At 48.1% G+C, this 288,358-nt stretch overlaps 1 protein-coding gene across 2 annotated transcripts; it reads left to right on the forward strand.

Moving 5' to 3' along the window:
- The first annotated feature begins 1,399 nt into the window (after positions 1 to 1,399).
- On the forward strand, positions 1,400 to 201,159 carry CORO1B (coronin 1B). 2 transcript variants are annotated; one of them, XM_086953251.1, is made up of 12 exons: positions 1,992 to 2,301; positions 8,924 to 9,019; positions 75,447 to 75,649; positions 100,472 to 100,594; positions 100,677 to 100,806; positions 103,139 to 103,320; positions 112,044 to 112,163; positions 126,242 to 126,346; positions 153,683 to 153,828; positions 162,018 to 162,075; positions 162,321 to 162,581; positions 199,106 to 201,159. In XM_086953251.1, the coding sequence occupies exons 3-12, from the start codon at positions 75,449 to 75,451 to the stop codon at positions 199,229 to 199,231; spliced, it is 1,452 nt and encodes a 483-aa protein (XP_086809377.1). In that variant the 5' UTR covers positions 1,992 to 2,301; positions 8,924 to 9,019; positions 75,447 to 75,448; the 3' UTR covers positions 199,232 to 201,159. The 2 variants fall into 2 exon arrangements, with proteins under 2 accessions (XP_086809376.1, XP_086809377.1); XM_086953250.1 differs by lacking the exon at positions 8,924 to 9,019 and having other exon boundaries at positions 1,400 to 2,301.
- Positions 201,160 to 288,358: the final 87,199 nt, after the last annotated feature.

Here is a 288,358-nt window from a genome sequence, read left to right on the forward strand (position 1 = left end):
AATAACTGTCCATAGAAAAATATTCTTGTGCTGTGTCGGCCTCTTCCATCACACCTGTACAGTACATTGAACAGCTTACCCTCAACACCAGGCAAGCCCCATCATACCTGCTGTTCAGGAAGTTTATGAAGAGGCCTCTCTTCAGAAGCATTTTAAGCAAACTGTATTTCCGACCCGGTCAGCATTTTGTTGTTTTAGAATCAATGCACCAGATGCACTGAGAGATTGTCTCCAAGTGCATAGAGGGCATTACTTGTGTTTTTTCCTGCCTGCGACCATTGGGCCTTTTAATGGCGATCGTGTGCAGGAAGAGCAGTGTTGGGACCCTTTCCCTATATGGGCTAATTTGCCTTAATAAAGTTCCTCTACCATAGACGTGACGGTATTGTGAACTGTCGAACTAGTTTAGGTGCCCCCTACTTTAAATGAATGCTGAATTTGCAAAATAATAAATGCCAGGCCACTGCAGCTTGCAGCCCCCATCGCCCGTCTTTGCTGCCAAAACATCTACTCTACTAACCATCTCTCTCGCCAGCGAGACAGTTCAGACTATTGAAATCTCGGTTAAATGTTTTGTTTCTCTGCAGCCCCGCAAAGCAACAGGTGTCAGACCTAGGCTGTGCTAAGCTATAACTGTGGGTGACATTATACTGTTTGCAAGAACTAGTCACTCATAGTCGTTGAATGGCACACAAAAGCAATCCTTTTCAGGCAACGCAGTGAGAATCTGAAACTCACTTCCTCCTCAGCTCCGGACCACCACCTTTCCCCCATCCTTCAAAACCAACCTCAAACTTCTCTTCCTTCACAGACACTTCCAAACCTAACTCACACCACATCTATTCCCTCAAGGAAGTTCTCTCACTATAGGAAATTCTGTACTCCATGCCTATAGAAGGGCCTTCCCAGTGTGTTCTTGTGTTTGGAGTGTCTGCCACTTATTGCAGTATTATACCTCTATTTGTATCCAGTATGCTTAAGTATCATGCACACTTGTCACTCTTTCCTCTTGTAACGAATCGTTTGCGACCTCATCTTGTATCTCGTTTACTGTTGTTACTAGCACAATTGTCACTTTTTCCTCATGTAACGTAACGTTTGCTCTTGTACTAAGCACACTTGTAATTTTCTCCTCATGTAACATTACTGTTCCTATTGTGAAGCGCTCTGACACCTTCTGGTAAAGTCCGCGCGATATAAAAACGCATGAAATAAATAAATAAATGAAACTGGGAACAACAAATAGCATGAAACCCGCCGTGCCCACACTGGCCCGGCTCTCTGCACCACAGGCCTGCCACTGCGCGACAAGCCAGCGCGCGTTGCCGGAGCGGGGGAGGAGCACGAGACGTCATGCTAAAAAACAGAAAGGCGCGGCACCATCCTCTTCCGGTCAGGCACTTCCGGGTCACGCCCTGAAGCCCCCGGCAGTGCTTCCTGCTTGCATCATGGGGAGCGTAGTGTCACGCGTTGAACCGTTGCTGCGTTTACATAGCGCTCTGTTGTAAAACGTTTTAAAAAGATGTCATGTACACATTCCTTCCACAGCTGAGTTACAATAATGAATAACCCCCGTCAGTTCCGCCGTGGGCCTTTCGTATACCCTGTTGGTCCTGCCTACCCCCAATCCTTCAGAAGGCTTAAGGGCAGGTCTGTGCAATGCCCGGTGCACACATCACAGGCCCGCAGTCTGCCTGGGCCTGCCCTGGCATGTGTCACTCCCTGAACCGCCCTCCTCTCCAACGCGCCCCCCTTCGGCCTGTCCTGCCTCAGATTGCTGCTTTGCCTGGCTGCCGTCTGCCTGGACCTCCTCCCCAGACTGCCCGGACATTTCCCTGATCCTGCCCCCGATTCTTTGTCCCTTCCCCTTCTCCTCTGTCATTCCTCGGGCCTGGCCTCTCATACGCCAGTTCTCCCCGCCTGAGCCTGCCCCCTCCGCCTGGTCCTTCCTCTCGCGGCCCGCCCCTCCCACGGCAGGCCCAGCCTCCCCTGCAGGCACATTCCTCTCTCCCCGCCTGCTGCTGGAGACGTAGCCACTTCCTCATCTCTTGCTTCCTAGCCAAGGTGGCCATCGCTGGGAGGGGCCCGCCTGCCTGTCTGAGGATCCCCACCCCTGCAGCCCCCCCTCGGCACCTCAAGCGGGGACCTCCAGCACCCCTCATCAGCAGCAGCCCCCTCGCCAGCACCGGTGGGACTCCCAGCAGCCCTCTCAGGAAGCAGAGCCTGACACAGCCCCTGAGTGCCCGCCACTCTCTCCTCCTAACTTCAGCAGCACCCCACCCGGGACAGGAACAGAGTGAAGTAAGTGAAAATGTGGGGAGAAGTGGCCCAAGCCACTACTGAACGAAGATGCCCCCCTTTCAAACAAAAAGTTTCCTACAACTTTTAAAACCGCATTCTCCCCCACACGACTGTTAAAATAATGTATGTCCCATTTAACTGTACATCTTTGAATGTTTTCAACATGTGGCCTCTGGGCTCAGTCTGATCATGTTGTCATTGTTTATGCACCGAAAAGCTCTATGAACTGCACAGATTGTCACCGGCGCTCCCCGGGCTGTTGGCATCTGCCCGGAAGCCTTGCTCTGGTGTGTGTGATGGGGTGCGGTGTTGGGCGAGAAGGCAGTTATTGGGAAGGGTCCTCTATCAAATGCCTCTTAAGGCAGAGAACCCTGGAAAAGGGGAAATTCATGTATAGATTAGTGGGGGTTTCTGTAACGCCATGTCTAAGATAGTGGCGGATGTTGAGCTATCCGATCGTAAGGTAGCATGCAATTTGATGGCAAATTGGGTGCACCAGTGTAAGGTATTGTTCTGGCGATAAGGTATCTGAGTGTGGAATATGTCGGATTGGGGGCCTTGTCAGGGGTAATAAGCGCTACATAAATAAATACAAATGTATGGGGAGCACAGAGGTGGGGTGATAAAAGGGAGTGGTCAGGTGCAGAAAGTGGGGAGAGATATGGAGAAGGGTGGAGTTTTGGGGCTCCTTGTACTTGTCAATCTCTCCTGGGCCCATGATTGACTCCGATTTTGATATTCATCCTCGTGCCTGCTGTAATGCCCAATTTCACGTTTGCACCCCCTTTTCATGGTTTATATATGCACTGCTCCCAGTTGTCTGCTCTGTGCTCCTCCACGTGTCTGCCCAGCTTGATTATTCAGTAGGATTTGTATCCCTCTCAGTCCATGTCTGGCACAATTTTCCTACTTTGAATCTCCACCTTCTTACTTGCTCTGCTTTATCCTTCTTCGCGTGCTCTCAACCCCACTATTTTGAAGAGCTTTAGTTCATGTCTGACGCGAATAGTTTACCCAGGTCAGGTCTTTTTTGTTTGCCTTGTGTTCTAATATGTATCACCAAACATTTATTAAACAGGGGGGAACTAAACAATAAGTACCAGAATCCAAAGTGCATGGCTGGTGAGGGTACAGGTCACAGAAGGGATTACGGCCTGCCTTTTGTTTTAACAATTATTGGGTGTCTGGATAGTTCATCAGGCCTCCCCTAGTCTGATCGAGTTTCCATAATGTTACCTCATACGTGGCATGCTATATCTCAACCTCATTCATATAGTGTGAAAAACAATCTTTGATGATTTTTCCACGAGCACTGTTGTGATTGGTCTGTGCAAAGATATTCTCCCTAAAAGGCATGGCTACAGCTTATGTTTGACTTCAAAAACTGCCCTGTACTCTCTTTGCCACAGGACTGAAAACAACCGTCAGTATCCTGGTTTAGTGAATTATTGTTGGCAGTGTAGGCACTTCTGTGATCAAGATGACTAGCCTAAGTTGGAGTCTGCTCTGGTAGTACTGCATGATGTGCTAGCATCCCTGTTATACCAGGTTCTGGCAGAACCTCTTAATGAACTAGATACTGTCGACTTGTGGTACCTCCTGGAATCAGGAAGCATGTAGAACGTAACATGTAGAACGTAACATAACGTGTATTTGTAAAGCGCACATTAATTCACCCAAGGGTGTCTCGGGGCTGAATAACAGATGTTTATTTTTACCCAACTCAATGGTACTCATTTTATTGACCTCGAAAGGCTGAGTAGACCCGCCGAGATTTGATCCTGTGGCCATGACGTTGAACATAGGACCCTATAGTGGACGCATCAGTCCACTAAGTCACCAGAGCCTGGTAGAGCAGTTACTACTTCCAATTTCTGCCCTGCAGGTACGCAAAAAGGGGGAGAGTTCACTGTGCGATTAATGGAAAACCTAATGCATATACTGTGCACTTGCCCACAACTTTTGAATTTAAGGAAACTATATTTACTCCTGCTTTTAAGGATGCAAAAATAAGATGTACTCCAGCGGCTGTCAAGTACTGTTTTATGCCTCAAGTTATTGATTTATTATGAAAATATTGAAATTCTTAGACCATGCCTATAACATTTTAGGGTCTTGTGCTAGCGAATCGTACTCATATTTCCTATCTTTTATTCGTGAGCCATGTGGTATATTTTGTCTATTTTGCTAACATATATACATAATAGTAAATCTACTCTGTTATTTTTATTGTAATCAGTGTGATTAATAAAGTAAAAATCGATTAACCTAATCAGGCGGTTAGAGTTGATTGTTCAGGGTGGTATATGACTTTAGGGGTACCTATGTTGAATACCCTCTCAGCAAGAAACCCTTCATTGCCAAAGATAACATTGTGACATTTGGGAAATTCAACATACATTACTATACGTTGAGAAAAAGACACCTGCCATACCAACTTATTTGTTATATATGCCACGTATGGCAAGTGGAATTTAATGAACAGAACACATTTGCTCTTATGTCATCCCTGATATCATCCTTGTAGGCAAATAATATATTCTCCAGTAGATCTAGAGTGAAGTATTTTGTAAGGCCTCTAGCCTCTTTATAAAGGGTGACATCCTCAACTTGTGCACATCTCAAAACAGTCTAATATCAAGGTGTTATCCGAGGGTGAGATTGTACCTTGCATTGTAATGGATATTCTGGCTATCAGGAAGACTAGATCTACAAACATTTTCTCAAATATGCAAGCCTCTGGATGTTGGTAAAGGCCCAGGATGCAACTCTCTAGGCTGACTAGCAATGGATTATAGCTTCTCGCTGATTTCTCACCAGTAACGTCCCTCAACAGTTAACCAGACAACCCAAAACGTGTTTTTCGTCCCCTCCAGGACGTCTGGTGCAGGATGTTAAACTGTACGTATTGGAGCTTGGCATTGCAGGAGATTTTGTATGGATAAGCTAACTGTTTCTCAAATTCTTTCTAGTAGCACGGCCTATATATGTCTCCAGTTTGTCTCACCAGAACCACTGGGTTACCAGCATGGGAGTGAATCGAGCTTCTGAGCCATGACATTGAAGATTTTTCCATTACAAAAGTTGCTCGTAGCGTCTGTAATAGGGAGTGACTTTGTGGCTCTGTGTTTGTTATGCCCCAGAGTGAGTGGAGTGCAGGTATGACCTGCCAATGTGTCAAACTGTCCTGCGTGCAACCCACACCCAGTGGGATATATCGGTCCCCTGTGAAATTAATTTTTGCTTTTCCCCAAGATTCTGAAGCCTTTTTGGAAGTCCCTTGAGCTGGGAAAGCTCTTCAGTGATATCACAGATGCATATGTGACAAACTGTGGAGCAGTTCTCAGTGCTCTTTAAATCTACTCCCATTAATGGATTATAGTCTCTGGACAATGTAAACGTATGCAGAAATAGTTTCAGCAATTTATCCTTGATGGCAAGCGCGCCCATAGGCCTTGCTCTGATTGCCAGTGGCCACCCAGCCGATGGGTGACCCTTTGAATTTTGGCTCCATTCCACACTCGCCTGTAGGAAGCTTTAAAGTAGCCACAGTAACTCTACACTTTAGTATAAAATGTGGCATAGTAGCGTTCCCAGGAAAGTTTGGGGCTTTTCTCAACTCCGCACAAAATAAGGTTTTCCGCATTGTTTCATCTTCCTCAGAATGCATCATCTTCACAGATTAAACTTGAATTTGGTTTGAAAAACCAAAAACGAACACAGAAAGGTTTTCTCGTTACATATGTCACTACGAAGGTTCTCCTCTAAGAACGTAATTATTAAACCAATACGAACGACGTTGTGGTTTAAAGACAAAGAAGACTTCATTAAAAGAAGTCACGCTTGGACAATTATTGATTCTTACAAGCAACCTTGTCCACAGATAAATTTAATAAATTTACCTAGAACTTTTTATAAAAATAAGTTATTTCACCTACGATTTGGCTTATGTCGAACATTGTAATACATCCCTAAATGGCAACCGAAACCACAGGATGCTAAGTGCAGACTATGCCATTTACATGAAGAAACCCTGACACACATTTTATCGATCTGTCCCATTTTACTAACTGAACGCAAGATACTACTGAAAAGAATGTTTAATCTGTAGTGGTGTTGGCACGGATAGCTCTGTTTTTATATTTTCAAATTATCAGCATGTAGCGAGACTGTGGGGTTCTAAGCGGATGCCCCACCCCTGCCCAAGTTTTTAAAGTGTGGCAGCCATCAGCTTCACTGCTAGGGCAACTAACTAAGGTGCAAGTAGGCTCCCCAGGCGATTTATTTGTTTATTTTTATAATGCCAAATTTTACCTTTGAAGTCAGCCTTATTTATAACTAGCAGCCCGTCCCGACGTTGTCCGGGTATGAATTGCTGCCGGCCAGTAGTATATTGTTTTGTAGGATTTCGTTTTGATAGCATTTCTTATCTGTGACAGACCTGTGAAACACTCAGATTCACAGTGCACTGCTGATGCACTTAAGAGTGCGCATTCAGTAGTGTGTGAACTCGAGTTTCCCTACTTTATTTTTCCTTGCAATATTATATAGCGTGAACTCGACAAGATGGCATGAGCACAATTTACATTACAGAAGAACACATTCATTTGTGGTAGGCACGGGGAGACAAAGCAATTTGCCTGGAATCACAGGATGTTGAGCTGATGCCGAGATTCGAACGTAGCTCCCCAGCTCTAAAGTTCGCAATTCTAGAACTTGTGGCAGGAGGTGTGTCTAAAAGTGTATGTCGGTGCTGGCCATCAATGAGAGAGACCTGTGCATTTTTCAAATCGGTGGTGAAAAAATATGAGTATGTTGCTGGAGATGTGGGCCGCCGTGCCACCAATGTACTTACCGGGGGAGGGTAAACACTCATTATTCCGCAACTTTCTTTCCGCATACCATCACTCCGCATACTTTCATTACGAAAGTACCATGACTCCGCAATGCCATTTTAACGCCTGGCATTACATTTTATACGCTTTTACCACGCATACATTTACAACGAAATTCTTTGTAAATGCATGAATGGTAAAAGCATGTTTTTTTAAACATGCTTGGATAAGGTAAGTATGGGTATAGGGGTATATGTTTTGGGGTACTGAGGTATATGTTTTGGGGTGTTTGGGTATTTTAAGGGTTCAGATATAGTTTTGGGTTATGGGGTACAGGGGTAGTTTTAGGGTTTAGGGATAGGTATGGTTTTTGGGGTACAGGGGTATTTTTAGGGTTCAGGGCTGGTTTTGGGTACAAGGATATTTTAGGGTTCAGGGCTAGGTTTGGGTTTAGGGGTACATGGTTATTTTGATGGTTCAGGGCTAGGTTTGGGTTTTAGGGTTCAGGGCTAGGTTTGGGTTTTGGGGTACAGGGGTATTTTTAGGGTTCAGGGCTAGGTTTGGGTTTTGCGGTACAAGGGTATTTTAGGGTTCAGGGGTAAGTTTGGGTTTTGGGGTACAGGGTTATTTTGATGGTTCAGGGGTAGGTTTGGGTTTTGGGGTACAGGGTTATTTTAAGGGTTCAGGGCCAGGTTTGGGTTTTGGGGTACAGGGGTATTTTAGGGTTCAGGGCCAGGTTTGGGTTTTGGGGTACAGGGGGATTTTTAAGGTTCAGGGCTAGGTTTGGGTTTTGGGGTACAAGGTATATTTATAGGGTTAAGATGGGTTAGTGTTTAAGGGTGTTGGGGTATTTTAAGGAGCAAGGGAGGGTTATGATTATGGGGTGCAGGGGTATTTAAAGGGAGCAGGATGGACACCCGGAGCTGGAATGTACAGAACCTGGGAAGAAAAAACAATGAAATATTGGGTACAACGCTCGCTTTTTTTCCCGTAATCCCGCGCCTCGCACACGCCCACACCCCCAGCACACGCCCACAGCACACGATATGAGACATGGTATGAAGGGCGGAACGTCCCACACACCCCCAGCGTTTGTCACGCCCCCAGCACACGCCCACATCACAACGCAGACACTCCCACAAGGGACTACTTTGCTGGCACAGTTCTTTTACCTTTTAAATGTATATGGTGGGCGTCTGCATAGCCTATGTCCTTCTGCTGCAACTGCCCTTTCCAACGCTGTATTGGGTGTTGTGATTGGAATACCCGCCTCAAAGGTTTGGGCTCTCTCTTTATTATATTAGTATAGATATTCTGACCCGCCAGAACGTTACACACCCCAGGACCCAATCTCCTACGTACATCAGACATGTATTGCCATCCAAGAGTATCAAAGGAAATTTCCAAATCTAATACCAGGCACACAGTTGGGTCAGACTGATGGGTCAGCATCTAGAAGTAGGTCCAGTTTCCTGTGCTCCTGCCATACTAGCTTCCTTGCCACATGGATTCTAGATAACCTGCCCACTGATGCTGTGGGAATGGTTCACCCAGAGACTAGTGGGCTCCTGGAATGCTCCTCTGTGCTGCCTCCGGCTACGGGAAATACTCTCCTCAGCAGTGACCACATAGCTAAATCACCAGGTTAATCAAGTCCATGGTCTTGTGTCCTTTGATGAATCTTGTTTGCCAGTCGATGGATGATGGCTGTGGCGTATTTGTGTGTGGAGGGCTTAGGTTTGAATTCTGAGAAGCGAGGGGCACACTGAAAGATATTCTCTCCACAGTGCTGTCCTTCAGGAGCTCCTGCCAGTGTCCCTTGTTCAAGCCAGCAGTGGTTAGAAATTCTGCCTGACCAGCATATCCTCGATCCTGAGGAAGTGGTTTGTATCTGGTTTTAGACTCGCACGTATTCCTCTAAAAGCATTACGAAATCAGCACATTTGACCAAGAAGGTTGGACCGAGAGCCCCACGGAAGATTAAGTCTTGTGTAGCTCTAGCGTTTTTGAACTTTGCAAGTGGGTAAACATATTTTGTAATTTTTTCCTTTTTTAATTTGTTTTATTTATACTTTCAGAATGTTAATATTTTCTTAAGTGTCTATCTACACACACACGTGCTGCACACTTCACTGCTGCAGAAAAAGCCTCGCACATTTTCCAATTAAATCTCTGAACTACCCTGTCCGCTTGGCCTCAGACCGTATTTAACCTGCTAAGATAGTAGCCCTAAGCCACTTTTTAGGCGCCAGTTCATATATTAAGGAGAGACCCTTTCACATCATGTTCCCATTATTGGAAAAATGCAGACCTAACTAAGTTTCAAGTTGTAATAAGCGTTAAAACTACCCAGCCCCTACTATTGTGTTGTCCCTGTTATCATTGTGCGTCTCCAGTATCTTTAAAAAATAAATGATTTTCTAAACGCTTTAAACTCTTATTGACTTCCTCTGAGACGCAGTATGACCTTTCTGATGATATCTTAGCCTGTCTTTTCTGAAGCACCCTCTCTTCCAGTGCTTTCTCGTCTCTCGACAAACTCACTCTCCTCTCTTTCGCCTCTTTTATGACTACTCATGAGAATCAATTCACCACACAATAGGAACCCTGGATCTACAAGAAAGGAAAAAGCTGATGCTAATGGGGTGTCCCTTTTATGGGACGGTTTCCCTCATAACAAACAAAACATTCCTGAGCTCCTCCCTCTCAGTGAGAGGTTTGTAGGCCGCACTATGACTAGGTTAATAGTGCGAGCAGACTTCCCTATGATGAAGCATGCCACCCTCGGGTGGGTGAGGGAAACTATCCTGTTAAAGGGACAGGATAGTGCTGTGAATCGTTTTTAGGTCTTGCCTCTCAATGCGCATGTGCATTGAGCGGAGCAAGACTATAGGGGCATAAACCGAGGTTTAACTAGACTGGCGATTTGATGCTGTGCGCTTTTAGGTCAATGCGCAAGCGCAATGACCTAAAATGCGCGTGCACAGCATCAAATCGCCAGCCATCTGTTCCCCAGCAGCTCTTCCCGCTCCGCCCCACAAGCTTCCCCCAGCGTGCGCTCTGCCTCAGCCGCACTCCTCCCACACCTTTGAAGTGAAGCTTAGCTTCACTTCAAAGGCCCCTGCTGCTTCACACTATTCACGGCCGCCAGGCCTTGTCTCTCCCTCATCGCCGCTCTCCCCGCACCACCCCCTGCTGCGGCCGTGTCGCATTTCTCTTCCCACAGCAACGCCCTCCGTCTTGTTCTGCTAATCTTTGTGTGTAAGCGTGGGGGTGCGGCCGGAGATAAAAGCATTTCTTTAGTTTGTCTCATCAACATTTAAGAAACACTTGGGCACATCTTAACTGAGGTGATTTACCTGCCAGAAAGAAGCGCCTTGAAGTCTCACTAACAGTGCCCTGGGTCCGATGCTGGTGGCAGGCTGCGTCTTATAGCTTGAAGCGCTGTCTAGAGATGCGTGTAGTGAAGAGCATCAGAGCCGCGCATTCTTTATGTCGGCACCTCATTGGTCCGTTTCCAGATCCGTCACACAGCTTGTCTGCTCAAAGGGCACTTGTCACTCAAGTCCGAAAACTCCTTCCTTTTTTTCACGAGTCTGGAGTTAAACCTGTTCCTCTCTTTGTGGCCAGTGAAAATGATCCGGATTGTAGCCCGAGGTATGTTTTGTGTGCACTGCTGCTAGACAGGCACTCTCCGCTGGAGGGAAGCGCCGCCAGCTTGTGTAGGTGGATGGGTTTGCTTAAGGATGGAAAGTGCAACAAACCATCAGCCACGTGAGCTCCCAGAAAATATCGTTTTGTTGAGGCAAGCCGCATCTTGCAAATTATAATCCTTTATTTGTTGTCCGCATCCAGATCTAGATTACCCAAGGAAGCAAATATATACAGTCTCTTATTACCTCCCTCTACATCCTCAGCGGGGGCTCCTCCTCTAGGCGGAAGAGCGCCCCCCACTGCTCCAAGAGCACAGTGCAAAGAAAATAGAATATGATAATAACAGGAAGTTATCATTTTATTTTTAATATTGACCTTGCAGCCTGGTTATGGTGGGTTGGGGCTGGGCTCCCGTTATGCCAGAGGGAGGAGTGGCTGCTGCACCTTAAGTGTGCATGAAAGTGTGCTTTGCCATCACAACCTACAACATTACACCACATAGATACCAACGTTCATGCCTCATTAGATACCAGTGGTCCACTCCCCATCACCTATCTCCCTGAGTTCACCCCAAATTACCGAACAAGACCGCAACCATCACCTCTCTCTCTTCTCGCCATCCCCAGCCCATCCGTGTAATTGTTACCTGCCCATTTCTTCTGCAGCCCTCCTTTCTGCTGATCTCCCTCTGCTGTACTCAGTGAGGGATACACCATTGAACCGACTTCCCCCTCCCCCACCGGGGCTTCTCCTCTCTTAACCCTCCTCCTACCCTTTTCTTATTACTAAGGCCTTTCCTTACTTCCCGGCACTTTCTTGTACCTTTATATTCAGGCTAGTTTGTTTAATTCCACTCCCTCCCTTACCCAGCCAGCAGCGCCCGAACCAGCTTCTCACCCTATGCTGCCCGTCCCCGGCTCTCTCCCACGCCCGCAGTCGGCGTTGCCTCCGCTTCTCCTCCGAGGCGTTGGTTCCCTTCAAACAAGATGGCGGATCCCAGTGTCCCCCTGGCCACGTCAGTGTCAGTCTTGCGCGTTCGACGCTGGGTAGAAACAACTCTCTACTGCCACCCCGCTGGCTCAGAAGCAGGCTCTGCAGCCTTCCGTATGTCACGATGTAATTTCAAATATGCCCGCTTTTTTCCCGCATTGATGCTATCTTATTAGTTGCAGTCCTCTCTATTCTGAACTCTCGTTCATCAGTTAAACACTCTTACACAGGGTTTTCCACATTGCTCTATTGCGCTGTGACTTCATTGCATGCCCCAGCTTGCTCGTACTAAAATTATTTACGTGAATCACATGTGTCTCAATGGAATGTTTAAACGTAGACTAGCATTTTACTGTTAACTGAAGTTCAGTGCCACTGGAGCTTGTGGAACCATTAACTTTATAGAGTGACCCAAGCCGGAGCTGATCGGATTTCCGCTTTGCACTAAGAGCCAGTATAATTATATATTTAATATTTCAGTACCCAGGTCTTCTTGTTTTCGTGTGGCTAGAGTTATATGTATTATTATGAGGTATCGGCAGCGTTTACACACTTCCCTACAGATGAGATCGAATCTTAAGTCTGTAAACAGCATCTGTTCCCCAGCGTGGTGCCTCCAGCAGCTCTTCAAAGGTATCCGCTACGCCCCCAGTGCTCTGCCTCAGGCATTTCTCCTCCCCTAATTATTCACGGCCAGCCGTACTTTAACTTTCACGGCCGCCGGGCCGTGTCTCCTTTTATTTTAACTTTCTTTTTTTTTTTAATTGTTCTTTTCGTCTCCTCGTACTGAATTCTTTTTGTCTCACTTTCTTTCTTACTTTCTCTGTCTTCCCTTCTCTGTCTTCCCTTAATTTGCTTTTTCTGTCCGTCTTTCTCTCCATCTTTTCTTCCCTAGTTCCACTTTCTCTCTCCTTTTTTATGACTCCTTTTCTTGCTTTAGATTTACCCCTCTACTTTAATCTTTCTGTTCCCATCTGTGCCTCTTGCTTTCACTCCTTTTCCCTCGCCCCTTCCCTGTTTTCATGTCCATCATTTTGCCCCTCTCCCTATACCCGTAACATAGACAGTTTAGGTGCAGATATACGTTTTATACTTTACCTATTTCGTGTAGGAGCTACACGAAAGGGCACACGGTAGTTGAGATCATGGGGTCACATCACTTCCAGACCCAAGCTGCTTTCTCTACCACCACCGATGTTTAACGTTCAAGTACTTTACTATCGTGAAATATTGCCTACAAATGTGAATTGCGTTATTGTTTTTGTGAGCTCGTTTCTCCCTCTCCCCATCTCCCCCTCTGCCTGCTCTCCTCTCTCTCTCCCCCCTCCGTCCTTCGCTCTCGTCCTCCCCCTCTCTTCTTACGCTCCCTCTCTCGCTTTCCCTCTCTTGCTTTCCCTCTCTTGCTTTCCCTCTCTCGCTTTCCCTCTCTCGCTTTCCCTCTCTCGCTTTCCCTCTCTCGCTTTCCCTCTCTCGCTTTCCCTCTCTCGCTTTCCCTCTCTCGCTTTCCCTCTCTCGCTTTCCCTCTCTCGCTTTCCCTCTCTCGCTTTCCCTCTCTCGCTTTCCCTCTCTCGCTTTCCCTCTCTCGCTTTCCCTCTCTCGCTTTCCCTCTCTCGCTTTCCCTCTCTCGCTTTCCCTCTCTCGCTTTCCCTCTCTCGCTTTCCCTCTCTCGCTTTCCCTCTCTCGCTTTCCCTCTCTCGCTTTCCCTCTCTCGCTTTCCCTCTCCCTCACTTCTCTCTCCTCTCTCCCCGTCTCGCTCTCCTCTCTCCCTCTCTTTACCCTCTCCCTCTCCCTGCTCTCCTTTTTCTCACTCTCCCCATCTCCCACACAGCATCACTCAGCACCACCACAGCATCACTCAGCATCACTCAGCATCACTCTACACTACCACAGCATCACTCTGCACTACCACAGCATCACTCTGCACTACCACAGCATCACTCTGCACTACCACAGCATCACTCTGCACCACCACAGCATCACCCGGCGCAACCACAGCATCACCCGGCGCAACCACAGCATCACCCGGCGCAACCACAGCATCACCCGGCGCAACCACAGCATCACCCGGCGCAAGCACAGCATCACCCGGCGCAACCACAGCATCACCCGGCGCAACCACAGCATCACTGGTTCAAATATGTTCTTTCAATGTTTGAAGCAGTTTTCAAGCTTACAAGCTTTATTACAAATCACAAAAAGATGTTGATTTTTCACTTCTGTTCTTGGATTTTCGACACAATGAAAAACACTGAACATAATCTTCACAGAAGTTATTTACAAAACTTAAAGCTATTGACATTACAAATTAAATAAATTATTTAAGTATTAATTATTTAAAAAAATTAAAAGCCATTGTTATTTGTAATATCAATACATCTAAGTCACGTAAATACAAAACATGTTGCATTACAAATACTATAGGTGTTACATTTGCGAAAGTTATAACTATTGGCATTGTGAATGACAAAGCTATTAATTTAGCTATTTTCAGAAACAACACATATATAAAAAAAAAAGTCATTTATAAGACCAATAGCTCAAACTTTCCTAATGAGAGACCTATTGCATTTCCAGTGCTTGTTTTTCTGGGGACACAGCCCGTGCTGGTCTCTAAACCCCCCCTTGGCCGTTCCTTTGTGTTTTGTGTACCCATGACAGCCTACTAGAAGTTGCAGAAAATAAAGGTGATTCTACCGTCACACCTTTTTTTCCAGCTGTAGGTGGTTGGGTGGTCCACCCCTCCACTTGCTGCGGCTTCATCCTTGATTGGATGTAGAGGTCCCAACCCACAAGGTTATAAGAGAACATTACTGCAGCCAGTTGTACACAACGTATTGCCTTTAGAGAGACGACTTCCCCACTCCTGCATGGAAATATGTGACCGAGGTTACATGTGGTTAACTGCTTTAAACTCCCAAGCTTTCCACATGTAAAGAATCTGGGCCTCCGATGTGATTTCCAAGTCTCCAACCTGTGGGTCATGCACTCTAGAACGTAGGCTTACTCCTGCAACTGAATGGAACTCAGGGGAGCTTTCTACCTAGTAAATTAAGGTTCTGCAACCAAGGCAAGACTGCCTTCAACTGAGGCATTTCGAAAGCGCACCATTTGCTTTGAAGTATGTGCACTTGCACCGAGTGAGAGCAGAAAATGTATTCAGGATTCTCTGCCTCATAAGCAAAAGCTGACAAGGACCGCGTTTTAAATTCTTTCATAAGCTAGGCTCCCACCTCAGGTCTATACAGCACCTCCGGTTCAGCATCCTCTATCTAGGCCCTTGTTTTAGACGTGGCTGGAGGAAACAATGCGATGCTGAACCAGTCCCCCCCCCCGGCCCCCCCCAACCCCCCCCCCCCCCCCCCCCCCCCCGCCCACCTTATAAATGACCTTCTAGGCTGCCTGTCTTTCAGGGAGCGCTTAAAAGTGCACTGTAGTAGCGAGACCACTCCTTTCGCTAGAAAACCCGTTTCCTTTGTGTTAGGTCCTGTCCACCAACCCCACCGGAGAATCTGAGCCCTGCATCATCAAAGGAACAAAGGAACTTTCCACGGACATGGGGTGAAGCACAGAACCCGAGACATGTGTCATCACAGTAGGCGCTGCAGGGCAACACCCACAGTGCTCTGCAAAGCTAAAATGTAAATTGTGCTTGGTTATGACCAAGGTTCCTCATTGAAATATGCGGCCTACAACTGCCAAATTATTCGGCAGGCTTCACTATATTAAATGGAAACGAGGCAAATGATGAGGCATAATGCATCCGTTTCTGTGGCAGAAATATTTTGCTAGCATACGTTAATGGTGTTTGGAGGGAAATGTCCCCTCATTAATACTAGACTCACAACTGAATTCTGCAGTTCAGAGGTGACTAGCTAATGTTTGCAAAGTCACTGCCCACGAACAGTTCCAGATGTGGTGCTTTTTTTAGTGTATTTTTTTATTATGTGTGTTGGGGGAGTTACATTATACTTGTATGGAAAACGCAGTGGAAATGGAATCCGATTCCAGTGTCTCTGGCCATATGGCACAGCTTCATGGGTATTAGTTATTTATTTTTGGAGCGGAGCTCGGAAGTTTGTAAGCCAGTGCGTTTATACCTCTGTGTTACTTTGGCAGGCCACATTGAAACGACTTCCATTTTTATGCCCCGCATGACCCGGAAGTAGATTATCTTGCTATTGCGAAACAATTCCACGCAGCACACCATGCCCTGATACAACAGTCTTTTACACCTCTCCGGCACAGTACCTTCCCAGCCTGTCCAGACCTCGGAGACCACGGTCATAAAGTATGACACCTGTGCACATGGACACAAAGAATAGTGCCCTTTGTTTCTCTTTTTACATTTGAAATGTGAACATGCATTCAGAATATATTTCGCCTGTACTTTACACGTTGTGATTCATTTTAGAAAAAAATCATATTAGCAAAACATGCGAAAGATATCTTTCCCCACAAAGAGGGAATTCCTTGCTCGGCGTCATTTGCCGAGCGTCGATCTTGGTGTGAACACTGCGGAGGCCCAGCCTTCAGTCAGGAGTCTGGGGGACCAGCGCCCTCACATTCCCACCTCGGGCGCACCTGGAAACCGAGCTCCGTTATAATACACTGAGCTAATGTGTGTGTGTGTGTGTGGGGGGGGGGGGGGTGTCTAAGGAGGAATAGAGAGCTATCGCATGGAAAGAGGAGATAACATGTTTAGTCTCCGCATCAAATGCTTGTTTAGTACAGCAATGACACCAACGTCGGTCTCGTACTCCAGTCTTTATAATAATAATGCAAAAACTCCCAAAGTGGCCCGTGTTTAGGGGTTCCCAAAACCGCGCCAAACAAGCATCCCTCAAAACTGTACCCTCAAAGTGTCAAGAAGGTCAGGGGCCCATGGTCGAAGTTCCACCTGGAGACGTTGCAGAGGCCTGGAACCGAGGACACACAGGGCCGTGCTGGTTTCAAAGAGGTTCAGGCAGCCCAAACTCTTCAACAGTGACCTGAACAGCACACCCTTTGTCCCGCAGAGTTGTGGGCAAGGATCCGGCCATTGGGTGTAACACTGTATGCAGGCGAGGCCAGGCGTTGGATGGGTTTGAGTACATTTGAACAGTGGTATTAAAAGCGCTCGAGTAACACCCCAGAACCTCTCAAAAAACATCTAAATCATGCAGTAACAATGCAGTGTAAAAACGTGACCTGCAGAGGAAAAGTACAAAGCAAACAAACATTTACTTGGCACTCCAGTAAACAAACATTGGCTCAACATAGGTGGATTTAATTTTTGCACACAGACTTGGCTGAAATCCTGCTGTGGGAGGGTGGCCCTCACCCCCACAGGTCCTGAAATGCTCCTCTGCGCATGAAGTGTGCGCCATGCGCCCAGACTTGTCAGGGTGATGCTAACATGCTTGGGTGGTGTCCATAGATTGCATTCTTTGCTAGGCATTGGTACAGGCAGAGGTAGGAAGTGCGCTTCCACGAGGGTAAAGATCATTCCGTACCTGGTTACCAGCAGGGAGATGGTATGTTCAGGATCCCAGAAGCGTCCTGATTTGTTATGGCAGAGTACCACCGTTTTTAAATGCAACTCACTGCCCCAGGAATCGGCACAGATTTCAGTGTTGTTATTCCTTGAAAAGTAAATGGAGCCCAATATTACATATAAAACATTTCTGTACATTAGAACTGATCATACTGTATAAACATTCTCAGCTTCAGACACTCCCTCAAAACATGGCTCTTTTCCCAAGCGTTCTGTTGAGCTCCTCTATGCTTCCTCTGTTTGATGCGTTGTGTCCCTGTCTATAGCGCCATGAAGCCTCCGGGCGAACGAGCGCTCTACAAATACATTTCAATATCAATATCAATATATCAATGTAGCCCTACGGTTCGTTATACACTTACATTATAAAATATAACATAGACAACGTTGTTAAATTATCCCTCATTTTAAACACCAAATACAGAGATCAGCAAGCGGGTGGCAAGGGCAGTGGGACAATGCAAGCACAATATCCTAACTCCTAGCGTTACGAAAAAAGCATGAAGGCATGATGCAAAACAGTAACCTTTATTCACTATTTTTCAAAGCAGTACATGGTAATAAGGTTCAGACAGATAGGTGTGACTAACCCCCATAGTCTGTTCTAGGCTAAAACGCCTACTGGGTCGGCGTCCAAGGCTCCGTCCTTTTTAGGTCTCGCTAGTTTAAAGTGAGTTATGGTGGTGTGTTTTCTGTACAGGAGGTGCCCACTGGTATAGGGAATATCGTGTTTTATGTCTCGCTTACCCACAACATATGCGCTGTTGCTCCGAAAGGTATTGTTTACAATGAATGGCTTGTAGCCCACACACTGCTTACCATTTGTTTGCTTCATTGTCCCTCTTCCTTGCTGCCTCTTAATTGGCCAGTGTGGGTCAGGTGTCACTTCTTTTTCTTTCTGTGGAGCACGGTCAAAGCACAGATTGCTTCCTCTTGATTAGTGTCCGTCCACTGATCGCACTGTGATTGACTTATTTCTTCCCCCTCCCACCCACTTCTTCTCTCTGTAGCTTCTTCCCCCGTCTGCCCACCCCTTCTCAGTGTTGCTTTTTCCCCCCTCCACCCACCCCATCTCGTGTTGCTTCTTACTCCTCCCGCGGACCCCCATGTCTGTGTTGCTTCTTCTCCTTATTTCGTGTTGCTTGTGTCTCCTTCCCCGTGTTGCTTCTTTTAACCTTTCCGACCACCATTCTCCGTGTCGCTTCTTCCCTCCTACCCACCCTTTCTCCTTGTTGTGGCACCAGTGCCTGACGCATCATGGCTCTTTTTTCAAACTTTACTTTTAGGCATGCTGCACTGTCACGTTTCTGTACACGTCTGAAAGACATTGGAAAAACCAATAGCTCTCGCATAGGTGAGACCTTTAGGCTTTGCTAATGCTTGTCTCAGCTGCGACTTCAGATATTTACAGACTCCCAAGAGCAGTAGAAGAAGGAAGTTTTAACCACGTGTACCGCTTTCAGCTGAGCAGGAAACTATAATAAGGCATGACGACCAAGCAAGATCATGTCTTTATTCAATTTAGATCTTGCCTTCCCTTTTGTACAGTGCGGCACAAGTCGAGGAAGTCGTTGATTTTGTCATCTTTCAAAATCTGACCTCTCTTCTTCCCTATAGCCATAGAGATTAACTTTTTCGTGACATATCCTGTACCCCAGAAAGAGAAGCACCTTCTTCAGAATAGGGGGCACTTGTGGGCATATTAACCACCCTCAGAACCTCACTGGTAACTGGGATGGAAGGGACCCCAGAAAAAGTACTTTTTGAGAAAGCACTTCCCTTGTGACTTCATCTTCTAGTTACGCGCTCCTCATAAGTGCACTTAGAGGCCCTTTCAGCATTTTTCAACTCACAGATTTGGACTCAAGGTTTTTCAGGGAGGTAATGGCACGGAACTCAACATGTTGACTTCTGTGATTTGTTATCCACAACCTAGGGTCCACTGCTGGCTGCCTTTGCCCACAGTTCTATAGTGCAGGCTCGTACTTTGCTTCTGATAATCTATCACTCTATTTTGAATCCTACCAGATGCATTTTGGAAATCTTTCAAAACCTTTATCATCGTGACCTCTACCTGATGCGCGGAGCTTCTGCAGGTTTAGGTTCTTTGGTTTTGAGTGGGCCTGGGCGTAGTTCGCTGAGTTTTGCTATGCGGAACTCCACGATGTTACAAAAAAACTCTGCAAAGATTAGCGAGTGGCGAAGTGCATTGCGAACTGCAGTTTGGGCTGATATTCCTGCAGCTTGGGTAGAAATTCTACCTGAGCGGCAGCACGCAAACTTGCTGTCCGTGATCTGGGAAAAAAACTCTGCTGCACATCACAAAGCGGAGTTTTCTGCACTCCACAAGCTCAGCGGAGTGCAGAAAACTCAGCAAACTGAGCAACGTTCACCTCCCAGGCCAAGATTTGAGTCTCAGGGTCATCCAACCAGCCTGCTAGGACCTCGTAGTGAATCTACCTCTTTTCTCCCTGTGCCTTCTCAGCTTCTCTCTTTTGGAGATATATGTGATGCTTACAGTGTCAGTTAATCTCCAGTGCCTGTCGGATTTGTTGTCAGGCATAGGGGGGATGAAATTGCCATGTGCTGTGCAAGTCCACTTTATAAGGCACTTACTCTATTTGTGTATTCTGGAGCTCGGAAGTTAATAGCAGGGTAAGCTAGCAGAAAAGCCAGATCTTGAGCCTTTGGAAACCTTTATGTGCTTAGCTTCTGAACATAAGCTAAGAGGGAGAGAGTTCCATAGGTCTGGGGCAAGGTAGAAGAAAGGTCTGTGCCCAAGTCTTGCACAGATCATGTGTGCAGATATCAACCAGAAAGCATAAAGAGTGCAGTTTTCGGCAGGTATGTTCAGAAAATTCTGCTTTGGTGTGAAACTCATTTCTGAGTTGTAAAAAGCCTTTTGGCAGAGGCACTGGTCGAAAATGGGCTGTCTTAGTTGAAAGCTGGATGCATGCTTCTGTACTAGCTGTATCTGGGCAGGATAGCTTTTTGTCAGTCCCAGATATAAGGAGTTCTAATAATTGGTCCCCGGACAAGTTGGTGCCACCAACCATTGAACACCATGTATCATTGAAAATAATGGGAGCGCTTTGTGTAGTATACACAGATGAGAGAAGCATGTAGCTCTAATAGTGTTATGCTGTTTCTTAAAGGAAAGTACCACTTCAAAGATAATGTAATGGTTTTTAGCTGACTCACTTGGAACATTGCCTAGCGCGAGTAGCCACCAAGTAGGGGATCAGATCAAAGAGACCTGTCCAAAGAGCAATAACGGTTTCATTGCTGTTCAGCTTCAGTGAATGTTGTTTCCGCCAGGACGCTTCACTCCGCAGACAGTTCTGGACATTTTCAGTGGTTGCCGTGGATCTGTTTGCAAATGAGACATATTATCTGTGTATCATCTGCATAAGGCATCACTGAGGGGGGCGTGACTTGAACAGTGATGGAGGAAGACGTGCTCGGGTAGAGCTCCTGCTTGAGCTCCCCTTCCCCGGGCCGCTTCTCCGGCTCAGTTCTCCTGTTTCGGCCAGGACCTACCGGCGGACCCATATCTGACCCCCGCCCACCAACTGACCAACTGTGGAGGCCCGCACCGGCACCCACTGAGACTACGGGGCCGGCAATGTTGCGACATCCCTGGGCCACCCCAACTAATCGAGGCCGGGGATCTGGAGGTGCGGCTGGGCCCAAATCAGCGACCGACGCAGCGCTTGGCCGGAACTTGGACGGCCTGAGAGGAAGGACTGCGTGGCCGTCCGCGCTGCTGCCCGGACTCTGCAACATCACAGAGCCGTCCCTGCCTGCAGCCTCTGACACCGGCGGAGGTGGAATTCCGCGGGCGATCGTGACCTCGGGAAGAGCTGGGCCTGGAGAATCGGACAGCACAGTGGTGCGGGAAGCAGGAACCCACACATCTACGTTGGCAGCCCCTTGGAGAAGACGTCTGGCTGCACTGAGGCGCTGCCTAGGTGACATTGGCGGGGCATAGAGACGAGGCGCTGCCCGGACGGGGAAGGCGACCCCACCCTACCCTCACGCTAGCGGCCGATTGAAGATCTTTGGCGGCGGCGCTGGACCCAGAGGTGGGGCCTACCTGCGGCGTTGTTGGACCTGGAGTGGCCTGGGGGCAAAGACTATACACCTTTCCCCCCCCGCTGCTATTGGAAGATTGAAGCGCTTCCCTCCCGGGACACGGCGTGGGCGATACCCCCTGGCAACGGGCCGACTTACGGCGGTGGGCCCCTACGACCGCCCAGGACACGTTTCCTCTAAGGAGCTGCACTGCGGCCCCCCCCACTCCTGCCCCCCCCTCGGCCAGAGCGGGGACACTATACGCCGCGAGCCACACGGCGTAGTAACCCGGAACACAGACGGGACCCCTGACGACGGGGGGGGGTTCTGCCCACCATCCACCACCACGTGGCAGTGAGCTGACACCACCATTGCTTCACGCCTGGAAACACGCCAAGTTGCGGATTGCACGGACGGGGGAGGAGCTGACGACAACCTGGTGGGGACTTCTGGAGGTGAGCTGGAGACCCCCCCCATCCCCCCCCCCCACCCCTGGAGGCCGGCGGCCACCTGCGCTCCCACTCCTGGACCTCTGCCACGGGCCCTGAGGTTTGCTGCGCCGACCGGCTGCCACAGGATAGTGCGGCTGCCCATAACTGGCGGGACGTTGCCTCTCTGAGGGCCACAGGAGAGCTACTCACCCTTGCCACTACACATACCTGCGACCGCACTCACGCCTTGGTGGGGCATCCTCGTCGCCTGCTCTGCCTTGCTGTGCTCCCTGCTCTGATCCTTGTCGCTGGGTCTGCCATAAGGACGTTGCCCAGCACTGGACTGCAAGCGCCCCTGTGCGCCTGACCTGCATTTACGACCCTTGGCACACCTCCAGTCTAGACACCTGACCACTAGAGCTGTGCCCTGATACACCCCACGCGGCCTTTGAAGGACACCCTCAGCACCTGCCTTATTCGCCTAGCCATCCGCAGGTGACCACTGGTGCTCACGCTGGCTCTGTGGCCTCGATATAGCACAATCTGCGGAGTGCCACTTCTGCTGTCGCCCCATTAAGCTTGACCTACACCGGACACTGCAAGCGCACCGGTATACTGAGTGCCTACCACCTAGAGTTGTGCTCTGAGCTGTCCTACCCATACGTGAGCCTAGCACAGCTGCCACAACCGGCCCATGTCTGGAGGAGTGAAGACACGGACCGGAACCGGAGGCACAGCCACGAAGGGAAAGCTATCCAAGACGGCGTCCAAGATGGATGCAGAACAGGTGACGTCCAAGCTGGACAGTGTGTTAGCTGTCATGGAGCGGTTGGAAGAATCCCTGCAGCAGACTCGCACCTCCCTGGAGAACAAAATCGACAGCGTGGCGATCGACCTGACCCACCACAAGGCCGATCATAAGAAACTTCAAGATCGCACCGCGACCCTGGAGGGGGCGGTGGCGGCGCTGGAGCCCACGGTGAACCAAGCAGACAAACACATCCGAGATCTGCTCAACCGGGTGGAATTTCTGGAGCAGCGGCCAGAGGTCGCGGAAGGACGGGCACGGAGGAACAACATCCGACTCGTAGGCATTCCGGAGAAATGGGGAGGGGTGGATCCCACTCGAAGAGTAGAAGACTGGCTGCGCGACTTACTGCCGGAGGATACACTATCACCCCACTTTGTAATAGAACGTGCTCATCGGGTGCCCATGCGACCCCTCCCTCCTGGCTCCAACCCCAGGCCTCTCATTTTTCGTGTCCTGAACTACCGGGACCGCGACACGATCCTGCGGGAATCCAGGAAGCTTGGCAATGCCACAGTGATGTTCTTTCCGGATTACACCGTGCAGGTGCAAAGACAACGCCACTCCTTTTTGGCAGTGAAGAGACGACTGCAGCAGGCGGGACTCAAATACTCACTGCTTTTCCCCGATAAACTGAGGGTGGTGGCGCAGGATAAAACTCACTTTTTCACAGACCCTGAGGCGGTCAAGGCCTGGATCGATGGAGGAATGGCTGGGACGCCTAGAGGGGCGCCGGGAACCGCCACGACATCGCGCCCACGCGGATCAAGACGACGCCGCAGGCGCAGGATGCCCACACCTCCCCACACCCTGGAGGTGCCGACCCGCTCTCAACCTGTGGACCTGATCCTGCATGAACAACGGGACGCGCTGCGCAGGGTCACGGAAATCAGCAACTCTCCGGTCCAGTCGTCTGCCCCGAATGCCAGCCCGAACACCTTTCCGAGCGACGATGAGGCGATCTATGGCCTACCGGACTCCCAACGCTCTGCGGAACCCCCGGAAGTCACGCCGCAGACGGCGGACCTTCTCGGCTGAGAGGGACCCGGAAGTCTTTCTCCCCGCAGTGCGGGGCTGGCGCAACCCACCTGATGCCTCTCTGCCTGGCCCGGAGGAGAGCGACACATGGAACTGTCTGAAGCGGGGATCTCCCTGCCCTGAGTAGTCGAGAGCTACTAGGACACAGTGAGTACTATTTTGTTATGCATACACAGCCCTGTCCTCTACCTTGGCAGGGCCGGCGCCACGTTCAAGCTCCTGCTGGACTGCTGTTCTGGTCTCTTCGGGGACTAGGAACCCTCGTGGGCTCTCCCCCTGCTCCCTGACATTGGATGGACTGCTTTGCAGCAAACTGGGCGGGTGGACTCATGGGCTTACCGGATAGTCATGGCCACTACTCTCCGGCCCGGAAGGGGCGACGCTCCCCTTATGTACAACATTGACATTCGAACTCCTCTTGCATCAGCCCATTACTCCCCCTAGAATTGTACAGTTTCCTTTAGCTCACTAGAGTGTTTGGACGGCGACATGTTGTGCAGCCGACCTTTTGGCATTACCTATATAGTTGCCTTTTTTTGGTTTTCCATGTTTTCCCTCCCACCTGTCCCTGGGCATTCGTGGGGATCAATGCATACTGAGTTAGCAGCTGGATGTGTTCTGAGGGCGGAGATGAAACTGGAGGGTCAGCGGGGGGCCACACCTGGAGGGTTGGATCTGGATAGCAAGTGTGGGTTTTACATGAGCGGTGATTATGGCTGAAATCAAGATTTGTACTTGGAATGTCAGGGGCATGCATACACCGGCCAGGTGATATCCGATATAATCTACTTGAAGCGGCGTAAGATAAATATAGCCCTGCTCCAAGAAACACACTTGAACAAAGCAGAGGTGCGAGCACTACACCATAGGTGGCGTGGATAGCTCTATGCCACGGATTACTCCTCATATGCACGGGGTGCCCTGATGTGGGTCCGTCCTGGGACCCCCTGGACGGTCACAGACAGACATATTGATCCAGAGGGCACAGGGTAGGCTGGATGGATGGACAACAGGTGGTGCTAGTCTCTTTATATTCCCCGAACACTGACGAGGGCAGTTTCCGAGCGCGCCTTTCTACGACACTGGCAACTTGGCATGCAGCCCCATGGATACTAGGGGGTGACTATAATTGTGTATTGGACGTGACACTGGACCGCTCCTCCCCTCCCCTAGCTAATGCGCAGACCCATGGTACCACAAAGGCATTACTTGGCTGGGCTGCAGGATGGGACCTTCATGATGCTTGGCGTGCTCACAACCCCGTAGCACAAGTATATTCCTACTACTCCGGCGCGCACAACTTACATGTGCGCCTAGACAGATTCATGGTGTCCGCTGAGCTACTCCCGCTTGTCACTGACGCGCGATACATGGGACGCACTCACTCGGACCACAACCCACACTTCCTGACCATCACTTGGGAACACCCGCACCCCCCCATTCCCACTTGGCGACTCCAGCCGGCGCTACTGCTGGATGCGGCCTTCCGCGACTCCCTCCTTGCGCAAACAGCACAGTACTTTGAGGAGAACTCTGACACGGCATCCTCTCCTCAGATTGAATGGGATGCCTTCAAGGTCGTGATTCGCGGCCACTGTTTGGGTACACTGGGACACATGCGGCGGCAACTAGAGAACGACTTGACCCATCTGGAGACCGGCCTGCTTGACAGAGAACAGGACGCGGTCTGTGGCACTGCTGACCCGCTGACGGAGGCACATGCAGAACATGCACACCTCCAGTAGAGGCTGCGCAATCTTAATTATGCTGCTCACTCGGCGCGAACACACCATCTAAGCGACAGACCTGGCAAATTACTGGCCTGGCTGATCTCGCAGGGAGACTGAGCAGCCCCGGTGGCGGCGATACACGTGGATGGAGATGGCTTGCGGTATTCACAATGCCAAATTCATGAAGCGTTCACAAACCATTATGATGCCCTATATCGTTCCCGTCTCCGTGACCCCTGCCCAGATATATCAGAATACCTCTCCCCCTTCCAATGCCACACCTGACTGCCGCGCAACAGGACGAACTCGGGGCCTCGCTCACACCTGAGGAACTCCGAGAGGCCATCTTCAATCTATCCAATGGTAAATCCCCCGGCCCTGATGGGATACCGGCCGAATTTTATAAGGCTGGCTTGGACATCCTTATCCCGGAGCTCCTAAAGATGTACACAGCAGCCGCGGAGGATTCCTCTCTTCCTCCCACGCTAAATGACGCCAACCTCTACCTACTTAAACCCGGCGGGGATAGTACACGGGTGGGCTCTTATCGCCCCCTGGCCCTCCTGAACACGGACTATAAAATACTCGCCTCCACCCTAGCCCGGAGACTGGCCCCCCTGGTTCCCCTATTGGTACACCATGACCAGAACGGCTTTGTCCCAGCACGCCACACCTCTCATAACATTCGACGCTTGTTCCGCATACAAGAGTACGCCGTCCGGCGCTGGCCTCGAGCAGGGTGCCTAGTGTTGGACCTCGAAAAAGCGTTTGACTCTGTCGAGTGGCCGTACCTGAGGGCGGTAATGGAGAAGTATCAGTTGGGAGGCGGTTATGAGACCATGGTTGATTCACTCTATCATAGACCCACGGTCCGAGTTCGCATCGGCAAATTGCTTTCTGACGCCATCCGAGTGCGAAGGGGCACTAGGCAGGGTTGCCCCCTGTCACCCCTGCTGTTCTCTTTGGCCATGGAGCCCCTGGCCACGATACTCCGAACACAAGGCGAAGAGTGGGGAATTCCGATGGCAGACGGACTACATGTAGTCTCGCTATACGCAGACGACCTGCTATTATATGTCAAAGATCTGACTAGTGTCCCAGACACTCTCACCAACATCTTCCGGAACTTCAAAGATGTGTCGGGACTGCGGGTCATCTGGTCCAAATCGGGAGCCTATTCTTTTGGCCCAGATACGCCCGAAAGTGACATCCGCCTGGGCGGCGAGAGGCTGCAATGGTACTCTACCACGTTCCGCTATCTGGGAATTCACGTCTATCGAAACCCAGCGGACATCCTGGAGGGGAACCTGATGCGGGCGATTGCCTCCATCCGTGCCCAAATCGGCTTTTGGAGAACCCTGCCCCTGAATGTGCCTAGTCGTGTGGCACTGATAAAGATGATAGTCCTACCACGGCTCTTGTACTACTTCGCCAATATTCCAACATATGTCCCTAACAAGGTGTTTCGAGACCTAGAGGTCCTGATTCGCAGCCTTGTCTGGAACGCAGGCCGGCCTCGCGTGGCACTGACACAACTGTACATGTCCACTGACTCGGGTGGCCTGGCGGTTCCCAACATGGAGCTGTATTACCTAGCGGCGCAGCTGCAATGGGTGTCGGGATGGCTGTGCGGTAAAAACCTGGGTGACACCGCTTCGGACACAGTTGCCTGGACCCAGACACAGGTTGATACATTGTTCCATCCCCTAACTCGGTCCCCCTGTCCTTCCCAGTTGCACTTAGCAGTGGCACGCAGGTGCTTCCTCCGATGCCTGCGACTCTCCCGGGTCACGAAACTGTATGCCCCGATACTCCCTCTTCTGGGTACCCCCGGGGTAACAGGTGTATTGACGGAGGCCCAGCTAGCCAGCTGGACACGGGCAGGGGTGGAAACGCTGGGTGACTTATATGCTGAAGGCGTGCTGCTTTCTTTTGCGGACCTCGCTGCAAGCACAGACCTCCCAGCTGGACAGTTCCTCTTACACGCATCCCTTATACGTACGCTCACGGCCACCTAGGGCGATATAACGGAGGAATTACCGATGCATCATTTCACGCAGTATCTGCATGACATGGGTAATGGCTCCCATGTCATACATTGGTTGGCGCAGGCCTTGCTGACCCACACACAGCCTTCCACCTTGCCACTACGGGAGAAATGGGCGGCTGATAGAGGGAGGGACTGGACTGACAAGGAGTGGGCGATGGTATTAGTTGGGCCAATCAACATACCACGCAACCCCAGATTTAAGCTCATTCAATTTTATATCTTACATCGCGCCTATCTTACGCCCGATAAAATCAACAAATACTTTGCGGTCACTGACACTGCCTGTCAGCGGTGTTCACTGGTGGGAGCGGACCTCCTACACATGCTCTGGCAATGCCCTAACATACAAACGTATTGGGACGAGGTCACAGAGCTACTTACGCAATGCACCGAAGAACATGTGCCGCGAACATGGGAAGCCTGTGTCCTAGGACTCTACAAACGCACGAAACCGAACCGAGTGCAGGCACGGTTCTGGGATATGGGTCTCATCACAGCCAAACGCTTACTTACTAAACACTGGAAGGCCAGTACCGCCCCGCACACCCGACACTTGCACACATCCTTTATCAACTGGGCACGGGCGGAGAGCGCGATGCTTCTCCGGGTGGAAACCGCGGAACTCCGGAAATTCCCTATCCCGCAGCTCTGGGATTACCTCCTTAAGTCCTTTCAGCAAGCCTGTCAGAAGCAAGGGATAACTTGAGTTTCCTTACACCACTACCGCCGCCGAGACAAGGGACACCACGGGATGCCGACACACTCGCTCTCTTCCCCCTCCCTGATCAGCGCCACGCTCAAGCCACCACTAGCCCCTCTGCCTTTTCACAGCATTGCGCACGCCTGCGCCGCGCTACACCTGCATTCGTGCTCTAACTCATGCTTCCTTGCGCCACAAGCTCCGCCACTGACAGCGGACGGACTTTTCCTCTCTGCCTTGGCACATTTTCCACAAGTCTGACCCTGTTGATGCCCCCTTAGAGGACAACCATAGCCCTGGCTATACTTTGGGGCTAGCACCCGATGACCCCGGCCTGGACCCCCCTCACGCCCATCCGACTGACCTGTCACATCCCGCCCTAGGACCACTGACCCCCCTCCCCCCCCCACCGTGACTGCAATAACACCCCATCGCCCTCACTGTGCTGATAGGCGCCATCACTCCTTTATTCCCCTCTTATTTTGTTATCCCTCCATTGCATTTGTTCATGAGTTCGCCCAATTCGTTGGTCATGTTCTCTGACCAGGCCTTTTATTGCAGTTGAAGACGACATGTGGACCGTCATGTGCCTGTTGCCGTAGCGCACCCCTACTGTAGCGGCATGCCGCACCCTTTTGCACACCTGCGCCGAGGGCCACGGCAGGGACAGGCGCCTCCCAGTGCCAGACGGCCGAGTGTGGTTAGAGAGGAAGAATCTGAGCCATTATCGGTGATCTACCTATGGATCCAGTTGAGTGAAGCCAGTAGCAGCTGATCAAGGGAGGCAGTATCAAATGCTGCACTTAATTCTAAGAGGGTAAGAGCTGTGCTGCCTCCTTGATCTAGTAAGATACAAATATCATCTGTGATTGCAAAGAGTAAGGCCTTTGTGCCGTGTAGAGGCCAAAACCCTCCTTGAGTTGCATCCAGGATATTCTTGCCGCCTTTGAAAGAAGGCAATTGCAGAGTCACTTCTCTTTCAAAAATTTTTGCAAGGTAGGGAAAGATTAAAATCGGGAGTAAATTACTTCTTATTGTTGGGTCAGGATTGGATTTTATTATCGAAGCGGCAATCTTGGCAGTCTTTTATATATTGTGCCAGGGGGTCATAGCCTGTTCTAGTGAGGCACTGATAAGGGATAGAAGTTCTGGAAAAGCAGAATCACATGCTAGCGGGAAGATGTGTTAGGCAGGGATCGACAGAAGAGCCTGACTTCACCCTCGTATGGACATTTTCAGACCATCGAAGGGAACTGGCTGGAAGCCTGTGAGGATAGGTAACTGTGCTATTAACAACATTTCTAGAGTATTGCATGACAGTGCCATCCTTACCAGGAGAGTGATACGTTTTGAGAATTTTTATATTTAATGTGAGAGGAAGAAGCATAAAGTAACTGAAATGAAGGCCCGGGTGCAAGAAGGTGTAATGGGCAAAATGTTTTTTTTTTTTTTTTTTTACAATTTTGAAGACTTTTCTAATTGGATTATCTGCTGCTAGAATTGTGAAAGCATAATGATTAATTATATGATGGTTTTATAGACTCTAATTTAATAGGTTGTAGGCTACGTGCTGGATTGCAGTGTACCCGGCTCGCCACAGCCTTTCCTGCATTTTGCAGCACAAACTGTTCATTGTACCATGGCGCCATAGGAGATGGTCTGTGGGGCCCAAGTGTTTATATTGGCGCAACCCAATCGAGAGATGATGTGATTCAGACATTAAAGCCTATTACATTCAAATTCAGATCTTTGTGACTTAGTTTAGGAGTAGAAAGATATTCAATGCTGCATTCAACTGAGTGTCACTACTTTTAGTCCATTGACAACCCTTCCCTGCCTGTGTATTTGCAAAGCTCTTATTTTCAGAGGTAGAAATGATCTGAATATAAAATGGCACTCGCTTTTGATCGCTCCAAGATAGATCGATAGGGATAGTAGTAGGCATTGCTACTGATACATAAAAGAGCTGGTTTTAAACTCCTTTGCTATGCACATAAGGCCTTGTATAACACTGGTCCTGAAATTCTACAGGCCAGAGTAGGATTTTATTAACCATCTTGCGACCTAAGATCACAAGATCTAGCTTTAGCATTTGAATAAAGAAACCTAGAGCAGGTCACTTCTTCTCGCATCAGGCTGCAGCCCACTGGAATCTGTTACCCCTGGAGCTCAGCCTTACGGAGAACCATTTATGGTTGAGAAAAAAAACCTGGTTATTTTCAAGTTATTGGTTTTCTGCACATGATATCTCTTGAGGTTCTTTCGGCCACAAGGCATAGTAATACCGAAGCCAGGGAAGGCCCTGAGCTGACTACTTGATAGTACCTCATTAGTCTTCAGTTACACTTGGCTAATAAACATAAATTGCAATCATCATAAGTATTTGTTTTTGCTCCATGTCTTGAGAAGATGTTGTCCTGGGTGTAGCGAGAAGGTCAGGTAACAGCGGTTCAGGTACTTCCATACCTTTCTAGGTAGGGTGCCTCAAGGCACTAAAAGATCTTTCTCCCAAATGAACCGTTTCTTCACCAAATTTTTTTCTTGGCTTGCCACAATAATTGTTACTGGCAACAAAGCATTCCCCAGGAAGAAGCAATACTGTGTTCATGCATATTATGTGTCCTCCTTGACATTTGAATTAACCTAATTAAAGGGCGACTATTGCATCTGGCAATTAAAAATTAGTCTGGCTCAGTAACTTCTACCCAAGGTAACAGGTGCCCCTGAGAACAGAAGCACTTGGGTGATATTGTTGACACAAAGTTGCAAATTAGTTGCACTACAGTTCTCCGATTATGGCAGTCCACCGTTTCTTTTACTTTGTGAGGCAGTCTTTTTTTAAAATGTTTATTTGTTTATTAGATTTTGAATAAACAGATTCCAATACACAGTGATGCATCAGTCGATGTACCAAACCCCAACACACAGTTCCCACCCCCAACCCCCAGCGCCGGGAAACCCTTTGTTGGGTAGCTGTTTGCGCTATATAAGCTAAATAAATAAATAAAACCCAGCATGGCAATGACATTGCATCAATATAAGAGACATGAGCAGCACAAGAAAAATAGAGTGTTGAACAATAGACCATGGCAATGAGGACAGTTGAAGCAACAATCATTGTCCTGTAGCCTGTAAGTAATCACAGCATCAGTGGAGAAGTGTGGCTCACTGGTTAGAGCAGGCAGACCCTGAAGCCGAGGTCAGACCCGGGACCAGGGTTCAATTCCCGACGCGGCAGGGTCTTGAGCTCAAATGTCCATGGACTCGATAATTCTCGCTTCGGTGCCTGACCTAATCATGGGTTCACACTCTGCAACTCTGGGCATTAAGCTTGCTTAATCTCCACAACGGCCCCCCTGCGGCGGGATGCCTGGCTTTCACCTTGGGGATGCCCTGTAGGGGCTATCTCACAGGGACGGGTTCCCAAGGCAAGCGCGGAGATACCCCTTTGGGGGTCGAATCAGGCGCTATATAAGAATATATAATAATAATAATAATCACAGATCAGGGTGACTTAACAGATATATAGTGAGTGGGGCCCAAAAATCTTTAGGCCGGGAAGCCTCAGGTATTTCTTCAGCTTAGGCCTCCAATTGTTCCCTGAAGTAGAGTAAATCATGAATCCCTTTCTTAACAGTGGGAATAGATTTGGCACCCCATTCAATGCCACAGGCCTTTTTGCCAGCAGGGTCGAGACCGCAACAAGTCGCCGGTTGCAGGGCTTGAGACTCCCAATGCAGCCTAGAAGACACACATCCGGGGTGTAACGCACAGACTTCATAACGACATCCGCTAATACCTTCACCACCTTAGTCTAAAACTCAAACACACCAGCACAAGTTCACGACAGGTGTAAAAAATCAGCATCTGCCTGTCCGCACCTCCTACAATTAGCATTCTCACGCAGCCCAAACTTACCTAATTGCAATGAAGTATGGTACAATTGGTGCAAAAACTTAACGTAAATCATACAGAGTTTACAGTTTGATTGAAGGCGCCCAGTTAGGGCACAGCAGGTTTACTACTGCTCTATCGTGAATATGGATCCCAGCACCGCACTCCATTTCAGAAAAGAGGGGTGATCCCCGGGCTAATTTTCCCTTTGCGAAGCCTTGTATAGCTTGGTAATTAGGCCTTTTGTCTCTGCCACAGCCAGCACTGCCTGCATTGCTCGCATTGGCCTGGACCCTGCCAGAAACGCCAGATATATAGCTCTAACCGCCTGCCGCACCCGGACATAAACGAACCCCAGCATAAAGCTGCAACGTCGATACCCTTGTACGTTCTGTAAAGTACGAAATTGCCCTTGTGTATACAAGTCCCCCAAGATGGTAATGCCGGCAGCAGCCAGATCCCGTAACGCAAGCTTCTCATGCGCCACCGATATGTCTAGATGCGCAGCAACGGGGCATACAGATGGGGAAGCTGGGATCTCTTGGCTAAGGCCCTCCATGACCACGCTGTGCAAAAAGCAGGGTTTATTTCAGTTCAAGGACCACCCATACCCCCAGAGAGTGGTTGCCTGGAGCAGCAAAGTGAGCACAGCATCCGCCTCTATCGCAGTGTGAGGTTGGAAACGCTGTGGAAAGTGTCAATAGTGCGCAAACTGCCCTTGTGCGCAGAGATAATAAAGCCGTAAATCCGGCGCCTCGAAGCCGCCGCGGTCAAAGGGTTGTACCAAGACATCCCAACTGCATCTGGGTTTCTTACCGCCCCATACAAACGTGAGCAATGCAGAGTACGGAACAATGCAATGTTTAATCTGATCAGGATATTAACGAAAAGGTAGAGCAATTTGGGCAGAATAGCCATTTTAATTACCGCGATTCGATCTCCTAGCGAAAGTGTGTGAGACAGTGTCTTTAAAGGCAGCATTGCTGGAATCCATTTTATCTGTAGCGGTTGCATGAGTTCTTGCTTGGGTCAGGTGTGGGATGGAGATTTCGATATTTTGCAAATAAATATTTTACCATGGTGGTATTCCCTTTCCTTCGCCGCAGTCTTCCTCGTCAGTCAACGTTTTGCAAGTTTTTCAATCTCTGAGTAAGGCCCCATTGAATTGCTGCAGTAGGACATCCTCGGTTGCTGTTTGTTAGTCAGCCTAACCCCTGTTATTTTAGGATCTGTATTCGGGATTTTCCTGGCCGTACTTGTTTGTGGTCAATTTATAGGATTATGGCCAGGGTGTCTTGGTTTTATAATTCTTTTAATCCTTCAACTCTGCACAACTTGAGCCTGCTGTATTTGTTTTAGAGACAGATACTCATGTGAGCAACTCGGAGGTTAACTTCTGCAATGCAGTCTGGGGTTCCTGAAACAGACTTGATGACATGTAAGTCACCTTATTAGTCATCAATTTACCAATTAAGCACTGCGGCGAGCCGAGGAAAACTGCAACCCCGCACGTAGCCACCACCAAATTTGATGATAGAGGGCCCGATTCACAGAACTAACTTAAGACAAAATCCTAAACTTACCACTTTTGGTATTCACAGAAGTTAGGATTTTGTCTTAAGTTTGTCTTCAGACAAACTTAAGACAGACTTAAGACAAAAGCCTAACTTCTGTGAATACCAAAAGTAGTAAGTTTAGGATTTTGTCTTAATTCTGGACCCGATTCACAGAACTAACTTATCTCCTCAATGCTTGGCTGAGCTGTTCTTCTCTGAGCCATATCTGGCTGCTGTGCATACTACATAGGTCTCCTTCGCTCTCTCTCTCTTCCTGCGTCACTCTTTTTCTGCCCATGTTCATTCGGTAGTCCCAGTGATTCCTGTGGCTGTTGTGCCTTCTGCAGCTGGCCATGTTCTCTTCTAAGGCGACCTTCCTTCCTCCTTTAGCTTTGATCCCCTTGTACGTTTCAAATCATTGTCCGTGACCTCGGTTGCATTGGTCGTTACTGAAGCTCTATTGTCTCTTTTTTAGCTCCTTGAGCAGAGTGCCTGCCCAGATGACTGCACAGCAAAGCCTTCAGAAGGCTTATCAACTCTGTCATTGGTGAAGAACCAGTTCTTCAATAATTGTTCATACAAAGTTGGCTCCTCCACGTACTCAAGGAAGATTCAAACTGTATCTGTGTTTATTGGTTACCAGTTCGGAGCCCTGCCTTGGTAAATGTGCTTCTGTTGTCCTCTTCTGTCCTAGAGGTCTGCTGAGTCTCGATCTTGGCTAGCTATATTCTTGGTGACTGGCAACATAGCATTTCCCAGGAAGCTGGTCTGCCTTATTCATGCATAATGTTTGGCTACCTTTGCTGCCATCTTCATTTCTTCCTCCCCTGGACAGGTTTTTGGCACACAGTTATGCTCCTTCTGTTGGTTCTTGTTAGCTTTGCACCATAACTATTTATGTCCTTGATATCTTTTAAATGATTCTTATCCCAGCTGGACAATTATGTGGCTACTTGTCTGCACAACCCGCATGTGTATGTTAATGTATTTTTCTAACTGAAATCTACCCAATTATCCTACCTTTTTAATTTCAATGCTCAAATGCTCTCAATTGATCCCACTGCTTCATTACTCTTATTTGGTGTGATGTGGCTTGCGTGGTTTCGGGTGCAAGGCCACCATTGTCCCATGAAACCTTTGTGTAAGAATCTTGTGAATGCACATAATGTCCAGTTTACTAAGTATTTTTTCCAGAACACAGATAGTGTATCTTGCCCGTCTTGATCCCTATCATTTCATTTTTGACGAAGCTAGCAATTGTATTTCTTTGCATTTTTTTGTTTCAACTAATCGTATATATTCTTTTACCTAATGAAACCAAATCAAGGCTTCTTTAAAAAAATCATATCCTCTGTCATTGAAGTGGTTCATTGAACCTATAGACCCACAAACAGCCAGCTAGAATATATTTTGCTCAACGCACACAAAATCCAGTACAGGTGGATATGATGGGGAAATTACATTTAGAAATGAAAAGCATAGTTCCAAATGTGACCTAATCTGCCTACTTTCCTTAACATGTGCTACTGTTTTTTAAATGTTCTTATGGTATATTTGAAAACAACGGGCTCATGACTGAACGGTTCCGTCATGAGCACAGCTCAACCGATGCTCATGACGGAACCGTTCCGTCATGAGCATCGAAGGGGTTAAAACACCCCATAATTTGGAAATTAGGTAACAAAAATAAACACCCTGAGTTTGCTGAATACAACTGCAGTGTATAGACTGGAGGACAAATTCTCTCAAATAAATGAGTTTAGTCTTTTTACCTGAGCCTCCTGCTTGTGACTTGAATATCTTATGGCTTCTCACCGGAGCTGCTTTTGTCGCTGCTGTTGAGTGCTCGAGCCACGCATGTCCTGACCATTACTTCACAATAGGGAATGGTTTTCAAGTCACAAAGGCTCATCTTTGCTAGCAGGAGCCTCTACATGTGTCGGTCAGAGGGGCTTTCGACATAGATTATGTTCCACACATCCGAGGTGGTATAATCCAAGCCAGTCCCTACACAACACATCCACTTCCCTCACATCATGCAGTAGACTGGTGCTAGGTTGGCAACTTCACTCTGTACACACCTAAACTATGCGACTCCTTGCTGAGACTGTACCAGTAAAGTGCAGAAGCCGCATTTCTACACTTCTGTAAATAAGTTTTCCAAATGCAGAGAAACTGCCAAAACCATCAATTCAGAGCTGAACTGAATTATTCCCTCTGCTGCTCCCGTCTCCAGAAGTTCACCTCTACACACTGATGTCACAAAAGTAGAGTGATCCAAATGACTAATTCCACTAAATAGTTTCTAGAATCAGATATCCAAGTGCTCCACCAGCTCACCACCCTTTAGCATTACAACCATATTACAATATGAAAACCTATAGACCTTGGTATTTCTCGGCATCCTTAAAGTACTTAAACATATTAATAAGAAGAGACAGCCTAGACTATGCAGCATACTAAAATACTGCAGCATCCTTGCGCAAGACTTAAAACTTGTGCAATATGCTATTGTGATCAAACATGTTAATCAGTGATTATGCTGATTAAATACAGACTGAGTGAACACAGAGTGGAAATAGAGAGTGGTCATCCCGGATCAAACCAGAAGCCAAACCAAATATCAGATGGAAGAAAGTAGAAATTAAAGGTCAAAACAAATTAAAAGCAATCTTGGTTTAAGTGCAGATTGGAGAGCAACTTCTTGTTTATTGAGCCTGTGAATGATGTGCTGGAGCTGTAGGGTGGGAATTTGCAAAGCACTAGCAACCAGGTCAGGACTTGAAGAATGGGTAAGTTTACTCATTGGAGATGCTTGACAGAAGACATAAGGACTGGAGCATGGAGCACAGAAGTCTGGAGAAAGACCAATGGGCATGGTGGAAGAGTTAAGCTACATTGAGGAACTACTTTTCACTTCTCATATGTCTTTTGCACAGGAAATACTGGACTTGAAAGGGAGGCTGATTTGCAGACATGGGCTTAATGTATTTAGAATTTTATTATTTAACAATACCACATAACAATCTAAAGCTTAATCTGCTTTTCCGAGGAGCATCTATTGCACCATGAAACAAAGCAGATGTTGGAGATCGGAGCTTTTCAAGTAATGGCAGTGGGCCTAAACAAAGGTAAATGGATCACATCCATTGGGTCATCAAACCCGATCAGCGCGTGGTCATCTGGCCAACAGGTAAACCTACGTCAATGGACCACAAGAGAACAATACAGAGCTTGGTCAAGCAGAGGCTGGCTAGTTAGGCTCGTTGTCTATGTAAGCTTCAAATTCCAACCACACATCCTCTGGTCTGCACCTGGCATCAGGCAGTTCTCAGTAGGCATATCCTGTTCTGTAGTAATCGTGCCAGCTAGCCAACCCGTGATGTTAGAAGCACTGGTTGGCATCCAGCAGATGGCAGTCCGTTGAACAGCTAGTGTAATGTGTCTTAAAAAGCGGGCATGTTTTAGGGGCGATTTATCTATGAACCCGAACAAAAATTAGAGTATTCGAGCATCAGCTTGCTCACCAGCCACATCAACATGAAGAGTAGCCATCTCCCCCCAGGCAATAGCAAAGGCTCTGCCATGCCAGGGGCATGTCTCACAGTAGGTCCATTCCTTAAATTAGGCTTCATGTGACGGTACCTTATATTTATTTTATTAATTCCTTGTTCACTGAGCTTCTGGGCACCGGCTAAACCACAACTAATGCCATAAATAATATAGGAAGAGCAGAAGAATCTTGGGTAGAGGCGAAAAGGAGTTCTTGATTATAAACTGAGGTCTTCCATAACTTTCTAAAACTCTTCAAATTAGTCTCAACAGATTTTCTGTTGTGAGGTACAAGAAGACATTGTTGGAAGCGCGCCACTGTCAAACTGGCGTTTAAGTCTCCAATCTAGAAGCTGGCAGTGCAGGGGTCTTTTATTGCAAAGCTTAATGAAGAATTACCATTTCTTGAAAGCCTTGTGACCCACTTAGCAGCAGCCTTCTGCACTAGCTGAAGTCAATGGAACATTTTCACTGAAGAGGCCAGGTAGTCTAACCTGTATTGAATTAAGGCTTTTGTCGCAGAGACCATGTAGATGTGTTTCACCGTAGGGGGGTAGTCTTATAAGAATTAGCGTTAAAAGCTCTTGGCAGCTGGATGTTCAAGGCCAGATTCTAATCATTTTAAATGCCAAGGTTTGAACTGCCTTGTCCTGATGAGACGCTTGGCCCATCACTAGAAGTCAGATAGCATTGCTTCCACTAGAACCATCTGAGGTGATAAGCAGGAGTTTACTTTTGGTCGCATTAAACCTGAAAAGTTTGATGGACCTCCACCACCAAGTTACAGTCAGGCACTTGGCCGGAACGTCAAGACCTTGATGGAGCGGTGTGCATGAGAGGTGCCACACATCATATTCGAGGTGGGTGTCGTTTCTTTGTTGACATTTTGAGTCTGCACCTGCTTGATGGAGTCATTTAACAGATGATTGAATATAGGGATTTATTAGAGAATAGGCTGGGCACCATTTTAGACTGAAAAGAAAGCTATACCCCTAGGATCAGCATATCCCTTCGCTCTCCAGCCCCTAAATTCCCCACTGCATAGTTGTCCTTCAACTCATTACAAGGTAGGAGCTTAAACCAAAGCTGCTGAGAAGCCAGCCATTGAGGAGGGGTGGGGGGTGGAGAAGAGTGCACCAGTGCACAACACACATCTTCTGAATCGAGATGTGTGTGCTACATCCTGTATGCAGGTGCTTGGAGTGCATAGCTCTAGTATTGCAAACCTTAGCATGAGTGCTCGGTGACGGAAAGCCAGTGCTCCCAGTGGAACCAGCCCTGAGGAAGTCCGAACAGGAACGCGGTTCCCCAAGGCAGCTACACCAGCAGAAGACTAGACCGGACCGTACTGCCACCCATACCAAACCGAATTGACAGATAGAAAAGCAACCACAAAAGCATCCTTCTTGAAATACCAGACGGGGATGTGGAATTCCTATAGCCCAACACCCGGGGCATATTGTTTGGGGTCAAGGGCAACAAGTTTTCATGTGCATTTTGTCCTTCGGACAAGTAGGCCCAACCCCCTACAGCACAAACCCTTTGGCTGCCAGTTTACAGTACCACATTATGGATCAGGTTAAGACATTGCCTGAAGTTATGGTAATATTTGTGTCACTGTATTAATGCTGTTCAAACTTGTATTTAAGGTTCATTAATGCAAACCTTTTATTATTAGGTTGGACGCTCTAAGTAAATGTAAGCTCAGACTGCACTACTGACATTGGTTCCAGTATAAAAATGTGTACACACGTTTTGTTTAGCAATATGAGGCTATGTATAATGCTCCCAAAATGCTCTGATTAGATGCAAATATTTGCAGAAGCTTGAAAGTAAGGTTGATGATTCTATGCTTTCAAAATATAATGTTCACATGCAAACATATTTAGCTAAACTGCTGTAAAAATTTAGGTACTGTTTCTTTGCAGCATCATTTAGTAAAATGTGTTGATGTTTGCTAGTATTTCTTAAATATTCAAAAAGTAAAATCAGTCTAACCAATTTTAATAAGATTATGGGAAACATAAAAATAACAAGCATTTTTAAAGCCAGTAGTTCTAAAATTGTTGGTCAGCCTTTTGATTTTGTCATTGGGTGACTTTTTTTGGCATGGTTTTGGTAAAACCCTACTGGTGTGGGAGCTGCCGGGCCCTCAGCATTATACCAAACATAAGCAAAAGCAAACATGTTTTTTTTCGTCAAACACAAAGCACAGTTTGCCACAGTAGTTCCTGGCACTGAACAAAACGACTGTTGATATGCTCCTTGTGAATGAACAGAATGCGGTCGCTCACAGTGAAGAGAGAGGAAAGAGAGATAGACTGAATTTCAATAAACACAAAAGGTTCTGGTTAAAAATTGAGGGCCAATTATTAAATAAAGTCTCAAATGTGCACCCATGTCCTTACATTAAGTGCCGATATACAGCTTACCTTAATTCACAAGACTTTACCGAAGTAGGCCAAGAAATAGTAGTCCTAGACAATATTTGTGAACTGCTTTTCAGCAAGAGTAAATATGCAGATGTAGATTTGCTCGTGTGAAAATCTGAGTGTTTGCAAGCTCACTTTCCCTCCACTTTTTTCCCAACCCTGGAATAAGTTTTATGTCTGCCATTGTCAGGAGTAAATTTCCAACTTTTCTCAGTATGGGAAAAGATTATAGAAGAGTTGGTGAAAACCCTTAAAACATGCAAGTTAGTAGGTTTGCACAACACTAAAAAGGGCATTCCAACCCTGGAACAGTTGCTTACCATTACCTTCAGCCCCAGTATGTAGATCTGCGGAAACTGGGCAACATAAGGGAATTGCTGGTATTCAAGCCCTACTATGGAAGGAGCCCTGGCATAATCAAAGTGGTTATTTCAGAGCTCTTATATAATGAAATTGCTGCCTTAATTTGTTGTCGTAATACATGGCGCAAAAGGGACAAGTGGATTTTGTTACAGGCCAAGTAGATTTATGGAGCAACCTGCCTCATGGACAAGTAGATATTTTATTAAATTCCACACCCTTGACCAGATCTGAAGGCTCGATGTATATCTCTGGTGTAGCCAGAAGAGCTGCTTTCATCAGCCTTGGTGGCTTTCTTTGGCCTTGCTTGCAATGGTTGTACATTTGTGTCATCCTAGATGGGAATAGCTCTGGTTGTACATGAAGAAATAAATTGAAGCGGCAGGGAGGAGAGTAGGGAACTGAAAGAGATATGACCGCAGCTGTGACCAGAGGATGGGACAGGGGAGTGCCTCAGATCTCACTTCACTTCTTGGGTTCAGACACCGTTTCTGAGGTGTGGACTGCAAGGGGTCAGGCTGGGGGCAGTTCAGTGAAGTCCCCAGTTGTGGGAAGTCGTGCACATCTTGAACCCGCCTCAGAGCGCCCCAGCATGTGTTTGGGTGCACCAGTGTTTTGGTTCCATGCACGTTTCTGAAAGGTCCTCTTCTTGAGGTTTTATGGTTGATCTATGGTTGTCGGCGTTTTTACTAATGCCAGCTATCCTCTTCAATTTCAAGTTCGAGAATTTGTATAGCGCACTACTCACCCAGAGGGTCTCAAGGCGCTTGGGGAGGGGGTTCGTTATTTATCGAATAGCCAGGTTTTAAGTTCTTTTCTGAAGGAGATGTGGTTTTGTGTGAGGCGGAGGTGAGTGGGGAGTGAGTTCCAGGTCTTGGCCGCTAAGTAGGAGAAGGATCTACCTCCCATGGTGGATCTTTGGATACGCGGGACTGCGGCGAGGCCTTGATTGGAGGATCTTAGTTGGCGGGTGGGTGTGTAGAAGGATAGTCGAGTGTTGAGGCATTCGGGTCCTAGTTTGTAGAGGGCCTTGTGTGCGTGGGTGAAGAGACGGAATGTTATTCTCTTGTTGACAGGAAGCCAGTGGAGGTCTTTCAGGTGGCCGGTAATGTGATCATGGCGAGGGATGTCCAGAATGAGTCTCGCCGATGCGTTGGAGTTTTTTCTGTAGTTTGGCTGAAATTCCGGCGTAGAGGGTGTTTCCGTAGTCTAGACGACTCGTAACCAGTGCGTGGGTGACAGTCTTTCTTGTCTCGGTGGGGATCCAATGGAAGATTTTTTTTGAGCATACGAAGTACTTTGAAGCAGGAGGATGAGACGGCGTTGACTTGTCTGGTCATCGAGAGGGAGGAGTCTAATATGAAGCCTAGGTTACGTGCGTGGTCTGGGGGTATGGGTGCAGAGCCCAGATCCGAAGGCCACCAGGAGTCGTCCCAGGCAGAGGGGGATGACCCTAGGATGAGTACTTCCGTTTTGTCTGAGTTAAGTTTTAGGCGGCTGTTTTTCATCCATATGGCTACTTCTTTCATGCCTTCGTGGAGATTGGTTTTGGCGGGGTTGGGGTCATTGGTGAGGGAAAGGATCAGCTGGGTGTCGTTCGCGTAGGAGATGATGTTGAGGTTGTGTTGGCGCGCGATGGAAGCGAGTGGACTCATGTAGACGTTGAAGAGGGTGGGACTGAGTGATGTTCCTTGTGGTACACCGCAGATGGCTACGGTGGCCTCTGATTTGAATGGGGGAAGTTGGACTTTCTGAGTTCTCCCAGCTTGTAACGAGATGATCCAGTCCAAGGCTTTTCCTTTTATGCCGATGTTGCTGAGGCGTTGTATGAGGGTGCTGTGACAGACCGTGTCGAAGGCGGCGGAGAGGTCGAGTAGAATGAGGGCCACTGTTTCTCCGTTGTCCAGAAGTGTTCGGATGTCATCTGTTGCTGCGATGAGGGCGGTTTCGTGCTATGTTTGGCTCGGAAGCCGGATTGTGAGGGATCGAGGTAGTTGTTGGATTCCAGGAAGGCGGCGAGTTGGCTATTTACGGCTTTCTCAATGACTTTGGCCGGGAATGGGAGGAGGGATATGGGGCGGTAGTTTTTAAGTTCAGAGGGGTCTGCTGTGGGTTTCTTCAGGAGGGCGCTGACTTCGGCATGTTTCCAACTATCTGGGAAGGTAGCAGAGTTGAAGGAGCAGTTGATGACATCACGGAGATGGGGTGCGACGATGGAGTCTGCTTTGTTGTAGATGTGGTGGGGACATGGGTCAGATGGCGAGCCAGAGTGGATGGAATTCATTAGGCGGATGGAGTCTTCAGTGGTGATTGGGTTCCAGGCGTTGAGGTAGTTGGAGGGCGGGTTAGGTTCTGAGGGGGGTGGAGAGGATTGTTCGTTGGAATTGTTTTCGAAGCTGTTATGTATGTCGGCAGTTTTGTTGTAGAAGAAGGAGGATAATGAGTCGCAGAGGTCTTGGGAGGGAGTGATGTCGTTTGAGGCTGCGGTGGGGTTGGTGAATTCTTTGACGATGTTGAATAGTTCTTTGCTGTTATGGGCGTTGTTATCGAGTCAATTCTTGAATGCTGATTTCTTAGTGGATCGAATCAGCTGGTGGTGTTTGCGGGTGGCTGATTTGAAGGTGGTCATGTTGTCGGTGGTTGGGTTTTTTCTCCATGTTTTCTCGAGGGTACGGCATAGCTTCTTGGATTTCTTAAGGTCATTGTTGAACCAGGGGGCCTTTTTGTTGTCTTGTTTGGTGTGATGGTTTTTCAAGGGTGCTAATTCGTCAGCGCTGTGAGTGATCCATTCTTTGAAATTGATGGCCGCTTGGTTTGGGTCCGATGAGAGGGTGGGTGGGTTCTGGTTGAGCGAAGTGAGGAGTTGGTCGGTGGTAATTTTGTTCCCTTTTCTCCGGGGGATAGGTTGTGGGGGGTTGTGGGTCGAGGTGGTTTTGTAGCTGAAGTGAACAAAACAGTGGTCCGTCCAATGGAGAGCTGTGGTGTGCTCGAAGGAGATGTGTTTGCTGGAGGTGAAGATTGGGTCGAGCGTATGTCCGGCTACATGGGTGGGGGTGTCAACAAGTTGTTTGAGGCCGAGATTGGTCAGGTTGTCAAGAAGGGTGGTGGTGTTCCTGTCGTTTTTCTTTTCCAGGTGGAAGTTGAGGTCTCCTAGTAGAATGTAGTTCTCGGAGGCGAGGGCATGTGGGCTGATGAAGTCAGTGATGTCTTCGCTGAATTGTTTACGGGTTCCTGGTGGTCTATAGATGAGGGTGCCTCTAAGTGTGGTCCTGGGGTCGGTGTGGATCTGGAAGTGGAGGTGTTCGGCGGTAGTGAGGTTTTCGTCGGAGCTGGTCGTGATTTTGATGGTGTTCTTATGAACGATGGCGATGCCTCCTCCTGTTTGGACGGTGCGGTCTTTCCGGATGATCTTGTAATTGTCGGGAATGGCAATGGCGATGTCGGGTGCTGATGATGCGTTCATCCAGGTTTCTGTAAGGAAGGCGATGTCCGGTGAGGCAGTGTCGAGTAGGTCCCAGAGTTCAGTGGCGTGTCTGTGGATCGAACGGGTGTTCAGCAGGATGCACTTCAGGTGGTTAGAGTCGGAACTGTGTTTGGAGTTAGTTGATTTGGTGTTGATTTTGATGCAGTTGAACTTGCAGGAGCGGCAGGCGTAGCAGTGTGGTGTGTATCCGGGGTTAAGGGCTAGGAGGGCGGTGGCGCCGTACGTTATGCGGGAGGATTGCGGTTTACGGGGGCCAGGGGGTCTGGCGCTGGGCGCGGTCCAGGCGCGGACGGGCGTAGACGGGCTTACCTTTGGCGCACCTTCGGCGCGCAAGGGGCGCGACCGCTGCGCGGGAAAGCATCTGCCATATATGGATGGTGGAGGTGGCGGGGGCGAGGGAGGAGCAGCTGGGAGGCGTTAGCGGGGCGGGGAGGCTGTCCACGAGGCACAACAAACAAAATGGCTGCGAAAACAAGCAGACCTGCAGCAGGGCGAGATTGGGGCACACAGATGGATGGCGCTATGGGCGGAGGTACCAGCGCAATCTGACTGAAATAGTAATTTTAAACTGTACCAGTGCGAGCGTTTCAAATTATATGCGAGCAGAGTGAAGTTAGCGTACAATGCATACAAGCGCTATTAACAATTAAGTATCTAGGCAATACAGCGTACAATGCAACAAGCGCTATTACTAATTCCGTTTCTAGACAGTCGGAGTTACGATACCCAAGCACTTAAAAGTGGACAGGCAAGCAGTAGCACCCAAGCGCTGCGAGGATCAGGCAGAGAGCGTGGGGGAGCGACCTCTTTGCACGAAGTCAAGGAGGTGTGCCTCTTGCAGAGATGTGCCTCTTGCAGTGTGCCCATTTGCCTGACCCCTGGTTTATCTCTCTGCTTGGACATCCAGTAAATGCTTTCCATCACCTAGGAATGTGCCAGGATAGCTGGCATGTTGGCACTCAGTCCATCTCTTTACTGACTTTGTGAAATGCAGGGGAGCTTTTTATTCCCCATTATTTGTGTATGTCCTGGGTTACATTTTGCCCGGGGTGTTCTTGGGCTTGAAAGTGGCATGTAGCTGGCATGAGTTGTTGGTGCTGTTGAGTTTCTGAAGCTCGTATAGCCACTTCACGCCTGTTGAAGTGCCATGGCATGCTATTTATGTGTTTCTAATTTTCCAGGGCGTGTGGTCGGGGTGCAGCAGAGTTTGGCGCTCCGTTTTTATTTTTGCTAAGTATTTGTTCTGCAACAGTCTAACTATGTGCAGTAGCCTTGCTCTAGATGTTGCCTTTTCAAACTCTGGGCCTTTCACTGGGTACTATCTTTTTAACACAGTCCTTTTCTGTTAAACTCTTGCTCGTCGCCGTTTTGTATTATTGTTATTTTTTACATTGTATTTAATTAAAAATATATTTGGATTTGATTTGTATGCTTTTATCTGATTCAATCTGTGCCGGCTATCTAGGTGGTTTAAAAATTGTTAAACATTTTTGGTATTAATGCATCGGACTGGAAGGGGCACTTGGTCGTGCTCACAGTAAGCATGATTCTTTATATATTAACCTCTGTGTCAAATTGAGTTGTCCGTTCTCGTGTTTTCTTTCCAGGCAGCATCGCCAGAAGGTATGACTTTAAATCACTTATCAAACACTCAGATATGCAGATACCGGTGTCTGGGCTTAAGCGGGATAAAAAACCGGGGGTCTCTCAAAGGGGCGTGGCAATGTAATTAAGGGCGTGGCCTAAAACTCGTTAGCTAAAAATCTGTGCTTACCATAGTGTGCTGCCTGACTTGTATTTTGCTGTTTCTGTCATTGCATCCATATTTTTGAATCAAGTAACATCATACCTACAACAAGTCAGGACTATTGACTATTGGTGTTAGTTGCATTAGATAAATAAGCAGCAACTATGGCTTGTATATAATATTGAAAAAGCTTCCACTTAAAGCCCTGGTGATACCATGACAATGTTGCTGCGCCTAAGTTTCAAAAAGAGAAGGGAAATCCAGAGAGAAAATTACTCTCTTTAAAGGATCTCCCTTGCCCTACAACGCTAACCTGGCATGACGTCATGCCGTCACTTCTCCACTAGTGAGAAGAGAGCAGTGTGAGCATCGCACATCAATGTGCCTGCGGTCACTGCAGTCTGGAAAATCGGACCGCTTGTGCCAGGGCACAAAACAGAGGCCGATGGAGACCCGTTTCGAGGCCCCCTTTAACCCCTTGCATGCTGATGACGGAGCGGTTCCGTCATCAGCTACGGGTGAGCTGTGCTGATGACGGAACTGTTCCGTCATGACTCCGCCCGCGCAAGGCAGAGTCAGCATGGGCGGGGAATTCCCGCCGCACGCAAGGGGTTAAAAAACTGCCAGTGGTGAGACCCGGCTCACTTAAAGCCCTGACCGGAGTGTTTAATTTGTTAACCTCCTCTCAGTCATGGCGAGATCTTGCTATGTAGGGCGCAAGGCAGGCTCTCAAAGCTCATAGGGCTTCAGGCCTTCTGCCCCCCTGGCCCTTCTCCCCCGTCTCCGTTGTGTGTGTTAGCCAGGGCTGAGACAGCTTCCCGGGCACACAGGCGCACACACACACACATAGACAGTTTTTGAGCTGCTGTTGGCTGGCTGGTCTGGCGACCATCTTATATTGCAGCCGCACATCCGAGTTAAAAGGCCATTTACTTGTTAACAAGGTGTAAAGAACTCTGCAGACGTGTAGGTTTTGATCAAGCAAGTTCTTTAATAAATTCACCAATACATGCTCCTTGGAAGAGGAGCGTAAAGTACGAGGCTGCTCCATGAGTCATCAGCTGTCAACTATCTGAAGTGGCCAGTTGACAGCTAGTGACAGCACAGGTGGCACGTTGTCCGCGCAGGGACACAAGAATGCACAACAACTACGGTGTCCTCGCAGGGACACAGGAGTGTAGGTCACAACACATCCTCCCCCTTTGGAGAAGAATGGGGGAAAAGGGAGAGAGCGCGAGAGAGAGATCGAGAAAGTTAGAAGGATAGATCAAAAGATGGAAATAAAGAGAGAAAGACAGAATACCCTAAAGAATACAGAAACAGAAGTCTAGGAACAAACAAGTAAGGCTACTCACAAATGCAATCTGAAAGTTTAACCAGTGGCAACAACCTTCTCCCTTCTCTGCTCATGCTGTTGGGCAGAGGAGTGACCTGCAAGGATGTAGAAGGCAACTGTCTTTTTACTCTTTCAGTAGTGCCGCGATTGGGCAAAGCACGCAAGGGTGCTGAAATGGGCTGTGCGATGGTGCTATGGGTCGTAGTGTTTGGGGTAGGAAGCTCCTAGTCCGGATCATAGTCTGATACACACTGGCATTGTGTATGTCGTTTGAGGGAAACTCATTTGAGTGATCAGAGGGCGAGATCTTGTTTGGGTTCTTAGTGGTCTGTCTGCAGGCGGAGAAGTGCCAAACCCTTCCATCGCTCAATAGAGCGGAATTGCAGTAAACCTTGCGCACAGATAGGGGTGGAGTGAATCTGTCCTGCCCCTTACTTATGTGCCCACTTCTTTTGACCTTGACTGTGCCCCCTACCTTGAGCTTCACTGGTTTACACCCATGCTTGAGGTCGTACCTGGCCTTGCAACTAGACTGTGCTAGCACTAACATTTCTCTGACTTGGTCAGCTGACCAGTGTACCCTTTTGGCAGCTTTAACCCAACCCACATTGTCCTTGGACAATAGAGTCCTGCCCCGCATAAGTTCAAATGGGCTGTGACCTTTGGTGTTGGTGGGTGTAATGCGATAAGCCCAAAGTGTTTTAGTATCTCTTGTTTCCAGCAAAGGTTGTTGCTGTTGACCAACTGGACCATGCTTTTGATGACTCTGTTAAAGCGTTCAACTGCACCGTTGCCCAATGGGTGGTAAACTGAAGTGGCTTTATGCTCAATCTGGTTCCTTTGTATGTAAGTTTTAAAAATATCATACATGTATTGTGCCCCGTTGTCACTGACTATCTGTTTGGGAAGGCCCTCTCGTGTGAATACATTGTCAAGAAATTTGACTATGCTCAAGGCATCAGGTTTATTGACAAATTTAAGCTCTGGCCACTTGGTAAAATGGTCGAAAAGGACAATAACCTACCACTGCTTCAAGCGTTCTGATAAAGGTCCCATGATATCCACACCATCCTCTCCCATGGCATGGATGGGCAAGGAAAGGAGTGCAGTGGAGATCCGACCGTGACCTGAGTTTTATCAGAATTGAGGCAAAGGGTGCAATCCCTTACCATTCTCTCTATTGCTAAACTGATGCCAGGCCACCAGTAGTTGTTTTTGACCCTGTTTTTAAGTCTCGCCTATCCCATTCCGCAAGGAATGGATAGGGGAGAATTATAGGGTTGGATCAGGAAAGCTAAACCAGGCGGCGGATTTCGACGAGTGCATGTGTCCGTGCACGCGCTTCCATCCGCCTGCCTCGCAGCATTGCCACCTGCAGTTACACTTCGATCTGCTCCGCCCCCTGCTGCACGCGCTTTCCACCCGCCTGCCTTGCGCGTCCTCATCAAAGCCATCTGTTGCTTCCCTAGCGTGCTCGGCCTCACTTCTCCACTTCTCCTCCCCCCTTCTAATTACATCCCTGCTGTTCACACTTCTTCACGGCCGCGAGGCCGTGCTTCAAAGGGATTTTCTCCCCCGCCCCTAAAAGCTTACCCCTGCGAGATTTTGTTGTTCATCTCTTCCCGCTTATTGCAAGCACAGTTCAGGGCACTCAGATACTCCAACGTTGTTTGCTCCTTAATGCTGGATTTGTTAGTTGATTTCGGATTTTCATCCACAATGGTGTTAGGAAATGTTATACCAATACATCACAAGCACTCGAAATTGCTCTTGGTAGCATTCCATGCCACTTATTTAGAGCTTGTTTTCCGAGGGCATTGTGGTCATGTATTCTGCAGGGCGACATCTCCAGAGCGTTCTCGTATTCTATCTCGTGGCCTAAGCTTTGTCCCGACTGAAAGAACTAATTTCCTGGAGTTGCAGTCCAGTTTACTCAGATTCTTCAGAAGAATAAATTTAAGACAATTCTTTAGCAATGAGACCGAACCCACTGAGCCTATTACCCACAGATTCCATCCACCATCATCATTTAATCCATCATCCATGCAAAATGTGTTGTATTTACATGACTTAGATGTATTAATATTACAAATAACAATGGCTTTTATTTTTTTTAATAATTAATACTTAAATAAAAGTTATTGTTTTTTATAATGGCAATAGCTTAAACTTTTGTAAATAAGTTTTGGGAAGATTATTTTCAGTGTATTTTATTGTGATGAAAATCCAAGAACAGAAGTGAAATATTAACATATTTTTGTGACATTTGTAATAAAGCTTGAGACATTGAGAGAACATATTAGAGCCAGTTGTTGTTGAATGGTGCACAGAGTGATGCTGTGGCCTTCAGTGGTGCTGAGTGATGCTGTGGCCTTCAGTGGTGCTGAGTGATGCTGTGGCCTTCAGTGGTGCTGAGTGATGCTGTGGCCTTCAGTGATGCTAAGTGATGCTGTGACCATCAAACTCTACTCGTGGTAAGTTCTCGCCGTGCCCTCTATCCTTAACTTTGAAGGTACTCCATCCTTAGACTCTCCACCCTGAATTGCTCTTATTTTTTACCCCCTAGCTGTACTGAATCAGAAGTACCTTTCCTCTGAGCCCGCAATTTGCCGCTCCACGGGACGTCCATCCTGGCACCTGTTCAGACCCTCCATTTACGGATTTTTCCCGCCACACTCTGCCACCTATCTGTGGCCAAACGGTGAGCTTTATCTCCCTTCTCACTCCTCCACCCCCGGACCTCTGTTGCTTCATGCCACTCACTTCAATTCCCTTTCCCTTTTACAGCACTGCCTCCAGCCCCGCTTTTGTCCTGATGATGATCCTAAGTCTTACGGATCAAAACGCCGTCGACTCTCCAGCGAGATTCTAGGCGCCTTTCTCAAAAATTGAAAATGAATAACAATCTTATGGAACTATGATGCCTTGAGCACATAGATAATCAAATTGAGTCTCCTTTTTCTGTCGGGATAATACTATACAGATATCCTTAATAACTGTCTGCAAATAAATACCGGTTGGGATATTGTTCCTTATATATAATTCTCTACCCCAATTCCAACAAGGTTGATGGGTTTATACTCCTGTTATCTTTTACAACGTTAAATTTTTCAAGCACATTGGCTGTGCATGACTCTTCAGTCTCGGTCATTTGGTCACTGTCAGTTGGTTCTATATATATATATATATATATATATATATATATATATATATATATATATATATATATATAATCAAACAAATGCACAGATAGCCTAGCTAATCTTGGTGCAGCTGCATACAGCCCCTTTGTGGTGAATACTGTCGTTAGAGGCTTGTGATCCGTGCATACGGTGACTCTGATGCCCCAAACAAATTGTCTAAAATGTCCCACACGCACGCTAGTGCTTCACGCTTTATGACTGAGAATTTTTCCTCAGCTGGGGTCAACGAGCGTGAAGCAAAAGCTATGGTATAATCCATACCTTTGACATCTCTCTGAGTAATTACAGCGCCCAAACCATTTGAACTGGTGTCTGTAGTAACAAAGTTTTCTTGTAAGGGGTCGAAGCCTTGTAAGGGTAACGCTGTGCACATTTCCCTTTTGAGGGACTCGAAAGTCTGCTGACACTCTTCAGTCCATTCAAACTTGTTTTTAAGTTTGAGAAGTTGCCGTAACACAAGTCTTATGTGAAAAAGTTTTTGATAAACTTAGCGCAGAATTCTACTAGCCCCAGGAAAGTTTGCAGCTCATCCTTGTTTTTAGGCACCATGGCATTTTTAATGGCTTGCAGGAGTTCTTTTTTAGAGCTGATTCCATCGCTTGTGATTTCATGCCCAAGATAGCTGACTGAATTGCAAGCAAATTTGCATTTCAAGTGCTCTGCGGTCAAACCCTTTTGGTCCAGGATTGTTAATACTTGGTTGACCTTACTGTCATGTTCTTCTCTAGTTTTGCCCATCACCAGGATATCATCCTGAAACAATAGTATGCCAGAAACTCCCTCAAAGACGTTGTGCATATGTCTCTGAAACATCGCAGCAGCAGGAGCAAGGCCAAAGGGTTCCCTGGTAAACCGGAAACACCCAAATGGCGCGATGAAGGTGGTGAGCTTCTTACTGTCACGAATTAGGGGTACCTGGTGGTAGTCCGACTTAAGTCAATAGTAGATAACCATTTAACTCCCTTAGTTGTACACTAATTGTGGGGAGAGGAAACTGTTCAACAACTATATTGTTGTTTAGGTCTCGCAGGTCCACACATAACCACAGTTTTCCATTAGGTCGTTTTGCGACAACTAAGGGTGCGACCCACTCCAAACCTTCAACCTTTTCGATGATGCCATCTTCCCGAAGTTTGTCCAGTTGTGCCTTCACCTCCTCCTTTATGGGAAATGGGAGGTTTCTCGCTTTATGTACCACAGGATTGGCAAACGGCTTAACCGTGACCCTATGTTGGTACTCTTTAAGAGCACCCACCTCCCCACTAAATACTCTAGGGTATTTACTCAATAAGGTTTTGGCATAGTCAACGTTGCTTGGGTCGAGAATTATTCCAAGATTGCCCTGGTCCATTAACCCAAGTACTGAGGGACCCACTTTAGACACATATCATTTTCCTGTAGACTCTCTCCCCTTGTATGCAAAGCTTATTTCTCTTAAACCACATACCTCAACGGGGTCACCTACAAATAACCTGATGGTGATGTCAGACTTATCAAGTTGTTCACCTATGCTGGGTTTGAACATCTCTTCCCAGACTTTTCTATTGATGATTGTATATGGAGAACCAGAGTCGGCAACGATACTTTTGTCAACGCCCCCAATGATCATGTTGCATACAGTTTTTTTGTCTTGGTGGTACAAGTTCTATCGACTCTATCCACTTGTTCGTCATCTATGTTTAACACAAACATATTGATGTTATCTTTTTCGGCATGCTTTGAGGAAATGTCCTATGACTCTAAAATATGAACACCTTACTCCGCGTGCTGGACACTTCAAGTCATCTGCCATATGTGGTATATTCCCACACCTGTAGCAACGCCCATTGTTGCTAGACTAAGATTTGTTGTATGTAGGCTTAGCACTTTTTTTGTTCCAGGTTTGTCTAGGAGTCTGTTTGTGCTCTGTCATCTTACCAACAGTGTCCCTCTTTTCTTCTCTTTATTCTCTGTCGGGACTGCCTTTGCGCATCGGCTGGTTAGCTCAGCTTTTCTCAGAATGTCTATTTTGTAGTGGGTATTCGCCCTTGGCCCAAAGACTGTCCTGGATGTTGGAATTTGACCCTTGCATTACTATCTGGTCTCTTATAAATTTGTCGTGTAGACCTCCAAAACGGCAATTGTGGGCAAGGTTTTTTTAGTGCAGATACGTAGTCATCGATTGATTCTTCCTTTCCCTGTTTTCTGTGGAAGAATTTAAACCTATCTACACCCACATAGACTGTGGGTTTGTAATGTGTTGAGGTCATCTATAGCATTTAGAAATGCCTCACCTTCAATTTCATCTCTCACTTTCTTGTTTATAGTATTATAAACCTTTATTTAGCCTGCGCCAAGACAATGCATTAGCATTTTGTTTTGTTTTTCGGCTTTTAAGTCCTCATCGTCCTCCAAAGTGGAGATGTAATTCATGAAGTACTCTCTTCACTCTTCCCATTTGAGTGAGGGTTCGCCCACAGCTCGCCAGAATGTTTCTGGAGGGGAAAGGTTCCACACATACCCTGACGCCATGACAAGTGAGAAGTATGCTTGAATTTGCTGGATGGAAATCTGTGTGGACAAGCTTATTGTAAGATTTTGTTTGTTGAGGAAGTGCTCTAACCTGTGCCTACCAGTAACTATTGCTGTCTGTTTTTTATATATGAGTGTGTTTTAATTTGGTCGTTTATGAGCGTTTTTAGGTCTCGCCTAGAAGCGGGCAAAGCGCGTTCTCGCCGAGAACTATAGTCGTCGGCTAGCCGACAAAGGGAGACGAGAGCTGGCCATGCGCACAGCATTGTCAATGGGAGAGGGAGAGACAAGAGCTGGCCACGGGCGCATGGGATTTGTTCGCGCGTGTGAGTCAGTCTACTAGTAGCAGCCGATGTGCACGCTCACGGCGCAGGCATCTCCTCTGCGCGCCACAGCCCCATGATGAAGGTGACGTCCGTGGACGCTCGCCATCTCCGGCGGCTGCTGCACGCGGATCCCGGCGACCGCTGCTCCTGGACTGCCCGCGGGGGGGCCGGCTCCGGTGCGCTTCGTGGTGCCGGAGGAGGCGGTGCGAGCCTAGCTCCTGGAGGGCGCTTTCCCCGCCATGGTGGTGCTGGACGCCGAAAGCGTGCGCTGGCAGCGCCTGCCCCCGGACAGCACTGCGCGCGCAGTGCTCCGGACCCTGAGCAGCCTCCCGTCCGGGCCCCGCGTCTGCTTCCTGAGAGGTGAGCGGGTTACTGTGTGTACAGGGGAGATCTCAGAGTGCATGTATCCCGATTGATGTATATGGGCACCCCTAACACACACATACACCCACACTCTTTACAACGCAGCCCCGAGCTCAAGAGAGCTGCATCTGTACATCTTGGAGTGTGGTGTACAGCGCTGAGCGCATGGGAGGTACATGTTAGTGAACTTCTCTATGGAGAGAAACCTCTGATAGTGGACATCGGTACATCTGAGGGGCACAGGATACCCTGCACGTAGTTTGTGGAGTTGTTTATACTGCGCTTTTGTCCGTCTAAGCACTGAATAGCAGGTTTGATTACATCTTGTGTTTGCATTGCCAGGCTCCTGCGTTCACAAACGACTCGCTGGTTCACCCACCACAACTCTGACCGGCTCAGTTCTAACATCGCCTACTGTCCCCATCGGAAGGCTTTGCTTTCACATACCCTTGCGTAGAAGGAAATAGCTTTATTTGGTAATGCGCCGTTTCACAAAAATCTACGCATCCTGCTCCGATGCCCCCTACTTAGATTGTGCCGGTGGTTGCAGGTGACTCACTTTGGGGATCGGCACATACCAATTCTTCTTTAGACTTAAACACAAAGAAAGGGAGAGAAAAAAAAGAAGAGTTGGAGAAAGAGAAACAGTGACATGGGGCAATTTGTTTGCAGGAATGAAAAATAAGCAGCAAGGTTAAATAAGGTGGCATGAGGTGGAATCAAGAATAGTAGCCTTGGCATCGGCAATCCTGGCACTCGCTGCAGGCTTCTGAGATACACTTAGGGCCCAGGACACTTATTCTGGATTTTTACGGTATCTGCTTTCAAAACGGGACACGGAAAATAGTTTTCTTCTTTTTTTATGAGACATGCTATATTGTTCTAATACATTTCATGATAGTTTCCAAACTGCGAGGCCACAGCTGCTTGTCAGTGAGTCAGAGACCGCGCCAAGGTGAGCAGAGGTGAAACGGCGCTTTCTCCCCAACAGGCACGGCGGTATTGTTAGTGTTTGCTTTGTGGTAGAGTGTGTTTTAGTTGATCTAGCAGGGCGGTGCTGGTGGTGGGCTGCTCTGGATGGCACGCCCCTGCGCTTTACTGGAGCAGGGATGCTCGCTGGTGTGGTTGGGCCTGCTGCTCTGAGATCGTCTCTCGGTGGGTGGCGCTGGGTGGTGTGCACCCTGTATTATGTGATGGTTTGTGCGGTTGTCTGCACTGAGGTAGATCGACTCTCTGGGTGGCCCTGGGTGGTGTGCACCCTGTCGGAAGTGGTGGTTTTTGAGGTTGTCTGCTCTGAGGTAAATGGTCTCTCAGCACCACCACAGCTCCACTCAGCAGCACCACACCGCACTACCACAGCACCAGCACAGCACCACTCAGCAACACCACAGCACCACTCAGCACCAGCACAGCACCACTCAGCACCACCACAGCATCACTCGGGGCCTCCACAGCATCACTCGGGGCCTCCACATCGGGGCCTCCACGGCATCACTCTGGGCCTCCACAGCATCACTCTGGGCCTCCACAGCATCACCACAACATCACTAAGCGCTACCACAGCATCACTGAACACCACAGCATCACTCGTCGCCACCACATCACCAATCTGTGCAACCATTCACCAACAACTGGTTCAAATATGTTCTCTCAATGTTTCAAGCTTTATTAGAAATGTCACAAAAAGATGTTAATATTTCACTTCTGTTCTTGCATTTTCGTCACAATAAAATACACTGAACATAATCTTTACAAAAGTTATTTACAAAACGTTAAGCTAGTGTCATTATAAATTACAATCACTTCTATTTAAGTATTAATTATTTAAATAATTAAAAACCATTGTTATTTGTGATATCAATACATCTAAGTCCCGTAAATACAAAACATGTTGCATTACAAATGCTATAGGTGTAACATTTGCGAAAGTTAAAACTATTGGCATTGTAAATGACAAAGCTATTAATTTAGCTATTTTCAAAACCAACACATAAATAAAAAAATTGTCATTTACAAGACCAAAAGCTCAAACTTTCCTAATGCGAGACCTATTGCATTGCAAAGGCTTGTTTAAATTGGTCGTTTATGTGCACGTTTTTTATGATCCGCCTGATTTTTATTAACTGTTGTGAATATGTGGGTATAACTTTTGCAGCGTGTAACACAGTATCTTACATGTTGTTATTAAGCGGCATGAAGGGCACTCGAATGGTTTTTGTATAGATGATCAATTTTGCAGCATGTAACACAATATAAATGTTGTTTTGAAGCGGCATGCAGAGCACTCGGAAGGTTTTTGTATAAATGATCACCCTCCGTTATTTCGAGAAATTATGTAAAATTTAGCCCTGTTCTCAAGATGGCGCTCCGTGAACGCGCGTTTCACGTCACCAATAAACTAGACACTTTAATTATTTCCTTCAAAATAGCTGCTGGCGCGTTGGCGTGATTATGTTGTCTGTTGCTTGATGCTTCCGCTGATGATGACGACAGAGGCTGCTGACGGTTTTTGCATCCGTTGAAGGTATTGTAGTTCGTTTAACCGACACTCCAGAAGAACCGTTGGCGTGTTAGAGTGCTGCGGAGCTTGTCTTTTAATTTAGCTGACTGAAATGTCAAACGTCGCTTGTGTTTGAAGCTTGTAACCATACTCTAGGATTTTCTTATATATAATGCGCAGCGTTTACGTTGATGTTATTCCAGTCACACAATAGCTCCGGTAGATAGATAGTTTTTGTTAAGTAGAGGCTTCTGCGTTGTAATCAATAAGATACAAAAATGTCCCAGATTAACGCACTGTGCACACAATACTGGCTATACGTTAATTTTACACAGTCCTTAAAGCACAGATACACGCAAAGCGTCCAAGCTGACTGACCTTTTTTTTCCCTCCATGTAATTTATTTCATTTGTAATTTTGTAGATTTTTCTTAGTTTGCCTCAGTAGAAGTTGCGTATGACGATAGATTTCCTGTAAAATTCTTATTTTTGTATGCTTACACGGCGTAGCGTTTTTTTTTTTTTTTTTTTGGGATGATGTGTATACAGTGGGTTCTCGGGTTGGTGTCGTCGCCAAATTGTAAAGAACTCTCTGCAGACGTGTAGGTGTTGATCAAGCAATTTGACTCTAGTTGCGCTCTGGCTCAAGGCTGCTTTTTGGCCTGCAGGATGGCTCAGCGAGTTGAACGCTCACCGCTGACAAATGCAGTGATCTGCCAGTGACGGGTTGAATCCGATCAGCGTCCGCCCTGTGCACACCCCTAAGGGTTGCCGGGTCTGTTGCTTCGTGTGACTCAGTGCGATGCTTTGATGACCTTTTAATAGATTCCCTTCAATCGTCATCGCTTCCAGCTTCGGCCCTCTCTCCGGCTCCTCAGATTGCCCCGAGACACTCCAAGTTCGGTCGAACTTCGTCTGTGTTCAGCATTTAGTGATGAATTACTCAACCTTTGTATTTGATTTAAGAGGTTGTTTTCGATTCAATGTTTCTTACAATTTCTTTGAAATAGGTTTGGGGATGGATGTCTGGCGAGGAGAACTTTTTTGGCATTTCAGTTGAGAAAACTGGGGCATGTGGTTGAGGTCCTATACATGTAGGTGTTTAAAACTCCAGCAGGTAAAATGTTGTTGGCCAAGATTACAGAAGTGGTTGAAGGTTTCACATTTGGCCTGAGGAAACTTGGCGGTTGGGTAGGTATGTATGTCTGTCCTTGTGTGTGCTATGTATGTCCGCCTGCCTGTACTGGGCTGTGTGTAAAGTGGTGCATGTTTATGGCTACCTGAAGTCCTGTTGCTTGTGTAAATGAATGCCTGTGCTTGTGTGCGACACAAAAGAAAGAATCACAGCAGTTCGTAGCGGGAGATATGTATTTGCATGCCACAGCAACGTCGGAGCAACTGCCAGAAATGGAACAGCTGCAATCATTAGAATTCGGCATTCTGTGGACATCACCACAGCATCTCCCTTTTTCATATAAAACAACAAACTAAAATAGAACTTTAAGATAGCACTTTACATAGTATATCGAGGTCCAAATGTAAATAGGTTAAACAAGTTTCTTTCATTGGTTCAAATTGAAACTTGTCATATAAGTTTGACAATAAAAAGAGACCTAAACTGAAAAGCGTAAAAAAAATCCCACCACACTATATATAGCTTACCGGTAACGCACCGGCTTCATGATGTGCCTACCACTTTTACAATTGGTAAGAACATCATTTTTGGCAACATCGGAAGGTTGAGAAACACCCCCATGATCAAGCGGTGTGGGTACACTCAGCTGCATGGAATAACTTTCCAGTAACCTAATATTCACAACCTTTCAATCAATCGGGGAGTTTTAAGCACGCTACTCACCCTTAAGGGTCTCGAGGCTCTGGGTGGGGGTGAGCAGCTCCGCTCAGTCGAAAGAGCCAGGCCTTGAGTGTCTTCCTGAAGATGTTCAGGGAGGGGGCGTGTCTGATGTCGACCAGGAGTTCGTTCCAGGTCATGGCCGCGATGTAGGAGAAGGCTCTTCCACCTGCAGGGGTGTGGAATTTATTAAAATATCTACTTGTCCCTTGGGTGCCATGTAGTGCGGTGACAAATTATGGCAGCTATCACATTATATAAGAGCTGTTATATAGCCTCTCTGATTATGCCAGGGCTTATACCATAGTAGTGTTTGAATACTAGCAATCCCTTTATGTTACAACGTTTCGGCAGATCTACATACTGGGACTGAAGGTAGTGGTAAGCAATAGTTCCAGGGTTGGCATGCCCTTTTGAGTCTGTGCAAATCTACTAACTTGCTTGTTTAGGGTTTTCAACAACTCTTCTCTAATCTTGTCCCATACTGAGAAATGTTGGAAATGTACTCTTGATAATGGCAGACGTACACCTTCTTTCAGAGTTGGGGAAAAAAGTGGTTGGAGGGAAAATGAACTTGCAAACACTCAGGTTTTTGCATGAGCAAATCTACACATGCAAATTTGCTCATACTAAAATGCAGTTCACAAATATTTTCTAGGAGTACAATTTCTTGCCCTACTACTGTAAATTCACGAAAGCCATATAGCTGCACTCACTCTCACTGTGAGTGATCGCATTCTGCTCTTTCACAAGGAGCATATCGGCACACAAAGTAGTTGTGTTCGGTGCCAATAACTAATATGGTAGTGTGTGCTTTATTGAGACAAACCGTTTTTGCTTTTGCCAGTGTTTGTTATAATGGTGAGGGTCCGGCAGCTCTCGCATCAATAACGTTTTCCAAAAACCATGCCAAAACAAGTCACACATTGCCAAAACTAAAAAGCTGACCACCAATTTCAGACCAACTGGATTTGCCAAAGCTTATTTATTTTTATGTTTCCATTAATCTTATTGAAACTGGTTACACTGATTTTCAAATATGAATATTTTTGAGAAATAGTAGCATGCATCTACACATTTTACTAAATGATGCTGCAATGAAATGGAACCTGAAATTCTACAGTAGTTTAGCAAAATGTTTTTTTCCCCTACTTTCATTTTTTTAGGAACATTTTATATTAAAAACAAATAATCATTACTCTTGCTTTCAAGCTTCTACAAATATTTGCATCTAATCGGAGAGCATTCTGGGACCATTCTGCATAGCCTCATATTGCTAAACTTTTAAACCGTGTGTACACATTTTTATACTGGAACCAATGTCAATAGTGCAGTCAGAAAAAACAGAGCTCCTGCTCCTGAATTTTGTGATTCGTAGGTGGTGTTAAAATCCCAAAGGGGACGTTTACATCAATGGGAGGGATTGCAATATTGCACAGGTTACCAAATTTACAACTAAGTATATGTGGGGCCCAAGAATACCATGAAGAACATCAAATAAACAAAAAATTCCTTTAAAAATTTCATTCATTTATTTGTAAAGTTTTAAAATTAATAATAACACAATTTTGTATAAAAACCAAATACACATTTGCCCCACACCTCATACAAGATACTGATGAGTCCTTTGAGAATTTTGAGAGCCTCTGAGGTGAGTAATGGGCCCTATACAGGGTGAAGAGGTGATTCCTTCGGAGCCATGCTGGTTTGACAATTTCCCACAGTAGCTTAAAGAAATTAAGCCAGAGGCTTCCCACATCCTGGTCTAAGAAGGAGCTCCCTAAAGCTTATCGGCCAGTTGAAATTCGCCGTCTAGGGAGGTCTGGCTGCTCCCGATCTTCAATTGTATGCATGGGCATTCCAACTTACCCACTCTGGCATGCTATTGAAGATGCCTACTAACATCAGGATTGGCTGTATGTTTAGGGCTATGCTTAGTGGGGCAAGTCTATCACAGGAGGGGTTTTTGTTTAAATTTGGGAACCCCAAATTAAAAATAAAAATAAAACTAAAGGTTTTACAGGGCATGGCTAGAACCAAATGGGCCAAATTGCGTAGCTCTGTAATTCTAGGGTATTTCTCTAGTAAGGCACCTCTGTGGGATTCACCTGGTGGCCCGGGTTGGCTTAAGGACAGTCTCGTTTTGCCCTTGAGAGGCAGGTGTGGAGGTTTGGAGTGACTTGTTTGTAGAGGGGGTTCTTGTATCATGGGAATCCCTCAGAGATAGAGTCGGTTCAAACCTTTCTAGGTTTAAATACCTACAGATTGCTACCTGGGCTCAGTCACAGTATACCATTAAGGGTAGATTCCCAGTAGAGGGAGGTAACCATCTTGAGTTCCAGCTTCTTAATAAAATCCCAGCTAAAAAGGAAATCTCTTTTTGGTACCATGCAATTCTAGAGGAGGTCATGGCGTTCTTGTAGGTGGTGCGGTCTTCTGGTGTTTTATTGTTTCTCCAGTTCTTCTCGAGACGTCTGCAGGTGCGTCTGGATTCTTGAAGGTCGGTGGTGAACCAGGTGGCCTTCCTGGGGCGCTGTCTGTTGGAGTTGCATATGGGTGCTGCTGGAGACCCATCTGTGGAGTTCTTTGGCTGCGAGGTTGGCATCGGTCGAGGTGGTGGGGTCATTGCGGTTGAAGGCGGAGTTGAGTTGCTCCTTAGTGATTTTGCTCCAGTTCCTTCTTAGAGGGCGCAGTGCAGGTTTGGGGGTGGTGGGTTTGTCGACGTTGAAGTGGTCGGTCCAGGAGGGTTGAGTGGTCTGGCTGTAATGAATGCTGTTCCCTCCTGCGAAGATGGGGCCGATGGTGTGTCCTGCCTTGTGGGTGGGCGTGGTGACAAGTTGTTTCAGGCCGATGTTGGCGAGGTTGTCCAGGAGGGTGGTGGAGTTGTGGTTGTCGTGGTGGAAGTTCAGATCTCCGATGAGTATGTATTCCATGGATGGGATGGTGTGGGGTGCGATGAGGTCGGCGATGGTTGTGGCGAACGAGGCTCGAGGTGCGGGGGGGGGGGTCCGTAAGCGAGCGTGATGCGAAGTGTGGTCCTCGGCTGGTCTGGATCTGGAAGTGAAGGTGTTCGGTGGTGGCAAGGGAGAGTTGGAGTGAGCTCTTGTTTGCCATGGAGAGTCCTCCTCCTGGGCTGTTGGTGCGCTCTTTTCTCTGGATCTTGTATGCCTCTGGAATGGCGATGTCGGGGGCGGAGGAGGCGTTGGGCCAGCTTTCTGTAAAAAAGGTGACATCTGGTAATGGGGAGTCGAGGAGGTCCCAGATCTCAACGGCGTGTCATGGCAGGGAGCGCACGTTGAGGATGATGCACCTCTGGGTTTCGGAGGGGTTGTGGTGCGGTGTAGCCGTGAGGGTGCTGAAGGTCTGGTGACAGTGACGCTAGGAGAACTGTCCATGGGTGGTGCTCGGCATGGATATCTGGCAGTTGTTGTTCCTCCCGGGGTTGAGTGCGAGGAGGGTAGCTGAGTCGTAGCAGTGGATGGTTGGAGATTCAGGGTTCCTGGCCCTGGTCTGGGTTTGGTCGTGAACGGGTGCAACCCGCTTGCCTTTGGCACTAGCGGCGCGGCTGCCATTAAATAGGAGAGGCGGAGGTGGGCCACTGGGGCAGCAGCAACGGGGGGAGAGCGCGAAAACCAACAGGAGGGCACAAATGGGTAAAACAAAAGGCACAATAGCAACTAGAAGGCACAATAAGGACAAAAACAGTAGTAATGAGGAGCACTGTAATGCGGCAAAATTATTCTGAAAACCAGCACAATTCAATCTGGACCAGGGCTCGAACCCCTGCCTGCACTGAGCACTGCACTGAGCCCTGCACAGGGCAGCGGCACAGCACAGTGCCGGAGCTGCAGCGGGAGAGAGCAGGTCCCTGGCCGTGAGGTCAGAGGTTCACCTTTTGCTGTTCCAATCTCACCACCATCTGGAATATCAGTTGGTTGTAAAAGCACAGATACGGTCTTCATAGTTTTTTCATTGTTGGAACAAATGACACTCCGCTGAACCATTTCAATTATGTCTTGATCCATACTAGGCCACCAATATTGTGAGGTTTTTTTCTTTTAGTTCTAGTTTGTCCTAAATGCACTTCATGAGCACGAAGCATCATCTTTTCTCTCAAAGCTGCAGGCAACACAAATTTATCACCACGCATTACCATGCCGCCGCTCTCCACAGACAATTCCGCAGCCACCTTGGAAAATGGCTGATTTCTAACTGGCAGAACCTTCTTTCTGGGCCATCCCTCAGTGATGTACCGATTGACCTCATGCAACACTTCATCTTCCACAGATGCAGTGTTCCAATCCTCCCGTAAAAATCCCCTTTAATATCACACATCAATAGTGTAAATAAGACACTCCCATCATGTCCAGTCAAAACTTCCTCATTACAACGTAAAGGGGAACAGGCCAGAAAATCTGCTTGGATGTTCTTACCACCTGACAAATGCTCAACATGAGAATTGTATTGCAACAACTTCGAGCTCAACCTTGCAATCCAGGGGTATGGTCCTTAATGACTACACTGTTGAGGATGTTGACTAAAGGCTTGTGATCAGTTTTTAACAAAAAATGTTTACCTCAAATGAAACATTTTAAACTCTTGACAGCCCCAACAACAAGCTAGTAGTTCCTTCTTAATAACTGAGAAAACGTTTTAATTCTCTCTCAATGCTCTAGATGCAAATCCAATAGTTTTCTCGACAACATTTTTCTATGACCGGGTTGCACCTAAATCCCCGTTGCTCGCATCCACTGTTATAATATTATCTTCAGTAGAGACGACCGGTGGGAGTCCTACAGCAGAAACGATAACCGTTTTCAGTGACAGAAATTAATTTTAACACTTCATCCCAGAGTAATTCACTCCCTTTCTTCAGTAGTTAAAGCAAATGTCAGTTTTGGATGCAAAATTCCTTATGAATTTGGCATAAAACTCGCACACGCCCAGAAAAGAGGAAGCCTGGTCACTCGACTCCAGTGTGGGAGCCTTTGTTATGGTATTGAGTAAACCAGGCAGTGGTTGGACACCTTTCTTTGGTATGACCTGTCCCAGATATTGTATGGTATCCTTCTCAGAATCGCACTTATTCATATTGCAACCACTCCTGCCTCCTCCAACCTCCTCAAAACTGTTCCCATAACACTGTTGTACTTTACCTTGTCCTTAGCAGCAATCAAAATGTTGTCTTGGCTCTGTCTGCCTTGTATGTTTCCCTCCTGCCTCCCCTGGGCTCAGTCTGCCCTGTTTGTTTCCCTGCGTCCCCTGGGCTCAGTCTGCCCTGTTTATTTCCCTGCCTCCCCTGGGCTCAGTCTGCCCTGTTTGTTTCCCTACGTCCCCTGGGCTCTGTCTGTTTCCCTGCCTCCCCTGGGCTCTGTCTGCCCTGTCTGTTTCCCTGCCTCCCCTGGGCTCAGTGTGCCTTGTTTGTTTCCCTGCCTCCCCTGGGCTCTGTCTGCTCTGTTTGTTTCCCTGCCTCCACTAGGCTCTGTATGCCCTGTTTGTTTCCCTGCCTCCCTTGGGCTCAGTGTGCCCTGTTTCTTTCCCTGCCTCCCCTGGGCTCTGTCTGTTTGTTTCCCTACGTCCCCTGGGCTCTGTCTGTTTCCCTGCCTCCCCTGGGCTCTGTCTGCCCTGTTTGTTTCCCTGCCTCCCCTGTTTGTTTCCCTGCCTCCCCTTGGCTCAGTGTGCCCTGTTTGTTTCCCTGCCTCCCCTGGGCTCAGTGTGCCCTGTTTCTTTCCCTGCCTCCCCTGGGCTCTGTCTACCCTGTTTGTTTCCCTGCCTCCCCTGGGCTCTGTTTGTTTCCCTGCCTCTACTGGGCTCTGTCTGCCCTGTTTGTTTCCCTGCCTCTACTGGGCTCAGTGTGCCCTGTTTGTTTCCCTGCCTCCACTGGGCTCTGTCTGCCCTGTCTGTTTCCCTGCCTCCACTGGGCTCTGTCTGCCTTGTATGTTTCCCTCCTGCCTCCCCTGGGCTCAGTCTGCCCTGTTTGTTTCCCTGCGTCCCCTGGGCTCAGTCTGCCCTGTTTATTTCCCTGCCTCCCCTGGGCTCAGTCTGCCCTGTTTGTTTCCCTACGTCCCCTGGGCTCTGTCTGTTTCCCTGCCTCCCCTGGGCTCTGTCTGCCCTGTCTGTTTCCCTGCCTCCCCTGGGCTCTGTCTGCCCTGTCTGTTTCCCTGCCTCCCCTGGGCTCAGTGTGCCCTGTTTGTTTCCCTGCCTCCCCTGGGCTCTGTCTGCTCTGTTTGTTTCCCTGCCTCCACTAGGCTCTGTCTGCCCTGTTTGTTTCCCTGCCTCCCTTGGGCTCAGTGTGCCCTGTTTCTTTCCCTGCCTCCCCTGGGCTCTGTCTGCCCTGTTTCTTACCCTGCCTCCCCTGGGCTCTGTCTGTTTGTTTCCCTACGTCCCCTGGGCTCTGTCTGTTTCCCTGCCTCCCCTGGGCTCTGTCTGCCCTGTTTGTTTCCCTGCCTCCCCTGTTTGTTTCCCTGCCTCCCCTTGGCTCAGTGTGCCCTGTTTGTTTCCCTGCCTCCCCTGGGCTCAGTGTGCCCTGTTTCTTTCCCTGCCTCCCCTGGGCTCTGTCTACCCTGTTTCTTTCCCTGCCTCCCCTGGGCTCAGTGTGCCCTGTTTGTTTCCCTGCCTCCCCTGGGCTCTGTTTGTTTCCCTGCCTCTACTGGGCTCTGTCTGCCCTGTTTGTTTCCCTGCCTCTACTGGGCTCAGTGTGCCCTGTTTGTTTCCCTGCCTCCCCTGGGCTCTGTCTGCCCTGTTTGTTTCCCTGCCTCCACTGGTGTAGTGTATTGTATTCTTTGTTGTTCTATTCTCGTGCTAATTATCCTTATCTCGTGAGCGCATGTATGAGCACATGCACAGAATGTATACATGTATTCTTTTGAATGAAGGGGCGCCTTCAGAAGCCAGGCGTCCGTTGTGTTTGTTCAGTTGCTACTTGGACTCCTGGCTGATGAGGCGCTCCTCCTGTGATTGGAAACCTACCATTAAACTCCTTTTGGAATATATTCCTTCTCTGGAATCTTATTTAAGACTTCTTGTCTTCTACATATTGGCGACGATCGGGATTGTTTCCATCACCGACCCACGCAAAAAGGGATTTATTTTGACGGATTTTACATTTTTGGATTTATTTATTTTTTGAAGAAAGAAATCTTTCCCGTCAAATTTGAATTTACATGAGCGATTCTTTTGCGCTCATTTCAACCTTTGGTGGTTTGTTTTTCGAATGGACTGTTCTGTCGAGATTTGCACTTTGGAGGAGCGGATCTGAATTTGGTTTCTCGACACTTTCATTCGACCGACCTTGTGCCGGTGACGTTGATCGAAGGCTAAAGACTGTGTTTGCTTGGTCATTTTTCATTGGGAAGAATGAAAGAAAGTTCGACGATGCCCGCATTTTAAATTGCGCGCTTACCGGTCTTCTTGGAACACCGGCATCGCGTCTTCACAACTCCGGCATCACCTCGTCCTTGCCCGAAGCTCGAACTCGAAGTTGGACTTCGCGTGGAATTCTGGGATACGTGCAACGCATCACGCTTACGACGCTACGCACTACGCACTACGTGTGGCGGCCATTTTGGTGATGTCTGAAGCTTCAATCATTGGCGTTTGCGCTTTACCGATATTCCACACGACTTTCTTTATCAACTGCGTGTGACTTCCTCGGCGATTCTCACGCCTCACAGACAAGTGTTAACAGTTGGTTGTGGAAGCTGTATTTGGAGCCATTAATGATGTCTTTTCCTTTTCAGCAAATCGTGTCATAATGCAGGTTTTATGTTTTATTTTTGTGAAATAAGTTCTGCACTTTCGTTTATTTGCTAATGCTATTATTGCATTTTACTTTTGTGAAGCAAGCCTTGCATTTTCGTTTATTTGCTAATTCTAATATTGCACATTCTGTATTTTATTTGCTAGTATTTACGATTTAATTCTCAGAACATGGCTTCTGTTAGGGAAGTCACTCAACCTCCTCCTTTCCTGGAAAAACCGGGAAAGCCTACTTTACTATGGTCTGAGTGGTTTGGCTTATTTGAAAATCACATTTTGGCAATTGACGCATCTGACTATTCTCCTCCTAGGAAGTTTGCTCTTCTCTTTGGCAGTCTTGGGTTAGCTGCTCAACGCATTTTTAAGAGTCTGGTTCCCATTCCACCTCCAGTCGCTGATTCTGGGGATAGTCAGTGGAATGTTTATATAGAGGCTATTGCCAGATTAAAAAAGCAATTTGAAGAATCTCCTAATATCATGCTGGAGAGGCACAATTTCTATAAAAGAAAGCAAAAGGAGGATGAAAAAATTGATGAATATATTTCGGCATTAAGGGTGTTAGCGATTACTTGTGATTTTGGCCCTTTGCTAGATAATTATATTTGTGATCAATTCGTGTTCAATTGTTCATCTACCAAGGTGAAAGAAAGAATTCTCAGTTGTAAGAATCCATCGTTATCTGAAGTTATTGACCTTAGCCTTAGTATTGAAAGATCAATAACTTCTACCAAAGCCATGTCAGTAGATACTGCCACTAAGGTTAATTTTATTTCGGATGAAGCGTCTGAAGAAGGTCTATATGCTATTTCTAGTAAAGAAACTAAGGAGAAATGGCAAAGTAAAACTAATGGTAACCTGAATAAACAAAACTTTTGTTTTAGGTGTGGATCCAAATTTCACATTGGGAATTTTAAAGGGTGTCCTGCCATGAACAAACGTTGTGTTTTGTGCAAAAAAGTGGGGCATTTTCAAAAGGTTTGCAGATTCCAAAAGAAATCTGTTAAGGTCAAGTACGTGGACATGGATGAATGTTGTGACAACTTTGATAATCTGATGTTGATGGTGGAGTGTGAGGATTCCGAGCCTATTAAAGGGCCTTTATGTGAAGCCATAATTGACAATGTTAAGTTACAAGTAATGGCCGACTCTGGAGCTCCCATTACTATCCTCAGGGATTCTACATTTTTTGATAAATGGGGAAATGATATGAAATTAAATCAATCAGATGTTAATTCAAAAGCTTTCGGTGAGAAAGATATTGACATGTTAGGCTTTTTCTTAGCTAACGTTGAGGTCCTAGGTAGATCCATAGTTACAAAGGTCTATGTGGCAATTAAAGGGAAAGATATTGTGGGTTGGAAGGACCTCGCTAAGATGGGCCTATATCTTGTCCCGGGGGATGAGAATCCAATTAAAGTACGAGAATTTCCTATCTGTTTTGTAGAGGATGCAAAAATTGATAGAGCTGATCTTTTAAATGAGTTTAAAAATGTGTTTAGCAACAAAATTGGCCTGGTGAAAGGGGCGGAACACAAGATTAGACTTATTCCGGGAGCATCTCCTGTTTTCCATAAGGTTCGCCCTGTTCCTCTTAGTGTCAGGGCTGAACTTAAAAAGATGCTGGAGGATTTGGTTAAAGACAAAATTATAGAACCTTCAGAATCCTCTCAATGGGTTGCGCCCATCGTCGTAGCTCGCAAGAAAAATAATGAGATCAGGCTATGTGCGGACCTCAGGGGTCTCAATAAAAACATTAAAATTGACTGTCATCCCCTCCCTAAAATTCAAGAACTGTTGGCAAATCTAGGTGGAGCCAGATGGTTTTCATTGTTGGACTTAAAGTCCGCTTACCATCAAATTCCCTTGTCTAAAGACTCTCAAGAGTTAACAACCTTTGTTACGCCATTCGGAGCTTTTAAGTTTCTGAGACTTCCATTTGGGTTAGCTTCAGCGGCTAGCGTTTTTCAAAGGTTAATGGACTCTTTGTTTGGGGATCTGGTGGGGGTACAAGCATATTTGGATGACATTTTGATTTTTGCAAAGACAATGGATGAACATAATATCCTACTAAAAAAAGTTTTGTCCATCCTGGGAAGTAGAGGTATGACCGTCAGAGAGGACAAATGCAAGTTCGGGGTGTCCGAGTTAGAGTACTTGGGTCATTCAATTTCGGAATCTGGCATTAGACCTACATTTTCTGTGGTTAGGGCGCTGTTAGAAGCTAAACCTCCAAGTGATAAGGATGCTCTGCGTTCATTTCTAGGACTGGCAGAGTACTATGCCAGGTTCGTGGAAGGGTACGCCCAGGTGGTGGAACCTCTGCGGTTACTTCTTAAAAAAGGCCAAAGGTTTGTTTGGACCAAAGATTTAGACGAGACCTTTGCTAAAGTCAAGGATTTGATTGTTTCTGCACGTTCTCTTCAGGCGTTTAGAGATGATTCCATGTGCATTATTGCTGTTGACGCAAGCATGAAAGGTCTTGGAGCTGTGTTATGTCAACAGGTAGAGGGCAAAGAACACACTGTAGCCTTCGCCTCTAGATCTTTGAAGGATTTTGAAAAGCATTACAGCACAATTGAGAGGGAGGCGTTGGCCTGTGTGTGGGCGGCTCAAAAGTTTAAGATGTACATCTGGGGCCGCAAGTTTGTGATGCTGTCTGACCATAAACCCCTTTCATTTATTTTTAGCAAAGTTTCTGGTACTAATAGTCTTTCTCCTAGGCTGACTAGATTGGTCTCTAAACTTCAGGAATTCAACTTTGAGTTAAGACACATTACTGGGGGGAAAAACTTCAGAGCAGATTGCTTGTCCAGGATGTTGATGGACAAAGATGATGAGGATGACATGGTAGAGGAAGACGTGGAATGTGTGTCAGTGGTGGACGCTGTTGAGGAATGGAATTCGGTTGTGTCCGAAAAGGATTGGAAGGAGGCTAGTGAAATGGATGGTATTTTGTCCCAAGCTTTGAAGTTTTCCGCTAATGTTTGGCCAGAGGTTAGAAACCTATCTGGGGATCTAAGGAATTTTGCTCAGGTGGCAGAGGAACTGTCGGTCAAGGATGGAGTTTTATTGAGAGGCGATAAGTTTGTTCCTCCCGGTGGTTTAAGAAACACTATTATCAAGTTAGCCCATGAGGGTCACCTTGGTGTGACCAAGACTTGTATGAGAATCAAAGCTCATTATTGGTGGTCGGGTATTGATTCCCAGGTAAGAGCTACTGTGGACAATTGTGAGGAATGTTTGTTGTCTGATAAACATTGGAAGACTCACCAGGCCCCGTTACAACCTTCTCAATTTCCGGGGATGGCTTGGGAGAAGGTTGCTTTAGATTTCTCCGGTCCATATAAAGTACTTCCGGAAGGGAAGAGGTACCTTATCTTAGCAATCGATTATTTTTCAAAGTGGATGTATTATAGGTTCGTAGAGGCTCCGGATTCAGATAATACCATTTCTTTTCTGGAAAGATTGTTCCTGTTGGAAGGAGCCCCTCGAATCTTAGTGACCGACAATGGGACCCATTTTGTCTCAGACAAAATGTGTAAATTTTTGAAAATCCACGATGTAAAGCAGCTGAAGGTGGCGCTTTATTCGCCCTCTTCTAATGGACTGGTAGAGCGTGGCAATAAGGTTTTGAAAGAAGGAATTCAAACGGCCCTAGCATCTGGTGTGGATGTTTTTAAGTTTTTGGAAAAGAAAATTTGGAATTATAATGTCTCTCCCCATTGTACGACTCAAGTGTCCCCTTTCCAATTGTTGCGGGGTAGGGAATTTCATTCCCCCTTATTTCCTGCTTGGTTAAGGAAGGTGGAGGGCAATCAATTTCCTTCAATTAGGGATGACATTGACTTTTCGGTTAAACTGAAGCAGGCAGTAATGAAAGAGAATTTTGACAGATCAAAAAGCGTGAAGGACGTTCAAATGTTGGTGGGGGATTGGGTTATGATCAAAAAACCCTATAAAGTTGCGAAAGGTTTGTCTATGTTTTCAAGTCCTGTTCAAATTCTTAAAGTCAGCAAGAATGCTGTTTTTCTGTGGGACAAAGGCTGGTGGAACGTGAGACAATTGGCAAAGTTGACTGCAGACCAGGCAGCCCTCATTTCTAGGAGGAAAAATTTATCTACTCAGGAGGGATGTGATTGGTCGCATTGGCTTCAACCAAATGTAGTTCAATCTAATGTTGGTTTGACTCCTACTTCACCTACTCCCTCTAAAGATTCCTCTCCTACACAAGGTTCTGTAGTTTCCCCTGCAGTTCCGTCTTGTAGTCGCAGTGGTCCTATTAGGAGACCCCCTGCAAGATATAACGAGTTTATTTCCTTTTAATTGTTTTATTATTACTCTTTTTCTGTATTTTTGCATAAGGGGGAAGGTGATGTAGTGTATTGTATTCTTTGTTGTTCTATTCTCGTGCTAATTATCCTTATCTCGTGAGCGCATGTATGAGCACATGCACAGAATGTATACATGTATTCTTTTGAATGAAGGGGCGCCTTCAGAAGCCAGGCGTCCGTTGTGTTTGTTCAGTTGCTACTTGGACTCCTGGCTGATGAGGAGCTCCTCCTGTGATTGGAAACCTACCATTAAACTCCTTTTGGAATATATTCCTTCTCTGGAATCTTATTTAAGACTTCTTGTCTTCTACAACTGGGCTCTGTCTGCCCTGTTTGTTTCCCTGCCTCCACTGGGCTCTGTCTGCCCTGTTTGTTTCCTTGCCTCCACTGGGCTCTGTCTGCCCTGTTTGTTTCCCTGCCTCCACTGGGCTCTGTCTGCCCTGTTTGTTTCCCTGCCTCTACTGGGCTCAGTGTGCCCTGTTTGTTTCCCTGCCTCCACTGGCCTCTGTCTGCCCTGTTTGTTTCCCTGCCTCCACTGGGCTCTGTCTGCCCTGTTTGTTTCCCTGCCTTCCCTGGGCTCTGTCTGCCCTGTTTGTTTCCCTGCCTCCACTGGGCTCTGTCTGCCCTGTTGGTTTCCCTGCCTCCACTGGGCTCTGTCTGCCCTGTTTGTTTCCCTGCCTCTACTGGGCTCAGTGTGCCCTGTTTGTTTCCCTGCCTCCACTGGCCTCTGTCTGCCCTGTTTGTTTCCCTGCCTCCACTGGGCTCTGTCTGCCCTGTTTGTTTCCCTGCCTTCCCTGGGCTCTGTCTGCCCTGTTTGTTTCCCTGCCTCCACTGGGCTCTGTCTGCCCTGTTGGTTTCCCTGCCTCCACTGGGCTCTGTCTACCCTGTTTGTTTCCCTGTGTCCCCTGGGCTCTGTCTGCCCTGTTTCTTTCCCTGCCTCCTCTGGGCTCTGTTTGCCCTGTTTGTTTCCCTGCCTCCCCTGGGCACAGTCACAGTGTGCCCTGTTTGTTTCCCTGCCTCCCCTGGGCTCTGTCTGCTGTGTTGCCCCCCTTGAACCCTGTCTGTCCTGCCTGTATCCTTGTCCCCCTTGGGCTCTGTCTATCCTGTCTGCCCCTTCCTCGGGCACCAGGCTGGCACCCGCTCTGAGTCTGGCTCAGTTCTCGTCGGCTCCTTTTGTATTCTTGTTTTGTTTGTGTTGACGTGTTGTTTGCAGGTGCCTCGCCGCGCAGGCTGCCTCCTGGGTCCTCCTGGCCCTTGGAAGTTGCAGCCTCGCTGCCTTCCAGGGCTTCCGGATGTGTGCACCTGTCCAGAGGGCGGGGACATTCTTTGCAGTCAGTCCTCCGCCCGCTCCAGGGCCGGGCCTGCGCCTCCTGCTCAGCAGGTCTGCGGGGCCGCCGCCACCGGTGCCTGTCGACAGAGGCCCGGACACGGCAGAGCTCTGGAGGGCAGCGACTGCCCTCTACTGGTCACCTTCAGCATCCTGCCTGCTTCCCTGGGGGTGCTTCAGGACTTTGGTGTGGCTGTGCTCTGCAGACAGATGTAGGCGCCCGTCCTGTGAATGCCCTCAGCTGAGAAGCACACACTTGGTTCATCGCCCTGCAGGGGCCTTCTGTGTGCACCTGGGTGCATTAGAGCTGCAGTCTGCTGGCGAACAGCATGTTTGTGTTGATGCAGCAAGTTTTCCACTTAACTCTGCAGAGACGGCGCCTGCGGCTGTGGGTTCGGATGTCATGGAAGGTGGATTGGTAGAGCGCTGCTTGCCACCCGTGAGGGATCCAGGCGCTAGGTTTTTCATGGCGGTTCACTTTGTGGCAGTAGGGGACCCTCCCTGCCTAAAGTCGCTCATTCGATAGAGCACAGTAGGCCCTTGCAGCTTGCTGCTCAAACTCTCGCAGGTTTGATGTGACTTCCTGTGGTCCCTACAGATGCTTCCCAGTGGGGCTCTGGGTGTCCTGGCCCTCGCCTAACCCATATCCGCTGTGTTTGTCCTGGTGGTCCACATACAGGACTGGTCTGATTCCCCAGGGTCCTAGTGCACGTTGTAGAGTTGGCATTGCAGCACGTGAGGCTGAGCACTCACCTGGAGCGCTCTCTTCCCGCCCTAGCCTTCCTTCCAAGTGTAGGGTTACAGTGGGCCTATGATGAGAGGAGAACAAGTTTACTACAAAGCACAAGTTTACTACACATCCTCCTCTTTTATCTAGAAATGTAATACAGCCTGTCTCCCTCCCCTGCCCATCTGCCCAGAGACATTGCAAGGTATCTGCCTGTGTATAGCTGGCCACGGCTTGTATAGAGGCTCAGAGCCGTCTCCTGTAGGAGCTTGAGAATGGAGCTGATGAGTAAGGCCCATCAAGCTCTGCTTCTGCACCTCGCACTTGCTGCACCCCGTCTTGGTGCAAGCAGTGCGGAGTCTTTCTGCGTGCAGCTGTAATGCTCTCCTACCTCCAGCCATTGAGTGCATCACAGCTGGCCCAGAGGTCGCAGCGTACTTCTCGCCATGATACCCCAGGAGAGGCAAGGCCACTAACCATGGACTGGAAGGGGACTACTGAAAGGCAGGAGGTGGGAGAAATGCTCAGACCATTACTCTTATGAAAGCAGGTCTCCCTCCCCACTCGTCCAGTGTGGACAAGACATTCGGCTTTCATCTTGTGATAGTCTACTGTGCCAGCCGTGGTTTAGCAACTGGCCTATAATAGGGTTTGAGTGGGTTGCATCTCCCAGGCATGCAGCACACAGTCACATGAAGTACCCCCAGTGGTTAACAAGTCTGTTCCTCCTGGGCGATATCCATACATATAGTTACCCACCCTAGTCATATGCCAGCAGGCTCCTTCTGGCCATATGGGAACACCCCAAGTGATCGACCTTCCTAGGCTACCACCATATGCCCATCCTGGTCCTATACCAGCCTGTCCCTCCTGGGAATCCGTCAAACAGGTATTTTCATACCACACTTGTTGTGCTCCACCCTAGGGTTATACCACCCTGTGTCTCGTAGGTATTTTTCATGCAGATTTTTGCAATCCATTAATTACCATAATTGTTTAAATCTTTCCTTCATCCTTTTGTAAGCACTCTCCCCAGCTTCCTCCACCCTAGTGTTATAGCGGCCCCCTCAGCCCCCCCCCCCCCCACCCCCCCCCGGCGTCTTCCATGCAGGTGATGAAGCACCTTAGTGTTATAGCGGCATCTCCCTCCCCAGCGACCTCCATGCAGGTGGTGTACCACCCTAGTGTCATAGAGGCCTCTAACAAACACCCCCCTCTCCCCCCCCCCCCCGGCGTCTTCCATGCAGGTGGTGAACCATTGTGATATTGCAGCCCCCTCCCCCCGGCGTCTTCCATGCAGTTGGTGAACCACCCTAGTGTTATAGCGGCTTCGCTCTCCCCAGCGTCCTCCATGCAGGTGGTGAACCACCCTAGTGTTATAGCGACCTCTTCCCCCCCCCCCCCACTCCACCCCCACCCCCAGAGTCCTCCGTGCAGGTGTTGAACCACCCTAGTATTATAGCGGCCTCCCACTCCCCACCCCCCCAGGCGTCTTCCTTGCAGGTGGTGAACCACCATAGTGTTATAGCTGCTTCTCCCTCCCCAGCGTCCTCCATGCAGTTGGTGAACCACCCTAGTGTTATAGCTGCTTCGCTCTCCCTGGCGTCCTCCATGCAGGTGGTGTACATCCCTAGTGTTATAGCGGGTTCTCTTTCCCTTGCGTCCTCCATGCAGGTGGTGAACCACCCTAGGATTATATCGGCCTCTGTCTCCCCCCGGCATCTTCCATGCAGTTGGTGAACCATCTTTGTGTTTTAACAGCCTCTGTCTCTCTCTTTTTCTACCCTGGTGTCTTCCATGCAGGTGGTAAACCACCCTAGTATTATAGCGGCCTCTATTCCCCCCCCCCCCCCCCCCCACCTACTCCCCCTCCCTCCCCGGCGTCTTCCATGCAGGTGGTGAACCATCTTTGTGTTATAGCAGCCTCTCTTTCTCTCTTTGCAGGCAGTGAACCACCCTAGGGTTACACTAGTCTGTCTGTGCCAGATAGCTTTCAAGCAGATGCTTACCACCCTAGCATTATACCAGCCAGACCTTCAAGTGCTTCCTCTGGGCAGATCATACCAGCCTGGCCTTTATGAGCATCCTCTATGCAGATGGTGGACCACCCTAGCTTATGCAAGCCTTTCTCCTGGGCACACTCCTTGCAGTTGGTGATGCACGCTAGTTATACCAGTCCTTTCTTTCCAGACATGCTGCATACTTTGTTACGGTCACATTGTCCAGTTATGTTCGTGTCACTGGGCATCTTGCGTGATCTTACCACTGTGCATTAATTTCGGTCACTCGTGTCTGCATGATCTTACCACAAGCCCTGCTCAGGATACTGCTGTTTCTTGGAGATATGGCCTTTGTGATTGAAGGGCTGTGGTTCAGGAAGTCTTTGTGCTCAAAAAACCATCTAGCAATAAATGTTGTCACTTTGACACCATTCTAATTTTGAAATGCAAGCTTCCTTTTGTTTGCTGAAGGCTTCTCTGGTCAGACTTTGCTCAGGGCAGGGTATAAAGTGAGTGGATTCCTTGTTAATAGCTCTTCTAAAACACACCCTGAACTTTCATGAAGAAACGTGTATGTGCTTAACTCTCTTCTACAGTCCTGCCCTCTCCTTTCTGTTTCTTTCCTCCACAGGTAGCTCCTGTGTGTCCCCCTTCCTCTTCAAACACCATCTCTCTCCTCCGTCCATCCTTTTCTTCCACAGGTATCCCAACTCTCTTTCTGCATGCACCTTCCTCAGCAAGTTCCCCTGATCTCCCCGGTCCATCCTCTTCCCCCAGAGGTTGCCCAGCTCTCTTCCTGCATGCCCCCTTCCTCAACAGGTACCCCTGCTCTCCTCTGTCTATCCTCTCCCCCCGGAGGTTGCACAGCTCTCTTCCTGCATGCCCCCTTCCTCTGCATGTCCCCCCTGCTCTCCTCTGTCTATCCTCTTCCCCAGAAGTTGCCCAGCTCTCTTCCTGCATGCCCCCTTCCTTTGCAGCCCCCCCTGCTCTCCTTTGTCTATCCTCTCCCCCAAGAGGTTGCCCAGCTCTCTTCCTGTGTGTCCCAGTTCCTATGCAGGTCCCCTGCTCTCCTCTGTCTATCCTCTTCCCCAGAGGTTGCCCAGCTCTCTTCCTGCATGCCCCCTTCCTCTGCAGGCCCCCTGCTCTCCTCTGTCTATCCTCTCCCACCAGAGGTTGCCCAGCTCTCTTCCTGCATGCCCCATTCCTCTGCAGGTTACCCCGGGTCTGACTCTCGCTATATACGTCCTGCTATCCTTAGTCTCCAGCCCCTTCTAGCCAGCTGGTCCATCTCTTCTGTTTGTAATTCCTTTCTTACCATCATTGTTTAAATCTTTCCTTCATCCTCTTGTAAGCACACTCAGTTTTTTCCCTGTCCCCCGCCCTGCAGCACGCTTTACCTTTGCTTACCTTTTCTCTACACAGGAGTTGACTCAGTCAATAGTCTACCTATTTTTATTACCCGTACTACTCCATTTCTGCCTCTTGTCAACCCCTTATTCTGTGCAGTTTCTAATCTTTCTCCCTCTTGTCTGTTCTTCTCTGCCTCATGAACACTTACGTTGTCTCTGCCCTGCTTACGTCATTTGTTCTGCCGCTTCCTCCTTTGTTTCTTCAGCAGTTTGCGCTTCTCTGTACTGCTTTTCGTCTGTACATCCCATGTTCTGCTTTGAATGTTTTGTTGTCCCTCCAGTAGCTGTTTTTCCACCCTTCCCCTGCCTGCTTAGCATCTCTGTAGTCTGCACCACTCCTCTGCAGTTTGTTCCGATTGCTCTCATTCTGTATCCCTTTGTGTGCTTGTTCCCGCTCTCATTGCTTCTCCCCGCCTGCTTCTTCTTTTCACACATTTCCCTCTGCAGTTCTGCTTCTCTATATGTGTCTGCTCACTGACTGACTTCTTTCCATTCCTCATTTCGTCTCTTCTTCTCCTTTCTTTTTCCCATGAATATGTCCGTCTCAGCCCTTCCCATCTTTCTAATTTTTAATCTCCGTCTCTGCTCTCTTTGCCTCATTGGGTGACCATCCATTCTGTATTGTTTCCCTACAGCAATGTCCTTCCGGAAAGTGGTGCGTCAGAGTAAATTCCGCCACGTCTTTGGGCAGGCAGTGAAGAACGACCAGTGTTACGATGATATCCGTGTGTCCAGGGTCACCTGGGACAGCACCTTCTGTGCAGTCAACCCCAAGTTTGTCGCCATCATCATAGAGGCCAGCGGAGGTGGGGCATTCATGGTCCTGCCTCTCAGCAAGGTAAGAGTGAGGTGCATTGTGTGCTGATGCAGGGCTGTAAAGATTCTCCATCTCAGTATGGTAAGAGTGCGGTGCATTGTGAGTGCTGATGCAGGGCTGTAAAAGTTCTCCATCTTAGTTTGGTAAGAGTGCGGTGCATTGTGTGCTGATGCAGGGCTGTAAAGATTCTCCATCTCAGTATGGTAAGAGTGAGGTGCATTTTGAGTGCTGATGCAGGGCTGTAAAGGTTTTCCATCTTAGTTTGGTAAGAGTGCGGTGCATTGTGTGTGCTGGTGCAGGGCTGTAAAGGTTCTCCATCTTAGTATGGTAAGAGTGCGGTGCATTGTGAGTGCTGATGCAGGGCTTTAATGGTTCTCCATCTTAGTATGGTAAGAGTGAGGTGCATTGTGTGTGCTGATGCAGGGCTGTAAAGGTTCTCCATCAGTATGGTAAGAGTGTGGTGCATTGTGAGTGCTGATGCAGGGCTGTAAAGGTTCTCCATCTTAGTATGGTAAGAGTGCGGTGCATTGTGTGTGCTGATGCAGGGCTGTGAAGGTTCTCCATCTTAGTATGGTAAGAGTGAGGTGCATTGTGAGTGCTGATGCAGGGCTTTAATGGTTCTCCATCTCAGTATGGTAAGAGTGCGGTGCATTGTGAGTGCTGATGCAGGGCTTTAATGGTTCTCCATCTTAGTATGGTAAGAGTGAGGTGCATTGTGTGTGCTGAGGCAGGGCTTTAATGGTTCTCCATCTTAGTATGGTAAGAGTGCGGTGCATTGTGTGTGCTGATGCAGGGCTTTAAAGGTTCTCCATCTTAGTATGGTAAGAGTGTGGTGCATTGTGTGTGCTGAGGCAGGACTTTAATGGTTCTCCATCTCAGTATGGTAAAAGTGAGGTGCATTGTGTGTGCTGTTGCAGGGATTTATTGGTTCTCCATCTCAGTATGGTAAGAGTGAGGTGCATTGTGTGTGCTGAGGCAGGGCTTTAATGGTTCTCCATCTCAGTAAGAGTGAGGTGCATTGTGAGTGCTGATGGAGGGCTGTAAAGGTTCTCCATCTTAGTATGGTAAGAGTGAGGTGCATTGTGAGTGCTGATGCAGGGCTTTAATGGTTCTCCATCTCAGTATGGTAAGAGTGCGGTGCATTGTGAGTGCTGATGCAGGGCTTTAATGGTTCTCCATCTTAGTATGGTAAGAGTGCGGTGCATTGTGAGTGCTGATGCAGGGCTGTAAAGGTTCTCCATCTTAGTATGGTAAGAGTGCGGTGCATTGTGAGTGCTGATGCAAGGCTTTAATGGTTCTCCATCTCAGTATGGTAAGAGTGCGGTGCATTGTGAGTGCTGATGCAGGGCTGTAAAGGTTCTCCATCTCAGTATGGTAAGAGTGAGGTGCATTGTGTGTGCTGTTGCAGGGCTGTAAAGGTTCTCCATCTTAGTATGGTAAGAGTGAGGTGCATTGTGAGTGCTGTTGCAGGGCTGTAAAGGTTCTCCATCTTAGTATGGTAAGAGTGCGGTGCATTGTGTGTGTTGAGACAGGGCTTTAATGGTTCTCCATCTCAGTATGGTAAGAGTGAGGTGCATTGTGTGTGCTGAGGCAGGGCTTTAATGGTTCTGCCTGTCAGTAAGGTAAGAGTGAGATACATTGCGAGTGCTGATGCTGGGCTTTAATGGTTCTCCATCTCAGTATGGTAAGAGTGCGGTGCATTGTGTGTGCTGAGGCAGGGCTTTAATGGTTCTCCCATCTCAGTATGGTAAGAGTGAGGTGCATTGCGAGTGCTGAAGCTGGGCTTTAATGGTTCTCCATCTCAGTATGGTAAGAGTGAGGTGCATTGTGTGTGCTGAGGCAGGGCTTTAATGGTTCTCCATCTCAGTATGGTAAGAGTGAGGTGCATTGCGAGTGCTGATGCAGGGCTTTAATGGTTCTCCATCTCAGTATGGTAAGAGTGAGGTGCATTGCGAGTGCTGATGCAGGGCTTTAATGGTTCTCCATCTCAGTATGGTAAGAGTGAGGTGCATTGTGTGTGCCGAGGCAGGGCTTTAATGGTTCTGCATCTCAGTATGGTAAGAGTGAGGTGCATTGTGAGTGCTGTTGCTGGCTTTAATGGTTCTCCATCTCAGTATGGTAAGAGTGAGGTCCATTGTGAGTTCTGATGCAGGGCTTTAAAGGTTCTGCATGTGAGTAGGAACCTCTGTCTGTTGGTACGGAGGGAATCTGAGTAGAAACAGCGACACAGGTGACAGTCTTAATACAATACTATTGTGCTCCTGCAAGGCCTAGGAGCCTGGCACACCTGCGAACTGTGTGTAAGAAGAATGTTTGTATAACTTAATATAAGTCACACAAAGATCATAGGCATATATTTTCAACAGTTTCTCGGAATACAAAATAATGAGTAATATTGCGAAGTCGAGAGAGAAATACATATTTGAATATATGAATATTAGTTTACAGTGACATGTCTGTCTGTCTTTTTTTTTTTTAACAGTTTTAAAGACTCGACACATGCTTAATCCTATATTGGCAAGCTGACCTAGGACTTCTTTTTAAGGCGATTAATTGTTTAACTGGATTTCAAGAAATGTAATTGTTCCTCGATCACTATCGAGAACACACGCTGCAGCATCAGTCATAATCATGATTATTGTAAGGTTTCCTGAAAATCCTAGCCAAAGACTGGCATCGGTGTTCATGGTCCACGTGCTGTACCCAGGAGGCCAGCGCCTGCGCCAACAGACCTATGCGGTCCGGAAACAGAAGGATGACACACATGGGGACACTGCCGGCCACTTGGTTTCGTTGCGGAAATCTGGGCTCACCCACTGCAGATCGGCAAATGTGGTGTGGCCTTCCTTTGAGCCCATACTTCAAAATGTTCAAGCGATTTTAGTGAAAAAAAAAGACAAAATTAATAAGCAGTTGTCAGAAAAACCAGTAACATTGGAAAAATGATCACAAGTTATAAGGAAAACAAAAACCACCCTAATTCACTCATTGTTCTCATGCGTGAAATCCAGAACGGCAAAATGTCAGCGTCTTCCATGCAGAGTGCTGGGGGGACCCAGGCATTCCTTGGGGCTAACCTAGGAGAGTCTGCAGCCGGATAAAGGTTGGTGGCTGGTCCAGCTGAAAGTTTTCAGTTTGGGCTGAGGAAGATTTCTTCAGGCAGGACTCAGTAAATGCTGATAAATTGGTTAAGCAATCTCGCTGTAACCTGAAGCTACCACTAAATAAGCCTCGAGCTGGAAAAACAGTTACGCCGAAGTCTCAGATTTAGACAGTCTTGTCAGGTTATCCCTCTCTTCTAGGAGTATAACTTTGGTACTCCCCATGAGGGATAGCTTCCCTGTCCTCCAGGAATGAAACATTTCCCCATCACTTCGATATCTCTGCTAACTTGAAGTGGAGTCGCCAGACCTTCAGGACTCGCGCCTTGGACTCCATTTGAGGGTGTCCAATGTAGGAGAAGTCTTACAAATCTTCATGGAGGTTCACAAGAACATGTCTGTTTCAGCTGATCCTTTTGGGTTTCTACTAGGCACCAGTTTCCTCCGTCCCTAGGACCTCTGATGCCCTGGGTCACAAACGTTCCATGGTCTTGCAGGAGGTTTCTCTTGCAGCACCCTTGCTTCTTAGCCCTGTAGGTCAGCAGGAGGCTCACATAACCAGTCCTGGTGCAAACTGCTGGTGCAGAAATTCAAGGCAGAGCTGAAGTCCCCGCTCTGCACTCCTGGTGCTGTCGGGCAGCAGCAGGTCGGAGGCTTCTCTGGCTGCACCCTGGTTTCTTAGCCCTGTAGGTCAGCAGGACCTCACACAGCCTGTCCTGATGCAAACTGCTGGTGAAGAGGTTCAAGGTAGAGCTGGAGACCCCTCCTTGTGCTGTCTGGTAGCAGCAGGCAGGAGTCCTCTTTCCTCCTCAGTTCCAGGCAGATTCTCCTTCGGGTGGTTCGAATGTAAACTAGTCTGCTATCTCCTAATTACATTTTTAAGGTTCCTACTCCCAGTTTATCAGCAAAACTCTGCAGTTCCTGTCTTCAGGACACGTGTTGTAGCAACAATAGTGTTCCTGTGGGATCTCTTTTGGCCACATATGATACTGCACCCTGCAGAAGATGTGGTAAACCCACCTTACCTATAATGCATTGCATGCAAGACCCTACCATGAGTACATTGAAATATCAATGTCCATATATACAATTAGTTGCTTTGAAATGTGACAAAAGAATTATTATATTATTACTGGATTATGTTGTACTCTGTGTAGAGCTGATGAAGGGAAATTTATAGACTGTCTCCCATTAATGTGAGCCGTGCTAGTGAATAAAGTAATCACTGCCAAACTTGCTTAGGACAAAGCGTGTGTCCTGCCTGAAGCCCTTTAAGAATATAGTGCTCTGAGTCTGTAATTAAAAGCTGGGGAGTAACAACACATGGAACAGGGGGGTGTCATCATCAATCAATCATAGCATTTGTATAGGGCGCTACTCACCCGGAGGGGTCTCAAGGCGCTTGGGGTTGGGGGGGTCTGCTACTGCTCGAAGAGCCAGGTCTTGAGTTGCCGCCTGAAGGAAAGGTGGTCCTGGGTCAGTCGGAGGTGGGTGGGGAGAGAGTTCCATGTCTTGGCTGCCAGGTAGTAAAAGGATCTTCCTCCGGTGGTGGCTCTGCGGATGCGTGGAACGTCGGCGAGGGCGAGGCTGGTGGAACGTAGCTGGCGGGTGGGAGTGTAGAAGGTCAGGCGGTTGTTGAGGTACCTGGGGCCCAGGTTGTGGAGAGCCTTGTGTGCATGGGTGAGGAGTCTGAACGTGATCCGCTTGCTGACGGGGAGCTAGTGCAGGTCTCTCAGGTGTCCGGAGATGTGTCTGTGACTGGGATGTCCAGGATGAGTCGTGCGGAGGCATTCTGGATGCATTGGGAGTCTTTTTTGAAGTTTGGCTGTGGTTCCGGCGTAGAGGGTGTTCCCGTAGTCCAGTCGGCTGGTGACGAGTGCCTGGGTGACCGTCTTCCTGGTTTCGGTGGGGATCCACCGGAAGATCTTACGGAGCATACGCAGGGTGTTGAAGCATGATGACGAGGCGGCGTTGACTTGTCTGGTCATCGAGAGGGAGGAGTCCAGGATGAAGCCCAGGTTGCGTGCGTGGTCCGTTGGCTTGGGAGCGGTGCCCAGAGCAGGGGGCCACCAGGAGTCGTTCCTGGCGGAGGGTGATGATCCCAGGATGAGGACTTCCGTCTTGTCTGAGTTCAGCTTCAGGCGGCTGTTCCTCATCCATTCGGCGACGTCCCTCATCCCCTCGTGTAGGTTGGTTCTGGCGGTGGCGGGGTCGTTTGTGAGGGAGTGGATTAGCTGGGTGTTGGCGTAGGAGATGATGTTGAGGTTGTGTCAGCGTGCGAGGGGGCTCATGTAGACATTGAAGAGGGTAGGGCTGAGTGATGATCCTTGTGGTACGGCGCAGAGGACTTCGGTGGCCTTGGATCTGAACGGGGGCAGGCGGACCCTCTGGGTTCTTCCGGTGAGGAACGAGATGATCCATTCCAGTGCCCTCTCTCCTGGATTCCGATGTTGTTGAGGCGCTGCACTAGGGTGCGGTGGCAGACCGTGTCGAATGCTGCGGAGAGGTCCAGGAGGATGAGGGCCGCTGTTTCCCCGTTGTCGAGGAGGGATCTGATGTCGTCTGTGGCTGCGATGAGGGTGGTCTCGGTGCTGTGGTTGGCGCGGAAGCCGGACTGCGAGTGGTCGAGGGATCCGTTCGTCTCGAGGAAGGCGGCCAGATGACTGTTGACGGTCTTCTCGATGACCTTGGCAGGAAAAGGGAGGAGCGAGATGGGACGGTAGTTCTTGAGGTCGGTGGGGTCCGCTGTTGGTTTTTTCAGGAGGGCGCTGAGCTTCGGCGTGCTTCCAGCTCTCCGGGAAGGTGGCAGTGTTGAAGGAGGTGTTGATGATGTCCCGGAGTTGGGGTGCGATGATGGAGTCGGCTTTGTTGAAGACGTGGTGGGGGCAAACGGTCGGTAGGTGATCCGGAGTGGATGGTTTTCATCACGCGGGTGGTGTCTTCGGTGCTGACCGGAGTCCAGGCGCAGAGGGTGGTGGTGGGGGGACGTTGGCTCGGTGGTAGGGTGCATCGAAGCTGTTGTGTATGTCGGCGATCTTGCTGTGGAAGAAAGCGGCGAGGGCGTCGCAGAGGTCTTGCGAAGGAGTGATGTCGTTGTTTCCGGCGCTGGGGTTGGAGAGCTCTTTGACGATGTTGAAGAGTTCCTTGCTGTTGTGGGTGTTGTTGTCCAGTCGTTCCTTGAATGTTGTCTTCTTGGTGGAGCGGATCAGCTGGTGGTGTTTGCGGGTGGCGTGCTTGAGGGCAGTCATGTTGTCTGTGGTCTGGTTGTTGCTCCAGGCTTTCTCGAGGGAGCGGCAGTTCTACTTGGAGTTCTTGAGTTCATCGGTGAACCAGGAGGCTTTCTTGCTGCCGGGTCTGCTGGGAGGGGTCTTCAGTGGTGCGAGGTGGTCTGCGCAGATGGTGATCCACTGTGTGAGGTTGCTGGCTGCTGCGTTGGGGTCCGTTGTGCTGGCGGGAGGGTTCTGGCTGAGGCAGGTGGTGAGCTGGTCGTCGCTGATCTTGTTCCAGCTCCTGCGAGGAGCCTGTTGCGGGTGGTGGTGGGTCGTGGTTCTTCTGAAGCTGAAGTGGACTCAGCTGTGGTCCGTCTAGTGAAGTCCGGTGAAGTGGCTGAAGGAGATGTGCTTGCTGGAGGAGAAGACTTGGTCAAGCGTGTGGCCGGCGTAGTGGGTGGGGGTGTTAACCAGTTGCTTGAGTCCGAGGTTGTTGAGGTTGTCCAGCAGGGTGGTGGTGTTGGTGTCGTTGTTGTTCTCCAGGTGGAAGTTGAAGTCCCCTAGGAGGATGTAGTCAGCGGAGGGGAGGGCGTGCGGGCTGATGAAGTCTGCGATGTCTTCGCTGAATTGTGTGCGTGGTCCCGATGGTCTGTAGATGAGGGTGCCTCTGAGGGTCGTATTGGGGTCGGTGTGTATCTGGAAGTGGAGGTGTTCAGCGGCGGTGAGGGTGTCGTCGGAGTTGGTCGTGATGCGGACGGTGTTCTTATGTACGATGGCGATGCCTCCTCCGGTCTGGTTGATGCGGTCCCTCCTGGTGATCTTGTACCCGTCCGGGATGGCGATGGCTATGTCGGGGGCCGAGTAGGCGTTCATCCAGGTTTCCATGAGGAAGGCGACGTCTGGTGATGTTGTGTCGAGGAGGTTCCAGAGTTCCACGGTGTGTCTGTGGATGGAGCGGGTGTTGAGCAAGATGCACTTGAGGTGGTTCTTGCTGGCGCTCGGCTTGGCGGGTGCGGTGCAGGTTCGGAGGCAGGTGAAACGGCAGACTTTGCAGGTGAAGGGTCTGTGGGAGCATTTTGGGGTGGCTCGGTAGCAGGCAGGGTTCCGGCCGGCGTTGAGTGCGTTGAGGGTGGCGGCGTCGTAGGTCCGTCGGGTGGTCTTGTGGAGTTCGGGGGTCCTGGCGCTGGGCGCGGTCCAGACGTGGACGGGCGCAGATGGGCTTGCATTTGGCGCGCGCGTCATAAGTAAGGAGCCGGGAGGGTGGGTCAGCTGGTTGGCGGGAGCGGGGCAGCGAATGGGCTGGAGGGAGGCGGGCCGCAGGGAGGCAGCAGCGGGAAAAGTGGTCGGAGGGCGGCTCAGCGGCGGCTGGGTCGTCCGGCGTCTGAAGGCAAAAACGAAGGCAGAAATGAGGCAGGAAGCAGAGTTGCGTGGGGGCGACCTCGCCCGGTTAGAGGCTTAGCGGTCGCTGGGAGGTTCCAAGAAGAGACAAGGCGGTACTAAGGAGGGGCTACTAAGCCTATTGACCATTAAAAAGCCACTATTTACAAAGTACAGGGACAGGAGCCAATTAAAGAAATGGGCGGGAAGTGGGCGGAGCGTTATGCCCATATTCTGACTACAGCATGTCTCAAAGAGACAGCGCAAGCGTTGCCTAGGCAATACCTAAAATCTGTTTTCTTCCAGTATAGGTTGGAAGGTGAGGATGTAGCAGTGCACAGTATGCATACACATACAGGGCCGTATGAAGAGGCTGACGGTGGTGGTCAGCACTGGAAAATCAGATCAGTCTCAGCCGCGGGGAAGCGGGTTCATTGCTTGAGCAACTCTAGCTGCAGAAATCCCCTACATGTCGCTGTGAAATCCTTGAGATGGGGAGTTGTCTACTCTCTTCTCTGTTCAGTAATAAACAATCCGAGACAGCTGAAGGCCATGTTGAGGCGTATTGACAGACCTGGTTATGGGTTTTGGACCCGGAATAGCAAGGGTTCAGTGCGCCAGGATGGAGCCCCAATACCCCATCCCTTCCAAGTTCTCCAGTTGTAGGAGTGTCATACATACACCCATTCCATAGCATATAAAAGCTCCTTGCTTTTATATCCAGTGCTGCAGTGCTTCCCTGGGCGTCCTCCCCTTTGGAGGATGGGGGGAGAGGAGCACCTCCCCTAGTGTATGTTGTGGTCACAGCCAGTGGAATCTTTTTTCAGTGTTGTAAGACTGCTGCGGTTTTGTTGTGTTTTTAGTCTGTATCTAGGTGTGTTCTCCAATGTGGCCATTGGGTGGGGCCCGTGTCTTACAAATAACTTTGGCGTCAGTGGCGTGCTTTGGCAGTCCTGGCAGTCCCATGGCTTCATGGTGTCTGCCAGCAGGTGAGCGGGTGCTGTATATGCGAGAGGGAAGGGCGTGTCATGCCTTTGCCTTTAGTGTTCCAGTCTCTGTTACACTACAACCGACTGCGGCTGCCACTTGGTCACCCTCTTGCTCCCTTGGATCCATCGCGCAGTTATCTTTGCTGCAGCTGCATCCGCCTCGTCTGGCACGGCTCCCTGAGCCTATGACAGCCTTTCAGACATTAAAGCGTGTCTGATCCCGCTCCTTCACTATGTGAAACTGAACTAGGCAGTGGGTTGAGAGATGTGTTTTTTGCCTAGCCAGTAGTAGACACGAATCTTTTCTGAAGAAAGGAAAGACTGTGCTTAGTGTTTCCTTGCTTTGCTGTTGCCATGCTTTCCCTATTTATTGAGGAAAACTAAAGCTTGCACTTCTGTTAACCGAGTTGTGCCTGTTTGTGCTTCTGCTCCAACCTAGCAGTACTTGCCCTCTGAAGATGGGATGCATGCACGGGTAATGCCTGCTTGTGCTTCTGCTACCCTAGCAGGAGAAGTGTGGAGAAGTGTGGCTCAGGGGTTAGAGGCGGCAGACCCAGAAGCTGAGATCGGCCCTGGACCAGGGTTCAATTCCCCGCCCCGACGGGGGTTGGGCTCATTAATTCCACGGACTCGATAATTCTCACTCCGGTGCCTACTCGACTCACGGGTTCACACTCTGCGACTCTGGGCAATAGCTTGCTTAATCTCCACAACGGCCCCTCGCGGCGGGATGCCTGGCTTTCACCTTGTGGATACCCTGCCGGGGTATCTCACAGGGGAATACCAGGATGGGTTCCCTAAGCAAGCGCATAGATGCCTGCGATGTGGGCGATTTGCGCTATATAAATACATGTACATTTACATTTACATTTAGCTGTACGTGTCCTCTGCAGGAGGGATGCTTGCGCTGGTAATACCTACCTGTGCTGATTCTACCCTAGCTGTGCCTGTCCTCTGCAGGAGGGATGCTTGCACGGGTAATGTCTACTTGTGCTTCTGGTGCCCTAGCAGTACTTGTCTTCTGCAGGAGGGATGCTTGCGCGAGTAATGCCTGCTTGTGCTGCGAGTAATGCCTGCTTGTGCTGATTCTACCCTAGCTGTACCTGTCCTCTGCAGGAGAGAAGCTTGCAGGGGTAATGCCTGGTGCGGATTCTACCCTAGCTGTACCTGTCCTCTGCAGGAGAGAAGCTTGCATGGGTAATGCCTGCTTTTGCTGATTCTACCCTAGCTGTACCTGTCCTCTGCAGGAGAGAAGCTTGCATGGGTAATGCCTGCTTTTGCTGATTCTACCCTAGCTGTACCTGTCCTCTGCAGGAGGGATGCTTTCGCGGGTAATGCCTGCTTGTGCTGATTCTACCCTAGCTGTACCTGTCCTCTGCAGGAGGGATGCTTTCGCGGGTAATGCCTGCTTGTCCTGATTCTACCCTAGCTGTACCTGTCCTCTGCAGGAGAGAAGCTTGCATGGGTAATGCCTGCTTGTGCTGATTCTACCCTAGCTGTACCTATCCTCTGCTGGAGAGAAGCTTGCAGGGGTAATGCCTTGTGCGGATTCTACCCTAGCTGTACCTGTCCTCTGCAGGAGGGATGCTTTCGCGGGTAATGTCTGCTTGTGCTGATTCTACCCTAGCTGTACCTGTCTTCTGCAGGTGGGATGCTTTCGCGGGTAATGCCTGCTTGTGCTGATTCTACCCTAGCTGTACCTGTCCTCTGCAGGAGAGAAACTTGCATGGGTAATGCCTGCTTGTGTTGATTCTACCCTAGCTGTACCTCTCCTCTGCTGGAGAGAAGCTTGCAGGGGTATTGCCTTGTGCGGATTCTACCCTAGCTGTACCTGTCCTCTGCAGGAGGGATGCTTTCGCGGGTAATGCCTGCTTGTGTTGATTCTACCTTAGCTGTACCTGTCCTCTGCAGGAGACGCTTGCATGGGTAATGCCTGCTTGTGCTGATTCTACCTTAGCTGTACCTGTCCTCTGCAGGAGAGAAACTTGCAATGTTTCTGCCCACGTTGTGGCTTCTCTATAAAGAGGGGTGTTTCCACTGCTTTTTCCCCCATCTCATTAAGAACTATAGATAATTTGAATGCACTTGCATGACCTGCCGCGGCCATTCAGAGGCTTGTGTTTAAACCAGGGCAAAACTAGTTGTGGGGTCCTGACCCAGTGATTCTGGTTTCAGTCACAACTTCACAGCTTGACCAAACTATGTGACCTTTCTTTCACTCTGTTTCTTTTTTAGTGTTCATCACTTTGACAGCAACTTGATATAATTTAATGCAAAATGTGCACTATATAAAAACCTCTCTTGTATATGGTTTAAATGTCCATAATGTTGCTCCATTTATAAACCCAGTTAGGACCTTGAATAGGGAGCATAAGACAAATGGAGGGCATCTTGTGTCACTAATAACATTTTCATCAGGGCAGAAGGGGGAAACATGCAATATCCATCCAGGACCTTAATTGTGCAATGTCTATTTAGGATAACTTGATTTCAATCCCAGCTTCTAAGCTTGACCATACAGTGTGATCCTAGGCACTCCTTTTCCTTGATCACATTTGAGAGCACCTTTAAAATAGCTCAAGATGCATGCTGTGCAACAACCTCACTTGTGCATGGTTTGATAGAACATAATGTTGTTCCATCTTTCAAATTAAAAGGATTACATAGGAGGAAACAAGTCAACTGACTTGCCTCTTGAGTGTACTAAAATTGTCACAGCAGAAAGGGTGTGGTTCACTACTTTTAATAAAGGCCACTCAGCGCAGTGATCTGATCTAAGGTGCTAAAGTGAAACAATCCAGAATACATTTTTAAAATGAAAAAGTTAGGATTTTAACTTTAAATATAAAGTGGCAGTCACTGACGTATACAGAAGAGAGGGATATACAGGCTGAGCCAAGAACTGTTTCCTTTAACCTCCATGGCACTGTATTTTTGCACGGATGCAAAACAGATGGAGCTGCTACAAATTATGGGTCTCGGCAGACACCGCCTCACTACCTCTGCCCCTTTGGTGCTAGCAGTGAAGCAGCAGATGCTTTGCTGTTGGCCATATAGTTTGTGGTCTCAGGGTCTATGCACTTCCACTACCCACACCCAGTCAGTTGCGAGTGTAGCTTGGCAGTATGGGCACGGTCTCTTTCATAGCGCAAACTGCACTGACAATTACTCGTCCTGGTAAACATGCTGCATGCTGACTACCTTGCCAGAAGTCTGTTTCAAAGTCTGCCCCATCACTCCTCCCCCTTCTGAGGCTGGTGAACATGTCCTATGAAGCAGAGTTTTTTTTTCTCAATATTTCAATCAATCAATAGATTTGTGGAGTGCTGCTTGTCCCCGTGAAAGTATCCTGGCACTAGCAGGGTCCAATTAATTAGTCAAATAGCCATGTCTTCAGGGACTTTCAGAACTCTAGAAGAGATGGGGAGGACCGTAAATAAAATATTAGCTCTTTCCATGCCTTTTGCTGCTAGGTAGGCGAAGATGCGCCCTCCGCCTCTGCTACGTTGGATGCGGGAGGTGAGGTTAGAGAAAGGGACGCATACTTGTCTGGTGGGCTGATGGAAGTTCAGGTGGTGGTTCAAGTAGGATGGTCTGCAGTTGTGAAGGGCCTTGTATTTGGGGGTCAGGGGCTTGAAATGCCATCTTTTCTGTATAGGGAGCCAAGTCGAGGACCAGTCTGGCTGCAGCGTTCTGTATGTCTGTAGTTATCGTAGGAGGTGGGCTGTGATCCCTGCGTAGAGACCGTTGCTGCTATATAGTCGGCTGGAGATGAGGGCCTTGGTGATGGTGCGCCTTGAGCTTTGGGGTAGCCATTTGCATATCTTACGAAGCATGAGGAGGATGTAGCAGCAGGAGGAAGAGTCAGAGTTGACCTGAGTCGTCATGGTTAGCTTGTTTTCCATAATGATGCCTAGCTTGGTCAGCGGGTGTAGGAGTAGGTCCGAGTTCTAAGGGCCACTAGGATGCGTCCCCTGGGGGAATTTTATTTCCGAAAATCATTACCTCGGTCTTGTCCTTGTTGAGCTTTTGGCAGTTGTCCTTCATCCAGTTGGCAGCATTTGTCATGCAGTTGTGGAAGTTGGTCTTGGTGGTGTTTACGGAGAGAGACTGGATGAGTTGTGTGTCTTTGGCATAGGATATGATGTTGAGTTAGTGGGTTTTGGCGATGCTGGGCAGAGGTGTCATATAAGTGTTGAAGAGAGTGTGTCTGGGCCAGTGAGTATCCTTCGGGTACTCCACAGATGATTTCCTTGGGTTCGGAGGAGAAGGGGCAAAGGCAGACGTTTTGCGTTCTTCTGGTGAGGAAAGGTGATCTATCTGATAGTGGCTCCTTGGATGCCTGTCGTGTGCAACCTTTTGATGAGTGTGTGGTGGGAGACCATATCGAAGGCTGTCGAGAGGTCTAGGAGGATCAGACCTGCAGTCTCTTCTCAAGTTGAATAGTGCTCGCATATTGTCGGTAGCTGCAGTGAGGGCTGTCTCGGTGCTGTGGTTGCAGCGGAATCCTGATTGAGAGGAGTTGAGTGGGAGGTTCCATTCCGGATGCTACGAGAATTGTTGCTTGATGGAGCAGGGAGATTGGTCGGTAGTTTTTGAGTTTGCTGAGGTCTACCAATGGATTCTTTAGTATGGTGTTGACTTCTGCATGTTTCCAGTCCTCTGGGAAGGTGGCTGTGGCAATTGAGGTGTTAAAGTGGTGAATATGTGGCTGATTCTAGCTTCATCTAGGTCGAAGATGTGGTAAGACATGGGTCGGTTGGGGCCCAAGAATGGACCGAGTTCATGTTGGTTGCTTTCTCCTGTGGGGCGAACTGGCTCCATTTGATGTCTGTGGTAGTGGGGTTGGTGTGTTGCATGAAGAAGTCTGTGGCCTTGGGCTGGGGTTTGAAATTTTTGTAGACGTTGGCGAGCTTGTTGAGGAATATTTGATGTGAGATACCTGTATTCCTGGGAAAGACACTTGACACCTCAGGGGCAATATTCAAAAACGAAAAGAAGTCGACGGAAAATTGAAGTGTCCATTGCTTGGCCTTCTGTGTTAATCTTGTGGTAGAGAGACACCAGTAAAAAACATTTAAAGCTTACCCCCCTAGAATTGTAACACAGGTTTAACTGATCAACTAACAAAAGGAGAAAATAAATGTTGACATAAGTGACATAACCTCTCCCAAAGTAGGGAGCCAAATAAGTAGGAGACTACACCCAGTGGACTCAAGTACTCTTCAAAGTGTCCCAGTGCAATTCATGGAACCCGCTGATTAAGCATACTACATGGGGTAGGTGAGGGTTCATCTTACATGAGAACATGAAGGTATGGTAGATCCAAAAGGGCTTTGGCTTTATCTTAAAGACGTTTTGTACTTCCTGAATGTTTGTCTGTTTACAAATAGTGTACAATAGCACCTCTCACTCACTCTTTAGTGCGCTAGCTACCTGTGTTGTGCCAGTCCTATATGTGTATAATAATTATTCGTTTTCTTTCTGCTGTTGCTACCTGTCCATAACTTATTGTTTGTGTTAGGAAAGGTTGCGCTGCTGCTGTCCATGTTGTACCTTTGCTGTGACACTCGGTATAAACCTGTTCCAATCTCCATTTTCAATGCTTGTTTTAGTACATTATGTGAGTAAAAAGGGACCGTCCCAAAATGTGAGCAGAGTTTACTTTTGGTTTTGCGTGTGAATCAAACATTTTGTGAAATACAGTAGGCTATTTTGTAGAATTTCTTAAGATAGCTGACTAGTGTCTCCACCTCATGTAGAACACCTCCAGCCAATTTTGTCATTCAAGTCAACACTGCTTTGCATGCTGGGATTTTGATCCCAAAATGTAACTTTTAAAAGCAAAACTATTGATCCTGAAATAAAACATGCTGTTGGCTGAAAGAAATTATGCCAAAGCGCAGAGTTGTAAAATGCAAAAGAACATGTTGTTTCTGCTTTTCTTTCTTGTAGCTAGTCACGGGAGGCAGAGTTAGGTTTTCAGATGCAAATAGCAGCATCTCCTGTTAATGGAATAACATTAACGTTCTTTGGAAAACTAGCTTGTCAAAAGGATCTATTTACCAGAACAATGCAAGCATCAGCAAGTTAGACGTGTCTAGAGAGACAGAAGAAAAATGACCTTTTACCTCCTCTTCTCCAGTCCACCCTCCATGTGTTTGTGTCATTTACGTGGGAGGCTCACACCTCTGTGAATGTGACACAACCTGCGTCAAACAAGTCCAGCACCGGCTGCAGATGCTGGTTCGCAAGAACCGCCAATGCCCTCCACCACCTGAGACTGTCTATTTCAACAGGCAAAATATTTATATGTGTTCGAGGCATGTGGGCTGCTGAATTCATATCTGTGCATAGATCGCCACCTAGTGTTGGGTCCGGATGATCGCACATTGTTGTCCTGGAAGAGTCTTCGAAGTATCACGAGATAGGTGGCTCCTCCCCTGGACTACAGTGCGCATGGGCATCGACTCCATCCACAGATTGTTTTTTTCCGCCATTGGGTTCGGATGCATATTGGTACACTCAAGTTCGGAATCGATATACAACTTTCTTTTGGCCAAAAGGCCTTTAGTTTATCGTCGGTATTGTCTTGCGATCGGTGCCCAGTTCTGTTCCAGCTCAGTACCCGAGCCGGACATCCAGAGGAGCTGCGTGGCTTTTCGGCACTGAAGGCCCGGTCGACGCCAGAGGCCTTATCGATGAACCATCATGGAACGGAGCCCGTTCAAAAGATGTCCCGTGTGCAACTCGAAATATCCTCATATCGACGTCCACCCGGTGTGCAACAAGTGCCTGTCGCCGGATCACGATGAAGCCAGCTGTATGGCTTATTCTCGTTTCCGATCCAAGAAGACGATTCGACTTCGACGCGCAGCGCGCAAGGAAGTCCAGCAGACGCCACCTGACCCGGTGAACATCTTCGATGAGGATGATGAGGGAGCAGAGCGGGAGGTTCGAGAGAACCTGTCTGATCCCGCATCGGATATAGACTCCAGCTACGACGCTGATATTGAGATGGTCGATGCTGAAGACGTCGTCGACTAGGTAGGAGACGACGATGGGGCCTTTGGGGCCATGGAAGATAGCTCAAGCGAGGAGCTAAGCCCACAAACTGATACTGGGGCCAAGACACTTCATAAGGCTCAGGTCGAGGGATCGCCACATGGCCTTACCCAAGATCTTCCACTGGGTTCTACAGCCCCGCCTTCGTGCCCGGTTTCGGACACTTCTAAAGAGCCGCAAGTTGCCAAATCGAAACCGAAAGAGAAAGCTTCGGTGTCTACGCAACCCAAAGCACTAGAGGCGAAATCGAAACCAAAAGTGCGTATTGCTTTGGTCGGCTCGAAGTCCTCTGAACTATCGGCACCGACGAAGCATAAAGGTGTTATGGACCCGAAGAGGCTGCTAAAGGGCGTCCAGCCAAAGACTGGCACACCGAAAGCACCGGTCAAGGACGTCGACCCGAAAAAATCGGCGCCGAAGACCGTCGACACCGACAAAGGACTCGGAGCTCGGAAGGTTCTCGATCCTACGCGTCGACCGGACAAGGCTAAAAGTGGTACAACCCTCGAGTCCACGCCTGGCGATGGCTCGAAGGATTCCGTTGAGGCACCGCAGCCGTCCGCCTCCTTCTCGAAGCAGGTAGCGGACTCGCTGAAGCGCATTAAGGAGAAGGCCTCGGCTGTCGGACCAAAGGATACTCCACCTCCAAAGCCTGCCGGTAAACCTCCAAAAGACGTCAGCGCCCATCCACTTCACGCTGCCGCCAAAAGTGGTACCGTAGGCCTTCATCCCTAAGATGGCAGTCGAAGCGCCCAAGAAGGTGTCCACGCGGCCGAAGCCCACAACCGTGGTACCGGCCACAAAGCATCGACAACCCTCGCTTGAAGAGCAACAGGAACAATTCAATGATGCAGACACAGGCAGACTTTCTATATTTAAACGAAAAATCGCCCCGGAACAGCCTATGGAGTCGTATAGAATCCCATTGAAAAAGAAGAAGGATTCTACTACGACACCCGTTCTTGTAGAACCTATATCTCCATGTGGCCAAGATGTCTCGCCCACTTATTCGGATGTGAAAACGGGGGAAGGTGACGATGAGGAGTACAACTATCCTGTGGACACTGATCCAGAAGATCATAATGAACCCTGGGCAGATGCTGCTGACCCAGGGGATCCACACACTGCCCCAGACACTCAGGTGTATGCTGTAAAAACATTGCCTACTGAGGATTCAGCGGCGTTTAATGCACTTATTGAAAGGGCAGCCAAAAATCATGATGTCCAGCTCCATGCTAACCCTATTGAAGTGGATTTTCTGTTTGACATCTTTTCCACCTCAGAGAGGACTGTCAAGACTCTGCCTATGCTGAAGGGTGTCTTGAAACATGCTGGAGAGATATTTAAGGAGCCTACAAGGGCCAGGGTGATAAACCCTAGAATTGAAAAAAAGTACAAACCGGCGCCTGGGGATCCTACCTACATTAAGGGACAGTTGCCGTTGGACTCTCTGGTTGTTTCTAATGCCCGGAAGAGGGCTAACTCACAAACAACGGGTGATGCTCCTCCCCCTGATAAAGAATCTAAGGTGCTAGAGGCATCGGGGAAAAGGGTGGCAGCTCAAGCGGCCTAATCTGGCGCATTTCAAACACTCAGGCACTCTTAGCCAGGTATGACAGGGCCCATTACGACACACTGGAGACCCTGTTACAACACTTGCCAGATGAATATAAGGAGGCAGCAGAGATGCTCATACAGGAAGGGAAGCTCATATCAAATGCTTCTATCAAATGTGCACTGGACGCAGCAGACACCGCGGCCAGAGCCGTTAACATAAGTGTCATGTTGAGGCGACATGCCTGGCTCAGAATCTCCGGGTTCAAGCCAGAGATCCAGACCACCATTCTAGCCTACAACTTTAAAGATCTATCATCTTAATGTTAGATCCTTGGTCAAGCACCATCTTGATGTCCATGACTTACTCGATGAGGCCCCTGACATTCTCTTTATGTCGGAAACTTGGCTCCATAACAACGCTTCAGTTGCCATTAATTCAGCACTCCCCCCAGAGTATACCATTTATACTCATAATCGTGACTCTAGAGGGGGTGGCATCGCAGCCGCTATTAAAACCAAGTATCCATGCACATGGAAGGCCATGGATATTGCGGGATGCGAAAGTGCCTATTTTTCAGTTTCTGTTAACCCGCACTTTACTTTTTCTGGCTTACTCATTTACCGGCCTCCGGGCCCCGATGCTGCCTTCAGGGCCGCCCTTCCTGATGTAGTTAGCTCTTTGGTCCTGAAAACTGCTAATTTCAATATAATCGGGGATCTTAACCTGCATTTTGACTCTTTGTCCTTCGGTGGCCAGTAGCACCTGTGCTGATTTGGAGGCTCTCCAACTCTTTCAATTAGTTCAACATGATACACACATTGGTGGTCATATCCTAGATCCTTTTTTTACTTCCCTTACATCGGCCAAAGTCTTGCCCCCTAGACCCATGGCCTGGACTGACCACCACCTAATTGAATGCCACCTTCTAGTTGAAGATCCTCCTGTAGTCGCCTCCACTCCTGCCATTCTCAGGCGCCCTTGGAAAAAGTTGAAACTCAATGATTTTCATCAGCTGTTAGGCAAGGTCCCTTTGGTCCCTTTTACAGATGCGGAATCCGGCTACAATCTTTACTGCAGCTGGCTCACCAATGCGTTGGACAAGCTTATTCCTCTCACCCTGACTAAACAACAGCGCATCCATTCCACTCCCTGGTATGATGACGCTCTTCGGCTATTAAAAAAATCTTGTAAACAAGCCGAAAGATTCTGGCGCAAGTCATATGACCCGGTCAGGAAAGCTTTGTACCGCGCCACCATCAAGAAATATCAGAGCCATTTGCAGGGCCCGGGCCTCTTACTTTTCTCGTGAGTTCAGTGCTAGCACCAACCCTAGTAAACTTATTTTCAAAGCATTGAAAGATCTTGCCACCTGTAGAACTTCTACTGCCGCGATCTGTTCTTCCTCCCATTGCGAGGATTTGGCTGTCTTTTTTATTAATAAAGTGGAAGATATTTATCGAGCTTTTCCCAGCCCTACAGGCTTTCGGCAGTGCATCACAGCCACTCCTAAAACCTCCACTTCGCTATCCCATCTTCCGGAGCTTTCTATGGAGGAGTTCGACAAACTTGTTATTAGAGTGAAATCAGGCTCCCCGAAAGATCCCCTGCGGCCCTCACAATTCAGAGAATCTCCCTCTTTTTGCCTTCCCCCGCTTTGTAAACTTATTAATTTGTCTCTGTCCTCGGGCTCTGTACCCTGTGCCTGGAAACAGGCGCAGGTAATCCCTATTCTGAAGAAACCTGCTCTAGACCCCAAAAAAGCTGAAAAATATCGTCCCATTTCTCTCCTCCCGTGGGCTGCCAAACTGACTGAGGCTCATGTTAATACCATTCTAGCAAACCATCTCCATTCTGCGAATATTTTAGATCCCACGCAGAATGGCTTTAGGCCCGGTCACAGCACCGAGACTGCGCTCCTGTACATGGCTGAACATCTTCGCATGTTGGAGGATTCGGGTCACACGGCGGCACTTGTGCTTCTCGATCTAAGTGCCGCCTTCGACACTGTCTCCCATGACATTTTACTCCGTCTGGTTGAGGCTGGGGTGGATAAGTTGGCTCTTGAATGGTTCAGATCTTTTCTATCTGATCGCTCCTTCAGGGTCATCACTCCCCCCTTCGAATCTAAACCACATGCGATTGCCCAGGGAGTCCCACAGGGATCGGCTCTAAGCCCGACCCTATTTAATCTTTATGTTCAGCCGCTAGCTGATGTCGCCATGCGTGGGAACCTCTCCATCGTGTCCTACGCAGACGACACTCAGCTGGCGGTTGCGATTAGTGGGGCTTCCGATCTTGAGGCAGCTAAGTTCCGTGAGGGACTTATATCCGTGGCCCACTGGATGAATGACAATTTCCTGCAATTGAACGCTAAGAAAACCGAGGTGCTCATTGTGGGGAAACAAACTCACCTGTGGGGCGATAGCTGGTGGCCTCATGAGCTCGGCCCTACCCCCGCTACTGAAGTTACAAATCTTGGGGTGTGGTTTGACTCCCAATTGAGCTTCTCCATCCATACTAAAAAGACTGCTGCATCTTGCTTTGGGATCTTGCGTCCGCTTCGGTCCACCTTTAAATACTTTGACGCTCCCACCCGTCAACTTATCGTGCAAGCCATGATCTTGTCTAAACTAGATTATGCTAGCTCTCTTTTTCTTGGAGTCAATCAGGCTGAGCTCTCTCGTCTTCAACGCGTCCAGAACGCTGCCGCCAGGGCTCTGGTTGGCTTGCCCAAATTTTGTTCAGCTAGGAAAACTATTTACAATCTCCATTGGCTTCCGGTGGCACAGAGAATAAAGTTTAAATCTTTGATTTTGACTTTCAAAATCCTTAAACTTTCTTTCCCTCAGATTCTGCAGCAACTTATCTCTTCCTACGTTCCAGCTCGCTCTCTGAGGTCCTCTGTTCTCCACCTTGCCATAGTTCCTCGTTTTAAGAGATCTAGGATTGGCGGACGCTCCTTCCGAGTCCTTGCCGCCAAGCTATGGAATTCCTTGCCTGTCCATATTCGTGCCATCGAGGGGCTCCTTGCTTTCAGGAAGGCTGTCAAAACCTTCCTCTTCCACTTAGCACCTTAGTTCTGCTGTTGTTGTGTTGTGTTTTTTCTTTCTGTCCGGTTTTCTGTTCTGTTCTAGCGCCAGGACGCCCCTTTGCTGGGGCATCTGCGCGCTTAATAAATCCGGATAACATAACATAACAAATCAGCCAGTAAACCCTGATCATTTTGGCCCAGAGGTGGACACCACCTTGGAGAAAATAAAAAAGGACACAGACTGCAAAGTCTATGGGGGCTCTCCAGTGGCAGCAGTTCAGGGGTGGTTCTTTTCGTCGCTCAAGCAATAGAGGTGTTTCCAGAGGCCAGCTGTCCCAGCAAACAGTACAATAAAGGTGGCGCGCAAACCACATACACCAAACAAAGTAGAGGTGGCTATCGTGGAAACAGCGCCAAGGGCAGAGGTCGTGGAAACAACCGCTCCAGATTCTCCGCCACTAACAAACAGTGACGCCTTGTCACTGCCTCCGGACCATACAACACCGGTCGGGGGGAGACTCCAACAGTTCCTGCCGGTCTGGAAGTCCATCACCACAGACAGGTGGGTCACAAAGCTTATCCAGTACGGTTATTGTCTGTAGTTAACATCCACTCCACCCAACATACCCCCAAGACACCGTCCTATGTCAACAGAGCATTTGCACTTATTGCAGCAGGAGGTACTCGTCATGCTGCAAAAAGGGGCAATCGAGCTCGTGCCTGTGGAAGAAAGAGGCACAGGAGTGTACTCACTGTACTTCTTGATCCCAAAAAAGGACGGGTCCCTCAGACCCATACTGGACCTCAGACCCCTCAATCAGTACATTCTATCAGAACACTTTCACATGCTAACGTTGCAGCAGGTTCTACCGTTGCTCAGTCAGGGAGATTTCCTCGCAACATTAGATCTGAAGGATGCATACTTTCATATTCCGCTACACCCGTCGCACAGAAAATACCTCAGATTCACCATTCAAAATCAGCATTACCAATTCAAGGTCCTCCCTTTCGGAGTAACGACGGCACCCAGGGTGTTTACAAAGTGCCTGGCGACAGTGGCTGCACACCTACGGAGACAGAACATTCATGTCTACCCTTATCTGGACGACTGGCTTATCCAGGCAAAGTCTGCCCAGCAGTGGGCCGCCCACATGTCCCACACCATTCACCTTCTTCACGATCTGGGATTCTCACTGAATTACCCAAAGTCCCACCTTCAGCCCGCCCACATACGGCAGTATCTGGGCGCGACAATAGACACTCTGGCAGCCAAAGCACAGCCAAATTCAGTGAGGATCAGCAGCATTCAATCGCTGATACAGAAATTCAGACCTCAACACTCGCTTCAGGCACGAGTGTTAATGCAGTTGATAGGCATGATGGCCTCCTGCATCTTCATAGTCCCGCACGCGAGACTACATATGCGTCCGCTTCAGGAGTGCTTAGCACGTCAGTGGAATCAGGCTCACGGACAGTTGAAAGACCTAGTGTTGGTAACCGGTCGTGCATACAACTCTCTGCATTGGTGGAATCCACAAAACCTTTGCAAGGGACGACCGTTCCAGGAGCCTGTGCCACAGATCATTCTGACGACAGACTCATCTCTCCAGGGCTGGGGAGCTCATATACTCCACTACACTGTGCAGGGACTATGGACAACGCAGAAAAAGAAGATGCACTTCAACCTTCTAGAGCTGATGGCTATCTTCATGGCGATGAAAGCATTCAAGTTACATCTGTACAACAAGGTCGTGTTGATCCGGACGGACAACATGACAGCCATGTACTACATTCAGAAACAGGGAGGAACACACTCTCCACAGTTGTCTCATCTGGCTCAGAGCATGTGGAAGTGGGCCATTCAGAGGAACATCTTCCTCATGGCGGAACACCTCCCAGGCAAGGGCAATCAGATGGCGGACCTGCTCAGCAGGTACAGCCACCAAATGCACGAGTGGGAGATACATCCATCAGTACTCCATCTGTACTTCCAGCGGTGGGGTCATCCAGAGATAGACCTGTTCGCCACAAAGGAAAACGCCAAATGCCGAAGCTTTGCCGCCAGGTTCCCACACCCACAGTCGCAGGGCAATGCGATATGGATGAACTAGTCAGGCTTATTTGCGTACGCTTTCCCCCCAGCACCTCTAATACCGCTGGTGGCACGCAAGCTGAAGCAACACTCGATGACGCTCATCCTGGTTGCTCCGACGTGGGCACGCCAACCATGGTACACCACGTTTCTAGAACTATCCGTGGTACTGCATCAAAGGCTGCACCTCACACCCAGGCTTTTGACGCAGAGCCATGGCGACATTCAGCACCCAGATCCGCAACATCTCAACCTGGCGATCTGGCTCCTGAGGTCTTAGAATTTGGCTACCTCAATTTGCCTCCAGACTGTATGGATATCATAAGGGAGGCAAGAAAGCCCACCACCAGAGCATGCTATGCGGCAAAATGGAAGCGGTTTGTCATTTACTGTGCAGACCACAACATTAACCCGCTAGACGCTTCTACTCACAACATCATTTGTTATCTGTTACATCTATACAAATGCAATCTGGCCTATGCTTCCATTCGCATACATTTGTCCGCAATTGCAACTTATCTACAAAATAGGCAGCATCTCTCACTTTTCAGAGTGCCGGCCATTAAAGCTTTTTTGGAAGGACTCAAACGAGTCATTCCTCCCCGGACCCCGCCAGCTCCTGAATGGAACCAAAATGTGGTCCTCACCAGACTGATGGGTCCACCTTTTGAGCCTCTACATTCCTGCGAGATTCAGTTCTTGACGTGGAAAGTGGCTTTCCTGATAGCGATTACTTCACTGCGACGCGTTAGTGAACTCCAGGCACTAACTATCCAAGAGCCATTCATACAAATTCACTCCAATTCGCACTAACCCAAAATTTCTTCCTAAGGTAGTTTCGCAGTTCCATATCAATCAGACTATTGAACTGCCTGTGTTCTTCCAGAATCCTGAGTCAGTGGCGGAGAGGATGCTCCACACACTAGACGTCAAGAGAGCCTTAATGTACTACATTGATAGGACCAAAGATTTTCGAAAAACAAAACAACTGTTTGTTGCCTTTTCGCCACAGCACAAAGGCAACCCCATTTCCAAAGCAGGTATAGCCAGGTGGATCGTTAAGTGCATTCAAATTTGCTATGAAAAAGCCAAGCGCACTTTAACGGGCCCACTCCACCCGCAAGTTTGGGGCCTCCATGGCTTTCCTTGGAAATATTCCTTTAGAAGACATATGTAGAGCAGCCACATGGTCTACCACACACACATTTCCGAAACACTACTGTGTAGATGTGCACTCCAAACAGCAGGCAGCTGTAGGGCAGGCTGTTCTGAAAACACTTTTTCAAACGGCTGCAGCTGGCACAGGCGGCCGCTGCTAATGGAGGGACTGCTATGTATTCTATGCAAAGATATGAATTCAGCAGCCCACATGCCTCGATCCGAATATACTACTTACCAGTATGCATCTGTTCTTGGCATGTAGGGCTGTTGACATTCATAACGCCCGCCCTCCTCCACGTCGCCTGTAGCGGCTGCAGCACTCCTAATTACTCTTAGCATGGTCATCACTCAGTGTTACACTCCATCTTTGCCGCAATGGCTAAAAACAATCTGGGGATGGAGTCGATGCCCATGCGCACTGTAGTCCAGGGGAGGAGCCACCTATCTCGTGATACTTCGAAGACTCTTCCAGGACAACAATGTGCGATCATCCGGACCCAACACTAGGCGGCGATCTATGCACAGATATAAATGTCAGCAGCCCTACATGCCAAGAACAGATGCATACTGGTAAGTAGCATATTCGCATTCGGGGCTACTCTGTCCTAAACACTCCTTACCTCCTCTATACCCGAGCCACTCTCCTTAGCCATGTATTCCTACAGCCGGCAGGCTGTGAATGGACTAACGCCTCAGCCCCTCCAGTCCTAGGGAGAAGTCTGTCCACTCCAAAGGTGAAAGGCTCTTTATCCATCTCCCTGCTGAGTCTGTACTCAAGGTGATCGGAACTGTGTGCCCATTGCCAGCTCCTGAGCCCATCCTGACATAGAGGTGTCAGTCCACAATAAAGGTGAAGGATTCTGTATCTCGTGAGATTGTTCAGTACTGGCAGTGACCGACTCTGAATAACCATACCTACAGCCTAAGCACATCCTGCCTTAGAGGCCTGTGCCAATCCATTGTAAAGGCAATGTGCTCTGCCGATCCCCTGCGTGTCTCCGAAGCTAGAGGTGTGTGTGCCCTTAGCCAACGCCTGAACCCACCCTGTCTTGTGCTCAGTCAGATGGTGATAGGTTCTCTACCGCCATCTCTATCCTCTGAGCCTGTACAGTTAGGAGCCTGTATGTTGCTGTAACTAACACGCACGTCACCCACCTGTAGTGGGGCAAAGCTATGTTCTCAACCATGTAATCATTTTCTATTCTCTCTCTCTCTCTCTCTCTCTCTCTCTCTCTCTCTCTCTCTCTCTCTCTCTCTCAGACTGGCCGCATTGACAAGTCTTACCCCACTGTGTGTGGTCACACTGGGCCCGTCCTGGACATTGACTGGTGCCCACACAATGATGAGGTTATTGCCAGCGCCTCAGAAGACTGTAGCGTCATGGTAAGTTGTGACCAGTGTGCAGCTCCATAGTGGCCTCCATGTGTGACATCATGGGTGTAACACTGCCATCTTCTGTCCCCAGGTGTGGCAGATTCCTGAGAATGGCCTTGTGGCACCACTGACTGACCCCGTGGTCACTCTTGAAGGCCACTCCAAACGGGTGGGCATCATAACCTGGCACCCAACAGCACGGAATGTGCTCCTGAGCGCAGGTGAGAACGACTCTGTCTTCACATTGCTTGTGTTCAGCTTTACACTAATCTTTCATCGAACATTGCATCTGTTCAGCTTTACGCTAGTCTCGTTTATCGAACATTGAATGTGAACAGTTTTACACTTGTCTATTTAATAGAACTTTGCTTTTGAACAGCTTTTTACTAGTCTATTTCATCAGACATTGCATGTAGAGGTTTACACTAGTCCGTATCAGAGAACTTTGCATGTGTACAACTTTGCACTAGTCTTTCATCGAACATTGCACGTGTACAGCTTTAAACTAGTCTGTTTCATAGGGCATTGCATATGTACAGCTTTACACTAGTCTGTTCCATTGGATATGGCACATATACAGCTTTACACTAGTCTTTCACCGAACATTGGATTTGTACAGCTTTACACTAGTCTGTTTCATCGAACATTGCATGTATACAGCTTTACACTGTTTCATCGAACAGTGCATATGTACAGTTTTACACTAGTCTGTTTCATAGGACAGTGCATGTGTACAGCTTTACACTAGTCTTTCACCGAACATTGGATTTGTACAGCTTTACATTTGTCTGTTTCAATAGGACATTCCATGTGTACAGCTTTACGCTAGTCTGTTTCATAGGGCATTGCATGTGTACATCTTTACACTAGTCTTTCATCGAATATTACATTTGTACAGCTTTACACTAGTCTGTTCCATAGGTCCATGGCACATGTACAGCTTTACACTAGTCTGTTTCATAGGGCATTGCATGTGTACAGCTTTACACTAGTCTGTTCCATAGGACATGGCACATGTACAGCTATATAATCTGTTTCATCGAACATTGCATGCGTACACCTTTGCACTAGTCTATTTAATCGAACATTGCATGTGTACAGCTTTACACTAGTCTGTTTCATAGAACATTGCATTTGTACAACTTATCACAGTCTATTTCATAGAACATTGCACATGTCATGCTTTACACTAGTCTGTTCCATAGGACATGGCACATGTACAGCTATATAGTTTCATCTAACATTGCATGCATACAGCTTTGCACTAGTCTCTTACATCGAACATTGCATGTCTGCAGCTTTGCACTAGTCTGTTTTATAGGACATGGAACTTGTACAGCTATACACTAGTCTGTTTCATAGAACATTGCATGTGTAAAGCTTTACACTAGTCTGTTTCATCAAACATTGCATTTGTACAACGTTGCACTAGTCTGTTTTATACGACGTGGCACATGTACAGCTATACAATCTGTTTCATCGAACATTGCATGCGTACATCTTTGCACTAGTCTAATCGAACATTGCATGCGTACATCTTTGCACTAGTCTAATCGAACATTGCATGTGTGCAGCTTTACACTAGTCTGTTTCATAGAACATTGCATTTGTACAACTTAGCACAGTCTATTTCATAGAACATTGCACATGTCATGCTTTACACTAGTCTGTTCCATAGGACATGGCACATGTACAGCTATATAGTTTCATCTAACATTGCATGCATACAGCTTTGCACTAGTCTCTTACATCGAACATTGCATGTGTGCAGCTTTGCACTAGTCTGTTTTGTAGGACATGGCACTTGTACAGCTATACACTAGTCTGTTTCATAGAACATTGCATGTGTAAAGCTTTACACTAGTCTGTTTCATCAAACATTGCATTTGTACAACGTTGCACAAGTCTGTATAGCTGTACATGTGCCACGTCCTATAAAACAGTCTATTTCATAGGACATCGCATTTGTACTGCTTTACACTAGTCTCTTTCATAGGATATTGCATGTGTACAGCTTTACACTAGTCTTTGATCGAACATTGCATTTGTACAGCTTTGCACTAGTCCATTTCAGAGGAAATGGTACATGTACAGCTATACAGTAGTCTGTTTCATTGGACATTGCATGCGTAAAGCTTTGCACTAGTCTATTGTCTACCCTGACTTGTCAAACCTGTCTCTCAATCAATAATGCAGCTTTCTTCTCTCTCTGTAGTATTGGCTCTCCCCCTTCAATCGACTTACAATTTCTGCTTTTCTGCCTCGTTCCCCTCTGTGCCTGTGCGTCCTGTTCTGGTGCAGTATTTTGATCTCCGTAGTAGATTCAGCACAGGGTCTTGGTTGAGCCAGAAGGGCCATTTTTTCTGGGACCCCCTGAATTAGGAGTATGACCCATGGGTGTTAATTTGAATCTTGCTGTTTGCTATACACTGCTCTTTCTGCATTTCTATGCTTTTTACACTCAACCCCCCCAGCCCCCCTCTATTTTCTGCTTGTTCTCCTTTTTTCTGCTGGTCTTCACTGTCCTGGTTGATCTCCACTCTTGTTCCACAGGCTGTGATAATGTGGTGATTATCTGGAACGTGGGCACTGCAGAGGAGTTGTATCGGATGGAGGACCAACACCCGGACCTCATTTACAATGCTTGCTGGAACCGCAATGGAAGCCTCTTTTGCACGTCTTGCAAGGACAAGAGCGTGCGCATCATTGATCCCCGCCGTGAGATAGTTGTGGCGGTGTGTATGAACAAAGCTTACCTTCTGCATAGTGTCCTGGGGAATACAAACTCGCTCACTCACTCATTCATCCAGGGAGGCTGCACATGCTTGGGTCCTGTCCTGCCTGATCCATACTCTCTCCCACTCCTCTTTACGAAGTACCTTAAGCTCAGCCCCTCTCCTGTGTTCACATGGCGTCTGCACAGCCCATCTCCTGTGCTCACATGGCGTCTGCCCAGCCCCTCTCCTGTGTTCACATGGCGTCTGCCCAGCCCCTCTCCTGTGTTCACATGGCCTCTGCCCAGCCCATCTCTTGTGTTCACATAGCGTCTGCCCAGCCCATCTCCTGTGTTCACATAGCGTCTGCCCAGCCCATCTCCTGTGTTCACATAGCGTCTGCCCAGCCCATCTCTTGTGTTCACATAGCGTCTGCCCAGCCCATCTCCTGTGTTCACATAGCGTCTGCCCAGCCCATCTCTTGTGTTCACATAGCGTCTGCCCAGCCCATCTCTTGTGTTCACATAGCGTCTGCCCAGCCCATCTCTTGTGTTCACATAGCGTCTGCCCAGCCCATCTCTTGTGTTCACATAGCGTCTGCCCAGCCCATCTCTTGTGTTCACATAGCGTCTGCCCAGCCCATCTCTTGTGTTCACAGCGTCTGCCCAGCCCATCTCCTGTGTTCACATAGCGTTTACCCAGCCCATCTCCTGTGTTCACATAGCGTCTGCCCAGCCCATCTCCTCTGTTCACATAGCGCCTGCCCAGCTCCTCTCCTCTGTTCACATAGCGTCTGCCCAGCCCCTCTCCTCTGTTCAGAGCGTCTGCCCAGCCCATCTCCTCTGTTCACATAGCGTCTGCCCAGCCCCTCTCCTCTGTTCAGAGCGTCTGCCCAGCTCATCTCCTCTGTTCACATAGCGCCTGCCCAGCCCATCTCCTCTGTTACCATAGCGCCTGCACAGCCCATCTCCTCAGTTCACATGGCGCCTGTCCAGCCCATCTCCTCAGTTCACATGGCGCCTGCCCAGCCCATCTCTTCTGTTCAGAGCGTCTGCCCAGCCCATCTCCTCTGTTCACATAGCGTCTGCCCTGCCCATCTCCTCTGTTACCATAGCGCCTGCACAGCCCATCTCCTCAGTTCACATGGCGCCTGTCCAGCCCATCTCCTCAGTTCACATGGCGCCTGCCCAGCCCATCTCTTCTGTTCAGAGCGTCTGCCCAGCCCCTCTCCTCTGTTCAGAGCGTCTGCCCAGCCCCTCTCTTCCGTTCAGAGCGTCTGCCTAGCCCCTCTCTTCTGTTCAGAGCGTCTGCCCAGCCCCTCTCTTCTGTTCACATAGCGTCTGCCCATCCCCTCTCCTCTGTTCACATAGCGTCTGCCCAGCCCCTCTCCTCTGTTCAGAGCGTCTGCCCAGCCCATCTCCCCTGTTCACATAGCGTCTGCCCAGCCCCTCTCCTCTGTTCACATAGCGTCTGCCCAGCCCCTCGCCTCTGTTCACATAGCGTCTGCCCAGCCCCTCTCCTCTGATCAGAGCGTCTGCCCAGCCCATCTCCTCTGTTCACATAGCGCCTGCCCAGCCCATCTCCTTTGTTCAGAGCTTATGCCCAGATCCTCTCCTCTGTTCAGAGCTTATGCCCAGCCCCACTCCTCTGTTCACAGAGCGTCTGCCCAGCCCCTCTTCTCTGTTGAGAGCGTCTGCCCAGTCCCTCTCCTCTGTTCAGAGCATCTGCCCAGCCCCTCTCCTCTGTTCAGAGCGTCTGCCCAGCCCCTCTCCTCTGTTCAGAGCGTCTGCCCAGCCCCTCTTCTCTGTTCAGAGCGTCTGCCCAGCCCCTCTCCTCTGTTCAGAGCGTCTGCCCAGCCGCTCTCCTCTGTACATGTAGCGTCTGCCCTGCCCATGTCCTCTGTTCATGTAGCGTCTGCCCAGCCCATCTCCTCTGTTCACGTAGCGTCTCCCCAGCCCCTCTCCTCTGTTCACGTAGCGTCTGCCCAGCCCCTCTCCTCTGTTCACATAGCGTCTGCCCAGCCCCTCTCCTCTGTTCACGTAGCGTCTGCCCAGCCCCTCTCCTCTGTTCACATAGTGTCTGCCCAGCCCCTCTCCTCTGTTCACGTAGCGTCTGCCCAGCCCCTCTCCTCTGTTCACGTAGCGTCTGCCCAGCCCCTCTCCTCTGTTCACATAGTGTCTGCCCAGCCCCTCTCCTCTGTTCACGTAGCGTCTGCCCAGCCCCTCTCCTCTGTTCACGTAGCGTCTGCCCAGCCCCTCTCCTCTGTTCACGTAGCTTCTGCCCAGCCCCTCTCCTCTGTTCACATAGTGTCTGCCCAGCCCCTCTCCTCTGTTCCTGTAGCGTCTGCCCAGCCCCTCTCCTCTGTTCACATAGCGTCTGCCCAGCCCCTCTCCTCTGTTCACGTAGCGTCTGCCCAGCCCCTTTCCTCTGTTCACATAGTGTCTGCCCAGCCCCTCTCCTCTGTTCATGTAGCGTCTGCCCAGCCCCTCTCCTCTGTTCACATAGCATCTGCCGAGTCCATCTCCTCTGTTCACATAGCGTCTGGCCAGCCCATCTCCTCTGTTCACATAGTCTCTGCCCAGCCCATCTCCTCTGTTCAGAGCGTCTGCACAGCCCATCTCCTCTGTTCACATAGCGTCTGCACAGCCCATCTCCTCTGTTCACATAGCGTCTACCCAGCCCATCTCCTCTGTTCACATAGCGTCTGCACCCCATCTCCTCTGTTCACATAGCGTCTGCACAGCCCATCTCCTCTGTTCACATAGCGTCTACCCAGCCCATCTCCTCTGTTCACATAGCATCTGCACAGCCCATCTCCTCTGTTCACATAGCATCTGCCCAGCCATCTCCTCTGTTCACATAGCATCTGCACAGCCCATCTCCTCTGTTCACATAGCGTCTGCACAGCCCATCTCCTGTGTTCACATAGCGTTTACCCAGCCCATCTCCTGTGTTCACATAGCGTCTGCCCAGCCCATCTCCTCTGTTCACATAGCGCCTGCCCAGCTCCTCTCCTCTGTTCACATAGCGTCTGCCCAGCCCATCTCCTCTGTTCAGAGCGTCTGCCCAGCCCATCTCCTCTGTTCACATAGCGTCTGCCCAGCCCCTCTCCTCTGTTCAGAGCGTCTGCCCAGCCCATCTCCTCTGTTCACATAGCGCCTGCCCAGCCCATCTCCTCTGTTACCATAGCGCCTGCACAGCCCATCTCCTCAGTTCACATGGTGCCTGTCCAGCCCATCTCCTCAGTTCACATGGCGCCTGCCCAGCCCATCTCTTCTGTTCAGAGCGTCTGCCCAGCCCATCTCCTCTGTTCACATAGCGTCTGCCCTGCCCATCTCCTCTGTTACCATAGCGCCTGCACAGCCCATCTCCTCAGTTCACATGGCGCCTGTCCAGCCCATCTCCTCAGTTCACATGGCGCCTGCCCAGCCCATCTCTTCTGTTCAGAGCGTCTGCCCAGCCCCTCTCCTCTGTTCAGAGCGTCTGCCCAGCCCCTCTCTTCCGTTCAGAGCGTCTGCCCAGCCCCTCTCTTCTGTTCAGAGCGTCTGCCCAGCCCCTCTCTTCTGTTCACATAGCGTCTGCCCATCCCCTCTCCTCTGTTCACTTAGCGTCTGCCCAGCCCCTCTCCTCTGTTCAGAGCGTCTGCCCAGCACATCTCCCCTGTTCACATAGTGTCTGCCCAGCCCCTCTCCTCTGTTCACATAGCGTCTGCCCAGCCCCTCGCCTCTGTTCACATAGCGTCTGCCCAGCCCCTCTCCTCTGATCAGAGCGTCTGCCCAGCCCATCTCCTCTGTTCACATAGCGCCTGCCCAGCCCATCTCCTTTGTTCAGAGCTTATGCCCAGATCCTCTCCTCTGTTCAGAGCTTATGCCCAGCCCCACTCCTCTGTTCACAGAGCGTCTGCCCAGCCCCTCTTCTCTGTTGAGAGCGTCTGCCCAGTCCCTCTCCTCTGTTCAGAGCATCTGCCCAGCCCCTCTCCTCTGTTCAGAGCGTCTGCCCAGCCCCTCTCCTCTGTTCAGAGCGTCTGCCCAGCCCCTCTCCTCTGTTCAGAGCGTCTGCCCAGCCCCTCTCCTCTGTTCAGAGCGTCTGCCCAGCCGCTCTCCTCTGTACATGTAGCGTCTGCCCTGCCCATGTCCTCTGTTCATGTAGCGTCTGCCCAGCCCATCTCCTCTGTTCACGTAGCGTCTCCCCAGCCCCTCTCCTCTGTTCACGTAGCGTCTGCCCAGCCCCTCTCCTCTGTTCACATAGCGTCTGCCCAGCCCCTCTCCTCTGTTCACGTAGCGTCTGCCCAGCCCCTCTCCTCTGTTCACATAGTGTCTGCCCAGCCCCTCTCCTCTGTTCACGTAGCGTCTGCCCAGCCCCTCTCCTCTGTTCACATAGTGTCTGCCTAGCCCCTCTCCTCTGTTCACATAGCGTCTGCCCAGCCCCTCTCCTCTGTTCACGTAGCTTCTGCCCAGCCCCTCTCCTCTGTTCACATAGTGTCTGCCCAGCCCCTCTCCTCTGTTCCCGTAGCATCTGCCCAGCCCCTCTCCTCTGTTCACATAGCGTCTGCCCAGCCCCTCTCCTCTGTTCACGTAGCGTCTGCCCAGCCCCTTTCCTCTGTTCACATAGTGTCTGCCCAGCCCCTCTCCTCTGTTCATGTAGCGTCTGCCCAGCCCCTCTCCTCTGTTCACATAGCATCTGCCGAGCCCCTCTCCTCTGTTCACATAGCATCTGCCGAGCCCATCTCCTCTGTTCACATAGCGTCTGCCCAGCCCATCTCCTCTGTTCACATAGTCTCTGCCCAGCCCATCTCCTCTGTTCAGAGCGTCTGCACAGCCCATCTCCTCTGTTCACATAGCGTCTGCACAGCCCATCTCCTCTGTTCACATAGCGTCTACCCAGCCCATCTCCTCTGTTCACATAGCGTCTGCACCCCATCTCCTCTGTTCACATAGCGTCTGCACAGCCCATCTCCTCTGTTCACATAGCGTCTACCCAGCCCATCTCCTCTGTTCACATAGCATCTGCACAGCCCATCTCCTCTGTTCACATAGCGTCTGCACAGCCCATCTCCTGTGTTCACATAGCGTTTACCCAGCCCATCTCCTGTGTTCACATAGCGTCTGCCCAGCCCATCTCCTCTGTTCACATAGCGCCTGCCCAGCTCCTCTCCTCTGTTCACATAGCGTCTGCCCAGCCCATCTCCTCTGTTCAGAGCGTCTGCCCAGCCCATCTCCTCTGTTCACATAGCGTCTGCCCAGCCCCTCTCCTCTGTTCAGAGCGTCTGCCCAGCCCATCTCCTCTGTTCACATAGCGCCTGCCCAGCCCATCTCCTCTGTTACCATAGCGCCTGCACAGCCCATCTCCTCAGTTCACATGGCGCCTGTCCAGCCCATCTCCTCAGTTCACATGGCGCCTGCCCAGCCCATCTCTTCTGTTCAGAGTGTCTGCCCAGCCCATCTCCTCAGTTCACATGGCGCCTGCCCAGCCCATCTCTTCTGTTCAGAGTGTCTGCCCAGCCCATCTCCTCTGTTCACATAGCGTCTGCCCAGCCCATCTCCTCTGTTCACATAGCGTCTGCCCTGCCCATCTCCTCTGTTACCATAGCGCCTGCACAGCCCATCTCCTCAGTTCACATGGCGCCTGTCCAGCCCATCTCCTCAGTTCACATGGCGCCTGCCCAGCCCATCTCTTCTGTTCAGAGCGTCTGCCCAGCCCCTCTCCTCTGTTCAGAGCGTCTGCCCAGCCCCTCTCTTCCGTTCAGAGCGTCTGCCCAGCCCCTCTCTTCTGTTCAGAGCGTCTGCCCAGCCCCTCTCTTCTGTTCACATAGCGTCTGCCCATCCCCTCTCCTCTGTTCACATAGCGTCTGCCCAGCCCCTCTCCTCTGTTCAGAGCGTCTGCCCAGCCCATCTCCCCTGTTCACATAGTGTCTGCCCAGCCCCTCTCCTCTGTTCACATAGCGTCTGCCCAGCCCCTCGCCTCTGTTCACATAGCGTCTGCCCAGCCCCTCTCCTCTGATCAGAGCGTCTGCCCAGCCCATCTCCTCTGTTCACATAGCGCCTGCCCAGCCCATCTCCTTTGTTCAGAGCTTATGCCCAGATCCTCTCCTCTGTTCAGAGCTTATGCCCAGCCCCACTCCTCTGTTCACAGAGCGTCTGCCCAGCCCCTCTTCTCTGTTGAGAGCGTCTGCCCAGTCCCTCTCCTCTGTTCAGAGCATCTGCCCAGCCCCTCTCCTCTGTTCAGAGCGTCTGCCCAGCCCCTCTCCTCTGTTCAGAGCGTCTGCCCAGCCCCTCTCCTCTGTTCAGAGCGTCTGCCCAGCCCCTCTCCTCTGTTCAGAGCGTCTGCCCAGCCGCTCTCCTCTGTTCAGAGCGTCTGCCCAGCCCCTCTCCTCTGTTCAGAGCGTCTGCCCAGCCCCTCTCCTCTGTTCAGAGCGTCTGCCCAGCCCCTCTCCTCTGTTCAGAGCGTCTGCCCAGCCGCTCTCCTCTGTACATGTAGCGTCTGCCCTGCCCATGTCCTCTGTTCATGTAGCGTCTGCCCAGCCCATCTCCTCTGTTCACGTAGCGTCTGCCCAGCCCCTCTCCTCTGTTCACGTAGCGTCTGCCCAGCCCCTCTCCTCTGTTCACAGAGCGTCTGCCCAGCCCCTCTCCTCTGTTCACGTAGCGTCTGCCCAGCCCCTCTCCTCTGTTCACATAGTGTCTGCCCAGCCCCTCTCCTCTGTTCACGTAGCGTCTGCCCAGCCCCTCTCCTCTGTTCACGTAGCGTCTGCCCAGCCCCTCTCCTCTGTTCACATAGTGTCTGCCTAGCCCCTCTCCTCTGTTCACATAGTGTCTGCCCAGCCCCTCTCCTCTGTTCACGTAGCTTCTGCCCAGCCCCTCTCCTCTGTTCACATAGTGTCTGCCCAGCCCCTCTCCTCTGTTCCCGTAGCGTCTGCCCAGCCCCTCTCCTCTGTTCACATAGCGTCTGCCCAGCCCCTCTCCTCTGTTCACGTAGCGTCTGCCCAGCCCCTTTCCTCTGTTCACATAGTGTCTGCCCAGCCCCTCTCCTCTGTTCAGAGCGTCTGCACAGCCCATCTCCTCTGTTCACATAGCGTCTGCACAGCCCATCTCCTCTGTTCACATAGCGTCTGCACAGCCCATCTCCTCTGTTCACATAGCGTCTACCCAGCCCATCTCCTCTGTTCACATAGCGTCTGCACCCCATCTCCTCTGTTCACATAGCGTCTGCACAGCCCATCTCCTCTGTTCACATAGCGTCTACCCAGCCCATCTCCTCTGTTCACATAGGATCTGCACAGCCCATCTCCTCTGTTCACATAGCATCTGCCCAGCCATCTCCTCTGTTCACATAGCATCTGCACAGCCCATCTCCTCTGTTCACATAGCGTCTGCACAGCCCATCTCCTCTGTTCACATAGCGTCTACCCAGCCCATCTCCTCTGTTCACATAGCATCTGCACAGCCCATCTCCTCTGTTCACATAGCATCTGCCCAGCCATCTCCTCTGTTCACATAGCGTCTGCACAGCCCATCTCCTCTGTTCACATAGCGTCTACCCAGCCCATCTCCTCTGTTCACATAGCGTCTACCCAGCACATCTCCTCTGTTCACATAGCATCTGCACAGCCCATCTCCTCTGTTCACATAGCATCTGCACAGCCATCTCCTCTGTTCACATAGCATCTGCCCAGCCATCTCCTCTGTTCACATAGCATCTGCACAGCCCATCTCCCCTGTTCACATAGCATCTGCCCAGCCATCTCCTCTGTTCACATAGCGTCTGCACAGCCCATCTCCTCTGTTCACATAGCGTCTACCCAGCCCATCTCCTCTGTTCACATAGCGTCTACCCAGCCCATCTCCTCTGTTCACATAGCATCTGCACAGCCCATCTCCTCTGTTCACATAGCATCTGCCCAGCCATCTCCTCTGTTCACATAGCGTCTGCACAGCCCATCTCCTCTGTTCACATAGCGTCTACCCAGCCCATCTCCTCTGTTCACATAGCGTCTACCCAGCACATCTCCTCTGTTCACATAGCATCTGCACAGCCCATCTCCTCTGTTCACATAGCATCTGCACAGCCATCTCCTCTGTTCACATAGCATCTGCCCAGCCATCTCCTCTGTTCACATAGCATCTGCACAGCCCATCTCCCCTGTTCACATAGCATCTGCCCAGCCATCTCCTCTGTTCACATAGCGTCTGCACAGCCCATCTCCTCTGTTCACATAGCGTCTACCCAGCCCATCTCCTCTGTTCACATAGCGTCTACCCAGCCCATCTCCTCTGTTCACATAGCATCTGCACAGCCCATCTCCTCTGTTCACATAGTGTCTGCCCCAACTGACTTGCCTCTTTAGTTAATAATAAAATTGTCACAGCAGAAAGGGTGTGGTTCACTCATTTTTAATAAAGGCTGCTCGGAGAAGTGATCCGATCTAAGGTGCTATAGTGAAACAATCCCAAAAACTTTTTTTTGTGAATGTTAGGACCAGTACTATAAATATAGTGGCAGTCACTGACATTTGCAGAAGAGAGAGAGGTACAGACTGAGCCAAGAACAGTTCTCTCAATCCTCCCTGACGCTGTATTTCAGCGGAACATGCTCCCTTAAAATCTACCCTTCTACTGCAAGTAATGCACTGCTCCTTAGCTTTCAAAGTGTTGCATTCTGTGTACTTTGTTGAATTCGGATTCTGTAAAATAGCATTATTGTTCAATACAGGTCTTTAAAATAATGAAGTTGTCATTCTCTGCTAACAGGAGAAGGAAAGGGCCCATGATGGAGCTCGTCCCATGAGAGCGATCTTCATGTCTGATGGCAAGATCTTCACCACTGGCTTCAGCCGCATGAGTGAGCGGCAGCTGGCACTCTGGGACCCGGTACGATACTTTTTACCTTATCGCTTCTTTTTCAGCACGTGCATAGGGTAGATTCACAGTTCCTCTTAAAATATCAGCTGCAAACTCTCAACCGGAACTGTGAGGCTGCTAGAAGCCCTTCCATGTACTTAAGAGGAATACACCTGGACACGAGAAAGGCGTTCTGTGGGTTCCCTTCATTGTTTTCTAATATTGATGGTCTATATAGCACTATATCACCCTTTGGCCACTTCATATCACTGGGTTACCCTTACAGTTGACTATTTTGCGCATGGACATCTGGATAAATAATTAGAGATTAAATGTGTCAAGTTGGCACTGTAATCTTCTAGGTCTTTCCCTCTGGCTCCCGAGACTTCTTAAGAACACTGAGGATGAGGGAGAAGGGTGTGGAGGTGCCTCTGAGAATCAGCAGAGGGTTTTAGCATGTTTACGCCTTCTCGTATTGTCGACTGCCTAGCATTGCTTCTCTTGTTAACGCTCTGAGGTATTTGCAGAGGCTGGTGTAATCTACATGGCAACAAACCAATGCTCTCCAAAGCACAGTGCATAGAGTAGCAGAATTAATATAATTCAAAGCCATAGTGGGATAACAAGCCTGAAACTCACCTCTGGCAGGACAGGGCATTTTTCAGGAAAGGCCAATGCAAGGAAGTGAACTTTCAAACAGGATTGAAATAAGTAGGAGTTGGAACAAAATGGGCAAAGACTGGAAGAGCATTCCAAAGTTTGGGCGTTTACAGACAAAGAATGAAATGGAAAGAGGGTCCAAAAGTGCTTCATTGTTATTAGGCTCATTGATGGTTGCGAGGTAGCATTTCTGCAGAAGCGCTGCACTAATTTCCTGGAGGTGAGACCCGGCCATGTTGCAGTTGATAGTGACTTGGGGATACGTTTTTTATACAGAACTGACACTACACAGACATCAGTTATGTTTTTGAAATCTTGACCAGGTGCCCCCTGGAGCAGAGACTGTCTTGGTTGAGTTTTGGGATCATTAATGGTTCTGAGTCCAGACAACAAGCACACTAGTACATGGGAGCTTTCCAAGAGTGTGCACTGAACAGGGATGGTGCAAAGGCGGTTTTATGGTTTGCCAGGAGGTTGTGGGTAACTGAGTGCAGAGTTCAAGTGCGAGTGTAAATAATTTGTCTTGGAGGTTCCAGGTGACATTTTGTTGCCTCTTTTGTTGATGGGATTGAGTAGTTTCAGGAGGACCCACTAGGTATTCAGAGCTACCCTGCTTTGATTTAAGTTAGAGGTGGGATAGGATGGTTTCGAATTTGGTTAAGTGTTGCCAGATTAATCGAAAAAAGCAATTGAGTACAATGGGTAGAGAATTATTTGGAGCCTCGCCATGAACAGTGTTTTGGTCGAGGGACATGAGAGGTTTGGTTGAACATTTTCATCGATGAGGAGTACTGAAGTGGGCAGACTTCTCACTGCTGTGTTGAATTGGATTCTGATTCCCTGGTTAAGGGCAATAGTCAGATGTGTTAAGGGGAAAGGAGATTAGGGCCAGCTCAGTTTTTTTGGAGGTCGGTGGGGTCCCAGTGTTGGATCGTTGCCATGCTCTCAGGAATTTTGATCTGTAATAGAGGTGATAAGAATGCAGATCATTTGGGTGCTCTTGCATACATGTGGTCTGTGTTTGTAGACGATGACGTTTCATACAGAGCATTCTGAAACATGCCCAACACAGCAGTGAGGAAGAGCAGAAATGTCGCGGTTAACTGTGCAGCGAGGAAGAACTTGAGAGAGTTAGGGTGCGAGTGCGGGAGCAGTACTGGCCAAGGGTGATATAATTGCTTCGTTAAAGTCTGCAAAGGGGTTCAGGTGAATGAGAAGGGAAGACCAGCAACAGTGGTGTGCTCTGTTGATGATAAAGTCTGCTGAGCAGAAGGGAGTGGTTAAGATGAATCTCAAAGACTAGACCGAAACTGTAAAAAAGGAGCAGCATGTTAGTATTAACAATACAAGATTTATACTATGAGGAGAGGCAAGACAAGTGAGAAAATGGATAGAAATTATAGTTGTGTTTTGTGGGGGTTGGAAGAGAAGCGAACACATTGAAAATAGATAGCAACAAAAAGTAAGCATGAATAGGAAATCCAGATTTGTTAAATCTCTTAGTAAGAGAATTAAATAAAAAGCAGGTCTTTTAGGTATTTACAATTTGATTTCACATAACTCCAGTGCACAAGATACGTTGAAGTCTTGCTTATTGGGGATTAACTACGTTTTTTTTTACGGAGTTTTATATAGCGTGAACTTGACCCGAAGGTATCTAGTATCAGATCGCTTTAAACAAGCACCAGTTAAATTACATGAGGACACATTCATTTTTGTTAAGCACAGGGAGATTAGGTGATTTGCCCAGAATCACAGGATGTTGTGCGTCCTTGCTGAGACTCGAACCCGGTTCCCCAGATTTGAGGTTGACCGCCCTAGCCATTAGGCCAACTCCTGGCCCTATCTTTGTTTGAGCGGGAAGCTTCATTTTCAGCCTTTTCAAAAGGTTACTTGATCTCTAATTGACCCCAGTGATTCAGCTCGGGCTGGAACCCTGAGCAGAGCATGCTTTGCCACAAGATCTCTTTTTATGGATCTGCAGGTCCTCACCAGGTGGTCTGAGGAGGATACTGATTGAGAGTAATGTAGGGTTGTTCCTGCAGCTTGACCATCCAGATGAGATTCAGTGACCCAGAGGAGCTATTGCTAATCTCGGTATGCAGAAAGCAACCAACGGTCATATCAAATGAAACTTGTTTTGATGCAGCTCAACAAATTGCTTGTGGCTTCAATGAGTTTAAACTATTTTCTTTTGTGGTGTTATATGCAGAAGATTTGGAGAGATGTTTCTTTACCTAAAAGGGCAGAGTTCTGTTCATGGAACAACTCCCATTGGATAATAATTGCATCTTTGCAAGGTATCTGGCAAAACAATTATCTGGAAGGAAAAGTTTCACAATTTTAGAACGAATATATTGAAGATGGATTTGTACATTATGATGCCTTCAGGAACCATTGTAGCCTTATGGGTGCCCTTCGTTCATTTCTCAAGCGTAGAAGCACAGACTCTAGCCTTTATTCCCCAAAACACCAGGGACAATTACTGCTGTCAAATCACTGACCTCAGGAGTTCGATTTTCAACCTATTTGCTTCAAACACATCCATTAATGGAGAAAAGAAAGAAATGGAGCTAGGAGAGCATACTACTGATGCACAGTGGCTGAAGGCATGTAAACACACAAAGTAATAGGTATTAGTTCTCGGGTATTATTTTTAAGCATTTGTAGATCGCATAGCTACCCATCAGCGTCCCTGCGCAGGTGACTGAACACAGGAACGGGTGAAGTTATTGGACCGATTGTTGGAATAACACTGTTTTTAGAAGTTTACGAAACGGAAGGAGATACGGTTCAAAGCAAAGATGTGGGGGTAGTGTGCTCCAAAGCTGCGCCACATTGTAGGAAAAGGATCTTCCTCCGTTTCTTGTCCTCCTAATTTTGGGAACGACTGCAAGATTGAGACTAGCCGATCTCAGGTCCTTCTTGGGGCGATATGGGCTGATGAGGTTTAGGTTTACTTTATTGTACAGTTAATTAAAACTCACAATATAAAACGTACATCATTAAAATCGTTGTAAGCTTAAAAACGAGTGTATTATTAAAGGAAAAAAGGTATATAAAACCATATTGAGTTATCGTTCTCGATTACAGTGTCTCTAGCCCACTTGTGAAAATTAAAAGTATGAGTCAATCTTCTCAGCTTGCTTTGGCTTGGCTGGACCTTGGCAGACTATTTCTTGATTGGCGAGTTATTAGATGCTGTTGCTCACTGTGCCGTGTAGTTGAGCAAGTCTTGTGGATACAATGTCAAAAAACTTCGTCAGTCTGCAATTTAATTGGACCTCTTCTGGGTTGAAGCATATCATCACGGCTTGCCTGCAGCTTTTTACACCTTTTATGGGCTGATGAGGGATTTGTTAATAGCCGGGCTCGTTGCTCTTAGTCTCATGAGCAATGCAGAGGGCCTTGAATTTTACTCTTTCAGGGATTGGCAGCCAGTGTAGGGTTTTTAGGACTGGCTTTGCTAAGTGGGTTTTGGAATCCCGAGTAGCATCTTGACCCAACAGTTCTGAGCGACTTGGAGCTTCCTTAATGTTGCTTTGGGAACCCCTAAATAGAGGGAGTTGCCATATTCCAATCGTGATAGGACCAGGGCCTGAATCAGGATTCTTTTTGCAGCCATTGGAAGGAGCAGGAGAACCTTTCGGAGTAGTCTGAGTGTACCAAAGCAGGCCCCTGTCACCTTCACTGCTTGGTGGTCAAACTTGAGAGAAATGTCTAACCAGACACCCAGACTTTTTATCCTGGTTTTGGGGGTTAAGGCCTAGGCACTTGGGCAATATCTGATTAAGGTCCATGCTGGAGTGGTTGCCTAGGAGCATGAGTTCTGTTTTGCCTCCGTTAAGCTTGAGACACGAGTGCTCCATCCAAGAGGCCACTTTCTCCAGACATGTTTCGAAATCAGAGGGGAATTTGCGGGGACCATTAAGAGTTATGACCAGCTGTGTGTCATCTGCATAGGTGACAATCTTAATCCTGTGAGGCAGGATATCAGCGAGTGGCCGCATATATACATTAAAATAGTGTGGGGCTCAGCGAGGATCCCTGCATGACTCCTCAGCTGATCTCTAGTCTCCTAGATATTGCGTCCCCTTAAAAAAACTGGAAGGTTTTGTTGTCTAGGTAAGATTATATCCAGGAGATCACCTCATCTTGGATCCCTAGCCTTCTGAGTCTCTCGACTAAGATGGCAACTTTAACTGTGTCGAAGGCTGAGCTTAGATCCAGGAGGATGATGGCAACTGCTCTTCCTTGATCTAGGATTTGTTTATAGAGTTCTCGACCACAGCAAGAAGAGCAGTTTTGGTTCCGTGTTTAGGACAGAACCCAGTCTATGTGGCATGCAGGCGGTCATGGGTTTCCAAGAAGTTGGAGAGAAGAGAGAACATGTTTTTCTAAAATGTTTACAATGGCCGGCAGCAGCGAAATTTGGCAATAGTTGCCTAGCTCATCTAGGTCTAGACTATGTTTTTTCAATAAGGCCTTGACTATGGCAAGTTTCCATGGACCATGTACTGATCCTGTGGAGGTGGAAAGATTTACAATTTACAAAATAGTAGGAAGGGTCACGTTTCCTGCTTTATGTAGGATATGTGGGGGGGCTGGCTCTAGAGGGGAGCCTGATTTTATTTGTGAAAACATTTCTGTCAGCTTATCCTGGTTCAGAGCTGCGAATTCCTTAAGCAGGTGTTCTGGATGGTGTACAGGCACGTCCATTGATAGGTCACTGGGGCGGGGGGAGCTAGGTAATGCAGCATAAAGCTTTTCAATTTTTCCCTGAAAGAAATCTGCCAGTGCATTACTCTGTTCTGGGGAGGCCTCAAGGGCTAGTTCATTTTTTAGGAGCACTAGGATATCCTCCGCAGCGCAAAAAACTTCCCTAGGAGTATTAGTGCCAGAGGTAATGATTCCTTCGTAGTAACCGGCCTGCACTACGTTTATTTCCTTTTGATAGATTTTTATAGATTCTCTCTGTTTTAGTTTGCTCAGGCCCTGATGGTCTTTCCTCCATTCACTCTCCAGTCTTTTGCATGTCTGTTTAAGTACTCGCAATACGGGGGAGTACCATGGAGTCTTTTTCTCTCTGATTTTGTGGCCGAGTTTAGCTGGGGCGACCATATCAAGTGAGGACTCAATTCAGTGATTAACGTTTTCCGAGGTTGCCTGAGATTTAAGTTGGCTTTAGGTTTAAGATTATCAAGAGCTATGATCCAAGAGTCTACAGGAAGTTTAGCGCAAGGGTATGCTTTCCTCTTGATGGCTTTGATGCTTGGGATTCGCAGTAAAGGGGTCATGCGGAAGGGGGATCAGGAAGTGGTCCGACCAGGGGATGCGGATAGGATCGCCACCGACATTTCGGTATGGTTACTGAAATTGGAGTCTAGTGTACTGCCTTTCTTGTGTGTGGGGCCTATGACGTTCGAGGCATGTGGGCTGCTGAATTCATATCTGTGCATAGATCGCCACCTAGTGTTGGGTCCGGATGATTGCACGTTGTTGTCCTGGAAGAGTCTTCGAAGTATCACGAGATAGGTGGCTCCTCCCCTGGACTACAGTGCGCATGGGCATCGCCTCCATCCCCAGATTGTTTTTTTCCGCCATTGGGTTCGGATGTGTTTTCGGTTCCCTCTGTCGGACCCGATAGTTGTTCAACTTCTACTCGAGACCAAAAGGTCTTTAGGCTGGGCGTCGGTATAGTTGCGTACGGGTTTCTTTCTGACTCTCAGCTCCGATCTCTTGCTGCCCTTCCACGTGCTTTCGGCGCGGACGGGCCTACACTACACTCTTGCTATGGAGCGAACTCCGTTTAAGAAGTGCCCGGTGTGTAACTCTAAATATTCACACCTCGATGTGCACCCTGTGTGCAATACCTGCTTGTCGCCGGATCACCGCGAAGACACCTGTATGGCGTGTTCGAAGTTCCGGAGCAAGAAGACTCTGAAGATTCGCCGGGCTAACAGGCTCCAGGCTCAGTTATCGGCTACGGCGCCCCCACCAGACGACATTTTCCAAGAATCTGTCGAGGGAGAAGACGACGTGCAAGGTTCGGACTCTAATCCCGCATCCGAAGGTGACACCTATGACGAAGGTGCGGAGAACTTTGACGAAGGTGCGGAGAACTTTGACGAAGTCGCCGATGAGGTAGGGGACGACGAACAGGCTTTTGCCACTATGGGTGATAGCTCAGAGGAGGAGCATCCCCAGCGAGACTCTGGGGTTATTACCCCTCCTACGGCCCAGGTCGAGGGATCGCCTTCGGGCCTTACCCAAGATCTAACTATGAGTCCTACGTCCCCGCCTCCGGGCCCGGTCACGGACACTTATGAACAATCACTTACGTCGACGAAAACGAAAGTGAAGCCAACTGGTCCCGCACCCTCGGATGCGAAACCGAAAGTGAAAGTTGCGCTGGTGAAGAAGGTTCTGGAGGCGTCAACTTCCAAGGAATCCAAAATGGCCGACTCAAAGAGCCACGCCAAGATGGCCGACCCGAAGTCCTCGGGGTCGGTGCCGAAGGCGAAATCGTCCGACGCGGCTGCGTCGGCTCCGAAGGGGGTCGTGAACCCGAAGTCGGCTCCGAAAGGGGTCGTGGACCCGAAGTCGGCTCCGAAGAAGCGTCTGGGCGACGACGCGCACGGCCAGGGGGCCTCGGCCCCGAAGAAGGCGCATGTCGAGCCGGTCAAGTCCTCTCCGGCCTTGACGAAGAAGGTGGAGGAATCCTTACAGCGTATTCGGAAGGACACTGTGGCGCCGAAGCTCACGCCTAAGCCTGCGAAGGAGCAGACGCCTATCCGTTTCACCTTTCCTCCCAAGTCGGCGCCAAAGGCCTTCGCGCCGAAACAGAGTGGACCCTCGAAGGAGGTATTGGCACCTAAAGCGGCCTTGGTGGTGTCGAAGCTTCGACTCCAACCCCTTGCTGAAGAGGAACGTCGTGAGGTAATCATCGACGCCAACACCGGAAAACTGTCGCTCCTCAAAAGGAAGATCACGACGGAGCCGGCGTTGGAACATTTTAAGATCCCTCTCAAGAACAAACGGGACTCCGAGGGCTCTTCGGCTTTGGTGGAACCTGTGTCCCCACAAACCTTGGGGTACTCGCCGACGCATTCCGTCGCAGCCGGTGCGGACGACGAGGATGCCGAGTACGACTATCCGGCATACTCGGATCCGGAGGAGGAGCACGTTCCGTGGACCGCCGGTGGCGACCCGGAGGACCCGCAGGGTGGTCAGGACGCTCAACTTTTCGCGGCCAAGACGTCCCCGACCGAGGATTCGGCGGCCTTCAATGCCCTGATAGAAAGAGCTGCTGCTAACCACGACGTCGAGCTGCACTCGGACCCCGTGGATGTGGACTTCTTGTTCGACACCTTCTCGGTAGCCGAAAAATCAGTCAAAACGCTACCGATGCTGAAGGGGGTGCTTAAACATGCTACGGAGGTTTTCAAGGAGCCCACCCGAGCGCGTGTGGTCAACCCTCGCATCGACAGGAAATATAAAGCGGCGCCGACGGATCCGACATATATCAAGGGACACTTGCAGTTGGACTCCCTGGTCGTTTCCAATGCTCGGAAGAGGGCAAACTCTCAAACTACTGGTGACGCTCCTCCCCCAGATAAAGAGTCCAAGATTTTCGAGGCCTCAGGCAAACGGATTGCTGCACAGGCAGCTAATATTTGGAGAATATCTAACACCCAAGCCTTGCTTGCACGTTATGATAGAGCCCATTATGACACATTAGAGGCCATACTGCAACACTTGCCTGACCAATACAAGGAGGCGGGGGAGATGCTGATTCAGGAGGGTAAACTCATTACAAATGCATCCATTAAATGTGCTTTGGATGTGGCAGACACAGCCTCCAGGGCTATCAATACTAGTGTGCTGCTTAGACGCCATGCCTGGCTTAGAATTTCGGGGTTCAAACCCGACGTCCAAACCACTATACTGAATCAGACAGTGAATCCTGACCATCTGTTTGGCCCAGAGGTGGACGCCACACTGGAAAAGATGAAAAAAGATACGGAAACTGCCAAGTCCATGGGGGCTTTACAAAGTCAGCAGTTTCGGGGTAATTCCTTTCGCCGCTCAAACTCCAGAGGCACCTCAAGGGGACAAGCATCCCAGTCCACGCAATATTTTAAGACTAACACCCAAGCCTCGTACAACAACAAAAATAGAGGTGGTTACAGACGCAATAATGTCAAGGGCAGGGGACGTGGAAACAATAGCTCCAGGTCCACCGCCAACAACAAACAGTGACGTCTTGTCACTGCCCCCCGGCCATGCAACACCGGTCGGGGGGAGGCTCCAGCAGTTCCTGCCGGCGTGGAAGTCCATCACCACGGACAGGTGGGTGAGGTCTATTATCCAGTACGGGTACTGTCTAGAGCTTACGTCCACTCCACCGGACATACCCCCAAGGAGCCGTCCTATGTCAGGCGAGAACTTGACCTTGTTGCAGCAAGAAGTTCTACTCATGCTGCAAAAAGGGGCGATAGAGCTCGTTCCATTGCAAGAGCGGGGAACAGGGGTTTACTCCCTGTATTTTCTGATCCCCAAGAAGGACGGATCCCTCAGACCTATCCTGGACCTCAGGCCCCTGAACTGGTACATCCTCTCGGAGCATTTCCATATGCTCACGTTGCAGCAGGTGCTTCCCCTGCTTCAACAGGGGGACTTCCTGGCTACGCTGGATCTGAAGGATGCCTATTTTCATATTCCCCTGCATCCTTCCCACAGGAAGTACCTCAGATTCACTATCTTACACCAGCATTACCAGTTCAAGGTTCTGCCGTTCGGGGTCACCACGGCACCGAGAGTGTTTACCAAGTGCCTAGCGACTGTGGCGGCGCATCTCCGTCGCCAGCACGTCCACGTCTATCCCTACCTGGATGACTGGCTCATTCAGGCAAGGACAGAACAGCAGTGCGTCGACCACGTGTCACGCACCATTCATCTCCTGCACGATCTGGGATTCTCTTTGAACTACCCGAAGTCCCATCTCCAGCCCGCCCACGTGCGACAGTACCTGGGCGCGACAATCAACACTCTGGCGGCCACCGCGCAGCCAAATTCAGTGAGAATCGCCAGTATCCAGGCGCTGATCCAACGATTCAGACCCCAACACTCGCTTCCAGCGAGGGTGTTCATGCAGTTGATAGGCATGATGGCCTCCTGCATCTCCATTGTCCCGCACGCGAGACTACATATGCGTCCGCTTCAGGAGTGCCTTGCACGTCAGTGGACTCAGGCTCATGGGCAACTGACAGACCTAGTGTTGGTGAGCGGTCGGGCATACAACTCTCTGCATTGGTGGAATCCACACAACCTTTGCAAGGGCCGACCATTCCAAGAGCCTGTCCCACAGATTATCCTGACGACGGACGCCTCTCTCCAGGGATGGGGAGCGCATGTACTCCATTACACTGTGCAGGGACTATGGACACTACAGCAAAGGAAGATGCACATCAATGTGTTGGAACTGATGGCAATCTTCATGGCCTTGAAGGCGTTCAAAGTACATCTGTGCAACAAAGTCGTGTTGATCCGGACGGACAACATGACGGCCATGTACTACATCCAGAAGCAGGGAGGCACACACTCTCCACAGCTGTCTCATCTGGCTCAGAGCATGTGGAAGTGGGCCATTCAGAGGAACATCTTCCTCATGGCAGAGCATCTCCCGGGCAAGGACAATCAGATGGCGGATCTGCTCAGCAGGCACAGCCATCAGATGCACGAGTGGGAGATACATCCATCAGTACTCCAACCGTACTTCCAAAGGTGGGGTCATCCAGAGATAGACCTGTTCGCCACAAAGGAGAACGCAAAATGCCAAAGCTTCGCCGCCAGATTCCCACACCCCCAATCACAGGGCAATGCGATGTGGATGAACTGGTCAGGCAAATTTGCGTACGCTTTTCCCCCAGCACCTCTGATACCGCTGGTGGCACGCAAGCTCAGGCAGCACTCGATGACTCTCATCCTGGTTGCTCCAACGTGGGCTCGCCAACCATGGTACACCACGTTTCTAGAACTGTCCGTGGTACCGCATCAAAGGCTTCATCTTACTCCCAGCCTTCTGACGCAGAGCCATGGCGACATTCAGCACCCAGATCCGCAACAGCTCAACCTGGCGATCTGGCTCCTGAAGTCCTAGAGTTTGGCTACCTCAATCTTCCTCCCGATTGCATGAACATCATTCGGGAGGCAAGGAAGCCCACTACCAGAGCTTGTTATGCGGCTAAATGGAAGAGGTTTGTCATCTACTGTGCTAATCACAATATTGACCCTCTAGATGCTTCCATTCAAAATATCATTTGCTATCTTTTCCACCTGTATCAATGCAATCTGGCATACTCTTCCATCCGCATTCACCTGTCTGCTATGGCACCATACCTCCAGAATAGGCAACATCTGTCACTCTTCAAGGTCCCTGCTATCAAAGCCTTTCTGGAAGGACTCAAAAGGGTCATTCCACCAAGGACCCCACCAGCTCCAGAATGGAACCTCAATGTGGTTCTTACGAGACTGATGGGTCCTCCCTTTGAGCCGCTGCACTCTTGTGAGCTTCAGTTTTTGACTTGGAAGGTTGCGTTCTTAGTAGCAATTACATCGCTACGGAGGGTTAGCGAGCTGCAGGCGCTCACCATCCAAGAACCTTACTTCCAGGTACATGCTAACAGGGTGGTGCTCCGCACTAACCCTAAATTCCTACCCAAAGTGGTATCCCAATTCCACTTAAACCAGACAATTGAATTGCCGGTGTTTTTCCAAAACCCGGAGACACTGGCGGAGCGCATGCTCCACACCCTTGATATTAAGAGGGCCTTGATGTATTATGTAGACAGGACAAAAGATTTTCGCAAAACCAAGCAGCTTTTTGTTGCTTTTGCCACTCACCACAAGGGAAACGCTATCTCTAAAGCAGGGATTGCTAGGTGGATAGTAAAGTGCATTCAGATCTGTTACGCTAAAGCTAAGCGCACTCTCACTATCCCACCGAGGGCCCACTCCACCAGGAAGTTGGGGGCCTCAATGGCTTTCCTAGGTAACATTCCCTTAGAAGATATCTGTAGAGCAGCCACATGGTCTACCACACATACTTTCACTAAACACTACTGTGTAGACGTGCATTCCAAACAGCAGGCAGCTGTTGGTCAGGCTGTTCTAAAAACGCTTTTTCAGACTGCTGCAGCTGGCACGGGCGGCCGCAGATAATGGAGGGACTGCTATGTATTCTATGCACAGATATGAATTCAGCAGCCCACATGCCTCGAACTGCAAATGCTACTTACCAGTATGCATCTGTTCTTGGCATGTAGGGCTGCTGACATTCATATCGCCCACCCTCCTCCCCGGCGCCTGTAGCAGCTGCAGAATTCATTCATATACATACATATGCTTATAGCATGGTCATCATTCACATTCTTCACTCCATCTCTGCCAATGGCTAAAAACAATCTGGGGATGGAGGCGATGCCCATGCGCACTGTAGTCCAGGGGAGGAGCCACCTATCTCGTGATACTTCGAAGACTCTTCCAGGACAACAATGTGCAATCATCCGGACCCAACACTAGGTGGCGATCTATGCACAGATATGAATGTCAGCAGCCCTACATGCCAAGAACAGATGCATACTGGTAAGTAGCATTTGCATTTTTGGGCAAGTTGAATAGCTAAAAGATCCTCTGATGCATCCGCCTTATTGGGATCAGCAAAATGTAGGTTGAAGTCCCCCATAAGGGTGGTATTGGGGGACATGCACACTAATGTAGCTGCCACCTCAGAAGAGGATTTAAGAAATTGACTGCACCCTCCTGGGCTGCCATAAATGAGGACTCCGGCAAAGGAGTGGGTGGAAGATTGTGCCATGTTAAGAGACTTTCGCAGTCCAGAATGATATTGGGTTCAACCCTACATTTGAGTTTTTATGAATTATGGCAATGCCTCCGCCTTTCTTTTTATCTCGGTCATTCCGCTTAATAGTAAAGCCCGCGGGCAGAGTTTATACCCCGGTCATTCCGCTAATTAGTAAAGCCCGTGGGCAGAGTTTATACCAGATCAGGTTCTAAAGCATTATTGAGCCATGTTTCCGTCAGGAATAGAGCATCTGGATCCTCATCTTCCAGGAGCATCTTAATCTCCAGGGAGTGTTTTTATAGAGATCTGCAGTTGAGGAGGAACATTTTAAATGTGTGATGGTGCTGGACCTCAGGGGGTATTTCAAGCTGCAGGTGAAAGCTAAACGTGCACGGAGTGTCCCCGGGCTCCTTGCTAAGTGGGAACTTTGTATGCTGACAGTTCTTATTATTTATAGGTGCAAGATCTTGATGAGGGCATGTGTCACCCATTCAATACTTCATTTCATGGATCCGGCCATGGCTTCAGCGTGTCCCAACTGGAGCTGATTATGGGCACATGTAGTGGGGTTGTGAGGCAATTTTAAGAAGATGTGGTGGCCCATTTGGGTGCATTGATGCATTAGAGGCTGTCGAGAAGGGATAAACTATGCTTGTTTTGGGTTGTTGCCTGGACATAGCAAGCTCACCTGCAACTTTCCTTGCTCAGACTCCCAAAGACTATGGATGGCGGATTTGTCCAAATGGGTAGAAAGGGAGAGGTTGATTGCTGAGGAAAGTAGCACAACTAGATGTTCCTTGCATGGTCTGGGTGTACTAGATCACTATGTAGAGGTCAAACATTAAGAAACTGATTTGTGGCTACATTATTCGAGATATATCTTGTTAAATGAGTACCTCATACTCTAAATAGCTTAAAATACTGACACTTGATGTTCAAGAAGGGACTTCTTATTACACTTGCCTCTGTAATCTCTTCTCCATTTCTTCATGCAAAGCCGATTGGAGAGAGTGTCGCTTCTGTCTGTCTTAGGGTTTCTTATTCTCGGTCTGCCACGTAACACTGTTGTATGTATTGGGTGCATGTCATATTTATATTGTGTTATACTTCTGAAAAGCAGAAAAAGATTATCAAGACTCACTCATAAATAAATACATTTGCTTTGCTACTTTAATTGAGACTTCGTGTTGTATTAGAAATTGGAATTGACTTTTGACAAATGTTTGTTCTATATTCAGTGTGTGGACGCCTGCCTGTTTCTCCGTATTCAGTGTGTGGACGCCTGCCTGTTTCTCTGCGGTTTCAGTATTATGTGATAAATAAAAAATACTCTCCCCAGGCAGTTAGTTGTGTGCTGGATTATCCTTCATTGTGTTTGAAGCCCTGTGTGTTTTGTATTCCACTGTGTCCCTGTGGAAGCTGTTCTATAAATAACCTGATTCTTTTGATCTCTTGGGACTGGATCTGATGGTGAATGGCACGCTTTATGTACTGTTGCGAAACTAAGCCATGCATGCAAATGTATAACTTGTAAACTGTTGGTTTTCGATTGCAAAATGACTTGACTGGCCTCTCCTTACAGGACAACCTGGATGAGCCGATGGGCCTTCAGGAGCTTGATTCGAGTAACGGTGCACTCCTCCCATTCTATGACCCGGACACAGGCGTGATCTACGTATGCGGGAAGGTAACTAGAGTCTGATGTCTCTTCATTGGCAGAGTATTGATCCAAGTGAAGTGTCTCTCTAGTAGGTGGGAGAGGACCAGGTCTGCAGACCACTCTCAGTGGAGAGGGTTGTATTCCCAGGTAGCTCTTTGCACAAAGGCCCCTGTCCGCGGCTGGCTCAGACTCCACAAAAACAGTGTGAGATGCCACAGAGACCGAGGGACCAGAGAAAGAGGATTTGTGTGTGTCAGACCACAGAGCGAGTGTGTGATAGGAAGCCTTTAGACAGATGGAGAGAAACCGAATGGAGAAGGCGTGGCTTAACAGTAGGTGAGTATGGGAATGGATAGAGCAGGCATGATCCCTTGAGAGAAAACACAGAACAGGAGCGAAGGCGCGGAGTGAGGAAAAAGAAAGTGAGACAAATAAGAGACCTGTTATGTTATGTTAAAAAGTCTTATACCGCGCACGTTCACCGAAACGGTTTCTTGGCGCTCATAACGGATGCGGAGGGCAAGGGCAGAAGTTACGCAAATGCTGACTTTAAGAGGAACGTCTTCAGTGTCCTGCGAAAACACTCATAAGAGGGGCAGTGGCGGAAGGGGGAGGGGAGGTAGTTCCAAAATGTAGGGGCTAGAAAAGAGAAGCGGAGGCCACCATGTTTCTTGCGGTGGATTTGAGGGGTGAGCAGGAGGTTGTCAGCAGAAGAGCGTAGGTTTCTCGTGGGTATATACCGCTTCAAGCTGGAAGAAATAAAAGCAGGTGCAAGATTGTAGAGGGCTTTGAAGATGGTGCAGCCAAGTTTGAAAGTGCAACGTTTGGCCACCGGAAGCCAATGCAGGCTCCGTAATAGCGGCGAAACGTGCTGGTGCTTTGGCTGGTGATATACTAAGCGAGCAGCCTGGTTTTGTATCAGCTGTAGCCTCTGGAGCTGGTAGGCGGGGATCCCTGCGTATAAGATGTTAGCAAAGTCAACTCTGGAAATAACAAGAGCCAAGATGACGAGGATAAGTGCATCTCTGGTGAGAAATCTACAGATTTTGCGTATCCTACGTAGATGGAAAAAGCAGGATGATGTTACAGCACTGATCTGAGACTTCATGGATAGATCGCCAGAGAGGACTACACCGAGGCTTTTCACAGAGTTGACAGGGCGGGGGGGATCCCGAGTGAGTGGGGCCAAAAGCTGTCGTTCCATGGATTGGCAGGCCCACCCACCAGCACAAGCTCAGTCTTTGTAGGATTTAATTTGAGCTGGCTGTTAGCTATCCAGTCAGAGATATCTAGCATGGTGGTTTGAAAACCAATGTGGGAGAAAGGAGAAGTGTTGATGGGGAAAATCAGCTGCAAATCATCTGCGTAGTTGAAAATTGTTGCAGAGGATTTGCGGAGAGAGACCATGAGGGGTTGCATATACAAATTAAAAAGCAAAGGAGATAGAGCGGAGCCCTGAGGGACTCCGCAGGAAAGAGAAGAGAAAGAAGCAGAGAAGGTAGAGAGATGTACGGCTTGAGAGCGCTTGTCAAGAAAAGATCAGACCCAATCGAGGGCAACGCCCTGAATACCGGCGTTAGTGACACGGTCGATCAGTATAGGGTGATCGACCGTGTCAAAAGCCGCCGACAGGTCTAGCAGGACGAGGGCTTGAGAGATGTTGTTGTCAGCACCTGTTCTTAGAGTGTCCATGACGGCAGCAATGACCGCCTCAGTAGAGTGACGGGGCGGAAACCGGCCTGTTGGGGATCCAAAAAGGATGAGCTCTCGATAAAGGCGCTCGGACAGCGCGTGACATGGGTTTCCAAGATCTTTCCTAGATAGGGGAGGAGGGAAATGGGCCTGTAATTGCTTAGGACCGAGGGATCGGCATTAGCTTTCTTTAAGATTGGTATCAACACTGCCTGTTTGAAGGAGTCAGGAACTACTCCAGTGGCCAACGAGGTGTTAAGGAGTGCCAAGGCAGGGTCAGGGCAGGCCAAGAACATTTCTTTGAGAATCTGAGGAGGGCAGCAGTCATTGGGGGAACCAGAACTAACTTTGTGCAGTAATCTCTGAAACTCAGCATTAGAGATAGGGGGGAAAGCATCCAGGTGCTGAGGATTATTAGGAGGTAAAGGGAATGAGAGAGGGGATGGGGGCAGAGGAATGTTGTCCTCTGCCGATATAAAATTAGAGCCTAATATGGAAGAGGTAAATTGAATGAGACATCAGCAAGTGGTAGTTCCATTCTGTGCATAGTGACCAGCGACCACGTCCGACCCTGTGCCTCCTTTCATGTTGCACCGGCATGGTTTTACGTTATGAGGTCATTTCTAGGGAGGCCTAAATCCCTTTAATTATATTGTAGAAGAATTTGGCATCACTAGAAACCACATTCTAACCAGACTCTTGACCGACCTCCCAGTATTTTCCCCCTTTCCCCAAGCTCCCACATCCCACTGCCCCATTCACCGGCACATTAGGCAGGTAACTTGCAAGCACCCTTCATTCCTCTACCAGTGCCTTAAAGGGTACCTACAGCTTTCAGAAAACTTGCACCTGTGACCTGCCATTAAGTTAATGATACTGGAAGGAAAGAAGGAGCCAGAGTAAATACTTATATTGGTTTGAAACTAATCTTGATGGGCTGCCTTTGACAGCCCCTTTTTTAATTTTTATCACCATGGGGAAGTGTACTTCAACCTTTGGCAGGAAAATGCATCTGTTATCCTACTCCCTAGAAGTCAGAAATTATCTGTATCCTTTATAATTGGCGCTTGTGTAGTCTTTGGAACATTCAACCTTGCGGCCTCTTCTCTACTAGGTGAAACTCTGTTCTTTACTTGACTGAACGCCAAGCGTAGAATTTACTTTGCAACCTATTTTCAAGGCATAGCCATTGCCAGTTAGGCCAACATGAATAAGTGATGTCAGTTCTATGATAACATTTTTTAATGGTTTGTGACAAAGTTCCTCAGCTTGTGCGGTCGCAGGTCCACTTGTTCAGTGCCCAAATTATGCTGTGGACATGACTTCAATTAAGTCTTAACTTTTGAACAGTCACTCTGATAGGTGAAAGTGCCTTTACAATCACAGGTGAGTTTAGGCACTGTGTAGCTCAACCTACCTGTTCTCATTCAATGCAACTTTATTGTATGAGTTTTATTAAAACCATATACAATACGTATTGTTAGTTATCCAGTATTAAGTGTGTCTTTCATAGATTCACATGCCTGAATCATTCCCCGTCGTCGGGATGGGAGCCCCCGGTACATAGATAAGTAATGTCCTATAGAGAATAGTAGGCCTAAAGGCCTCACCTTAGTAACATATCCCTGTCCTTTTGTAAAAAAGGACCGAACTCTAGAGAAGAGCCAATCAGCTGTCACCTCCCTCTAGAACCTTCCTATCAGGAGCCTCAGTCCCTCAGATTTTCTACCGCACATTGTGCTAAGGGAGTCTCCCCCTGAGTTCTGCTCAGGTTTGTTTCTTCAAAGCTTTTTTCTTCAACATTTGTATATTTTCCTCAAATGAAAGCTGTTCACTATGGCTGACACTCCTAAGAAAGGTCTCTTTAGAGAGAAGGACACCTTTTGATCTGGCTCCAAAGGCTCAAAGATAGAGATAATTTGGATTCCTCTGAGGAAAGTGAGGGCTCTTCGGTTTCCTCAAAAATATCTCTAAGAAGGCCAAGGGTAGCTTCCCCTAGCCCTCTGGACGCTCCTCCAAAGACACCAAGAAAGTCTTCAGAGCCTCTGTCAAAATCAGCTTCTGAAAAGGAGGTTCACACCTTCAAGAAGCCTGCGCCGTCGACGACTACGATCTCGTCGACGACATCATCAGCGTTCAAGAAAGCAGTGTCTCCTGTCTATGTCTCTACGTCGGCGACGACAATCTCAACGACGACAGCATCGTCTTCATTTTCTTCATCGACGACCCCATCGTCGACAAATTTTATTAAGAGATCATCGTCGACGGCCAAGATCCCGTCGACGATTGCCTCGCCAACGACCGCGCCGACGACCAGATCATCACCGTCGACGAAGGCCTCGTCCTCGAAGACACCGTCGACGAAGGCCTCATCATTGAAGGCACCGTCGACGAAGGCACCGTCGACGAAGGCACAGTCGACGAAGACCTTGACGGCGGCATCAATGCCATCGACAACGGCACTGTAGACCGAACCATTTATACCGTCGACGACGGTCGACACTACTCTGTCGACGAGCACTCCGTCGACGGGCCCGTGGATGTTGAGTGATTCTGGATTTCAAACAGCTTCCGTACGTCTGAAAATCACCAGAAAAACACTGACGCCGGAGTGAACTTCTCCTGGCCGTGTGCAGCATTTACCACCAGCATGTCTCCCTCAAGATGAGGACTCTGATGACGGGGATATGTTTCAAGCAAATAGCCCTTCAGAGGTGCATGTTAAATGCCAGAGCTCAGATGAGGAGGATGTTCAGCAGGATGGAGTTCAACCACAAATTACACCTATGGTCTGTCTCCCAGCATCCTTGGTTACAGATCTGCGATGCCTCATCCAAGATTACAAACCGAGATTCCCAGAATCTCCAGCTCTTCCAGCTACCACGGCAGCGCCATCACCAAGACCACGACCGCCGCCCTTCGTTATCCAGCAGGAAAGGGTGAATTTGCCAAATCCTCAATCTTCGGACAAAGAAGAAGGGGAGGAACAACAAGAGGAAGGTGAAGTGCAGGACGATCAATCTGTCCACGAGGACTGGGACGATTACGTTATACCTTCCCCAGCATCTCCAGTGCCCGCCACCTCGGATTCCCCGCCAGTGGACATCAGTGGTTTCCATAATGTGGTGGAAAGGGCCGCTAAGCGCTTCCAAATTACAATGGATTCCCAGGAGCAGGACTGCCTCCTGTACGATTTCAAAGAACCTCTTAAGAAATCGATGAGGTCTATTTCGATTATTGACTATCTTTGGACACAGGGGGTTCAGGTTATGCAGAATCCCGCCTCGGTTTCACCAGTGGTCCCTCGTTTGGACAAAAAATACAAAGCTCCAAATACGGCACAGGCGCAGAAGAATTCCAGAAATCCCTCATCTCCTTTATCGGCGCTGCCGGATAAGGAGGGAAGGTAATTGGAAAACGATTTTCCACAATGTCGGCGATGACTGTGAAAGCGGCAAATGCCCTAGCGCTTCTGGGGAGCTATAATAGACAACTTTGGGCTTATATAGCCCCATACCTGTCTGGATTGCCGGATGCCTCTAAGGAGGAAGTGAAAGCAATACTTCTGGAAGGTCAAACATCAGCTTCAGAAGTTATAGACTGTGCAATGGACGTGGCAATGACAGGATTCCGCCAACTAGCTGGAGCAGCGGTTTTAAGGAGGCAGGGATGGTTGAAAGCGACCTCATTCCGACCTGAGGTGCAATCAAAGGTTCTGGATATGCCATATGACGGCCAACTACTGTTTGGCTCCAAAATTGATGAGGCTCTAGGAAATATTAAAAAAGACACTGGCACTGCAAGAGCACTAGGCACGCTCCAGTTTAAGAATCGGTCCTTTCGAGGAAACAGAGGAAGAGGTCAATCTTCCTACAGGGGAGGTTACCAAAACAGGTCATCTTACTCTTCCAATCAGAGTAGACCACAGTACCAGCAGCCCCAACAACAACAGGGCCATCAATCCTCGTATGGAAAGTCATCCTTTCGGGGCAGAGGAGAAAAAATGAACTAACAGAAGAAGACCATGACTTGTTTCTCCAGCCAGTCCAGACCTCATCTCACTTATTAAAAATTGAAGGAAAACTTACCCACTTTCTAAACAATTGGAGGACCATTACTACGGACCGTTGGGTCCTTCAATTAATACAATTTGGCCATTCCATGGAATTTATGAACACTCCTCCGCAAACTCCACCTCACCCAATGCATCACAAGAACTTACGGCTGTTTCTGCGAGAAATCTGTCATGCTACAGAAAGGAGCAATAGAGAAGGTACCACCATCACAGAGGGTAAAGGGATTTTATTCCCGATTCTTTCTGATCCAGAAGAAAGAAAAGAAATGGAGGCCAATCCTAGACCTCAGGGCATTGAACAAATTCTTGAAGAAGCAGTCGTTTCGCATGGTCACGATACAAGAAGTCTTGCATCTTCTGGAGGAGGGGGATTTCATGGCGTCACTGAATTTACAGGACGCGTATTTTCATATACCAATTCACAGAAATCACCAAAAGTACCTGAGATTTGCAGTAGCGGGCAGGCATTTCCAGTTCCGTGTACTGCCCTTTGGACTCAAGTCAGCGCCCCGCATCTTCACAAAATGTCTTTCCCCAGTGGTGGCATACCTCAGGCAGCACGGCCACCAAGTCTTCCCATATCTGGACGACTGGCTAATCAAGGCACCATCCTTCAAAGACGCTTCCAGATCTTCCAACGCCTGTCTGAATCTCTTCAATCATCTGGGTCTTACGCTCAACGAAGAGAAGTCGACCCTGCAGCCTTCTCAAACCATCACCTTTCTGGGTGCAACCCTGGATACATGTTCTGCCAAGAGCGTTCCCATCGCAGGAGAGAAAACGCAAACTCCTATCACTAGCCTCTGGAGTGGCCTCAAAGAAAGTGTTGACGGTCCGTCTCTTCAAGTCCCTTTTGGGGATGATGTCATCGTGCATCCTATTGATACCTCATTGCCGTCTAAGGATGCGTCCTCTGCAAGAGGCACTTTCCAAGCAGTGGGTACAATGCATGGGGTCATTCGACGACCGCATAAAAGTGACATTTCAAATGGTCAAGGCTTTACGCTGGTGGATGTCGTCAAAGAACCTGTCTCAAGGATTGACAATCCTGCTTCCTGCCTCTCCTCATGTCATCACGACGGACGCCTCCTTGGAAGGTTGGGGGACCTTTCTGCGGGAACTGCAGATAAGCGGAAAATGGTCAGTTGCAGAGAAAAAACTCCATATCAATCTGCTCGAACTGAGAGCGGTCTTCCTGGCCCTGCAGTCCTTCCTGCCAAGGATCAAAAACTCCTTAGTGCTAGTCAGGACAGACAACACTGCGACGATGCACTATCTCAACAAACAGGGAGGGACGCGCTCGCTGACACTCTCTCGCAAGTCGCAAAAAATCAGGAACTGGCTGATAGTAAACAACGTAGCTGTACGGGCGGAATATGTCCCAGGCACAGACAATGTACTCGCCGACTCGTTGAGCAGACAGAAAACATCATTGCACGAGTGGGGGCTAGATCAGAAGATTATCAACCAGATCTTCTCCAGATGGGGCACGCCACAGATCGATCTATTTGCGACAAGGATGAACGCCAAATGCCCACACTTCGCAAGTTGGCATCCACAGTCAGGATCTCTAGGGAATGCATTTTCCATCGCATGGCGCAACGTCTTTGCGTACGCCTTTCCGCCATTCCCGATGCTTCCCAGAGTCCTAAGGAAGATGAAGGTTGAGCCTTGTACTCTGATTCTAATAGCCCCAACTTGGCCGAGGCAACATTGGCTCACAGAACTTCACAGTCTATCCCTGAAGCCGCCGATCCGTCTGAAGCAGTGTCCGTCTCTGCTCACAATGAACAGAAAAGTTCAACATCCTGATCTGAAATCTCTCAGGTTAGCCTCCTGGGTTCCGAGAGTTCCAGAATTTGAACATTCCACAAGACTGTAGAGACATTCTTGCCAGAGCACGGGCGGATAGCACTACCAAAACGTAGTCCCTGAAATGGAAGCGATTTTGTGTTTGGTGTGCAGATCAAGGGATTCGCCCTTTCTCCTCCTCACCAGAGCAAGTCTTACCTTACCTGTTACATCTGGCGCAGTCGGGCCTAGCTCACTCCTCCATTAAAGTACACTTGGCGGCAATATCTCGGTATAAGAGAACTTCAACGGGTCCATCCCTCTGGTCAAGCAGGTTGATCAAACAATTTCTTAATGGATTATACAGGTCTTTCCCACGAGTAAGGATGTTGCCACCTACCTGGCATCTGAATGTGGTTCTTAATCAGCTCATGAAACATCGATTCGAGCCAGTGCACAGAGCTGACCTAAAGTATAAAATTTGGAAAACAGCGCTCTTCCTCGCGCTCACCTCGCCCTTAATTCTGGATAAGAAATGCGTTACTTACCTGTAACTGCAGTTATTCAGTATTGGTGTCTTTCATAGATTCACATGCAACCCTCCCACCTTCCCTGGAAGGACTCACCTAATTCTCTCAGTAATACGCCTACTTAGCTTAGTGCGTACGAAAATCTGAGGGACTGAGGCTCCTGACAGGAAGGTTCTAGAGGGAGGTGACCGCTGATTGGCTCTTCTCTAGAGTTCGGTCCTTTTTTACAAAAGGACAGGGATATGTTTCTAAGGTGAGGCTTTAGGCCTACTATCCATACTAATATACTAATATAATAAAGAGAGAGCCCAAACCTTTGAGGCGGGTAATCTCAGGAACCACAGCACCAATCACAACACCCAATACAGCGTTGGAAAGGGCAGTTGCAGCAGAAGGACAAAGGCTATGCAGACGCCCACCATATACACTTAAAAGGTAAAAGAACTGTGCCAGCAAAGTAGTCCCTTGTGGGCGTGTCTGTGCTGTGGGCGTGTGCTGGGGGCGTGACAAAGGCTGGGGGCGTGTGGTACGTTCCGCCCTTCATGCCATGTCTCATATCGTGTGCTAATCCCACCCTGCTCCCTTTAAATATCCCTGCACCCCATAATCATAACCCACCCTTGCTCCTTAAAATACCCCAACACCCTTAAACACTAACCCATCTTAACCCTATAAATATACCCTGTACCCCAAAACCCAAACCTAGCCCTGAATCCTTAAAATACCCCTGTACCCCAAAACCCAAACCTAGCCCTGAAACCTTAAAATACCCCTGTACCCCAAAACCCAAACCTAGCCCTGAACCCTAAAAATAGCCCTGTACCCCGAAACCCAAACCTAGCCCTGAAACATAAAAATAGCCCTGTACCCCAAAACCCAAACCTAGCCCTGAACCCTTAAAATATCCCTGTACCCACAAACCTACCCCTGAACCCTAAAAATACCCCTATACCCCAAAACCCAAACCTAGCCCTGAACCCTAAAAATACCCCTATACCCCAAAACCCAAACCTAGCCCTGAACCCTAAAAATACCCATGTACCCCAAACCTAGCCCTGAACCCTAAAAATACCCATGTACCCCAAAACCCATACCTATCCCCAAACCCTAAAACTACCCCTGTACCCCATAACCCAAAACTATATCTGAACCCTTAAAATACCCAAACACCCCAAAACATATACCCCTATACCCATACTTACCTTATCCAAACATTTAAAAATCATGCTTTTACCATTCATGCATTTACAACAAATTTCGTTGTAAATGTATGCGTGGTAAAAGCATATAAAATGTAATGCCATGCATTATAATGGCATTGCGGAGTCATGGTACTTTCGTAATGAAAGTATGCGGAGTGATGGTATGCGGAAAGAAAGTTGCGGAATAATGGGTGTTTACCCTCCCCCGGTAAGTACATTGGTGGCACGGCGGCCCACATCTCCAGCAACATACTCAGATTTTTTCACCACCCATTTGAAAAATGCACAGGTCTCTCTCATTGATGGCCAGCACCAACATACACTTTTAGACACACCTCCCGCCACAAGTTCTAGAATTGCGAACTTTAGAGCTGGGGAGCTACGTTTGAATCTCGGCATCAGCTCAACATCCTGTGATTCCAGGCAAATGACTTTGTCTCCCCGTGCCTACCACAAATGAATGTGTTCTTCTGTAATGTAAATTGTGCTCATGCCTTGTTGTCGAGTTCGCGCTATATAATATTGCAAGGAAAATTAAAGTAGGGAAACTCGAGTTCACACACTACTGAACGCGGACTTTTAAGTGCATCCGCAGTGCACTGTGAATCGGAGCCTTTCACAGGTCTGTCACAGATAAGAAATGCTATCAAAACGAAATCCTACAAAACAATATACTACTGGCCGGCAGCAATTCATACCCGGACAACGTCGGGCCGGGCTGCTAGTTCTCTATAGGTCTATAGGACATTACTTATTTATGTACCGGGGACTCCCATCCCGACGACGGGGAATGATTCAGGCATGTGAATCTATGAAAGACACCAATACTGGATAACTGCAGTTACAGGTAAGTAACGAATTTCTTTTATCATAACATCGTTCAAAACATCAATATTAGTTTACAACAAGGATTTAATTTCACTCTTCTGTCAAATGTTGTAATATTGCTCCTCCAGCCCTAAAAATGTAATTATATAGACAATATCTTCGTTTGATAGTCACTTAAAACACAGATCAATTGTGTCTTTTCTAGTTCCTGAGTTTGAGCTTAACATTAGTTTTTGATGCTTCCTTAATTATAATAAGTTGCTGCATAAACAATATATGTGCTCAGTTGCTTCCTTTAAGAGATGGCAAAGTCAACAGATCGATTGCTGCTTATCGATTGCATGCCAGTCTTCTTCAAACTGCCTAAAAAAAACTGTAAAGACTCCTGAATCTTAAAAATTCCTTCTTTGTAGCTCTGCTTAATGTTTTTTCTAGGTTCCTCTCGTGTACATGCCTTAAAAACATTTACTGTTCTTGTATTTAGCTGACTGCAAAGTCTATCAAGAAGTGACTTGTTTTAATGTCTTATGTTCGGATTTCTTCTTTGTGTTCAGTTCTGTTTTTGGCAGTAACTATAGTTAAGCCATAGAGTCTTCTTGTAATCTGCACATAGTTCTTTTAATCCGTTTGCTGCTCTGAACGTTCCGCGCCAGTGCGGAACGTTCTATTAAGTGGGCGGGGCCGCGTCGGCCAACGGACGTGCGCAGCACTACCGAGGTAGTGCTCGACGGCTGTTGGCCGACGGCAGCAGCAAACGGGTTAAAGTATTTAAAGTAAAGGATTTTAATGCAGTTTTTTCAGCCAGACAGTCACAGATCTAATTAATGATTTTTGTTTTATTAGTGAAAGCATTTAGTAGAATAAGGGCCAGTTCTAGGCACAATCAACAGTGAAGAGTTGATACTCTTAAATTGGGAATCTTTCGAATGCTTTTCTATAAATAATTTTTCCAATCTTCTTGCGGCTTGTATATTCATAGCTATTGAGCTGTATGGCGAGTGGCCAGTTTTGCTATAGCTCTTTGATAGTCACTCCAATAGCTCCTCATTATTTATAGGCAAATCTTTTGATGTCGCCAGTCGCATTTGAAGCTCTGTTTGAAAAACTGACATTACATTTTAATGTTCCGATTGTTATACCTGTAGACTATCACATCTTAAATACTTGTAGGTGCTAGCCTGGTCCCGAAAATGTTCCATAGCTCTTCTCCGACAGTAGGAGACACCCACTTTGATGCCCGTAGTGACGTTGCTGAGCCCATAATTCCTCCCCCACCCCCTCCCTATGTTATACCAACATCATTTCCCTTTTAGCCTCACAAGGTCTCCATTCTGCACAGAGTTTCTATCGTTCATATTCCCCAAAATGTTAAGTGCAACAACTTTTCCCCTCCCCAGAGGTCAGGGTTTAAGCCTTATGGCACATTTGAGGGGCGATTATCATGACCAGCACACCAGAGCTTGTGGGTCATGCCAGAGCATGCATCCAAAGGCTATTAAAAAGAGGAAGGCTTAGTTTTTTTTATGGCCGGGACAGAGTATAATGGAGATTGGCACAGTTGTAGCCCCACTCAAGGTCTCTGGTGTCATTGAATCTCCAGATCCTCCCACCAAAAGCGCAAGAAGAAGAAGAAGAAGAGGAGGCGTGGGAGTAAACTCAAGTGAAATAAGTCCTCCAGGCCTCTCTTGTTCTCTTTGTCCGTGACAAAATTGCTCTAGGCTCCCTTGCCACAGGAGCCAACGCACCGAGAGGCCCCAGTGTCCGTACTAGCGCCTCTCGCCAGCTCTAAGACTAGTCAAGTTTCTCCCCAGCCGTACTTAGACTTTCTGGCACAGGGATCTGATCCGGCACCTTATCTCCACGCCACGTTCAAGATATTCAGGTGTGCTAAGGTCTCCTCTGGAGCACCTTTGACACCCTGGGTCCTGTTGGGATGCAATATAGTGTTCCACCCTCCACTAGTGGGCTTTCTCTTAGTGCCATTCATAGCCTTTATGCTACTCCAATAAGCGCTGGTGGTCCAATCAACGTCTACCCTGGCACCAGCCCATTCAAGACCCTCACTGCAGGTGCCAATTGCCCCTATGGCACAATTGCTGACGTCTGAGCAGGCAACTTCAGTGTCTCAGTGTCTCGCCAATACAGAAGTCTAGATTGGAGGCACAATATCAATTGGAGGAGTGTTCCAATAAAGACCCAATTTACTTTATGCACTGCTTGGCACGGACCATGAGCCAGATGAACTACAATAGTCTTGTATGAATTTTAGGTTTTGCAGCGTGAATCTTTTCTGGATTCACATGCTGTGCATTATTCCGCCATCTAGTGGTTGGGTCCGGAATTGTTGTATTTCTTTCTTTTTTTTGTTGATGGGTGTCAACATACCACCATTTGGTGTCCTCCTGTGACATCGATGTGCTTCCTGCGGAAGCTCCCACCTTTGGTCGCCATTTTCAGATTCTTTTTTTTCCGCCGTTGGGTCTGGATCGATACGGAAGGAGCTCCAGATATTTGAAGAGAAGAGTCGACAAATAGATGAAACTTGTTCAAAACAGCGTAAAAAGGCTATTCGACGTACCAGACTCCCATCCAACGAGCCAGAGAGCGCCGAAGAGGGGAAAAGTACGGAACTTCAACTACACAAGAATGCACATGCAGGGGGCTCCCTATGCGCAGTAATGGACAAGACACCTTTCCAATTCTGCAACAATTGTCATAGGATGCTGATCTTTTTGAGCGTTCTTGTCTGCAACTTTTGCATGCCATTGGATTACCAAAGTGAAGATTGCAACGCATGCTCGGACTTCACCCCAAAGATCTTGAGGGTGCGAGAGAGACCGAGAAGGGCCATCTACAACATGCAGGCCCAGTGGCCAGCACTGTCACTTCGAGATCTGGGCCTTTTCAGCAAAGAGGAGGACAGTGTCGCCAAGGCCCTGAAGTGGACAAGGACACAGATGTCAGTCGTAGAGGTTGAGAAGAAGACTTTGAAAGAGGTAAGAGAGCGGTCGACCTCAAAAAGACAGGATGAGACACGAAAAAATGTCTCAAAGACCTCAAAAGGCGCCTCAGTGTCGAAACAGTCATCGACTGCAGCCGCCTCCAAAGAGAAACAATCAGTCGGATCCTTAGACAAGGACTCTGTGACAGCGAAAACTCTTGAACTATCGAGGGTGTCAAAAGACTTTCATGAAAGAGACGCCTCGACGACGAAACGAGAGAGGCCGAAACGGCCTTTGACGACAGTGTCTGCGTCGTCAAGCACGAAGAGAAAGGCAGAGGGTCTCGATGCCGAAACTCGCACATCCGAGATCGAGAAAAAGAGGCTAGAGGCAGAGATGGCGAATATTTTGCAACGCTGAAAAGGAATCGCACCGAAATCGGTTGAGGAATTGCAGCTGCCAATGACTCCTGAACCACTTGACGGAGAAGAAGAAGTGGAATTCTTCAAGGAGGAAGGTGACAATGAAGCACTAACCTATGTGGGCTTGGAGGCTCAAGACCTGCAATGGCAGGTTCTTGACCCAGAATCCCCAGAAGAGCCGGTAGACGCATATCCTTCTAGGCCTTCACCACCAAATGACATTGAGATGTACAAACAAGTCATAAAGAGGACAGCAGACACATATGGAGTGCAACTTGAAGAGGAAAAGCCACAATCATGATTTTACTAGAAATGTTACTGCCTACACAATCAAGGAGCCTTTTTCTACACATGCTATCAAGTGTACTGGATCAAGGTAATGAGACATTTAAAGAGCCTGTCACTTGCAAGGCAGTCGCACTAAGAGGTGAGAAGAAATACAAACATTCTTCAAAGGACAAACTGTACATCCATGGGTCGGTGCCAGCTGACTATCATTACGTCTACCTAGGAAAGGTGCCAATGTTGGACCACCGCCAGACAAGGAGAGCAAGAGTATGGACCTTGTGTGGAGAAAGGTCGAGAGGAGTGCAGCAATTTAGTGGCACGTTGCAAACTCAATTGCATTGATAAACAGGCACACATATCAGCATTGGGAAGGGATAGAAGAACTACTAAAGCACCTGCCTGAACAGTTCCAAAGAATGGCAAACCACTTAGTGGAAGAGGGAAAGAACATGGCAAACACATGTTTAAAATCTGCCATAGACGCTGCAGACATACCTAGCAGACAGATGATGTTCGGCATTACCGAGAGAAGACATGCATATCTGAGAGTATGAGGTTTCAAGCCAGAAGTGCAGAATAACATACTAAACTCCCTGTTCAATGGGGAACAGCTGTTTGGTAGCGTCGTAGATGAAAAGCTGAATCAACTGAAAAAAGAGAATGAAACAGCAAGGTCGATGGGCGCACTTCAATTTAGAGGCATGCGTGGAGGCACACCCTCAAGGATACCAGCAGGCAGAGGCAACCATCAACCCACAGCCTCGCACCAAACATATCAGCAAACTTACCAAGGGACAGCAGCCCAATTGCCAGTTCCAACAGGGAAGACAATCCTTTCGAGGGCACCCTCAGGGAAGAGCGAAAACACAACAAGGAGGACCACAGACCACAGCAAAGTGGCTGCATTCCAGAAGTGGGCCGCTCACCAAAAACATCAATGAGTGGGTCCCCAAAGACTATATCAGAAAAAAAGCTTCATCCTTTAAACAAACAGTTCCTCCTACATGCTACACCAGTTGGAGGCGGGTTAAAATACTTCCTCCACAAATGGAGAGATATCAATTCAGACAAACTGATATTAAACATATTACAGTACGGTTACTGCATAGAACTGACAAAGCAACCTCCAAACAAAAAAACAAACAAAAAGAAACATTCGGAAAAAGAATTAACCCAATTACTCTAGGTGCAAGAACTTCTATCCAAAGAGGCGATCGAAGAGATACCACAAGGGGAAAGGAACTACAGCATTTACTCAACGTACTTCCTAATACCAAAAGTAGACGGAACATTGCGTCCAATACTAGACCTAAGGTTTCTCAACAAAATCATAAAAACACAAAGATTCAAAATGACAACGTTGCAAGAAATTATACCTCCATTGCAAAAAGGAGACTACATGACAACCATAGACTTAAAGGATGCATACTTGCACGTTCCAATGAACAGAAAGCACAAAAACATATTAAGGTTTGTGGTCAACAAAACACACTACCAATTCAAAGTCCTAGCATTCGGCCTAAAATCAGCACAAAGAGATTTCACAAAATGCCTAGCGCAGTAGGCGCACATTTAAGAAGGCAGGGGATTCATGTATACCCATACCTGGACGACTGGTTAATAAGAGCAAACTCATACAGTATCTGCAAACAGCATATACAACAAGTGATAGACACACTGGTTCAACTCGTATTTTCAATACACTGGGACAAGTCGTCTCCGGAGCCAGAACAGAAGGTGTTCTTAGACGTACAGATCGACACTATCGTAGGGAAGGTGTTCCCAGCGGAAAGCGAGCATTGGCACTGCTGCTGGAGACTCATCTGTACCGCAAGGGGCAAGCTCTGACAGTGAGGAAGATTCTAGGAATGATGGCTTCATGCATTCATTTAATCCCCCAACATTTGCTTGCATATGAGACCATTCCAGGAAAGGCTTCAAGAGCAATGGTCACAAGCAACAGGGAGTTGGGAGGATCTAGTGATTGTCACACAAACCGTTCATCAGGAGATGGCATGGCGGATCAAAACAAACCTAGCACGGGTAAGAGTTTTCACACAACCAACTCCAACAGTAACCATGACAACTGATGCTTCCCAAGATAGGATGAGGAGCACATATGAACCAGTCTCAAGGTAAGGGGATTGTAGAAGCAGGAAGATGCGTAAAACACATCAATTTCCTGGAGCTAAAAAATTGTGTTTCTAGCCTTAAAAGCCATTCAGAAGGAGCTTTAGGGAAAGAAAGTGTTGATACAAACAGACAACACAACCACCGTGTTTTACATAAACAAATAAGGAGGAACACAGTCTTTAGCACTCTCAATGCTAGTTCAACAACTACTGAAATGGGCAATCCCAAAGACAATAGACCTAATTGCAGTACTCTTTCCGGGAAAGGACAATGTAGAGGCAGACAGACTGAGAAAACAGACGTCCGCATCCCACGAATGGGAACTGAATCAATCGGAACTGTACAAAATATTAGGAAATGGGGGATTCCGCAAATTGACCTATTTGCAAATCACCATGCAAAAAGCCAACACTTCGCATCCAGGCGACCTTGCAAGCAGGCCCTAGGGAATGCTCTATGGATAGACTGGTCAGGGATATTTGCTTACGCTTTTCTCCCCAATACTACTACTCCACAAAGTGTTCAACAAATGCAAGATAAGCCACATGACAATGATTCTCATTGCGCCGCAGTGGGCCAGACAAACATGATTCTCTGGGATAATGGAGATAACACAGGGAACAGTGCACAGGCTTACAAAAAGAGAAGACCTATTAACAGTGCAAAACGGAAAGGTACTTGACCAAAAACCCGAGAGCCTAAGCCTAGCTGCATGGCTCCTGAGGACTTAGAATTTGCACTCCTCAAACTACTAGAAAGTACAATGGCAGTACTTCGAGAAGCCAGAAAAACAACAAGAAAATGTTCCACAGCAAAATGAAAGAGAATGGTGCTTAAAGAAAACCTCTCAAAGAGAATCACAAAAGAAAGGACAGTCTAAAATACCTGATGCATTTACTACAAAGTAATCTAAGCTACACGTCATAACGGATCAGCAAAATTATAGGCCTATAGCATTGCTCCTTCTCATTATGAAAGTTTCAGAGTCACTGGTAAACAACCAATTGTTGTCTTTTTTTATCCAACTCTTAGTTGGATCCCTGCCAGTCAGACTTCTGTGCATGTCCTAGCACGGAGTCATCCCTAATGGAGGTCACCGACACAATCAGACTCATGCTAGATATGGGGAATTCAGCTGTGCTGGTTCTCCTTGATCTATCAGCTGCTTTTGGTACCATCTCCCACCCAACTCTAATTTGCAGATTGGAGGAGATTGGTGTCAGCGGCAAAGCTTTGAAATAGGTGGAAATCTTTTTATCAGAATGAACTTGCAGTGTACATATGGATTCTTATCTCTACAAATCCATGGCCCTGGACAAAGGGGGGTAGGCCATAGGGATCTATTTTGAGCCCTACTCTCTTTAACATATATGTGGCTCCCCTTGCCAGGCTTATAAGGTCTTGCAGCTGTGACACAATCACATATGTTGATGACACACAACTGGTCATCACCATGGATTCTAATCCGGAACTTACCAGAGTCAAATTCCAACACTGTATGTTAAAAATTGCATAATGGATGGTTGCTAACCTCCTTCCGCTCAACTCTAGTAAGACGGAGGTCCTACTTCTTCCTACCCCCGTTCCTTACATACTACTTCTTGAGAAGGCACATTAAATCTAGTCCACTAACTGGTGGCCAGCCAAACTTGGATCACCCCCGACACCTCTCAAATTGGTTCCAAATTTGGGCATCTTTTTTGGATGACAAATTCTCTATGAACAAACATGTCAAATCCATCTCTGTTACCTGTTTTGGTCTGATGCACATGCTTAGGAAGGCTTTTCATTGGTTTTCTCAGAATGTTAGGAAAACCGTAATCCAGGCGTTTAAAATGAGCTGCCTGGACTATGTGAATTCCCTTATGGTCGTAATGAATGAAGGCCTTTTCTCCAGACTTCAGGTGGCACAGAACAGGGCAGCCTGCCTAGTCTGTTATCTTCCTCTATGATCTCCATCTGCACCTGTGTTATGCTGCCTTCATTAGCTCCCCAATAAAAAAAGTGCGCTCTTTCAACTAGTTTGTTTTTTAAATCACTACCTGGGAAGGGACCATAATATCTCAAAAATAAAACGCAGCCCTATATATGGGCACGTCTGCTCTAATTGAGCGAGCTACTACTACTACTATGCCCTAAACTTATCCATAAAGCCAGATATGGTGGCAGCTTCTTTTCTTTCTTGGCCCCCACATACTGGAATCAGCTACCCTTTCCCCTTCGCTCTTGTTCAGACCTAATCCTTTTCAAGAAACTCCTGAAAACATGGTTGTTTGATCTTTAATCTTCTTATGGAACTGTGACCTGCATTTTACGGACTCGGCGCCAAGAGAGAACCCCTCCAGGATCACTTTTACGCCCTAACAAATATAATAATAATTAAAAAAATTAGAACGTTGGCATTTAATGAAGCTCTTTTAGACCACATGTTGGCTACTTGACCAAACCATCATTTATTACTCCGGTCAATGACCTGATAGCAAGAAGGATATGCCCAGGGGAGCCGCCATTCCGGTCCGAACATCCTTCATTATTAAGCCTTGTGATTCAGCCCTTTTTGTTGGCTGAGCTTTCTACAGCTGAGGTGTTAAGCCACTCTCGACTCGTCCTTGAGCCCAACCCTTTTTAAGTTATACGTCTTCTCGGTCTTCCTCGAATGGAGTCATCCCAGAACTTGCCTACTTTTCTCCTTCAGTTGGATGGAGGTAAACTGTCTACAGCTTAACAAAATACCAAGTTCCACACAGTTTGAGAAGTTTGCTATATTCTTTTGCAGCTGCAGATAGCTTCCAGATAATGCTTTGCACAGTGAAATGCTGATGTGTCTCAATTTCTATTGCACCCACCACCCTCCCCTTTGTAGGAAATAATGACTATGTTCCTAAGTTGAATTCCATAAAAGCTGTGGCCAGAGACTGTCTGTATATCTTTACCTCACCAGAATACTACAGTAGATTTGCACAGCATCCTGCATATTACTGGAGTGTAATTGTGCTGGTGTGAATGGGCACCTGTGTGAAAAGAACCACCATCCCTGTCCTCGAACCAGCAGGCTGCTGTCATATACGCCTCCTTTTAGTGTCGACTTAGCTTTGTTTTTACTTCAGTACCTGCTGTAGATGTACAGGATATGTTGTGTTTTTTTATCATTTAAAATGTATGTACACATGTAAATATCCTCTGTATTACTGTTCATGTACAGCGTAATTCTAGGTGCCTACCACTGTTGAAAAATGAGTTAACTGACCACCTGGCTAAAACAGTAATGTGTCCAAGACTACATGGTTCTGTCTGGCATAGAAGCCCAGTTTAGAAGTCTCGTCTCTTGGTTCCACAGGTCACCATTTATATGTAGCCAGTACCCCCATTCCCAGCCAATAGAAATGTCCTTGATGTATGTTTTGAGAAGGCTGATATTAAACACAAATATGTTTGTGTCTCTTCTCCGTTGTTTACCTGTTAAGTGTGGAATAACTTTTTTTTTTTTAGTTTCCTAAATATTTGACTGTGCAGACAAAGACTGACTATTAGATACATTGGTGCCATGCATTGTAAGGGGCACCATGCTCATAGGCCAATTAGTGTATGCCTTTCACAATGCCACACCACCACTGGCCTATGAGCATGGTGCCCCTACAATGCACCATGCATCTATTGTCAATTGGATTAATTTCTACAGTATGGCAGTGTACCTCTGTCTGAGTGCGCCTGAAGAGGTGACAATAGTATGGTGCCCTATAAGTTAACAATAGTATGGTGCCCTATAACAAGCTTTGAAAAGTTTCCAATGTTCTTCATTTGCATGGGAAGAAAGTTCTTCTTAGGGTATTTTTGTGCCCCTGGCAAGGTATCTTTTTCACATCAATGTACGCACTGTTCTGTTAAGTGGGTTCATAGGTGGCACCCCCTAGCAGATGGCATCGTAGATGACTGCCCAGGTGCCCTGTGGATATAAACAGAACTTATTGAAGGTAGTGTCACTGATTTTAAAACGGGTATCGACGAAGTTTAGTATTTCACACCAGATGGAGACCACCTAGATCACACAGTGTCGGCTTTTCCTCTCTGGGCTTTGAACATACTTTTAGTCTTCAGCATTACTGTTGTTTATTCATTGCCTAATGTTCTCCCATTGCAGCAGTTAAATTCCTGCCTCAACTTTGCAATGGATATATTTCATGGTAATTATTTATTGATGCACTGGCACTCACTCATTCATCCGTCCATGTTTTCAGTAGTCCATCCAACTGATGACTGATTCTCATTTAGCCACTGACCTATCCATGTAACCACATGCACAGGCATGACTGCAAAGAAGCACTGTCACTTCTAAAATAGTGAGCTAGACTTATTGACTTTGCAAATGCTTGTTACCATTTGGTTGTGTCAACTTCTACAGCTGCTTGACTCCATTAGAATTAGATGTTAGATCGATGGGGATTATACAGTGAGTTCTCAAAATCCTAAGACCCTCCCCAAAAAATTGAAAACCTTCTTCACCATTGTAGGTAAGCGGCTCATTATGTGTTGTGGGGTTGTGAGACCGCACCATGTTATATAATATAGTTCACAAAGGGAAAGTAGAAACTTAGCCCAGCGCTAATTCTCATATGCCTTTTTTCCTCACCGGCAATAATTCATTTAGACAAACTTTAGTTATTGTACTGAGAAGGACACACGTTGCAATGCAAAAGTCCTTGTAAAGTCTTTCTTTCACAGCTTCTTCATTTCTAACATTTGATCAAAATTCTCCATTACAGAGCATGACATCCAAGGCCAAGCCAACACTTGTTCCGCAAGTTGTTCGCTTCTTCAAGGCTGTTTGCACAAAAAACATAAAATGTGTTCTCTTACTGTCGACATTACATACTAGAACAAAATATTCTTAAACAAAAGAAAATATGATATGACAATACTTCTTATACTTCTAAATTAAACAGTCATAAAAGCTGAAGTCCAAATTCTAACACAAGTCAAAAGAATCGAAAACTATAAATTAAAAACTATAAAATAAAACTACAAAAAACGATATATGTGTACAACCTAATTTTTCTAAATACACAATTTAAAAAGACAGAAAATATGAAATCCAAAATACAAATCTTGTACAGTTTGCGCAGAGGAAAGAAAAAGAGGGGAAAAAAATTTGGTGACCATTGGGAAATTAAACTACACTGTTTTTGACAAGTTAGATTCATAGGAATATAGTGCAACACAGTCCATCGTATTTTACATTAGCCTCTTCTAAGCAATAACTTTCTTATTCAACACTTCTTCGTTGTCCATACCATATTAATTTTTATATTAAACAATTTCCTCCTATTTATACTCAAATTGCAATCAGGACTTGTATAGAGAGAGTGGGAGACATGAATTAACGACATTTTAAGCCCATCTAGGGTCCACCATATCCTATTATGCTAGCTCCAAGGAGTTAAGTCTATTTGCTCAGAAAGATGGTACATTGATGCTGTGGATTAAAGTTCAAAGTTTCAAATATATAGTTTATATTGAGCCATTATATGGGAAAATATTGCAATTATATGACGGGGTTAACTCTTTATATGTAGTGGTTCATTAACCATTTATTGTTTCTCTTATATCTTTTATGTATTAATAAACATACATAGTATTGCACATCTAGGAGTACCTTTAAGTATTAGAAAACAAGTAAATCTTTCATGTTTCCAAATTCTAATTTCTCTAGTAACCACGATTCATTCTTCTGCGTTATCATCTGTTATCTAAACATAGAATTAAATATTTGAAATAGATTAATAATAATTTGAAAAGAAGTCTGTTATATTGTTTAAAATTACAATACACCATTACATTTATTACTAATTACTAAAAGTTGGAGTCTCCTCCAACATGACTATTTTCTCAATAACCATATTATCACATTAAAACTGAAATTACCTATTTACACTATAACTTCATGTGTGTTTAAGTGATACTACACATTGTTGAGCCCTTATTCTAAAATGCTGTCAATTGTCTCTTAATTCTTGCAGTCAAAAGTGAGATATAAAAAAAAGTATAAAAAAAACTGTATTTGTGTTAACTTGTAAAGTCCTAGTCGTATGTTCTTGTTAACTAACAACATTTCGCTCTAGATTACTGCCCATAGGTTAGACGCCAACAGGTCTCTCTAAAAATAGTTCAATATTTAATTACTCACAAAAACGAAAAAAAATTGCAAAATAAGCCAGAAAAATGTAACAAAGTGAATTCGAAGGAGGAGGAAATGACACCATTCCGTAACGACCAAGCTATATAGCACAAGTCTTGTTCTCTCCCTTATACTAAAGATACTCTATCCTACTGGAAACTAAATGCTCATCAACTGCCAAAGACCTCAGTTTAGCTATTATGAACTGTAGCCCATGCCGACCAAACTATATACCATATGTCACATTTTATCGCTTATACTAAAGATGCAGTATCCTGCTGCAAACTACACACTCTTCTTCATCAACTGCGAGAGACCCCAGCTTCCCTGTTGCAGGATGTTGCTGTCGTCTATTTCATCTCTAGATCGTAAGAGGCCTGAGAGCTCAGTTTTTAAATACCGTAGCCTCACCCATTAACAATTAGTCCATTAAATTCGAAATTCAAAAAGAATGAAGCCTATTGGGTCAAGTATCTAAATCTGTGTCTTCCTAGCTTCGTGGATATATACATATAATTGTGCTATCCTAAATCAAAATAATACCTTATCTATGTAATACTTACATCATCTATAAAAATGAAACACCAATTTATAAACATAGATTGTGTTTTTAGCTTTAAATAGACACCAGAACGACAAAAATCTAATAACAGGAACCTGGAAATATGATTTTTCAGAGGTAAGTAAAATGCGGTGAACTCGGTCTAATGGATGCAATACATCATGTTCTTATGGGGTCGCGGTTTAGAGTTAGTCACAACCCTAAGGACTGGAAATGCCCTTAGCCACTACTGTGACTGACCAAGTCAGATAGGGAGCCTACCAGGGCGATTCCACAGGACCAGAGAAAGTTACCTGTTATCATGAACAGTCACTAGTCCGTTTCCTTGTCCTTCTTTCAGACCACATAGAAGTCAGTGGAAGTGGTCCTAATGCAAGGGATATAGGTACCTAGAATCCATTTGGGCCAACCGTTGGCTCTACATACATCAGAGGTCGCCTCCTGCCTCAATACTTGGTCTCCCATGATGCTCCAGTCTGATTCAGTGTAGGGCAAATAGGTACTGGTCGACTGACTTTACAGCAACAGCAGTTTCCTTGTAGTTTCTTCCGCTTCCTTCAGCAATGCAATGCAAGGCGGGGGAGTCCACTTTGACCACTAGTCACGGGTCTGGACTCAATCTCCCAGTATGCACAAGTGTTGACCAGACAAGCCCAGCAACAGAACAGCTGGACATTCGCAAGCAGTCTCCTTTAATCTTTTATAGTCCTGTAGCTTAACTGATCTAGCCAGCTAGTCCTTGAAGACACTCGTCCGATCCTCCTTGCGAGTGCTAGGGTGAAGCAGGTGCTGTCCGTCTTGGTGCAACCTCTCAGCAGCTGCAGCCCTTCTGTCTTTGTTTGTTCCAGCAGTAATCTGAGGTGTAGGTGCCAGGGATGCCAATTTTATACCAGTTACAACCTTGTAGGAGAGAGCATCTTAACTAACCTATGGACTACCAGTTCCCACCGATTATTCCACCAACTTGGTGACGACTTCCTCGGAAGTGTGGCATCTAGCTATCCCAGAGTGCAATATTCTACCCACTTCCAATATGAACAGGCTTTTCTCTTGGTGTGTGGAGCTCCCTAGCCCATCCACTAGATGTGGCTCCTTGGGGTCTACACTCCCCTTGAAAAACTGGTTTGGTGACAGGTTTTCCCTCCCTGCTCAGGATGCCAGCCTGGTTGCCTGACCAAAGGGTAGGCCCTTCACAAGTGTGACTCACATTTGCCCTTCAGTTATGGCTTCCCCTTTGAAATTTGTCCTCTAGACTCGCATCCCTACAAGTGGCTAGGAAAGTTAGACATTCTTGCCACAACAACGATGCTCATTGTTATAACGTTGGTCACTAAGATTCGCTGCCTGGCTTCTGAAGTCTTGGAGCTGAGGATATTTTAAATTTGCACAAAGCTGCTGAACACCATTAAAGATAGATGTCTTACAATTTGATTATTGCCTCGCCACTGGTAGAAAAGTTTGCAAAAGGCACTAGATTTAAGGGGCAAGAGTTTAGCATACACTTCTGAAGGTCCACTTGGAAGGCTGTATGTTAAATAGAAGGCATATTTCTGTAGTAGGGGATCTCTGTGTATAGTCCTAATCTAGTGAATAGTCCCGCCCATGTGCGTGGACCCAGGAGCAATCAAAAATAATCTCTTAAATTGTCCTCATTGCAGTCCTGCATATACACTTAAGAGAAAATTAAAGACAATAATGCAGCCTGTACCTACAAGGCTACACTGTCCAGTACTTCAACTAGAAATGCCAAGGATATAACACCAATAACACATTCAACACAATCTGTCAAGTTTCACCCATAAAGAAACTTTCCTCCCCTCACCAAATCCTTGGAATGATAGAGAGGAACGTAATGACAGACAAGCCTCCATAGGCTGCCATTCTGTGTCTGGAATAGGGATACCGTGCCTTTAAGGAACTCTCTGGCGACCCTCGGTATCCCAGCATGCTCAGCCCCTTCCTTTTACTTTCAGTTCTTTTTTCAGGCTCCTGCTAGCAGGACCCTGGAGCATTGAGCTCTCCCTTTTTGGGTAATTTGTTAACTTTTTGGGACTTTTAAAGTGTTCAAATGTGTTCACTCGACGTTTTTTTGCCGCCTCTTCATTTTTTGGGTGATTTGGCCATTCTTTTATCAAATATGCCTGCCTTATTTGAGAAATGTCCAAAGTGTGCCAGGAAGAAGGCAAGATCTGATCCGCACAGGGTCTGTATCCTGTGTCTCTCTTCTTCTCATGTTCCTGGGACTTGTGAGATCTGCCTGCAGTTTTCAAGTAGGACCCTGAAGGACCGAGGGTAGATCAGGCTCCAAGGACTGGAGCAAAGAAGACAGCAAGGTCAAGGTGGGTCTGGGCAGCAAGGGGCTTCTTTCTCTGCCTGTGCTGAGGACTCTGGGGGGCTCCCCAGTAAGAAGAAGGCCAGAAAACGGTCTGTTCCCCGTCTCCCAAGGGCTCTGGGTCGAAGCGACATCGACAGTCGACGTCGAGGGGATTGACGTCAAGGCCTCCGACGAGGTCGACGTCGAGAACGGCTTCGTCGTCGAGTCATCATAGACGTCGAGAGGGTTCGAGAAGGCGCAGGCGGTCGAGGCATCGCCGTCGACTCGACGTTCGACGTCGAGAAGGAGATCGTCGACGTCGAGAAGGAGATCGACGTCGAGAAGGAGATATCTCCTTCTCGACGTCGAGGAGGCTTTCATAGACGTCGAAACGGCGTTCGTCGTCGACCAATTTTATGATTACCCTCAAACAAAAAACAATTTAAAGGCAACACAATTTTTTTTTGGTTTGATGCATTTAAACCGCATGTTTCATATGGAAAACCATGTTTAACCTAAATGGCCCAGGCAGCTCCATGGAATGCTTTAGACATTGACAGTTCTAGGTTTTGGCTGGTAATGCTTTTGAATGCTGGGACTTGTAGTTCTCCTTTGTCATTATAAGTAAGGGTTTCTTTACTTCCAGCATGCAAAGCTTTGATGGCAACATTCAGAGACGGTTTTAAACATACCCTTATTAGTAAATGCTTTATAAATGATTATCAGGGCCATAACCATAGGACAGATACTTCCGATTTTTTTACTTTGCACTTGGATTTCTTGCATAGAAAGTTTGGAAAAGTTGAAAACCTAGCCCGCCCCTAGCTCTGTCCCCAGTCCCGCATACATCCCACCCCCCAGTCCACCGCTCCTTTTGGTGAGTACCTGCACTTATTTTTTTCCTTTTAAAGCACTGCCAAAGGTACAAATATTGTGCAAGATTGTTATTAATAATAGCATGGTTGCCAGAGTTACTAAATTATTGCTGGAACTGATTGAACTATATTTGCATGTGCAATTTATTGCTACTTTTTAATATATATTGACTGTTAGTCTGTTGCCAAACCGTGGTAAAATCGCTGGATTGATATTAGATCTTTTTCATTATGCAGCCCCAAATTAAATTAATGGCTTACATGTATTGTAAGCAGGGCAAACGTGCATCAGCTGTTTGAGGCAATGTAAAGATGGATGGTGAAATTCTACTTACAGAATTTGGATGTTGTGTTGTGTATATAGAGGTAGACTAATGCTACTTTTAATTGGAATGGTGGATGTCTGCATATAGAATCTAGTTTCTAATTGAAATGTATAATTTTATATAATGTTAAAGCAGATGCACGTAATTTTAATGCACATAAGAAAAATTATATGTGCTATTGTATGGCTTAATGCTGAAGCAATAAAGAATGTTGACTGGTTGGCAGAAAGCTGAATTCGGACATATTACCAGCTAGCTCACACAAAAATAATAAACAAAAAGTAGCAACCATAGGTGTCATGTAACAGATCTAAACAAAATGTGGTTAAGACAGCCACATGGAGTTCCATTCATAACATTTTAAGCATAACTCTGTTGCTAGCCAGGCAAGTGAGGAGGCAGCAGACTTCCAGATGGTACTGTGAACCTTCACACTCACCTCTGCTTTAGACGGAAGAGCGCTGCTTTAAAGTTGATGCACAGTATTTAAATCTATATTAGGGTTTGCAGTGCCAAAGAAATCTTGAATGGTAGTTTATTTCAATTTGGTGAGTTAAAATGTCTTTGTCTGCAGCTTAAGAGTCCTGTAAATTCATGTGACCCGTTCAACCTCCCGGTGAGGTGTAGATGTTGCAAAACACTGTTACACATTGCCATACTGCTTTTCCTTATAAAATAAGTTATGTTGAGTTAAAGTGCAAAAATGAGCTTGCAGCTACACGAGGAGGATTGTGGACGTCAGGTAGATGTACTAGTAGGTTATTAAAGGCTTGCATCTCGGCATTCCACAAAACCTTAGTATGGGCCAACTAATAGATGACGAAATTCGGCGCAGCATATGGCCCTGTTACATATGAAGCTGTAAAACTACGGTTACTGATGTTTTTTTTACTTATGCGTACCCCTGAAATGTATTAGATAATAAGACATATGATGGAAATAGAGCTGCTGTAATGTGGCTGGAAATTAGACCTATTTAAGCAGGCCTTGTACCGCTCCCTGCTAGTGTGGAGAACTGAAAAGGCCACAATACTATAATGTTCAGACGTATTGTAGTAAAGTTTAAATTGAATTCAATGTGTCTGTGAGGCTACAGGTTACACTGTAGAGGTCCAAGGTTGCTGTGGTTCATGGTGACTGATGGCAGAGGCGGAAGAAGAGGATTAGTTTGTGTACAAGATTCACCCTGTTTTTCCTCCTGCTTCCTCCAGGGTGACTCCAGCATCCGGTACTTTGAGGTGACTGACGAATCCCCGTATATTCACTTTCTCAGCACCTACGGCAGCAAAGAGCCACAGCGGGGAATGGGCTTCATGCCCAAGAGAGGCCTTGATGTTAACAAGTGCGAGATTGCCAGGTAAGGCCTTTCTTGCTACTCCCTGAAGCGCATTCTGTCATCTTGCAGTGTTGTTAGTGATCCCTGCTGACTTGAAATGCTTCTTGGTCCATGGGGAGAACCTAGCCAAATGCTGCAATTTCTATGATCAATCTGGGAGTGCTGCTGTAATAACACCCTTACAGAGAGAAGCACCATACTACTCCTACAGCCGCGTGTTCTGGATATGGCTCTAAATATTGTCTATATTGATATTTCTTACTGTTTCGATGTTTTCATTTGCTTAAACAGTTGCTTGGGTGAAACCAGCTTGGCCATCTTGTCCTCGATTCAGTGGATTCCATTCTTGTTTAATAATGTATGTATTAATTTGTGTGTATGTTCTAATACTGGCTCATTGTGGATAGTCCAGCTCTTTTGTGGGCCCTATAGTTGTGAAGGAGACACTTCTGTATGGAGCCACAAACCTAAACGTACATGCATATAGAATAGAGATTTGCTATGGCGTGCCAGATTTTTCTTCTGAGTGTTCTATGTTTAGAAGGAAGAGTTAATTTTACCTCTGATTGGTACAGCCAGTTTTGTTTCACTGGCTACTCGGTGAAAGAGCGAGGATGCTGGAGCTGGGTACCTCTAGGGAGGCCAGTAATTGGCGATAGAAGAGTATGCAGCCTGAGGGCACAGTGTTCCCTGCAGAGGGTTAGCATGAACAGTGACCTGGTGTGCGATGCCAGCTGTTGAAGGACAGATGCTTCGAATGGAACCTATAGGTAAAGGTGCGAGTCAAGAGTCCTGAGCATCAATCAATCAGTTTTGCAGCGTATATCTTTCTGGATTCACTATGCTGTGCATATTCCGCGGTCTTGTGGTTGGGTCCGGATTCGTAGTCTTTTCTTTGTTTTTTGGTTTTTTTTTTCGTCGCCCAGGTGGGCGTCGGCGTCACCCCTCCTTGGGTGTATTTCCGGTGACGTCGGCATGCTTCCTGCGGAAGCTCCCACCCTTGGGCGCCATCTTCAGATTCTTTTTTCCGCGGTCGGGTCTGGATCGTTCCCGTTGGGCTCCAGACATTTTTGGAGAAAGTACAAGGAAAAGAGTGAAATTGGAGAAGAAATCCACCAGAAGACTACAGAAGACTTCGCCGATCACTGACCAGCGAAAAGGAGGAGAAATCATCGAGGACTTCGACGATCGTCGACGTCCACGCGGCCAGGAGGCCTGAGCACTCGATGATGGACAACACGCCGTTCAAGTTCTGCCGTAACTGCCACCACAAGTACGCGCAGAAAGACCAACACCCGGTTTGCAACCTTTGCCTACCGGTAGACCACAGAAGCGAGGACTGCAACGCCTGCTCCGTCTTCGCCCCGAAGACCCTTCGTGTGAGGAAGAGCCAGAGGGTAGCGCATGCCACCCTCCAAGGAAAAGCCCCGACGCCATCGCTGTACGAGCTGGGGATGTCCTCGGAGGAAGAAGACAACGCTGCCGCCGAAGACGACAGCTACACGGTCGTAGAGACTGATCACATGAAGACATCTGATAAGGTAGGAGACTCGCCGTTCCCCAAGAACACGAGAGACTCTGAGTCTCAAAAAAACGAGGGCAAGACCCCGAAAGCGCCGACGCAGAGACACCTGGCGTCCGCGACTACCCACAGGCCCAGCGGATCCTCTGAGAAGGAGTCCCTGGCGCCGAGAGCTGTTGAACAGCAGAAGTCGTCGAAGATCGTCCCCGAAAAGGACCGATCGACGTCGAGGGAAAAAGACCCGAAAGCCACGACGCCGTCCAGGGACCCGAAACCCAGTTCGACGTCCAAGTCCTCGGCACCGAAAATCTCGCCGCCGAGCCAGGCGCAGAAGAGAGGGGCCGAACAACCCGGCGCGGACAACGCGGCCGAGATGGAGAAGAAAAGACGGCGACTAGAAGCCGAAATAGAAAACATCTTGCAGCGGAAGAAAGATTTCGACGCCAAGATGAGAGCCTTCACGATTCCCCACAAGACCAAGCCACCCGTGCTACACCTGGTCGAGGAGGAAGACGAACACGTCAAGGAACATGAGCCTGGCGCCGAAATGGTCGACGACCAGGAAGAAGACGAAAACCCCTACGAGACTTACAGCTATGGGGAGGAAGAGGACAGCAGGATGGACGCCGAGTCGGCCACCTCTGACCCGCAGGAGGAGGATTACCTGGATGTCGACACCGAGAGCCCGGAAGAGGCGGTCGACACATATCCCTTGAGGCCATCACCGCCGGACGACATCGGGACCTACAACTCGGTGATAAGGTCTGCGGCAGCAGCTTTCAAACTCAAGCTCGACGAGGAGAAGCAGAAAGCGGACTTTCTTCTCGAGACATTACTCCCCACGCAAACAAGGAGCCAGTATCTGCCTATGCTCGATAGCGTCTTGGCGCAGGGGATGGAAGCATTCAGGGAGCCCGCAACATGCAAGGCAGTCACTCCCAGAACGGAAAAGAAGTACAAGCATTCATCAAAGGACCCAGCCTACATTCGAGGCGTGGTCTCAGCTGACTCCATCATCACGGCCACAACAAGGAAGAGGGCTAACGTGGCCACTACTTCTGGACCACCTCCTGATCAGGAGAGCAAGAGGATGGACTTAGTGGGCAGAAGGATCGAACGGAATGCCGCGACCCAATGGCGCATGGCTAATTCCAATGCCCTCATAAACAGGCACATGTACCAGATCATGGAGGAGCTAGGAAAGCTGGTGAAAGACCTGCCCCAGGAGGCCAGGCAGAAGGCCAAGAAACTGGTGGAAGACGGGATGAATGCGGCAAATTGTTGCCTCAAGACGGCCCTAGATGGAGCAGACACCTCCAGCAGGCTCATGATGATGGGTGTCACTGAAAGAAGACACGCATGGCTCAGAATCTCGGGCTTCAAACCAGAGGTGCAACACAGCATCTTGAACACTCCGTTCAACGGCGAGACGCTGTTCGGGACAACAGTTGACGACAAACTCAGTCAACTAAAGAAAGACAATGAAACTGCACGATCCATGGGAGCATTGCAGTTCAGAGGCAACAAGAGGGGCACCCAGTCACGGAGGCCCGGCGGAAGAGGTGGAAACCAGCCAGGTACTTCACACCAGGCTTTCCAACAGACGCACCAGGCGGACTCGCAGGTGCAACCGAGTCAGCAGAAGCAGTCCTGGCAGTACCAGTCAAGAGGCCAGTCCTTTCGAGGGAGAGGAAATGGACGAGGACAGCATAAAAGAGGGGGCCAGCAGCCCGCCTCTAAATGACTTCAAAGACATCCGTGTGCCCGCCCACAGAAAAGATCCCAGGGGGCAACACGTACAAAGGGGTCAGGACAAACTGGACAACTACCACCACATAACACCAGTGGGTGGAAGATTAAGATTCTACCTCCAGGAATGGAGAGAGATCACATCAGACAAATGGATCCTAAACATCATCCAATTCGGGTACTGCATAGAATTGGAAGGGAGGCCAGCAAGCAGGAGACCAAAGAGAAAGTCACTAGCAAACGAACAGCTACAGCGGCTTCAGGAAGAAGCAAAAGAGCTCCTACAAAAGAAGGCCATAGAACGGGTTCCCTTCAAGGACAGAAACAAGGGAATATACTCAACGTATTTCCTCGTGCCAAAGGTCGACGAGACAATGAGACCCATTCTGCACCTCAGGTTCCTGAACACATTCATAAGAACACAAAAATTAAAAATGACCTCCCTGCAGGAGGTGCTACCGCAATTGCAGATTGGAGACTTCATGGTCACGATAGACCTCAAGGACGCCTACCTGCACATACCAATGAACGTAAAGCACAAGCATATGCTCAGGTTCACGGTCGGAGAAAGCCACTACCAGTTCACAACACTAGCCTTCGGCCTAGAATCAGCACCGAGGGTCTTCACAAAGTGCCTCGCGGCAGTCGCAGCTCACCAGCTCACCTACGAAGGCAGGGAATACACGTATACCCTTACCTGGACGACTGGTTAGTGAAAGCAAACTCGTACCAGAAATGCAGGAAAGACGCACATACAGTGACGAGCACGCTAATAAAACTGGGGTTCTCCATCCATTGGAAAAAATTGTCAATGGAGCCGGAGCAAGTAAAGATCTTCCTGGGGGCACAGATCAACACCTTACAGGGCAGGGTGCTCCCCAGCGACAGGAGAGCAAGGGCCCTGGTGAGGGAAACTCGCCTCTACCGGAAGGGACAAGCTCTGACACTGAGGACTGCGAGCAAGATCTTGGGGATGATGGCATCATGCATCCACCTGGTACCAAATGTACGACTTCACATGAGACCCATCCAAGAATGGCTCCAGGAACAATGGTCACAAGCTTCAGGCAGTTGGGAGGATCTAGTGGTTGTGACGCACGCAGTGCAGAAGGAAATGGCATGGTGGACCATGGAGAACATAACAAAGGGAAAGCCTCTAACACCCCAACACCAACAGTGACCATCACCACAGACGCGTCCCTGAAGGGATGGGGCGCTCACATGGAGGAACTCAAAGTGAGGGGTCTGTGGACACCAACAGATGCGACAAAGCACATCAATTACCTAGAATTGAATACAATCTTCCTTGCACTGAAAGCCTTCCAAACTGTACAAGCACAAGGTGTTGCTGCAGACAGACAACACCACAGCAATGTTCTACATCAACAAGCAGGGTGGAACACAGTCAACCACGCTTTCGACACTGGCGCAGGAGATATGGAGATGGGCCATCCCCCTCAGGATAGACCTACTGGCCATACACTTACCGGGGAAGGAGAACATTCAAGCAGACTGGCTCAGCAGACAGACATCGGCATCCCACGAGTGGGAGCTCAATGCTCAGGAGACGAGGTGGTTGTTCAACAGGTGGGGAACGCCATCAGTGGACCTGTTTGCTACACGCCAGAATGCAAAATGCCAAAGCTTCGCATCCAGACAACCCGAAGAGGGGTCCCTTGGGAATGCCCTATGGATAGATTGGTCCGGGACATTTGCTTACGCTTTTCCCCCCGATACCACTGATACACAGAGTACTGAGCAAGTGCAGAGCGAGCAACATGACCCTGATACTGGTCGCGCCACAGTGGGCCAGACAGACATGGTACTCGCAGATCATGGAGATGACACAGAGTGCACCCCACAGATTCGGCAGAAGAAAAGACTTGCTCTCCATGCACAACGGAGAGGTACTGCACCCAGAGCCAGAGCGCCTGAACCTAGTGGCGTGGCTCCTGAGGACATAGAATTTGCACACTTGAGACTGCCAGAGAGCACCCTCAGGGTCCTTCGGGAGGCACGAAGGCCCAGCACACGGAAGTGCTACGTGGCAAAGTGGAAGAGATTCACAATATGGTGCAGGAAGGAAAGACTTCACAATAAAATGAAGGACTCCACAGTGCTAAAATACCTCACGCACTTACTGGGGAAAATCTCAGCTCGTCCTCCTTAAGAGTCCACTTGGAAGCGATAGTCGCCTACACAAGGGGTGAGATGGGCAGGAGTTTCTTCACGTCACAGGTTGTGAAGAGATTCCTGGAAGGAGCGAAGAGGATCGCACCACCTAAGTGTGTGCCGCCACAGGCATGGGACTTGAACATAGTCCTGACGGAACTCATGAAGGAGCCCTTAGAACCACTCCACAAGGCCTCACTAGAAATGCTGACCATGAAAACAGCTTTCTTGGTTGCAATAACGTCCTTACGCAGAGTAAGCGAGCTTCAAGCGCTAACGCTGCAGGAACCCTACATACAAATACACAATGACAGGGTTGTGATGAGGACCGACCCACACTTCTTGCCAAAGTTGGTGTCCAAATTCCACATGAACCAGTCCATACAGATACCGAGTTTTTCCAAAAACCAACAAATAGCGCAGAGCGAGCCCTACACACCCTAGACGCCAGAAGGGCGGTCATGCACTATATCGAGAGGACAAAGGGACACAGGAAGACAAAGCAGTTCTTTGTGTCATTCGCCAACAGTTTCATGGAAAGGCAGTAACGAAGAACACTATTGCACGATGGATCGCGCAAACAATTCAACTCTGCCACAAACGGGCAGGGCAAGAACTAGCAGAGGGGCCACGTGCCCACTCCACTAGGAAAAAAGGTGCTACAATAGCCTTCCTGGCTAACACACCCATACAAGACATATGCCTGGCGGCAACATGGGCTTCGGTGTACACATTCACGAAGCACTACTGCGTGGATGTTCAGATGAACAGAGAAGCACAAGTCGGACAAAAGGTGCTCCAGCACATATTCAAAAACTAAAGCTCATCTTCAACCCAGCCGCCACAGAAATGAGAAACCGCTACAAAATCTATGCACAGCATAGTGAATCCAGAAAGATTCACGCTGCAAAACGAATAGTTTCTTACCTGTTGGTGTAGTTTTGCAGCTTGATGATCTTTCTGGATTCACTAGCGAACCCTCCCACCTCCGCCAGAAAGATGAGGCTGGAGAGGAAAGAGGTGGTCAAAAAAAAAAAAGAGAAAAGGTGTAGAAAGGACTTTATGTACAAAGCGGTTAAAAAGTTTCACCTACATAGAACATTGCCATCACTTCGGAGACGAAAGAAACACGGAAAAAAAGAATCCGAAGATGGCGCTCAAGAGTGGGAGCTTCCGCAGGAAGCATGCCGACGTCACCGGAAATACACCCAAGGAGGGGTGACGCCGACGCCCACCTGGGCGACGAAAAAAAAAAAAAAGAAAGAAAAGACTACGAATCCGGACCCAACCACAAGACCACGGAATATGCACAGCATAGTGAATCCAGAAAGATCATCAAGCTGCAAAACTACACCGACAGGTAAGAAACTATTCGTTATTTATAAAGCACGACAAATCACCTGTGAGGCCTCAAGGTGCTGGACTTGGTAGATGCTGCTTCGTGATTGGTTCATTGGATAAGCCAGGTCTTGAGTCCTTTTCTGAATTGCTGGAGGGATGGGGCGTCCTGAGGTGCTGAGGAAGGTTGTTCAAGCTTTGGCCGCCATGTGTGAGAAGAAGCGTACTCCGCTGTTGGTTCATGGTATCCGGGGTGTGTCTTTGAGGAAGAGGCTGGTGGTTCGTAGGTGTCTGGTCGGTCGGTGAAAGGTCAGGAGTTTTTTGATGTGTGCTGGTCCTACGTAGTGCAGGACCTTGTATGAGTGGATCAGCATCTTGAACTGGCATCTCTTCCGGATTGTAGCATCTTGAGGTGGGGTGTGATGTGGGCATGGATGCCTTGTGTGAGGGCTCTCTTGAATTGCCCCTAAAAAGAACATCCTGTGAGGTGTGGTAAAGGCACAACCAAGCATGTGAGGCTGTTTTCTGGAGTGTGGAAATTGACGGACAACTATTGAGCGTTCAATAAGGCAACAGAGACTGATTGAGCAACTGGTGAAAACCCAATTGATCTTTGGCCTCAGCAAGGTGTTGGTAGTTTGGCCTTTATCCTGATCAGACTGAACCTTGCACAAGGAAGAGTGTTCATCGCTCCGCTCTGTGTGCTACACAAGCACGTCATGTAGCCTTAGAACAAAGGAAGTCTGAGAAGCATTTGGATTGTGTATGTGTTTGCAAGTATTAATACATTGTTACTTGTGCATTGTTCACTTATTATCTGTACAAATCCCATCAATCTAGTTTGTAAGCTTTCAAAGGTTTGTAGATGGTGCCCCGATCCCAGACTACCGATATTTCCAGAGACGAGAGGAGTCTCAGAAGCTGGTGCTTATGCCAGCCATTCATTTGTTGACTTCCATCTCAGGTTGGTTGCTCCAGGGGTCCATTGTATGGCGCTAGTGGGTGCAGGGCCACCCGTGCCCAGAAGGCCCCATTTGAACTCCTTTTCTTTGGGAGATCTATTATGAGAACCTAAGTCTCTGTCCCCTCTGAACCTACAAGGACAATGTGCAGAAGACGATCCTTTAAACCCACTATACTTACTCTTCCCCAGATTCACTTTCCTCTAGCCATAATTTTTCCACTTTCTCTTCATTTACACCATTTTTTACACCTTGCATACTGATGTCCTTATCATTCTTTGCCATTTTGCCTCTTGTTTCTCTCGTTCCTTTGCTGTTGCCCTTTTCTTCTCAGTTCCTTCACGTTCCTCCTGTCTGGTTCTCCTGTAAGATTATCACTTTACTTCTTCTGCTCAATTTGTCTCCCACAGTATTTCCATTTCATCCATCTCTACATGTCTCACTGTGTCTCTCTCATCTGTTTGCAGGTTTTTCAAGCTCCATGAGCGGAAGTGCGAGCCCGTCACAATGACTGTGCCAAGAAAGGTAGGCTAAAGATGGCCAAATCTTTTCATTGGCTCATAGCTTCTCTTCACTCACGTGCTGCAAGTTGTACATTGCATCTTGCATGCCTGTCCTCGTATTTACTAGAAAACATTTGGTGGTGTCCCCAAAATCTTTTTACTCCATTTTCACCGCTCTTAGTTCAGCGAGTATTTTGATAAAGGGATGAATGACTTCTGGGGTGTCTGCTGACTATTCCTTACGCTCATCTTGTGGTTCTTCCATAGTCCGACCTGTTCCAGGATGACTTGTACCCGGATACAGCTGGTCCTGAGCCTGCAATGGAGGCTGAAGAGTGGGTGGCAGGCAAAGATGCTGACCCCATCCTCATCTCCTTGCGAGAGGGCTATGTGCCAGCAAAACAGCGCGACTTGAAGGTCAACAAGAAAAACGTGCTGCACGAGAACAAGCCAGCTGCTGGAGGGAAGCTGGCGGCACCCACTGCGCACGCCTCTGTGCCAAGTATTAACGCCCCTGCCATCCATGTGGTAGGGAAACCTTTGCATTTGCCATGCAATCTCTTCTGTCTGCTGCTTGCTTGTTCTGTCTATTCTCTTTCCTTCCATAATGCATTCTTTGCCAACCTTCCTTCCCCTTTCCCCCTCTAATATAATCTGAAATGTTTTTAAACAATATTTATAGTTGCTTAAGGCTTCACCCTGTTTTTTGTCTGGAGCCAGGTTCCAAAGGTATCTTTTGGAAACCCCTAATCCTCCTGGTTTTATGGCCCTGACCGGATTGCTTTGTTTCTCGCATGAGAGTCCTCAAGGTTTTTCTAAGGTGTTTGCTTAATGTATAGTTATCAGCCCAACCCAGCAACTCCTCATTAAGGTAACAACAGGCTTCCTCCTTAAGCTTTTCTCTTTGAACAATTAACATAAATGTCTTCATCAATAGATTTGCGTACGTTCCCTGAGGTCCGAATGCGTGTAATAAGACAATTGTAGGACCCACATTGTGGTATTGTTATCATGAAATTAGTTGAGTGCTTGTAATTCTGGCTAATAGGTTTGCTTTTTGTCCCAATCTTGGTTGAATAATGTAAGATCCTACTCTCATGTGCCTAGAGAGTTTGGCTCGGCTGCAAGCTGTCTGTGTGATATCTGTTTACTACATAGGTGTGCTTCACCACTGGACAACCCCAGAATGTGTTATGAGTCAGCTCTGCATCACAGTTGGCTTTCCCTCTCCCAAAGCTTGCAATGGTTCCCACATCTAGGACACCCACTCAATGAGTTGTTATCCTGCCTCAGCCTCTAAATCCCATTCAGCAGGGAAGAGATTTAGTGTTGTTGATCCTTTGCAATCGTACTAGCCTTAGAACTTCATAAAAATAATGCCTCTCAGGGTTCCTAGACACTGTACATTTCTTGTGGTGGTTCTAATTCTTTGTTATGAGCCGTCATTGTGGCGAATGGCTCATTCTTTAAGCCAGGCTTCTTGATAGCTCCACAATTTTGATGCCCTAAAGAATTGTGGGATATTACAGATTATAGACCTCAATTGTCTTGATGCTCCCCTCCCAGTGAATACATATCCTAAACTGTGAGGGTTGTTGTGGCTTCACCCCTAACTCCATTGTTCAGCATCCATTGTCCAAGTTGCTTCTAGCTGAATCTCTGTTTTCCCAAATAGAAATTTGAATACTCTTGAAAGCAGTGAGAGAGAACAATACTCCACTTGGTCTGGTAGTATGCAGCTTCTCCATTGAGTGTCACGCCAATTCATTTTCCAAATGTGCCATATTGGCTCGCTTTTTGATGTAACTGTCAAGGTGTTGGAGCTCTTCAGTTATCGCCTTCCTCTTTCAAATGCAGCACAGCCATAAATCATATTGGCCAAAGGATCTACCTCTTGCATGTGCCCCCAAACTTTCTCCTGCGCTTTCTTAATGCAATATCCCTGAGAGGAAGAGTAGTTTCACACCATTGCTTTAGGAGGCACAACTACTGGCCAATGGGTACTGGAAGGGATGGCCTGTGTCCAGTTGGACTACGACTCTTCTCTTTCTTCTATTCGACGTAGCTCGGGCGAGATTTCCCATTTTGTAGAGGTTTTTTAGGTCTCGGCCTAGAGACGCGCAAAGCGCGTTCTCGGCAGAGAACTATTGTAATCATGTCAGCCGACAAAAGGAGACAAGAGCTGGGCACGCGCCCAGCAATCGTAATGGGAGAGGGAGCGACAAGTGCGGGCCACGCGCGGATTCAGTTGCACGCACGCTCACGTCGCCAGCGTCCCCGCCGCACGCCGATCACTGCTCTCTTCCTGGCCGGCATCGAGAAGTTTCGCAACGCAGTGAGGGAACTGATAGGTAGGTGCTTGTTTTAAATGTATTCATATATTAAATGCATTGCTATTCCTCAGGCCACGCCACGTGGGCTTCGGCGGGTTACAGCCTGGTAAGGTGGGATAATGAGCCCAGTGCATTACACTGTGACTGTTTGGTTAGTGTCGGATATTCTCAGCATTGGGGAGAAGGGTTACCATGTGTTTGTCATATTTATTGACCTGTCTTAGCAATATCTGCCTAAGATGAGTGCCTTCAAGTGTGTCCTGAATGGCAGTGAGTTATTATTGAGTGTTATTTCCTCCGTTAGAACATTCAGGAGTTTTGGGGTCCAATGCGGCTGCCATATACCCCGGGAGCTGTGGACAGAGGCACCGGTTGTCGACGTTCAAAAACTGGACTCCAGTGACCCAGACTCCACCCCACTCACACCCCGCCAGCCGGTATATGCCTGCTGATATAAATGGCCAATCCATCCTCTGCAAATGTGCCTTGTAAGGGCACCCAGATTTTTCACCTGGAACTGGGCTCGGCCCACAATGTGAAAAGTGTTTTGGCCGCGAACAATGACGTTTACTTGGGTTGTTTCAGTAGCAATCGCTAGTGATGCAGCTGTGGGGAAAGTGGCACGTTATGATCTATAAAATAAAAAGCTGAGCTTGCAAAAGAGAAGTTCGCAGTACAGGCACGGGTGCGCAGGCCATGGTTTGGGGGCAGGGGCAGGAGAGGTGGCGGGAAGAAGAAAATAGGGTGGACGTTCAATCTAATCAGTTATTTTTCATTACTTTGCTTTGAATTTTGCAATTTGATATATTGACCACCTTTCTATATTGCACATTTTAGGCCCACACTATTGACTTCAATCTACCACTCTTTACTTTTCAATGGTTGGAACATTTCAAGCAGCATCTTTGCGGCATGCAATTAGCGCATCAGCAGAAGCTCCCCATGGGGTCCCAGTCACAGAGAGGAGCTGACGCAACACCCAAGGGCCAGGAAAGTGAGGCTCATGGAATAGAATGCGAATGCTGCACCAACGAGACGAGAGCAGTGTGCGTGCCTGTGAGTGCTGAAGAACACAGAGTAGAGCATGCCGCCGAGCTAAACGGTTTTGAGACAGTGACCGTCACGGCACTGAGGCAGGAAAGCAAAGTAATTATGTATCGGAGCAGGAGACGGAGTGAATTAGCCTTAAGGAAGAGAGAGCTGAGGACCCTTGTAACACTAACGTGACAGCAAATAGAGGTGCCTGCTGCGTGTAACTGTGAAGGGGCATCTCCAGAGCAGGCTTAAGCTACGTACACTAGGCATGGGCAAAGGAAGTAGGGAGGCTGCAGCATCTCAAAAATAAGGTTTGGGGTTCAGAAAATGCTGGAACGATAACAAGCATTTGAAATGCAATTGGTCTCGCATTTACGCGACTTTAAGCTATTGACATTGTAAAAAACAAAACTTTTTATTTACGTTTTGGTTTTTAAAACACAAATTAAAGGCATTGTCATTTACAACGCCAATAGCTCAAACTCTCACGAGGGCGAGACCTATTGCATTGCAAATGCTTGTCTTTTTCTTGTTTTTAAAGAGATCTGTGGTGAACGCCTTGGTCACCTCCCGGTTGGATTACGGTAACATACTCTCCCTGGGGGCGACCAAGGCGGTCACCAGACGCCTCCAGCTAGTGCAGAATGCTGCTGCTCGTTTGCTCTGTGGTGGTCGCAAAACGGATCACATAACAGGACGCCTTCGCGATCTTCACTGGCTGAAGGTGGACAGCCGAGTGAAATTCAAAGCGCTAAGTTATATGCACAAATTCAGGATGGGCAAAGCTCCCACCTACTTGCAAACTCTTGTTAAAATGTACTCCCCGTCACGTTCTATCCGCTCCTCCTTTCAAAAACCTTTCGCTGTGCCCAAGTTTACACTGTCTAGGATGGGTGGCAGGCCCTTTTTAGGTCTCGCTGCGAAAAGCGCGCTCTCGCTGAGAGACTATAGCTATCGGTTCAGCCAACTTCAGCCGACAACGACTGGAGACAGGAGCTGGCCACGCGCAGCATTAACACAGCATGGCAGAGTCGGATTACGACGCGCGCTTTAGGATTTGGTCGTGCGCGAGAACTTCGTATGTTTTGGTTTCGTTTTCACCTCGGAGACCCGGTGTGAAGAGGAGCAGGGCAGCGGGGAGTTGGGGACAAGCGTCGGCGCCCGCGGAGGAACCACGACGAGCAGCAACGGAGGCGGCGGAAGCGCTGGAGGAAGCGGTAATGCTTGTGTAATTTTGTTTTTCATTAAAACATTTCAATAAAGCGCACATGGCGGCCGCGCAACTTTATTTTTGCGTGCGTCGCCAAAATACTTTTCTTTCAAAATGTATCTGTTTTTATAAAGTCCAGCATGCTAACCTTCATATTTATGGCGGCCACACATCTATCTCCCGCTTCGGCGTTAGCCACAGCTCTAATCTTCTGCCCCGGTCATAGCTGCCTGTTCAACCGTAAAAAAACATTTGCAATGGCCCCTAGCGGCTCATGATTCGCTCCCAGCAACCATTGTTTACAACGTTGCTGGGAGCGATGCACGGCATGAAAGCATGGAGGGCTGAAAGGAGCATGAGCAGCGGGAAACTGAGCTGTTAGAGGGAGCCGCGGGGCAGGGACGGCACACGGGCACAGCAGCAGCAGGCCAGCTCCGGGGTGCCAGTGCTTTGCCGGACTACCACACTCTGCCCAGCCACAGCAGTCACGGGAAGTGTGCAGGGGAGAGTGAGCAGCTTCCACCAGCTAGCTCTGGCGGGCTGCTCTCCGCCCTTCATGCTGCCTGTGTCTGCTCCACAGACCAGCCAGCCGCAGCCCTCCTCCTGTTGCTACAAGAGCTATGAAGTCTCCGCCTAATATCCCAAGAGATCCTTTTATTGTAGGGTTGGCTGGGCTAAAAAACACAAGCCTTTTGTTTCTGCCCTCGAGAGCTGCAGTGACGCCAGACGACCACAGACTCTGGTCTTCTCCAGCACAACATTCTCCTGGGCCTCAGTTGCCTCATTTCATTAGACGCTGAAAGAGATGTTTAGTTTACAATGCGATTTACTTCAATTTGAGATGAGTACCATTGAACCCACGATGTTTAAAAATGTTCGTATTCAGCCAGGGGATATTTTTAAATTGTACCTAAGGTTGTTACTAAAATAAAACTGGAGGCATCATTCTAATATGTTATGCATGAGTAGCATCACACCCAGAATGAGCCATGCACCCTATTATCAGGTGTTCTCCTCAATTTTGGCCTCGATATCTTCTGGTAGTTCCAACTTGTAATTAATTTCACCATTTAATTTTTCATTTTAATCATAATGTTGCATGGGAAGTCTTTGAGAGTAGTGTTCAGCAGTCTTCAGTTCTCATCTGTTGAGCATAATTACTTACATTTCCCAAGGCGCGGCATCGCATGCTGCTTCCTCATTCCAGGTGGTGAAATACCGCAAGAAGGGCAGTATTTTTCCACTGGCTCTCTAACGCCACGGGTTACCAAACCCTACACAAGGGTGTGGTAGCGCTCTCACGTGACGTCACACGCCCACTTAGCATCAGTCTCTAATCGGCAGTGTAGTAGTTCATTGCTAGTGTTAGTTGATATCTGCAGTGCAGAATTTCTTTAACATTTATTTCTATTTTGGAATTAATTTATATAATCTATTGTTTAATTCGGACACGGGCCTCTAAAATAATTTTCAAACATTAAAACGCAAAATTCGTACATTATATGTACTAACATCAAGTTAAAAGAAAAAGAAACAACATTGAAAGTAGAATACATTTAAAACGCATGTTTACATGGGGTTCTTTAAATTCAACAGAAAAACCGATGCATCCTTCATGGGGTTCTTTAAATTCACCAGAAAAACCGATGCATCCTTTTGCTACTGTAAATACTATCATGGCAAAGCTGGACCTGCAAGTGTGTGAAGTGCTACTAGTCTATCATTTCATTATGTAAAATCATATTTAATGCTCCCTTGTATAGCTTTTATAATATCATTTGTACGGGATCAAAACTAATTTACTTTTAGAGAAGCAACTTTCCTTTACTTGTTTATATTTACGTTCGGTTTTAATGACTGCTAGGGTAGCTTTGGGTTTACACTGGATCGTAGTTCATTTTCATTGTGTTGTGAGTGCGCCTGCTGGCCAAAATAGACTGCCACGTTAACGCATGCATGCAACACATAGAGCCAGTGGTTCAACGGCTACGGCTAAGGGGGATAAATATATATATATATATATATATATATATATATATATATATATATATATATATATATTACTGAGATTCATGCGCATCAGCAAAAACTGAGGCCTGCTGGTCGGCCAATTTTCATCACATTCTCTGCCTCTCGTCATCCTATCACTGTAAATTGCCTGGAATGCGGCTCGTACAAAGCCTCCCTTTACCTGGGGAATGCTTCTCAGGAGCACGCTGCCCACAGCAGAAAATCATTTCTCTTCCAGGGGATCCTCATCAATAGTCATAAGCATTAGAATATTCCCGCCCATGCGCGGGACCCCGGAAACACTATATTATATGTGCCCCATATATATATATATATATATATATATATATATATATATATATATATATATATATATATATATATATATATATATATATATATATATATATATATATATATACAGCCAAATCACATCAGAGCTGAAATATGCTGTGAAGAATTTCCACCATACATGAATAATAAGCATTAGAAACATGAGAAACACCAAAGATTGTTTAGAAACTGTTTTAATGCTCAGAAGGCAGTAGAAATTCTCATAACTCACTGGAAGCATAGAAAGCTCCCAGGCTGCATTGCAAACACACAGTCTAAAAAGACTGAAAAGCTAACCTGTAGCTGCATAGCAATAAACTGACACCGTGCCTTTAAGGCACCCCTGACCCCCTGTATCCCATCATGCCTCAGGGGTGACAGTTAGGTCAGTTGTTCTTTCAGGAAGGATCCTGGTCACACAGCTCCACTAATTTCTGTTTTTCTGACAGAAAATTACTTCACTTTAAACAACTTTTTTACTTACTTTGACATTTTACAACTAGTCAAGTAAGGAACTGCCTTTTTAAGTCAGTTTAGTGAGCTTTTTCAGCTGAAAATGCCTTCACTTTTTGATAAGTGTCCTTCTTGTGGCAACAGGAAAGCAAAATCAGACAACCACAACATTTGTATCCTGTGTCTGCCTGAAGAACATGATCCAGGCACCTGTCCTCACTGCGAGCACCTGTCAGGAAGAACTCTCAAAGACAGGGAGAGAATTCGCATCTATGGCCTGGCTCATAGGTCATCCAGAGGAAGGTCTCCGGGGAAGAAGGGTTCCAAGAAGACTAAAACATCTTCAAAAGACAGGTCTTCCATCCCTTCAGCTTCAGGCTTGGCGCTGAGGAAAGAACCACCAGTGGATCGTTTGTCTTCAAAAATGCAGTCGACGGCGGGCTCGCCGTCGAAAAGAAGAACAGGTACGTCGACGTCGAAGGATCCAATTCCGTCGTCGAGATCCCCTCCGCCGTCATCAACCGGGCGACGATCGGCGTCGAGAGATGTGTCTCCGCCGTCGTCAACCAGGCGACGATCGGCGTCGAGGGAGGTCACTCCTCCGCCGTCGTCATCCAGGCGACGACCGGCGTTGAAGTGTGACCCCTCCGCCGTCGTCTAAGAAACGACGTTCGTCGTCGAGGACCAAGACCCCTCCCCCGTCGACAGAAACACGTCGATCGGCGTCGAGGATGCAGTCTCCGTCAGTGTCTCGTCAACGCTCGGCGTCGAGGGTGTCCAATACCCTTCCGGTCATCGCCGTTCGACGTCAAGACAGAGAACTCCGTCTACGGCCGGTCATCGCCGTTCGACGTCGAGACCGAGAGCTCCGTCGACGGCTGCACATCGCCGCTCGACGTCGAGAGACCTTAGCCATAGATCCTCACTTCGATCGCCGTCGAGGCATTCGAAGTCGAGATTGTTGGACCCGCCGACCCCCCCCATAGGCGTTCGGCAGCGAGAGAAGAACGCTCGACGTCGAGACATTCAGAAAGAGCTCGATCGTCGTCAAGAAACTCCATGATCATGGTGACGGAGTCAGCTTCTCGTCATTCCACTTCAGTCGTCTGGCTCCTCAACAACATCTTCAAGGTCCAGAAGTCCTGTGCGCAGATCTCCTGTGCGTCAGCCAGATCCTTTGGCTGCGCAAGTCAGGCTGTCACTTAGATGATACAAGTCTTTGGACCATTGGCGAGATTCGGGGGCTGCCAAACGTATGCAAGAATATGTCAGCCCACAACACAGATCTCCTCTTCAGAGTCTGGTAGAGGAGATGGACAAGCGTAGTCCTCCCAGGCGCAAATCACCTGTGAGAACACCAACCAGATCTCCCAGAAGATCCCCATCTCCAAGAAGAGAAAAGCCGGTCAGGCCTCGTTCAGAAGATCGGGTCAGATCTCGCTCTCCTAGAAGGGATGAGCATTCAAAAAGATCGCTTGAGAGGAGGCACAGTGCTCACCGTAGGCGTCGACGAACTCTGTCTACTTCATCTACCTCTTCTACCAGGTCTTCCAAGAGGGATTGCTCCCCTACGTTGACGGACAGTCCTACGTCTAGATCCTCCCCAGTGGATGACATTGGCACTTATCTGGATGTCCTGCAAAGAGGAGCTCAGAAGCTGAGCATTGAAATGTCTGTCCCTCAGGTTAGAACGACAGTAATTTTTGAGACTTTACACAAAAAAGCGATCTCTCATCCACTGCTGCCTTTAGGCCCGGGGATTATGGATCCTGTCAAAGAGGTTTTCCTAACTCCAGCGGCTATCAGAGCGGTGCCAGCCCGCATTCAGAAGAAATACAAACCGGCCTCTTCTGACCCGGTTTTTGTAAAATCTGACCCTCCAGCAGACTCTGTAATAGTGGCAGCGACGAGGAAGACGCATGCAGTTGCCGGTTCCTCTTCTGTCTCACCAGACAAGAACAGCAAATCTCAGGACTCCTGGGGGCGCAAGGTTTGCAATTCAGCTGCCTCCACTCTGAAGGTTTCCAGTGCTGCTGCACTTCTGGGTCGATACGACAGAACCTTGTGGGACTCCATGGAAAGGTTCAAATCCAAACTGCCAAAGGAAGACCAGCAGGATTTTGAAGAGACTGTGACAGAAGGATGTCTGGTGGCGAATCAGATGATCAGCACAGCTGCGGATGGTGCAGTGCTTGCGGTGCATTCCTACTCACATGGGGTTTGTGCCAGGAGGTCGGCTTGGTTGCGTCTTACAGGTCTGAAGCCGGATGCTCAGCATCGCATCCTTAATCTTCCCTTTTCGGGTTCCTCTCTCTTCGGGGAACATGCTGACGAAGAGATGACCCGTATGAAGACGGAACTAGATACAGTAAAAGCGGTGCGTTTGGAAAAGAAAAAAGAATTCAAACGCCGCTTCAAGACCAACAGGGGGAGAGGGGCTCAACAGAGGGTTCAAACCCCTCAGTGGTCCCAAAGTAAGAACCTAGGTAAATCCCAGTTTCGAGGCAAAGCCAACAGAGGTAGAGGAGGTCACCAACAGTCCTCTAACACCACAAGAGGAGGAAAGGCCTGAGCAATGGCCTCCTCTGGCGCTGTTGCTCACTCCAGTGGGAGGAAGTGCTTCACAACACCTGGCAGAGTGGGTCAGCATCACAAAGGATCAGTGGGTGCTGAATATACTGCGCAATGGATACAGACTACGTTTCCGTGCGCCTCCGAAGAGCATTCCTCCAAAGAACTCTTGCCCTCACCAGCTAAGCTTGCTCCGAAGAGAAGTGAAAGTTCTACTACAAAAAAGAGCTATAGAGGAAGTTCCTCCCTCTCAAAGAGGAAAGGGAGTCTACTCCAGATACTTTCTTGTCCCCAAAAAAGATCAGGAGGACAAGTTCAGACCAATACTCGATCTGCGTCTATTGAACAAAGTCATCGTCAAAGAAAAGTTCCGCATGTTAGCGCTTCACCAAATATGCCCAGATCTTCAAGCCGGAGATTTGATGTGTTCGGTGGATCTGCAAGATGCTTACTTTCATATCCCAATTGCTCAACAACATCGCAAGTACTTGAGGTTTGTTGTAGGGATCAAACACTACCAGTACAAGGTGCTACCCTTCGGTCTCAAGTCCGCACCACGAGTCTTCACCAAATGCATGGCAGTGGTGGCGGCTTTTCTTCACAAAAAGGGACTTCATCTACCCATACCTGGACAACTGGCTCCTAAAAGGCCCATCTCCGGTACAGGTAACGCACGATCTACAACTTTGCCTGCACCAGTTGCACAGACTCGGCCTCCGTGTGAACCTGGAGAAGTCAGTCCAGCGGCCTACACAGTCCATCCACTACCTAGGCTCCGTTCTGGACACAAGATTGGGAAAAGCGTTTCCTTCGGAGGAGAAACTTTTTTTCCACGAGTCAGAAATGTGGGATTCTGCTAGAGTCTCGGCTTCCAACAGCCCGACAAGTAGCTTCCCTGCTGGGTTCCATGGCGTCCTGCATTTTTCTCATCCCAAACGCCAGGCTGAGAATGCGTCCTCTGCAGCAGGCTCTAGAGGACCAGTGGGACCAAGCGACAGGGCGTTGGGAAGATCGTATCACTCTTTCCCAAGCGACGAAGGATGCCATCAAATGGTGGACTCGGAGAAGGAATGTGCTGGTGGGAGTACAGTTTCACCAACCTCTTCCATCCCAGTCTATAGTGACGGATGCCTCTCTGCAAGGCTGGGGAGCGCACATGGGTCCGCTTCAAATTCAAGGCCAGTGGTCTGCGCTGGAGCAGACCACTGGCCTTGAACTGGAGTTGAACATAAAAGCAGACGCACTAAGCAGGCACTTCGAAGATCAGCCAGACTGGGTGCTAAACGACGAAGTGGTAGAAGAGCTTTTTTCGTTGCTGGGGTCGTCCAACCATAGACTTGTTTGCAGACGACGAAAACGCCAAATGCCACACCTTCACGTCCAGGTTCCACCGGCCAGGAACGCAGGGGAATGCTCTCCTGATGGATTGGTCGGAAACATTCGCTTACGCGTTTCCTCCCCTGGCTCTGATTCCGAAGGTGGTGTCCAAGCTCCTCAGGTCGAACATGGAAATGATCCTGATAGCTCCGGATTGGCCACGGCAGTGGTGGTACCCGGACCTTCTACATCTGTCTGTGTGTCCACACAGACGACTTCCTTGCAGGCCGGACCTGTTGAGCAAGATGAACGGGAGAATAATGCATCCCAACCTCCCATCACTGAACCTGAGGTCCTGCAATATGGACATTTGAACTTGCCTCCCGAATGCATGAACATTTTAAAGGAGGCTAAGAGGCCTTCCACAAGAGCGTCATATGCGTTCAAGTGGAAAAGGTTCTACTTATGGTGTAGGGATCATCACTTAGATCCGACTAAAGGGCCGGAGGAGGTCATCTTGCCATACCTCCTTTCCCTGGCAACTGCTGGTTTGAAATCTACTTCTATTAGGGTGCATTTGTCAGCCATAGTAGCATACAGAATATCACCTGATCAGATTTCTTTCTTTCAGGTTCCAGTGTTTAAGGACTTCCTCCAGGGGTTGAAAAAAGTGTATCCCCCTGTGCGAAACCCTTCTCCTCCATGGGAATTGAACCTGGTTCTATCCAGGTTAATGTCACCTCCTTTCGAGCCCATCCACAAGGCCTCCTTGCAACCTCTCTCTTGGAAGGCGGCCTTTTTGGTGGCGATTACCTCTGCGCGCAGAGTAAGTGAGATACAAGCGCTCTGTGCGAAGGAACCATATACTGTTTTCCACCACAATAGAGTAGTCCTAAGGGCTCATCCATCTTTCTTGCCTAAAGTCATTTCTGATTTTCATATAAATCAGTCCATTTCCCTCCCTTCGTTTTTTCCAAATCCTACGACCCCAGCCGAGCGGTCACTTCACTCCTTAGATCTTAAGAGAGTGCTCAAGTTCTATTTGGAAAGGACTAAAGGGATTAGGAAAACGAATCAACTGTTTGTGAACTATGGTTCAATGCGGACAGGTTTTCCAGCGGCCAAGAGGCCCATCTCCAGATGGATTGTCTCTTGCATTAAATTGGCCTATCAGCTTGCAGGCAAGCCTTTGTTGGTGTCACCCAAAGCGCATTCCACTAGAGGGAAAATCGCTCCAGTAGCTTTCTTGCATGACATTCCAATGTCAGAAATATGCAAGGCTGCAACCTGGAAATCGGTTCATACCTTTACGAGGCATTACTGTCTCGAATCTGATTCCAGGGCTGATACTCAAGTAGGGCAAGCCTCCTTGAGGAATCTGTTTGGGTAGTCTATAGCCTACTCAGACTTGTTGATGAGATTACTGTCTTATCATTCCTTTGCCCGCAGGGAAGAGGAGAGGTTCGCTATTCTATTCTAATGCTTATGACTATTGATGAGGATCCCCTGGAAGAGAAGGATTCGTTACTTACCTGTAATCCTAGTTCTCTTCCAGGGGTATCCTCATCAAAGTCATAAGCAACCCTCCCGCCTCCCCGGGCAAAGGATACTCTTTAATAAGGAGATATTGTTAACCTATTTGTTACTGGGTTTGTTTTCAGTCTCCGAAAAGAACAACTGACCTAACTGTCACCCCTGAGGCATGATGGGATACAGGGGGTCAGGGGTGCCTTAAAGGCACAGTGTCAGTTTATCGCTATGCAGCTACAGGTTAGCTTTTCAGTCTTTTTAGACTGTGTGTTTGCAATGCAGCCTGGGAGCTTTCTATGCTTCCAGTGAGTTATGAGAATTTCTACTGCCTTCTGAGCATTAAAACAGTTTCTAAACAATCTTTGGTGTTGTTTCTCATGTTTCTAATGCTTAATATTCATGTATGGTGGAAATTCTTCACAGCATATTTCAGCTCTGATGTAATTTGGCTGCTATTGCATATATATATTTATATATATGTATATGTATATGTATTACCTACTGGCGGTCGCCATTAGGTGTATATAGTTAGGATTTTTTCTCTATGGGATTTTTGAAAATTCTATGTCTAATAACTTTGGCGTTTGTGGACGGAATTGGCTGAAATTTTCAGGAAAATGGAACATTTTGTTTCTGAGCAGCCCCTGACAATTTGGGGGGGTTTCATCAAGGGGGGGGCCGAGAAAAAAGGGGGGGTCCCAAAACGCGTTTTTCCCATGTTAATTTCCATAGGGCGGTTGGCCTCACTTTTAGCTCGAACGGCTGAATGGATTTGCACGAAACTTGGCAAAATTGTAGGGACTGTTAGCCCGATGTGCCTTTGCTAGGTCTCAATATATGTGCTCCAGTGGATTTTGAGTAATTTAGGTTCAAAAAAAGATATATATCTGGGCGGAGCCTAACCACACATCTGATCTTATTGGCTGTCAGCACTTCATCCAAGAAGTGTTGGCAGCCATCTTGGGACCAATATACATGATAGCACCTCATTAAAAAGCATTGTAGTTAATAGAGGGTTTTAGGACTTAAGTTACATTATAAATCATTTGTTGATGGTACCATACTCGTTTTAGGAATTGTGGTGGGTTCCAAGGTGATTTTACCATGTGAAAAAACCTTCTGCTGTGATATCATGAATATTGTTTGAAAGAAAACTAATATCTCATGATTTTCCCACAGTGGTTTGGAAGGGGATCTATAAGCTAAACTGAAAGCATATTTTCTGTAAATTCACATTATCTTTCTCAGTCATGTGAAAATGAAGTCTGACATTCTCAGTAAAACATGTACATCCAACAAGGACAGCGACTGTCAGTTGATTCCTTTGTGTTCTACTGCAGCCTCCTAGAGTGTTCTAAAGAACAACTAGAGCGCTAACAGTCCTACTTATTACAAAGGTATGGCACACCTGAAGCCATCTTGATTGGAATAAAGTGGTAACTCTTAAAACATTTAATTTAAAAAGGAACGAAATGAGGGGGTATATTTTGCCATATGAATTATGATTAGTGCTGCAGAAAGAAAAATTAGGGCACATTTTGAGTGACTTCTCAAACCCTCTTCAATTTCATTAAAAAATTCTGACATACAGTCTCCCAAGATGGCCACCAGAGACAAAAGAGCCTAAATGTAGCCCAAATATCACCCAGATGTACCCCAAGTATAGCCCAATGACAGAATGTCCCAGAGTGTTCTAAAGAACAACTAGAGCGCTAACAGTCTTACTTATGACAAAAGTATGGCACACCAGAAGCCATCTTGATTGGAATGAAGTGGTAAGTCTGAAAACACTCAATTTAAAAAGGAACAACATGAGGGGGTTAATTTTGCCATAGAAAGTATGATTAGTGCTTCAGAAAGAAAAATTAGGGATCATTTTGAGTGACTTCTCAAATCCTCTTCTATTTCATTAAAAAAATTCTGACATGCAGACTGAAACATGCACTTTGAATACCAGCAGCAGACGTCCCTGGTGAGCAGTAGCTTTACTACAGTGATCTAATGTGCAACTAGAGTGCTAACATTCAGAATTTATGGCAAATGTGTGACACATCTGAATGCCTTCTTGATGGAACCAAAGTAAACAAGCATTGAAAATGCAATAGATCTCGCCCTCGTTTAAGTTAAAGCCATTCTGTTTGTAATGAGGTGGCTTTTTAGCTTTGCTTTTATTAGTGTTTTTTCAACTTTCATGTAAATAACATGCATCTGTATGCATATAAGTATATGTATGCATGCATTTATGTTTGTATTTATATAGATATACAGATGATATATGTTTATATATGTATGTATATATATATATTCACTGAAAAAACCATAGGCTATAGACCATATATAGTTAGGAATTAGCATTTACAAAACCTTGAAAATTCACTGAAAAAACCATAGGTTATAGACCATATATAGTTAGGAATTAGCATTTACAAAACCTTGAAAATTCACTGAAAAAACCATAGGTTATAGACCATATATAGTTAGGAATTCGCATTTACAAAACCTTATTTTACTTACACAAAACCATTGAAATTCCATATATAGTTAGTTGCACTAACTATATATCGCGCACCCGCAATCCACTGCTGATGTCACATATTACATCATTCATGACATGGTCAGTGACATCACTGATGACATCTCAAATGACATCACTGATGACATCACTGATGACAACATCCAGTGACTGTATGTTTCTGTAAAGTTAAAATATGTCTTACATATTGAAGAATGAGTGGATGTATAAGTGTCTGGATGAAGGATTTAGTAGGTGCATGACTGACTGTATGAGTGAGTGATTAAATGTGTCTCACTGAGTGCATGGGTTAGTGACTAAACTGTCTTAATTTGTGCATCATTATGTCTGTTGTTCTGTAAACTGTTGCATGTGTTGATAAGTAGCTATATGAGTAACTATATGGGTTATTGATTGGTTGCCCAAGTATTTGTATGGGAGACTGAGTGTGTGTGGGGGTGGCTGGGAGGTGTATGACTCTGTGCATAGATGTGTGAGCAGTTGATTCACTAGATGTATGGTTTCAAAAGTGCATGTGGAAACAGCTGTATAGGCGGTTGACTGTGTGCATGAGTGTATTGGTGAGTGAATGGATATCTCAGTGCTACATGTCAAAGTAAGTACATATGTAAAACACAGTACATGTGAGAGTTGACATATATAAATAACTGTGCATAAGAGCCAGTGAATGTGTGAGTGGCTGTATGGATCATTGTGAACTTGTATCAGGGATTGTATAAGAGAGTAAATATGTGTTAGTATATGTTTGAATAAGTAAAGTTTGTATAACTGTATAGTTGAGGAAATGGAGGTGTGATTGATTCTTTGCATGACTGACTAGGTGTGTGAGTAACTCCATGGATGAGTGACAGTCTGTGAGTGTCTGTTTACACTGATTGTATCTAAGGTTATATTAGAGTCTGAAGAGGTTCATCGTATTATCACATGAATGATATCATCAGTGATGTGATCAGTAATGTCAAATGAGATGTCATCAGTGATGTCATCAGTGATGTCATTTGAGATGTCATCAGCGATGTCATTTGAGATGTCATCAGTGATGTCATCAGTGATGTCACTGACCATGTCATGAATGATGTAATATGTGACATCATCAGCAGTGGATTGCGGGTGCGCGATATATAGTTAGTGCAACTAACTATATATGGAATTTCAATGGTTTTGTGTGAGTAAAATAAGGTTTTGTAAATGCGAATTCCTAACTATATATGGTCTATAACCTATGGTTTTTTCAGTGAATATATATATATATATATATATATATATGTATCACATATAATATATGGTTCCGGGGTCCCGCGCATGGGCGGGAATATTCTAATGCTTATGACTGTGATGAGGATACCCCTGGAAGAGAACTAGGATTACAGGTAAGTAACTAATCCTAACTCACTCTTATCTGTCTATCTATTACACTCACTCTATCGCCCTCACTCTGTCGTCATCACTCTATCTGTCTGTCTATCGCACTCACTCTATCTATCCATCACCCTCACTCTATCTGTCTATCTATTTATCGCCCTCACTCTATCTATCGCCCTCACTCTGTCTATCTATCGCCCTCACTCTATCTATCTATCTATCTATCGCCCTCACTCTATCTATCGCCCTCCCTCTATCTGTGTATCACATCACCACAGTATCACCAAAGCATCACTCAGGGGCACCACACCATCACTATACGCTACCACAGCATCCCTGAAAGCCACAGCATCACTCGTCGCAACCACAACATCACTCAGGGCCACCACAACATCAATCTGTGCAACCATTCAACAACAACTGGTTCAAATATGTTCTCTCAATGTTTCAAGCTTTATTACAAATGTCACAAAAAGGTGTTAATATTTCACTTCTGTGCTTGGATTTTTGTCACAATAAAATACACTTAACATAATCTTCACAAAAGTTATTTACCAAAGTTTAAGCTATTGCCATTATAAATTGCAATAACTTTTATTTAAGTATTAATTATTAAAAATAAATAAAAGCCATTGTTATTTATAATATCAATACATCTAAGTCATGTAAATACAACACATATTGCATTACAATTGGCATTGTAAATGGCAAAGGTATTAATTTCGCTATTTTCAATACCAACACATAAATAACAAATTTGTCATTTACAATACCAATAGCTCAAACTTTCCTAATGCGAGACCTATTGCATTGCAAATGCTTGTCTTATTTGGGACCCAAACTTTGGAATTCCCTCCCTAGACATTCGCTCCGAGAACTGCTATGTTCGTTTCCGCAAGGCCATTAAAACCTGGCTTTTCAATCAGTAACTGAGTACCCTTGGGGCTTTCCACTTTGTGACATTTCCAGCGCCGGGAACCCCTTTTTGGGTTGCTGTTGCGCTTTATAAGCTTAACAAATAAATAAATAAATAAAAGGAGCGGTTGAACCCATCACCATCTTTAAGCTGTAGTGAACACCCATTGCTGTTTAGTTCCAAAGAACTACAGAGCTTTCTTCTCAACCATTAGTATTTATTAGTTGAAGTAATTTGTTTGGACTCTTCCTTGATCACTGGCCAAATTCAAAGCCACCACTCAGGCTTCCTGTCCAAAAGACTTCCTGGTGAATATGTAAAATTTCAACCAACCGAAAGCACTGACTTTTTAGTTCTTGCTCTGGATAGTGTTGCAATGTATCCAGTGTAGGAACACATGGTGCCATTTGAATAGATATTTGCACTCTACCAGGTATCACTGCTCAGAAGTAAGGTCTGTTAACGCTCTTCTGGGCAGCGACCTCCTACATTTTTTTGGGTCCATTTGCAGATTGTATCTGCCTGTTCCCTGCACAATTGTCTGAAGAATCATTAAACAGAAGCTTTAGAAATGTGGCTAAGATAAGGTTGTTTTTCGCAGTTAGATGCTGACTTTCTCCAGCTACCAATACAATTCGGCATTGGGAATGCTGTGTCATGCTGAGTGCTTTCAGAATCCCTGGAAGCTGAAGAATTACTCCTATTGCAAAATGGTGCTACATCTCATCTGTGATTAAACAACTGAATTTGCTGTTCAGCACAGTAAGTCATGAGAAACTGGTGCTGATGGCGGGAGGCAGTGACACAGCCCAGCAGTGTATTTTGGCATGGAATGCATATTGTCCATATCAAAAGAGCACAAAGCTTTAGTTTTGGAGAGTTTATAGCCAGGTTCTCCTGATGGCATAAAATCGGTCAGAAACCCCCAGTCATCCTGTAGATGGCAAAGTCGCATCCTTGCATGCTGGGAGTTGTATCGTCATGCTGTGTGATTCCTTTCACAAGTTGTTTACTCCTGTGGCAGATCTAGTTGAGGATGCAAAACTACAAACAAGTCGCTGGGATTAGATTTCAGTAGATCTGTCTCAGAACGTTACCTATTCTTTTCAGTGTCATTTCTAGTTGTGGGAAGCAGTGCAAAAAAAATTGTGTTCGAGGCATGTGAGCTGTAGATCACATGCTATGCATAGATTGCCATCTAGTGTTGGGTCCGGATGTTTGACTTTGTTTTTGTTCGAAGAAATTTTTCCAGTCATGAGGTAGGTGATAGTGTGCATGGGCATCGACTCCATCCTTAGATAGTTTTTTTCCGCCAACGGGTTCAGATGTGTATTGCTGCACTCCAGGTTCGGTACCTTTTTTGGACCCCTGTGACGCGCAATCCACTACCCTTGACGGTATTGTTATCGATCGCGGTTCCCCATTCGATGCGCATCGTCTGTCATCAGAAAACCCTCAATCGGGAAACTCGTGGCAGGCCTTTGGCCTACCTGCGCCGACAGCACTAGCAGTCGATGGAACCGACTCCATTCAAGATATGTCTCGATGTGTTGCTAAGTTTTCACGCACTGACTTGCACGAAGTGTGCAGCCTCTGCTTGTCCCCGAAACACAACGAGAACGACTTTGACGCGCGCCGATCGTTTTGATCGAAAAAGTCTCTTCGTGACCATCGGGCTCGACGTCACGAAATGCAACACCAGAGCGACTCCAGATCAGACATATTCGGCGAACATTCCACACTGAACATCAACCTCAAGGAGCCGAGGAGGAAGTAGAACTTATCTCCGTATCTGAAGCCGACTCCGACATGGAAGAAGAAGAACAGATTACTCCGGGCCAGCGTACCGTGAGTAAAGATACCCCTTTGCCCCCTCAACATAAGACAAAGGCTCCGGTCCCTCCTCTGCCCTCGGGCCAAAGTCGGCACCGACCAAAAGTATCAGACTCCCTCGGGCCCGTCACCGAAACAGAAAGACAAGCCTTTCGGCTCGGGCTCGAGCCGGCCCCACTCCGGCGCAAAACCAACACCTTCGGCGTCAAAACACAAGTCCAAGTCATCGACACCGAACGGCTTGGAACTGAAACCTTCGACACCCAAAGGCTCGGAGCCGAAACCTTCGATGCCAAAACCGACTCATAAGGAGAAACACTCTCCCACTAAAGAACCTCGGTCCGATGCGCTGCTGTAGTTCGGACTGGACTGTTCCCATGGGGCACAGGGTCAGAGCTGATTTGCATAAAGCCATTATCTGACCCAGGGTGGTGTGGAGTGCAAAAAACGATGGATTTAGGCCCAGATCCTTGTACTGGGGTGAATGTAAGACATTGATCTACATTCTGTCCATCAAATTGTTTTTTGTAATTTTCTCCCTGAGTGTACTGGGGTAGCCCAGACGTGGGTCCCAGAGCCTCCACACCACTGGAGTCAAGCTAGCCGGGCTGATGAGAGGTGTTACCTCGAAACCGGTCCGGTCCTCGGATGCTTGATTCCGGTCTGGGAAAGATATGGCTGTTGTAGTTCGGACTGGACTGTTCCCATGGGGCACAGGGTCAGAGCTGATTTGCATAAAGCCATTATCTGACCCAGGGTGGTGTGGAGTGCAAAAAACGATGGATTTAGGCCCAGATCCTTGTACTGGGGTGAATGTAAGACATTGATCTACATTCTGTCCATCAAATTGTTTTTTGTAATTTTCTCCCTGAGTGTACTGGGGTAGCCCAGACGTGGGTCCCAGAGCCTCCACACCACTGGAGTCAAGCTAGCCGGGCTGATGAGAGGTGTTACCTCGAAACCGGTCCGGTCCTCGGATGCTTGATTCCGGTCTGGGAAAGATATGGCTGTTGTAGTTCGGACTGGACTGTTCCCATGGGGCACAGGGTCAGAGCTGATTTGCATAAAGCCATTATCTGACCCAGGGTGGTGTGGAGTGCAAAAAACGATGGATTTAGGCCCAGATCCTTGTACTGGGGTGAATGTAAGACATTGATCTACATTCTGTCCATCAAATTGTTTTTTGTAATTTTCTCCCTGAGTGTACTGGGGTAGCCCAGACGTGGGTCCCAGAGCCTCCACACCACTGGAGTCAAGCTAGCCGGGCTGATGAGAGGTGTTACCTCGAAACCGGTCCGGTCCTCGGATGCTTGATTCCGGTCTGGGAAAGATATGGCTGTTGTAGTTCGGACTGGACTGTTCCCATGGGGCACAGGGTCAGAGCTGATTTGCATAAAGCCATTATCTGACCCAGGGTGGTGTGGAGTGCAAAAAACGATGGATTTAGGCCCAGATCCTTGTACTGGGGTGAATGTAAGACATTGATCTACATTCTGTCCATCAAATTGTTTTTTGTAATTTTCTCCCTGAGTGTACTGGGGTAGCCCAGACGTGGGTCCCAGAGCCTCCACACCACTGGAGTCAAGCTAGCCGGGCTGATGAGAGGTGTTACCTCGAAACCGGTCCGGTCCTCGGATGCTTGATTCCGGTCTGGGAAAGATATGGCTGTTGTAGTTCGGACTGGACTGTTCCCATGGGGCACAGGGTCAGAGCTGATTTGCATAAAGCCATTATCTGACCCAGGGTGGTGTGGAGTGCAAAAAACGATGGATTTAGGCCCAGATCCTTGTACTGGGGTGAATGTAAGACATTGATCTACATTCTGTCCATCAAATTGTTTTTTGTAATTTTCTCCCTGAGTGTACTGGGGTAGCCCAGACGTGGGTCCCAGAGCCTCCACACCACTGGAGTCAAGCTAGCCGGGCTGATGAGAGGTGTTACCTCGAAACCGGTCCGGTCCTCGGATGCTTGATTCCGGTCTGGGAAAGATATGGCTGTTGTAGTTCGGACTGGACTGTTCCCATGGGGCACAGGGTCAGAGCTGATTTGCATAAAGCCATTATCTGACCCAGGGTGGTGTGGAGTGCAAAAAACGATGGATTTAGGCCCAGATCCTTGTACTGGGGTGAATGTAAGACATTGATCTACATTCTGTCCATCAAATTGTTTTTTGTAATTTTCTCCCTGAGTGTACTGGGGTAGCCCAGACGTGGGTCCCAGAGCCTCCACACCACTGGAGTCAAGCTAGCCGGGCTGATGAGAGGTGTTACCTCGAAACCGGTCCGGTCCTCGGATGCTTGATTCCGGTCTGGGAAAGATATGGCTGTTGTAGTTCGGACTGGACTGTTCCCATGGGGCACAGGGTCAGAGCTGATTTGCATAAAGCCATTATCTGACCCAGGGTGGTGTGGAGTGCAAAAAACGATGGATTTAGGCCCAGATCCTTGTACTGGGGTGAATGTAAGACATTGATCTACATTCTGTCCATCAAATTGTTTTTTGTAATTTTCTCCCTGAGTGTACTGGGGTAGCCCAGACGTGGGTCCCAGAGCCTCCACACCACTGGAGTCAAGCTAGCCGGGCTGATGAGAGGTGTTACCTCGAAACCGGTCCGGTCCTCGGATGCTTGATTCCGGTCTGGGAAAGATATGGCTGTTGTAGTTCGGACTGGACTGTTCCCATGGGGCACAGGGTCAGAGCTGATTTGCATAAAGCCATTATCTGACCCAGGGTGGTGTGGAGTGCAAAAAACGATGGATTTAGGCCCAGATCCTTGTACTGGGGTGAATGTAAGACATTGATCTACATTCTGTCCATCAAATTGTTTTTTGTAATTTTCTCCCTGAGTGTACTGGGGTAGCCCAGACGTGGGTCCCAGAGCCTCCACACCACTGGAGTCAAGCTAGCCGGGCTGATGAGAGGTGTTACCTCGAAACCGGTCCGGTCCTCGGATGCTTGATTCCGGTCTGGGAAAGATATGGCTGTTGTAGTTCGGACTGGACTGTTCCCATGGGGCACAGGGTCAGAGCTGATTTGCATAAAGCCATTATCTGACCCAGGGTGGTGTGGAGTGCAAAAAACGATGGATTTAGGCCCAGATCCTTGTACTGGGGTGAATGTAAGACATTGATCTACATTCTGTCCATCAAATTGTTTTTTGTAATTTTCTCCCTGAGTGTACTGGGGTAGCCCAGACGTGGGTCCCAGAGCCTCCACACCACTGGAGTCAAGCTAGCCGGGCTGATGAGAGGTGTTACCTCGAAACCGGTCCGGTCCTCGGATGCTTGATTCCGGTCTGGGAAAGATATGGCTGTTGTAGTTCGGACTGGACTGTTCCCATGGGGCACAGGGTCAGAGCTGATTTGCATAAAGCCATTATCTGACCCAGGGTGGTGTGGAGTGCAAAAAACGATGGATTTAGGCCCAGATCCTTGTACTGGGGTGAATGTAAGACATTGATCTACATTCTGTCCATCAAATTGTTTTTTGTAATTTTCTCCCTGAGTGTACTGGGGTAGCCCAGACGTGGGTCCCAGAGCCTCCACACCACTGGAGTCAAGCTAGCCGGGCTGATGAGAGGTGTTACCTCGAAACCGGTCCGGTCCTCGGATGCTTGATTCCGGTCTGGGAAAGATATGGCTGTTGTAGTTCGGACTGGACTGTTCCCATGGGGCACAGGGTCAGAGCTGATTTGCATAAAGCCATTATCTGACCCAGGGTGGTGTGGAGTGCAAAAAACGATGGATTTAGGCCCAGATCCTTGTACTGGGGTGAATGTAAGACATTGATCTACATTCTGTCCATCAAATTGTTTTTTGTAATTTTCTCCCTGAGTGTACTGGGGTAGCCCAGACGTGGGTCCCAGAGCCTCCACACCACTGGAGTCAAGCTAGCCGGGCTGATGAGAGGTGTTACCTCGAAACCGGTCCGGTCCTCGGATGCTTGATTCCGGTCTGGGAAAGATATGGCTGTTGTAGTTCGGACTGGACTGTTCCCATGGGGCACAGGGTCAGAGCTGATTTGCATAAAGCCATTATCTGACCCAGGGTGGTGTGGAGTGCAAAAAACGATGGATTTAGGCCCAGATCCTTGTACTGGGGTGAATGTAAGACATTGATCTACATTCTGTCCATCAAATTGTTTTTTGTAATTTTCTCCCTGAGTGTACTGGGGTAGCCCAGACGTGGGTCCCAGAGCCTCCACACCACTGGAGTCAAGCTAGCCGGGCTGATGAGAGGTGTTACCTCGAAACCGGTCCGGTCCTCGGATGCTTGATTCCGGTCTGGGAAAGATATGGCTGTTGTAGTTCGGACTGGACTGTTCCCATGGGGCACAGGGTCAGAGCTGATTTGCATAAAGCCATTATCTGACCCAGGGTGGTGTGGAGTGCAAAAAACGATGGATTTAGGCCCAGATCCTTGTACTGGGGTGAATGTAAGACATTGATCTACATTCTGTCCATCAAATTGTTTTTTGTAATTTTCTCCCTGAGTGTACTGGGGTAGCCCAGACGTGGGTCCCAGAGCCTCCACACCACTGGAGTCAAGCTAGCCGGGCTGATGAGAGGTGTTACCTCGAAACCGGTCCGGTCCTCGGATGCTTGATTCCGGTCTGGGAAAGATATGGCTGTTGTAGTTCGGACTGGACTGTTCCCATGGGGCACAGGGTCAGAGCTGATTTGCATAAAGCCATTATCTGACCCAGGGTGGTGTGGAGTGCAAAAAACGATGGATTTAGGCCCAGATCCTTGTACTGGGGTGAATGTAAGACATTGATCTACATTCTGTCCATCAAATTGTTTTTTGTAATTTTCTCCCTGAGTGTACTGGGGTAGCCCAGACGTGGGTCCCAGAGCCTCCACACCACTGGAGTCAAGCTAGCCGGGCTGATGAGAGGTGTTACCTCGAAACCGGTCCGGTCCTCGGATGCTTGATTCCGGTCTGGGAAAGATATGGCTGTTGTAGTTCGGACTGGACTGTTCCCATGGGGCACAGGGTCAGAGCTGATTTGCATAAAGCCATTATCTGACCCAGGGTGGTGTGGAGTGCAAAAAACGATGGATTTAGGCCCAGATCCTTGTACTGGGGTGAATGTAAGACATTGATCTACATTCTGTCCATCAAATTGTTTTTTGTAATTTTCTCGCCTTCGGATCCGAAGCAGAAGAAACTAGTAATAAACCCTCAAACAGGGCATATTCATGCCACTCTTCCAAAGAAACGGAAAATTGTCCTATCCGAGGAATATTATAAGGAAAAGTGTGGCAACTAACCCTTCTCCTCCTTATATTCCACTTCCTTCTCCCATTGATCCTAACTTTCTCATTTCACCAGCAAATTCACCACCACCACTTTCGCCTGACCCACTCGATGATGGGGATGGGGATCAGGATAGGTAACACGACACTGACCCTTGGGACTATTATCAGACAGACACAATCGCGTGTAATGACCCTGATTTGTATCCCTCCAGACCCTCCCCACCTGACGACAACATCGGATACATTGAGCTTCTAAATAGGGACGCTCAATATCATGGGTGGGGCGCCATAAAGAGCCTTTAGAAGAGGATTTCCTAGTTGAAACACTCACTTCTTCCCAAAGAGCTACTCACACCTTACCAATGCTCAAAGGCATGTTAAAGCACACAGATGAGGTATTTAAAGACCCTGTAAGATCCAGGCTTATTACATCTAGAGTGGACAAAAAGTACACCCGCTCCTACTGACCCGGTATACATTAGTAGCCAGCTGCCCCTAGACTCTCTTTTAGTCTCCAATGCTCGCAAGAGAATTCACTCACAAACCACAGGTGAGGCCCCTCCTCCTAATTAGGAGTCTAAGCTAATCAATGCTTCGGGCAAAAGAGTGGCTTCACAGGCAGCAAATCACTGGCGCATTGCCAGGGCTCAAGCTTTGTTGGCTCGCTAGGATAGGGCTCATTATGATGAGTTAGAAACACTCATACAACATTTACCTGATGAATACAAATCTAAGGCTGATGACCTTATTCAGTATGGTAAACGTATTACCAATACATCCATAAGGTGTGCCCTAGATGCTGCAGACACAGCAGCTTGTGCAGTCAACACCAGCATACTATTCTCTTTCACTCTTTCTCACTCTTTCTCACTCTTTCTCACTCTTTCTCACTCTTTCTCACTCTTTCTCTCTCACTCTTTCTCACTCTTTCTCACTCTTTCTTTCTCTCTCTCTCTCTCTCTCTCTCTCTCTCTTCCCATTAAAATACCAAAGGACTTGGGTATACTCCCTGTATTTTTTTAATTCCCTAAAAGGACGGCTCTCTCAGGCCTATACTAAACCTCAGAGAACTATATCTGTACATTCAGTCGGACCACTTTCACATGGTCACACTCCAACAAGTGCTCCCACTCCTTCAGCATGGCAACTTTTTGTCCACCGTGGACTTAACCGTGGCAGCAATTCGGCAGTGGGCAAGGCCGCGACGGCCAACAGACGTGTGCAGCACTACTAAGGAAGTGTGCGCAACGGCCGTTGGCCGTCAGAAACAGCGATGGGGTTAAAGGCCGCATATTTCCATATTCCCATTCACCCTGCTCACCGGAAATACCTCCGGTTTGTGGTTGGCGGACACATTATCAATTCAAGGTTCTCCCATTCGGAGTAACTACAGCACCCAGGATTTTCACCAAGTGTCTAGCAGTAGTCCCGGCTCATCTAAGAAGACTGCACATTCACGTCTTGCCCTACCTAGACCATTGGCTAATAAAAGCCAGCTCGCAACAGAGCTGCATAAAACACACTCTAAAAACAGTCCAACTGCTTCTCGACCTGGGGTTCACAGTAAACCAAATTGCATCTCCAATCATCCAACACACAAGTGTACCTAGGAGCAACAATAAACGCTGAAAAAGCTCTAGCATATCCCAACCCAGTCAGGATACGAAACATGCAAACTCTTATAGTGTAAGAAAGTGGCTCTGTATATACTGCACCAAAGTAAGGTTCAGTGTGCACAGAGTCCATAGTCCCCAGAGGTACGGCAGAGGCTAAAGTTAGATATAACCTTACTCTCAAAAGTGGTAGCTTGGTCGAGCAGTAAGGCAGTATCAGAGGACAGTGTAAAGCATTTGTTGTACACACTCAGTCAGCAAATGGTCTCATACACTCAAGAACTGAACTCTAGGCCAATGGTTTTATATATAAAAATATATAGTTGTTTATTTTAGAACCACAAGTAGGTATCATAAATACTTTCTCAGAATGAGATATTGCAATAGAATACTTTCAAATAGCAGTTGACTTTTAAATGCAATAGTTACAGTTGTTGCAATAGGCAACACAAGTTATACACAAAATAACATTGAGCTCAATGGAAAGTTTTAAGTAAATGCAATAAAATCACTTCACAAATGTTTTTCTTACTCCGGGCTGGATCCTGGATTCAGCCCTGGTGCATTTCCTGTAAATTTCCTGTTCATTCTGTGGTGACCCGGCTCCGAAAACCACCAGAGTTGGTGAGCTTGTCAGTCAGATAGGCAGGTGTGCCAATTCTACTGGTCATGATGGCTTTGTAGATGAGGCAGCAAATTTGGAAGATGACGAGGGCGGTCAAAGTGAGCCAGTGGAGTTCCATCAGGAAGGGTATAATGTGATCATATTTCTTCAGTCCCCTAATAAGGCGTGTAGGATGCTCTTAAGGAAGACCAAAGTGGAGTTAATGAGGCTTTGGAGCAGGGTGTTTCCAGAATCCAGATGCAATAGTACAAGGGCTTGAACAGCGGTTGTGTAGTTGTTTTCTAGGAGAAATGATTTTTGGAAAAGGAATTCAAGCAAAATCGAAGATATTCAAACAAGTTTTCAAATACACCGGACTACAGGTCAGGTACCCGGAGCGACGAGGGAGAAGTTAAAGAACAAAACAGCGACCTTTGACAGAGAATGCAATCGCAGGGGGCTCCCTGAGCGCGGGGATCGACAAAACACTGTTCACGTTTTGCACCAATTGCCACCACAAGTACGCCCAGAAGGATCCGCATCTAGTCTGCAACCTCTGCCTGCCACTCGACCACAGCAGCGAAGACTACAATGCGTGCTCGGAGTTTACACCCAAAACCCTCAGAGTAAGGGAGAGGCAGAGGAGGGCGAACCACAACATGTAGGAGCAGGGGCCACCTCCATTGCTACAAGACTTGGGACTCTCCTTGGAGAAGAGGACAACATCGCAGAAGGACCGGAGGACTGCACGTTCGTTGAGGTCCATAAGAAGATGTCGAAGGAGGTAAGGGAGTCGTCGACCCCTAAACACCCAAGCAACACTCGAAAGAGTGAAGCAAAAGCCCAGAGTGACACTCGCAGAAGTGAAGCTAAGTCCTTGAAGGGAGCTCTGCCGCCGAAACATTTGACGAAAGCAATAGCCTCCAGGGACAGTCAGCTGAGCTGATCCTTCGAAAAGGACTCCCAAGCGGCGAAAACCCTCAGACATCGAAGTTTGCCCTACGTCCTCAAAGAGAAGCGCTTCCACCCTCGACGGCGAACATGTCTCCGAGATGGAGAGGAAGAAAAGGCGGCTCGAGGCCGAAATGGCGAACATCCTACAACGGAAGAAGGACTTCGACGAGAAGATGAGTCAATACACCAACCCGCTGTCCAGGTCGAAAGAGACGACGAAAACGCCCGAACCCATTGAGGAACTGGGAGAAGAGGACTACTATTTCGAGGGAGAAGGCGACGAAGATCTGCAATCCTACCGGGACTCGACGTCCTCGAAGGCACAAGACGTGGAATGGCAAGATCTCGACCCCGAATCGCCGGAAGAGGACGTAGAAACTTATCCTTCGCCGCCAGATGACATAGGGATCTACAACATGGTCTTGCAGAAGGCTGCACAGACTTATGGAGTAAAAATGGAGGAAGAGAAACCCAAGGCATGTTTCCTCATGGAAACTCTACTGCCTCAACAGACCAGGAGACAATTCCTACCCATGCGCCCCAGTGTGCTGGACCAGGGAAGAAAGGCCTTTAAGGAACCAGCAGTATTCAAAGCTGTGACACCTAGACAGGAGAAGAAGTACAAACATTCTTCAAAGGACCCTGCATACATCCAGGGGTCAGTGCCAGCCGACTCCATAATGGCAGCAACGGCTAGGAAGAGGGCTAATGTTCCCACACATGCCGGACCACCTCCAGACAAGGAGAGTAGGAGGATGGATCTTACAGGGAGAAAGGTGGAGAGAATGAGAGAGAGAGAAATGCAGCAATACATTGGCGCATCACAAATTCCAATGCCCTGTTCAACAGGCACGCATACCAACACTGGGATGAAGTGGGGCAGCTCCTAAAACATCTACCAAACCAGTACTGACAAAGGGCAGCTCACCTGTTAGCAGAAGGAAAAAGCAGGGCGAACACATGCCTAAAATCAGCATTGGATGCTGCAGAATCATCTAGCAGGCTAATGATGATAGGAGTGACTTCGAGAAGACACACATGGCTGAGAATTTCAGGATTCGAGCCAGAGGTACAAAGTAACATCTTAAATACACCCTTCAATGGAGAGCAACTGTTCAGCAGGCCAGTGGGCGGCAAGTTGACGCAACTCAAGAAGGACAATGAAACAGCAAGGTAGCACTGCAGTTCAGGGGGATGAGAAGAGGCACACCCACAAGGAGGCCAGGGGGTAGAAGTGGAGGCAATGTACTGACCATGTCACAACAAACGTTCCGACAAGGCTACCAAAGGAACAACCAGGACCAGCAGCAGCAAAACTGGCAGTACCAACCCCGGGGACAGTCCTTTCAAGGGTGTGGAAACGGACAAGGACAAACACGAAGGGGAAGACAACCGCCCTTAGCCAAGTGACTTCGCTATGCATCAAGCCCCCACCCTAGCAACACCTCTGGGTGGGCGGAAAGACAAAAAGAAAAAATGCAGCCAAACATTCAATGACAAACAGTACCCCCAACACTCAACACTGGTAGGGGGAAGACCAAGAGACTTCATCCAGGAATGGAAGAAGGTCACATCGGACAAATGGATACTAAACATACAATAAGGATACTGCATAGAGTTGGAAAGACAACTTCCAAACAGAAAACCAAGAAGAAAGGCACACTCCGCAAAGGAGCTCCTGCTCTTGCAGTTAGAGGCGCAAGAATTGCTTGGCAAGGAGGCAATAGAAGTGGTATCGCAAAACCAAAGGAACAAGGGGGTTTACTCAATCTAATTCCTGGTGCCAAAGGTGGACGAAACACTTAAGACCTATCCTGGATCTAAGGTTCCTAAACAAATTCGTAAGGACTCAAAGATTCAAGATGACCTCACTACAGGAGGTAATACCATGAATACAACAAGGAGACTTCATGGCTACCATAGATTTAAAGGACGCATACTTACACACAAAAAAATGTGGACATCCCAAACAACCACAAACACTAGCGACTACTAAGATTTGTGATCAACCAAAGCGACTACGAGTTCACAGTACTGGCATTCGGCCTAATATCTGCACCAAGGGTGTTTACAAAATGCCTAGCAGCTGTCGCAGCACACCTATGAAGGCAGGGGATACACGTATACCCCGATCTAGACGACTGGCTCATAAAGGTAAGGTCATACAATCAAGGCAAACTGCATGTCCAGCAGGTCATACTAACACTGATGGGCCTGGGTTTCTCGATTCATTGGGAGAAATAGTCAACAGAGCCAGAACAAATCAAGATATTCTTAGGGCGGAGATCTACACCATACAGGCCAAAGTGTTCCCCAGCAGGAAGAGAACTTAGGCGATACTGAAGGAAACACGTCACTACCGCAAGGGGCAAGTGCTTACAGTGAGGACGGTAGGCAGGCTAATGGGAATGATGGCGTCTTGCATTCACCTAGTCCAAAATATTCGACTACACATGAGGCCATTCCAGGAATGGATACAACAGCAGTGGTCCCAGGCAACCGGGAGTTGGGAAGATCTAGGAGTTGTCACACACGCAGTGCATCAGGAAATAGCGTGGTAGAACAAACAGAACATATCACATGGGAAACTATTCACACAACCAACTCCAACAGTGACCATCACAACGGATGCATCCCCGCTGGGGTGGGGCGCGCACATGAACAAGCTCAAGGTGAGGGGGCTATGGTCTCAACAGGATTCGGTCAAGCACATCAATTACCTGGAACTGAAAACAGTGTTCCTAGCCCTGAAAGCCTTTCAGAAGCAGCTGTACGGAAACAGGGTGTTAATCCAGACAGACAACACCACAACCATGTTCTACATCAACAAACAGGGAGGAACACAGTCAGTATGGCTATCGAGGCTAGCACAGGAGATATGGACATGGGCCATCCCACTAAAGATAGATCTACTAGCAATACATCTCCCAGGGAAGGACAACGTGGAGGCAGACAGTCTCACACGAATGGGAGATCAACCAACAGGAATTATAAAAGGTATTCCGGATGCCTCAAATAGAACTATTTGCAACACACCAAAATGCAAAATGCCAACACATTGCATCCAGGCAACCAGACCACCGGTCACAAGAGAATGCGCTATGTATAAGGTGGTCAAAGACATTAGCATGCGCTTTTTCCCCGATCTCACTGATACACAGGGTACTCAGCAAATGCAGGATCAGCAACATGTGCCTGATCCTAATAGCACCTCAGTGAGCCAGACAGTCATGGTTCTCACAAATTGTGGAGATAGCGCAAGCACCAGCACACCGATTCCCAAGACGAAGGGACCTGTTAACAATGCAGAGCAGAAGGGTGCTACACGTAGAGCCAGAGAGCCTCAGCCTGGCGGCATGACTCCTGAAGACCTAGAGTTTGCACAGCTCAAGCTACCAGTGAGCACAATCGCAGTGCTCAGGGAGGCAAGAAGGCCTACCACAAGGAAATGCTACGTAGCAAAGTGGAAGAGATTCTCAGAATGGTGCATTAACCCCTTCCACGCTGATGACGAACTGGGCTCGTCATGGAGTAGCCTCCTCGCACGCTGATGACGAGCCCAGCTCGTCACGTAAAGTGCGGTTTTCGAAATCTCAGCACAGGAGCGGAGAAACTGCAAAGAAAGATCGCAAGGAAGTCAACAGTGCTAAAATACTTAACACACCTACTGCAAAGCAAACTAAGCTACACGTTCCTAAGGGTACACTTGGCGGCGATTGTGGCTTACCCTAAAGGAGAGACGGGGGAAGAGCTGTTTCACCTCCCAAATCGTAAAAAGATTCCTAGCAGGCGCTAACACTTCATGAGCTCTAACTGCAGATACACAATGACAGGATTGTTATGAGAACAGACCCACGCTTCATGCCAAAAGTGGTGTCTCGGTTCCACATCAACCAAACAATCCAAATACCTAGTTTCTTTCCAAAAACCAACTACACACACTGGACGCCAGAAGGGCGGTGATGCACTACATGGAAAGAACAAAGGAGTGCAGAAAGACAAAGCAACTTGTTTCCTTCGCAAGCAGTTTCTTGGAACGACCTGTCACCAAGAATACCATTGCACGATGGATAGCACAAACCATTCAACTATACCACAAACAAGCTGGGCAACAGTTACAAGTAGCAGCTCATGCTCACTCAACAAGGAAGAAAGGAGCTACAATTGCGTTTCTAGCTAACACACCAATTCAAGATATTTGCAAAGCTGCAACATGTACTTCGGTGTACACGTTCACCAAGCACTACTGGGTGGATATCCAAATGAACAAAGAAGCGCAAGTGGGACAGAAGGTCTTACAACACATTTTCAGTAAGCAGTGCTCATCTTCCACCCAGCTGCCACAATAAGGTCAAACCGCTACAAAGTCTATGCACAGCATAGTGAATCCCGAAAAATTCACGCTGCAAAACATATAGTTTCTTACCAGTCGGTATAGTTTTCAGCTTGAAGACTTTCTGGATTCACTAGCGAACCCACCCTCCTCCGCCAGAAAGATGAGAAAGGAGGAAGGAGATTAAAGATGAACAAGACTTAAAAAAAAAAAAAAAAGATAAGAGGAAAAGCAAGAATAACACAAGAAAAGAAAAAAAAGAATCCAAAGATCGAGACCAAAGGTGGGAGCTTCCGCAGGAAGTGCGTTGATGTCACGAAAGACACCAAATGGTGGGATGTCGATGCCCATCTGGGCCACGGAAGAAAAAAAACCTACAATTCCGGACCAAACTACTAGATGGCGGAATAATGCACAGCATAGTGAATCCAGAAAGTCTTCAAGCTGCAAAACTACACTGACTGGTAAACTGTACGTTTTCGGATTGAATCTGAGAGACTTAGTATAGGGTGAAATTGGGGATTGTTTTACCAGATTTGGACTAGTGACTGCTTGTCTTTCTTGGCGAGTAGTAGGATTTTTGTATTGGTTGGGGTTGAGCTTCAGGTAGTTGCTAGATTGAGGCAGTATTTGAGGTGTTGATTGCTTGGAGTGAGGCTATATGGCTGAATGTTCTATTTTTGCCTCAGAAGTATCTGTTTGAATGAATTGTTACTTTATTAACCTTAATTTCTCTCTGGAACTTGGCCTTCACCAACCACTGTTACTCTGATTTAGTACATTTAATATTATTACGCCAGTCGTAGCTAGTTGGGGTACTAATGCTGATCCATACCCTATTGAGTGTAGGAGCTGGCCTTGTCAGCGCAACAGTGATCAGCGTAATCCTTTGGTTACAGATCATGGTGTGCACAATTTTCTGCATTTCTACAATCGTCTGTAACCTGATAATTCTCCTTTACCAGTAAAGTATGTGTGTTTACGGAGGGTCTGTAAAGGAAATTTCCATCATTATCTATAAATTATTTTAAGTTCCTTTTTTTTTTTTTTTGGGTAAGATGCTTTTGTTTTGTCATTATTTCCACTGATTAAATTTGTGAAATGCTTGCTTTATTGGTAGGTAAGGCATTGTAGTTTGCAATAAGATAAGATTGTTCGTAGACTCCCTGTTTCCTTGATTTGCCTCTTAAGTATTCTACCTCTGAGATTAGATTTCCGGTTTCAAACCTGTGACTGGAACGTACTTTGCATATAGTTGATAGGAGACTTGTGGTGAGATACTATGTAGATCATACAAAGGACATAAACACCTTTCAACTTATTGCATGCTTTGGTCCATCACTTCATGGAAAGTCCATTCCAAAGCCAAACCTCTCATTTTACATCTTAGAATGTACAGCAAATCATTGCCCGTGGGCCCCCAGCCTATCCCTTAGCACACACCACACACTCTGCAAGAGGCAAGGAAGCTCCTCTGTGTGATTGGGAAGAGTACTACAGGGCTTGAACTTGGACATCGGTTCGGACATTTATTAAGGATAGCGGTCTTGATGCTGACGCTGGTTTCTATGTTGGCCAAGCTGCAATGAGAAACTTAGAAGCACTCTGAAGCTGCTAAATGGACTAATCATGACACAGAAGTCGCCAGTTCTCCAACTTTGTAGCTTTAATGTGTAGTCTGCTCGTCCATAAGATGGTTCACAAGATGCACTGCTCGCACACCATAAATGTTAGCCAAGAATCTAATCCTGGCAGCTGAACAAACAGGATTTTTAAGCTAATTACAGACCCGCAATATTTTTAAAATTATTTGTTCGTGGCAAGTGTAGCTGTAGTTACACATGCTGTGCATAGTTCTGCCACCTAGTGTTGGCTCTGATATGTGCAACTTGTTTATCTTCAAAAAAGTCTTCGGGTCATGAGATATGTTGACTCCACATAGTACTGGTAATGCGCATGATCATCAGATCCACTGTTAGATTGTTTTTTCCTCCATTTGGTTTGGACTTTGTGGACATTCCATCAATGGGGTCTCCACATCAACTACATGGAGCTGATGGCCATCCAGCTAGCACTCTGGTTGTTCCTCATTCATGTTCAGCACCAAGTGTTCTCATTTTGACAGATACACGTCTTCCATGTGTTACCTACAGTAGGTTTAGGGTAGCACTCACTCACATCACCACAGTTGTCTGCATTGGCGATGGGCATTTGGCGATGGGCAATCCACCACAGGCAATCCACCACAATGTTCTTCTACTAGCAGAATTTCTACTGGGAGTAGGCAACAACCTTGCAGACCTACTCATCAGGATGCAGCAACAAGTCCACAAGTTAGAACTCTACCCATAAGTCTCCTCTAGTACGTCTTTGGTGCGGATTCCCTGACATAGAACTCTCCTACTGCCGAAAACGCTATATGACCAAGCCTCATCTTCAGGTACCCATACCCACAGTCCATAGGTAACACACTGTGGAAGAAATGGTCCAGGATCTTTGCCTACGCTTTTCCGCCTCTTCTGCTTCATCCATTCATGTTTCAGAGGCTTCCGCAAACATCTCTCACTCTATTCCTGGTGGTACCCACTTGGACCAGAGAGCCCTGGTTTGGCTCTCTTCTTGACCTACCCTTGGTGTCTGGCGAAAACCTGCCCAACTGGCCAGAATGTCTCGCGCAGAGCCAGAGTATGCTCAGGTACCCAACCCCCAAGTAACTAAATCTTGCTAATTGGCTCCTAAATTCAGAATGTATGATCATTCTCAAGAAAGCATGAGGGCTACAAGAGCCTGCTGTGCAGCTAAATGGAAACAAGTTTTGCACTACTGCACTCCCAGCACATCAACCCTCTCAGTGCATCAGTCTAAGATTTTGTTTATCTGCTTCACCTGCATAAGCCAGGCCTTGCTTAAGTCTCCATTAGACTTCACTTGGCCATCGTTGCTGCCTTTCTACAGAACAAATAACAACCTTCACTCTTTAAAGTCCTAGTCATTCATAGAGGGACTGAAAAGAGTAACACCACTCATGGTGCCACTTACCTCTGTGTGGAGCCTGAACATAGTTCGCACCAGACTTATGGGCCTTCCTTTCGAACTACTTTACTCATGCCCTTTGCATTATCTTTTCTGCACAGTAGCCTTCTCCTAGTGGCCATCACCTCCCTTAGACAGCAGTTAACTTCAACCCTTAGACGGCATTGAATCCTTCAAGAACCCTTCTTCCAGGTTCATGCAGATATGGTAGTCCTTAGGACAAAAAACACATTTCTCTTCAAGGTGGTCTCCTATTTCCACCCTAATCAAACTATAGTACTCCCAGTTTTCCTCCCACATCCAGAATCAGTGACAGAGAGGGCTCTTGACACTATATGTCAAAAGGGACCTCGTGTATTACATTGATCGAGCTAAGTCCTTCTGTAAGACACAATAATTCGAAGTCTCTTTTTCCAAGCCACATAAAGACTAAGGTGGTAATAGCACATGGTTGGTCAAATGTATCCAGACCTGTTATGCTGAAGCCAAACAGTCTTTGCCTAGCCCTCCCAGGCCCAACTCTACTCACAGAAAGGGAGCTTCTGTGGCTTTCTTAGGCAACATCCCTATAGCTGACATTTTCAAAGCAGCTACCTGGTCCACTCCACATACTTTCACCAGGCATTACTGTGTGAATGTCCTAGCATGCCAACAAGCAAAATGTGGCTAATCTGTTCTCCATGCACTTTCAGTCCTCTGCAACGTCCTCCGGCCTTGCCACTGCTTAGGGAAGATCTGCTGGAAGATCTGCTTTACAGTCTGTGCATTGCATGTGTATCTACATCTTCTTATACAATGAACGTAAAATGTTACTTACCCTACAAGAATCTGTTCATTGCATGTAGTGTTGTAGATTCACTTGCGTCCACCTTCCTCGCCAGAGACCTTTGGTCATTGCAAAGGCATTTCTTTCTTTACTTGTTGTATAGTCTTCTATTTCTGTATCTCTACCCTCCCCCTTCTTACGTAGAAACAATCTAACTATGGAGCCGATGTCCATATGCCTTACCAGTAATAGGTGGAGTAAGCATACCTCGTGACTCAAAGACGACTTCTTCACACAAAGAAAGCTACACATGTCCGACCCCAACACTAGATAGCAGGCACTTGCACAGCATTTAAATCTACCGCACTACATGCCACAAAGATATGCTTACAGGGTAAGTAATAATTTCCTTATGTGGCTCTTTTGAATCTGGCCAAAAGGCATCAAAAAGCCCAAGCATGTGGCTCTTTCAAACATAACCAGCTGAGCTAGGGTGACCGATAATCATTGCATATTGTGCCCCTCCTTTCCTGGTTTTTGTCTGTTATTCAGTCAGTTCCCCCTGTCTGACTTGCCCCCTTTCCCTCTGGGGCACCTATTTAGACCTTATTTTGTTACCCCTTTCTTTCCCTTGTTATTTTATCGCCAACTTTTTGTCCGTTCTCAAATAATAATCTCCTATTTTTTCCTGTCTCCTGTCATCGCACCACCTTTTTCCTCTCAAACATTTGTTTGAGTCCCGTCACTTTTCCTCTGCTATCCATTTCTTTTTCCTGCTATCTTCCACCTCATTTCCTCATCCCCTCAATTCCGCTTCTTCCTCATTTCCACGTTTTCATTCTTTTCCTTGATCTTAGTTTTGCCAATTTGCTCTCAGCTCCTTTTCTCAATTCCCCTCGCTTCTTCTCCCACAAATAAGCCTGTCCCCCTATTTCGGTCCTCACACTTTTCAACTCCTTTCTCACTTCTATACTCCCTTTCCTAGCTTCATTTTCACTTCCAGTTAAATTCATATCCTTCTCTGCATTGTTCTTTTCCTGCCCATCTGTACAGGACAGCGACCGGCTGGATGAAGTGCTGAAGGAGCTGAAGTCTCTAAAGCTGCTTGTGAAGCAGCAGGGCCAGCGCATCGAGCAGCTGGAGGAACAACTCAGTAAGATCCAGAACGGAGACGCTTAGAACCCCCAAGCCCGCTTCTTCTCGTTTTCTACAGAAAAGAAAAAAAAACAAAAAAATGGATAGTCCCTGGACTTATAATCTTACACGCATCTATGGAAATCATGTACAACCAAAGTGTATTCAATGATATGCATTCCTCGTCCGGGGGACCAGTGACGTCACATGCAGGCTTTCATGTGTTTCCCTACATTCCACCCCTGTGTATTTTAAAAGGCCCTGGAGGTGACAGATGACTGCTGCTGGTCTCTTTCAGCTCATGAACTGTGAGGAGCCTTCCTGTTGTGGTGTTTGCAGCAGCTTGTCAGCGGGGGCTCTTCAGGTGTGCGGAGGTGCACCCTTGTTTGTAAAACTTAAACGGATGTGTCTGCTGGTTGAAAGGGAATGTTTGCTTCACTATAGATGACAGTCTGTGCAAGTGAGCTCCTAGGTCCTGCGCAGTGAATGATTTCTGATTTTTCTTTTTTGGTCCTTTGGTATACATAGCACTGTTTGCCGAAGCTTCTAACGGCTGCCACCCTAACATTACGGTAGACTGGCCTATTAAACGGGTGGGAGGGGGGAAAGCTTCCAACCGACCTGTTGGACAGGGAAGTCAGGCTCTTGACCGTAACATAACTAACTGCCATGCCATATTAGGCTTTCAGATTCTTGGCTTTCTGAAGGGATTTCCTGTAAGCCAGACCTGGGCCCGCCTGCTGTTTTTGGTTGCCTTGTAGATGAGGGAACAGTTCATTTTGAGTCGAAGGGACCGGTGAACAGTAAGGGATAAAGTGCATTGTATTATTCCATTTCTTAGGCGTGGGGAAGGTAGCTAGAATCTTATTGGGTAGTATCAGTTGCCCAGGGAGTAAGTTTTTGAGTCCTTGCAGTTTTAACAGCTGCTTTCAGCTCAAACCTCACTGGGTGATTGGAAATGACATCTATTTTGTCCTCTTTCCCAAGCCTCTGATGCCCCCAGCATGGTGACCATCTTTAGACACACTGCCAAATATGAATTGTTGTCCTGGCACTGATTCCTGTGTAGCAGGAGAAATATTTTAGTCAAGGACCCTAGCTTGGTAGCCCCCATCAGTATTCACACGACTGGATGTTACCCAGTTGTGCCCACCCTCTCTTTGTACAGAGGTTGCTGGCTGAGCTCACTCAACATTACCTTTCCACTGCTCCTGTTTCTGATGCTCACCTAGCAGAGGTACCACTAGTTGCCAAGATGTTCTAAAATGGAGCAAAAGTTTGTTTACTTTGCCCACTCTTTAGACCCAGTGTGCCAGGGAGAACACAGTGATTTGCCCACTCACTCCTCTTTTAATGCGCAGTTCTTTGTGTGTAGCCTCTTCAAACGTAGAGTGTAGTTATTTCAGTACCTAATTCTACCCTTTATGCAGAATGGTTGTTTGCAGTGGGCGTGTGGCATGGTACCATTGCTGAACAAGTAATCTTTTGTTTTTCCCCACTCAAGCAGTCATTGTGATGCCCTCAGACTGCATTGCCACCAAGCCATGAAGCACATGCAGCACAATACCTAGTACATGACAACTTCCCTTCCCTTTCTTACTCTAATTCAGTGGCTGGTAATCTGGCAGGCTACCAGAAGAAGGTAGTGCAGCGATTGTTGGAGGTGGGCGAATGAGAGTTTTAGTGTTTGATATGGGGGGTCCCTAACTGCTGTTAGGTACAAGTAAATTTGAATCCCAGCAGAGCTGTGGGGTACAAGCGTTTTCAGGATAGATGGGTATGTGGAAGTGGTTGCAAATATAGCACTCAATATAACGAGATTTTGGGATGAGTCTTTTCATTTTATATATAAATTTATATATATTGAAATATAATTTTTAGGTAAGCATCAGGGATAAAGGACGTGCAGGTTGTACATTGCTTTTGAACTAACTGCAAAGAATTCTGGGAAAATAAACCTCTTTATATTAAAAGATGTGTTGGTTTTTATTTCGTTACTTATGTCCTGGAGTCAGCAGTAGACACCGACCTAGTAGTTTTCCTTAAGAGAAATACAATCCTGTATGTCCCTGTTTAGATCCCTTTTCGAGATGAAGATGTTTGCTGACTAAATAAATTTAATACAGCTTGGAGCAAATGGTGGAGACAGCAGCAGGCTGAGTTGACCTGACGCACAGCTTCTCAAACTAGTGGACGGTTCAAAAGTATCAGAACTACATACAGGAGGCAAAATCCTGGGATTCTTTTTCTAGAATGTAAAAAGGCAGACTAGTAAATTGTAAAACAGAAAAAAAAGAACTACTTGGAGAAAGTTGCAGCATGCAATGAAATCATTGTAAGGGTGATGGCAGTGAACTCTGCTTTTAGTATTACCATCAGTATAGATTATTTAAGATTAATTCCTTTTTGTTTCTTTCTCTTATTTCCCTGTCCTTCTTTCACTCTTGATTGTGACCCAGGCCTGCCAGATTAGAGAGTGGGCGGCAATATGGTTTAAATGCCCGTATGTGGTCACCGAGACCACCTTGCCAGATTGCTGCCACTGAGGATTTGCATGTAGTTATAGTATCCGGCTTGATGGTGGATATCACTTTCTGAAAATTTACAGATGTAAATGGTAAATCCTGGATGAGCACGGCTGTCAGCTACACTGGCTGGCCTCTCCTAAATGAGAAGTCTCCTTGGTTATACTGACCTGTGCCAGAAAGGAGAGTGGTTTCATCCCACGACCGATCTCGCCTCTGCAAGCGAGATATCCCTTACAGGTATGGTATCCGGCTCGATCAATGATTACGTATGGCAAAGTCTTTGGTAAGGTGAAAATGAAGTTTTCTTCTTCAGACCTACAAGCTCTCAGTCAGTCAGTCAAATACTTTATTCGATAAATTAATATCATAAAAAGACATAGTACAATACAAACAATTAATTACACACAAAAAAACATCATAGACAAAGAAGTTCATTATGTCAGTGTAAATATTATACAATTTAAATATATTTTAAAAATGTGATAAAAAGTTGCAGGAACTTTTGTCCTACAATAAAATCATGGAGTAAAAAGACGGACAGTCTAATTCAGAAAATATCGGCAGAGATAGGTGTGACCTTGATAATCTTGTTCCTTATCCGAGTAGTAGCAACTAGAAAACTAGCAACATGGAATATTATTTGTGGGGTGTTTAATTGTTGTAAAAAAGTTTAGGGGTTTGGTTAGACCCAGCTCTCAACTTCTTGGCACAAGCACAGAAGGTTGCAGCGACCTGCTTTGCCCTGATGAGATCCTTTAGAAAAATCATTGAATTGCTTCCGTTCGAAGCAAGGCGGATATTAGTCCAGGCCCTGATTCTAACACGCCTGGACTATGCTAATGCGGTATACTTGGGAGCACTGCTAGGGACACTCAGGGTCCTTCAGACGGTACAGAATTGTGCTGCCTTGGATGCTTCTAAAGATACCACGTAGAACGTCCGCCAAACCAGCACTTCGACAACTCCACTGGTTGCCAATACAACAAAGGATCGAATATAAGGCTATGACCACTGTTCATAAAGCCTTGACCAACACAGGGCCTGGCCTAATTCAACCGCTGTTCTGCCCTTACCAAACCAATAGGACTCTGAGATCTAGTAGTAAGAACTTTCTGGCAGTCCCATGAATAAGGAGAATCCGTATGGGCCGCAGACGTTTTTCTGTCCAAGCAGCTAAACTTTGGAACAACCTGCCGGACCCTATTCGGTTGGAAGAGAACCACTTTAGGTTTAGAAAAATGTTAAAAACTTTCCTATTTCTTTAATCTCTCGGGTGATGAATTGGTTCACTGCAGCGCTGGGATGCCCCCGGGTAACCATGCGCTATAGAAATGAGTATTCATTCATTCATTCATTAATTCAAGTACAGAAGGGCTGGCCTAACCTGTATGAAACCCACCTCCCTCAGAATTGGGAACAAAAATGTCTTTCTAATTTCTCGATAGTGTTCACAGAACATAATAAAGTGTAAGGAGTCCTGGGTCGAGAAATCGTCACATTGACAAGGATCTGCCCGTTCTGGGGGGCACCAATTTTTAAAACAACCTAAGGAAAAATGAATCAAATAAAACGAAATCTTGTTAGAAGGTGCCGATGAAAGGGGCGATTCACTGTGGTGAGGTAAGGTTCACGGCCTAGGGAGCTAATTAGGGCATAATTAGTTCTGACTGTTGGTTTCATCAACTCTACCTCCTCCTGCTCTAGAGAGATTAAGTTAATCATAGCATTTTTGGTCAGTCCAATGTCCTTCCTCACTATGGAGTCTGGAGACGAAAAAGAGTTCAGGACGTCCCAAATTATGAAAACCCAATTTTATATAAGCCAACCAAGGAATTTTATTAGACTTATTCAGCTTCAAACAGTCTAGCAGTATGATGTGGTTTAACCAACATATTAACGGGGCTATTTTAATTTGGTCAGTTACGTATCCTAGCCCCAGCTCGGTGTGAATAGAGAAGGTTGGGGTAGACTGAGGAACAGTCAGTACTGATCTTAGGAATTTATTCTTGATAACCTGGATTTTAACTTGGGGCGAATAGCCCCATATCTGAGAACCATATGTGGCTACCGCTAGACATTTAGCTTTATAAACCTTAATAAGGGCTTCTATCGGCCTAGCCCCTAGCTTTTTTGAGAAACCCATAAGTGCAGATGCGGTTCTAGCGAAAGCCGTACTGCGGCTGTTTTTTTCAGGGCCCCAGTTACCACTTACGTAGAAAAGAACTCCCAGATATGGGAATGTGGTTACCCTACGAACTTCTTCCCCACAACAGTAGAAGGTTTTGACCTTTGTATCCCTACGTGCCTTCCCTGTAATCATAATTTGGGACTTTTTTGTGTTAATTTTCAAATCTAATTCCTCCATAAAACTCCCAAAAGCGTCTAACAGTTTTTGCAGACCCACCCCTATGCGGACCAGGAGGACGGCATCATCCGCGTAAAGGAGAACCGGAATAACCAGTTTTGCAGCGTGAATCTTTCTGGATTCACTATGCTGTGCATATTCCGCGGTCTTATGGTTGGGTCCGGATTCGTAGTCTTTTCTTTGTTTTTTTTTTTTTTTTTGTAGCCCTTGTGGGCGTTGGCGTCACACCTCCTCGGGTGCATTTCCGGTGACGTCGGCATGCTTCCTGCGGAAGCTCCCACTCTTGGGCGCCATCTTCAGATTCTTTTTTCCGCGGTCGGGTCTGGATCGTTCCCGTTGGGCTCCAGACATTTTTGGAGAAAGTACTGAAAAGAGTGGAAGTTGGAGGAGATATTGGAAGAAGAAGACTAAGGAAGACTTCACAGAACATCGACGAAGAGGGAAGAAGGTGAAAACCTCGAGAACTTCGACGATCGTCGACGTCCACGCGGTCAGGGAGGCCTGAACGCACGAGGATGGACAACACACCGTTCAAGTTCTGCCCGAACTGCAGACACAAGTACGCACAGAAAGACCAGCACCCGGTTTGCAACCTTTGCCTACCGGTAGAACACAGAAGCGAGGACTGCAACGCCTGCGCCGTCTTCGCCCAGAAGACCCTTCGTGTGAGGAAGAGACAGAGGGTAGCACACGCCGCCCTCGGCGGAAAATCCCCGACGCCATCGCTGTACGAGCTGGGGATTTCCTCGGAGGAGGAGGACAACGCTGCCGCCGAAGACGACAGCTACACGGTCGTAGAGACCGATTACAAGAAGACACCTGATAAGGTAGGAGACTCGACGTCCCACAAGAGCACGAGAGACTCTGAGTCTCGAAAGTACGAGGCCAAGAGCCCGAAGGCGCCGACGCAGCGACATCTGCCGTCCGCGACCACAAGCAGGCCCAGCGGATCCTCGGAGAAGGAGTCCCTGGCGCCGAAAGCTGTTGACCAGCAGAAAGCGTCGAAGATCGTCGCCGAAAGGGACCGATCGACGTCGAGGGAGAAAGACCCTAAAGCCTCGGCACCGTCCAAGGACCCGAAAGCCAGTTCGACGTCGACGCCGAAGATCTCGCCGCCGAACCAGGCGACGAAGAGAGGGGCCGAACGTTCCGAAGCTGAACACGCGACCGAGGTGGAGAGGAAAAGGCGTCGGCTAGAGGCCGAGATGGCAAGCCTCTTGCAGCGGAGAAAGGAGGTCGCCGCCGAGATGAGTGCCTTCACGATTCCACTCAAGACAAAGCACACCGTGCTAGATCTGGTCGAGGAGGAAGAGGAACAGGTCGACGACCATGGGCCGAGCGACGAGATGGTCGACGAGCGGGAAGCTGAAGAAAATCCCTACGAGGATTACAGTTATGAGGACGAAGAGGGCAGTAGGGTGGACGCCGAGTCGGTCACCTCTGACCCACGCGAGGAGGATTACCTAGACGTCGACACCGAGAGCCCGGAAGAGGCGGTCGACTCGTACCCCTCGAGACCCTCGCCGCCGGACGACATTGGGGCGTACAACTCGGCGATACTATCAGCCGCAACTGCATTCAAGTTGAAACTCGACGAAGAAAAGCAGAAAGCAGACTTCCTGCTAGAGACATTGCTTCCAACACAGACAAGAAGCCAGTTCCTCCCAATGCTCGAGAGCGTCTTGGCTCAGGGAAAGGAAGCGTTCAAAGAGCCCGCAACATGCAAGGCGGTAACTCCCAGAACAGAGAAAAAATACAAACACTCCTCGAAGGACCCGGCCTACATTCGAGGCGAGGTCTCCGCTGACTCCATTATCACTTCGACAGCTAGGAAGAGGGCGAGCGTATCCACTACCTCGGGCCCACCACCGGATAAGGAGAGCAAGAGGATGGATCTGGTGGGGAGAAAGATCGAGCGAAATGCCGCGACCCACTGGCGCATGGCTAACTCCAACGCCCTGTTAAATAGGCACATGTACCAGATCATGGAGGGGCTGGGGCACTTGGTGAAGGACCTACCCCAGGATGCCAGGCAGAAGGCCGAAAAGTTGATCGAAGATGGGAAGAACGTGGCAAATTCTTGCCTTAAGACGGCCCTTGACGGAGCAGACACCGCCAGCAGGCTCATGATGATGGGTGTCACGGAAAGGAGACACGCCTGGCTCAGGATCTCAGGGTTCAAACCCGAGGTGCAACACAGTATCCTGAACACACCGTTCAACGGCGAAACACTTTTCGGAGCAACCGTTGACGACAAACTATGCCAACTCAAAAAAGATAACGAGACGGCAAGATCCATGGGGGCATTGCAGTTCAGAGGCAACAGAAGAGGCACCCCGGCACGGAGGCCCGGCGGGAGAGGTGGAAACCAGCCAGGTACATCGCACCAGGCCTTCCAGCAGACGCACCACACAGACCCGCAGGCTCAGCAAGGTCACCAGAAGCAGTCCTGGCAATACCAGCCAAGAGGTCAGTCCTTTCGAGGGAGAAATGGATGTGGTCAGAATAGAAGAGGGGGGCAGCAGCCCACCTCAAAGTGACTTCAGACACCTCCGGGTGCCCGACCACAGGAAAGATCCCAGGGGGCACCACGTACGAAGGGGTCAGGACAATCTAGAGGCCTACGACCACATGACACCAGTGGGAGGAAGGTTAAAGTTCTATCTCCAAGAATTGAGAGAAATAACATCAGACAAATGGATACTAAACATCATCCAATTCGGATACTGCTTGGAGTTGGAAAGAAAGCCAACAAACAGAAAGCCAAGGGGGAAGCCACCAGCAAGAGAACAGCTGGCGAGGCTTCAGGAAGAAGTGCAAGAACTTCTACAAAAACAGGCCATAGAAAGAGTTCCCTTCAGGGAAAGGAACAAGGGAATATACTCAATGTACTTCCTAGTACCAAAGGTCGACGACAAGATGAGACCCATCCTAGACCTAAGGTTCCTCAACAAATTCATAAGGACACAAAAGTTCAAAATGACCTCCCTGCAGGAGGTGCTGCCGCAATTGCAGGTCGGAGACTTCATGGTCACGATAGACCTCAAAGACACCTACTTACACATACCGATGAACGAGAAGCACAAGCATATGCTCAGGTTCACAATCGGAGGAGGCCACTACCAGTTCACAACGCTGGCCTTCGGACTGAAATCAGCACCAAGGGTATTCATGAAGTGCCTCGCGGCAGTCGCAGCGCACCTACGAAGTCAGGGGATACACGTATACCCTTACCTGGACGACTGGCTGGTGAAAGCAAACTCGTACCAGAAGTGCAAGCAGCATGCACAGGCAGTGACGAGCACGCTCATAAACCTGGGGTTCTCCGTCCATTGGAAGAAATCATCAATGGAGCTAGAGCAAGTGAAGATCTTCCTGGGGGCACAGATCAACACCTTACAGGGCAAAGTGTTTCCCAGCGAGAAGAGAGCGAGGGCGCTGGTCAAGGAAACTCGCCTCTACCGGAAGGGACAAGCTCGGACAGTGAGGACTGCGAGCAAGATCATGGGGATGATGGCATCATGCATCCACCTAGTGCCGAATGTGCGGCTCCACATGAGACCCATGCAAGAATGGCTCCAGGAACAATGGTCACAGGCTTCGGGCAGTTGGGAGGATCTTGTGGTGGTGACGCACGCAGTGCAGAAGGAGATGGCATGGTGGACCTTGGAGAACTTAACAAGGGGACAACCTCTAACACTCCCGACTCCAACAGTGACCATCACCACGGACGCATCCCTGAAGGGATGGGGCGCTCACATGGAAGAGCTCAAAGTGAGGGGTCTTTGGACGCCAGCAGATGCGACAAGGCACATCAATTACCTCGAATTGAAGACGATCTTCCTTGCACTGAAAGCCTTCCAGACAAGACTGTACAGGCAGAGGGTGTTGCTACAGACAGACAACACCACGGCGATGTTCTACATCAACAAGCAGGGTGGAACACAGTCAACAACGCTTTCGACGCTGGCGCAGGAGATATGGAGGTGGGCCATCCCTCTCCAGATAGACCTGCTGGCAATACACCTACCAGGGAAAGAGAACATTCAGGCAGACTGGCTGAGCAGACAGACCTCGGCATCCCACGAATGGGAGCTCAATGCTCAGGAGACAAGGAGGCTGTTCAACAGGTGGGGAACACCATCTGTGGACCTGTTTGCAACACGCCAGAATGCAAAAGGCCGTAACTTCGCATCCAGACAACACAAAGAAGGGTCCCTTGGGAATGCCCTATGGATCGATTGGTCCGGGAAATTTGCGTACGCTTTTCCCCCGATACCACTGATACACAGAGTACTTAGCAAGTGCAGAGCGAGCACCATGACCCTGATACTGGTCGCGCCACAGTGGGCGAGGCAGACTTGGTACTCGCAGATCATGGAGATGGCGCAGTGTGCACCCCACAGATTCGCCAGAAGGAAAGACCCGCTCTCCATGCAGAACGGAGAGGTGCTGCACCCAGAACCAGAGAGCATGAGCCTAGTAGCATGGCTCCTGAAGACATAGAGTTCGCACATTTGAGACTGCCCGAGAGCACCCTCAGGGTCCTTCGGGAGGCACGAAGGCCCAGCACACGGAAGTGCTATGTCGCAAAGTGGAAAAGATTCACGATGTGGTGCAAGAGGGAAGGGCTCCACAAAAAACTGAAAAAGGACTCCACGGTGCTGAAGTACCTGACACACTTACTGGAGAAAAGCCTCAGCTCGTCCTCCTTGAGAGTTCACCTGGCGGCTATAGTGGCATACACAAGGGGAGAGATGGGCAGAAGCTTCTTCACATCACAGGTCGTAAAGAGGTTCCTGGAAGGAGCTAAAAGGATTGCACCACCCAAGCGGGTACCACCACCGGCATGGAACTTAAACGTGGTCTTGACGGAACTCATGAAGGAGCCCTTCGAGCCACTTCACAAGGCCTCCTTGAAGATGCTAACTATGAAAACTGCCTTCCTGGTTGCAATAACGTCCTTACGAAGAGTGAGCGAGCTGCAAGCGCTAACGCTACAGAAGCCCTACTTACAAATACACAATGACAGGGTGGTGATGAGGACCGACCCACACTTCATGCCGAAGGTGGTGTCCAAGTTCCACATGAACCAGTCCATACAGATACCGAGTTTTTTCCAAAAACCAACGACTAAGGCAGAGCGGGCTCTGCACACCCTGGACGCCAGAAGGGCGGTCATGCATTACATTGAAAGGACTAAAGGGCACAGGAAAACGAAACAGTTCTTTGTGTCGTTCGCCAACAGTTACATGGGCAAGGCAGTGACTAAGACCACTATTGCACGATGGATCGCGCAAACAATCCAACTCTGCCACAAAAAGGGCAGGAGAAGAACTGGCAGAGGGGGCACGCGCCCACTCCACTAGAAACAAGCATTGGAAATGCAATAGGTCTCGCATTAGGAAAGTTTGAGCAATTGGTATTGTAAATGACACTTTTTTTATTTATGTGTTGGTTTTGAAAATAGCAAAAGTAATAGCTTTGTCAGTTACAATGTCAATAGTTTTAACTTTTGCCAATGTGACACCTATAGCATTTGTAATGCAATGTGTGTTGTCTTTACGTGACTTAGATGTATTGATATTGCAAATAACAATGGCTTTTAATTTTGTAAATAATTAATACTTAAATAACATTTATTGTAATTTATAAATGGCAATAGCTTAAACGTTTGTAATTTAATTTTGTGAAGATTATGTTCAGTGTATTTTATTGTGACGAAAATCCAAGAACATTGCATTTGCACCTGGTGGTGGATGTGGTGGTGGTGGTGGGTGTGGTGGGTGTGGTGGTGGATGCGGTGGTGGATGCGGTGGTGGATGCGGTGGTGGTGCATGTGGTAGATGTGGTGGTGGTGGATGTGGCGGTGGATGTCATGGTGGAGGTGATGGAGGATGTGGTGGATGTGGTGGTGGATGCGGTGGTGGTGGTGGATGCGGTGGTGGTGGTGGTGCATGTGGTGGTGCATGTGGTGGTGGATGTCATGGTGGATGTGGAGGTGATGGTGGATGCGGTGGTGGTGGTGGATGCGGTGGTACATGTGGTGGATGTCATGGTGGATGTGGAGGTGATGGTGGATGTGGTGGATGCGGTGGTGGATGTGGTGGATGTGGGTGTGGTGGATGTGGGTGTGGTGGATGTGGTGGTGGTGGGTGTGGTGGATGTGGCGGTGGATGTCATGGTGGATGTGGAGGTGATGGTGGATGTGGTGGTGATGGTGGATGTGGTGGTGATGGTGGATGTGGTGGTGATGGTGGATGCGGTGGTGGATGCGGTGGTGGATGTGGTGGCGGTGGATGTGGTGGTGGATGCAGTGGTGGTGGTGGATGCGGTGGTGGTGGTGGATGGGGTGGTGGATGTGGCGGTGGGTGTCATGGTGGATGTGGAGGTGATGGTGGATGCGGGGGATGTGGTTGTGGTGGATGCGGTGGATGTGGTGGTGATGGTGGATGTGGTGATGTTCAGTGGGAATTTGCCGGACAATTTACATTAAGATGTTTTATACTTCATGGACATTTTCAGGGTTGTCTTTGCTTTGTTGTGAAAACTAAAGGGCAGACCGAAACGAAGATCTGAACCCATCTACCCTTGAACAACCAACATAGTATCATGGCACTCGTGCACTGCAATGCTTGCACCAAAATCTGCACAGAATGAGCAATGCAAACACATTTGCACCGATTGCTGCAGAAGCCCGTTTTGTGCAGCCATCCATCTGTGGGTTTTAACTGTTAATATGAAGAAATATGTGCTGAGGCACTGGCAGGAATCATTAATTTCAGCCACCTGGTGTAGTCACACATTTCCCCCAACTCAAAGTTAGGCCCTTAAAAGGTTGGGCAATGAGACTTAGCATCTCAGGGAAAAAGTTTTGAGTTCATACATTTAATTTATTCAGAACACATTTCATGTGAAAACTGAAGTGTTCGACCACTGGAGAAATGTACATTTGTAAGTATTTCCACCCTTATGCAAAAATCCGCCTAGTACATTTAACTATGGTAAACATTTGAAACCCCAAAAAATGTAAGCTAGTCTTTGGTGCTAGCTGATTCGACAGCCGCCAGGACACAACTAGGGGTGTGCAAACTTTCTATCTCACGAAGTTGCCACAATTGATGCAAGCACTGCAATTAATAGGATTTAGGTAGACAAAATCACCATGTGAGTTCTTCAGGTGAAAGTTGGGACTTTCACATTTCTGAGTTGTTGGTTGTGAGGCGAAAAATACAGGCCAACAGCATTCTAAACAGTTTTAAAGATGTAAGAAAACTGGACAATTTTCAGCACCAACTAACACCATCCGTGGGAAATATAGGCAATGCGCTGGAAAAACTAAACTATGCTAGGGTGCAAATGCAGTTAAAGCAGAAAAGTCCACGAACTAGGGGTAGCCAAATAACTACTCAAAACGTTGTTGGTGGTGTTAAAAAAAATGTGCACTCCCCACACAGCAAACGTATTACACGCAGGGTTTAGCTGCAGATGTTTTTGCTACTGTTCAAACATTTGCGAAACTCGCCTATAAAAAAATGCTCTTTTCAGGTTTTTACTTTCAAATTGTTGCTCTTTACAGAGACATTTTAAGCGTGGGAATTTGCCGGACAATTTACATTAAGATGTTTTATACTTCATGGACATTTTCAGGGTTGTCTTTGCTTTGTTGTGAAAACTAAAGGGCAGACCGAAACGAAGATCTGAACCCATCTACCCTTGAACAACCAACATAGTACCATGGCACTCGTGCACTGCAATGCTTGCACCAAAATCTGCACAGAATGAGCAATGCAAACACATTTGCACCGATTGCTGCAGAAGCCCGTTTTGTGCAGCCATCCATTTGTGAAAATATTATATTTGCACTTAGAAGGTCGATGCAAAAAAAGCTCATGCAAAATTCACTGCACTTGTACAAAGTTTGCATAGTCTGGCCACACTCAGAAGTTTTTCGTTGTCCAGGCTGCAGTTACACGTGTGCTTACAAGCATCTTTCTGAGCGTGTACGTGTGTGTTTGAGAGAGAAAAACAGAGCGAGAGAGAGAGAGAGAGAGGGGCATAATATGAGAGAGAAACAGAGACAGTCATGAAGTAAGGCTGCGGAAAGAGTGACTGAAAGAAAAAGAGTAAAAGAAGGGGAACAGCAGAGAGAGTAATGAAAGCTGAGAGCAAAAAATGTGCATGCAAAAGGGAGAACGAGAGTGCCACGGAGGCTAAGAGTAAATGTGTGTGTGTTTGAGCGTGCGAGTGAGAGAATACAAGAGACGAGTGAAATGTAAATGCGGGGGCCTTTGAAGTGAAGCTTCACTTGCGTGTGAGAGGTGTGGGAGGAGTGCGGCTCGACTGAGCCAGAGCGCACGCTGGGGGAAGCTTGTGGGGCGGAGCTGCTGGGGAACAGATGGCAGATGGCTGACGATTTGATGCTGTGCACGAGCATTTCACGGGCACAGCACCAAATCGCCAGCTAGTTAAACATCTGTTTAAGCCCCTTTATATCGAGCTCCCGCTCTCAATGCGCATGTGCGCATTGAGATAGGTCGCTCGACCTAAAAAGGGGGCTACAATAGCCTTCCTGGCCAATACACCCATACAAGACATATGCCTGGCGGCAACATGGGCTTCGGTACACACATTCACGAAACACTATTGCGTGGAAGTGCAGATGAACAAGGAAGCACAAGTCGGACAAAGGGTGCTCCAGCATATATTCAGAAACCAGAGCTCATCTTCCACCCAGCCGCCACGGAAATGAGAAACCGCTACGAAATCGATGCACAGCGTAGTGAATCCAGAAAGATTCACGCTGCAAAACGAATAGTTTCTTACCTGTCGGTGTAGTTTTGCAGCTTGAAGATCTTTCTGGATTCACTAGCGAACCCACCCACCTCCGCCAGAAAGATGAGGCTGGAGAGAGAAGAGGTGGTAAAAAAAAAAAAAAATGGGAGGAGAAGAAGTAAGAGAATATAAGGACAAGTGGTAAAGAAATTATCACCTGAATAGAACATTGCCATTACTTCGGAAAAGAAACAAACACGGAAAAAAGAATCCGAAGATGGCGCCCAAGAGTGGGAGCTTCCGCAGGAAGCATGCCGACGTCACCGGAAATGCACCCGAGGAGGTGTGATGCCGACGCCCACAAGGGCTACAAAAAACAAAGAAAAGACTACGAATCCGGACCCAACCACAAGACCGCGGAATATGCACAGCATAGTGAATCCAGAAAGATCTTCAAGCTGCAAAACTACACCGACAGGCAAGAAACTATTCGTTCGCCAATACGCGGTACATCATGTGACGCGTCCTCCAAAGCAGGCTCCAGGGCGTTAATGTATAGTGAAAACAGGAGGGGGGCCAGAATACACCCCTGTCTGACCCCCCTCTCTGACCTAAAATGACTTGTACATCGCCCCTCAGTATTTACTCTAATTGCAGCTAAAAGACCAGAATGCAGGTCCGCTAGAAAGTGCACTAATGGTGGGTCAATACCCATGTTTAATAATATGTGCCACAGCTTTGACCTATTTACCAGGTCAAATGCTGAGGAGTGGTCCATGAACCCCATATAAAGTGACCCCTCCTTAGCTATAGTGTACTTGCTAATTAAAAGTTGGAGGTTAAGACATTGGTCAAGGGTACTCCTTTTGGCTCTAAAACCGTATTGTGCGTTGGACAGGACCCCTCTATCAAACAGCCAATCTGTTAATTTACGTAGGACCACACGGCCCAATATTTTTACAGACTAATCAATCAGGGAAATCGGCCTGTAGCAGGACGGGTTCTGTCTGTTCCCCTTTTTGAAAACTGGAATTATGATTGAGGTGGCCCAGGTAGCTGGCGAACTATTTGGTCCCAGAGAATTAAACACATTTGTCAGGATTTTGGACCAAAAGTGTGGAGCAGCTTTAAATAAGTCTGTAGGGACCCCATCAGGGCCCGGGGCCTTATTCTGCGACATTTCTCCAATGGCCCTTTCCACTTCGGTGACATCAAAGACCACCGCGGGGGTAACGTTGTCCGGGAGACTATTGTCTGACCTATAGTCGTCTCCTGGCAGCCTATAGATTTTCTCAAAGTTAGCAATCCAGTCACTGTCGGCAATATTACAGCTCAGGGGGGGGAAGTCTCATCAACTGAGAACAGGGGTTGATTTACAGTGGCAACCAGAGAAGCAGGCAGTCCCTGACGAAATAGCAGTGATATACGCTCACGCGTTACAAGGATATGACGAAAGCGCCTCCGGTATTTTTTAACCAAATCCTCTAGAACCAGAGAAGTAAGCAGTCCCTCTGCGCCATAGTGTAAAACACTAATTCACGACGCAAGGACACGACATAAGCGCCTCTGGTCTTTTAACAAACAAAAGAAAATGCATTACAAGGCCTAAATACTAGACAACAACCAAAGTCAACGCCTTTATGCTCTAATATCAGGAGTCTATTGCATATGACTTTTTATTTAACAAAAGAGGGGAATACACAAAGCTTAAATCTTTACCTAATCACACTTTAATGTGGATTAATAACGGAAATCGGACTACATCCAAAAGAGGATTTTAAGGGAGATCATATTGACCCATGCACCACAACAGATATCAAATGTTGTCTTGATAAAGGTGGATAAAATCGTGGAAAACCACCGAAACGCGTCGACGCACCATCCTAGTATAATTCATGACTCAAATACCCTTGTTGATATACTATTCTGTGGTGTACATAACATAGGTGTCAAAAACAGAGTCGGAATATACATTTAGTACTGTACAAGTTTTATGTTTCACTGTTTTTTGTCTCTATGTTTCAATATTGCTGGTCAATATTGAATTTCAAACAGTTTTATTGTTTTGTTTTTTAAACATTGCCATAGTGGTTCTTTCATTGTCCACTTTTTTAACATTTGTATTTTCAATAAATTGCTAAGAATTCTTTTTACATTAGTGAATCTTGTTATTGTTTTTTGACCTTCGAGCCTTGTTCATTTAGTTCTGTTCAAGGGAATTATATTTTTGTACATTGGTTGGTTGACCCTATTTCCCTTGACTTTGTTTAAGGGGTACCTCTCATACTTTTCCCCAGATAGAAGTTTAATCCAGGCCTCCTCCTTCAGTTCCCGTTTTTTAGCTAATAGTGCCTGTTTATATGCTGATCTAAGGCTAGCTATGATCCCCCTGTCCTTTGGAGAAGCTTTTAGTGCTTTAAGAAGGGCAGCATGTGCTCTGGTGCAGCTGCTGTTGAACCACCTCTTGCCAGTATTAATTGTCTGCCTTCCCTCTATCTGTAGGCTTAGATTAATTTGTTGACAGATGGTTCCAAAGGAGTCTATCGTGTGTGTGCCCTGTGACTCAGTATCCAGACATATATTAACCTCCCTTTCAACCTTGGGTAAAACCTCACATCTTTCCCCCCCTTTTGCAACGCAGCCTAAAACGAAGGAGGTCCCCCAGCTCCATCTCTAATATCACGGGGTTGTGATCACTATAGACTGAGACCTCCGTAAGATAACTTAAAACCCTGCACAGCATAAAAGATGTTAAGAAAATATAGTCTATGATTGTCCCTATTTCTCTCCCCTTAAACGTTGGGGTCCTAGTACTAGCCTTCCCACAGCTGGACTCATAAAGGTTCCAGCTGACTAGAAATAATTCCAGTTCCTCGCCCTGCTTTGAATGTTCAAAATGGGACAGGGCTGAAAGCGGGGGACCCTCATAGCTTTCAATTCCACACAATTTATCACAGGGATGAGTATTGAAGTCTCCCATGAATATAATCTCGAATGTATTTGACTTTAGACAATACGATAAAAGAAACTTTTCTAATAGCGCTAAGTTATTGTCTTCGCTATCCATAGAGTTATAAAAGTTTATAAATAATATTTTGTTTCTCCCCGAGACTTGAGGAAATATAAATTTTATGGTCAAGTAATGTTCCCTAGCGTGTACCCCACCGACTCCATGTACCAGCGTAAAGTGCATGTAACTTCCCTCCTGTGCCAGCTATGAAGACGCAAATACATTTGCGTCCACCGTTAACATGTCCTCTTTCAGACCCACTCTGAATGGGTTAAATAGTCCGTTCCTAAGTATGCCATGCCAACGTCTTTTTGTAGTGTACTTTACACGTTTTTCAGCTCTGGCAAAGTAGGCCCTGAATTTCTGCCATCGAGCCTTTTTTCGTTGCTTTCTGACTCAGAAAAGCATCAGCCCAGGCAGCCTCTGTATTCATGACCTCTGTCCTACTCCCTGTGCGGCCCATGGCGCTTAGCTCAGCCTGCTGCCTGCCAAGACTGACTACAGCCTTCGAATTATCTGTTCCGCTCCTCGAAAATACATTCCTGCCTACTAGTTTAAGTAAACATTCTCCCAGCTGCAGAGCACGAGGGCTGGCCTACTGTCTCCATGCAAGTAATTCATAGCCTCTGTTACCATGCTCCCAGAGAAGGCCCATGCCCCCACGCTTCTCATGCAGACACTTAGGCGCTTATACACGCACTCTCAGTCAGTATAGAATAGCTTCTGCCCCAGAGACCTTTCCCTCTAGATAATATGGTTCCCAAACATCAGATATCAGATATGATAGAAGTACGAAGTTGATCTGACATATCAGACTTCTGTCTCTTTCCGCCAGTGTAAATGTCAAGTCCCCTGCACCCTCCAGTTTCCACGTCAATCACACGTCATGCAGCTGCGCGCGCATCCAAGCTTCAGATTTCTGCTGACATTGCAACATTCTGCTTTGTGCCACCCCCTTTGTGACACCTACCTGTGACGTTTCTAGCGCACACCTCTAGTTCACGCCTAGTCCACGCCTTCTGATTACGTACTAGCAACACGTGAATGCTGTTATCTTGTTTCTCTCAGCTGTTACGCCTACTATATTGCTTTCTATGACATGAATTAAGTATATAAGCTATGTATTATCAATAAAATATGGCTCTATCCCTTCCTGGACCCTGTGTGGTGCCAGGAACCAGATATCCAGTTCCGGAACGATTCCTTTTTAAGGAATAAAACCCCTAAGAACTCTAACACCACGGACTCTGTTTTCTTTCTTTCCGATTGAGTTATTATTGATTAAGTACTTACCTGCATAGAAATTAAGATGGTAAATTAAATATTTACGACATTTTGGCGCCCGAACAGGGACCCCTCCCCCACCCCACGCGCCGGTTGGTGCGTTGCAAGCTCTGTCCCCTGCCATCAGTTAGATGGAAACTACGCGTACCGGCAGGATTTCCTGTATCTCCCTCTGACCCACGGAGGTGACGAAGACTGCAATCAGCGCCCAGACGAGGCGGTGAGGAGTGCGGAGGATCCCGACCAGAGCCTAGCCGAAAGAAGCAAGGTCCGAGGTGTTAAGAGGCCCACCAGTTTTCCGAAGTATCCACGTGTCGAGTCGAGTCGAGTCCGGTCGAGTCCAGTCGAGTTTTCCGAGGCCTTCAGTTTCCGTGCTTCCCGGTGAGTACCATTGCTGGGACGTATCAAGACGGGTTTGGGTACACAAGTCCGGTCTGCACTGTTTTTAGACAGTGTATCTGTACTGTTTAGCAGTACATCAGTTATTAAAGTTTTTGCATTGTCTCTGACAGTGTATCTGTGCTGTTTAGCAGTACATCTGGTATAAGGGGTAGTCATATATGTCTCAAATGTCTTTTCATGTGATTAATGTCGTGGTATGAGTGTTACTGTTTTTTTATGTGCATTATTGTGTTCTTGTATAACTAGCGGAATTCAGTATTAAGTAGTTAGGATTGACCATTCAGTATTAAGTAAACAAGATGCCGTTCTTCAACAAGTTAAAGCAGATAGGAACTAGGAAAGGGATACTCGAGGAAGAAATTCCTATCCCCCCTAGGGACACTCCAGGAAATTTTATGTACAACAAGCATGGCCTAGACGCCATATTGTATCTAGATTTATGGGCCGATTATACTAAACATCTAGACGAGAGACACAGATGGCCTGTTACCGGAACATGGGATGCCGAGTGCATCATGAAGGTAGAGGAAGCACTATGGAAAAAGAAAGCCAGACAATCTCAGAAAGACGCCATAGAATTTTGGCGTAAGGAATCACATAAGCGTGCCGAAAGAGCACTCCGTAGAGAAGACAGACTTAAAGAATCAGATAAAGCCCAAGAAAACGAATTAGTTACTGAAGGGATCCGAGTAAAAACAGAGCAAGTAGACCGCGCACGAAACAATCTCATAAACGGTATGTATCTCGTGGCCGAGGGTTCGCCTGAGACCACATCAGAAATACCGAAAAATCTGCCGCCACCATTGGTTCCAACTAAAGTAAATCACAAGACCACTAAAGATATATTCCTGAATTCCTATCTAGAGGATGTAGCACCCGCTTACACCAACCTGCCTGTCCGTGTCCCGCCTACTGACGGTGACGGAGGTGGCAACACGCCACAACTGCAACCAGGTTTCCCCGTTCGACCGACTATTCCTCCACCTCCACCACTTCCCGTACCTAAAGTTGATCTACCGAAACCGCTTCTACCTGACCCTGCTCACAGACAAATTCAAGTACAGATACAGACTCCACAGAGAGATAATGTTCAAGCTTCCGCCTCAGGAAGTGCGATGGGGGGTCTTCGGACGCCGCCATTAACACACAGATTACACCTTAGGGATATACAGAGTCCTCTCACGTTCAAATCACCCCGTCTCGACATACTCAAAGAACGGCTTGCAGTTTGCAGATATGATCCAGTACCCGGTAAAGACGATAGAATGATGATGGCATCACTACGGTTACGATCCGCCACTGACTACCTGCTGCTATTTGCAGGAATGAAAGAGCACCTAGATAGAATATATCACTTTGTTCAGACTGGGAAAGACCCTGAAAGTATTAAGGATGCCATGGCGCATCAGAAAGTTGACACTCAAGCACATATACTACGTTTTTTTATAAACTGCCTAATAAGAGAACGAGACAGGCCTGAAACAGAACAGGATGAATTAAATGCACTCAACAAGTGGGGTCAAAATATATCTGATGGAAAACATGATAAGGGAACTTGCATAGCCAGTATGTACAAGAAAATAAGAAAAGCAGTGATAGAAATACACGAAAAAGAGAAAGAAAAGGCCTCCTCCGAGGAGGAAGGAGAACCCGAAGAATCAGAAAGGACTACAGATACAATAGCGTATGTAGGTAAGGGAACTTACCTTAGGAAAGGCATTCGTCCAGAAAGCAAGAGGGTTTTTCTCTCTGGCTTAACAAACCCGAATTCTCCTGAACATCGGTTCCAGGAGACTGATAAAAGACTCCGAGACCGAATGGGGTACCACGTACTCAATTCTATGGATGAGCAAGAACTAGCTCGGTCAGCGATATTATGGGCTGACAATCCAGACATGTACAATGATGACACCGTAGCACAGACATTCTTGAACCTTTCCCCAGACGAGCAGAAATTAGCAGGTGTATACATGATGCAGCACCTTCTCACGTTATACAGAAACAAACATTCTGATCCAGGTCCCTTACACGATACATTAGAAGCACTACTCACGGATAGATGGAGAGGTCTAAGTACCAAGTTAATACAAATAATTCTAGAACAGCGACACAGATATAACACTTCCGTAAGCTCCGAATATGTTCCCGCTCCGCCCCCAGAAAAAAAAATGTATCATATGGAGCGTCTGCATGGTCTTGAAAGTCAGAACCCCTTACGAGAAGTACACCCAGTTATGGGTGAGGATCATACCTTGAAACGTGTGTATGTACACACGCCTCTGACCAAGTTAGAACTGTTAGAAATGAAGAAACTAGTACCGTGCCATGATAAAGACCCTGCAGGTTTTCACAGAGAGCTTAAAGACATGTTACTGATGGGGGATTACACATATGAGGATGTCATGAAAATGTTAAAAGTACTGCTGCCCACGGGCATCTACGAGAAACTCAAGGAAAAAGAATGGGAGGTAGGAGACAAAAAGATTGTATGGGCAGAAATAGAAGACGAAGAGAACAAACGTGTCCCAGGGGTAGGCCTTGGGGATAAAACTAAAGCATTACCAGGTTTAATAGTACAGGTTCTGCCAAGATTACTGACAACTAGAAAAGAAGACTGGGATGCAATCTCAGCATGTAAACAGAAACCAGATGAAGATACTAGTGACTTCTATTCAAGATTCGAGAAATGTTTCATTATTAACAGTGGTCTTAAACCAAGTAGCGAGTCGTACCCACATCTTTTTGTATCAAAGTTAGTCGAGAATTCCCTGTTAGCAGTTAAAAACCGTGTATACAAGGTCGAGAGTACGTGGCAAGCAAATACGCCATCACAGATGTTGCAAATGTTACAATATCATCAGAACAGAATTAGAGAAGAACAGGACCATGAACAGAAACGTATGAAAGACACGAAAATGAAAATGTTAGTGGCCCAATCAGTTCCAGCAGACAGCCAGAGAAAGGGTACGACCCAGACAGGTCACGCCACAGCTCCCGTTAAAGGGACATGCAACTATTGTAAGCAGCCAGGTCACTACGTACATGAATGTCCAGTTCTGAAACACAATATAGCAACAGGTAAAACTAAAGAAAGACCGCATCCACCAAGACAAGACCAGGCCCAACAACAGATTTCACAGAATCCACAGCACACGCATGCTTCATCTCATACAGCACAGACGGTAGCGGTACCACAGCCACAGCCCATTGCCGCGACTCAGCAAGTTTCCCAACAGATGTACCAGTATGCCCAATCTGCTTACCCCGATTACCCACGATACACATGAAACAGCCTAGAGAGGGAATTCGGCTTGCCTCTTATTGAGATTCCTGTAGATCAAGAGGGTCCTTATGTACACAGTCAAGTATTGGGAAAAGACAGAAAGTTTTTAATAGATACAGGGGCAAGCCGCACAACAATAAGCCATAACGAAGTCCCAGGGGCACCCCTCTCAGGCTCGCAGAATGTTTCCCTTGGTTTTTCAGGACAGCCCATTGTAAATGAAGTATCAGAACCAGTTCCCCTGGCTGTGGGTCCATTATCACGTATTACAGACTTGTTACTTACGAAATCATGTCCAGAAAATCTGTTAGGTATCAAAACGCTGAAGGCTCTAGGAGCCATAATATGCTGTTCCCCGGAGGGAGTTAGACTCTTTCTGCGGGATTTCAAGGGCCATTATGTACTACGACAGTTTGATGTCAGATTGAAAAATGTACCAGATCACTTGTGGGCAAAAGGCCCAACTGATGTAGGTTTTATGCATATCACACCATACCGTGTTACACTGAAATCAGGTGCTGTGTTACCCCGAATCAGACAATACAAGTTACCACCCGATGCTGTAGTGGCTTTACTGAAAATCATTGAAGAGCTCATTGCCCAAGGAGTGGTCGTAGAGACCGACTCAAATATCTGCAATTCCCCTATCATTCCGATTCTTAAACGTACTGATCCCAATGCACCGCCAGTATATCGGCTGGTGATTGATCTGAGAGAGCTGAATAAATGCATCATTCCACAGTACCCTGTGGTTCCCGATATCTCTTCCTTATTGACTGTTATTGATTCTGAAGCAACGTTCTTTACTGTAATTGACCTCAAGAACGCCTTCTTTAGTGTACCGATTGATCCAGAGAGCCAATATCTCTTCGGATTCAGTTTAAATGGACGAAGTTTCAAATTTTCCCGCGCACCTCAAGGATTCACAGAAAGCCCCAGCATCTATAGCCAAGCACTGAAAAGACAACTAGATTGTATTCAAATGCCAGTTAACACCGCTTTACTGCAATACGTCGATGATCTGCTGATCACCGCACGAAGTGAGCCCGAATGTGAACAAGCATCACTGACAGTTTTACATTTTCTGGCCGACAAGGGACACAAGGTGTCTCCTTCGAAGCTACAATTCTGTGTTCAGCAAGTTGTGTACTTGGGTCACTTGCTGTCCAAAGTGGGGAGACAGCTCACTCCCGATCGCATTCAGTTAATTGTAAATATGCCACGACCCCAGACACAAAAGGAAGTACGGGCTTTTATAGGCCTCACCTCGTACTGCAGACAATGGATTCCTCAATATGCATTTCTAGCCAAACCACTCATTCAGTTAACAACACAGGAGGCAGCAACTTCGACTGTCCTCCCTTGGACTCAGGAACACACACAAGCCTTTGAAGAATTAAAGAAAGTTTTATGCCAAGCACCAGTTTTAGCGACACCATGTTACAGTAAACCTTTTACACTTTTCGTTACAGAACGTGATGGTACAGCGTTGTCTGTCCTCACCCAAGATCAAGCAGGTTCATATAAGCCTTGCGCTTATTTTTCAAGTACATTGGATTCAGTAGCCCAGGCACTCCCTGCGTGCTTGAAGTCCGTAGCAGCGACCGCTTTAGCAATCAGACAGAGCGACTCAATTGTTTTAGGACATCAATTAACAGTACAAGTCCCACATTCTGTAGAGGTTCTTTTAAACAGAACCCAGACTCAGCACCTGACTATAGCACGACTGACAGGTTATGAATTAACGCTATTCCAACCACACATAGAAATCAGACGCTGCAGTATTCTGAACCCCGCAACATTGTTACCTTCCATTACGACAGATCTAGCTCCACATGATTGTATAGAGATCATTAATGCAGTAACAAAGCCTCGACGAGACTTAACAGATGTTCCATTGACAAATCCAGACCTGACACTTTATGTGGATGGTTCATGTATGAGAACAAGTACAGGAGAATTAGTGGCCGCGTATGCCGTGACCACTGAAACTGAAGTTAAAGAAACATATCGTATTGACACACTGTCCGCTCAAGCGGCAGAGCTTATTGCTCTGACCCGAGCCTGTATACTAGCCAAGAACAGAAATGTTAACATATACACTGACTCCCGTTATGCGTTCGGAGTTGTACACGACTTCGGAATGTTATGGCAAGAACGAGGTTTCTTGACCTCTCATGGTGCCAAGATCCAACATGGTCCCCTCATTCAAGCACTGTTAGAAGCAATACATCTGCCTTCAGGCATATCAGTCATGAAGTGTAAAGCACATACTAAAGTTACAGATTCTGTTTCCCAGGGTAACGACCTGGCAGACCAGACAGCAAAACATACAGCATTGACTCACACTCAGACAGCTGATGTGACAAAGACAATAGTACCGACACATTGTATGACAGTCAGGGATCCCGCACTAGATGTAATTGATATTCAGACACATGCTACCTCAGATGAAATAAAGAAATGGACTGAACTAGGAGGGATCCAGACAGATCAAGGTTGGATGACGAAGGGAAAATCTACGTGGTTTCTCCCCGACTCTATGGTTCAAGTCATAATAAATACAGCACATAGTCCAGCACATCTAGGAGAGAAAGCGATGTTAGACAGTTTACACAATCTCTGGCACAATAAACACTTACGAGCAGCAGCAAAACAGAAAGTGCGTACTTGCATGATCTGTTGTCAGTTCAATCCAGGTAAAAGTGTCCCTGTAGAGCAAGGTGGATTTCATCCTCCTGATCACCCTTTTGAAGTCCTCCAGATGGATTATATCCAGATGGACCGTTGTCGAGGATTCAAATATGTCCTCATAGTTGTTTGTGCACTTTCCCGTTGGACCGAAGCATATCCAGTCCCAGATTATACTGCTCCGACCACTGCCAGGCAGCTGGTTCGTGAATTCTTCCCACGGTACGGCTTGCCTCGTGTCGTGTACTCAGATAACGGACAGCCATTCTCATCCGAATTAATGAAGCAGGTTTCACTTCTGCTAGGATATCAGTGGAAATTCCATTGTGTCCGACATCCCGAAGCCGCAGGCCTTGTAGAGAGGCATAATCAGACATTAAAGATCCGCCTTGCTAAAATATGTCAAGAGAAAGGGGTCGACTGGATAGTCGCCCTGCCAGTGGCACTGTTCTATATGAGAATGGTTGCCCATTCGAGATCAGGACTATCCCCGTACGAAGTGGTTTTTGGCAGACCACCGAATATGTGGGGGACGCCCATTCCTAAGAAAATTACTGATGTTGATTGTAATATGTTGACAGATTACCTTGCGTCCTTGATGTCTGCACTCCAATCATGTCGTTCACAGGTTGCCACAGCTTTCCCTGACAACACTGATGTAAAGCCGCATGATGTCCGTCCTGGCGACCTAATCTTAATAAGGAACTTTGACAGGAAAAGTCCGCTGGAGCCCCGCTGGAAAGCGCCGAAGACCGTCCTTCTTACTACGAGGACCGCAGTGAAGGTGGAGGGAAGAAAGGGGTGGATCCACACGAGCCATATTAAAAAATACAACGAACTGAAACCAGATCCAGACTCGTCCACCCCTCCCAAAGACTGTATCGAATCTAGTGACTTTAAAGTTTCAGAACGAGAAAAAACTCCCCAAGAAGAATATAAGTTAAAGCTCCGATCTAGCAAGTCAGACAGTTTAATTGTTTAAGTCCTCCCCTAGGTGAATCGGTTAAATAGTTTCTGACATGTATCCCCTAGATCGAGATAGAGAGAGAGAGAGACAATTCAAGAAGCATACATATTGTAAATCGCTCCGCAGTCACTGTATAGTGACATTATTAATTATGTTTTTTCTAAGTATTCTGATCATTATTGCAAGTATACTGCTTTCTCTCTACTACCCTATTTTCAAGCGTGAACAATCTGCTTACAATGTTTCTGCTGAACATTCTTTTAGCAAATTACCTCCACATGAACTTTCTTACAGAATCGCGCTGCGCAACAACACATTCATTAGTATGTTACATCACTCCCATCAGACTAATAATGCTACAAACTGCTGGATATGTGGCCGACTCCCTCCCTACCAGAAATACAAGGGAGCTCTGCCCCTCTTTCCGTACCCGTTCACCCACAATGGTTCCTGTGGAGCCTGGTTTAGAATAATAAATTCCGTAGATCCTGATATTGCTGTTTACAAAGGGAGCTGGGTTTGGGGAAACTTGAACTTAGTTCTGCTTAAATCCTGTTATCCTGACAAGAAGGGACCCCCCATTAGAATAGGAACTGATCTAGAAAATGAAGTATATGGATTAGGTAACTATACAATTAACCTTATGATTCTTACTGTTGAGTCCGAAGCTGCACCAGTTCTACCCGCTTTGTCAGTACTACCAGTCACCGGTGAATTATGTGTCAGTAAGAAAGGTTCAGTACACTTAGGTCATAGTAAATGTACTACTGTGGTCGAATTCAGTGATCAAGGCAAGTCTTCTTTTAGAGCTACCCGTCATTCCTACTTTGTTTGTGGTCATACTGCATACATACGCTTACCTCCAGATTGGGATGGTACCTGTTACATTGCATTCCTTCTGCCACCTGTTTTTCTAGCTCCTCCTGACTATCACAGAAATACGAATCTAGTAAAGAATAGACTCCGAAGAGGTCTCTCGCTTGTCGACTATACAGAAACGGCATGGGAACAGTATACAGACTTCAATAAAGGATTCTTTTTCTTCTTAGGCCCCGTCCAAAATAGTAAGCTAATCCGCAGATTAACTAGAACACTTGAAGCAGTAGTGAATGAAACTGCCTCCGCCCTGGGTAACTTAACAGAAGAGCAGTCCGCCATGCGGGTTGTTGTCCTTCAGAATCGTCTTGTTATTGACGTCATCTTGGCAGACAGAGGCGGAGCTTGTAAGGTCATCGGGTCAAGTTGCTGTATTTTCATTCCAGAAAACGCGCCAACAGTATATCAAGCCATTACACGTCTTCATAAAATTGCAAATTCGATACATCAGAATCCAGGTACCTGGACTTGGTCCGGTTGGTTCTGGACAACGTTAACCGCTTGGGGATGGAAGATCCTATCCTTCCTAGGCATTGCCCTCGTCATAGTATTCAGTTGTTGTCTGTGCCTACAGTGTGGGCCAGCGATTTGTGGACTGTGTGCCACATCATGCATTGAACATTCCAGTTTTTTCTCAAAACATGAAAGAAAGAAAGATGAGCGAATAATGTTACAAGAACAGACTGATCGATTCATGAGGATCGATATATCATGAAGGGTCCGTAGGGAACAAGGAGGGAATGAGGAAATATAAATTTTATGGTCAAGTAATGTTCCCTAGCGTGTACCCCACCGACTCCATGTACCAGCGTAAAGTGCATGTAACTTCCCTCCTGTGCCAGCTATGAAGACGCAAATACATTTGCGTCCACCGTTAACATGTCCTCTTTCAGACCCACTCTGAATGGGTTAAATAGTCCGTTCCTAAGTATGCCATGCCAACGTCTTTTTGTAGTGTACTTTACACGTTTTTCAGCTCTGGCAAAGTAGGCCCTGAATTTCTGCCATCGAGCCTTTTTTCGTTGCATTCTGACTCAGAAAAGCATCAGCCCAGGCAGCCTCTGTATTCATGACCTCTGTCCTACTCCCTGTGCGGCCCATGGCGCTTAGCTCAGCCTGCTGCCTGCCAAGACTGACTACAGCCTTCGAATTATCTGTTCCGCTCCTCGAAAATACATTCCTGCCTACTAGTTTAAGTAAACATTCTCCCAGCTGCAGAGCACGAGGGCTGGCCTACTGTCTCCATGCAAGTAATTCATAGCCTCTGTTACCATGCTCCCAGAGAAGGCCCATGCCCCCACGCTTCTCATGCAGACACTTAGGCGCTTATACACGCACTCTCAGTCAGTATAGAATAGCTTCTGCCCCAGAGACCTTTCCCTCTAGATAATATGGTTCCCAAACATCAGATATCAGATATGATAGAAGTACGAAGTTGATCTGACATATCAGACTTCTGTCTCTTTCCGCCAGTGTAAATGTCAAGTCCCCTGCACCCTCCAGTTTCCACGTCAATCACACGTCCTGCAGCTGCGCGCGCATCCAAGCTTCAGATTTCTGCTGACATTGCAACATTCTGCTTTGTGCCACCCCCTTTGTGACACCTACCTGTGACGTTTCTAGCGCACACCTCTAGTTCACGCCTAGTCCACGCCTTCTGATTACGTACTAGCAACACGTGAATGCTGTTATCTTGTTTCTCTCAGCTGTTACGCCTACTATATTGCTTTCTATGACATGAATTAAGTATATAAGCTATGTATTATCAATAAAATATGGCTCTATCCCTTCCTGGACCCTGTGTGGTGCCAGGAACCAGATATCCAGTTCCGGAACGATTCCTTTTTAAGGAATAAAACCCCTAAGAACTCTAACACCACGGACTCTGTTTTCTTTCTTTCCGATTGAGTTATTATTGATTAAGTACTTACCTGCATAGAAATTAAGATGGTAAATTAAATATTTACGACAGACTGACAGTTCCACTATTAGACTATTTTCGGAACCCATATCAAGTTGAGTAAACGAGCCCTTTAGTTCTAAGGAGAAAAGACTAATCGGGCCCCCCTTAGCTCTACCCGCCCTACTACGTTGAGCTGGGATGAAAAAGTGCTGGTAGTCATCTAAGGAGAAGCAATTTGTTGGGTCCCAGGTCTCCTGAAGTGATATTATGTCAAACGTTTTTAAGAACCCCACCCATTTTTCATCCCCCATCTTTGCCCTTACACCTGCTACGTTCCAACTTACAATTCTGCAAGGCGGGACTTGCTTCAGCGTATGGGTTGAAATCTCTATGTTACCGTTTAGTCAGTCGTTTTCGTCCATTCCTGATAAGGGAGAAAAACGATTGGCTAATGGTATTCCCAGATTTCTGGGGGTCTCCAAGGCCCGCAGTGAGTTCCCTGCTGGGTTGTGCTGAGGGTAACTTGGGGCGTTTAGGGGGGAGTATAGGGGGGTCTAATTGACTGAGCATCCGAATTCTGCCCTCTTCGTGTGGATGGTGGGTAGAAAAATCCCAGGGGAAGCGGCCTAATGCCCGAGTTTGTCAGTTCTGACCCATCCCAAAAGAGTCTGTTCGCCATGGCCTGTGCCTTAAAATTAATAACAACACAATCCCCTTTTACTGATTTTTCTCTGGGACCCACCCACCCCACTCGCCTAATCATACTTATACAGTAAGCTAGATCAGCTTCCCCACTAGAAAACGGAGTACACCAGTTCCTAGTTATTCTCATAAGTTCCTGTGTACTTTCTACCGCATTCAGCTTAAGAGGAGGTACACCTGTTAGGACCGCCACTAAGGGTGCGGCCTGAGGTGGAAGATGCAACTTGGATTGGCAGGGAACAATGGATGACTCTTTAGCAGGCTGATGCAAGACTACTGGGCTATGCCTGTTGGCCTTTTCTGGTATAAGTGCCCTAGGGAGGGGGGCTTGCCAATTGCAGTCGGTGCCATATCTTCAACCGGAGTATTAACATTTGAAGGGAGATTACCTACAAGCTCTCAATTTGATATTCTTAGTATAGGGGTTTGAATGCAGCACAGACCTAAGAAATCCCATAAAGCAACTGTTCGAGGCATGTGGGCTGCTGAATTCATATCTGTGCATAGATCGCCGCCTAGTGTTGGGTCCGGATGATTGCACCTTGTTGTCCTGGAAGAGTCTTCGAAGTATCACGAGATAGGTGGCTCCTCCCCTGGACTACAGTGCGCATGGGCATCGACTCCGTCCCCAGATTGTTTTTTTTCCGCCATTGGGTTTGGATGTGTTCGGTTCCCTCCTGTCGGAATCGATAGTTGTTAACTTCACTTTGCTTAAGACCAAAAGGTATTTGGACTCGCGTCGGTATTGTCTTTCGTTCGGGTTCGTATCTTCTCGGCTCCGAACCGACGTTGCTCTTCCGCGTGCTTTCGGCGCGGAGGGGCCTACTCGACGCTCCATACTCTTCATCCATCATGGACCGAAGTCCATTCAAACGATGCCCGGTGTGTGCCTCGAAGTACCCACATATCGACGTACACCCGGTGTGTAACAAGTGCTTGTCACCGGACCACGACGAGGCCAAGTGTATGGCCTGTTCCAGGTTCCGGTCCAAAAAGACTCTCAAGCTCCGTCGAGCTGCGCGCCTGGAGGCCCAGCAGTCAGCCCCACCACCTACAGACATCTTCGATGCCGGGGATGTCGAGGACGACGATATCCAAGAGATCACGGAATCTAACCCTGCGTCGGAGGTCGAGGACGAATACGACGCAGAGGCCGAGGATTTCGATGAAGTCGTCGGGGAGGTAGGGGATGACGACGGGGCCCTTGCCACCGTAGAGGATAGCTCGGACGAGGAGCTTCCCCAGACTGACTCCTGGGCCGTCCAAACTCATGAGGCCCAGGTCGAGGGATCGCCTTCGGGCCTTACCCGAGACCTTGATGTACGTTCCACGGCTCCGCCTTCCGGCCGGCCACTGACAATATTACAGAATCACTCCCGGTGCCTCCGAAACCGAAAGTGAAACCTGCGGTCTCGGCGCCAGTGAAAACGAAACCGAAAGTGCAAGTCGCACTGGTCGGGTCGAAGACTTCGGAGGCCTCGGCGCCGAAGAAATCGAAGATGGCCGTCGAGCCGAAGAGCCATATCAAAATGGCCGACCCCAAGGCTACTGCTTCGAAGCCTAAGGTTAAGGAGGCCGACGCAGCCGCATCGGCGCCGAAGACGGTCGACGCCGGCAAGGTTCGACTCGAAGGCAAGAAAACGGTCGACGACCCCGGAAGGTCCACTCTCGACCCGAAGAAGCGGCAGGACGACCCGAAGTCCCTCTCCACCTCGCCAGGTGCGTCGACCCCAGAGGGTGCATCCTCGGTCTCCGCTCCAAAGCCAGCCGCTAAAGACTCTGTTGAACCGGCGCGTCCATCCGCCTCGTTCACTAGGAAGGTTACGGAGTCCCTGCAACGAATCAGGGAAGGGGCCGCAGCAGTCGAGCCAAAGGACCCTGTGCCGCCCAAGCCTCAAGATAAACCGGCAAAGGCGCCGACGCCAATACTTTTCACCTTGCCGCCGAAGTCGGCGCCGAAGCTTTCGCGCCTAAACCAAAGGCCGCAGTGCCAAAGAAGGTGTCTTCGACGCCGAAGCAGTCTTTGGTGGTCCCCGGCCCACGGCAACCACCACTTGCAGATGAGGAGCGTCAGGAACATTTTATCGACGCCAACATGGGCAGACTTTCCCTCCTAAAGAGGAAAATCACCCCTGAACCACTTTTGGAGTCTTACAAGATTCCGCTCAAAAGGAAGATGGACTCTGCTGGTACTCCTGCCTTAATTGAGCCCATTTCGCCACAGGCTCACGAACTCTCGCCCACTCATTCCAATGTCGAGGCAGGTGAAAACTACGACGAGGATGAGTACAGCTATCCCATCTACACTGACCCTGAGGAGGTGACTGAACCGTGGACTGCTGGTGGCGATCCTGGGGACCCGCATTCTGGACAGGAGCCTCAGCTTTTCTCAGCCAAAACTTCCCCCACTGAGGACTCTGCGGCCTTCAATGCCCTCATTGAAAGGGCAGCAGCCAATCACAGCGTTCAGCTCCATGCTGACCCAGTGGACGTCGACTTCCTTTTCGACACCTTTTCAGTCTCTGAAAAAACTGTAAAGACTCTGCCAATGCTTAAAGGTGTTTTGAAGCACGCAGCTGAGGTGTTCACAGAGCCCACCCGGGCGAGGGTCATCAACCCGAGAATCAACAAGAAGTACAGGGCGGCGCCCACTGATCCAACTTATATCAAGGGACAGTTGCCTCTGGATTCCCTGGTTGTCTCCAATGCCCGCAAGAGAGCCAACTCACAGACTACGGGTGATGCTCCTCCCCCAGACAAGGAATCAAAAGTCTTTGAGGCTTCAGGGAAGAGGGTGGCAGCGCAGGCAGCCAACATGTGGCGTATATCCAACACGCAGGCACTACTGGCACGTTATGACAGGGCACACTATGATACTCTAGAGACCCTTCTACAGCATTTGCCGGATCAATATAAGGAAGCAGCGGAAATGTTAATACAGGAGGGGAAGCTGATCTCCAATGCTTCCATAAAGTGCGCCCTAGACGTGGCTGACACCGCCGCACGTGCTATTAATACTAGCGTTCTGCTTCGTAGACATGCATGGCTAAGGATATCTGGGTTCAAGCCGGACATTCAAACTACCATCTTGAACCAAACGGTCAACCCAGATCACCTGTTTGGCCCTGAGGTTGATACCACCCTTGAAAAGATGAAAAAGGACACCGACACAGCAAAATCAATGGGTGCCTTGCAATCCCAGCAGTTTCGGAGTGGGTCCTTTCGTCGCTCCAATACTAGGGGCACCTCAAGGGGTCAACTCTCGCAGTCAGCACAGTTCTACAAGACCAACACCCAAACTTCTTATTCCAACAAGGGTCGAGGTGGTTACCGCGGCAACAACACCAAGGGCAGAGGACGTGGCAACAACAGCTCCAGGTCCTCCACCGCCAACAAACAGTGACGCCTTGTCGCTGCCCCCCGACCACGCAACACCGGTCGGGGGGAGACTCCAGCAGTTCCTGCCCGTGTGGAAGTCCATCACCACGGACAGGTGGGTCAGGTCACTTGTCCAATACGGTTATTGTCTGGAGCTCACATCCACTCCACCCAACATACCCCCAAAGCACCGAGCACTTGCACTTATTGCAGCAGGAGGTCGCAGTCATGCTGCAAAAAGGGGCAATAGAACTCGTGCCCTTGCAAGAAAGAGGTACGGGAGTTTACTCCCTGTACTTTCTTATTCCAAAGAAGGACGGATCCCTCAGACCCATCCTGGATCTCAGGCCCCTCAACTTTTACATCCTATCAGAGAATTTCCACATGCTCACACTGCAGCAGGTTCTCCCACTGCTTCAACAGGGGGACTTCCTGGCAACTCTGGACCTGAAGGATGCCTACTTCCACATTCCACTACATCCTTCACACAAAAAATACCTCAGGTTCACCATACAAGACCAGCACTACCAGTTCAAGGTTTTGCCTTTTGGGGTCACCACGGCACCCAGGGTTTTCACAAAGTGCCTGGCGACGGTGGCTGCACATCTAAGACGTCAAAACATTCACGTCTACCCCTACCTGGACGACTGGCTCATTCAGGCGAAGTCGGCCCAGCAGTGTGCCGACCACGTGTCCCACACCATTCACCTTCTGCACGATCTGGGTTTCTCACTGAATTATCCAAAGTCCCATCTCCAGCCCGCCCACATACGGCAGTATCTGGGTGCGACTATAAATACTCTGGCGGCCACAGCACAGCCGAATTCAGTGAGAGTCGACAACATTCAGTCGCTGATCCAAAGATTCAGACCTCAACACTCGCTTCCAGCAAGAGTGTTCATGCAGTTGATAGGCATGATGGCCTCCTGCATCTCCATTGTCCCGCACGCGAGACTACATATGCGTCCGCTTCAGGAGTGCTTAGCACGTCAGTGGACTCAGGCTCACAACCAGTTGAAAGACCTAGTGTTGGTGAGAGGTCGGGCGTACAACTCTCTGCATTGGTGGAATCCACGAAACCTTTGCAAGGGCCGACCGTTTCAGGAGCCTGTGCCACAGATTATCCTGACAACGGACGCTTCTCTCCAGGGATGGGGAGCGCATGTCCTCCAATACACTGTGCAGGGACTATGGACGCAGCAACAGGGGAAGATGCACATCAATGTTCTGGAACTGATGGCAATCTTCATGGCACTAAAGGCCTTCAAAGTACATCTATGCAACAAGGTCGTGTTGATCCGGGCGGACAACATGACGGCAATGTACTACATTCAGAAGCAGGGAGGCACACACTCTCCGCAGCTTTCTCATCTGGCGCAGAGCATGTGGAAGTGGGCCATTCAGAGGAACATCTTCCTCATGGCAGAGCATCTCCCAGGCAAAGACAATCAGATGGCGGACCTGCTCAGCAGGCACAGCCACCAAATGCACGAGTGGGAGATACATCCATCAGTACTCCAGCCGTATTTCCAAAGGTGGGGTCATCCAGAGATCGACCTGTTCGCCACTCAGGAGAACGCAAAATGCCAAAGCTTCGCCGCTAGATTCCCACACCCACTGTCGCAAGGCAATGCAATATGGATGAACTGGGCAGGCAAATTTGCGTACGCTTTTCCCCCAGCACCACTGATACCGCTGGTGGCACGCAAACTCAGGCAACACTCGATGACTCTCATCCTGGTTGCTCCAACGTGGGCTCGTCAGCCATGGTACACCACGTTTCTGGAGTTGTCCGTGGTACCACATCAGAGGCTACGTCTCACCCCCAGCCTTCTGACGCAGAGCCATGGCGACATTCAGCACCCAGATCCGCAACAGCTCAACCTGGCGATCTGGCTCCTGAAGTCCTAGAGTTTGGCTACCTAAACTTACCTCCCAATTGCATGGACATCATTCGGGAGGCAAGGAAGCCTACTACTAGAGCCTGCTACGCGGCAAAATGGAAGCGGTTTGCCATTTATTGTGCAAACCACAACATTAACCCGCTTGATGCTTCTATTCAAGACATCATCTGTTACCTATTCCATCTGTACAAGTGTAATCTGGCCTATACTTCCATTCGCATTCATCTGTCTGCGATGGCCGCGTATCTCCAAAATAGACAACACATTCGCTATTCAAGGTGCCGGCCATCAAAGCTTTTTTGGAAGGCCTCAAACGAGTCATTCCGCCACGGACTCCACCAGCTCCTGAGTGGAACCTCAATGTGGTTCTTACCAGACTGATGGGTCCTCCCTTTGAACCACTGCATTCCTGCGAACTTCAGTTCTTGACTTGGAAAGTGGCTTTCCTCGTAGCAATTACATCGCTACGGAGGGTCAGTGAATTGCAAGCCCTCACAATCCAAGAGCCATTTATCCAAATTCATTCCAACAGGGTGGTGCTCCGCACTAACCCTAAGTTCCTGCCCAAGGTTGTGTCTCAGTTCCACATCAACCAAACAATCGAATTACCTGTTTTCTTTCAAAATCCTGAGTCAATGGCGGAGCGGATGCTCCACACCCTTGACGTTAAGCGGGCCCTATTGTATTACATTGATAGGACCAAGGATTTTAGAAAGACAACACAACTCTTTGTCGCCTTTGCGCCACACCACAAAGGTAACCCTATTTCCAAGACTGGTATTGCTAGGTGGATTGTTAAATGTATCCAGATCTGCTATGCAAAAGCAAAACGCACTCTTACCATTCCGCCAAGAGCCCACTCCACCAGGAAGTTGGGGGCCTCTATGGCCTTCCTTGGAAACATTCCCTTAGAGGACATATGTAGAGCAGCAACATGGTCTACCACACACACATTTACTAAACATTACTGTGTTGATGTGCACTCCAAACAGCAGGCAGCTGTAGGGCAGGCTGTTCTCAAGACACTTTTCCAAACTGCTGCAGCTGGCACGGGCGGCCGCCGTTAATGGAGGGACTGCTATGTATTCTATGCACAGATATGAATTCAGCAGCCCACATGCCTCGAACTGAATATGCTACGTACTAGTATGCATCTGTTCTTGGCATGTAGGGCTGCTGACATTCATATCGCCCGCCCTCCTACCCGGCGCCTGTAGCAGCTGCAGTATTCACATATTTACTCATAGCATGGTCATCATTCACTGAGTTTCACTCCATCTTGGCCACAATGGCTAAAAACAATCTGGGGATGGAGTCGATGCCCATGCGCACTGTAGTCCAGGGGAGGTCAAGTCAAGTCAAGTCAAGAGATTTATATAGCGCGCTACATACCCAGAGGGTCTCAAGGCGCTTGAAGAAGGGTGGGGAATTACTTGTCGAATATCCACGTTTTAAGTTGCTTTCTGAATGCTAGGTGGTTCTGAGTAAGGCGAAGGTGAGTGGGAAGTGAGTTCCAGGTTTTAGCTGCCAGGTAGGAGAAGGATCTACCTCCCATGGTGGATTTGTTGATGCGAGGTACAGTGGCAAGGGCTTGGTTGGAGGATCGTAGCTGGCGGGAGGGGGTGTAGAAGGACAGTCGTGTGTTGAGGCATTCGGGTCCAATTTCGTAAAGTGCTTTGTGTGCGTGGGTTAGGAGGCGGAAAGTAATCCTCTTACTGACGGGGAGCCAGTGGAGGTTTTTCAGGTGACCAGAGATGTGTTCTTTACGCGGGATGTCTAATATGAGCCTGGCTGAAGCGTTCTGGATGCGTTGGAGTTTTTTCTGGAGTTTTGCGGTGGTACCGGCGTATAGGGTGTTTCCGTAGTCCAGGCGGCTCGTGACCAGTGCGTGGGTGACCGTTTTTCTAGTTTCGGTGGGGATCCAGCGAAATGTTTTTTTGAGCATGCGAAGAATGTTGAAGCAAGATGAAGAAACGGCGTTGACTTGTCTGTTCATCGAGAGTGAGGAATCCAGGATGACGCCCAGGTTCCGTGCGTGATCCGTCGGGATGGGTGCTTTTCCAAGGGCCTCTGGCCACCAAGAGTCATCCTAGGCGGAGGGGGAGGTGCCTAGGATGAGGACTTCTGTTTTGTCTGAGTTCAGTTTCAGACGGCTGTGCTTCATCCATTCGGCTACTTCTTTCATTCCTTCATGCAGGTTGGTTTTGGCGGTGTTTGGGTCTTTGGTGAGTGAGAGGATCAGTTGAGTGTCATCAGCGTAGGAGATGATGTTGAGGTTGTGTTGGCGTGCGATGGTCGCGAGGGGGCTCATATATACGTTGAAGAGGGTGGGGCTGAGTGAGGATCCTTGTGGTACGCTGCAGATGACTTCAGTGGCCTCTGACTTGAATGGTGGGAGGCGGACTCTCTGGGTTCTTCCGGTGAGGAACAAGGTGATCCATTCCAGTGCTTTTCCTTGGATTCCGACGTTTCTGAGGCGCTGTAAAAGGGTGCTATGACAGACTGTGTCGAAGGCTGCGGAGAGGTCGAGGAGGATGAGGGCGACTGTGTCTCCATTGTCCAGTAGAGTTCGAATGTCGTCTGTTGCTGCGATGAGGGCGGTTTCAGTGCTGTGTTTGGCTCGGAAGCCGGACTGTGAGGAGTCGAGGGATTTGTTGGCTTCGAGGAAGGCGGCAAGCTGGTTGTTGACCGCTTTCTCGATGACTTTGGCCGGGAATGGGAGGAGCGAGATGGGGCGGTAGTTTTTGAGTTCGGTGGGGTCAGCTGTGGGTTTTTTCAGAAGGGCGCTGAGTTCTGCGTGTTTCCAGCTTTCCGGGAAGGTTGCGGAGTTGAGGGAGCAGTTGATGACGTCTCGGAGGTGCGGAGCTATAATGGAGTCTGCTTTGTTAAAGATGTGGTGAGGGCATGGGTCTGTGGGGGATCCTGAGTGGATAGAGTTCATCAGACGGATGGTGTCCTCAGTGGAGATTGGGTTCCAGTCATTGAGGATGTTCAAGGGGGGTGGGGGTCCTGCAGAGGGTTGGGTGGGTTGGTCTTCGGGTCAGTTGTCGAAGCTGTTGTGGATGTCTGCAATTTTGTTGTGGAAGAATGAGGCTAGGGAGTCGCAGAGGGCTTGAGAGGGGGTGATGTCGTTGGAGTTGGCTGAGGGGTTGGTAAATTCCTTGACGATGTTGAATAGTTCCTTGCTGTTGTGGGCGTTGCTATCTAGTCGGTCCTTGAGAGCGGCTTTCTTGGCATTCCGGATCAGTTGGTGGTGTATGCGGGTGGCGTTTTTGAAGGCGTCCTTGGTGCTGGTGTTTGGGTCTTTTTTCCAGGCCTTCTCAAGGGAGCGACAGAGTTTCTTGGATTTCTTAAGATCATCGTTGAACCAGGAGGCCTTCTTGCTGCCTAGTTTGATATGTCGTTTTTTCAGTGGTGCTAGGATGTCGGCGCTGTAGGATAACCATTGGGTGAGGTTAGTGGCTGCTTGGTCGGGGTTTGAGGAGTGGGCGGGGGGGTTTTGAAGAAGCGATGAGGAGATCTGGTTGATGGTGATTTTGTTCCAGTTTCTTCGCAGAGTGGGTTGGGGGTGGTTGTTGGATGTGGACTTGTTGTAGGTAAATTGAACGCAGCTGTGGTCAGTCCAAAGGAGAGCTGTGGTGTGGCTGAAGGAGACATGTTTGCTGGAGGTGAAGATAGGGTCGAGTGTGTGACCTGCGATGTGGGTGGGGGTAGTGACAAGTTGTTTGAGTCCGAGGTTGGCGAGGTTGTCCAAAAGGGTGGTGGTTTTGCGGTCGTTGTTCTTTTCAAGGTGAAAGTTGAGGTCTCCCAAAAGGATGTAATCCTCGGAGGGGAGCGCGTGTGGAGTGATGAAGTCCGTGATGTCTTCACTAAATTGTGCGCGGGGTCCTGGTGGCCTGTAGAGGAGGGTGCCTCTGAGTGTGGTCTTGGGGTCGATGTGGATCTGGAAGTGAAGGTGTTCAGTGTTGGCGAGGTTGACGTCTGAGCTGGTTGAGATGCGGATGGATTTCTTATGGACGATAGCGATGCCTCCTTCTGTTTGGCCGGTACGGTCCTTGCGAATGATCTTATAGCCTTCCGGGATGGCAATGGTGATGTCTGGGGCTGATGTGGCGTTCATCCATGTTTCTGTTAGGAAGGCGACGTCCGGAGAGATGGTGTCTAGTAGATTCCAGAGGTCGATGGCGTGCCTGTGGACCGAGCGGGTGTTGAGCAGGATGCATTGTAGGTGGTTGGGGTCGGATATCTGTTGTGTGCTCGTGATACTTCGAAGACTCTTCCAGGACAACAAGGTGCTGTTCCTAGGGAGGGTTTGTGTGCAGGTAAAATTGTAAATAAAAATTGTAAATTGATACTTGTATAGCGCACTACTCGCCCGCAAGGGTCTCAAGGCGCTTGTACGAATACCGCTGTGGAACCCATCCTGGCTTTCCCTGTGAGGCGTCCACTCCTGGGCACCCCCAAGGTGGAGGCCAGGCATCCTTAGCGTTGTGGGGGCCGTTGTGGAGATTAAGCAAGCTATTGCCCAGAGTTGCAGAGTGGGACTCCATGATTGGAATAGGCACCAAGGCGAGAATTATCAGGTCAGTGGAATTTTGAGCCCAAGACCCGCCGAGGCAGGGAATTGAACCCTGGTCCCGGGCTAGACCTCTGCATCAGGGTCTGCCGCTCTAATCATTGAGCCACACTTCTAGACTAGAAGGTGTAGAAAGTGGTCGACATGTTTCTCGCTAAAGTACATTGACACGTGATTCATCAGGACCTTACAAATCAGATTGTCTACAATAATGATCAATATCAGTATCATTTTAACCATTACGGATTATGGAATGGAGTACCTGTGTTACACGGATCCTTGCCTAAAGGTCAAGTTTTATATGTAACAACAATACCCGGCGGGTCGTACATCGGGAGTGAAGCCTCTGTAGCTAAGGTTCAATGCTCCAGTGTTCATGCTTCTTCTCCTACCCCTCTCTGCCGGGACTCCATTCCATAATCCGTAATGGTTAAACTGATACTGATATAGATCATTATTGTAGACTGACAATCTGATTTGTAAGGTCCTGATGAATCGCGTGTCAATGTACTTTAGCGAGAAACATGCCGACCACTTTCTACACCTTCTAGTCTGGTCTTGAGCTAGGAAACATTATTTTCCAGCAAGTCCAGACTATCTGCTGATTTTAATTGACGCAAGGGACCACCCGAATAAAGGTGTTTCTGGTACCCTTTGCTTCATTTTAACTCACCACTCCGTCTACAATACCCTGGCCCCTCACCCGCACTTCACCCACAGGCAGTTGGATTAAAAGATCTCCGCTAAAGAGCCCCTCTTTGAGGTGTTGCCCGTTGGGGATTGCACCGCCTACCCAACGAGGAGCATTGCCTATGATGAAGCATGACACCTGCAAAGGTGTGTGAGGCCAGTATATCCAACAAAATGGATACCCCTCGGTAGGTTCGCACTGAATCTCCACTTCATCCCCACACTCCTGTGACCTGCACACAAACCCTCCCTAGGAACAGCCCAGTTCTTTTGTTGTACCACGTATTCTCGCAGGGCACATACTGTGGCTGGACCTTCCACTCGCTCTGAGTGGTACTCTTGCCCTGTTGATCGGACAGATCTCTTCTCCCTCCTTTTGTATACACTGAAATAAATGATGCCTACATTCGAGGCCCTGGAAATGTATGTATTTATAGCACCCAGAAAGATTGAAGGTGATGATTAAGACCTCTAAATTTAAACTTCATCTTTTGGCTGCCAAACAGTATAAAATTATGATAAGAGACAGGGGGCGCTAGAGGGCGCACACGTAGAATGGCCGCACTGTAGTTCGGCTCCTGCAGCCTGACCAGTTAATCCTCAATTTATCCTTTATCCACCAACACCAAACCTGATTGAACGCGTGCAAGGTGTTGAATATACTGAAATGCAGACTCAGTGAAAGTTTGAAGGCGATCCGACCATCCGGGCCGAAGATAGAGCCGGCGGAGTGCGGCGACGAGAGCTGCGCCGGAGCCTGCGGATCGAGCTGTGGGGAGTGAGTGTCTACTCTACGCTGCAGCATCACACGAGGCGAGCAGTCCTCGGGGGTTGGCCGTCGGAATTCCGCCTGGCGCCCATCCCTGCTGCAGTGCGGGGCTGAAGAGGCTCTTAAACACCACTGAAGCTGCTTCCAACATCGTACGAGCCCGGCGGGGCTCCTGTGGTTGGAGGACTGTGCGGCAGCGAACTACTTGAAGAGACCCCAATCATTGCGGTACGGCGTGCTGAGGGCCGCTGGGTGGAGAGCCCGGCGGCGGCCGATGCGACACTGCTGTTGGGCAGCGGCGCGGCCGGAGCTTTGAGGTAGGACACGGGCCCCCGCCCCTGATGCATCTATCTGCGGATCTCTTCCTCTTCGCCTAAGCGGGAGGGGGGGGTTGTGAACACTGCACGGCCCACACAGACTTTTGTGCTCTGGGATCACACCTCCTTTGGCCTGGGACTCTGGGGTCCGTGTTCACTGTTGGGACCTTGCCGGGCAGTGTGGCCCCGCGCTGAAGGGCGGACGGGAGGCGACTTGCCCTCCCAGGATTTGGTCAGATTGGTGGCAGCGTCTACGGGCTTTTGAGGGGGCAGCCCTGGAGCAGGGCGGCTGACACGGCCGGTGGCCGCGTACTCATACCCAGAGAAGGCCTGTAGCACACAGACGTGCCGGCCCCCGCGATGTGAGGCGGGCAGACGGTACCTTGGCGATTAGACAGTACCGGCGGAGATCGGCGGTGAGGACCATTGCGGCGTGTAGGGAATTGATTGCTGCGCGGCCTTCTCTGTGAGCACCTTAGAGGAATGTCCTAAAGATTTGAGACCTTGGAGTGAGAAACTGCACGAGGACTGGGCACCGGCCAGTGAATTAAACACACTACAATGTCTCGCTAAATATCAGTGCCCAAAATAAACTTACGCCTTCGCTAACAGGCCCTAAGGACACCTGGGATTGACTGCTGTCCGCCTCGGTGCCACCTACGGACAGTGGTGATACCCCCTTCCTGCTGGCTTGACATACTGCCATTTCACATTCCTACGCAATACAGTGCTGGCATATTGGCTGCGCTCTCAGACCGCGAGATCTAACAGATCTGACTAGCCTTTATTGCCCTACGAATAGTGAATTTACGCTGCTGCCCGCTTTGGCCGTATTGCGGAGGGCCGTCGATATTGCCATATAAACAGGGCTCTTTTTGCTGCCGCGGGCCGAGGGTAGCTGCCTCCAAGGCTACCCCGGCCGATTTTACTAAGATTGGGCAGTCAAACTGCTCCCTTCATATCCTGACTTTATTTAAGGCAAAGACTTCGGCTGCTTCGGAGCTACGGAAGGTGAATAACAAATTGCCTGAGTTGGAGTAGGGTGCTTCGTCCCCCGCTTGAGTGCTACGTACGACTGCATAGCCTAGTAGGGCCTCCTACATTAATAGTGGATACGTCTGGACGCTCTGAACTGTGCTCATGAATACAGACCTTTGCTTTGCAAAAGAAGAACGTGGCAAACGTCCCTCGCCAGCTACTACAGGTTCCTACAGGAGGCTCACAATGGGTAAACAGGACAATCGTCAGCCTAAACTTACTTTTGCATCCACGACTACCAAAAAGGGATTGCGAAACACACCGGACGCAGGAGGATCACAAAGCCCAAATGCCACTGGAGCGATTTCTAGCTCATCCACGTCTGATATCCAACAACTGATGCAGGAAATGAGGCAGGGATTTGCTACAATAGTGGATAAAGTTGACCGCATGTCATCTAGGATGGACGCCATTGCACAAAAGATTGATGTACATGAATAGCGAATCACTGAAACTGAAAGGCGAATTTCCAATAATGATGACACTACGGCCTCGCATACCACTCAACTCTCGAGAATGGATAATGTCCTAAGAGTCATAGCTGTGAAAAATGAGGAGTTGGAGGCCCGTAGCCGACGCAATAACATTTGCGTCATAGGTGTGCCGGAGTCCACCAACACGGGGCGTATGGAAGAGTACGTGGAAAAGATACTCCTTGCTGCGGTTGGGCCTGAGGCGTTCTCCAAACAATTCATCATTGAAAGGGCATATCGATCGCTGGGACCGAGGCCTAAACCTGGGGCTCCGCCAAGACCCATCATTGCATGGCCCCCTAAATTACCGTGACCGAGACATTGCGTTGCGTGCAGCACGTAACAACCAAAAATTAGCAAGGGATGGAGTCAGTTTTTTCATTTATCCAGACTTTACGCCCATAGTACAGGAGCAGAGACGTAAATTTCTTGATGTCAAGAAAAAACTCAGTGCACTCCAAATAGACTATGCACTCCTTTACCCTGCGAAACTGAGAGTGACCCATCAGGCAAAGCAACATTTTTTCACAAATCTGCAGCAAGTGGATGATTTTTTGAAAGCGCTGCGACGGGCGAGACCGGGAAATCGAGACGACAATGATGAGGGACAGGAAGATGAACAATCGATGCATGAGGATGCTTAACTCGGAGGTTTCTGAATGTTGAGGTGCTGTACTATCCCAATGACACTCACTATACGGCCCGTAGGGAAGCCTTTATAGTGTGGAACCAAGCTACTGGTCGAGAATATCATGGACGGATATTGGACTGTTGGTGGTAACGTATGCCAGGCACCACCCCCTTCCCTTAGAACGTGCCCTAATGAGGCCGTACAGAACGAAGGGCAGGGTATAGGGGGTGGATATGTGCGTTCCTCAGTGGACCCTTATAGGGAATACCCCGTTGGTTATGTCTGGCGCGCTATGGGTGTCTGGTTGTTTACTTTTTGTCTGGGGGGGGGGGCGGGATGGGGATTCTGGCAAGTTGGGGATGCTTCAGTGGGTGGGGGGTGGGGTAGGATTTTTTGAAACAAATTTAATTGCCTATGCTATTTTGCATAATATTGATGCCTTTCTATCGGAAATGCATAATAATGGTAGGTTGGGGTATAAGTTGCATATCTTACCTGCAAGAGTGAATGGAAGTTTCTAGGGTTGGGGCTCGACTGCTGTTGTATCCTGGATTGTAGGTGAGGGTAGAATGTATCCAGTGTTGGTTGAATGGAGGGAGGACGGGACACATGACCTTGCATTGTATTGGATAGGACTTATTGCATTGACAATTGGAACTGTAGCATAAATTTCTGCTGTTGGCGAGTTATGGTTGCTTCAGTTGGGGGAAGGGGGAGGTTGGGTGTTAGCAAATTACGATATAAGTTTGGGCGCAATGACTATCAAAGAGATGGTACAGCTGTATCCGGCAGGATTTCATGAGGATAATATGCAGCAGAGTACTCTCGCTGTGCATTATGTACACACAAGCATTGATTTACAATACCGCACTATCATGTGTATTACTTTAGGGCCCTGTTTGGTTGACCATGGGCATACTGAGAAGGTGCACGACCCAGAAGAGGCTGCTCACGGCCTTAGGCCCTCACGGATGTACCTGATAAGCTACCTATTGTCGAGCGGCCACACCACCCATGGGGGATACTGATTTAAATATATTGACATGGAATGTGAGGGGCCTGGGAGACCCTAGGAAACGGCGTCAAATACTATCATACCTGGATCGCCACTCAGTACACATAGCCTTTCTCCAAGAAACTCACTTCAGGGTACAGACTAGCCACACCTTTGCCAATAGATGGGCGACTCACTCGATCTTCTCGTCCTTCTCGACATATGCTAGAGGTACGGCGATTCTAGTGAAGAGAGGTACGCCCTTTACTATGGCGGGTACCAAAGTAGACGCACAAGGGAGGTATTGTATGATGTGGGGCCGGCTAGGACACATTGCAGTCACCTTGGTATGTTGCTATGGTCCCAACATTGATGATCCTCAGTTCTTCACGGATTTGTGGGTGGCAATTGCAGGAACAGGCCCACAACATCTGATTTGGGGCGGTGACTTCAACACCACGCTGGACCCTGGTATGGACAGGTCACACCCGTCCCCTCACCATTACACTAAGGCAAGGACGACACTACGTGCGACACTCGTGGATCACAACTTGATAGACACCTGGAGACACTTGCACATGGACACAAGGGAAGGTACACATTTTAGGTGCACATGCAAGTTCATGGGCGCTGCTCGACTATATATTTATGTCACCACAGCTTTACACTGCACGTGTTCAATCACAACATCTCCCTAGAACTTACTCTGATCACTCACCTGTGAAAATCACTCTGCGATCAGCAGATTTAGGTCCCCCGACAACTGCCTGGCGATTACAACCCACGATGTTACTTGACACTGCTTTTCAGGAAGAGCTCCGCGATGAATGCTTAGACTTCTTCAAGCGGAATAAGGAGTCTGTTAATGATGTAGAAACTATTTTGGATGCATTCAAGGTGACTTTGAGGGGTTTCTGCATTGCTAAGGGATCCGGGGTTTTGAAGAGCATCGTGGCGCGATTAACGACACTAGAAATGGAACTTAAAGATCTTGAGGCATCATTAGCTACAGGTCCTGATGATGCCATTCTCTCGAGTATACGTGAGAAACTTTCTGAGTACACTGATGAAGCCACTAGGGAATCGAAATTTAGGGGCAAGTATTGGATAGCTCGCCGATATGGCGAAGGCGAGAGGCCGGGAAAAGCCTTAGCCGCAACGATAAAATTGGCACGCATGCCTAATACCATACTAGAGCTCGAAAACCCAGAAGGAGAGGTGTTTATAGATACTGCACAAATTCTAAACACTTTTGTGGCGCACTACAGTACACTATACACGTCCACAAGGACTGGTGGCCTCCACTTGCAAGAGTACCTTGCTGATGTTTCCCTGGGGTGGCTGAGTGACGCACAGAGGGCATTTTTGAGTGCCCCTTTCGAGTTAGATGAGGTGCGCGATGCAATCATGCATATGCGGTCAGGTAAAGCTAAGAGACTGGACGGGATCCCAATAGAGTTTTACAAAACTTATATTGACTTTATGGCTCCGGTACTACGGGAGGTCTACGAAGATGCCCTTGAGGTAGGCCACTTGCCCCCCTCTATGCGTGCAGCACTGATTACATCGCTTTGGAAACCGGGGAAACCAGCGAATAAATGTGACTCGTACCGGCCCCTTTCCTTATTAAACTGTGACGTGAAAATACTCGCCAAACTAATTGCTACTCGTATCAGCCTCCTGCTCCCTACCCTGATATTACCCGATCAATCGGGCTTTGTGCCTGGCAGAGCGACATCACATAATTTACTGACCTTTTTTTCAGTCCTAAACTCGGTACACGAAGACCAACCAATGGCAGCCATTTTCCTTGACTCCACAAAAGCTTTTGACACTCTAGAATGGGACTATGTGTTCCAAGTTTTGGAGCGGATGGGCTTCCCGATAATATTTATTTCGTGGATTAGGCTACTATATGAGAATCCAGTGGCCAGAGTGCTTATTAATGGTAGACTTTCATCTGAATTCCCCGTCACCAGAGGTACTCGGCAGGGGTGCCCATTATCGCCGCTCCTGTTTGCTATAGCGATGGAGCCCCTTGCGGCAAAGCTGCGGCAACATCACAAGGAAAGAGCGCTGCGATGTTTTCAAAGACAAATATTAATATCTATGTATGCGGATGATATCACTCTATAGGTACGTGATCCCAGCGAAAACTTGAACCGCATTCTCAGAGAGTTTATACGGTTTGGTAGACTCTCTGGAGTTCGAATCAATTGGGGCAAGTCGTGCATATTCCCACTCACGGCATCCATGAGGCAGTTTGGGCTGGATTACCCCATCGCTTGGTGCGAGGGAGATTTCAGATACTTGGGTATCCAAATAGAAAAAGACTGAGATGAATTACTCAGAGCCAACCATGGCACGCCGATGACTCGCATTGTTGATAACATTACGAGATGGATTACCCTGCCTCTTTCCATGGCGGGTAGGGCGTCTTTGATTAAGATGGTGATCCTTCCCCAATTGCTATATCTGTTTTTAAATGTTCCTTTTTACCCAGGCAGGTATTTTTTTCAGCAACTCCGAACTGAACTTCTCAGATTGGTGTGGGGCGGTAAGTCACCGAAGCTAAAGTGGGACACTCTTACTAGGCCATACAATCAGGGCGGGTTTGGAGTTTCAGACTTTGAATTGTATTATCAAGCTGCTCAGGCTCACTATGCCTTCTTTTGGGTGCGTCAGCCTAGGTACATGCCCCAGGATTAGGATTCTTTGACTTTGTGGTTACCTCATAGATTGTGTTATTCTTTGACTGGTCCCTACGATGAGGTCAATGCCTGAGAGACTTGAACTTTAGCTATACTTAGTTCATCTTTGATTTTCATTTAGAGGTTCCAGATGTAATATACTTCTTGAGATTTATGTTATTTTATGTTGCCAGTGGGAGAATTTGGTTTTTAACTTGATTGTATCCCATAGCGACTAGGACCACTTGTTTATTCCCCCTCACCACTCCAATATGGCCACCATTCGTTCATGCGCGTCTTTAATCATCTGCGCATGCGCGGACTCCGCGATCATGATTTATCATCTTCCGGCTACAGAAGTAGTGTGAACGCTAACCGATAGAGACGAGGTTGTGTCCCGTCGCGAGCAAAGTGTACAAGTAAGTACCAGCGTCCTGGCGCGAGTTGTAGTTAGAGGTGCCGGTGTTAGTCTACATTTATTAATGGAGGACGGCGCCCCCCCTTTTTACTTTGTAGATAAATGGTATACTATTGGAGGCATACTGTGGAGTGATACCCGGTTTAACCGAAGTGCTTTTACAACATTGTGGAGGTAAGTCTGATATGAGTAATGTGGAGATTATATGTAGGTTTAGGCATAAATAGTACTGTAGGGATATGCTGTTTTGGCATATGCATATTGTATATATTTGTTATTTGTATAGGAGCACGCCGGAATTGGATTGGCTATTGTTAAGATACCTCTAAGTGGATTAGGAAGATTGGTGATATTTGACTTGTTGCATTGTAAGTATTGGATTTTTGTAGACAACTATGTTCAGTCACACTGGGTGTGGTGACGGGTAATGTTAGCAGATAATCGACTATATTGGACATTAGGGGTAGGGTCTAATATATTGTATATATTGTATATTTTTGTAGGTACCTTGAGCAACACAAAGTCCTGAGGATGGTCTTGGTGAAAATCGCATGTTAAAGACCGAAACGTTGACGCCTTTATACTGTTTGGGTTACAATCACTAACAACAGCATTCATAAAAAGATCTGACGAATGAGCTGACTGATGTTTCAGGAGCACGTTATGTATATATGTGTATAATACATATTGTACCAACAGTATAACACACTACCAGAAGCCAGATTGAATGTAGTAGTGTTTTTTGTTGCCTATTTCCTTTTTGCAAAAGATTTATGACTTGAATTCACTTCAAATATGATATAAAACTAAAAATATCAGATACCACGACTCTTATGTTCTTTATGAATCAATGTACATGTTTATGACTTGATAAAGAGTAAGTAATGAGATAAAATAAGTCCTCAAGGTACATTTCTCTATTTAACTTATGTTACCCAGTTCCTTGGGGAGTATTGGGTTGCCCTTTTTCTATTAACCAGCTGGCGGCGGAGCACTGGCTGGCCCATCCAATATCCATAGAAGGCGCGCTATACGCCTTAGTACCAGGCAGAGATAAGACACCCACGACGGTGATGAGCACAGTGACCGCGTGGACCCGACTTGCTGCTAGATTGGAGACTGAAATGCTTTATGCGCCGTTATTACCGCTCGCTTATCACCCAAATATGCCCCTACTGCAAGAGGTGGGATTTCACTTTCCTGCGGTGTTCCCCAGGGTTCTGCTTTGTCCCCTCTTTTGTTTAATCTTTATATGAAGCCCCTTATAGTTTCTCTTCGTCACTCCTCTGTTACCATCTTTAACTACGCAGATGATCTGCAACTCATCTTTCCCATCGACCCCTCCCCTCTCTCTTGCTCCAATTTCCAATCCACCAGGCTTACCATCTCCGAGTGGATGAACTTCAGCCAGCTGAAGCTCAACCCTAGCAAGACAGAGCTGGTTCTGATCGGTGGGATCTCGCATCCTTGAACTCCCAACTTCTGGCCCCCTGCCCTCGGTCCCCCTCCCTGTCCAGTTAACTCCAGAAGAGCTTAGGAGTCATTATTTCAAGTGACCTTTCGATGCGGCCGCATATCAACGCTGTTACCTCGTCCTGCTTCTATCATCTTCGCAGAATCTGGAAGATCCGAAGGTTCTTATCACCAGAGGCTCTTACCCTTGTCATCATGGCCCTGGTCACCTCACGTTTAGACTATGCCAACTGTCTATACGTGGGGATCCCCGCATACCATCTTCACCGACTTCAACTGGTGCAAAACCAGGCAGCCAGACTAATTTTTCAGCAGCCCAAATACCAACAAGTTACGCCAATGCTGAAAACCCTACACTGGCTCCCGGTTGCGCAACGATGCATCTTCAAAATGGGATGCACCATCTTCAAATCTTTATCCGCCTCTGCCCCCGCCTTCATTTCTCTCTGCCTGCACCCCCACGTCCCCCCTCGACACCTCAGATCTTCTGCCCATAACCTCTTGATCAATCCTAGGTTCAAACGTAAGAAGCACGGTGGTGCCTGTTTCTCTTTTCTTGCTCAGTCTACCTGGAACTCTTTTCCCCTCTCAATCCGGCTTACACCTGACTATACTACCTTCCGTAAATTCTTGAAAACTTACCTGTTTCATCTTGCTCACGACTAGCCGCTTCTATTCCCCTGTGTCCTTCTCCCACCTGTCTCTGAGCGCCAAGAAACCAATTGGTGTATGTACGCGGTATTAAATACCTTTAACATAACATAACATTTCGCAGGCTGCTCCACAGAATTCACGTCACGACATGGGGCGACCTATTTCACAATGGAACATTCCGTTCTATGGAACATTTATATGAGGGCATACAACCTTCTCCACTTGATGTTTTTCTATACATTAGGCTACGACAGGGACTGAAAGCACTTATGCCGGACTTCCCTCAAGAGCCTCAAACCCTTGTTTCTTTGCAGCGCATACTACAAAATGACACCCCTAACAAACTGGTGTCGACAATATACAGTTCAGTACACACACTAAATGTAAATGTGTTGTACTTGTATAGCGCACAGCTACCCCGGACCAGGGTCTCCCGGCGCTTGTACTCATACCGCTCAGGAACCCTTCCTGGCTTTCCTTGTGAAGTGTCCACTCCTGGGCACCTCCATGGTGAAACCAGGCATCCCTCGCGCTGTTGTGGCCGTTGTGGAGATTAAGCAAGCTATTGCCCAGAGTTGCGGCGTGGGACCCATGATTAGAATAGGCACTGAGGCGAGAATATCCGGTCAGAGGAATTTATGAGCCCGAGACCCGCCGAGGCGGGAATCGAACCCTGGTCCCTGGCCAGAACTCTGCATCTAGGTCTGCCGCTCTAACCATTGAGCCACACTCCTCCACCGACATGGAAACCCCACCATTAGCGGCTAGAATAAAATGGGATCAAGAACTGGAGACGCCACTCACAGACAAGCAATGGGAATTTCGTCTCCAGTAAACAGAGCGCATTTCTTCCAGCAGCAGATACAGAATTGTACATTACAAATTTATACACAGACTGTATTACACTCCAGCCCGTATGTGTAGGTTTCAACTTCGCACCACTGACAATTGTGATAGATGCCGCACCCCAGGGGCTGATTTTATGCATCTGGCGTGGGCGTGTGATGCAGTCCAGCTATACTGGAGCCAGGTACTCGCAGCACTGTCCAAAATGATTAATACAGAGATAGACCCCTCTCCTATTCTGGGTCTACTGGGATATGTGGAGCCCATACAGGCAGCACATCGCAAATGTATTGCGCTAGACCTATTAGTGGCTAAAAGGAGAGTAGCATGTAGATGAGGTAGGGGCAGGGCCCCAAAATTTAAGGACTGGTTGCGTGACCTTATTTACTGCCAAGAACAGTTAAGTACACATTCTGAATTATTACCAATCTTCTTGCGACCCACGGATATATGGGCCCCATTACAATGTTACCTGTTAAAGGGGAACGGCGATGCTGAGGAGGAGATGACTTCCTAAGAGGTCCCTTGAGGGTCCTCTATAAGATACACCTTAGACGCACAAGCGAGCACGAGGCACAGAGAGGGTGGACCGGATATTGGACTGAGTAGTGTATGAATTGTCGCTTCTGAGGATAGTGATGTGTTAATAGGCGGGCAGGCATTGAATAAAATGTTCTAATGTTATATGGAACCTGGGTTTGGGAAATTAGTGCGCCTTTTTCTCATATGTTAAACTGTAGAGATCTCCCTTTGTGGAAATGTGATGTTGAAACAAGTCACCTGCGATGCAATGTGGACTTCTGCTGTGCACAATGTAAGGCTAACTGTTTATGGTACAGTACTATTGTAACGAGAGAGTATATGGTCGGGGTCCCTGGTTCTATACATGCATTGTGAAATATGGTCTAAAATGTGTACATTTACATGCACCTTTTTGATGATGTATTGTAGCTTAAAACTTCCAAAATAAAGTTTAAAAAAAAAAAAAAATTATGATAAGAGACTCAAATGAAATGCAATTTAGGCTTATTTATTCTGAAAGATGCCAGCCGGTATAGAAAACTCTTTGCCTATGACAACGAAAGTAGAGTTTATGTAATCTGATAGACTTCTAGCCGCAGATTCCTTACCTTAGAACATGGGTACTCACAAACCTTTTTCCAAGGCCCACAAAGTTTAGTTTCTGATGTAACCGAGGGCCGTATTGATGCTTATATGGTGGCAGTCATTAAGGGGACATTTAGGGGGTTGCGTTGTGGCTGTGTGGTGGGTGTAAGGCAAGCAAAGCATATACATCTAGTGTCTGAATTTCACAATGTGAAACCAGAAAACCTGGGATTAATCCCTGATTCCCACTCTACCAAACTGCGTGATCGTAGAGAATTGTTTTATTTCACTGTCCCTCCTTTTTTTCTCTTCGTTATCCCGTATAAAAGAACCTCAAAATGCCTGACTTCAGGATCTGCACTGTACAAAACCTTCTTTTGTGTTTGATTTAATAAACTATAATGTTGTTCATGTATTACGGGCACCCAAAGAGGGCACATAAGAACGGAAGTGCGTCTTAGTTCACCATTGGCATTGTTTTTCGTGTGGGAGAAGAATTAATGTTTCTGAATTTGTTTGAAAACGATCACATTTTCGAGAGAGACCTAATCATATTTTTACACTTTTTCTGCAACGAGTCTTTAAAAAAAGGTGTCCTAAAGTTAGGCAGTACAGGACAACTGTAAGAACTGGGACCGCCAGTTCTCCGGGGGGTAGCTTGGCTCGAGCGGGAAGGCAGCCAGGGGCTTACGTGTAAAGTAGCCACTCAACACACTCATCCACTGAGACACGAAGTGGGCGCAATAATTGAGACCACACCAGTATTTGTGATTGAAAATCAAGATCTTTTATATAGGCTTAAGATCAAAGCAATTCAGGCATTACTATTTCATTAGCATCTCATAGGTATTTCATTAAAACGTTTCATGGAGCCTTTCATTATGCATTTCCTTTAAAGTGGTAAAGCATTTCATTAAAGCAGTAAAACATCAATTAACACAGCCTGTCGCATTACACTCTCAGCAGGCTAAGGGGGTACTTTTATAACTCATGGCCTAACATTTCAAGAAGCTGTTATAAACATTACCCCTTGTAAATATCAACAGTTCAACACCAGACATCGGGTTATCAAAATAGTACTGGAGTAAATCAATCAGTATCATAACACGCCCCCATCAGGATTCGTAGAAGCCCGCCCCTGCAAGAAATTAAGTACAGGGAAATCAGGCATGAGCAGTAAATGCAGCAAAAGACTGTCACCAGGCGCCAACAGTCAATGAGGTGAATGATCTTGTTACCAATTTGGCCTGAACATTTAACTCAGTATAAACCTGCATTTAGGCCTAGCCATGAAACCTGGAAGGAGTCTGTCCCTACGTAGGCAAAGGGCATAGGCCCGTCTATTCTCGAGGCCTACACCAGGCCTCCCATTCGCTCGCAGATCATGGGGCCAACAGGGCCTAGTCACAGTGTTCCCCGGGGGAGGAGCGAACTCAGGGCCCCAACCGGCCTTCCGCCCTCCTCCCCTGGGGTTACCTCTTGTCTTTTGCCCTCCGGGGCCCTTTCGTGAGCCTGGGAGCTAAGGGGAGGGGCCCGACCTTCCCGTGGGCCTTGCTTGCCCAGCGCCGGTAACAGGAGCAGTTGCGGGGGTCTGGTGCCCGCAGATGGTTAGGCGCGGCTGGCGGGGCAAATCGGAGGGGACTCCTCAGGTCCTCCGCGGTGAGACGGTGCTTCCCCGGGTGCCGGGCCTTGGGAGCAGGGGCTGGTTCTGCGCAGCCAATGGCTGCACGACTTGGGCTCCCGCTCACGTGACAGGGGCTCAGGCAGGCTTCGGGCCTAGTGCGGCCTTACGAACTTGATGCGGCGGCCCTCTCCTGGCACCGGGGGCCGACGAGGGGGGTCAATGACGGCGCTGAACACAGCTCTGAGGCAGGCGGCCACGGGACAGGCCGGGAGCGCCTCAGAGGCTTTGCGTGGGCGGCGCCGACGCTGCGATGACAAGGGGGCCTCCTCAGGCGGCAAGGTACAGCGCTTGGCGCCAAGGCAGGGGAGTGCTTGGAGGGGCTTCACAGCGCTGGTCGCAGCGGGGGCCAGGGAGGCAATTCCAGTGGTTTCGGACACAGCACTGGGCAGAGGGACCACGTACAGCACCGGGCAAGTCAGTCAGCAATTAATGCCGGCAGGAGGGAAGGCCCTTTCAATAATCCTGACAGGACAGGCAGTCTGGAATACAGCGCTGGCCAGGGGGAGCAGGATATAGCGCTTCCCACACAGTTTAGCAGGGACTGCAGGCAGAATGGACAGCAGAGCAGTTCAGTCAGGGGGAGACAGGTAGGGCAAGTTGGGCCCAGTTGAAGGCAGGGGGTGCGCTGGGCAGCACAGTCCAGTACCTGGTCGATCCCCCAGCAGTCTCTGGATAAAGCAAATAGTCTTCTTGGCGCTTGGATGGTTCTGCGCCCTTAGGTGATGGTTTCTTGAAGTGGGGGGGGGGGGGTTGAGTTGGAGGCTGGATGAGTTTTCCTCAGTCACTGCAGATGGACCCTGGGGTTCCCTACCGCTGGGCCAGATCAGGGGGCTAGTCTAGGACACCTCACTCAGCTTAAGAGGCAGCACCTAAATCCTGTCACTACCAGTGGCATAAGTTCCTAACTAGGCCCTCCCGCCTAAAACTCCTGCGTGGGTTCCCCAGGTCAGTGATGCCCCAACTGACTAGAAAAAGTTCCCTCCCTTACTTATATATGCCCAGGTCAGGTGACCACTCTCTAAGGCGGCAGAAATAGGCTCCGCCTTTCTTCTGGAAGGTTCCAGGAGCTTCCCCACTCTACCTAGGGACAGGGGATGGCAGGCTGGTATTGCAACAATGTATGGGGTCCCAGCCAGCTCCTGGCAACTAGGGTGCTACACTAAAAGACCACGCTGCAGTAGCAGGGGCCAGTGGCAGCCATGTTTGAAGTAGAGAGCACCCTAACATGGATTAGCCATGAAAAGGTGCCTGAAGACCTAAGGGCCAACAAAAAGGTGGGAAAAATGAGGCAAGGGCGAAAAAAAATAGGGAAAGACCACCCTAGGGCTGACAGGTCTAACATGCGCCTCCCCCCCCCCCCCCCCCCCGCCGCAAGAGGGGAGAGCTACCCAACCTCTAGGGAGTTCTCGTCACTAAGGCGGAAAAACCGGGAGAGACCGTCAGCATTGGCGTGGTCAGCTCCAGGCCGATGTTCCACCCTAAAGTCCATCCCCTGTAGGGAAATGGACCACCTTAGCAACTTGGGATTTTCGCGCCTCATCTGCATGAGCCAGCGAAGGGGACGGTGGTCGGTTTGAATTAGGAAGTGAGAGCCAAAAAGGTATGGCCTCAGCTTCTTCAAGGCCCAGACCACAGCGAAGGCTTCTCGCTCGATGGTACTCCATCGCTGTTCCCGAGGGAGGAGTCTTCTGGAGATGAAGGTCACAGGTTGGTCTTGGCCATCATCGTTGAGTTGCGACAGCACGGCGCCTACGCCATGCTCTGAGGCATCTGTCTGCACGATGAATTCTTTTCGGAAGTCCGGAGTGGCCAGCACCGGAGTGGTGCACATCGCGCGCTTCAGTATTTCAAATGCCTCCTGGCAAGCAGCCGTCCAGATCACTTTGCGTGGCTGCTTCTTGGACGTCAACTCGGTCAAGGGGGCCACGATGGTGCCGTATCCCTGGACGAACCTGCGGTAGTAGCCAGTGAGACCGAGGAAAGCTCGGACCTCAGTCTGCGTCTTGGGGGACTCCCAGGTCATGATGGTCTCAATTTTGGCCTGGAGGGGTTGCACCTTACCCCCGCCCACCAGGTGTCCCAGGTACACGACAGATCCCTGTCAAATCTGGCACTTGCTAGCCTTGATGGTGAGGCCAGCACGTTGCAGAGCCTGCAGCACCTCCTGGAGATGCTGCAGATGGTCCTCCCAGGTGCTACTGAAGACAGCTATGTCATCCAGGTACGCCGCTGAGAAGGACTCCAGGCCAGATAGCACCTGGTTCACCAACCGCAGGAAGGTGGCCGGAGCATTCTTGAGCCCGAAGGGCATCACTCGGAATTGAAAGTGGCCCTCGGGGTGGAGAACGCTGTCTTCTCCTTCGCTCCATCGGCCATGGCAATCTGCCAGTACCCTGATGTCAAGTCGATGGTGCTGAGGTACTTGGCTGCTCCCAGCCAGTCAATCAGCTTGTCTGCCCGTGGGATTGGGTGCGTGTCTGTCTTGGTGACAGAGTTCAACCCCCGATAGTCCACACACAACCGAAGTTCTGGTGTGGTGCCCGGTGGAGCTGCTTTCGGCACCAGCACGACCGGACTGGCCCACGGACTGCTGGAGGGTTCGATCACTCCCAGCTCCAGCATCTTGGTCACCTCACCCTGGATGCTGTTCTTCACTTTATTGGACAGTCGGTAAGACTTGGTTTTTACTGGCGGACTGTCCCCTGTGTCCACATCATGGGTACACAGATGGGTAATTCCAGACGTGAGGGAGAACAACGAGGCGTGCTGCGCCAATACCTGGCGGCAGTCCCTCTGTTGCTCTAGGGTTAAGGATGGGGAGAGGACAACTCCCTCCACTGAACCATCCTTTTCCTGAGCCACTAGAAGGTCAGGAAGAGGCTCACTCTCCTCCTCCTCGCTCCCATCCGTCACCATGAGGAGAGCAAGCTCCGATCGCTCATGGTGAGGCTTCAGACGGTTGACGTGGAGCACCCGATGGGGCTGACGGGGGGTCTTCAAGTCAACGACGTAGGTGGTCTGACCTTGACGCTCCACAATCTCGTACGGACCTGTCCACCGGTCCTGGAGGGCACTGAGCTCCCCAGGCTCCATGACCCACACCTTCTGTCCAGCGTCTAACTCCACCGTCCCAGCGTTGCGGTCATACCACTCCTTCATGACGGCTTGGCTAGCCTCTAAGTTGTCTGAGGCTTCCTTCCACAGCTTGGCCATCTGGCTGCGGAATGCCAGCATGTAGCTGACAACATCACGGGGAAGCTTCTTTGAAGTCTTCTCCAACCCCTCTTTGACCAGGCTGAGGGGTCCCCTAACGGGATGGCCATAGAGCAATTCGAAGGGGCTGAACCAGACTCCCTTTTGTGGTACCTCGCGGTATGAAAACAGCAGGCAAGGGAGGAGGATGTCCCATTTCCGCCTCAAGTCCTCGGGTATGCTCCGGATCATCCCCTTCAAGGTCTTATTAAAGCGCTCTACGAGCCCGTTAGTCTGGGGGTGGTAAGGAGTGGAGAACCGATAGGTCACTCCGCACTCCTTCCACATGGCCTGCATGTAGGCCGACATGAAATTTGTGCCTCTGTCCGACACCACGACCTTGGGGAATCCCACTCGGGTAAATATCCCCATCAGGGCCCGCGCCACCACAGGTGCAGTAGCGGTCCTCAGAGGGATGGCCTCCGAGTACCGAGTGGCGTGGTCCACCAACACCAAGATGAACCGGTGTCCCGCAGAGGTCGGAGGGTCCAACGGCCCAACGATGTCGATTCCGACCCGCTCGAAAGGGGTCCCGACTACTGGGAGTGGTTCCAATGGGGCCCTCACTTTGGTCCCCGTCTTGCCACTGGCCTGGCAAGTCTTGCAGGTCTTGCAGTAGGTGTCCGAGGCAACCCTCATCTTGGGCCAATAAAAATGTGGGACGAGCCTTGCAAAGGTCTTGTCCTGGCCCAGGTGTCCGGCTAAGGGTATCTCATGCGCCAGTTCCAACAAAAAGGCCCGGTAGCACTGGGGGACCACTAAGGCCCTCGAGGATCCATGCACCGGAACCCTTGGCTCACTGTACAGGAGGCCATCCTCCCAATACACGTGATAACTGCCGGTCTCTTGGTTGACTGCTTGGGCTTCGGCCTGTCGCTGCATGCCTTCAAGCGTGGGGCACTCCTTCTGCGCCCCACAGAATTCCTCCCGGGTAGGCCCTCCTTCCACGTCCCACTCGGCAAGGGTCGGCAAGTCCCCCACGGGAACGACATCCACCTCCACGGACTCCAGGGGTTACCTCCGCGGGCTCCCCATCCATCACACGGGGCGAGTCCTCCACTCTCCTCTGGACCGGCATTGGGTTGGGCCGTTGTTTCAGGCTCCAACCCTGGTTGAGCTTCTTGCCGGGCAGCCATGGACCGAGTGACTACGCAAGTCCATCCTGGTAACCCCAGCATCTCAGTATGGGCCTTAAACTCCACTTCCTTCCAAGCGGTATGTTCAAGGTCATTGCCGAGCAGACAGTCCACAGGCAGGGCAGGGCTGATCGCAACTCTCAACGGGCCTGATACTCTTCCCCACTCAAAGGGAACTTGAGCCACTGGATAGTAGCTCATACTGCCGTCAGCCAACACGGCCGGATGGAACACATCGGGTACTACCTGCTCAGGGGACACCAGCCGCCTCACTACGGTGGTCATGCTGGCTCCTGTGTCCCTCAGAGCGTCCACCTCCTCCCCATTGACCTTCACCAACTGCTGGTACTTAGCAGTATTCGATGGTAAGGGCGTCACTGGGACCATCTCTCTATCCCCGAATGAAACCAGGGTCAGGCCTGTCCACTCCCCTTCCCTATCTAGGGGCAGCTCCAACCCAAGCGCTACACTAGCCACCCCGGGACTCTTGCCACCAGTGGGGGCTGGGGGTCGTTTGCGACACTGGGCATCTCCCTTGTAGTGTCCGACCTCTCCGCATTCATAGCACAGGACCACTTTTGGCTGCTGACTCTTGTCAGGGTAAGTGGGTTTTGGGGAACGTTTCTGAGGTGGGGTACCTACTCCTCTCCCAAACTGTCTAGTTTGTGGGCCTCGTGAGCACTCCGGTCTTTTATCTCCACCCTCCTTCTGGGGGGCGCCCTGTCCGCCTTTCGGGCCATCTCCCCCGGGGCCCTTGTGTGATACCCGGGTGCTAACCCAAGTATCCGCCTCCTGCGCAAGCTCACGGGGGTCAGTAAGCTTGCGGTCCACCAGATGTTGGCGCAGCTCCGGAAAACACTTATCCAAGAGGTGCTCTCTCAAAAAAAGATTGTACAGGCCCTCATAATCAAGCACCTCGCTGCCACGCACCCAACCATCCAGAGCCTTACGGGCAACTAAAAAAAATCCACCCAATTCTGCGTGGACAGCTTATGGCTGCCACGGAACCTCTGGCGATACCTTTCGGGGTTGAGGCCAAAATGTTTAATGAGCGCCTCCTTCATGGGGGAATTCCTAAACTGGTCTGCCTTTTCCAAATACAGGAGGGTGTCCCTGGCGTCGGGGGGTATATACCGGTACAAACCACCTCCCCAATGTTTCTCGGGCACCCCATGGGCAGTCAAGGCCACTTCATACGCCTCCAACCACCTGGCAATGTCATCCCCCTTGGTGTAGCTCGCTATCACCTCTTTAGGTAACCAGAATCTGGGCTCCTGCTGAGCCTCTGGTACGCTGCCACCATTAGGACTCCCTGGCGCACCCAACTGTAATGCTCTCAGCTCCATTTCTTTGAGCTGAAGCTCGTGCGCCAGCTTCCTTTCCTCCATAGCAAACTGCTTATCCTCCCTTTCTCTCTCCCTCTGGTGCTCTAACTTGGCAAGCTCCCACTTTAATCGCCTCTCCTCCCTCCTGTCCTCATACTCCTGCGACGATGCACTCCCCCTAGATACACTACTCCCTGCCCCGGAACGTCTTCCTGGCAACACATTGTCGGACATGTCAATGTTGAGTAGGCCTGGGTCTTCTTGAGTGTCCACCTCCCTTGGTGTGACCTGTTCTCCCGGTTCCTCATCCTCTCTCTCCCCTGGGTGGGCCCTTACCCATGCCCTCAAGGCGGTGCGGAGCTCTTCTTTTACAGCTCTCGCTCCGACCGGCACCCCCATCCCCTGACAAAACTCCCTTAACTGCACTACCGTGTACTTATCCAGGTCAGCCAGCTGGAACTCCATTTTGTCAGGTGGGGACCCAGATAATCCTGAAAGAAAGATTCTAGGACATAGGCAAAATGCTGGGTCAACACAGGTTCCTACACACTTTGCAGACTAGACAGTGGTGGGCAATTGAGTTAGCTTATAGGCACCACAGGTATCCAATTAATTGCAGCGCACTCTGTCCCACTGGAGGGTGTTAGGTAGCTACAGGTCCTGAATCCCACCGCTCGCCAACAATGTAAGAACTGGGATCGCCAGTTCTCCGGGGGGGGGGGGGGTAGCTTAGCTCGAGCGGGAAGGCAGCCAGGGGCTTACGTGTAAAGTAGCCACTCAACACACTCATCCACTGAGACACGAAGTGGGCGCAATAATTGAGACCACACCAGTATTTGTGATTGAAAATCAAGATCTTTTATATAGGCTTTAGATCAAAGCAATTCAGGCATTACTATTTCATTAGCGTCTCATAGGTATTTCATTAAAACGTTTCATGGAGCCTTTCATTATGCATTTCCTTTAAAGTGGTAAAACATCAATTAACACAGCCTGTCGCATTACACTCTCAGCAGGCTAAGGGGGTACTTTTATAACTCATGGCCTAACATTTCAAGAAGCAGTTATAAACATTACCCCTTGTAAATATCAACAGTTCAACACCAGACATCGGGTTATCAAAATAGTACTGGAGTAAATCAATCAGTATCATAACACGCCCCCATCAGGATTCGTAGAAGCCCGCCCCTGCAAGAAATTCAGTACAGAGAAATATCACCACTTCATCAGCAGGCTCGTAAACATGTAAGCAGGCATGAGCAGTAAATGCAGCAAAAGACTGTCACCAGGCACCAACAGTCAATGAGGTGAACGATCTTGTTACCAATTTGGCCTGAACATTTAACTCCGTATAAACCTGCATTTAGGCCTAGCCATGGAACCTGGAAGGAGTCTGTCCCTACGTAGGCACAGGGCATAGGCCCGTCTATTCTCGAGGCCTACACCAGTGCTCCCAGTCACTCGCAGCCCATGGGGCCAACAGGGCCCAGTCACAGTGTTCCCCGGGGGAGGGGCGAACTCAGGGCCCCAACCGGCCTTCCGCCCTCCTCCCCTGGGGTTACCTCTTGTCTTCGGCCCTCCGGGGCCCTTGCGTGAGTCGGGGAGCTGAGCGGAGGGGCCCGACCCTCCCGTGGGCCTCGCTCGGCCAGCGCCGGTAACAGGAGCAGTTGCGGGGATCTGGTGCCCGCAGATGGTTAGGCGCGGCTGGCGGGGCAAATCGGAGGGGGCTCCTCAGGTCCTCCGGCCCCTCGGCGGTGAGACGGTGCTTCCCCGGGTGCCGGGCCTTGGGAGCAGGGGCTGGTTCTGTGCAGCCAATGGCTGCGCGGCTTGGGCGGGGGCGCGGCCGATGACGCGGCGGCGCTCCCGCTCACGTGACAGGGGCCCAGGCAGGCTTCGGGCCTAGTGCGGCCTGACGAACTTGATGCGGCGGCCCTCTCCTGGCACCGGGGTCCGCCGAGGGGGGTCAATGACGGCTCTGAACACAGCGCGGAGGCAGGCAGCCATGGGACAGGCCGGGAGCGCCTCAGAGGCTTCGCGTGGGCGGCGCCGATGCCGCTATGACAATAGGGCCTCCTCAGGCTGCAAGGTACAGCGCTTGGCGCCAAGGCAGGGGAGTGCTTGGAGGGGCTTCACAGCGCTGGTCGCAGCGGGGGCCAGGGAGGCAATTCCAGTGGTTTCGGGCACAACACTGGGCAGAGGAACCGAGTACAGCACCGGGCAAGTCAGTCAGCAATTAATGCCGGCAAGAGGGAAGGCCCTTTCAATAATGCTGACAGGACAGGCAGTCTGGAATACAGCGCTGGCCAGGGGGAGCAGGATATAGCGCTTCACACACAGTTTAGCAGGGACTGCAGGCAGAATGGAAAGCAGAGCAGTTCAGTCAGAGGGAGACAGGTAGGGCAAGTTGGGCCCAGTTGAAGGCAGGGGGTGCGCTGGGCAGCACAGTCCAGTACCTGGTCGATCCCCCAGCAGTCTCTGGATAAAGCAAATAGTCTTCTTGGCGCTTGGATCGTTCTGCGCCCTTAGGTGATGGTTTCTTGAAGTGAGGGGGGGTTGAGTTGGAGGCTGGATGAGTTTTCCTCAGTCACTGCAGATGGACCCTGGGGTTCCCTACCGCTGGGCCAGATCAGGGGGCTAGTCTAGGACACCTCACTCAGCTTAAGAGGCAGCACCTAAATCCTGTCACTCGCAGTGGCATAAGTTCCTAACTAGGCCCTCCCGCCTAAAACTCCTGCGCGAGTTCCCCAGGTCAGTGATGCCCCAACTGACTAGAAAAAGTTCCCTGCCTTACTTATATATGCCCAGGTCAGTTGACCACTCTCTAAGGCGGCAAAAATAGGCTCCGCCTTTCTTCTGGAAGGTTCCAGGAGCTTTCCCACTCTACCTAGGGACAGGGGATGGCAGGCTGGTATTGCAGCAATGTATGGTGTCCCAGCCAGCTCCTGGCAACTAGGGTGCTACACTAAAAGACCACCCTGCAGTAGCAGGGGCCAGTGGCAGCCATGTTTGAAGTAGAGAGCACCTGCACCCTAACATGGATTAGCCATGAAAAGGTGCCCGAAGACCTAAGGGCCAACAAAAAGAAGGTGGGAAAAATGAGGCAAGGGCGAAAAAAATAGGGAAAGACCACCCTAGGGCTGACAGGTCTAACAACAACCTAGTTACTTCCTTTCTTTAACTTCAATTAATGTCGGGGCGTGGCTTGGTGCTCTGCAAGATGGCCGCACTGTAGTGTAGCTCTGCCGGCCGCCGACTAGAATCCTTCAACTATCCTGCCTCACTCGAGCCATCCGCTGATCTAACCAGTGTAATTGGACTCGTATAGGGGAGCTGCTCACTTGGCTGTGCTTCAGGGCGCTGGATATGCCCCACGTGGTGAGATCGACAGAAGCACAGGCCCTCGGCCCTCGTGGTAATAGCGGGCAAGTGTGCGAGGACGCTCCTCTCTCTGTGCCCTTCAGCTGCCTGAACTGAGATTGCGGTGCTGCGAGCGGCGGATCCGAAGGTAGGTCGTGAGCACACGGACTGGAGCAGGGACGCAGAGCCGGTGAGGCTGATCAGGGAAGCGGCGCTGACGTCTGTGCTAGAGATGCGAGCGGGCCGTGTGGAGAGCCGGGCCGCTGTGCTATGCAAGCGGCTGGCACGAGACTGTGGGCTGGGCCGCTCCGGGTGCCGGATATCTGCGAAGCTCAACGGCGTGAAAATACCCGGCGGCTACATAGTGCCGAGGCTGCCCCCTTCATCGGAGGACATAGGCGGCACTAGAGTTCCCTACTGTGGAGGAGGGGAGTGAACCTCTCCGGTCATCAAGATGTGGCGCTGGTGAGTTGTGTGAGGCACCGGGCTGCTGGACTAGGAGAGCGGCTGGTGTGAGACTACTATCTGGGCTGCTCATAGGCCACGCTGCTGCCTGGTGCCACATCGGACCTTATCTTCCACCACTACTGGCCTTAATTAAAGCCTGTTGGGGAGACGGTGCACAGGTACGGATGATTGCTGTCTGGCTTCCTTCTGTCTGAAGTGCGCTTACGGAGATTGCTACCATTTTCCGCCTTGGGTTCCTGTCACATGTGGCTGCAGAGTCAAGGCGGCTGAAGGTGGGAGTATCTGTGCTGCGGTGGCCCAGAAGGCTGTTTTTTTTCTGCATACCTTTACTTGGGGCTCCAAGACTTAGGCTTGCTGTGGTGTTACTGCCATGGTCTGGGTGTCGTTGAAATTGCGCTCGGAGTGTCAGCTGCAGTGCCCCTCACTCTACAGAGCCGGAGATAAGAGCGCTCTCCTTGAATTGCGGCGTGTCACTGCTAAAACTACAGGGGCTGTCTCTCAGGATTGGGTGAAGGAAGCATGGGGAAGCCGGACAAGTCTCAACCTCGCCTTAATTTTGAATTACGCAAGGGCGGCAAACCAGCTCAAAACGCGGCCTCGGAGTTTGAGTCGACATCGCAGGGCTCCTCGGCCTTTGGAGAAATCCTTTGCCGCCATTCAGGCCAGCCTCCAGGCCATTGATTGTAAGATTGAGGCCTCAACGGCAGGATGGATCACTTCTCTACGAAGCTAGAGGAGCAAGCGGCCAGAATTGGAGAGACGGAGCAACGCATCACAGACACAGAGGATGGGCTCCAACAGGAGGCGGCGAAGACATCGGACATTACAAAACTTCTGGTGGTTATTCAAGCCAAAAATGAAGACATTGAAGCGCGGTCTAGGCACAACAACATACGCATCCTAGGCCTACCAGAATTGACCAACTTGGGACGGCTGGAGGATTACGTGGAGGAGATGTTGCCGCAGATCTGTGGGGCGGACGGTCTGTCTTCTTTGTTTGCTGTAGAGCGGGCCCACAGATCCCTGGCGGCTCGTCCGCCCCCGGGGCTCCACTGTGTTCCATAATTGCCAGACTACTTAACTTCCGGGATCGTGATACAGTCCCGAGGGTGACTCGACAAAAGGGCATGATAACGTACCAAAATAATGTGTTGTTCTTCTTCCTGGATTTTACTGCTAACGTCCAGGCTGCACGGATGGAATTTCAAGGTGTCAAGAAGTTGCTTCTAAAGGATCAGATTCCATATGCCATGCTCTATCCGACGAAGTTGCGCATCAGTGATGCAGAGAGCGGCAAAATCTTCATGAGTCCTAAGCAGGCGATGGAACATGTCAGATCCCTGAGGCGGCGCCGGAAAACATCAGAACAAACATCTGACATTGACGAATAATCCGTGAGGGGGTATGGGCTCACAATGGTTGGAGACACTGGTGTGCAGGCTGTCTGGTGGGTAGCTCTATAATGCCAGGGGAATGGCGCAGGGTGTTCGGGACGCTTTGTTCCCGGGGACAACCAACTGGATATAATCAATCCTGCTGGAAGTGTCGGTGGGCTGTGGCGTAGAATGACATTACAGAGATATGCCCTCTGCTTAATTGCTCGGACAATGAGAGCATGAACTGCTTACATACGTCTCCAAAATAGGGGTGTGCTGTTGTCCCTGTGGGATGGGTCGAGAAGGGCATGGAGATGATGGGTTTCGGTGGCCACCTCCACGTGGTCACTCCTTTTAGGATAAAATAAGTCACCTATGCGGACGACACACAGTTAGTCGTCTCGCTTACTCAATCAGACCAGTGCTCTGGAAACCTTCAATCTTGCCTGTCAGAAGTCCATGAGTGGATGAGTAAATACACTCTTGGACTTCTGACAGGCTTTGGCCTACTCCGCTCTGCACAAAAAGTCCTCCCTCTCCTACCCCTACACTCGAGAAAGCTACTCATTCAAGGTCAATTCCTCTCAAGGCTGGATTACAGCAACGCCCTCTACTTGGGCGCCCCAGAAGCCACCATCATTAAACTCCAACTGATTCAAAACACTGCAGCCAGGCTGCTTACTGGGTCATCCGCCAAGTTCTCAGCCAGACCGGCTCTTAGATCTCCCCACTGGCTGCCAATACGCGAGAGGATTAAATTTAAATCCCTGTGCATTATGCACAAATCCCTAAAGGGCAAGGCCCCCCCTACTCTGAGGAGTCTATTGTGCTCCTACAAGGCCAATAGGGCACTCCGTTCGGACCACCAGTACTTTGCTAATGTTCCCAGGGTAAACAGGGCTCGTACAGGAGGACGTCGGTTCTCCGTTAATGCAGCGACACTGTGGAACGCTCTTCCCCCTCAAGATCCGTACTGAACCTAGTCATCTGAGGTTTCGCAAGCTCCTCAAAACCTTCCTCTTCCCTCGCGATTCCTAAATTAGCATCCTTCCCACAGTAATCTCTGTTCTTCAGCGTTGGGTCGCTCTCGGGTAACCACGCGCTCTATAAATCTGATTCCATTCCATTCCCTCCCTGTTTCGAACTGGGAGTGGTTTTTGGCTGCTACGTTCCCCGATGGGTATTCCCCACCAGTTGCGATGTTTTTCAATGATTTTGGGACAAGTGGTTAAGATGGGGTTTGTCTTTAGCAGATTGGGTATGTTGAAGTTGGTGGGGGGTGGGAGGGACTGTTTAGGTTTCCTGTCTCGGAGAAACTGTATTTGCTGGATGCCTGACATACAGGGTTGGTCCATGTGCATGTCTACAAACAACGAAATTGTCAACTGCACTCAATGCTCTGCATATAGTTATAGATGAAGGGTGAAGTTTACAACTGTATAACCTGGAATGTCTGTGGGTTAAACACGGCCTGGTGCTAGCACAGCTGGACAGGCACAAGGTGCACATTGCTCTTCTACAAGAGACTCATTTGAGCAAGCACACAGAGGGGTCGGTGGCACGCAGGTGGGCATCTTATCGTTTGGCTTTGTCATTCTCCACATATGCGAGGGGGTCCTCATTCTTCTAAAGAGGGGGGTCCCGTTCACACCTGTACAGACCTGTGTGGATACAGACGGCCGATGGGCCGTGGTTCATGGGAAGTTGGGAAGGGTATTGGTGACCATTGTGAACGTCTATGGCCCTGTGGTGGATGACACAGCACTCTATTTACAATTGTTTAATGTGCTGCGTACATGGCCTGAGTCTGAGGTTTTGTTGGGTAGGGGGGGGATCTTAACACGCACCTTGACCCACAGGTAGACAAATCTAATCCAGCTGGTGCGCGTACGCTAAAGGTGGCACAGTGCATTCGCGAGGGCATGCATGAGATGGGTTTGGTGGACGCCTGGAGGCTGCGGAATGCTGGTGTTCTGGAAGGCACACACATTTCTCCTGCATTCAGTAGTTGGTCCCGGCTAGACTACTGGATTCTTAGTGGGGGTGCCAATGGGTGGGTTGAGAAAGTCTACATGCTCCCGAGAACCTTATCTGACCACAATCCGGTGGTCCTGGATATGTCAATACCCCTTAATCCGCACCGCCCATTCACTTGGCGCTTTCGTGCTGAATCCCTGTTAGACCCTGTTTACGCCGAGACCATTTGGAATGCTATTGTACAGTATTTTGACTTTAATGTGGGCACTATTGACAGTCCGGAGACCCTGTGGGAAGCCATTTAAGGTGACGATTAGGGGGGTTTGTATCAGCACTTCGGCAGGAATTCTGCGTGACATCAGGGGACAACTGCAGAGGCTAGAAGAGACGTTGAAGGGACTAGAGGACCAATACAATGAGGCACCATCCACTGAGACGCTGGCCCAAATTTGCGAACACGTTGAGGACTACAACTCATTAGCTTATATGGAAGTGAAATATAGGTCTAAACGATATGTGGCCAGGGTGTATGGTGAGGGTGGAAGACCGGGCAGGGTTTGGCTAATTGACTTCGAGATAGGAATGATTACCCTCCGCTTGATCACATTGTAGATGACACTGGTGATGCTCACCACACTCACATAGCATTCTAGAACAATTCCGTACATTTTATGAATCCGTCTATGTGACCCTCAATTTACGAACAATATTCGCCATGTTCCATGTGCTCAATCCACAACTGGAGGCTGTGGCTGTCCTTCTCGACACTGCCAAAGCCTTTGATTATATAGAGTGGAGGTACATGTTTTTCATTCTTAATATGATGGGATTCCCCCCGGTTTTTGTCCGCTGGATTCAGGTCCTGTACACTGACGCTTCAGCGAGAGTCAGAGTGGGTGGGCTTATGTCAGAGCCTTTTAGCATACAGTACGGTACTAGACAGGGTTGCCCCCTTTCTCTTCCGCCATAGTTCTGGAACCGTTGGCATGTAAAATTAGGCAATCGCATAGGGCGGCGGCTTTAAATTTTAATAATCGGCCGGTTGGCATTTCACTCAACGCGGACGATATGGTCCTATACTCCGTGACCCACAGTGATACCTCTCCCCGATAATCCTTGAATATATCAAATTTGGTATTTTTTCGGGTCTGCAAATAAATTTGTGGAAATCAGTTATAATTCCATTGACGTCTGTAACGGTGGCACCTCAGGTGGAATATTCCTTAGTGTGGTAGGAAGAACTGTGAAGTATTTAGGGGTAAGGTTGCACAGGGATCCCAAGGTCGTCATTAGGGAAAACTATGGTTGCGCATATACCGAGCTGGTGCAGCTGGTGCAGCTGATTGATCGTTGGGTTTGTCTACCGCTGTCCTTGGCAGACCGTATTGCGGTGATAAAAATGATTGTCCTCCCAAAGCTTCTCTATTGGTTCAGTAATATCACTATTAGATTGACTAAGCATAATTTTAAGACAGTTCAGACCCAAATATTGAGACTGGTATGGGGGAAAGCAACCGAGGATAAACTGGGCTACCTTGACACTGCCATTTGAGAGGGGGGTTTTAATGCTCCGGATTTGTTTGTGTATTATCTATGTGGTCAGGCTCAGTATGCGTATTTTTGGTTTAGAACACATGACTTTATTCTGCATGTGGCTGTGGAAGAGGGGGATGCACACCCCGTGCAGCTTAAAGGCATTATTACCCACACCAATAGGCAGACGCCCGGGGCGGAGATTAACACGATTGACAGCACTATAGCAGCTGGGCAAGAGATCGGAGGCTGGCCCATAAACTTCCGCTACATGCGCCTGTGTTACCTATAGAAGGTCTTGCTGCCCTGTCGGTGGCAGGTGAGAGGGGCTCCATTACAGCCCTTAGAGAAGCAGGTCTTACTCATCTGAGCGACTTGTATGTTGATGGGCAATATATGTCGGAGACGGACTTAGAATTAATACAGAACCCCACATCTCTTTCTTTTCACTTGCTACAGACTCCGCCAGGCAGTAATGGACCACTACACTAGCTTCCCAGCAAACCGATGACTAAGGCGCTCCAGATGATTATAGTAGCTCCGTCGAGGAAAAAGCTGCTCACTAAGTTATATAAGATGGTACAGGAGGAGACGGTACGTGAGGTGGACAAAAATATGGAACGCTGGGGTGCTACGCTAGATTCACCACTGACTGCAGACATATGGGAACAGATATGTAAGTTAACTGGGTGCTGGACGCCAAATAGCAATTTAAGAATTATACATCTGAAGTTCATACATCAGGTATACCACACTCACAAAAAACTGCACAGGATGGGCATACGTGATTCAGACTGTTGTAAGAGATGTGGGCTAGATGGGGCTGATTTCCTCCACCTGGTTGTAGGTTGGTCCGGCAGTACTGGGAGGAGGAGGTTACTCTTCTGTGCACTATGACCGGCCAGGTGGTGGACTGCACACCATTGGGATGTCTATTGGGGTATTTGCCTGGGGTGAAAGGCAAAGTGGGGCGCTTCCTGAAGGTAGCTCTTTTGTTGGCAAAGAGGCGAGTGTTGTTCACTTGGGACAGTCGACTGAGACCGAAAGTTGATCTATGGGTAAAAGATATGGTGTATTGTCGGGAGCAGCTGGAATTGTACTCTGAGGAACTACCGACATCCTCACGACCAACGGATATTTGGGCCCTTCTGCGTGAATATTTAATAGTACGGTGCGAACAGGAGGAGGGTAGTTCATGTGGGTGCTGAATCGTCTACTGTCATCAATCCCTCAAGTCATTCCGGGTATACGTTACTGTGGGTTTGTTTTGTGGACATGGCTATGACTATATGAACATGTGTGTATATCTGGTTTTGTCAAAGCGTATCACACTGAGACGGGGTTTTGTTATTGTTGAATTTTGCAGAGCGATATTGAAATGTATTTGCAATGACTGTATATGATATCCTGAAAACGCTCAATAAAATAAAAAATAAAAATACTTCAATTAACTTTCAAATAAAGTCTTGACTGTTTATTTAACATCTTTTTAATCATAGTGCGGAGTCAGGAACATAGCAGCCCGGCACTGCGGTTGATGAGGGGGCATATGTAAAAATCAGGAGGGCCGCATTCGGCCCCGGGCCGGACTTTGAGTATCACTGCCTTAGAATTATCCCCAGGCATCATACTGGAGCTGATAACTTTTTTTATGAGCAGTACCCCTGCATATCAGTAGGTGGCATTGTTGAGCTCTGCCTGGTGTCTGTGTCCATGTCTATATAGGTGCCACCCGAGCACCCTGAAGTCTGTTATTTTCTTTCCGCGCCAGTCATTGCAGAAGAGTTACCCCAGTCAATTTTTGACTGACATTTAAAATATATATATTTTTTTCTTTTATCTTTTGTTGAAGATTTTCGAGACATTTTCTCTTGGTGTGGAAGGTAAATCTGTGAGGAAGGCTGGTTTTAAGCCCTGTGGTGTTTGTCATTGGCAAATGTGGCTGACTGACCCACACTCCGCCTGCCTCTGGTGCCGTGAGCGTGACAATGACGCCAAGACCTGTTTCAATGATCACACCATGTTCCCCAAGGCCTTGAGAGAAGAGTATCTCAAGCTCCTTGCATCTCGACATGCTTGGTTGTGGAGCAAATCCAAGTGCTCGTCGTCGCACTCCAAGTCGTCAAGGCATTCTGGTAAGACCCACTGGTTAAGGAAGTTGAAGTATTCTTCAACTTCGCCTCATCAATTGAAGTCTACCGAGAAGACTAGGGAGCTTCTGTATTTGAAGCCTGGCTCCTGCTAGAGCACCTTCGGGCCCAAGGGTTCTGAAGGGGCCCCCATTGGTATTCTGCCAGCCGGTTGGGCTCCTTGGATCCATGGACAGATCCGGAACAGCGCTAGTCTGGTCACCTCGACCTTACTTAGCCCCACTACCAATGTCCACATCTCTATCCCCATTCTCATCCCCGATTCGGATACAGAGCCAGATGGGCGTTGTCCGACTCCGGGGTCAACTGGAGGCGTTCCATGTAGGCCAGACCCTGTGCCCTATTCTTTTGAGCTAGGATTTAAGGAGGATTGGAGGGGCTACTGGACTCTGATAAATATTAGCCCTTAGGTGTCCCTGAGGACTTTGTGTGAGGATTTGGCAGATGCCAGTGGTCTGAGCATCTCCCCAGACACTGGCTTTGCCTCTCCAACCATGGCTATGGAGGAGGGTACCTTTTTCACAATGGTGATGTCTCTTTCTCGATTGTGGTACAAAGGGCGGCTGAGGCCTAGAACATTGCGCTGCCCTCAGTGGCAGTCAAGACAAACGTCTTTACGGAGGTGCTTCAACCGGGAGTTGTCTCCACAGAACCATTACTCCCATTAAATGAAACCCTAACAGACATCCTATTCTGGGCCTGGTCCAAGCCCTGCACAGGAGCTCCTGTGAATAGGACAACTGCCTGCTGCCATCACATCGCCCCAGGGGGCCCAACTTACTCCCTCACTGCTCCTTTCCGGAAAGCTTGGTTGTCCAAGCCTCCACCTCCAAAGTAAATTGTTTTCCCTTCCACAAAAACAGGAGGGAACCTTGGACAAGAAAGGTCCAACACACGTGCCCAAAGGATGAACTGTGAAAACAAGAGGTATGCAGTTCCTGTAGAGGGAGAGGATGTATGGTCCTGACCTTGGAGGCACCCACAGGATATTCTCCTATAAGGAGCAAGAGCCCTCACACACCCGAGGGATGACATGCTTCATCATTGGGCAGCTCCTCGTTGGGTTGGCGCTGCAATGACCAACGGGACCCACAGGGGGGCTCTTTGCCAGAGATCTTTTACTTTCTACCATCATCAGCCAAGATCGCAGCTGTAAGTAATAGCAAATACACATGAACGCATGCTAAGAATAACTGCGTGACAGGCACGTCACATACTTACTACATCACCCTACCCCTCTAAACAAACAAACACACCTGGAACCGCACAATAACAAAGCAAAGAATCAATACATTACAAAATCCTTAAATCTAGCAGGGTCATTAACATCACGTTGCCACCCAGTCTCCTATGTACCTGTTCAGCCACCACAGCTGAACTTGATGGAAAACAAGGTCCTTCCTTAGCAGGCTGATCATGTCCACCCTGATCCAAGGTAACAGATGTGGGCTGCACCCAATGCTGTCCAATCAGATTCCAAAACAGGCCTACTCTTTCATAGTATAGTCTTGGCCTGTTGGTCAGAAAGTTTCACAAGTTGGTGTTTGTTCCTCTATCCCTTACATTTAAGTAGTGCAGCACCCATATATACTATGGGCCCGATTCACAGAATGAACTTAAGACTCAATCCTAAACTTACTACTATTTTAGCATTCACAGAATGCACTTACTACTTTTGGCATTCACAGAATGAACTTACTACTTTTGGTATTCACAGACGTTAGGATTTTGTCTTAAGTTTGTCTTAAGACAGACTTAAGACAGACTTAAGACAAAATCCTAACTTCTGTGAATACCAAAAGTGGTAAGTTCATTCTGTGAATACCAAAAGTAGTAAGTGCATTCTGTGAATACCAAAATAGTAGTAAGTTTAGAATTGAGTCTTAAGTTCATTCTGTGAATCGGGCCCTATGACAGGAGCCGAGTAAATGGATTCACCCGTCCCTACTTGGACTGGACTTATGATGAGCACCTAGTCACCCTTATGTATATCATAACTGGAAACATTGTGCCTTCTGTCAACATGCTGCTTCATTTTGATTTGGTTGGAAATAACCTTTGAAACAACCTCCCCCTTACTTGCTCCCCAATTAGCTTCAACATTCTCAACTTGTTTTTCCATCCAAATGAGAAAGAGTTGTATGACCACTTCTGCCCCTGAGCAAAGAAAATAGTCACCCCTGTGGTACAATGTGGTGTAGTGAGGGCACTTCTTCACAGACCTGAACACTCCCACCCACACTTAGGAGCTGCACGCCAGCCAGTTATACTAGTTTACGTTTGGGAGTATGTGTGCAAGACCTGTTTAAAAAGCTCCTGGTTCCTCTTGCCTAGAGAGTAGTCTAGATAGTCTAGCTCACTTGTGGCAAACTTACATTTATCTTCTCTGATCGTCATGCAACTTTGAGACAGAATGGTTAGCACCGGTTTCAAAATGTGATTGTGGCCATCCAAGGTGTCTGCAAAGATCAGGACATCGTCCTAATAGGTCTGCACCCCCTGAGATTGCGGAACAGATGATCCATAAGCATTGGAAATACTGGAGACTGAGCAGAGAGACCACATGATGACAGCCCTGCAGCCTCCAGACTGCAGTCTCAGTGGAGAGGCCCTGGGCTGATGAGGCTGCACCCCCTTGCTGCAGTCTCACTCAGTGGAAGGGTCACTAGCTGACTGGCATGCACCCCACTTACTGGCTGCTTTCTCAGTGGAGATGCAACAGCTGGCAGGGCTGCACCCCACTTACTGGCCGCTTTCTCAGTGGAGATGCAACAGCTGGCAGGGCTGCACCCCACTTACTGGCCGCTTTATCAGTGGAGATGCAACAGCTGGAAGGCCTGCACCCCACTTACTGGCTGCTTTCTCAGTGGAGATGCAACAGCTGGAAGGCCTGCACCCCACTTAAAGTCTCAGCGGAAAGGTCAGGATTTCAGTTTCACTTAGTGGAAAGGCCACATGTTTGCAACTGTGCACCCCACTTAATTTAGCCTCACTCAGTAAAAAGGTCACGGTCTGCACCCCACTTACTGCAGTATCAACGGAGAGGCCACGGCATGGCAGCCTGAACTCTTCCTGCATTCTTGGCAGAGAGCCACTCTCACTCAGCAGAAGGGTCGCAGCCCACCTACTGCTGTCTCTGTGGCAAGACCTCCATCCACAGTGAGGTTTCAAGCTCTCCGGACGTCACATCTCTAACTGCAGATGCACTCACCAATGAGCCTACAGGCTGGCAGTGATGCATTCCCTTCAGTTCACTGACGAGGGCACAACCGGATAGTCCTGAACCTCTGGTCTGTCTCCCTCACCGAAGAGGGCTCAGGCTGGTAGAAAGGCATCTCCTTTTAGTCTCACCAACTGAAGAGACCACAGACTGGTAGCCATGCAATTACCCTTCAGTCCCACTCACTGAAGAAACCACGGGCTGGTAGCCATGCATCTCATTTTAGTCACACTCACTGACTAGGACTGGTAGCCAGGCATCTTCTTTTAGTCTCACTCACTGACTAGGACTGGCAGCCAGGCATCTCCTTATAGTCTCACTCACTGACTAGGACTGGCAGCCAGGCATCTCCTTATAGTCTCACTCACTGACTAGGACTGGCAGCCAGGCATCTCCTTATAGTCTCACTCACTGACTAGGACTGGTAGCCATGCATCTCCTTATAGTCTCACTCACTGACTAGGACTGGCAGCCAGGCATCTCCTTATAGTCTCACTCACTGACTAGGACTGGTAGCCAGGCATCTCCTTTTAGTCTCACTCACTGACTAGGACTGGTAGCCAGGCATCTCCTTATAGTCTCACTCACTGACTAGGACTGGCAGCCAGGCATCTCCTTATAGTCTCACTCACTGACTAGGACTGGTAGCCAGGCATCTGCCTTCAGTCTCACTCACTGACTAGGACTGGTAGCCAGGCATCTGCCTTCAGTCTCGCTCACTGAAGTGGGCACGGGCTGGTAGTAATGCATCTCCTTTTAGTCTCACTCATTCTCTGTTGCAATCTCATTCTCTCCACATTCTTGTCTTTTTAGAGTTTCCTAACTCATTGTTTCTGTGAGAAATTTATAAACCTCTACACCAGGAAGTGGTGGGTGTGAAACTGCTATCTGTAACCGGACGTCATAGCTTTAAGTCAAATGAGAAAACACTGAAAGCAGAGGGCTTTATTAAGATGACACAGAAAGTAAGTAACAGAAGAAAACCTGCTGCTCTGGGTCTGAGGTGTGTGCTGTGGTCTGAAGTTAATACTTGAACCCTGCACTCGGGGGTCAGTTACTTTTACTTCTGCACACAGACTAAAGTATGAATAAGACACAAAAAATGATATTTCCAACTGTGCACTAAGGAATTGAATCGCAAAGTGTGCAACTGGAGACTGGATCCGGTGAACTCATGCCCTGGAGGATGGATGCTGCATGGTCATGGATTATGTTAGAGCTGTCAACTTTAGGGTGGTCCCTCCCCCCCCAACCTTTTTCCTTCCTTCATAAATTTTCTAACCTCTTTGCTGCTGGCCTTAGGCCTCTGAGCCCCTTACCACTGCTTTCCACTGTTAAAGTTCATGAGAGCTCTCCTCTAAACATGACACTATTGGCTCATCCCCAATTGGCATATTTAATTTACTTGTAAGTCCCTACAATAGTGCACTACAGGTGCCCAGTGCTGACAATTAGATGTAAATAGTGGGCCTGCAGCACCTCTTGTGCCACCCACTTGAGTAACCCTTTACACATGCCTTAGGCATGCCATTGCAGAGCCTGTGTGTACAGTTTAAACTGCCATTCCGACCTGGCAAAATAAACCTGTTGCCAGGCCCAAACCTTCCTTTTTAATACATGAACGTCACCCCTACGGTAAGCCCTGGACAGTTCAGAGGGCAGTGTGCAATGTATTTAAAAAGCAGGAATAAGTCTTGCCTGTCCTATTGAAAAACTCTTACATTCGTTTTTTACTACTAGCAAGGCCTATATTCAAAGTGACTCACTTCCGGGTAGGGCCATCGATAACCGCCATCTTGGTTGGGTTAGCGGTCTAGCATCTCCGCTCCCGCCCAGGCACTATAACAGCAGCAAATGGCGCGAGAGCGCAATTGATCAAGACTAGGACTAGAGTGCAGGTTGAACGTTTTTGTTAACCCTCAAGACCTAGCGCAGACTTAGCGGTAACATTCACCATTTCTATATAGTTTATTTTGCGGCGAAATTTAATTACAACAAATTATTCATTTACTCTATTTTAAAACACTTACTGCTGGAACATTCTGAGAACACTTTGGCGCCCTGCAGTCTCCCCGGTCCACTGCCAGTCATTAGTGGACTGTTTTTTGTGGAGGGAGACTCCGGGGAACAGCCTCATTCAAAGTGACTCACTTCCGGGTAGGGCCATCGATAACCGCCATCTTGGTTGGGTTAGCAGTCTAACATCTCTGCTCCCAACCAGGCCCAGGCACTATAACAGCAGCTAATGGCGCAAGAGCGCAACTGGCGCGCCAAAGGCAAACACGTCCGCACCTCGACCGGGCCCAGGGCCGGTCCTCCTGGACCATCTGGCCCCCAAAAAATAACATTAAAAAAAAGGTAATAACCCACACAACTACACAACTCAAGGATCTAAATAACTCCATTAACAATCATCACTGTACACAGTTTAGCCTGGAGGTTTTTACTAACAAAACATCTGTCAGTTGTCCCAACTGTTCGCTCAAATTGACCCCAACCACTCTGTTCCTATCCCCCAGAGAACATGTGTCTCATGTTAATTCTAATCCTATTCATTTTGTGCTCATAAATGCTCGTAGCCATTCCTAAGCACAAAATCGAAATTCAGGAATTATTAACCAATCATAATCTAGATCTTGCTTTCGTAACTGAAATGTGGGGTGACCCTTGCGCAGGTCCTGACTTCTGCGCTGCTACCCCAGAAGGATATTGTGTTTTTAGACAGGATAGGGCGGTGGGTTGGCGATCATTTATTGAGATATTTTTACAATAAAAACAGAAACAATTAACTCATCGGTCTGTGAAGCACTGACCTTCTCTAATGCTCTTTCTTTTTTTTTTTTTTTTTTTTTTTCCAAAACCTTTATTGCACTTTGCATAGTACACAGCGGAATGCCTACAACCCCGAGGGCCGGCCGCTATCGGAGGATCCTTGCAAACAGAGATTTTCAGCAAAATGGACAATCATACCACTTTAACAATCAAGTTCTTGACAGAAAATGCTGAGAAAATAAAAGTGCCAGTTGCGCAATTGTTCAATGCAGGAATTGAGGTTTTGATGGAGATTTTTTTTTTTTTTTGAAAAAGAACAAAACTCATAACAACAACAGTTAGGAATGACAGCTTGGTCTGACACGAATCAGTGCTTTATAAATCTCTAGAGTCGCTTTGGATCATGGGAATCTGACAGTCCTACCACGTACGTACATGCCCCTACTCTCCCCAACCGCCCCCACCCCCACAGATTCAGCCGTCTAAGTGCTAAGAGGCGAATTCCTACAGCCGCTCAGGCCCACTCCCCACTCCCACCCCCGCCCAGGATTAGCCCTCCTCGTCCTCCTCATCAGATTCATCCAGATCATCCTCTCGCAAAGGTTCGCAGATGTCCCCCCTGTACTCATTCCACTTCAGCCATATCCTATTCCACTTCCCGGGGCAGGCTCGGTTGATGTACACTGCTCGCTCGGTCAGCATCACTCGATCCATGTTCAAGCACCACTGGGACTTGGTTGGGAGTTCCGCTGCCCCCCAGCGCTGCGCTATGTCACGTTTCGCTACCATTAGCCCCGCCGTGACCCAAAGTTGCTCGTAGCGGTTCAGGTCAGTAGGTTCCCATATATTTAGCAAACACCTCCGTGGGTCAGGTAAGATGGAGTGATTTAGTGCCTGTGAGAGTGTACGGAGTACTTGCCTCCAGTATTCCTGGATCTTAGGGCAATCCCATATGGTATGGAAGAACGTGCCCTCCTCCCCACACCCGCGCAGACAGTAGGGATGGGGCGCCCTTTGTATACGATGTAGCATCGTCCTTGTGTAGTAAACCCTGTGTAGGATCTTAAATTGTACCAGTCGCATGCGTGCCGAGATGCCTATTTCTTTAGGGGACCCAAGAGCTGCGTTCCATTCATGTTCATCCATGTCGTTAACCTCCCCTTCCCATTTCTCCTTCAGTTGTGATGTTGGTTCAGGGCTGTTGTTGAGGAGCTTGCGGTAAGTGAGGGATGTTGCCCGTTCTAACATGCAATCCGTGAGTAGGCGATCTTCCAGTGGTGAGGACTCTGGGAGTGTTGTATCTGCAGGGATGGCTGCAAGTAGTGCGTGGCGTACCTGAATGTATCTGTAGAGCTCCCTGTCGTTGAGCTCATAAAGTTCTTTTAGTCGGGCAAAGGGGATCACTTCATTTCTTTCCCACAGATCACCCACCACGGAGATGCCTATTGTGTCCCATTGTGTGAATCCCTTGGTGTTTCTCAGGTTGCCAAGCATGCGCGAGTCCCACAGCGGAGTCATCCCTGTGATTTTCCCCTTCCAGCCCAGAGCTGCCGTAGCTGCGTGCCATATCTGCACCGTCAACTTGGTGGGGCCGACCAGAGTACGCACCTTGCGGTGATCATATAGTGGTCCTAACAGACTATCTGCTCCCAACTGCTCCCTGTCTGAGTGAAATGCTGGTTCGGTGTGCGGTGCATGTATCCATTGATTAATGTGCCTCAAATGTGCAGCCCAATAATACAACTTCAGATTCGGTAGCGCAATGCCCCCACCATACCAGTCTCTGTGTAGCTTGGATTGTGCCACTCGCGCCGGGAGGTTGCCCCACAGCAGGTTAGAGACTAGAGCTGCTACCTTCTGGAAGAATTTGGGTGGCACCGGATAGGGCGAGTTGTCGAGGACGTACAGGAAGCGTGGCAACGCCATCATCTTGTAAAGCGCCGCCCTGCCGAGGAGCGTTAACGGCAGGCCGGACCAGAATTCCACATCCCGCTTGAGTCTATCTAGGGGCGGCTTCAGATTCTTTTCCATGAATTCGACCGGGTCCTTAGTGACATGTATGCCCAGATATTTAAAGGAAGTTTCCGCCAGTCGCAGCGGGCAAGTTTCGTCGAGGTCCGGGGCCGGACCCCGGAGGACATATATCTCCGACTTGGACCAGTTAAGCGTGTAGCCGGATATCCTGCCGTACGAGTCACAAATGCGTAACAAGGCCGGTATACCCTCCTCTGGGTCCGTTAGATATAGCAGCATGTCGTCTGCGTAGAGGGACAGACGGTCCTCCCATCCCCCAGTCCCCGGTATACCCTTGAGGAGGGGGGAGGCTCGTAGTAAAGTCGCAAGTGGTTCCAGGGAGATGGCAAACAACAGGGGCGACAAAGGGCACCCCTGTCGCGTGCCCCGACTCAGCGGAAAAGTGCGGGAAATGTGGCCGTTCGCCACCACATGAGCCATCGGGGCTGTGTACAGTAGTTTAACCCACGCTATAAAGCGAGGCCCGAACCCCATATGTGTCAGCGTTTCAAAAAGATACTCCCACTCCACCAGGTCAAATGCCATTTTGGCATCAAGTGCCAGGATTACTGCCGGCGTGGTGATGGCGTCAGCTCTGGCCAGGATACCATGCAGTCGCCGCAAGTTCAGAGCCGTGTTCCTGTGCGGCATAAACCCGGACTGATCCGGGTGTACAATCGAGGACAGATGGGGCAGGATCCTCTGTGCCAAAAGTTTGGCCAAGATTTTCGCTTCCGCGTTCAACAACGAAATTGGCCGATAGGAGGAGCAGTCCTCCGGGGGCTTGCCCGGCTTGGGAATTGGTATTATAGTGGCCTCGCGCTGGTCTGGTGGAAGGGAACCCTTCTCCAGGCAGTCCTTGAACATCCCCAGCAGATGCGTGCTAAGGGTGTCCGGCATAGCCTGATACCATTCTATGGGTATCCCATTCGGTCCCAATGCTTTGCCCGGGTTCAGTGCCTTGATGGCCAGCTGGATTTCGTCGGCTGTGATGTCTGCCTCCAGTTCGGTCGACGCCTCCGGTGAGAGGGTCCGCACCTCAATCGGTGCCAAGAGTGCCCTGGCACTCTCCGGTGTAATCGTACGAGCCGGGGTGTACACTCGCTCAAAATGGGACGCAAGGAGTTCTGTTATGCGCCTGGGGTCGGTGTGTGTCACTCCCTGTTCATCTCTCAAACGTTGGACTCCCCGGGAGCTACCCTCTCGCCTATCGAGCCACGCTAGCATTTTCCCCGCTTTGTCCCCCACTTCATAGATCCTGTTCTGGGTGTCGGTTAAGAGACCCTTGACCACCAACCGTAGGTGATCATTGTACAGCTGTTGCTGGAGAGTGAGCGCGTGCAGGGCCTCTGGGGAAGGATGAGACTCATGCGCCGCCGTCCGCACCCTCAACGTAATCTCTAGGTCGGCTAGCTCCTGTGACTGTTGTTTCTTATGTCTGGTTATGGTGTTAATGGCTTGTCCCCTCAGAACTGTTTTATAGGCCTCCCAGAGCGTCGCTGGTGAGCGTACTGAGTGTGCATTTTCAAGGAAGTAGTGTTTCGTGGTGCCTTTGAGTGCTTTGCGAACCTGTGGGATTTTAAAATATGATGCGTGCATGGGGTAGATGCGCCTACGTGCTCTCGTCTGTAGGGACAGCGTCAGTGTGAGCGGTGAGTGGTCCGAAATACCCCGAGGGTGAATCTCCAGGGTATCTACATAACTAAGGGCCTCCCCCAGTGCCAGGAAATAATCGATGCGTGACAGGCTGCCATGCACCGCTGAGTGGAATGTGTATTGCTTCATGCCCGGGTGCAGGTGTCTCCAAATGTCTGTCATGCCCATTGCAGTGGTAAATCGCCGGAAGTATGTTTCCCCCCCCGTCCGGTTGGGCGATGGGTGTTTATCTAGTTGTTGGTCTATGACCGCGTTGAAGTCCCCCCCTAGTATGGTCTCACCCTCGGGGAGTGTTAAAAGGAAGTCCCCAAGTCTTGGGAGGTGGACCGAGTGTAAAGCAGGTGGCACATACACCGATACTAGATTAAAGAGTTTCCCCTCCCACTGTCCCTGCACGGCCGCAAAGCAGCCCTGATCATCCGTTTTAATTGATAGGGGCATGAAACGTGAGTTCTTCTGTATTAGTATGCCCGACCCCCTAGAGCCGGACGTGAAAGCAGAGTGGGCCCACATTTTGTAGCCTCGCCTATCCAAGGCCTTCGTGGCCCCCCCCACCAGGTGTGTCTCTTGCAACAGGGCCACAGTAGGTCGCAAGCGCTTAATAGCCGTCAGTACCAATCCCCGCTTAACCTTGTCCCCCAAACCTCTCACATTCCAGGACAGCAAGGTCATAGGTGGGCATTGTGCGTCAGAGTGGGTCACCCCCTCTGCCGGGACGGGATTGTTAGCCATCGGGTGGGATCAGGGACATGATGCAGTGCCCCAGAGACAGGATCGGTGTAGTGGCTGCGTCGTTGCGCAGCAAAGCGTTTCGAGGCATCATGGGGGCATAATGTCACTGTCTGTTTTAAGCAACGTGTTCTGATCCCCATAGGTACTGAAACATTGTCTTTGACCCATAATGCACATTCCTAACATAAACAATTCAAAACAAACCCCCCTCCCTGCCCCCCTGCTTAACGGACCTCCAACTGCCCGCCACCCCAACTTAGCAGAGTGCTTTACCCATCCCAACACCAGAGTACTTGCTTGTAGGGGGGAGAGTGTCTCCCCAGGCAGGCGGCTTCCCTGAAGGCTCTTGGGGCAGCCATGCCGGCGTCTACGTGTAGCTGCGGAAAGTATGGATTAGTTCGGCGTTTGGCGATTGCTCAGTGTCCAGTGTCCAAGGTCAGGTTCATTCATTCCCGCCTCCCCCTTCAAACCCATGGGATGGCGAGTGGTCCGGTCCTTCCACTCGACCTGATGTTTGCGAGTCTGCTCCGCTACCTCCTCCACGGTCTCGATCCGGTCTGTGTGTTTTGCGCTGTCGTCCAACGGTTTGCCATCCCTCCAGCCAGTCCCTGGCTGCTCCAGGGGAATCGAAGATCCACACTTTCTTGTCTGCTACCACCCGTAGTTTAGCTGGGAAAATCATTGAGTACGGCAGTTCTTTATCTCTCAAGGTCTTTTTGACTTCCAGGAACGTTTTCCTTCTCCTGGACACCTCAGCCGTATAGTCCGGGAAGAAAGCAATCTTCGAGTTTTGAATTTGGATGGTCGGTGCCACTCTAGCGGCCTGCAGGATGGCGTCCCGATCTCGGAAATTGAACAACCGAGCCAGGATCGGTCGCGGTGCGGCCCCCGACTTTGGCTTGCCTCCTGGAACGCGGTGTGCCCTTTCGACGGAGAAGAAGTTGGAGAGTCCCTTGGGCTTAAGCCGAGTCTTGACCAAGTCCTCCACGTAGAGGTCCATAGCCCCCGTGTCCTCTGATTCTGGCACACCTAAAATTCGGACATTATTGCGTCGGGAGCGCCCTTCCTGATCGTCCAGTTTGTCCCTAAGCAGTCTGTTATCGGTTTGCAGCCGCTCTACTGCTATTTGCAATTCAGACACATCCTCGACCAGCGCCTTAGCGACCACCTCGACCTGCTTGACCCTCTCGTTCATTTTTTGGAGATCCGCCCTTATCAGGGTGACTTCTGTCGCCGTGGCTCCCACCGTCGTTTGCACTTGGGCCAGCGCTGCTAGGACATCGTCTAGCGTGGCCTTCTTCGCCCCCTCGGTTTCCGCCGCTTTCCCGGCGGCCTTTCGTTGGTCTTGGGGTGGTGAGTGCCTCTCAAATGCGAATTTGTCCAGCTTGGCCTGGGTTGAGTTGTTTCTAGGGCCCCTATGGGACATGGCGCTGCCGTGGAGTACACCGCCTGGTGGAGAGAATGACCGTGCGTGGGTTGCACAGCGCCGCTTTCGTGGTGGTAGTTTGCGACTAGGTAGAGGGACACCGCAGTGGGGGGTGGCCTCTCCTCTTCGTCATGCAGTGGTGCGACGCCCTCCTGGTGAATGTGCACCTGCCTGGCGCTGAGCCTCCTCCCAGTGTGCGGTGTGCTGCAAGTTGTGACTCACCCCGGCCGGGGCCGTCGCGTTACGATTCTCCTCAGTGCCCCCGTTCTGTGGGTGTTGCCCAGGCTCTTGCCCTTCAGGTGGCGCCGCGTGTGTATGGCCCCCGGTGATTCCTGTGAAAGGCTGTGGTGTCTTTAACTCTCGCCCGCTGTGGCCGCCGTATAGCGCTGCTGGTCACTGTGCGATTTTGGCGGCTGCTGCCGGGGTCCGGCGCCTTCCCTCGCTAAGACCGTGTAATGGCGGCACTGGGTGATCCTGCGCAGCTCCCGTCGCGCTGCTGGAGGACGCGTGTGTGACCGGGGAGTGCTGTCAGGTTGCCGTGGTGGACGTCTGTGTGTCTGGGCGGATGGGCGGGTAGCTTTGCGGTGTTGTCGGGGGAAGCGCTCGGTGAGCCGGCGCTTCCTGCCACTCACCCCCGCGTTCTGGACACTTCCGGCCGGACTCGCTGGCGCTGGGGGTCCGCGGCTCCTCGGCTGCAGTCAGGCCCAGCTCCTCCTCCGCCTCCCGAGGACGTGGTTCTGTCCGTTCGGGCCGCCGCCGCTCTCAAGGACTTCCACGCTGCTCGCCACACGGACACCGGGTCCGGTCCGCCCCTTTCCGCCAGTAAAGCTCAGGATAATGATGCGGATTATCGCGGAAAGCCGCCTCTGCCCAGGAGCCTCCCTAAGCTGCGGCCGCCATCGTTGGCTGCTAGCCACGCCCCCCTCTAATGCTCTTTCTAACGCTCAATCATTCAGAGGAATCTGATATATCGTCCACCAGGCCCTCGAACGGTTTTTCTTCATAATTTACACAACCTTATGGGACCAATGGCAGGAACTCCCAAATGCACCATCTTGGGAGATTTTAATTTTCATTTAGAATCCTTACAGGATATGGAATCCTCCTCCCTTATAATAGACATACTGTCAGCAGGTCTACATCAGCTAGTGACAACACCTACTCATACAGCAGGTCATACTTTGGATGGACTATTTACTAGTAATACTAACATCTCTATATCCTCTGTTTTACCCCTTACCTGGACTGACCACTCCGCAATATTCTGCACTATTCAGATTACAAAAGCTAAGTCAAAGTACACTATTTCTCGTATCCTTAAACAGATTCGAGCATGGAAGAATACTGACATTCAACTCTTGCAAAAAACGCTTTCCTCCACCCTACAGGAAGTTATAGGAGACCCCAATATAGCGGCCAATAACTATTCACACAAAAACCAATTCTCCGATACCACTGCCTCTTTCTAAATGCTCAGGAGAGAGTTTTTAATAAACTGCAATTAGTTCAGAATGCAGCGGCAAGAATGCTTTCCCGCACTCCTAAATTTAATTCAATCTCCCCAGTTATTCGCCAATTACATTGGCTACCAATCAGAACCCGAACCAAATTCAAGGCATTATGCATAACATATTAGGCAATCAATAACTTTGGACCAGAGTTCCTGAAAAAAGCACTTTGCCTATATATTCCCACCAGAACCCTTCGCTCTTCTTCAGCTCGCTGCCTAACCGCCCCACGCACAAAGAAATCATCATGGGGAGACAGATCCTTTATAGTTGCTACCGCTAAACTTTGGAATACCCTCCCGTTGCACATCAAGGCCAGCCCATCCCTCCTGATATTCAGGAAGTCAGTAAAAACGTGGCGGTTCAACCAGTAAGCACTCCTATCAACCTTATGTTCTTTTATCTTACAGCGCCGAGACACCTCTGGGTATTTGCGCGCTATAAAAATGTTATAAAATAAAATAAAAAATATAACTCCCGTAGAGTAATATTGGGATTACCTTATTACATTTTATAAGTGTAATTTCCAAATGGAAAGATGTAACTGTTTCAAGTTTGGTGTCTCTGAAATCTTCATTCAAAATCTTAACTTATGGTGAAGTCGGATTTTAGTTTACATTTCTGAAAATGCCAGTTTTAGAAAGTTACCATTTTCTTGCCTTAGACATTTCGTGCCTGCAGCTTGTCTCTGGTCACATTACTGGAAGTAGTTGACAGCTTGGCTTGTGTATTCCTCATAGACAGCCACACACAATGAAAGCTTAGTTGTGACTGAGTGGGTGTCACTGGCAGGATGGTAGGGAGAAGACCCATTGGAGTATGGACCGATAAAACCGTCACCGTTTCGACCCTGGTAAAAGCGTTATTGGGCAAGTGTCATAATGAATAAATCGTGGCGATTCAATTGCTTATTGACTGCAGACCAGAGGCAGAATTCAGTACTCTTAGGATCTGCGTTTTTCAACCAATAAAGTAATTAAATTTCACGACTCTCGTGTGATTTTGATGTTTGCCAACTAAACAGGAAGCAACACCGGCACTGCTCCATCCCTATGAGCGCAGGATTTCCTGGTTTCTGTCCCTCTACCAGGAGTTGCGTTACTTTGCCCCACATGCCAAGTTAGACCCAGCTTAATTCAGGCATTAGGCATGCACACCGCTACACAACACGTGTCCTTTGATTAATTTGAAGAACCGGCTGTCCGTTTAACTCCTTGTCCTGAAGAAGACCCGTTATGACACTTTCTCAATACCGCTTCTGTCAGGGTCGAAACATCAATGGTTTTATCTGTCCATACGCCAATAGGTCTCCTAGCTTATAAATCAATGTGGATTCATTCCTGAGCTGGTGACACTTTTATTATGAGATTAGACCTGTTTTCCATAAATGTCCACTTCTAAATATGTGTTCATGGTTTATGCTGTCTTTATGTATAATACACTGATCTCGTCACTCAGTCACTTTATTCACCATGTCACTGTAAATAAATTTTCATTTGTGCCGCTCCATTAACTGAATTACCAGTCAGCCTGTTCTCAAGGTAATTTTTGCATTGTGAATTAAAAAACCTCTCTTTCTTGAATCTTTGAAAACTTTAAGTAAAATATTCCTCTCTTTTTTGAAATCATGAATTTCATTGGGTGGCACGGCTCATCCACAGCCCAGGTCCTTCCATCTATTGTCGACGGCAACTCCTCAGATCTGACGCATGCCACATCTCTGACACTGTGCTTGGCATCGCAAGCCCAATCAACAGGATCCTTGATGACCACTCAACAGGACCTCCCACAGCAACCATGCTGCATCTCGGATCGCTTCGGCTGTGCACTGCACTTTCGACACAGATCCATGCAGCACACTGCAACAGGGATTTAAGGTTCTCTGTTTAGTGGGCCTAACTAGGTCCCTGTAGCCAGCCCGCACTCCATCGCGGTCAGCCTGAACTTTCGACTTTGTCCTGATAAGGCACGACTAGAATTTCCCCAATTGGCGCTTTGTGGCACAAATTTCACTAAAAACTCTAAAATTCAATATCTACAGTTCTACTAATTGGATTTTTATCATTTTGGTCTTGTATGCTTTCTTATTTAATTTTTATATTTTTTAAACAATTTGATTGTCAACAAGAGCGCATTGATTACAAATGGTATTTTAAAGATAAAGGAAAAAAAACTACAACAAAACAACATTCTTAACACAGTGTTGCATTTGACAAGGAGAAAAGAAAAAGCATTGCTATAAACTTAAAGCTAACAAGCATACGCTGTTGAGAGAAGGGGTTGCCCAATCATGCCTGCTATTAAAAGCCCCCATACTAGTCTTCAGACTCGCGTATCTAATGCCAAATGCTCCCATATTGCCTTTAGTTTCAACAAGGAACAAATTCACCTTGCCTTAGCCAGAGCTTTTTCTATTTCGTAAGTTTCCCCGACCAAAACCCACCAATCGGTTATAGAAGGAGGTTTCGGAGAGACCCATGCCCGAGCAATTGTAAGCCGGGCAGTAACTAGTAAAATGGAATAAAGTCACGTGAGTTGCTGGCTCACCTTCTTATAACCCATCATAGTAGCTGTAGGAAATGAGTCTATCCCCAATTTCTGACGAAATACTAGACTGATCTTCCAGACAATTCCCAATTCCGAACAAGTTAGCCGCATACATACCACATTTAGGACATTTCGACCGATCCCCTACCAAGCCCCCCTGAGCCCACCTTGCAAGTTTTTCTGGCCTGTAGTACAGCATACATTTAGTGTGAAATTGCTGTAGTCTCAGGCTAACAGAATGAACTGAATCATCTATGGTTCTAAGTACTTGTTTGATAGCATTAGGCGTGACCACAGTCTCCAGAGCATTACTCCAGCGCACAGCAAGCCTTTCACAACCACTCTGTCTATAGCTATTAAGACATTTATACATTACCCTAATCAAGGACTTTGTCTTTTCCCTGTGTAAGCAATCCCATATCTCTGAGTTAGATATTGTTGTCAGGGCTAGGTGTTTCACGAAGTAGTCCCTGATCTGAAGATACTTGAAAAACATATGACCGGGTAGCTTGTAGTGAAGCTGCAAGCTCTTGAAAGCCGCTAAACCATTAATATCGTACAGATCCTCAAGACATAGAATCCCATATCTAGCCCAGCGCTTGCTGGCACCATCATAAAACAAATCTGGGAACATAGGTTTGACTGATAAAGGAATCTTATCATAGTAAAATGATAGAGTACATCGAGCAGCCATTGCACGCCATTTATATATATATTCTATCTCTAATGGTCTTAAACCTAACTCTTTTAAAATAGTTTGGATCATTAGTTCTATATAAGGTCATACAGCTGTCATCTCCCAAAATCAAGCAATGACAAAAAATGTTGTGATCGGTGATCAAGAGGCTGCGAAAGCGTCCTACGAAAGCTGGCCAGAAGTACATTTTAAAGTCGGGGAAATAGAGTCCTCCTTGTTTACATGGGATCTTTAACTGATCTATCGCCCGTCACGCTTTTTTGTACCCCCAGATGAAGCTACTTAGCACGCCCTCAAGTTTCTTAAAAAAAGAATTTGGAATCTGCAGAGGAATGGATCGGAATAAATATAAAAATGTAGATAATACTTTCCTTTTAACTAAGTTGCATCTCCCTATAATTCCTATTGGGAGTTTGTGCCAGTTCTTTAACTGCTTAACTGTGTCTTTTAGTAATGATTCGTAGTTCAAAGCGAGTTTCCGATCAATCTGCGCCAAGACCCTGACTGTTAAGTACGTAACTACGGAGCAAACGCCCGCTACTGGTCTTTCAGGCTTAAAGTCGACAAGTACTTGTGTTTTTTTCATGTTTAATATATATCCGGAACAGAAAAGATTCCCATGACCCAATTGTTCTAGATACTCTAATTACCAATGTAAAATATTAAATGTTATATCCAATACTTTGTCATAATATTTTATTAAAAAAAGATTTTTTGTTCACATTCCATTATACAAAATATAAAATCACATGAAAACATACAAGTGAGACACAATAAAATCAGTCCTTTCTGAATATTAAAAAACATGCATTACATATAGTTCACAAAAAAGTTAATGGACAATTTGCAATTATGACCAGCATAATGGAGACAGACAAATGTAAGACCCAACCCTTGTCAATTACAGTTACACATTCAATTAGACTCAAAGACACACAGTTAATAAATTGATCAAATCAATATTATGCCTGTTTGTGTCAGTCCTTAAATTGTGCTTTTCAACAGCGTCGATGCGTTTCGATGGCTCCAATAATTTCACACCATCTTTATCAAGACACAATATTTCTGTCTCTGTGGTTATGTCAGTTATATTTCTTTCGCCCCTCGTTTTTATACAGATTTCAGGGCGTCTCATTAACTCTAATTGTTTAATTTAACCTGCCCTCCTATCGGCCAGTGCTGGAAAGCTGCTTCTATTCCTTTGTAATTTATCACTCTCCACAAGTCTTTTTATCCTGTGCACTTGTATACCACATATATGAAATTAGGGGTCTGGCTGTCCGTATCGCTTGATTGCTATGATGAATGATTCGTCTTGTCCTGCGAGTCACTCTTTAAAATCGTTCCCCACGTGTTTAATTTGGTGGGCTTTGAATGTTGATACCGCTCTGTTGCCTGGCTTGCATTTAATTTTCTTTGTCATCCAGCTGTTTGCTTGTGTGTAGCAGAATCTCCTCGTACTTCCGATTGTCAGGTTCAATAATTTATATCTGGACAAAGAGTTAAACTTAATTGCTTCGTCCTCGATAAGATTTATTGCCCTAGCTGGGTCAGTTGTAAAAAATGCAATATCGTCTACGTAAGTGGTGACCTTAAGCTGAGTTGCACCTAACATTAGTGGAGTAATTAGTAAATTAGATTGCAGTGCACAGATAAATGGATTGATGTAGAGAGCGAACAGCAATGGGAAAGAGGGCATCCCTGCCTAGGATCACATAGAATTGTGAATGTTGGTGAATGTAGACCTAAATATATGAATTTAGCTTGAGGTGTATTATACAGAGCTTGTACCCATTGCCTAAATTGCCCTTTGAATCCAAATGTTGCTAGTGAAGCCCTTAGAAAATCCCACCCCACCCTGTCGACAGCCTTTTTGGCATCTAAAAGACTCATGGCAAGATGTATGGACCACGTCCTAGACATATTTAAGGCCCCAACTGCAGTATTAACATGAGCTGTGGCATCCCTGCCCTGAATGAAACGGGTCAGATACTAATCTGGGCATTATTGGAGCCAAACGATTGGCCAAAATGTTTGCGAAAATCTTGGCATCAGCATTTACAAGCAAAATCGGCCGATAAGAGCCGAACTCCTCAAGGGGTTTGTCCTTGTTAAAAAAAATTTAAAAAAAGACTATCTGTGTCATATTCCAAGATTCTGGTATCTTCCCACTTGAGCCAATATATTGTATAACCATACTGAACGGTAGAGTCAGAATATTTTTTAAAACCTTTTAGAATTCAACAGGTATGGAGTCTTCCCCAGCCGCCTTCCCGGAAGGCAGAGTAGATATTGCCGTAATTATTTCATCATGCGAGATGTCACTCTCTAGTAAAACCAGTTTTTCTTCGCCGGGAAACTACTTCCCTGGAGATACTGCTGTGAAGCTCCTTCTCCTGATGTTATAGTTTGTGCATACAGCTTTTGATAATACATGGAGAACTGTTCTAAGATTATTTGTGGATGGGTATGCAGAGTCCCATTTGTCCCTTTTATCTGAGTTTTAGCCCTTTCATTTGCCACTTTATAAGCCAAGACCCTTCCTAATTGTTCTCCATATTCATTTTGCGAAAGCCGATGCTTGTTGTATCTAACAGCAATTCTCTCCCTAAATGTCTATTTCATGGCTATTCTTGCATCTACCAGAGAGAAAAGCAGCTGATCCTGATCACTAGTACCCTGCAGAACTGCCTCGGCCTGTTGTACTTCAGTATCACGTAATGCTTGGATGACAGCCTTGCCTGCACCTTTCCGCTCTTTATTCTGTTGCCATAAATACTGTTGGTTTATCCTTCTTACAAATGCCTTCATTGTGTCCCAGTAAGTAAGTGGGGAGGCTGACCCCATGTTCTCTTTAAAAAAAACTCTAGCTGTTTGCTGATAATAGCCAAATATCCTGGGAAGAAAAGGATCTGAATGTCTTGCATACAGCTGTGGATCGAAAAGATAATTAAAATGGGATTATGATCGGAAGTAACCCGAGGCCAATCTTCCAAATCTAATGAAAATATTATGTTATCCGACACCCATGCCATATCTGTTCTGGAGTAGAGCCTGTGTGGGGCAGAGTAATACATATAGCCTGGGATGGTTAGATATAACAATCTCCATGCCTCTCTTGTAGCCTTCAGCCGGCCCATTTCTAGTATAGCTGCACGCGTCCTCCGCATTCTAGGAGTAGCTCCCTGCCTTGTTGAATCTATATTATAGTCCATAACTCAGTTAAAATGTCCCTTAATCAACCGCTTCCCCTCCCAATTTACCTTCTCCATGTTCAATACGTCAACGACTGTAGGGGTGTCTATATTAGGGCAATATACTGAGCAGGAAACATATTTCTTGCCCCTAATTTCTAACAGCAAGTGCCCATCTCCCCCTCTAATCAGCCAATGCGTTGTGTACCGTGCAGGCAAACCTTTTATCCTGTAATATATCAGAATCCCGAATTGAAGTGCTTTGTGTTGTATACACTATTTTTTCATGCCCCAGATGCTTGAGGAGGCCACTATCTTTGTACGAAAGATGTGTCTCTGTCAATAAGACTATCTGAGGGCTGTACATTTTTAACTCCTCACGGACAAGTGGCCTCTTAGTGCCAC

This window comes from Lissotriton vulgaris, chromosome 1_2, assembly GCF_964263255.1.
Source record: "Lissotriton vulgaris chromosome 1_2, aLisVul1.2, whole genome shotgun sequence".
In the NCBI taxonomy this organism is placed as follows: domain Eukaryota; kingdom Metazoa; phylum Chordata; class Amphibia; order Caudata; family Salamandridae; genus Lissotriton; species Lissotriton vulgaris.

Excerpts from the sequence above, each read along its gene's own strand:
- CORO1B (XM_086953250.1), top strand. The coding sequence starts at position 75,449 with ATGTCCTTCCGGAAAGTGGTGCGTCAGAGTAAATTCCGCCACGTCTTT. Across the intron at positions 103,321-112,043 it reads GCCGTGAGATAGTTGTGGCG|GAGAAGGAAAGGGCCCATGA; the intron begins GTGTGTATGAAC and ends CTCTGCTAACAG. Across the intron at positions 162,076-162,320 it reads CAATGACTGTGCCAAGAAAG|TCCGACCTGTTCCAGGATGA; the intron begins GTAGGCTAAAGA and ends GTTCTTCCATAG.